The sequence below is a fragment of the Cavia porcellus genome, unplaced genomic scaffold (assembly GCF_034190915.1).
Source record: "Cavia porcellus strain 051 isolate PalLab524CR breed Dunkin Hartley unplaced genomic scaffold, mCavPor4.1 scaffold_18, whole genome shotgun sequence".
NCBI classification, from domain to species: Eukaryota; Metazoa; Chordata; class Mammalia; order Rodentia; family Caviidae; genus Cavia; species Cavia porcellus.
Window position 1 is genome coordinate 11,603,408 of NW_026947501.1, and position 288,358 is coordinate 11,891,765.

The 288,358-nt window shown below is 37.7% G+C and overlaps 1 protein-coding gene and 1 pseudogene across 7 annotated transcripts; both read left to right on the forward strand.

Moving 5' to 3' along the window:
• The first annotated feature begins 48,684 nt into the window (after window positions 1–48,684).
• On the forward strand, window positions 48,685–49,418 carry LOC134471264 (N-acylneuraminate-9-phosphatase-like; annotated as a pseudogene).
• Window positions 49,419–57,132: 7,714 nt separating this feature from the next.
• Ccdc85a (coiled-coil domain containing 85A) lies at window positions 57,133–233,283 on the forward strand. 7 transcript variants are annotated; one of them, XM_023564111.2, is made up of 7 exons: window positions 57,133–58,080; window positions 64,049–65,000; window positions 193,852–193,928; window positions 220,685–220,819; window positions 223,700–223,819; window positions 227,105–227,203; window positions 231,387–233,283. In XM_023564111.2, exons 1-7 carry the CDS (start codon window positions 57,814–57,816, stop codon window positions 231,474–231,476), a joined length of 1,740 nt encoding a protein of 579 aa, XP_023419879.2. In that variant the 5' UTR covers window positions 57,133–57,813; the 3' UTR covers window positions 231,477–233,283. The 7 variants fall into 7 exon arrangements, with proteins under 7 accessions (XP_023419879.2, XP_063085500.1, XP_063085501.1 ...); XM_063229433.1 differs by lacking the exon at window positions 57,133–58,080 and adding an exon at window positions 63,229–63,387; XM_063229430.1 differs by lacking the exon at window positions 227,105–227,203.
• Window positions 233,284–288,358: the final 55,075 nt, after the last annotated feature.

The following is a 288,358-nucleotide window of genomic DNA, read 5'->3' on the forward strand; positions in this document are numbered from 1 at the left end:
GGAATTAAGAATGCAAAAACCTGTAAAGAATGAAAATAATCAGTACTTGTGGGAATATAAGGAAAAGGACTCTTAATCACTGCTTGTGAAAATGTGAATTCAATACTTTTTTATTTAAAGAAAAAGATAAATTTAAAAATGTAGAATAATACAGAATTTAAAAAAAGTTAACACTAAGAAATCGCTAGTTGATACATTATATATTGTCATCTTAGAAATAGTTGTTCAGGTTACAAAATCAAAGCATAACAAGTGGAGAATCAAACAATAAGAGTGAAAACCATTCTGTTCAATGATCCAACAAAACTTTAGTAACATGGTCATCTATCTTACACACTTATACATACAGTTATAACTTTTAGAGTACTTTCCTTCCCTTAAATTACAATACTTTTGAAAAAATAGCTCAGTAATGTCAAAATGTAAGTATGTGTACCTTTTGACTTAGCCATTTTATATCTGGTATTATTACCAGTAGCTACATGTACAAAAATGCTTATTACTATATTGTTGTAACAGTAAAATCAAACAAAATAAATAAAACAATAAAGCCCCCAAAAGCTGAAGTGACTTTGAGATCTGTTGGTAAGAAATGATTGAATATACTTTGGCAAAATCATGGACTATTATGAGGCTAGATAGAAATAAATCAGTTCCATTCTGTTTCCATCAGAGGGATTTTCAAAGTAAGCAAGAGGAGATGCAGAGAAATAGTTCCTATGTAATTATTTCTGTATCTAAATCTATCTATCTGTATAAGTTTGTGCAAGCATAGAAGTCTAGAATGATAGAAAAGAGATCATCAATAGTGGTAATTTAGTGGTAGAAGGAGAACAGAAAGTGAAGATAAGGAGAAAAATGTATATAGTGTAAGTTAATGTGAAGTTTAGAATATATTCATAGCTACTATTATAGATACTTTAAAATTGAATATTCATATAGATGATGGCTAGAAGTGACTGATGATCGAAGTATAGATTTGACTTCAGATTGTGATGCAGTTAATTTGCTTCTTGGGTTACTGTTATTTAAACTTAGTGCTTTAATACATTTGTTACTTTAAACGAATTCCTTCATATTGGGTTATGGTAAGAACACTGAGTTAGATAGGTATAGCTAACATTTACAGTCAAGAGCCTGGTATCCAGAGTATCAGATCTGTTAGGTTCAAATTGTTCCCTCAGGAACTCAAGGGTCCCACAGATATGGTCCCTTCATGGAGTACTAAGTGGGGGACAGGCAGAGGCCCCATATCTGTGTCTGTCCCTGTCTTCTGACTAACACCCAGCTCTCAGCTGTCAATGGAGCAGCTCATTCCAATCTATTTTATATTTTGGAATTTTGTATATAATTTTCTTTTATGAAAAGTCCTGACACTTAAAAACAAATTGAATTTCACTGCTTTAGAAAACGATGCCTGGGCTAGGATCATTAGAATACAAATACTTCTCATGTCATGCCTCTACTAACATTGTGAAGGAGCAAATACGTTATCAATCAATAGCCACATGCTGGAAATAGGATCAGAATGGTTCTAAAAGACCACAATTCCTATTATCTTGTTATTAATACCAGAAAGATTTCCATTATGCACATACTTACTTAGACTAAGAGATTTAAATTAGTCCAGTGGGCTGTTAACATAAATAGAGTTGTGCTTGTTCAGCACGCCTCTTAGTCTACCTGCTTTGGTGAGAGAACCTCTGTGTCAGGGGGCAGCCTGTCCTAAGTGTTCACATATGATCTAAGACTAATTAGAATACAGCCCACCTGGACATAAGCCATGGTGCAGGGATGGCTCATGATTAAGTTGGGCCAATCGGAGTCCACCCCGACACTTTGGAATTGGGAAAACGGTTGCCGTTGTCTCATGGGGCCAGCAGCTGTGAGGATTAGGTAAACTAGAGCTGCTGGTGGTTTTCTCGCCCTTGAAATGAAGGTGAAATCAAAGAGAAGCAGCTGAAAAGTGGAGAGATCCTACACACTAGATCCACCTATCCCTGAAAGTAGTTTGTTCTTTAAACTTTCTACATACTATGCAAATTCCTTTTAGAAGTATGTTTGAATTTCCTTCTCTTACAGCTTGGGGTCACAGGCTCATCTTTGCATGATTCTTATTGCTGGATGTTCCGAGCAGATTTGTTTGGGAAAAATAACAGAGAGGGGCCCTTCACAGGGAAGGAAACAACACTGAGGGGTGAAGAACTGGGGTACAGTGTGGCACGCTGAGCACCGCAGGGGCACAAGAGAAGAAGGTGAGGTGAAAGTTAGGCAGACTTACGATCACCAGAATTTACATTTTAGTTATGACATGTGCACCCTGTGTCAAAACGATCACAAATCTTATTACACTGTTGTTTCCTTTCCCCCAGGAGGTGGTATCACAGTCCCAGTTCACTCATATCAGCCTAAAATTTCCATTCACCAACTATTTTGCTGTTTTGCAGTATCCACTGAAGGCAATGACAGTCAGGTTAAGGACTGGAAATGGCTTTCCTTCCTGGATAAGCAGAATGTTCCTGAGTTCCTGTCTCAGAGAGGGGCCAGACTGGCATGTGCATCATCTGAATAACGGGACAGTTCTGGCAGCTGGTTCTGCACTAACACTGTCACTTATCTCCGTGGCTCCCAGTGGCAGAGTCAGTGAGATCTCAGGATGGCTAACTGGGGTGGAAGAGCTGTTGCCACTGACATAGACGTGAATGAAAACTTGCAGATCACTGCCTAGGAGCAGAAAGCGAAGGAAAAGATGGAAACTCAAGGCTTTGTTTTAAAGACTGTGAGTAACTGGAGGGTAATCTTATTGTTAGAAATTGCCTATTGTCGCAGTCCGGATACAGTAATGGTTCCTTTTATTCAGAGATCAAAATATCCTTAGCATAAACTGTGCCTTTTCCAGCATTTGACAGCTACTGTCTCAAAATCAGTTAGTTATCAGGAGCAAGAAAAGCCAACATCAGCACAGATTCACACATGTTTAATGGATAAAGCACAGGTAACGGGAGAGTTTCTCAGTTTAATCTCTGCAGTTCAGTGTTCATTAGTAGATGACGTGGCTATTAAAATAAATAGGGTAGTGGAAGTTTCTTTGGGGTTAGGGTTAAATAGATGTGCTTTATTTTCAAAAGACTGAATTTTATCCCAGAGAGATATAAATAAATTATGGGAGGCAGAGCAAATGAAAGAGGCATCAGAGGATCTAAAGAATGTTTAATTAGAAAGCTTATCTCATGCTTGGGTGAAGACCCTCCCAACTGGGAAGTGTATCTATGAACTTCAGAATCTGAGTGCTAGAATAAAACTGGGCCTCAGGTATGAAGGGCTGACTCAGGTGCTCCTGGGGAAAAACCTGAGCAAGAGATAAAATTTTAATGATATAGAAAACTGGAATAGAAACGTATTTTAATCCTTCTTAGCAGTTTTCTACATAACAATGTTTCTATTACCTAGGGCTTTTTTTTTTTTTTTTTTTTGTCTTTTTCTTTTTTATTGGTACCAGGGATCGAACTCACAACCGCACACTTGCAAGGCAGGCACTTATGCCGCTGAGCTAAAGCCCCGGCCCCAGGACTTCTTTCTTGGAGAAATAATGCACATTGTTTTATTGCAAGACTCACAAATGGGGTTTATTGGTGCTTTCTTGATGCTCTACCATTGATAGATTCTAGCCTGGAGACTTAAATACAATTGAAATCTGGGAAGCAGATTTATTTATTTCTTAACAGATTAATCTGTTTTTCTAAATGCTTTTAATTGCTTTGTTTTTCTGGGTAAGTGTTGCCTTTTTGTGTGTGCTGGGGCTTGAACCCAGGCCTCCTACATGCTAAGCATGTGCTGTAAGCATTGTCTATTTTTGATATTGTTTTTTAAATCATGGGGTCTATTTTTAAACATAATTAAGGGCAATGTCTGTGTGAGAGAGGGTTTATAAGGATCAGCCTTTGTTATGGGTTTTTGAATTTGTGCCAGGAAATCAAATACCATAGAAAATGGGTAAGAGTCGGAGATGACCTGATTTTAACTAAGTAAAGCTGAGACTCGCTGGTGTTGAAGAGTCAGTACCAGATTCTAAGTCTCCTAAAATTCAGGCCTGGCTCTCTGGAGCAACACTGTCAGCTAAACAAGGAATGTGTTGGGTTTTACGGCGTAAAGGTTACGGACTGTAAGTTGCTATCAGGCCTTCAGGTGACAAAGAATTAACCCAGACAAAGTCTGGTAGCTTAAATTAAGATAATAGAAAAATGCTTTAGTGCTCGGTTGTGGGGGGCAAAAGGCAGGGGTGAAGCAGGAGCAAAGGCTGTTTGCTTGGGTGGTCACTGTCGTCTTAGTTTGCATGTTCTCCAGACAAGATTTTCAGGCTGTGGAGAAAACAGCCTCAAAATAACAGTCATTTAGAATCAGTGAAGGCTTTACAAGAAAACCTTAGCAATCCACAGCTAGTTCCCCAGCACTGCACTTAAACAACTAAACTAAAATGTAAACCCTCATTCTTAGGAAGCCGCTGAGAGGTATCTAAACCAGGCAGCTTCAGAGCTAAACTGTGTGGTGGCTTGAGGGTGCGGCTCCTGCCACAAGAGGGAGCCGAAGAAGAGTCACCGAAGATCCATCTCAACCTGAATCAAGGTACTGGTAAATTAATTGCTCCGAGGACTTGAAATAAAGCCATGTCATTTATCTTCAGGAGTAACTCAGCCCAGTGGTTTTAGCGTACAGCCCGAAACTCAGTCCTTCCGGATCCCCCCTAGCTGTGACAAATCAGGGGGTTCATTCAGTATCCTGAAGGGAGCAGGGAGTTACAAAGGGTAGGGATGGAACTGTGATGGCCTTTTGTCTTGTCTGGAAAAGAAGGGTATCCAGATCCAGGAATTTACGCAACCTAACATCAATGAAGGAGGAAGGTCACCAGAGTAAGGAGGGCTTGGGGCAGAGTTTAGGAGCTGGGTGGAAGACATGTAAAGTCCAATACACTAAATGAGGGCAGACAACACTAGGTTCATCAGATTTACAGTACTACTTATCATTTTTTCTTTTTTAAAAACCCGTTTACAAAATTTAATTTTAATGAAAAAAAAAACAATGATACAAAATTTCAAAACATGATTGTAGGAAAGTAACTGTGTATTGTTATCTTCAAAATACTTGCTCACATTACAAGAAATGAGCATGAAAAATTGCTCAAAAACATAGACACAAATCTTTCTTTTCAATGAACTAACAGCAATTAGTAGTATGACTATCTTAACTATTTTGTGATAACTATTTTATAAATATACGTATATACGTTTAGGTAGAAAGCAATTGAACATTGTAATGGAGTGCCATCTACTGGTAAAATAGAACACTAGATTAAAAACAAGAAAAACAACTTGATAAATGTGAATTAAAAGAAACTGTGAAAAGAAACAGTAAGCTTACATTTTGCTCAGCACTGGAATGTCTTTACTTGAACTTTGGTATGATTCTTGGATGGGATGTTTTGTTTAACATTAGGCCAGGCGCTAGATCGACGCCCATTCTATACTTAAAACCTATACTTTCAAATGGTACGACCTTTGAGACTGACATTCTCCTTTTACAGAAGAGGAACCTGGGTTCACAGAGGAGCAGGGACCCATGAGCACTCCCCGGAGAGGTAATGGCAAAAACTTTGTTCCTCTCCTCACTGAAGATCAAGTAGTCATTAAGTAGTCATTTGGCTAAATGTGGTTTAACAAATGCTCAGAAGTTAATCAGGCTGCACTCAGCATCTCTCCTGCTGGCTGGACAGACCGCTAGACAATATTAGCACTAATGTTACTCCTTTGAGTGGACACTGATGCTTGCTTGTTGGGACTGCAAATCCCTGGGGATATCACACTAATAGGGTCCTTCAGAGTAGCTGTTATGCTGTTACCCGCAGAACAGCTCCTTTAGGTGAATCTTATCAAACAAGAGAGCAGGGAGGAGTGAGAATAGCCCTGTGCAAAACCATCCGGCTTCCTGTAGGTGGAGTACCTGTGACAGAAATCTGGGCTTGGTGAGGCACAGACCCTGGGTCCTAGGGTTCAGAGGACAGCCTGGCACTTAGAGGAATTCTGTGCATGAGGGTCGTGGAACGCTCAGAACCATGAATCCTGACTCCAGTTTATCCTCCTGTGAGGGGTAATGAAGTGGCCATATGCGGCAGCCACAGAAAAGCCCAGAGAAAACTTGCAGTTGGGTAACACCGACCATGTTTTGGGGCTGGAATCCAAGGATAGGAACATAGGTTTGTAGCAGAAGCTAAGGGACCAGAGAGACCAGTGAAAAGTGGGAGGATTGTATTTTAGGATTTTGGGGGCACACAGGCTCAAAGCAACACAAAGCAATTAAAATCAAGTAAGCCTTGACAGAAGACAGAGACTTCCGAACTTTGTGAGAACAGAGTGTCATAAACCTTGTTTACAGGTCATAGTTGCCAATCCTGTCTGTACTAGAACAAGGAGTTACGTCATAGGGGAGGGGGCATTCAAGGGGAGTTGTTAGAGGCTGGGAAAGACTGTTTTCCTTTAAATCCTGCTTCAGGCTTCCTCTTTTCTTTTTCTTAAAAATGCAGAATTTAATGGCCTCTGCAAATCGAACAGTAGTGAACTTGATGGAGAAGCTGGCTAAAATCTAAAAGAGTAAGGTTAATCTTCCTAAATCTTAATGATTTATTGCAAATACCTGCAGAAGCAAGTAACTGCAGCCTCCAGTAAGGGTCAGTGACTAAGCTGGGTCATTCTTTCAGAAAATACTGGAAGTCTCTTCTGTGCCTGCTGCTGTGTGGGTGTTCTCAACGTAGCGATGGTCATTGCAAGACAAGAAAAGGCCACAGATGACTGCATTGCTGTGGAAACAGCACACAGGTGCACGCATATCACTACGGAAAGTGTGCCTTAGTGAGGCACTTAGACCAGACTAGAAAGGGGGACGAACATGTACGCCAAAGATAGAACTCTTTCTTCTCATTAAATAAGGAGAAGATTTTCAAATAGGAAGGGGAACTAGGGAGGGAGAGAAGAAGGAAGGGAAAAGAAAAGCAGTGAGAAAAGAAGGGAAAAAGGGAAACAAATCTTTTATAAATCAGGAGCGGAAAGAAGGGTTGAAGGGAGAAAAGGGAACTAGGAAGAAAAGAATCAAGATACGTCATGGTCAGGCACAAACTTTTTATGATGAATGTGATCATTATGTATATCTAAAATGTACCAGTAAACTAAGTAAAAAGAGAAGTTTTAAAATATGAACTTTCTAGGCTGGGAATTTAGCTCAGTGGTTTAAGTACTTGCCTGGCAAGCACGAGGTTGTAAGTTTGAGCCCTAGTATATAAACTTTCTGTTACCATTTTATGGAAACTATGAATCTTATGAAGTTGATGGTTTTTAGGTAACAAAAGGTCAAATAGCAATGATTTCATACGATTCAACCTAACCCACAGTTTTCAAATTCTAACAGTATATCACCAAAATCTTCATATTACAATGTCAGGAGGTGCCCATGCCACGCCTCCTTCTTCAAGCTCACTCAAGCGAAGTTGACCACTAGTGAATCTTATGGTTGCTTTAAGCTATTTCTTTGGCATCTTATCACCAAATGATCCTTTTTCATTGATAACCATTTTAACAAGTCCTATTAAATTTTCATTGTAAAGATGAGGATTTAACTCTTTTATGCCAATAGTATCATAATTAGCAGCATTCCCTTACACTTGTAACATTGATATAATTCTGGAGAAATTCCTCTTCATTAATGTCAGGAAGGAAATTCCTCATGCTTTCTTCCATGAGGTCCGATTCCTGCTAAACTGTTTCCTTGCTCTCAAGCCTCTTTACTCATCCATTCATTTGCTTCTCTCAAGAGAAGGAGATGAAGCTTAACCTCATTTGCAAAAGTCTTAATGAGTTTCATATTACTGAGATACAATGCCTGACACAATTTAAAGAAAGAAAGGTTTATTTGGGCTCACAGTTTGTAAACGTTTCAGTCTGTAGTTGGCTAGCTGTAGGGCAGGGAAGCATGGCAGGAGGGTATGGTAGAGGAGAAGTAATCCATGGCATGAAAAACAGGAAGCAGAGAGAGATCAAGGGAGGAGGAGGGAGCTGTAGCCTTTTAGACCACTCTCCCAGTGATCTGCCTCTTAGGACCACTGCTCAACATCCCAGTTAGCTATAAACTCATCAGTATGCTAATACCATACAACTCAATCACCTTACCAAAGCTCTACCTTATGAGTGTATAAGGCTTCTGGGGGATATCTAGATATAAACCATAACAGCAAATATGTGTCTGTACTTTCTTTTTCTGCTTTCTCATTTTTTAAAATTTTATTTTATTTTTTATTTTGAGACAGGGTTTCACTATGCATTTCAGGCCTAGAACTCACTTTGTAGCCCAGTCTGGCCTTGAACTCAAAACAATTACAGTGCTGGGATTATATGTGTGCACCACCACAACTGGTTGCTCTGTCAATTTATATGACTGGGTGGAAAATGTCCAGTCCTACCCTGGTTTAGTAAGGAAAATCTATCTGATTCTGGGATGCAAAGATCATTTTGTTCTTACCATAAATTATATTAACCAAATGAGATAGATAGATAGATACATAGATACACACACACACACACACACACACACACACACACATATATATATATATATATATATATATATATATATACATATATACATACATACATAAATACAGACTTCTACTGGAAGTCCAAGATCAACGGACAGATTTGGAGTCAGAGAAGGCTACTTCCTCACAGACAGAGCAGCTGTTATTCTAACCACACATGGTGGAAGTCAGCTAAGTAAACTATTATTACTAAGAGAGAAAAAAAAGAAGTCCTGTTTGGTCCTTAATATGAATGCCCCAGTTATATATCTATCATTGTTTTCAAAACTTGAGTGGAGAAGAGGAAATGTTTTACCAGGTCTCTTGGAAGGATTTAACAGTGATGATTCCACCCTTCTGGATTTATGCTTGTTTTTCCTGCTCTGGAGTCCTTGCCTGTTTCTGGCGCTATTATCTTACTTTTTAATCTCATCCTTAGACTCCTGAAGGCAAACTCCTTTTTGTAAGATTATCACTTCAGGTGACCCCTTGTGCCCTTTCCTCACCTCCTTTGCTTGGAGACAGATTGTGCTGCTCCTTTCCCACTTGTCTTGGTTGTTCCTGGGCCTGCAGTCCAGGTGTCAGCCTGCAGCTCATTCTCGGCATCGGGAACCTTGTGTGCCTTCTGATGTGATGAATCACTGACTTCTTGGAGTACATGAGTTCCTCTTTCATGATCTATAAGCAACCCTCAGACCTGAGTAATGACTTTGATAAGTAGAGAATTCTGTGTTTGGTACAATTTCTCTTAGACTCTTGATAGAACTGTCCTCTGGTAATTCAGTGTTAATACCACAATGATGCATATTTTTCAGGACCCCCAGTAGGCATTTTTCCATTTACAAACAAATTTTTTAAGTTCTGGGGAATTTTCTCACTATCTGTTTTATAATATTCTTCCCTCTGTGAATGTATATCCTATCACCCTGCCTTCCCTGGAATCTTGAACGTTTAAACATGGAATATTTTACCCTGATGTTTAAACATATCCTGATGGTTGTGAGTATGGGATATTAAACACACTCTGGATTTATCATTTTATTTTCTGTGAGATTTTTTTGTAATTTATCTTTCAGTACAGAGCACCCAATTTAATTCCTTTGCAGTTAGTTTATCGTCTCATCCCTCCCTTATTTAGAGGCTATGAGTGTTGGAGACCGTTACAAAGTGGCTCTGAGCAGGATTTAAATTTTACTAATTGGCTTTCTATGTTTATCTGTGAGTCTGTCCTAGGCCTAGACCCTTTGCCTGGTGACGGGAGCTGATCACTGGTCCTAGCTGAGGCCTGTAGTGGCCTGTGAGGCCAAAGATACCTCCAAGGCCAAGATAAGGCCACAGATGTGGACACTCTAGCTCCAATCCCAATTAGTTAGGTAGAGACTGCAGCTGCAAAGATTACTCCTACAGTCTCACTTCTACCATGTCTTCATGATGAGACAGTGCTACTAAATTGACTTGATTCATGACTTGGAGATGTCCTTGAAGTGACTCTGAAGGTCCTGCTCACTACCTGCATTTTCCTCAGTCTCTCTGCCCTTTGTGCTTGGTCCTAATATAAGTGGACTGATCAAGAGAAGCTTTTGTCTCTACCCTTGAAGCCTCGAGCTTAATTAAAGGGTTTTGACCTTCCTGGAGCCCTACAAATCACACGATTTCTCACTTTTTATTTAACCTCTGCTGTACACTTGTTTGGGAGATGGGTTATCTAGGCCAGAACCCGATAACTGGTGCCCAAACAGGGACTTAAAAATCTTTGGACTGGGAATTTATAGTCTAAACGAGTAAGTCCACCCTGAGTGGAAAGTTTTGGATATGGCAGAGGACTTCACTAGATGAAGGAGAGAAGACACCTGGAGAGAAGAGAAGGAAGAAAAAAGGTGAGTGTTTCCACTGTGAAAAACCATTTTTTTCTGGGAGTAAAATATGGGGCACAAGGTTTCAGCCGAGGGGCAGAGGTATTTACAACTGCTCCAAAGCCTGCTTAAACACTCAGGGGGCCACAGAAAGACTTAACAACAATGTTAAAGGAGGTAACCAAATGTAACCATGGTTTCCTCAAACAGGCACTATAGAGATTGATGTACAAATCATTTCCCCTGAGATATTCTCAACTTGGTATCTGGTCAGGTCAGTTTTAAAGAGCTCACAGTCTGCAGGCTCTGATTTGGACACAGAAGGAAGAGAGCTCCCTGCTGAGGTGTCTGCCACCAAAACAAACTCCCTAGAGGGACCTCAGCAGGACCCAGAGCCTTTACAAAAAATATCTCATAGGGCTCTATCCAGAAACTTACGGGTCATATGGGAACAGGCAACTGCAAAGGGAGCAAATAATACCCTCCCTGCTTGCTTCCCAGTTGGAATTGGAACAGATACTAATGATCAGGAGTATTTTATTCATAGGCCTTTTCAAATACAACTGCTAAAAAATCTTAATCAAAGTGTGGTTAATAATGGAGTCCAAAGTTCGTTTACTGTGGGACTCTTCAAAATGTTTTGGATACATATCAATTGACACCTTATGATATCAAACATTTGGCACAAACGTGCCTGTCTCCTGCTCAATTCCTTCATTTTGATGCAAAGCTAAAAACTCTTGTCTCAGATCAGGCTCATAAGAATAGAACGGGTCCCAATCTCCATCCAGCAATAAATGAGGAAATGCTTTCTGGGACAGAAATCCAGGTGTCCCCTCCACCTAAAGGAACAGTTGGTCTTGCGCTGGGAAAGGCAGACCTAAACTTAAAAGGAATAACTATTGTGCCTAGTGTGATTGATGGTGATTGTAGAGATGAAATACAAGCTTTTGCATGTGTTATGGATTTCTGAATTTTTGAACAGGGAGACTATATGGCACAGTTGATTTTGTTACCTATAGTGAAGCCTTCTTTTGCTAAGTATAGACAGCTCAGGAAGGAGCAAGATTCTCAGAGCAAAACTACCAAAAGAAAAATTTATTTTACACAGAAAGTGACTAAAAACAGGCCTATGTGTTTTATAAAAATTAATGGGAAAGATCTTGAGGGTGTGATATACACTGGTGCAGATTAGGACAATGGCCTGCCACATGGCAGACAAAGAAAGCCCCCAACTCCCTTATTGGACTGGGGACCCCTCAGCACATTTTACAGAGTGCCTAACCTTTGCCGTATGAGGGACCTGACCAACAAAAGGTTTTCCTTTAACCTTATGTTGCGTCTATTCCAGTTAACTTGTGGGGAAGACATTTATTACAAAGAGATTTATTACAATGGAAATTAATGCTGACTAGCAGTTCTGATTTTAAAGCTGAACAAATGAATTCCAATTTGGAAATTGAACACATAGATTCAAATCTTAAAATTAAGAAAATGATGATTAAAATGGGATATCAAAAAGGCAAAAGACTAAAAATAAAACTCCAGGAAATCAAAAAACCTGTAAAAATTATACCTAAAGATGACAGGTAAGGTATTAGATAGAAACAGGTTTTTTGGTAAGGGCCATTATGCTTCTCCCCGCAAAACAGCTCTGCCTTTACAATGGAAAACTAAGGAGTCTGTTTGGGTAGATAGATGGCCCCTAAAAAGGAGAAACTAACTTAATTACACAAATTAGTTGAAAAAAAGTTACAATAAGGCCATTTAGGAAGCTCAGTTAGCCGTTGGAATATTCCTGTCTTTGTTATTCCAAAGAAATCGGGCAAATGGAGGTTGTTACAGAATTTAAGAGCTGTAAATGCCTGCCTACTTCCTGAAGGGGCACTAAGTCCCCTTAGCCAGGACTGCCAAACCCCATTGCAGTTCCTAGAGAATGGCCTCTCATCATAATTGATTTAAAAGATTGCTTTTTAACATTCTTACTTTTCCCACAGACAGACCAAATTTTGCATTTTCCATCTTTAATTTAAACTTAAAAAGATCAGTACAGCTAATAACGTGAAAGTGAGGTTATACTTATGTCTTAACAGGTGAAAGATCTACAAGATATACACAGCATTGGTGGCAGACACAACCAATGCTGAGGACAGCCTGGGGTGATGGCTCCACCAACCTGGGCCCAGGGAGACCTCTCAATCAGCCAGAACCTCTAGCTCCCCCAAGAGACTAGGAGAATAGACAAGTGATCCAGTGGACCAACATCCAAGCAGCAATCTGTGAGGCTAGAGATATAGTCACCAAAAGGGGAATTCACCAACCTCTAAAAATCTTTTGGTTGCCTTAATGATCCTGCTGGCAGTATCTGTATATATGACACCTGTCTCAGGAGTGGAGTCATGGACTTATGTCCCTAATCCACCATTACTCAGACCCATTATTGAGGCAGATTCTCCACCTGGGATTTATTGTGAACTAGACTTGATTTCCTAAACTGTGCCATTACAAGGCCATTCATTTCTGCACAACTCCCTTCCTTATAACAAATCTATGCATCCCTGGGAGGATATAAAGGAACGTATACAAGGAGCTATCCATCAAAATATTACTATGGATATTGTTGCACTCCAAAAGGAGGTTTTGTCAATGTCCCAACAAACCCAAAACTTTGATGAACAAATATGATTGGGACAAATTTTCTGATGCTTTAGACCAATTAAATCCATTCAACTATCTGAAAGTACATTTCTGGCCTTAGGTTGGTATTCTTGGAGTAATCTGTGTGTTTCTCCTTATTCTATTCATAGTCTGTTGAAGAGGAGCCAAGATGGGCCAACTCCTAGACAACATTCAACCACGACTCACCCTGATCCAGCTGTTGTTACAAAACAAAAGGGAGGCCCCACCTGGAGGAGGGAGCTGGGCCAAGCTGCAGGAACAACCTGTTCCAGCTTTGCTGACCACCTTCCCTCACCTGAAAGGCACACCACAGCTGCCCCTCCTGGAGGAGGGAGCTAGGCTGAGTCATGGGAACCTGGTCTGGCCTTGTTGACCACCTTCTCTCATCCAGAGGGCATGCTGCAGCTGCCCCACCTGGAGGAGAGAGCTGGGCTGAGTCATGGGAACCTGGTCTGGCCTTGCTGACCGCCTTCTCTCACCTGGAGGGTACGCTGCAGCTGCCCCACCTGGAGGAGGGAGCTGGGCTGAGCCACGGGAACCTGCTCTGGCCTTGCCTGTGACCTTCTTTTGGCATGGAGAGCACCTGTGCTACTGCCACCAATAGAGGAGGGAGCAGCCCTGCTGAGGAGATTTGAGGCCTACCTAGGCCATAGAGGTGACCTTCTATCAGCCCGGGGAGCTTTGCCACCCAAGGAAGTGGATGGTTATACAACATCCAATCCCCAGGAGAGTATGAGATCCTTGCTGTAGGGGGTTGGGGGTCCAATGGTCTTGTGGCCACACTAGATTGGGTTTAGCGAGATTTGGGCCTGCCTGGACCACTCCAGGTGGCCTTTTTTCCATTAGGGGAGCTTTGCTGCCAGAGGGGGGAGCTGTGCAGCTTGAGGAGGCTTTAGACCTCCCTGAGAAGAGCCTGGCAACTTCTTTTAATCTGGGTCCTCTCTGCCCAAAGAGGGAGCTATGCTACCAGAGGAGTCCCAGGAGCCCAGGACATAGGAGACAATTTCCAACACGCCCAAGGGGAAGCTTTGGAACAAAACTTGAAACATGGAACTATAGGAAAATGACAAAATGAAAGACCAAAATGCAATCTTAAACCTCAAGCCCATCCCAAGAAAACCTAGGAGCCATGTACCTAGAAGAAAATACATGCCATATGCCTGAAATACCTGAAATAATAGTAACCAAAATAAAGAAGCAACTGCGGGAAGCTTTAAAGGAATTCAAACTAGAAATAATCTCCCAGGTAAAAGAATAAATGTAAAAGAAATGAAGGAGATGCTGAACATATCTAAAGGAGATACAGTTAAAAATTGGAGGAACTAAACAAAAAGATAGAATCCCTGGATGAACAATATAAGAAACAAACAGAATACATAAAGCAGATGCAAACAGATACACAGGAAATCAAAAATTCCATTGAAAGTTGTAAAAACCACCTGAATAAAAGTGAAGACAGAATTTCAGACCTCAAAAACAAGATTGCAGCCAGTGAACAGGAAAGGAAAGATCTTTTAAAAATAACAAGAATCAGGAAATAACAATTCAACAACTGCAAGATGACGTAAAGAAAAACAACATAAGATTGATAGGGATAAATGAAAAAGAACATAAAGGCACAACATAAAGGATGTCAAGAGGATATATAGAGAAGTAATAGCTGAAAATTTCCCAAACATGAGACTGGAAACTGATATCTGGATCAGTGAAGCATATAGAACTCCAAATAGCCATAACCAAAATAAAACTACACCCAGATATATAATAATCACCATCCCAGAAATCCAACAAAAGAATAGAATATTAAAAGCTGTCAGAGAGAAAAGACAGATTACCTATAAAGGAAAACCTATCAGAATAACAGCAGGCTTCTCAGACAAACAATAAAGTCAAGAAGAGCATGGAGTGAAATATTTCAGATCCTAAAGGAAAATGATTTCCAACCTAGGCTAATGTACCCTGCAAAACTGTCCTTCAAAATCGATGGAGAAATAAGATATTTCCATGACAAAGAACAGCTGAAGAACTTCATAATCACCAAGCCAACCCTGCAAAGAATGCTGAAAGACAGTTTAGATATACTTAGGAAAAAACTACTAAACAAAGCAGACAATTAAACAGAACAGAAAGATACAGATTCAACAGCAGAAAGATAACATGTCAACAATAAACCAAACATAACGGTTACAACCATTAATGTAAATGATCTCAATGCACCAGTTAAAAGAAACAGACTGGCAGAATGGATCAAGAAATAACACCCAACCACATGCTGTCTACAAGAAACCCATCTAACCCAAAAGGATACTCACAGACTGAAAGCCAAAGGATGGAAAACAATACTTCATGCAACAGGAAACCCCCCCCAAAAAAAAGTTGGGGTAGCTATTCTGTTTGCAGACAATGTGAACTTCAAACCAATAATGATCAGAAGAGATAAAGAAGGTCAATACATACTGGTTAGGGGAAAACTTCAAGAGGAAGAGATAACTATCTTAAATATATATGCACTAAATTCCAGAGCACCCAGTTATATAAAACAAATATTAACATAAATTAAAAACCAAATTAGCAATAACACAATTCTAGCAGGAGATCTTAACACACCATTGACACCAAGGGACAGATCAACCAGACAGAAAATCAGCAAAGAAATAACAGAACTGAATCACACCTGTGAACAAACGGACTTGATAGACATTTACAGAGTGTCCCATCCAACAACAACAGAATACACATTCTTCTCAGCAGCACATGGGACATTCTCTAAAATAAACCATATATTAGCTCACAGAACATATTTAAATAAATGCAAAAGAGTTGAAATTATCCCTTGAATGTTATCGGATCATAGCACTAATGAAACTAGAAATTAATGATAAAAGGTACTGCAAAAATCCCACAAATACATGGAAACTGAATAACACACTATTGAGCAATCAGTGGGTCATAGGGGAAATTAAAGAAGAAATTAAACAATACCTACAAGCAAACAAAAACACAAATACAACTTACTGGAATCTGTGGGATGCAATGAAAGTCGTCCTCAGAGGAAAATTTATTGCACTGAGTTCCCACATCAGGAAAACAGAACGAATACAAATAAATAACTTGATGTTACACTGCAAATGTCTAGAAAAAGAAGAGCAAGTAGCCCAAAGCCAAAAGAAGAGAGGAAATTATAAAAGTCAGAGCAGAAATCAATGCAATACAGACTAAGAAAACAATCCAAAGAATGAATGAATCAAAGAGTTGATTCTTTGAAAGAATAAATAAAATTGATAAGCCCCTAGCCAACCTTATTAAAAAAGGAAAGAAAAAGCTCAAATTCATGCAATAAGGAATGAAAAAGATGAAATCACTATAGACTCTATAGAAATACAGAAGATCATCAACACCTATTTCTAAAACTTCTACTCTCAAAGGTTTGATAACACAGAAGAAATAGACAGATTCCTAGGAGCATATGAGGCAACAAAGCTAGGTCATGAAGATGTAAAACTGCTATATTCAGTCAATTTCTTTAGTGAAATTGAAAATGTAATCAAGTCCTGACCTACAAAGTAGAGCCCAGACCCAGACAGATTCACTGCAGAATTCTACAAGAAATACAAAGAAGACTTAATGCCGACACCCCTCAAACTCTTTAATGAAATTGAAAGGGAAGCAATCCTTCCTAAGTCATTCCTGGAAGCAAATATTACCCTAGTAATAGTAATAAACCTGAGAAAGACCCAAATAAAAAAAAGAACTATCAACCAATCTCCCTAATGAACACATATGCAAAAATCCTCAGTAAAATATAGGCAAATAGGACGCAGCAAATCATCAAGAAGATTATACACCATGACCAAATGGGATTCATCCCAAGCATATAGGGATGGTTCAACATATGTAAGTCAATAAATGTAATCCACCACATCAATAAAGCCAAAAGAAAGAATCACATGATCATTTCTATAGATGCAGAAAAAGTTTTTGATAAGGTCCAACATTTATTTATGGTAAGAATCTTACAGAATATTGGAATACATGGTCTTTCCCTCAATATAATAAAGGCCTTCTATGACAAACCACCAGCCAGTATCATACTAAATGGCCAAAAATTGCAGGCCTTTACTTTAAAATCAAGACAAGGATGTCTCTTATCACTGCCCTATTTAATATAGTCCTGGAAGTACTAGCCAGAGCAATTAGACAAGAGAGAGAAATAAAAGGGGTAAAGATAGAAAAAGAGGAAATTAAATTATCATTATTTGCAGATGACATGATGCGCTACATAGAAGACCCTCAAAACTCCATTCAAAGACTTTTAGATATAATAAATAATTTCAGCAATGTAGCTGGATACAAAATCAATACTCAAAAATCAATAGCATTCCTATACACAAACAAGAAAATCACAGAGAGAAATAAGAGAAGCCACACCCTTCACACTATCAACCAAAAAATGAAATATTTAGGAATTACTCTCACAAAAGAAGTGAAAGACATATACAGAGAAAATTATAATACACGGAAAAAAGAAATTGAAGATGATCTCAGAAAATGGAAAGACATCCCTTGTTCATGGATAGAAAGAACAAATATTGTGAAAATGGCCATTCTCCCAAAACTTTTATACAGATTCAATGCAGTCCCAATAAAAATAACATCAGCATACCTCATGAGTCTCGAGAAATCACTCCTAAAATTCATCTGGAGTGAGAAGAGACCTAGAATAGCAAAGGCAGTTATAAACAGCAAAGGCAAGGCAGGAGGCATCACAATCCCTGACTTGAAGTTATACTACAAGGCAACTGGAGTAAAATCAACATGATACTGCAATCAAAAGAGAGCCGAAGATCAATGGAATAGATTAGAAGATACAACCACAACTTCAAACAAACTCAACCACCTCATCTTTGATAAAGGGGCCAAACACATTCACTGGAAGAACAGTCTCTTCAATAAATGGTGTTGGAAAAACTGATACTCCATATGCCAAAAAATAAACTACACCCATGCCTATCACCATGTACTAAATTAAAATCTAAATGGACCAAAGATCTGAATATTAAAACACAAACACTAAATCTATTGGAAGACAAATTGGGTAAAAACCTTGAAGACATAGGGGTAGGTAGAGAATTCCTGAACAGGAATCAAACTGCACGGGAAATACTTCCCAGAGTCAATAATTGGGATCACCTCTTATTAAAAAGTTTCTGCACGTCAAAAGAATACTCAAGCATAGTGAAAAGAAAACCCACAAACTGGGAAAAAATCTTAGTGTACTGTCCCTCATACAAAGGACTTCTTTCTAAAACATATAAAGAATTAAAAGAAATCAGACCCCCCAAATTCAAAGATCCAATCAAAAAATGGGCATCTGAGATGAATACACACTTCTCAGATGAAGAAATACAAATGGCAAAGAAATACATGAAAAAATGCTCGCCATCACTGGTCATTAGAGAAATGCAAATTAAAACCACACTGAGATTTCATCTCACTCCAGAAAGGATGGCCAGAATCAAGAAAACTACCAGCAATGAATGCTGGAGAGGCTGTGGGGAAAAAGGAACTCTCCTGCACTGTTGGTGGGAGTGTAGACTGGTGCAACACTGTGGAGGTCAGTCTGGAGATTTCTCAGAAAGCTGGGACTGGAGGCCTCATTTGACCCACCTATTCCACTTCTAGGCATATTCCCAGAAGAACTGAAAGCATCATACCACAGTGATATATGTGCACCCATGTTTATAGCAGCACAATTTGTAACAGCCAGATCTTGGAAAAAACCCAAGTGTCCATCAACTGAGGAATGGATAAAAAAATTGTGGTATTTTTATACAATGGAGTACTACTCAGCTATAAAGAAGGATCACATTGAGATATTTATAAATAAATGGGCGCAGCTTGAAACCATAATTATAAGTGAAATAAATCAACCTCTCATGTATAAATACCGAATAGTTTCCCTAGTGTATGAAATGATAAGAATACATAAATGTATGTGGTAATCGTGATCCCCCATTATAGTGCTTTGAAGCTTTATAATGTTTTCACTCATTAATTGGAATGGCTTTATTCTGGGTTATTTGATTTTATTGTCTGTGATAGTATGAACAGCTATTTTGAATAAAACAAGACATCATAATAGCTAGTGCTGATTTAATATCATTTTGTTTTAAAGTCCCATCAAGCTGTTGTTGTTCTGTCTCCATTGGTTTTATCATGTTGTATTTCATTAGATTTTATTATACGTGATAGCATAAACAAAACAAAAATTTTTATAGGCGAAGAATAATATAGAAACCATTGTTAATTTTCTTTTAGCTGGTTTTAAATACCCTGTAATACTTTCATTCTCTTGAATGGTTTCACACTGTCTTGATGTTTGATGCTATAGTATATGAAGTTATACTCAACTATTTCAAGGAAAGAGACACTATAGTGACTACTATTATGTCAGGTTATCTGGAGGTGAAACACTATGTTGCTTAAATTGTTCTGTTCTGACCTGTATTGTTATGTCCTCTTTTATCTCAACCTCCCCGTTTTTCAAATTATTTTTTATTATTATTTTTAATTAAGGGAAAATAAATTTAAAAATAGCTGGATATATTATAGTAATTTTTTTGTTTTCCTATTAACATGATTTGAACCACTGTGTTGCTCCCACCATCTTGTATTGACTGATTTTACTCTATTCTGTTTTGTTTGATAGTATCAAGTTTGAGGGTATAGGCAATTACTTTGAATGCAATAAGATTCACTATGATGCCCATTCTTGTTTGACTGTTATCTTCTTTTGAAGTCTGTAATGTCTCTAATGTTTAGGTTTTTTGGTCTTGCTCTGTACTGTTTTGTTCAATTTTATTATACCTGATGATATAGGCAATTCTTTTTAGGGTAGCAAGAGGCATTATGGTAACCATTGTTGATTACCTTGTATTCTGGTTTTTTTTTTCAAAAATTTTTTTATTTAAAGAGAAAAAAAGAAAGGAAATAAAAAACAAAGCAGTAAAAGGGTACAAATAATACAGACTTTCAAGAAAAAATACAGTAAATTATCACTAGTTAATAGGTTACATATTGTCATCTTAGACACAGTTGTTCAAATTATAAAATTAAAGCATATAAAGGTAACATTCATACAATGAGATTGCACACAGTGCTGTTCAATGATCCAACAAAAGCTCAGTAATATGGATTTCCATCCTACACACTCAAACATACATGCAGTTATATCCCTTAGACCACCTTCCTTTCCTCTCTTTTTAATAACAATTACACTTTTTGGGTTTTATTACTCCCACAGTTATTATTACTTTTTTTTGAAAAGAATAAAACCTAATGTGACTAAACAAAACAGAGTTGGTTAGAACAGAAGGATGGGCATAGTACATGATGCAAAAATAGAATACTAGGTGATCAAAAATGGGTACCATTGTGTCTCTTGCTATTTTTAAAAAGAGTTGCCTATATCATCAGGTATAATAGAATTGATCCAAACAGTACAGAACAAGAACAATAAAACCTAAACATTAGAGACCTTACAGGATTTCAAAAGAAGATAATAGTCAAACCATAATGGGCATCATAGTGAATCTTATTGCCTTCAAAGTGGTTGCCTATACCCTCAAACTTGATACTATCAAACAAAACAGAATATAGTAAAATCTGACAGAACAAGATGGGGAGAGCAATACTGGGGATCATACCAGGTTAATAGGAAAACAAAAAAGTTACTATAATATATCCTGCTATTTTTAAATTTAGTTTTCCCTTAATTGAAAAAATGTAAGATAAAAATAGATTAGTTTTAAAAAAGGGTGGAGATTGAGATAAAAGAGGACATTATATTAGAACAACACAGGTCAGAACCGAACAATTTAAGCATCATTGTGCTTCATCCCCAGATAATCTAACATAGTAGTAGTCACCATAGTGCCTCCTTCCTTGTATTATTTGAGTATAACTTCATATACTATAGCATCAAGCATATCAACACAGTGTGAAGCTATTCAAGAGAATGAAAAAGTTACAGGGTATTTAGACCAGTTAACAGAAAATGAACAACGGTTTCTATATTATCTCTTTGCCTATAAAAAATTTTTGTTTATACTATTGCATATAGTAAAATATAGTAAGATACCACGTGTTAAAACTAGTGGAAACAGATGTACAATAGCTTGATGGGGCTTCAAAATAAGATGATATTAAATCAGCACTAGCTTTTATGATGTGTTGTTTTCTTCAGAATAGCTATTCGTACTATCACTGATATTAAAATCGAACAACCAAGGTTAAAACCATTGCAATTAATGAGTGATAACATTATATGGATTCAAACCAATATGATTGAGAATCATGATTACCACATACTTTTATGTATACTTATCATCTCATACACTAGGGAAACTATTCAGTATTTATACATGTGAGGTTGATTTATTTCACTTATAATTATGGTTTCAAGCTGCACCCATTTATTTATAAATATCTCAATGTAATCCTTCTTTATAGCTGAGTATTATTCCATTCTATAAAAACACCACAATTTTTTTATCCATTCCTCAGTTGATGGATGCTTAGGTTTTTTCCAAGATCTGGCTGTTACAAATTGTGCTGCTGTAAACATGGGTGCACATATATCACTGTGGTATGATGCTTTCAGTTCTTCTGGGAATATGCCTAGAAGTGGAATAGCTGGGTCAAATGGGGCTTCCAGTCCCAGCTTTCTGAGAAATCTCCAGACTGACCTCCACAGTGTTGCACCAGTCTACACTCCCACCAACAGTGCAGGAGAGTTCCTTTTTCCCCACAGCCTCTCCAGCATTCATTGCTGGTAGTTTTCTTGATTCTGGCCATCCTTTCTGGAGTGAGATGAAATCTCAGTGTGGTTTTAATTTGCATTTCTCTAATGACCAGTGATGGCGAGCATTTTTTCATGTATTTCTTTGCCATTTGTATTTCTTCATCTGAGAAGTGTGTATTCATCTCAGATGCCCATTTTTTGATTGGATCTTTGAATTTGGGGGGTCTGATTTCTTTTAATTCTTTATATGTTTTAGAAAGAAGTCCTTTGTATGAGGGACAGTTCACTAAGATTTTTTCCCAGTTTGTAGGTTTTCTTTTCACTATGCTAGAGATTTCTTTTGACGTGCAGAAACTTTTTAGTAAGAGGCGATCTCAATTATTGACTCTGGGAAGTATTTCCCGTGCAGCTTGAGTCCTGTTCATGAATTCTCTACCCACCCCTATGTCTTCAAGGTTTTTACCCAGTTTGCCTTCCAATAGATTTAGTGTTTGTGTTTTAATATTTAGATCTTTGATCCATTTAGATTTTTAGTACGTAATGACAGGCATGGGTCTAGTTTTAGTTTTTGGTAAATGGAGAACCAGTTTTTCCAACACCATTTATTAAAGAGACTGTTGTTCTTCCAGTGAACCTGTTTGGCCCCTTTATTAAAGATAAGGTGGTTGACTGTGTTTGTAATTGTGGGTGTATCTTCTAATCTATTCCATTGATCCTCTGCTCTGTTTTGATTCCAGTACCATGTTGATTTTACTACTGTTGCCTTGTAGTATAACTTCAAGTCAGGGATTGTGATGCCTCCTGCCTTGCCTTTGCTGTTTATAACTGCCTTTGCTATTCTAGGTCTCTTCTCACTCCAGATGAATTTTAGGAGTGATTTCTCGAGTTCTATGAGGTACGTTGATGTTATTTTTATTGGGATTGCATTGAGTCTGTATAAAATTTTTGGGAGAATGGCCATTGTCACAATATTTACTCTTCCTATCCATGAGCAAGGGATGTCATTCCATTTTCTGAGATCATCTTCAATTTCATTTTTCAGTATGTTATAGTTTTCCCTGTATAGGTCTTTCACGTCTTTTGTGAGAGTAATTCCTAAATATTTCATTTTTTTGGTTGCTTTGTATTTTGTTTTTACATCATGTACTATGTCCATTCTTTTGTTTTGACTGACTCCATTTTGTTTTGTCATATTTGGTTTTATTCGCTTCAAAAAAAGTAATAAGAACTGTGGGAGTAATAAAAACCCAAAATGTGTAAGATGACAATATGTAATTTATTAATCAGTGATTTGTTACTGTTTATTTTTTTGAAATTCTGTATTACTTGTTCCCTCTTACTGTTTTGTTTTTTTTTCTCTTTAAATAAAAAATATTTTAAAATATGAAGTAACCATTCAAAAGGAAATACTCAATTATTCTCTCTATAGAAAAGGACATAAAATTATCACCATAGGTAGCATAATCATACAGGGAAAAGATGTTACAAAAGTGTTAAGACGGCTATGAAAAATGTTACTTTGTCAGACTTCATGATTTCTGCGGTATTTGTCAACTTTTAAATTTGTAAGTGTGATTTCTTTTGTCACTCTAAATAAAAATTTATTTTTATGTCTAAAAACAAACAAAGAAAACAAAACAAAACAAAAAAAAGGCAGGAGATGTTGGAGACCACTATGACGTGGCTCTGAGCAGGATTTAAATTTTACTAATTGGCTTTCTGCGTTTCTCTGTGAGTCTGTCCTAGGCCTAGGCCCCCTGCCTGGTGATGGGAGCTGATTCATGGTAAGTGAACCTCTATGAATCACTGGCCCTGGCTGAAGCCTGTTGTGGCATGTGAGGCCAGAGATATCTCAAAGGGCAAGATAAGGCCACCGCTGAGGACACCTTGGCTCCAACCCCAATTAACGAGGTAGAGACTGCAGCTGCAAAGATTACTCCTACAGTCTCACTTCCACCACGTCTTCATGATAAGACAGTGCTACAGAATTGACTTGATTCATGACTTGGAGATGTCCTTGAAGTGACTCCCAAGGTCCTGCTCATTGCCTGCACTTTCCTCAGTTTCTCTGCCCTTTGTCCTTGCTCCTAATATAAGTGGACTGATCAAGAGAAGCCTTTTGTCTTTACCCTCGAAGCCTCGAGCTTAATTAAAGGGTTTTGACTTAATTTAAGGGTTTTGACCCTCCTGGAGTCCTACACATCATACAATTTTTCACTTTTTATTTAACGTGTACACTCATTTGGGAGATCGGGGATCTAGCACAGAACCCAATGTGTGAGAGCCCAGAACTAGAATTTGTGGGGTGGCAGTGGGGTGTAGAACCTAACTCCATGATTTAGGAAGGAGATTTAACCCTTTCTTATGTAAAGTTTCACCAGCCCTACGATTTTCAGCAGAATGTTTTATTCTCATCTTTAGAAGTAACTGGCACCTCTACTTTCTGAGGATTTGTGGAATGCAAATAGCCTCCATCTCCTCTTCCCCATCATCCTGGCATTCACACATCTCTGTTAGGTCAGTGTCCACTGACGGGTCTGCTTTCTAGCTTTCAGAATTACATTGACACCTCCCCTTTTCTATACTGTTCTATATTATCCATGTGAGATTAGGCCTTTTTAAATTCTTTTATCACCCTTTTATTGAGATGTCAGAAGAGATAAATGAGAACTTAATATTTCATATTTAAAATAATCTCTTCCTCTCCTTTGCATCATTTTAGTAAAAATTTATTAAATGATAATAAAAGGTAATCAAAAGAAAATGGAAACATTAATTACTGTGAGCTGATCAGTGCTTATTGTATACATGTTTCAAGATATCACATATTCAATAATATTACAACTATTATACGATTTACAAAAATTAAAAAAAAATGGTTAAGGAGGTAGAAATGTTAACTATCCTGATATGACCACAATATACTATATACTTCTTTAGATTATCACTTAGTGCCCCATACATTTGTACAAGTTAAATAATAATTAAAATTAAAAATGTAACTCATCTACAATAAACCCATTTATAATGTATAATTCAGTTATTCTTGGTGATTTGAGAATTATGCAGTCATCATCATAATAAATTTTAGAACTCCTTTATGGGCCTACAAAGAAACCCATACTTATTAATAATCACTGTCCATTTTCCCCTGGTCTCACAACTCCTAGACATCATCAGTCCACTTCTTGTCTTCATGGATTTGTCTCATCTGGGCATTAGTTAGCTGACCCCAAATCAGGACTATCATGGTGGAAGGGTGGGGCAGAGCAAAGCTGATCAGCTCTTGGTGGTTGAAATGCAGATTAAAGGAATAATGTCAAAGAAGGGGTCAGGTAGAGTTGGAGACACAAGGTGAAACCTTCGTGACTTACCCAGAAACACCTAGAAGCATGCCTTACTAATCGCCTATTCATTCTGAAGCCGATTGATTTGACAGTCAGTCTTAACTGTCACAATATGTTTGTATGTGTACACATGATTTCACTTTTTATGATTATAAATTTAGGACTGAAATTGCTGGATAACTCTGTAGTTAATCTTTTGAAAAATTACCATAATGTTTTTCAAAGGGGCTGTTTTGTCTTGTTTTTAGAACAGCAGTGTATGAAATTCTAAACAGCTTACATCCTCACCAACACTTTTTATTGTTTATCCTTCTGATAATTACTATCGTAGTGGGCATGAAGTGATATCTCATCGTGATTTTTATTTGCATTTCCTGAAAGATGATGATGAATATCTTTTCATATGTTGCTTATTAATTTGTATTCTCTCTTTGCAGAAATGGCTAATTCAAATTTTTTGCTCATTTTCAAATTGAGTACTTGTCTTTTTTAATGAGTTGTAAGTTTCAAAAATATGTTAACTGTATTAGGCCTTTATTAGTTGTATAACTTGCAAATATTTTTCCCATTCCATTTATTTTTAAAAATTTTTCTTGACAGTATAGTCTACAGCACAAAAGATAACTATTTTATCTTTAATTTGGTTGCTTCAGTATTTGGTATCATAGACTAAACTGGGACATGTACCTTCCTGTTCTCTAGAAAAGTATATAATGAAGTGGTTTTTTTCTTGATGTATTGTAGAATTCACCAATAAAGACATCTCATCTTGATTTTGTAAGAAGTTTTAAAATTACTACTTCCATCTCTTTCTTATAATATATATTCAAGTTTTATTTCTTTCTGAGTTGGTTTCCATAGTTTGTGCCTTTCTGGGATTTTTTCCATTTCGTTTTCATCTATCCTTGTATTTGTTTTTATTTGGACAGGAGTAGCAAAGTCATAGCTCAAAAAAAAAATACAGTGTTGTATCTGGGGTTGGGGTTTCCATATAAGACTGCAGAAAGTGAAGTTCACTTGAACTGTGTTTCTGTGACTTGAAAAGTACACAACCTATGCAGCTAAGCATGGTGGTGTTAAACAGAAGAAAGGTTAACTATAGTGGTTTTGAAGTTGGGCATCTGGGTTTGAATGCTGCCACTACCATTTTCTACAGGTGAGTCTATGAACCCTTATTTCTCCTTAAACATCATGTCCTGTCTATATAAATGACCACTCCTTCCTCGGGGTAATATTTTATTTATTTTGTATCTGAACATTAAGTGCCACAGTATACAGGAAATGTTTAGAACAGTGCTTAACTAAACACTGCTGCTTATTTGATAATCTTTTGGTTTCACTGGAAGTTTCAAGAGGTTGGAATTATTTATAATTACTGAATCCTTAATACCTAACAACTAGCCTAATACATAGCATGGAGCTCAATTTTGTTTGTTTAATGATTTCATGCCAAAGAACTAGATCAGTGGCAATCAGCTTATTTAGATTACTGACTGATGATGATGATCATCAACTGGAGGAGTCACAGGATTGCTAAAGCTAACTTGACACCTTTGTTTTTGATCTAAGACAAATCTGCATGGCTTGAATTAAGCCATGGAGATTGCACCTATAAAATTTCCACTTGACATAAACCTAAGCCGGTGGATAAAATTTAGGTATGTATATAATCCTATATTTTAAATAACAACTGTGTGAGTAATAAATGTGGGTTAGTAGCAACATAAAAAATTTCGGGGGTACTTATCAAAGATAAACTCTGTTCAAAAGCAATGGCAATGTGAAACTTCGTTTAGGATGTCTAAAGCAAGGAAGGGAACAGGCACACTCCTCACAGTTGTGTATTATGGCCTCATCCTATTTCAACTTTTATGAAATACATTGTGATTTGGATGTAGAACTTCAAGCAACAGGCAAATAGACGCTGAACACTTGCTCCTATGCAAGTGGTAAGGCTTTATTATCATGAATTGAAAATGTTCTCATAGACAGGCTGTTTTATCCTAGGTACAGTGTCTCATCATGAGTGTTATAAGCACATACTCGGTTACCACTGAAAGGATGCGCTGGATGCCTTCACGGGAATGCGCTCAGGTTGGGTTTCTCAGATTTCACACAATGTCATTTACTGGATTTTCAGGTTAGCTTTACTGAAATGGAGTAGGGGTGCCTGTCAGTACTCAGAAGGGTGAGGAGAGAAGGGTGGAGAAAGCGATGGAAAAAAATAAGAATCAAGCCATGTTATGTACTTGTACCAACTTTCCAGGAGGAGTGTAGTAGTAATTATGTACTGAAAACGTGTATCAATAAAAAAAATTGAAAAAAATTAGTCAACTAAAAAGAAAAAAGAACTATGGCTAAGCAATTAACAGAAAACACTGGAGAATAGATAATTCTTCTATCCATACCCTAAAATTAGTTCTTGAATGAAACCTATCCGGTAATCAGACTTGGAATGAATTATGGTGTGAGTCACATAGTATTGCTTTCATTGAATTTTATTTTGGCATTAAATTATCAAAGTATGTTAAATATTATTCTAGGAAACATTCTTAAGAACGGTGTCTTTAATTTTATACCATTCACATTATTTTCATTACAATACAGTTTCCTAGAATGATTGTTTGAATAAAACCTAGAGGACAAAGATTTCCCTAAGAAAAAATGGTAGGCGATGGTGGTGGAGAGACACCAAGAAAATTCAGAAGTGAAAAAGTACAGTGTGTATTTGGGAAATGATGTAGAGTGAGGCATTCAGCTAAAACTGGGAAATAGGAAATGGGCAAACTGTGTTGGGCTAAAGAGTAAATATGTGGGGGAATACATGCAAGATCATTCATTCATAAAGATGTTTTGGGTACTTATTATTAGGGAAGTTCTGGGTGTGGGGTGAGGGAGAAAATGAATACAATCCTTGGCCCCTTGTAAATATTATAATTAGTAAGGCAGACAACAACCCAAAAAGCAAACAAATAAATACTTAATTTCTCTCTATAAAGGAAAAGCATAGAGAAAAAGCATCCTTTAGAACGGACAGGCTCATTGCTTAGGGGAGACAATGAAGCAGAGAGCTGGAGGATGATGATGGATTCTGCCCAGATGAAGGCAAATCACCAACATCTCTCGAATGATGAGTAGGGAAGAGCACCGCGTGAAAAGCGTAAGTGCCTGCAAAGCCACCAGAGTGAGCAGATTTGAAGCCTGAAGTAAATGAAGCAGTGAGGCCAGGGGATGGGGAGGAAGGAAGGCAGTGGAAGAGTTCTGAGCATGAGCCAGGCCCAGTTACTGGAACCCCAGGGTAGGCTCTAGTGCGGGGGGAAGGTTTCAGTAACTTTTAATTAGGGTATCTGTGTATATGAGTGTGTGGTAAAAGACACTAAAGATGTGCCACTGGGCATGAGAGGAAAGGAAAGCCAAGGACAGAGAACTGCTAGGGTCCTAAATGTGCTGGAGCTGAAAAATAAGACATCGGGCAGGATACAATGTCTTAGGGATAGGGAGAATGGTGTTTTATTGAGAGCTATTTAATAGTGATGGAGAGAAAATGATGTTGTGGATTGAATAATGCATTTGCTTTACTTTCTACACAGCTTATACAAGATTTTCAGTGGTATATGGCCAGTGTGGAAATATCTGGAAGTTGGCAGTGACATTCAGAGATCATCGGGGCTTCAAATGATCCATGTAAGGGATCCCCTGTCTCTGTCTGAAGGTGGTGGTGAAGTTGATCTAATGTGTTCCAGAAGATGATGTTAAATGAATGTTCCTTTTCTTCTTTAATGAAGTTGCAGGTTCAGTGAGGAACCTTTTCCCCCTGAAGGAGTCTGAACTTCAGTTCTCTCTGCAGGTGTGCATTTGTGTTTGACTGAATGTGGTAAATCCCTGCAGCTGTCACATCAAGGTAAGCAACGATTCTGGTTCTATGGGGTGAATAACCATCACCAGATTCCACAGGTGATTTAGATCCACTCTCCAGCCATGCAGTCTTCTCTAGTAGATCTTCCATTTGGGGGTTACTTTTAGTTTTGCATGTGTGAATCTTAGTTTAGCTTTTCAAGTGTGTATTTTATTTTTTTAAATTTTATTTAAAAGGAAAAAGAGAAAAAACAAAACAAAACAAAGCAGTGTAAGGGAACAAGTAATAGAGAACTACAAAAAAAAAAAAAAAAAAAAAACCAGTAAGAAATCACCAGGTAATAGATTACACATTATCATCTTAGAGATAGTTGCTCAAATCACAGTATCAAAGCATACAAAGTGGACATTCAAACAGAGAGACTGCAAACAGTTGTGTTCAATGATCCAACCAAAAACGTTAATATGGTCAGCTATTTAACACCCCTAAACACACTTGCTGTTATATCCGTTAGAGCTCTTTTTTTCCCTCTCTTTTTTACAACAAAATTTACACATTCTGGGGTTTATTACTCTTTAGTTCTTATTACTTTTTTTGGGGGGGGAGAATAAAGTCAAATATGGCAAAACAAAGCTGTCAGTCAAAACCAAGGATATACATAGCACATGATGTAGAACAGAGTACAAGATTATCAACAATGGTTATCAATGTTGTCTCTTGTTTCCTTAAAAAGAATTGTCTATCTCATTAGATATTATAAAGTTGAACAAAACAGTAGAGAACAAGACCAATAAAACTTAAGCATTGTAAACATTACAGGACTTCCAAAGGAGACAATAGTCAAACCAGAATGGGCATCTTAGTGAATCTTATTGCCTTCAAAGTAGTTGCCTATACCTTCAAACTTGATACTATCATACAGAATGGAACAGAGTCTAACCAGTCAAAACAAGATAGTGGGAGTATTACAGGACTTCAAAACAAGTTAATAGGAAATAAAAAAAGTTACTATTATATATCCTGCTAATTTTTTAAATTTTTCCCCTTAATTAAAAAACATAAGAAATAACTAAATAATTTTTTAATGAATAAGGGAGAGATTGAGATAAAACAGGACATAACAATATAACAATACAGGTCAAAGCATGACTGTTTCAGCAATCTAGTGCTTCACCACCAAATAACCCGACTTAATAGTAGTTACCATAGTGTCTGTCTTTTTCCTTGAAATATTTGAATAAAACTTCATATACTATAGCTTCAAATATTTCCATATCAAGAAGCCCAGAATAAAGCCTTTCCAATTAATAAGTGAAAACTTTATAAGGCTTCAAGGCCACATAATGGGGAATCATGATTACCACATATTTTTATATATTTGAATCATTACTTACATTAGGGAAACTATTCGGTATTCACACATGCGAGATTGATTTATTTCACTTATGAGTATGGTCTCAAGCTGCGCCCATTTATTGATAAATATCTCAATGTAATCCTTCTTTATAGCTGAATAATACTCCATTGTGTAGAAATACCACAACTTTTTTATCCATTCCTCAGTTGATGGACACTTGGGATATTTCCAAGATCTGGCGATTACAAATTGTGCTGCTATAAACATAGGTGCACATATATCACTGTGGTATGATGCTTTCACTTCTTCTGGGAATATGCCTAGAAGTGGAATAGCTGGAATAAATGGGACTTCCAATCCCAGCTTTTTGAGAAATCTCCAGACTGACCTCCACAAAGGCTGCACCAGTCTACACTCCCACCAACAGTGTAGGAGAGTTCCTTTTTCCCCACAGCCTCTCCAGCATTTGTTGTCCGTTTTCTTGATCCTGGCCATTCTTTCAGGAGTGAGATGGAATCTCAGTGTGGTTTTAATTTGCATTTCTCTAATGACCAATGATGATGAGCATTTTTTCATGTATTTATTTGCCATTTGCATTTCTTCATCTGAGAAGTGCGTATTCATCTCAGATGCCCATTTTTGGATTGGATCTTTGCATTTTGGGGGTCTGAGTTTTTTTAATTCTTTATATGTTTTAGACAAGAGTCCCTTGCCTGAGAGAGAGTTCACTAAAATCTTTTCCCAGTTTGTGGGTTTTCTTTTCACTATGCTGGAGATTTCTTTTGACATGCAGAAACTTTTTAATAAGAAGTGGTTCCAGTTATTGATTCTGGGAAGCATTTCCCATGCGGTTTGAGTCCTGTTCATGAATTCTCTACCTACTCCTGTGTCTTCAAGGTTTCTACCCAATTTGTCTTCCAGTAGATTTAGTGTTTCTGTTTTAATATTCAGATCTTTGACCCATTTAGATTTTAATTTAGTATATGCTGATTGACATGGGTCTAGCTTTAGTTTTCGGCAAATGGAGAGCCAGTTTTTCCAGGACCATTTATTAAAGAGACTGTCATTCTTCCAGTGAACCTGCTTGGCTCCTTTATCAAAGATAAGGTGGTTGAGTGTTTTTGTAGTTGTATCTTCTAATCTATTCCATTGATCTTCAGCTCTGTTTTGATTCCAGTACCATGTTGATTTTACTACTGTTGCTTTGTGGTATAACTTCAAGTCAGGGATTGTGATGCCTCCTGCTTTGTCTTTGCTGCTTAGAATTGCCTTTGCTATTCTAGGTCTCTTCGGGTTCCAGATGAAATTTAGGAGTGATTTCTCTAGATCTGTAAGATATGTTGATGGTATTTTTATTGGGACTGCATTGAATCTGTATAACAGTTTTGGGAGAATGGCCATTTTCACAATGTTTGTTCTTCTTATCCATGAGCAAGGGATGTCTTTCCATTTTCTGAGATCATGTTCAATTTCTTTTTTCAGTGTATTATAATTTTCACTGTATAAGTCTTTCACTTCTTTCATAAGAGTAATTCCTAAATATTTCATTTTTTGTTTGCTAATGTGAAGAGTATAGTTTCTCTTATTTCCCTCTCTGTGATTTTGTTGTTCGTGTATAGGAATGCTATTGATTTCTGAGTGTTGATTTTGTATCCAGCCACATTACTGAATTTATTTATTGTATCTAAGAGTCTTTCAATGGAGTTTAGGGGGCCTTCTATGTAGAGTATCATGTCATCTGCAAACAATGACAACTTAACTTCTTCTTTTCCTATCTTTACCCCTTTTATTTCTCTCTCTTGCCTAATTGCTCTGGCTAGTACTTCCAGTACTATATTAAATAGGAGTGGTGATAAAGGACATCCTTGTCTTGTGCCTGATTTTAAAGTAAAGGCTTACAATTTTTGGCCATTTAGTATGATGCTGGCTGTTGGTTTGTCATAAATTGCCTTCATTATATTGAGGTAAAGACCATCTATTCCAATTTTCTGTAAAGTTCTTATCATGAATAAATGTTGGACCTTATCAAAGGCTTTTTCTAAATCTATAGAAATAATCATGTGATTCTTACTTTTGGCTTTATTGATGTGGTGGATTACATTTATTGATTTAGGTATGCCGAACCATCCTTGCATTCCTGGGATGAATCCCACTTGGTCATGGTGTATAATCTTCTTGATGATTTGCTGCATCCTATTTGCTAATATTTTATTGAGGATTTTTGCATCTGTGTTCATTAGGGAGACCGGTCTATAGTTCTCTTTTTTAGTTGGGTCTTTCTCAGGTTTTGGTACTAGAGTAATATTTGCTTCCAGGAATGACTTAGGAAGGATTGCTTCCCTTTCAATTTCATTGAATAGTTTGAGGAGTGTCAGCATTAGGTATTCTTTGTATTTGTTGTAGAATTCTGCAGTGAATCCATCTGGGCCTGGGCTCTTCTTGGTGGGTAAGGACTTAATTACATTTTCAATTTCATTAACAGAGATTGGGTTATTCAACATCCTCTTGATCTAGCTTTGGTACTTCATATGTTTCTAAGAATCTGTCTATTTCTTCTGTGTTATCAAACTTTTGAGAGTAGAGGTTTTCGAAATAGGTGTTGATGATCTTCTGTATTTCTATTAGGTCTGTAGTGATTTCACCTTTTTCATTTCTTATTGCATGAATTTGAGCTTTTTCTTCCCTTTTTAAATAAGGTTGGCTAGGGGCTTATCAATTTTATTTATTCTTTCAAAGAACCAACTCTTTGATTCGTTGATTCTTTGGATTGTTTTCTTAGTCTCTATTGCATTGATTTCTACTCTGATTTTTATAATTTCCTCTCTTCTTTTGGCTTTGGGATTGACTTGCTCTTCTTTTTCTAGCTGTTTGAGGTGTAGCATCAAGTTATTTATTTGTATTCGTTCTGTTTTCCTGATGTGGGAACTCAGTGCAATAAATTTTCCTCTGAGGACGGCTTTCATTGCATCCCACAGATTCTGGTAAGTTGTATCTGCATTTTCATTTTCTTTCAGGTATTGTTTAATTTCTTCTTTAATTTCTTCTGTGACCCACTGATTACTCAAGTGTGTGTTATTCAGTTTCCATGTGTTTGCGGGATTTTTGCAGAATTTTTTATCATTAATTTCTAATTTCAGAGCACTATGATCCGATAACATGCAAGGGATGATTTCAACTCTTTTGCATTTGTTTAAATATGTTCTGTGAGCTAATATATGGTCTATTTTAGAGAATGTCCCATGTACTGCTGAGAAGAATGTGTATTCTGATGTTGTTGGGTGGAACATTCTGTATATGTCTATCAAATCCATTTGTTCACAGGTGTGATTCAGTTCTGTTATTTCTTTGCTCATTTTCTGTCTGGTTGATCTGTCCCTTGGTGTCAATGGCGCGTATTAAGGTCTCCTGTTACAATTGTGTTAGTAATAATTTGAGTTTTCATTTCTGTTAATAGTTGTTTTATATAACTGGGTGCTCTGGAATTTGGTGCATATATATTTAAGATAGTTATCTCTTACTCTTGGCGTTTTCCCCTTATGAGTATGTAGTGACCTTCTTTGTCCTTTATGGTCATTGTTGGTTTAAAGTTCATTTTGTCTGCAAACAAAATGGCTACTCCTGTCTTTTTTTGGATTCCTGCTGCATGAAGTATTGTTTTCCATCCTTTGGCTTTCAGTCTGTGAGTATCCTTCTGGGTTAGATGGGTTTCCTGTAAATAGCATATGGTTGGATTTTGTTTCTTGATCCATTCTGCCAGTCTGTTTCTTTTGATTGGTGCATTGAGACCATTTACATTAATGGTTATTACTGTTAAATGCTGGTTTATTGTTGACATGTTATCTCTCTGCTGTTGCATCTTTATCTTTCTGTTCTGTTTAATTATCTGCTTTGCTTAGTGGTTTTTTCCTTTGTGTATCTAAACTGTCTTTCAATATTTTTTGCAGGGTTGGCTTGGTGTTCATGAAGTTCTTCAGCTGTTCTTTGTCATGGAAGTATCGTATTTCACCATCAATTTTGAATGATAGTTTTTCAGGATACATCAGTCTAGGTTGGAAATCATTTTGCTTTAGGGTCTGGAATACTTCACTCTATGCTCTTCTTGACTTTATTGTTTGTGCTGAGAAGTCTGCTGTGATTCTGATAGGTTTTCCTTTATAAGTGATCTGTCTTTTCTCTCTGACAGCTTTTAATAATCTATTCTTGTGTTGGATTTCTGGGGTGGTGATTATTATATGTCTGAGTGTAGTTTTATTTGGAGTTCTATATGCTTCACTGATCCTGATGTTGATTTCTGATCTCATGCTTGGGAAATTTTCAGCTATTACTTCTCTAAATATCCTCTTGACATCCTTTATGTTGTCTCCTTCTTTTTCATTAATCCCTATCATTCTTATGTTATTCTTCTTTGCATCATCTTGCAGTTGTTGAATTGTTGTTTCCTGATTCCTTGTTATTTTTAAAAGATCTTTCCTTTCCTCTTCACTAGCTGCAATCCTGTCTTCAAGGTCTGAAATTGTATTTTCACTTTCATTAAGGCGGATTTTACAACTTTCAGTGGAGTTTTTTATTTCCTGTATATCTCTGTGCATCTGCATTATGTATTCTGTTTGTTTCTTGTATTGCTCGTCTAAGGATTTTATCTTTTTGTTTAGTTCCTCCAATTTTTTATCTGTGTTTTCTTTAGATATATTCAGAATCTCTTTCAATTCTTTTATCATTTCTTCTTTTACCTGGGAGATTATTTCGAGTTTGAATTTCTTTAAAGCTTCCTGGAGTTGCTTGTTAATTTCAGTACCTATTGTGTCCGATATTTGAGGTGAATGGCATATATTTTCTTCTATATACATTGCTCCTAGGGTTTCTTGAGATGGGCTGGTGGTTTGAGGTTGTAATTTGGTCTTTTGTTTTATCATTTTCCTATATTTCTGTGTTTCAAGTGTTATTTGAAAGCTTCTTCAGGGTCTTTTGGAAATCCCCTTCTATGTTTGCAGCTCCTGAAACTCTGACACCCCGTTACCCCAAGCCACTGGCCCTGCAGAACCAATGGCCCTCCTCTGCCTGTTTAGAACTCTGCGGTTCCAGATAAGCTGGGCCTCAGGGACACTGTGTGCCCACCTGCCCCTTGGAAGCTCCACAGCTCTCCAAGCACAGCCGGGATGCGGAGGTGGATGTAGATGCCTCAAACCCACCTCTCCACTTCACTGCACCCGGAAGCCTGGAGGGTCCCAAATAGTTTGGGCTTTGGGCAGAGTACACTGAGCACTCACCACAGTCCGCGGTGCCTCTGGAACCTGCGATCCTCCCCTGCTTGCTGAGATATCCACAGTCCTCTGGACACTCGGGGAGGCTGATGCAGGCGCCCCAGATCCGCCCAGCCCCTCATCTGCACACCACAAGTGTGTATTTTAAAATATATTGTTTCTGGGTATGGTGGTACATGCCTATAATCCCAGCACTAAGGAGGCTGAGACAGGAGGATTGTAACAAGTTCAAGAGTAGCCCAGGCTACTAAGTGAGCTTAAAGCCAGCTTGAACTGCATATTGAAACCCTGTCTCAAAAAGATTATATATATATATATATATATATATATATATATATAATTTGTTGCATTTCTTTATTATTCAAATCCTAGAAAATATGCTTAATTATTCAAATTCTAGAAGACAGGCTTAGTGAAAGATGAAAAATATGCACAAAAATATTCCCAAGATAAAAGGCTGTGAATTGGAGCTTGGAGCTTGGCTGTGGTTTGGATGGCAGCATTGTTCTTGCACAAGCGCTTTGGGCTTTGGGTTTTTTTGGAAATTAGCATTAGGCTCTGTACGCTTCACTGCAGCCTTGGGGGTATGTGACCGGAGTTGCATGGGAAAAGGACACGGTTTAGCTAACAGAAAGCCTACCATATATATAGGAAGGGTAGACTGTCACGGTGTGTCTTGGCCTGGGATCCTTTTGAAAATCTCTCTCCCTTTTATCAGAAGTTTGTTCTTTGTGCTCCCCGTACCCCATATTCTAACTGAGGTCCCTGACCACAGTGACTTCCCCCACTGAGCATGTATGAGTCAAGTTCATTTTTTCCTCTTCCTCCCCATCTTTTTTTGGCAGACTCTTTTGTTGTGCTTCTAACTTTAGTCATTTGGTCTACATGAAGACCGTCACCCTTTACAGGTCCCTCATTTCCCTGCCACGGTGACAAATCTAGAGACAGCCCATGAGTTCTTCCCTGGCAGTTCTTAAATAGCTCTTGCTCTTTTGCTTAGAGAATAGCAAAGATGTGCATCTGCTGCGGAGGCATCAAACCTTAGGATTAGGGACACTTTGGGAAAACAGTAAAAAAGAGAGGTAGAAAACCCAGAGTGTACGTACAGCTGTTCCCTCTGAGCCCTTCATTACTGTCCTTCTACTCACTTTTTTTGTAGCCCTAATAATAGATATCTAAGGAAGAATCAATGGGGGAGAAATGAACTCTTTCCCCAGAAGGGTCTGTAGGCCTCTGTGCTGGGAAGAAGTCTCCATTTGACAGTTTCCTTCAAATGACCACAGCCAAAGGTTTATCGTTATTGACTAACACAGTGAAAGCACTAATAAACCCTTCCTGAATACAATTTATACTTTCTTTCATCGTTCTCAAAACTGAGTGCCACTCCTCTTCTCTTTTGAGATGGTGGAGAAATGTGGTACAGTGTATACTGCAATGCTCACTGAAGATTCTGTCTCCAAGTCTGTCTTCATTGGCCTCAGCTAACATTAATCGCTGCTTCTCTAATTAAACATGAATTTTACAGTTCCCTTAGCATCTGCTCCCAGATGTTACAGGTACATTCATTTTTATCCTGGTTTGTATGACATTAGGTCAGAAGGTTAACCAATGTAATTTCTAAGCTTGTAGTAATTCTGTAATCTTTTCCCTGATATGAATTGTTCACGAATCTGTTAAAAATAAAGACATATTATCTCAGGGACTAGAATCATTGTCCTCTTGTAACTCTGTCTAGGAGTCCATTAATAGTAGTCAGATGAATTTTCCTTTTGAATCTGCCAAAATTCAGAGGTACTACTTCTGTTTAGATTCCTTCATAAGTAGACCTCCAGATAAGGGTTCATTTACCTATGCATAGTTCATTTTGGGAAGAATATCAGTAAGAGAACCGAGCAAAAAGTGAAGGAGCCAATAAAGTGAAATGAATCGAATTAGTTACCACCAGGCAACTGCAAGTCATCTCTGCTCAGAACAGCGTAGAGCACGCTTCAGTATTTGCTCAACTGCGAGGCAGAGAAGATGGTATGCAGCTACTGATTCTGTCCTGTTCTCTCACTGGTGGAGGGCCTCTGGAGGCTTTGAATCTCCAGCATGTTTCACTTTCCCTGAGGACAACCAGGCGCCCTATCATGGGCAGAGCAAAGCTTCTAGGCAGAATTATGGACATTTAGAATAGGGTCACTGGAATGAAGAGGTCATAGCAGAGGGAAAGTGTTTATCCAGGGACATATTCTTTTACAAACTTGGTGGCCTGAATTGGTTCTAATTTGTCCTCTCTTGTTCTATGGACAGGAGAGTCAGAAATTTCCTGCAAGTACACAAAATCTCCTGCAACCGTAAATCTGGACCAGGGGTGGCCTCCCTATTTAGCTTCCCCATTTCAACCTGGTTTGTCTCCTTAGTAATATTTTGGCCATTCACAGAACCAAGAACATCAAATAGAACTTTCTGTCTAAAAAGCACACTAAAGATTAAATGGAAATCACTTCCTCTTCTGCTTCTAATAGCAGCATCCTGTCTATATAAAAGAAAAAGTGAAGCTGTTTTACTATTTCAGATTTTAAATGCCCTGAATACATCAGGTTTGACTATTTTTTGTTAAAGAAAGTCGCTGAACAAAGTGGTATACGCTTGTGTGTGCATATGTATCCATAAACAGTATATGTGCATATGTGTACATTTGCACATGTATGGTTTCTCTATTTTATAAGAACTTTTGCACAGCAACATTAAAATAATTGACTAAAATATATAATTATACACACCCACAATCCCAGCATTTAGGGAGAGGCTGAAGCGGAAAGGTTGTCACAAGGTCATCTTGCATTCGGGCCACAAAGTCAACAAATGGCTCTGTGGTACCCTGAATTATTTTTGAAAGACACAAGGAGGCTGTTCCGGCACCACTTACCTGTTTCCAGGCGCGGAGCCCTATGGCATTGATTTGTTCATAGACAGCGCCGGGGAACTGGGTCTGGTCATCAGCGTGCCGACCTTCTCCCATAAGCATTTCCTTGTTCCACCCCCGGTTTCCCCGATTGGCGTTTCTCTCAGCCTGCTCTGCAGAGAACTCTGCGTACCAGGCTCGCCAATCCAGGTAACTGCCCGAGGGCAGACACGCCTTTGCCAGCTGAATCCAGTCCGCGGGGGTGAGGGGCCCAGAAGACAGGTTCTCCAGCATGGCAATGGTGTAAGGCGCAGTCGGCCCAAAGGTTGTAACTGCATTTTTAAGTTCTCTAATCTGCTTTATCTCAAAAGGCTCCCATACATTGCGTCCCTGGCCCATAGCTACTTGTACAGGAAATATCCCGTAGGGGCCACTACCTATCCCAGGTGGATGTACCTCATGAGACAAGCGTCCCCCCTGCCAAAGCCGCCTGTAAAAATACCGACCCGCCGGCGGCGGAGCATAAGACAGCGGCCGTGATTGGGCGGAAAATGGGGGCCCGTGCATCACTTCCTGTTCTGGCGAAAGGGGAGAGAGCTCCCAGGCGGCCGCCTCGTGGCGAGGAATCGCCTCCGGAAACGGCCCCCAAGGTGGGGCGGAAGGCTTCGCCTCCCTCTCGCGCCGGGGAGCGCTCAGGAGCTCTCTACTCCTCCGCAGACCAGGTTGAGCAGAGCGCAATTCGCGGGGCAACGCTGGAAAAGAACCCTGCGACTCCTTATTGAGCGATTTAGGCTCCTGACAGCTGGTCTCTTTGGCCTCCTTGCCATTCAACTTTCCCTCGTCCTCGGAGTCAGACGACTCCGAGGCTAGAGCCCCGTCCTCCTCCTTAGCATCCTTGTTCCCCTTGACGGACCCCTCTCGGGAGCTCCCTGACTGGGCCTGCTCAGATACCCTGCGTACTTTTGTAAGCTCTTGAGAGCTTTCTCCACAACCACCCTCGCTCTTAGTGTTGCTACCTAGCATGTTTCCCATCTTTTAATATGTTACTCACCGCGTGAGGCCCAAGGAATCCGCCACTTACGCGTGAGCCTGAGGGGAGTCTAAAAGCCCTGTAGGTGCGCGCCACCCAGAGCCCAGGCTTATCCCCAACTCACCTGTCTCGCAGCTCTGTACTGGAGCGTTGTCCACTTCCACGTCTCGGGGGTGATCAGTCCCCGGGCGGGCCTCCAAATGTCGATGTCCGCTCCCGGCCGGCAGGAAGGACACACGACAAAGTCTGGCAGTGGACAACCTTTTCTTTTATTTTTCTTCTCCGTACAGCCTGCCCTGGGATCGCTCCCAGCCGAAGCCTCCTCTGGTCCGCTCCCCGCGGCTCCTTCTGGGCTTCACTCCGAAGCCTCTACCGGTCCGCTCTCCGCGGCTCCTTCTGGGCTTCTACTTCTGGGCTTCTACCTGGCTTCTTCTTCCGCCCAGGGGTGGCACCGGTATATATACGGGTACAGTGTCCAATCATGTTAAAGTAAGCAAGGCAAGCTGATTGGCTAACATCATCAGTTGCCAGGCAGACTATATTGTTGAGCGGGTTGCTTACGCGGTAAGCAGGAAACTAACGTGCTCGATGGGAGGGGCAATCTACCTCAGGCTTCGCTCTTTCCTACAGGCCTCACGTCCGCCAAGTGAGGCGACCGGGCTCGGGGCTGCGGCTCCCAACATCTCCCCCTTTTTTATTTTTTATGAATGTGCGCATCGTAGCCCTTCCTGGACTGGGTGCAGAGGCTTATGCCCTATGCGTAGGCCCACCGTAGGTCCTTGGCTTAGACCCTGGTCGGCCGTCCCATGGTCTGCCAAGGCCCTGAGGCCCTCGTCCTTTTTCTAGGGCCAGGCACAAACTGGACGGAACCTGGATGCACACAAGCTTGCACTCATTTCCTCTCCGTAAAGAAATCCCCTCGGAGAGAAATTTAGACCTGGGCAGCATCTAACAGTCCAGCGGCTTACGTGCAGGATGGGGTAGGGCCTGGCTTAGGTCGAGTCGTGCTGGGGAGGCACGCTCTTACCCGTCATTGACTCACCTACCCTGCTGTGTATTGTCACCTTATGGAGGAGAATGAGGGATGCCCGCCATATCTAGACTCGGTCGTGGGCCAATTGAGCAAGCCATGCATATGCCTGAGGATCTTCTTGTCCATTTCGGGCTACCGCTATTTCTATTCATCTTATTGGTTGGTCTGTGATGGATCTCCAGTAGGGCAGGTCTGATCTTCAGTCGAGGGCTTTGTTGCCCGTGTCAGTCTCTCCGGTATCCACAGTGGTTCTCGTCCCGGTTCCTGTGGGAAAACACAAACCGCGCCTCGGTTCCAGCTGACCACTGGATCCGGGCCCATCCATTGTCCTGTCAGGACATCTTTCCACTTCACCCACCCTTTATGGTTGGGGGAAGGGTTGCAGTGCTCCATGGCTGGGGAGCAATTATCATTATTTAAATTTAAAAAATTGTGTGTGAATAGTGCCATGGATAATCGTGCCTTTGGGGCCAGGCCTTGGCCTACTCCCCCTTTTTGTTTTTGTAAAATTTCTTTGAGGCTTCTATGAGCCCTCTCAATGATTCCTTGACCTTGGGGATTGTATGGGATACCATGTTTTAATTGAACCTCCATCATTTTGCAGAACTCATTGAAGGCTTTGCCTATATAGGCTGGTCCATTATCAGTTTTTAATATTTTTGGTTTGCCCCATGCGGCCCAAGCTGCCAGGCAATGATTGATCACATTAGACACTTTTTCACCTGTTTCTGCTGTTGCGAATATGACGTGAGAACAGGTGTCTGTGGAAACATGAACATATTTAAGAGTCCCAAACTCCTGTATATGTGTGATGTCCATCTGCCAAACATCACCAGGGATCAAACCTCGAGGGTTTACTCCCATCAGTATGGCAGGTTTGTATGTGGCACAGGAGTCACATAGTCGCACGATATCTCGTGCATCTGCTCTAGAAACATGGAAATGGTTTGCTAGTGTCCTGGCATTGACATGAAATTTATCATGGAAGGCACGGGCTCGCTCGATTGGTGTTAGTAAGGTAAAAATCCATAACGGGCGAGTGGCAGTGTCAGCAGCCGCATTCCCCTGTGCCATGGGCCCCGGCAGGGATGTATGTGCTCTTATGTGGGTGGTGAAGACCTTATGGTGTCTGTTCTGAAGCAATGTCTGGATAGACAGGAACAGTCCAGCCACTGTGGAAGTGGATCTAATTAAACTGGCAGTCTCAAGCACTTGCATAGCATTGACCACATACCTAGAATCGGAGACAATGTTAATGGCTTCTGAGAACCGTTCAAGAATCATTTTAACGATCTGCAGTTCTACCACCTGAGGCTGATCTGGTTTAAATTGTATGGTAACCGGGGGCTTGCCTAGGATCACATAGGCGCCTATCCCCGTCTTGGAGCCATCTGTGTATATTGTAGTTGCTGGGACTAATGGCTCAGAGGCAGTAACCTTTGGAAAAATTATAGGGTGCTGAGTGACAAATGACAAGATAGGGTCTTTAGGGTATTGATTGTTTATATCCCCATGGAAAACACATCTCAGAATGGCCCATGTATCTATGCAGGCAGCCAGGGTCTTGATCTGGCTGGCGGTATAGGGTACTCGGATGGCTTGTGGTCCTGAGCCAAAATGTTGGACAGCTCTATCATGCGCTTCAAGGGCCAATGAAGCGACTGCCTCCGGGTAATGCTCTATGACTTTTGCAGGTGAGACCTTAGGGTGTATCCACAGTAGTGGTCCTTTCTGCCAAATCACCGCTGTAGGCTGTAGACTAGTCTGTAGCAAACAGACATCAAAGGGTCGCCCTGGTTCAATTCTGTGTAAGGTAGCCCCACCTAAGGCTTTTTCCACTCTCTGTAAGGCAGCTCTTGCCTCAGGAGTGAGTCTCCTGTGGGAGGCTATATCTGGGTCTCCCTTCAGAAGGTCGAACAGGGGTTTGAGATCTGAATTTGGTATATGTAAATATGGCCTAATCCAATTAATGTCTCCCAATAGTTTTTGCATGTCATTTAGGGTCCTAACGCCATCTGTCCTAATGGTGACCTTCTGTATAAGTCTGGAGGCGACACTGAGGTCCACACCTGCTGACCCAGGGGTGGCCCTTGTTGAAGGCTGCCATCCTGAGCTGTCCTGTCTCTGGGGCGGGGGCCCGCCTGTGAAGGGGGCCCCCTCTGGCCGTTTTTTGGCTCTCTAGCATCTTGTCCACAAATACGGTTGCCCTGAGCATCAAAGACCGACCTACACTCCTCAGCTTTGTGTGATCCCTTCTTGCATCGCCCACAAACATATGGTTCTTCATTCCTAGGATGGGGCCTAGCATCTGCATTGTTTGGGCAGTGACGTTTAATGTGTCCTGGCTCCCCGCAGGCAAAACACCCTTTAGCCTTACATTCCCCTTCTAACCCGCGAGGTCCCCTCTGCTGTACAGCCGCGGCCAGGAGAGCAGCCACTCCCGAGTTGGAGAGCGGCCCCCCTATCTCTCTGCATATCCTAATCCAGGCGTTGAGGTCCTTGTTCTTATGAGGAGCTATCGCTGCCTTGCACTCCTTTGTACATTGCTCAAAAATCAGCTGTCTTACCAGCGGTTGAGCCACTCCCGGATCAGGAAATATCTTATCGGCAGCATCTTGCATTCGGGCCACAAAGTCAACAAATGGCTCTGTGGTACCCTGAATTATTTTTGAAAGACACAAGGAGGCTGTTCCGGCACCACTTACCTGTTTCCAGGCGCGGAGCCCTATGGCATTGATTTGTTCATAGACAGCGCCGGGGAACTGGGTCTGGTCATCAGCGTGCCGACCTTCTCCCATAAGCATTTCCTTGTTCCACCCCCGGTTTCCCCGATTGGCGTTTCTCTCAGCCTGCTCTGCAGAGAACTCTGCGTACCAGGCTCGCCAATCCAGGTAACTGCCCGAGGGCAGACACGCCTTTGCCAGCTGAATCCAGTCCGCGGGGGTGAGGGGCCCAGAAGACAGGTTCTCCAGCATGGCAATGGTGTAAGGCGCAGTCGGCCCAAAGGTTGTAACTGCATTTTTAAGTTCTCTAATCTGCTTTATCTCAAAAGGCTCCCATACATTGCGTCCCTGGCCCATAGCTACTTGTACAGGAAATATCCCGTAGGGGCCACTACCTATCCCAGGTGGATGTACCTCATGAGACAAGCGTCCCCCCTGCCAAAGCCGCCTGTAAAAATACCGACCCGCCGGCGGCGGAGCATAAGACAGCGGCCGTGATTGGGCGGAAAATGGGGGCCCGTGCATCACTTCCTGTTCTGGCGAAAGGGGAGAGAGCTCCCAGGCGGCCGCCTCGTGGCGAGGAATCGCCTCCGGAAACGGCCCCCAAGGTGGGGCGGAAGGCTTCGCCTCCCTCTCGCGCCGGGGAGCGCTCAGGAGCTCTCTACTCCTCCGCAGACCAGGTTGAGCAGAGCGCAATTCGCGGGGCAACGCTGGAAAAGAACCCTGCGACTCCTTATTGAGCGATTTAGGCTCCTGACAGCTGGTCTCTTTGGCCTCCTTGCCATTCAACTTTCCCTCGTCCTCGGAGTCAGACGACTCCGAGGCTAGAGCCCCGTCCTCCTCCTTAGCATCCTTGTTCCCCTTGACGGACCCCTCTCGGGAGCTCCCTGACTGGGCCTGCTCAGATACCCTGCGTACTTTTGTAAGCTCTTGAGAGCTTTCTCCACAACCACCCTCGCTCTTAGTGTTGCTACCTAGCATGTTTCCCATCTTTTAATATGTTACTCACCGCGTGAGGCCCAAGGAATCCGCCACTTACGCGTGAGCCTGAGGGGAGTCTAAAAGCCCTGTAGGTGCGCGCCACCCAGAGCCCAGGCTTATCCCCAACTCACCTGTCTCGCAGCTCTGTACTGGAGCGTTGTCCACTTCCACGTCTCGGGGGTGATCAGTCCCCGGGCGGGCCTCCAAATGTCGATGTCCGCTCCCGGCCGGCAGGAAGGACACACGACAAAGTCTGGCAGTGGACAACCTTTTCTTTTATTTTTCTTCTCCGTACAGCCTGCCCTGGGATCGCTCCCAGCCGAAGCCTCCTCTGGTCCGCTCCCCGCGGCTCCTTCTGGGCTTCACTCCGAAGCCTCTACCGGTCCGCTCTCCGCGGCTCCTTCTGGGCTTCTACTTCTGGGCTTCTACCTGGCTTCTTCTTCCGCCCAGGGGTGGCACCGGTATATATACGGGTACAGTGTCCAATCATGTTAAAGTAAGCAAGGCAAGCTGATTGGCTAACATCATCAGTTGCCAGGCAGACTATATTGTTGAGCGGGTTGCTTACGCGGTAAGCAGGAAACTAACGTGCTCGATGGGAGGGGCAATCTACCTCAGGCTTCGCTCTTTCCTACAGGCCTCACGTCCGCCAAGTGAGGCGACCGGGCTCGGGGCTGCGGCTCCCAACAACATTAGTTCTTGGATTTTGATACCATCTGTCTCTTGCTTATATCTTTAACAGGGTTTTATACATTAGAGTAAATAAAGCACATAAATGACATTTACTCATTGTTATTAAAGTGTGGATTTTCACACAACTCTTAGCTTCAAATGGTTCATAATGTCTTCTAATTTCCCTTTTATTCTGACATGGCTGCAGTGTAGAACGCTCACAGTAATGACAAAATGGATTATCTTGTTTTAATAACAAATGGAACATTCATAAGATGTTTAATTGGATTCCTTGTTAAAGTGTAGAAAATTATAGGGAATATTTATTTATTTCAAAATGACTTTCTCTTTAATTATTAACATAGCTTCAGGGTGACACAATAAAGTGTGCCTCAAGGTGACACAGTGAACTGTGACTGGATAATGACTGAAATGTGAGCACAAAAGAGACCCAAGAATTCTGTAAATAGGAAAGTACATGATTTTAAGGACCAGCATGGGAATAATCTTTTCATGTCATTAATATAGTATGGTATTATAATCACAGTACGGAACATTTGTTGATATATTAATTACAGCATTTTTCAAATTGCATACATGCATCAACTGAGTTCAGGATCACTAAAAATATTAACTGAATCAATACATTAACTCAGAGATAACTATGATTAACATTTTAGTGTATAGCCTTCCTGTATCTAGTTAATATGACCTATTTTTGGGTGCTATATTTTAATGATATTTTATAACTATTTTCTTACAGAATTATACATTAACTAAATATAATTTTATCAATATACTATAATTTAACAAATGTTTGCTGGAAACTTAAATTGTTTACAATTTTCTATTTCAATATAACCTTAAATATCATTTGATATCAATCTGATTGTATACAAATTGTTTTTCTTATGAGAGATTCTTAAAAGTAAAAAATTTGGGTCAAAGGCTATTATTATGTTTTTACAAGTCTTGATGCTATTTTTCAGAAAGATGTATCATTTTAAATTTCTATCAATGATTTGAAAATCATCTTTCTCCATACTTTTGCTAACACTGGGTTGTAATTTTTATGTGTACTGATTTGATAGGCAAAATTATGAGACATAAAAATTTAAAAATAAAGTATAAAATTATATACCCATTTTCTTAGAGTAAAATTCGAAATCTGTAGAAGGCATATTTCCAATTTTGTTCTTTAAAGAAAGTATGCTCTTAGGTATATCATTCCAGTTTTCCAAAGAAATGAGTTATTTATTGAGAACATTCCAATGCTCTAAAACTTTTATTGGGCCTATAGGTGAGGGTGGAAAGTTTCCAGGGGCCTGGACCATAGTTTAAATTATTCAATATCATTAAATATTAAATTATTTTAAAAAATATTTGAGACAGGGTCTCACTATGTAGTCCAGGCTAGTCATGACTGTGTAGTTCAAACCGGCCTTGAACTTGTGGCAACCCTCCTGCTTCAGCCTCTCCCTGAATGTTGGGATTATGGGTTGCTGTGTGAAGGCTCTTATACAAAGAGAAATGAAAGTGCCTTCCTGGCAAGTGCAAGGTCATGAGTTTGATCCCGAATACCCCAAACAAAACAAAAACCAAACAACAACAAAAAACAAAGAAAGAAAGAAAAAAGAAGAGAGAGAGAGAGAGAGAGAGAGAGAGAGAAAGAGAGAGAGAGAGAGAGAGAGAGACTATACATGTGCACATGCACACATGCACATATACTATTTGTGAGTTATATATGCACATGCAAACATATTCAATTTTGTTCAGCAACTTTATTTAAAAAAAGCAGTCAAACCAGACGTGTTCACGGCAGTGTGGTACTAACAGATCAGTGCACTGAGCCTGAATGTGAGGTCGTGTTTGCATCACCTGACGTACAGCTCCTAAAGTGAGAAGTATTGTTGCTGCTCATGCACAGAGGCTGGAGAAACAGCAGCAGCATTACGACGCAGCTGAGAAAGCTTTGTGCCCAGGGAGAAGGTGAAAGCTGGTGAGCCGGAGAACTGGTATTTTACTTTTGTTTTGTTTTCAGCTGCCAACCAAATGGGCTTCACGATTTCTTGCACTTTTATGTAACCTCCCCTCTGGGGCATTTAATGCAGATTAAAGCAACACAGTCATAGTCCCAACTCTGGTAACATCTTGGAACAATGGAATAATGGCATATTATATTTATGAGCATTAAAAACAAACACCTAAACAATTTTCTAAGATTTTATTTTTATTTTCATATTCACATGTCATCTTAGGAGGTTCAGCTAAAATACTAGGCAGAGAATATTTAAAAGTTAATAGTAGAAGGGATCTCAATCATCTATATTCAACCTGTCATTCCTCACCGAAAATCTAGATCTAGGTCACAAGGCTGAGCTCTCTGAGGAACACAAAGATGTTAAATGAGCATTCCTTAGTCCCAGCGAGCTTATACTGTCCAGGAGGAGACAAGCCACGCAGGAATGAGACTGAGTAATCCCTACTTTCCTGGTCACACTGCTTTTGGATATAAGGATGCTTGAGTCTCTCGTGGAATTTCTTCTGAGCTAAAGAATTTCCTAAATTCTAAGGACCTTCTTCTAGTTTACAAAGCCATTATTTACCTTAGGTTACATTAGCATCTCTTAAGCTTTGATGTCCTTCCAGATCACTTTGAGATCTTGTCAAAAGGCAGGTTCTTATTCAGTAGTTCTGGGATGGGGATGGAGAATCTGAATTTCTAAGGATTTCTTTCTCATGAACCTGATGCTGCCAGTTCACAGAACACAGGGTGACTAGCAAAGGCCCAGAGTGAAGTTTTCCTCTGAGGTACTCAATTCTTCTCTTGTTCCCCTCCACCCCATCTTTGTGGTTAGGGCTCTAATTCCTAGTGCTTTACAACATACAAATTTATAACCATACAAATCCCTCTGCTGTACAACAGTACAAATTCCAGTCGGGATCCCTTGAGTCCACTGGTCAGGGCTGAACCCCTGGAAATGTGTATCTGAAGGCTGGTTCCCAGGCAGTCAAGAGCGTTTGTGACCCCTGTGCTTGCTGTTATGTTGAGCTCCATTCTTCATCCATTTTTTAAAAAAAGTGTTTATGTTTAGTTTCTCCTCATTTAAACTGCTTAGAGTTCATTGTGTCAGCATTAAATGGTCCAGCTTCTGAGAACGTCAGAGTTATTTTTCTAAAGTCTCCAAATGCGTGTTACGTTCAGGTCCGAAGAAACTCAGAATTTAAACCTTCCAGAATATTGTTTAGCTGACCGGAATATTCCCCCAAAGACTGTGGTGGCTCCCTTTGCTTAGGAGTGGTAGCTCACAGTGTTTAGGGTGTATGTTAGCCATAAAGTCTTTTTCATGCCCTCTGGTGGTAGACAAACGGTACAAGTACAAATAGGATTCATAGAGTCCTTTCAGGCATCCCAGAAGTCCAGAAACGCGTGTGTGAAAGAGGCTGGGAGTTCTGGAGTGGCCATGGCTGATGGCTGCTGAGGCTCAGGCTGCGCGGGGCCAGGTGACCTCGCCGACCACATCCTGCACTAGCGGGCTCCTGGCGCCTGGTCAGTGGCGCAGTGGGTTGTGCCTGGGGGTCTAGGCCATGGGGTTCATCCGTGTGAAGACCATGTTTTTTGACCTGGACAACACACTCATCGACATAGTCTGGGCAAGTCACAGGGACATGACAGAGATCATAAAGCTGTTACAATCAAATACCATTATAAAGAAGAAGCTGGAATCATCTGTGATAAAGTTCAAGTTAAACTGGGCAAAGAATGCTTTCATCCTTACCCCATTATAGACCTAAGGACTTCCCACGGAGAAGAAGCAATCCGGGAAACAAACGGTGGTCAGGAAAACAGGAGATGGGCTGAGGAATGCTATTGCTTGTGGGAATCTACATGTCTACAGCACATGACCCTAGCAGAAGACGCTAAAGCCATGCTCACAGAAGTTGGCAAGAAGGTCCGCCTAGTCTTGTTGGCAAATGGTGACAGACAGACACAGCAGGAAAAGACTGAGGCTTGTGCCTGGCAGTCCTACTTTGATGCTGTTGCAGGTGGAGGGCAGAACGAGGAGAAACCAGCACCTTCCACATTTTATCATTGTTGTGATCTCCCTGGAGTACGGCCTGGGGATGGTGTGATGGTTGGTGACACATTAGAAACTGATGTACAAGGAGGTCTCAATGCAGGGCTCAAAGCTACTGTCTGGATAAACAAGAGTGGAATCGTGATGCTAACATCTCCCATTCCACATTACATGGTTTCTTCCAAGCTACAGTTACCTGCTGTCTTACAGAGTATCAATTGTAAAGTCAGTTTGTCTGTTTAAAACACATCAAAATGCACAATTTCAAATTTCAAAGTGTATTTCCAGGGTTGAAACTAAGAAGACTGAAGCCATTTCATATATTAAGGTCCAGGTTCTAGAAATAATTCGATTTAGGATTTAATGGCCAGTTTGTGAGGATCTTTGAAATCCAATTGCTCTTTACAACCAACTGTTGACTTATATTTATATCTGAAAATCCAGATTCTGTTAATATAGATTACTTCTAGTGTCGTAGTTCAAAAAATTTGAGGAAATACATCTTTTTTTTTTTTTTAGTTTTTAACTTAAGAGTTTTAGAAAATTGTATTTTCAATCTTTTAGATTAAAATTTAGATTACTATTTTGGCTTCTTGGCACAAAGCAGAACAGCTTACACCTGGATATGCAAGTCCAGGTTGTATGGCTTAAAAACAGATACTTTTTAAAAATAGATATTCTAAAACATTTACAGTAGAGATTTGTCAGAGCAATTGGACCTGGTTAATATGAAATAAATACTAAACATTGCAAAAAAAAAAAAAAAAAAGAGAGAGAGAGAGAAGCCTATGCCATGATTCCTACTACAACAACAAATAAAAATTCTGTGAGCGAAGCAGGCACAGGTATCCAAAATGCACTTGTCCCAACGGCCTGCAACAGAACCAGCCTTCAGATACGCGTTTGCAGGGGTTCAATCCCGAGCAGTGGACTCCGAGATCCTGGGTGAAATTTGTATTGTGGTAAAGCACAGCATGGTTAGCAGCTTACTGAGCCAATCAGCAAACGTTCAACATCTACAATTTCATCATTCCATAAGAGTTACTGAAGACCTTCAGCAGGTCAGACACGATGCAAACAGCTCTTTCCCTCATGCCTTTCACAGCTTAAAGTGGAGACAAACAAACAGCAAACACATGTCTGAAAATGACATCATCATAGAGGAAATAAATAAGGTGGGGAACTCAAGAAGGAGCCAGTACTTTACAGGCTGGTCAGTGATGGTGCCTTTGGGACACTGCCACTAAGCTAAGGCTATATGGCATAGGAACGATCCAGCAGCACAGTGGTGTTTAGGCAGGGCTGTCACATGCAACATATTTCAAACAGCAAAGAATGTGATTTCAAAACTTCAGCAGATGCTACCAGAGAAACAAAAGAGACAAATTATGTGCACCTTTCTGGCAAATGATTTTGCAATTAGGACTCCTTCTTCAGGTGGCGAAGTCTGGTGCATCGAGGGCTCCTTGCTGTTCCTTTCAGAGCTGGTTCTTATTCTTCACTGCCTAATGCAGATACCTGCGGTATGGGGCTCACTGAATCAGCCTGACAGGCCCTTACACTGCTCCTTGGATGCTGCTGAGAAGTTGGCCCAGCAGCTACTGCAGTCTTCACACCATTGCTGCCTCTTGGCGGTCATCAGGAAGCCACTCTGTGTTTGTGCCTGCCCCAGTCCAGCCCAACCTTCAGAGTCTTTTGTACAGTGTAATAACGTCTGTCTCATGGAGGATTCAGTAAGATTGTGCACGTCATCCATGACGGATCTTACCCACAATAATCTGACTGACAGTCTGAGAGACACTGTTCCGAAGGCAGTGAGTAGGCCCTGAGTGTTGGTCTCTCGTTTATAACTTTTGATTATAATGAGAAACTTGAAGCAAACACCCTGGATGATATGGATGGTGCCACAGGGCCTGGACTGTTGGAGAAATAGTCAAAGGGAGACTTTCTAATCTAATTTGCATCCCTGCAGGGCAGCTGACTCCTAGGAGGAAAGCAATCTTACTGAGCAAGTGTGTGAGGTGAGTCTTGTCACCATGTCTATTTCAGGCATCTTAACAAAGGACCTGGACCCTTCCAGATCCCATGGGGGTAGGTGTGCATGGAGACAGGCAGGAGTTTGCCAATTCTGCGGAAAGACCTGTTATGCAATCCTTGCTTTTAGTACTTTCTCTGTCCCTGGGGTAAGGGCTTCTCAGAAGCACACCAAGTGATCAGGACAAGCGACTGTTACCAGGGTTCTGGATCATTTATGACCTGTGGCTTTCCCACACAGAGACTGTTTCAGGAAGCCACCTTCCTCTTGTACTTTTCCTGCACACACATCGGAATACAGACACCCCAGGGACTGAGCGTCACATACATTTGAACAATCTGTTCTGGGTTTCTGTAACAAATATTTTACTTGCCAGATGTGGCTGAGGGTTCACTGATGAATAATACAGATATATGCCCTTGAAAAAGACCAAAAATCAATAGATACACACTACCTATAAAACAGGAAAGACTGTGATACTATAACAATATAGTCATGCAGTGTTGGTTTCATATTGTGGCCGCAATATAGTGACTTAAAACAATAGAAATCTGTTTTCTCAGAGGATAACAGAATTCTAAAATAAGCCTTATAAGCCAAACACCAAGGTGTCAGAAGCGCTGTGTTCCCTTTGTAGGCTAAGGGAGAATCTATTCCTTGACTCTTACAGTTCCTAGTGGCTACTGGCATCCCTTGACTTGAGGCTTTGAGGCTATAAACTCTGCCTCTGTGGTCACACTGCCTCCTACTCTGCATATGACATTACCTCTTTACTGTTTTTCTTTTTTCAAAGACTACACCTGTGATTGCACTTCTTGCCTACCTAGAAAAACTAGGTTGTTATAGCTTGTGTCCCTTCTAAGCCTCATGTGGTCATACATGGACTTTTCAGAGGTGGCTGGATCTAGGGTTATGATTACTAAATTAGTCCACTGATTGGTTTAGTGTAGTGCCTGGTGGGATTAAGGGCATTCCACCCTGGATGTAAACACTACCTTCCTTAAGGGCAAGTGACCTGAATGTAACAGAATGCAGTTCATTGCTTGCTGCTGGCTGCCTTCCATGAGCTGTTCCTTGTCTGTGATGCTTTTTGGCCATGCCAACCTGCCTTGGAGCCAGTCGACTATGAACTGAAACCTCTACAAGCTGCGAGCCAAATAAACCTTTTTTTCTCTAACTTTAGGCTTCTTGTATTTTTCCTCTCAATAATGAGAAAGGTAACTAAAACATAGGCTAATCACCCATTTTAAGATCATTAAAACAATCACATCTATATAGTCCTTTTTGTGCTACAAAAAGTAACATTCACAGGTTCCAGGAATTAGGTCATGGTGAATAGCTTTTGGATGGGAACATTATTTATCCCACTACAGGTGTAAACCTCATCTTGACACCCCTCAGATGATAGTTTTTAGATGTGATCTCTAATACAGTAGCTAATGGACTAGTGGGTCCCATGTATATGGTAAACACTTAAGAGTGTGTCTAAATTGAGATGTGCTATAAATGAGATTTTGGAAACTTGCAAAAAATTAAAAGTGGAGAATCTTGATAATTTTTGTGTTGAGTACATGTTGAAATGATAACATTTGAATATGTTAGGTTAAATAAAACATTAGTGATTAAAATTAGTATTACTTCTAAAATGCAACCACTAGAAAAATTAAAATTACATTTGGGGCTTACTTTTATGGCTTCTATTTTTCTACTGAACAGGATATAGAAGACCATTTACAACGGTCATTCCGAAACTTTGGTACATTAAAATCACATGGGGAGTTTTAAAAAATCTAAATGCACAGGTTGCACCCCAGATGTAACTGGAAATCTCTCAGGAGGAGCAGAGGCATTAGCATGTTTTAAACTCCCCAGATAATTGTAATATACAGCTAAGGCTGAGGAGGTGTAGACTAGAGAGCTCAAAGAGGGTTAACCGTCAAAATAATGTGACCGATGCAGGGACTGTTATTACAGGTATGTCCCTTCTCTATCAGGCAACAGAAGACACAGACTCCTGAGTATCTTCTGCTTTAGGTTTTCTTCCATGGGATGGATGCTTTGCCCTAATCACAGCATGTGACTGAGCCCATGAATGGGAAGCAGATCAGCTGTTCTCATGAAAAGAGACACCTGGGATTTTGGCATCCTGTGGCCAGGTGTTCAGTCATCCTGGTGGTTTATCAACCCTTTTCTGGCTGTCTCTTCCATGGTACCCAACAGGTACCGTGATTAAAGGAGAGCAAGCTCCTAAATGTTTAGTTTGTGGAGCTGGATAAATCCAACTACTTCTAAGAGGCTCACAGCCGAAGTGTCTTTTACAGGTATCCACGAGTAACACCCACTATCATGAGAGGTTTCTGTTATTACCTCATCAGGTTCATTCCATTAGGCAAGCAAGTCACGAGGCCAAGGACAGCAGCACTGGAGAGGGGGTGGCAAGTCTGCCTCCGCAAGTGGGGGTGCTACATGCCATGGTGGAGGCTTACTAAAAAGAGTGGTACTTTTATGGTGAGGTTATGCTAAATCAGGAGCAGTGCTTCATCTCTCTTACTGGGGAAGTTGCCGATAGTTCACCTGGGCAGTCACATGGAAAGCAGATTTGAAGATGGTGATGTTGGAGTCAGGAGGTCAGGTCAAGCCTCATGAGAACCTGGAACGGGGAATAATAAGTTAAGATGAAATTGAATTGATCCAGATGATCTTATGTGGTTTTTTCACATATAGTACCTTAATTTAACTTACAGAGTCAAGGTTTGTATAGGAAACTCTCAGTTGCTTATCAATTTTTATATTAAAACAATTCTGATTTTTGTTCATAATATAAACATACCTAACTTTAAAAAATATTCTAGCTTCCTGGGAATCTCTGGCCATTAGGAAATGAAGGACATTTATTGGCCTTATTATCAGGAAAACTTCCTGAAGGGTAATGTGCTCTTTTGCTATTTGTTCCTCCCTTCTTTCTGCCTCAAATGCAGGTGGATGGCTGGACCCCCAGAAGTCGTTTTGTGACTATGAGGCACCAAGTCAAGGATGGCTAGGAAGAGAGAGGGATCCTAATGTCTTTAATGACACCATGCCAACCCTTGACTATTTATACTTAGAATGGTGGTAATGTGAAAGAAAATATACATTTTTTAGTGATGTTTCTGACACCACATAGGAGGACCTTAGCAACACAAAGCAGTATGACTCATTCCAAGCAAATGATAAAAATTAGGAACATTAAAACTTTATCAAGGGATCTAACCCAACAGTGTGGAACTGCTTGTGCATATGAATTTGTGGAGAAACTTTGCTGTGGACTTTCCCTTTCTGTCCTCTAAACACAAGTCCAATTTCTCCTCTCAGCCATCTGTTTGCCTTGTAATATCTTCTTTAGGTGTTAAGTGATCTGGAGGGCATCAGCAGGGAAGGACGCTGGCTATTGCATTTTAGCAAAGAATTCCTTGTCAGCCTGTGATGAAGAATAACTGAAGAGGTGGTTTTCATCTGGAGACCAGAGAAAGCCCAGAAATAATCTCAGTGGTAAAAGGGTTATTTCTGTAGGGTACCTGGATTTCATCAGACTACCTGCCTAGGGCCAGTATGATTAGATGATCTGAGGACAAGAACAAACAGTAGACAGGAGGTTTATTTTTCTTACCCTTCCTGTACCGAGACTGTTGAGGGGAGCCTTCTGTGGGCCTCAGGAAAAGGTATCACAGAAAAGTAGCCTCAGTCATGAACAGGCCAGAAAGACTACATGCAAGACCACTGTAATGAGGGAGGCTGAGTCTGAGCAATTCCTCTGAATTAAAAAGATGGAGTTTCAAGCACAGAAGAGATAGTAGGAAAGTCCTGGAGGATGCTGGGAAGCGAGCCTGGTCAAGGGAATGAGGTCATCCGTGAGTGCGCACGGGAACTCTTTTGATGTGAGGCCCCTGTCAGCTCCAAGACTGGGAGACAGGGTGTAACCTTTCTTGACTACATTCCAAAGGGAAGCCACCCCTGTCCCTGTCCCTGAGCAAGCCACTCTCGAGGTAAAACTGACAAGATGTGGGGGAAGGGTCAGGCCTTAACATGTTGGTTAGAGAAAGAATTCTTCTCCTGAATACTAAGCAGGAAACTTTAATAGGCCAGAATAGTAAGTAATACTCTTGTCAAAGATTAGTTTCTTTCAAAACTGTGTTTCCTTGCTCCTTATTGGTGAATGTTTGTCTTCAATAAAGAGCAGATGTAAAACCTAGAACACAAGATGTTCTTCTAGGTGGAGTGTTACACGGTCACCCAGACACTGCTAGCTCACTTTTCCGAGGGCAGAAAGACTCTTTCCAGGAACTTCTGTCAATGATACACTGGCTATCTGAGTCAGGGACACTGGAAAACCTACCAGCTAAGATGGTATATCAAAACAATGGTATATCAAAAAGAAGACACTGATTTATATAATAAAAAGCACTCTTTTTCCTTCAAAGGTGGTGTCCAGACATGTTTTTAAATCATAGATTTCATAATGGTAAAATGGATAGGCACCTGACAACTTTCCCAGGAAGTGGATGGCATGGTCCATTCCTGCTGGGCACTGCCTTCGTGTAGCCCTTGTACTTGATCTTGATGCAGAAATCCCCTCCCTGGGGTGAGTTTCCTCCAAACACAAGGAAACAGGCTTCATTATCAGTGGCTGTACTAGTGACAGAATTTATAATTGAAAGTCTGCTAAGGTAAATATTCTGAGAAAAGGGAAGTTTGGGGCCCACCATTAGGTAGAAGGCTCTGTAAAGTTTAGTCAAGATGAGGGGAATGTTAAGGCCATCTGGGTCAGCCAGCTTTCTTTGCTTCCAAGAAAGCCAGGTCTCAGCCCCTACCTGGCCATCTTTGACAAGGTGGCAGCTCTATCAGGGCTACACACTGACCAGCTGGTGGAGGGACTGTGATTTAGATTCTGTGCCTACTAGATGAAGATGATTCCCTCTATACCCTGATTAACTGAAGTGTGTGTGTGGAGACGACAGATCTCTCTAGTTTTGTAACATACTGTCATCCAAGGGCCTCGTGCACCCATTTCTTCAGGCAAAACGCATGCTTTCTACTGAGAGCTGATGCCAGGCCACTTCCCCAGAGGGTAGCCTAGAGTTAGAACCTCAAGCCTCAGAATTGCTCCTTCCACACATTACCATCATAAAAGAGCTAACCCAGTGAGCCAGGCAGCCTGGGGCACACAGGAAAGCGAAAATCTCCTTGGCTGGCATTGCAGCTTGCTGAAGGGAGCCTTGGCTTGCTCTGAGGGCAGTTGACTGTGCCCGCAGAAAGGAACAGATGAGGCATTTTAGTTTCTCCTAAAGGCTTTGATGTATTTCAAATAGAAAATTTAAGAGCCCCAGGACGTTCCCTCTGCAGCTGCCTTGCAGTGCGGTGGAGTTTTAGGAGACAAGGAAGGCCTGGTGGCGGGTGTAGGTGGTCCCCGTAGAGGAGTGCCCTGAATCTCTTCTCTCCTTTTCACAGCATTAAAATTTTCTTTCTGTCCTCTTCTTTGGTTTTTGTATTTACTTCTTTCCCGTTCTCTAAAGGGCGCAAGTCTGGGTATTCCTTCGGTCTTATTACGTCATCTTTTTTGATCCCCAATCCCTGCAAATGAGAACCCATCATTTTGCTAGGCAGCTGTTTCCCTGCCTCGTGACACCCAGGCTAGCGCCCAGCCCACCCCAGGGCCGGGTGGTGTAGGGCGGCCGAGGAGGGAGAGTCTTCGGTCACACGGTGGCGCGCGCGAGCCAGCCAGAGCAGGTCCGCCAGCGCTGCGCACCTGATCACCATCACCCCGACCCCACCCGCGCCGGCCCGAAGCGCCGCTCCTCCTGCTCTCGCGGGCGGGACAGCGGTGGCTGCGTGGAGACCCCGGTGGCAGCCGAGCCGCAGCGGCGTCTGGCACGCGCGGGAGGCGCTGGGGGGCGTCCCTCGCTCTAGGCTCCTCCTCCCGTCGGGCCCCACCATCCACCAGCCCTTGACTCAGCTTGGCAAATTGGAGGCTTCCGCAGCAGCCCCGGAGCATCGGCGGGCGCAACGGAGGCGGCTGGAGGCGCGCAGCCCGACGGCCGCGCCGAGCCCTCCGGGCAGCCGCGGCGCGCCTTGGAGCAGCCGGGGAGGCGCCGCGCAGCCCAGCCCGCGCCCCGGCGCGGTTCCGAGGGGAGGAGCCAGCGGCTGCAGCTGGGAAGGGGCGCAAGTGCGTGCGCCTGTGTAGGAGTGCGCGGGGGGGCACAGTCTCGGGCTAAGGCGCAGGCCCCCAGGCCTCCCCACGCGGGACCCCCGAGGCTCTGCAGCGTCGGTCCCGGCTCCCCGGCGTCCAGCATCATGGACTTGCGCGGAGTTGGAACGGGCCGAGGCAGCCATCCGCGGGCATCCGCCCGGCCCTGGGGATTCGCGGGTGCACGCGCGGGGATGGCGAGGTAGGATGGCTGCCCTGAGCGAGCCCCGCCGCCCCGACGCAGCGGCCCCGGGCGGCGCCCGCGACTTCTGAGCGCACAGGCTGCGGGCGGAGGCGGCCCCGCCGCGCCCGCGCCCGCGCCCGCGCCCTGGCGAGTCGCTTTGCCTCTTCCACCCACTCGCACCTGCCACCGCGCGGATACCATGTCTAAGGCGGCCGGAGGCGCGGCGGCGGCGGCGGCGGCGGAAAGTTGTCCCTCAACCCCGGTGGGCTCCTCTGCGGCCGCCGCCGTGGAGGATCTATCCAAAGTGTCGGACGAGGAGCTGCTCCAGTGGAGCAAAGAGGAGCTGATCCGCAGCCTGCGGCGCGCCGAGGCCGAGAAGGTGAGCGCGATGCTGGACCACAGCAACCTCATCCGCGAGGTGAACCGCCGCCTGCAGCTGCACCTCGGCGAGATCCGCGGGCTCAAGGTGAGCGCAGCCGGGCCAGGGGCTCGGCCGGGCGGGGCCGGCAAACTTTCCCTCCCTCCCTCCATCAACAGGTGAACCTCTTCTGTCTCCTGGCAGCACCCGTGAGCCCCATCCCCAGCCCTTGGCAAAGTTTTACAAACTTCCTTTTCCCTCACGGGGCGCGATGGCTTCAAGCGCTCGGGTATCTCCAAGGTGAGAGGAAAGGTTGCCATGGATGGGGAAGGTCCAGGAAGGAGATGGGTGACCCTCAGAACCTGCAGTTTCCTGGAGAACCTCAGTGGACGCATTGAGGAGCCGGGTTATGGGGAACCAGGAGAGGAGGCGAGCCAGGGAGCAGGTCCCGGCAGCTTCGCCTTTGGGGGTCAGGGATTAGGCTGCTCTAGCGCCACCAACTTCCTGGTGAGTAGAGGGCATACAAAGGGCGTCTCAGCCAAGGAGACGGGCTGGCGGGGCGCCCGGAGAGAGACAGCAGGTGCCATCCTTGGAGCCGGTGTGTGTCACCTGGTGCAGGAGCCCTTCAAAGATTGCAGAATCTAGCTCCTGTGCTTTGGTTTGCCTTCCTTTGGCTGGGGCCACCTGGAATTGCATACTAGTTCACACCCAGTCTGATTTTAATTTTATCCAGCATGGGAGGTGCAATCCGGTGGGAAGGCCGGGGACTCTGTGGAAGGCGCAGCGTTTTGACAGGGTGTCCCAAAGTGTCGTCCTTAGTGATGCTTTCTTTTTAGGCAACCATCCCTCTGCTATTAGCAGAGGAGGGACCCCTAATCCCACTAACTTTCTTTTCTCCTTGGAGAGCTCTGAGTGCCAGCATTGTGTCTGCCAGGCTGCAGTAGACCGGTGGCCGGGAACCGCCCTGCTGGCCGGCAGACGCTGCAAACTTCCTCTCCACATGCTCGCCTGGTGCTTCCCGGTATTCCTTCCTCTCATTGTTCTGCTTTTGTTTATAGGAAGCCAGACACAAACGAAATACCTGCGGGGACCTTGGGGAGCAAATTCCCGCAGGCACAAACTGTTCCTGTCCCTTTCCACTCCCACCCCGCTTCTTCAGCGTAGACTGTGTTCCTTAATTGTCTGGGGGCTCTCCTTCTGGGATTCTGGGACAAAGAGCAGGGGCAGGTGCGTGATGCCCGGACTCACCTGCGTGCTGCACGCAGCCTAAATGGATATGGCTCTCCCCTGGGTTCCCAACTGTCTGTCATGTGGTCCCTAGAGTTGCTGCAATTAGGAAGAGCCCCCAGACGGAAAATCCCAAGCCTTGATTTCTCTTTTATTTTAATTCATTATTAATGGGGTATTTATTAAGTACCAGACTGTTTGGGGAATAGAGGCTGGCTGGAATGGGGGAAGATGATTTTAGAAGTGGGTTGGAGTCTAGAAACCTAGTCTGCCAGGAGGGTGAGCTTGGGTAATTTGTCAGGTTCTTATTTTATTTATCAGGATAATGCAAATGATAATTCCAGGGTGTTGTGCAGATAAATTAATAATGTAGGGGAAGATTTAGTACTAAACTTGACTACAAAATATAATGGCTATTGTCATCAGGCAAGGTCAAATAACTGCATAGCCTTCATTTCTTAGGTAAAACTGGACCATGGTATTAGTTTTTTAGCCTATAGTTTAATCTTTTTAAATGATGTGAACAATAATGTCACTTGGAACAGTTTTAAATTTCTTAAAGATTTTAATAATATGACGAATCAACACAATAAATCAAATTCTTGAACATTCTTTCATGTTGCTGTGGGCTGTGAAGATCTGTATGTGAGAGCCCCGAGTGGTGGGGTACCAGGGTTTCACTCCAGTGGCATCATTTAGAGAACAGCTCTGGGGCCAGTTAAGAGCAGTTACACCCCAAGTAACAAAGTCTTTGTGGTCTGGATCCATGAGCTGGCATTGAAGACTTCCTAGCCTCTTCCCTTATCAAGTTCAGAAGTGATGACAGCTGGTTACTTTCTGATCCAGATCCTACTCCTTTTTGCATCATCCCTGGGTAGCTTCAATGCCCCTTTCTGTGAACTGTCTTTGAGATTACATCCAAATATTTTTAAGGTTGTAGGCAGAACTGTAGCTGTAAAATTTGGTTAGCTTGGGCAAACTGTTAACCTCTTTAATCTTTAGTTTTCTCATTGGCTTAGTGGGGCTTTAATTCCAACTCCATATAAGTCTTTGAGTGTTAAATGATACATAGATGCAGAAACCTCTGGAAGGTTAGATAGATTTCTCAAGGTCACACAGATACAAAATGTTCAACCTAGGTTTTCTTGTCTTTTAGCTAGTTGATATTCTTTGTTTAGAATGTGAAGACCCAAAGGAAAGAGGAAAGGGCATTTTGATTAGGGTGCTGATGTCATAAGGCATTGGGTTCTTTGGACTGTTATTGTGACCCAGAATGCTGGTGAGAAATGATTTTGGGCAACAAAATCTCTGTAGATTTATTGTCTGCATTGCATTAATTTTCCTAGTTGCCCCCAACTTGTCTCACTCATTCTGTAATGGAGAAAAAGAATGAATTAAAATAGCCCTCCTTTACTGATAACAGTTCTTGATGCTCTGCAGTCACAAGATTGAAATTTTGGGTAGTATTCTACCATGTGCATGGAAGGCCACATTAGACACTTTGGTAACATCTGGTGGCCTGGGGTGATGTTAAAACAGCACTTGGTGGTTTGAGAAGAAAGTCCAGATCTTAATGTGCAAACGCAAAGAAGCTGGCTCTCAAGGTTGCTAAGCTGTTCATCAAAGGGGGAAGGGGTTAGCTTTAAATTGGGAAGTAAATAATATTCTCAAGAAAGTTGAAAATAGGAAGAAGGATCTGTGATAAAGTTGAGTGGGCCCCTGTCTGGAATGCTGCAAAGACTTCATCAGTTCCATGGAGCACATGACACATGGACTAACATTTGAGAGTCAAAAGAAAGTATTTCAGATGGAAATTCATTCAGATGAAGGAAGAACATGATTTTTTTCCTGTCTAATTCCAAGATTAAATTGAGTGTTGAATATATTTTGAAGCTTAGGAAGATTAATTTTGTTTGGTGTTATTTTCTTTGAATAGTCATAGCTTCTGATTGCCTCTAAAGCATCATATCAGAGGATAATTTGTCCTCTTATTACTGTCGATTCCAACCTAACTGGGGCTTCCTGAATAATAATAGGAGAAATATCTGTTTTGGTAACAAGCCAAGGGCTTTAAAGTATTGTCAGTCCATAAACACATATTAAGTGTCTACTGTATAAAAGGCACTCTGGTAGGTTTGTTGCATACAAAGAAAGACATTTGAAATCTTTCTTTCATAAGCTAAGATACCTATGTGAGAAAAAATTGCTGTCCAGTGAATGTTGAAATATGTTATCGTCATTAAGCAGTGAGTGGGACGGTTACCTCATTCATTTACGCATATTTGTGGCATTGTTCTGATGCCCAGAGGACTGCTCAGGGGAAACCTAATCATTTTAGGTAAGTCCATATGAGTGAGAAGAGGATATTTTCTAACTGGAATGCTCCTAATTTGTCCACAGAGAGGGAGAGGGAGTCAGAGGTAGAAAATGTTTTTCAGGTGGAGCCAAAGATTCTATTCATTTTCCCTATGAAAAGCGAGCTTCTGTAAGTTGGTGAGCAGGAGGCGCAAAACATGTGGGGACCCTTTCTGAAGATCAGTCTGGCTGAGGGGTGCTTGGATTAGAGCAGGCCAGACAAGATAAATGGGCAGACTGAGGCAGAGAAGCCAGATGGGAGGCTGTTGGTGAAGCTCAATCCTAAGGTCATAAAATAGCCATGGAAAGCAAAAGGCAGTGGGCATTAGAAACAGAGAGAGAGAGTTGGTCATAATGCCAAGAGTTGGGACTCGAGATGAGTGGAAACTAATTTCGTGGGTCTTGAAATTCTTTTCCATGTTGAGCTTTGTGACTGTCAGGAAATGAAAAGTTACTTTCCGTTCAGTAGCAGGGGACATGTTGGAATCAACTCACGTTTAACAAAAGGAAGTCCGTTTTCTGAGTATCTGTAGTTCTAGAAGGAAAGACAGTTGTTTAAAAGCAGAGACTGTTCGGCTTCGTGAAGCAGTGTAAGTCCTGGGCAGCAGCCCATGGCTGACCCTGTTTCATTTCTGATCATGGTGCTGCTTTTACTCTATATGTGAATGGAGGAGAAGTGGAAGTGTCACAATATATTTAAAACCCTCCAGTGTCAGGTGTCCACAGTGGAGACTAGCTACATAGGAAGGTGCAGGAGGCGAGGTTTCCATTCTCTTTGGCTTCCGTGAGGATGGAGACTTGAACTAACAGACAAATACACGCATCTGTGACACTGTGATAGGCACCCAGCGGAAAGGTGGAAGGGTCCACTTCCACTTTGACGGGCAGAGGCGGCTCTTCCTTAGAATGGCTTCTGTGGAGGAGCAGCATAGAATTAGTGCTGTGGTTGGATGCAAGGCTGGGAAGGCGCTGCCAGGGAGAGAAGGGTTCCCCCTGGGCCTGCATCAAGGCTGGGATCGGTGGTGCTCGGCACGGAATGCTCAGCCACTCATCTGAGCCACCCAAATCCCCTGCCTGAACAGTCCTGCAGTGTCCTTCCTGGTCACCTGCTCTCCACCTTATCCCCCATCTTACTCGCTTTTCTCCTCCTCCTGACCCTAGGCAGTCACTTTCCCACCCAGAAATGAGGCAGTTCTTTGGAAAATGAATCTCTTAACCCGGGTCTTCAGCACACCAAGGTCTGTCACCTGGCTGACCTCGCCCTGACCATTCTACCTAGGCCCTGAGGCCTCTCCTGCCTCCTTGCCCAGCTCATTGTTCAGGGCTTGTGTACTTGCCCTATCTCTGCTCTCAATTGTCTTCACCTTCATTGTAGCCAGATGTTTGCTCAATTCTTGCCTTTTCTTGAAAAAAAATTTTAACTTTCATTAGTTTTTTCCCCAGCGCTTTTCATTATGTGACATCATATATGTACACACACATATTTTTTTTTTTTTTGAGACTCTTCCACTAGAATGGAAACTGGCATGTGACGTTTCTGCTATGGTGTCTGGTATATCTAGTACATTTTTAGCACTTGAACTTGTCCCTTGTACATAGTAGATGCTTACTAAGTCTTTATCAGTGAACACACTGAGTCAGATCACTTGGGGCCTTTTGAGAAGTTAAGGAGTCCACACTTTATCATTAGGCAGTGACACACTACTGAAGGGTCTCTAATGTGGGAGTGCCACAGTGCAGTAAATTCTAGAGGTCACTTTTCAAAGACTGGTTTGGAAGTGGAAGGTGAGAGAGAAGGTAGCCAGCCACTTCTTGGAAGGGGCAGTGATGCAGGTGGGTCTGGTGTTTGCTGAGAGGTGCTTCTTGGGGAGGGTGTTTACTATCAAGAGTTCAGCACGGTGTTCATGTGGTACAGCGCAGAGGGGTTGGATGTGGCTATTAAAATGCCACTAGAGGGCAATTGTGTGTTTCCCTAGTTGGGGGTTTGGGGCTCATTCCATGTCACAGGCTGAACAACTGAGCAGTGCTTCGTTGACGCGATTGAAAGACCTTTGGGCATAGAGCATTTGGATACTTGATAGGTCTAAAGCAGCCGTGGTGTTTTGAGAGTGTATGGAAGGATGTTTGTTTGCTGTGGACTAATTTTTAATTACTTCAGTGGCTGCTCCCTGAATACTGACTGGGTGATCCTGGACAAGTGAAGCGTAGTGAGATTCAATTTTCCCTCCCATAAAATAATGGGAATTTTTGTCTTCTAAGTGTTTTGGTGAAACTTAGGTGAAATAATATTTTTATGCAGGGAACAAAAATGATACCTGTTATTTCAACGCTCATGGGTGTATGCATCGTTACATACCTTCGGCTACCTCCCATCTTTCCCTCTTCTCCTAGCATCCCAGAGAACTCACCAGTTCCAGGCTCTCCTGACCTGAGGTGTCTGAGCGTGAAATCACCTACAAGCTCCTCCCTTGAATGGTTGTCTCTCTCTTTTCAGGATATCAACCAGAAGCTCCAGGAGGACAACCAGGAACTGAGGGATCTCTGCTGCTTCTTGGACGATGACCGGCAGAAAGGAAAAAGGGTGTCCCGGGAGTGGCAGAGACTGGGCCGCTACACAGCTGGGGTGATGCACAAGGAAGTGGCCTTATACCTGCAGAAGCTCAAGGAGTTGGAGGTGAAGCAGGAGGAAGTGGTCAAGGAGAATATGGAACTCAAGGAGCTCTGTGTGCTGCTGGATGAGGAGAAGGGTGCGGGCTGCGCAGGCAGCCGCTGCTCCATCGACAGCCAGGCCAGCCTGTGCCAGCTCACAGCCTCCACGGCGCCCTATGTGCGGGACGTGGGAGACGGCAGCAGCACCTCCAGCACCGGCAGCACTGACAGTCCTGACCACCACAAGCACCATGCGAGCGGTGGTAGCCCAGAGCATCTGCAGAAGCCCCGAGGTGAGGGCAGCCCAGAGCACTCCAAGCACAGGAGTACCAGCCCTGAACACTTGCAGAAACCCAGGGCCTCTGGGACCTCAGATCACTCAAAAGCTCTCAAAGGACCCAGTCCTGAGCACCACAAACCCTTGTGTAAGGGAAGTCCAGAGCAGCAAAGGCATCCACATCCGGGAAGCAGCCCAGAAACACTGCCCAAACACGTGCTGAGTGGGAGCCCCGAGCATTTCCAGAAGCACAGGCCCGGGGGCAGCCCGGAACATGCCAGGCACAGTGGAGGGAGCCCGGAGCATCTTCAGAAACACGCTCTTGGGGGGAGCCTGGAACACCTACCCAGAGCCAGGGGCACTAGCCCTGAGCATCTCAAACAGCATTACGGGGGGAGTCCCGATCACAAACATGTAGCAGGCGGAGGCAGTGGTGGAGGCAGCAGGGAGGGCACCCTCAGACGGCAGGCACAGGAGGATGCATCACCCCATCATCGCAGTGTCTACAGTGGCATGAACGGTGGGTCAGTACGCGCTGCGGAATGGCTTTCCCTGAGCAGTTGAGCAGATCCATGAATGATAAAGGGCTTTCCAGCCATGCTAGTGCAGGTGCTAGCTGAGGGCCGGGTTGGGAGGACATCCTCCCTGAAATCATAAAGTGTGTTTCTTTTCCTTGACTTGTTTTTATTGTAGGCAAGTATGACGGAAGAAAGTTGAGGGTAAAGGGGCAGGAGAGGAAGAGTAACAGTAATGCCTTGGGTCTCTGACTCAAATTCTATGAGTGCTGGAGATAATACAGTTTTTTTTTTTTTCATTTTGAAGTTAAGTGTTTTCCTAGTTTATGCCATTTCTTACTAGGGTTCACCTGTGGAATAGGATGCAAATGGTTTTTGACTCTAGTTAATAGCTTGTTCAGAAAGGGATAAATACTCATTATGAAAACACTATTAAAAAGAAACGTGGTGCCCCGTAGTAGGCTTGGAGACTGGCTTGCGTCAATGCCTATACGTGGCCTTTTACCTTGAGGATTTTCTTCCATTATATTGGTGGTGGTAGCATCAATTTGTGACTTGTATTTTCTTTAAATAAATCCCTTTCCTATTCACTCAGAGCCCATCTACTGTCTCAAAGTCCCTTAAGCATATTCTAAAGGATGTGCCCTTTTACAGTAGAGGAGCTATCTTTCTGGGTCATGTAAATGCACCTGTTTAAAATGAACAGGTGTGTTTGGCCTCCTTTGGTTTCGGAGCACGACACCTGCTATGTTTGCTGAGGCAGCACTAAACCTAAGCTTTTAAGCCTTTTAAATGAGGCTTAATTTTCTGCATCTTGGTTCTGAAATCACTTTGAACTCAACAGAGACAACATTTCTTAAAACAAAAACTAAAGCAAAATCAAAACAGAACAATAAAAATAAAAACTTCCACAATCCTGTTATGTTGCTTATGGTTGAATGGAAACTGAAATCATTGGTTTTATAAAATGGGGCTTTTCATTCAAAATGAGGTTTTACACTGTATTTGAAAGCTCTCCGCAGTCTGTGTGTGGCCAGCTATGAACAGTAGTGAAGGCTGCTAATTTTAGCAGTGATGCGAAGGGATAAATTTTCAGTATTGTGCTTTAAGATTTAGTTGTTGGATTCTGTTTTATCCTAATCTTTTCTCATAGTGCTGGAAATTGACCCTGGAAGCTTGGCTTCTAAGGCATGCAGTGTACTTTTAAGTGCAAATGGAACTCGAAGAGGTGGGAAAGATGGAGACTGCTGCTCTCTTGGTTGCCTGAGTTGGAAGGTAGCAGGGAGAAGCCAGTTTATCCATTACATCTGGGCGTCCTGGCTGGTGCCTTGGCCAGGTCGCTTGTGCCTGTACCCGCTGTTCCCAAGAGTGGCAGTAGACGTGCCTTGGTTGCTGTGGAGACACAGGTCTCCCCAAGACGTGAAGTCTAAAAAGAGTTTGCTTGTATTTCTGTCATGGGATGGGTCATTGACTGTAGTGCTTGTCTTCAAGGGTGCTAGTGGGTTAATGAGAAAGTCAAGTTAATGACTTTTCCATTTTTTCATTATTTTTTAATGAGCTTGAGAAGTGTGTACTAGTTTAAGGAAACTTCATTTCTTAAACTAAAATACTTAGAGGCAGGTAGTTCTCTTACAATAAATCTTCATTTTATAAAATGACCCTTTAAAGACCTCTATTTTTATTTTAAATTTTCATATTACTGTTATTGACAAATTATAACTTGTAAATATTGGCTATCACGTGATATTTTGATCTGTGTATATGATGTGGCATGATTAAAACATCATCTCTCTCACGTGGCATTTTTTGTGGTGAGATATTTTCCATTTATTTTCATAGATTGAGATATATTTAGGATTATTGACTCTGATTACCTGGTTATATGATAGATCTCAAATCCTATTCCTTTTTTCCATCTGAAGTTTTGTGCCCTTTGATTAACAACTGTACATTCCTTCCCCTTCTGTTGTTACTGGACCCTCTGGTAACGTCATTTTCCTCTTTATTTCTGTGCCTAAACTTTACTAGATGTGTAAGTGAGATCAGATGGCACTTCTCTCCTGTGCCCAACTTTTCACTTAACGTGATGTCCTCCATCTCCACCCATGTTGTTAGAAATGATGCGCTCTTCACTGTTATTGTATATATATTACATTTCCTCTATCCATTCATCTAGTCATGGCCAGATTGATTTCATACCCTTGTTATGATAACTGTTGTGATAGACATGAGACTGCAGATACTACTGATTTTAGTCCCCCTGGCTAGATAGTCCAAAGAGAGATTACTGGGTGGTACCATAATTCCATTTTTAGGTTTCTGAAGAAGCTCCATACCATTTTCCATAATGGTTGTACTAATTTACATTCTGAACTATGATATATAAGAAGTTTCTTTTTCTCTATATTCTCCAACATTGATATTTCATCTGGTTGATGAAAACTTTCTAACAGATGTGAGGTAGTAGCATCTCATTGTAGTTTTAATTTGTATTTCTCTAATGATTAATGCGCTGAACATTTTTTCATGTAATTATGGTCTATATATTTTTAGATATGTTTGTTTGGGTTCTTTGCCCATTTTTAAATTGATCTATGTATTTTTTGGTATTGAATTAGCACTTATTACCCTTGATAATAAACATAATCAGATGTATGGTTTGCAAATATGTTCTCCAATTTTATGAGTGTGTATTTTCAGTTTATCAACTGTTTCTCTTGGTCTTTTATTTAGTACCACTTTTCTATTTTTGCTTTTATTGTCTGTACTTTCAGAGTTATATTCATAAAGTCATCGCCCACACCAATGTCATGTGACTTTTTCCCTGTGTTTTCTTCTAGTACCATTACAATTTCAGATTTTATATTCAAGTTTTTTGATGATTTTTATAATTTGATGATGGTTTTTTAAAAGTTGGTATAAAGGTCCAGTCTCATTCTTCTAAGTGTGTATATCTAGTTTTCCCAGCATCACTGACTGGACAGACTGCCCTGTCTCCCAATGTTAATTCCTGCTGCTTTTATCAAAGTCAGTTGACCATAAATCTGGAGATCTATTTCCAGATTTTTTTATCTTGTTCTATTTGTGATTCTGTCTCTTTTTATACCACACCATGCTGTGGGTATTTTCACACTGTTAATTCTTCCATTCCATGAACACCAGATATCTTTTCTTAAAGTAAGTGGTATTTCTAGATAAAGGCGTTTTTATATTATGGTTTATTACCTGGATCCAGGTAAACTTTGTGGGTTAAGCAAATGTTTCTTAAAATTTAACAGCTTAATTTTTAGTTACAAATTTGATGTAACAGCTACATTATAAAATGACGTAGTAGTTCAATTCCTTTTTAATGTAAAAATTGGTTAAATTTAATCAAATTGAATAGCAAAATAGGAAGACTTTTTTTGTATATCTACTTCACATTTTCTCATTCATAAATGGTCTTCTGTTGAGAATTGATATCCTCACCAGAGGCTACCAGAGTGCATTTGCAGTACATTTGCATTGCATTTTTATTTCAGTAATTAATTGGAAAATGAAGTGGCACAATGAGATGTTTATGGATCATCAACCTGTAAACTTGAGTGCTGGTAGTTTGTACTTATCCTGCTGTTACAAATTAATTTTTGATATGGATGGTAAGACATGCTTTTTCAGATTTTTAAATCCCCACACAATTCGTTTGCATCACTGGCCTATAAACAGATAAGAACCAGTTGCAAGGCTAATCCTAAATTGCTGATTAGCTGAGTCATTTCCAGAGCTAATCTGTTTGGGGTTGGTGTGAGCTGTAAGTGTTTTGAATCAGCACTTGCTTGTTTTCATATGTACAAAAACCAGGGACAAGTAAGTGAGAAAGGAGTCTACATTTTAGCAGTCTGAAATAGAGATAAAGTAGGGAGGATATTGTCCTACCTGTAAGACTGTAGCTTCCCTCCAAACACACACACACACACACACACACACACGCACGCACGCACGCACGCACGCAGACACTTACTTAAGCTGGGGGAAAAGATTCCCATTCGTTGACCACGCCTTCCTTGAATATTTTTAACTCTTCACTGCATTGGCTGTGGTGATTTTTTTTAACTATTGTGCATCTTTATCTTTTCTTGTGCTTTCAGTTACTCAGTGGATGATATAGTTGAATTTGACATACAAGAATTTCCTGTAATTAAAACATTTGGCTTAATTTCTAACTGGAATACAAAGATGAATTCTAGATATTTTTCTATCTTAAAACTAAGTTTGTGCAATCATTTCTTAATACGTGGATGATTAAAAGATAACACCAGCATACACATACACACAAACCACGAGGCCAGCTCATGATGTATATATTCCTTGTAAGTTATTCAATTTTTTTCTAGTTTGTGGAGCATTCCATTTTCAAGTAAGAAGAAGATTCAACATTTATAACATCTAGACATTAAGGTATTTGCCCATTTAAGTTGCTTGCTGGATTCCAGATTTATAAATTAAGTAAATAGTCACTAAAACTATGACTATAAAGGTACAAACTAGATCTATAGAAGGACAAACTGACAGTATCTGTTATTAAGAGTAGTGTTCTTAGTTACCTGATTCCACTGAAATCCAAGGTCAAATTGAACTTTTTTTAGGAGGTTAAAGTGTTTTTTGTTCCACAATGAAACTAAAGAATTTTGCTTCCAGATAACATCTGACAGATATTTGCTTTCTGGAAAATAACTATTTTGACTCTGGTCATTAGTGTGTTAGATGATTCTGATTCTTTTAGCACTAACTCTTTTTTATTGTTAACTTTTCAGTGATGATTCTCGTGACCACAGGCCATTCTAAGCAATTCAGCCATTGAACATTATGAATTTAGATAAAAAAGTAATAAAATTGTTTGATTTTTTAATTCCAGAGGTACATGTTAATTACCAGTAAATGAGAAGGCATAAGAAACACTTTTTATTATATTTTTTACCAGCAAATGAGAAGGCGTAAGAAAAGAAACACTTTTTATTAATTATTTTTTGTTTTCTTTACTCTTTATTGTCCTGTTTATCGTATATCTTCTGAAACTAAGAGAATTGCTTCGTTACCCTGGTGGGTCTGATGCCTTTTGCTTTCTTTGAGCACGGTCTAGTAGACAGTGACTGTGCCCTCCTTCAGTGTCACCCTGGTCAGTGGGAGTGTGTGAGGAGATTATCCCTTCATGTTGGGGAAGAACATGTGTTTAGAACTGTTAGGACCTCACTGGTGGGAATGCCAGGTTGTAAGCCTTGAATGTTTTTTTATTGCTTCTTGTCTTGTTTTGTGAGAGTACCTCTAGAAGCAGAACAGACTGTTATATCCGAGCTATCCAGCTCTTCCTCTAGTTCAAAGGTTTTCAACAGGAACACTGGCATTTTGGACCAGATAATTCTTTGTGCGATGTATCATCTTATGCTTTTTTAGGAGGTTTAATAGCATCCCTGGGCTCTATCTGTAAGCAAATAAGAATGTGTCCAGGGGCTGCCAAATGTTCCAGAGTAGGGTATAGGTAAAATTGTCCCTGGTTTAAAGCCACTGCTGCTGGGGCACACTTGTAATCCCAGCACTCAGGAGTTCAAAGCCAGCCTGGGCTACATAAGCAAGCTCAAGGCCAGTCTAGACTACATAGTGAGACCTTGTCTCAACAAAACAAAGAAACAAACAAACAAATAAATACTACTGCTTTATGGCAGTGATTTTCAATCAGGCTACAGATTGAAATCATTGTGTTAGCTTTGAAAAATACTGGTGACTCCTCACACCGAGACGCAAATTGAGTATATCTGGTAATATTGTTTTAAAAAGAGCTCCTGAGGTTGAGCAGACCAGATTAAAACTGCTCCCTGAGGTGAGTTTGCGTGGGTCAAGGTCTCAAACAGCCTTGCTTAATTGGAAATGGAAAACTGACTTCTCCCTTTTTGCTGACCCTGGCTCTGCTGTAAGATCTCACTCCTCTCAATCTAGGCCAAGCGTATTTGATAAGGTGCTATTTTGGGTTGACTTTTTGGTGTGTGTGTAGATGAGTGTTTGGTGAATTTGGGGAAAACTTTGATATGCATGGTTTAATACTGCTTCAGTTTTTAAAAGCATCACATACAGATGGACTATCAAACACATGATTTTATAACCCATTTTACAATGAGTGTTGGTGGTGCATGCTTTGCAGTGCTAAAGTATATTTTCTACAAGAAGATACAATATTTAAATTCTCTTATTTCATTGGTATTTCCCTGAGTTTTAATAGTGTTCCCTGCTTTCTGTTGAGACTATTAGTGAATAAAGGAAAACCACTGATAACACAGAGTGGTCCTGTCTGTGAGTAGCAAGGTAACCTGGGTGTGGAAGAGCTCTGCAGAATTTCTGCAAAGCAAGGTTGCCTGTGAATTAAGTATGGTGCACTATAGCATGAATAATTGTTCTCATAAATCTTTTATTTTGCTTAGAACAATCAAACATCAGTTACAAATGCATTTGGACAATATAAATTGAATGTTTCTTGGAAGAAAAAAATTCAACAGTTACAATTATGGAATAACAATGGATTTTAATTGAGATCCTCTGAGTATGTTCTAATCTGTGAACTGACACATACATGGTTAAAGGAATATGTAAAGGTTTGTTCTGCAAGTTTCAATGTGATAATTTGGTAACTCTATGTACACTTTGCTAGGGCATGAATTTAAGAAATTTTGAAAACTAGAATCAATTGTTTTATGTTTATATTACAAAGCCCATTGCATTCACAAGGATATATTTTGATTTACTGATATAAAGGTTAATATTGGTAAGTAGTCTGGTTAAAAATTACAATATATCTGAGAGGTTTGCCATTGGAAAAACTATATGATTAGATGTATTATCTAAAAAAATTAAATGTATTATGTAGTACAGTGTAAGATTTTCAGCTCCACTGGCAACAGTAACATAAACCTATAAATGTTTTTAGACTCTAGGTGTCTGTTTCCATATACCCCCTAAGAAAATTGTCTATCAGTGTTATAGCTATGTAGTATAACTATATGTATATGTTAGAGATATGTATATACCTATATGTTTATAGATTTGTATATATTACAATGACTAATATTGCATTCCAACAGTATCAAGCATTAAGTTAATCAAGTGTTCAGCCATTCAGCCATCTATACTGTTGTCTTGAAGTAAATCAAGAATTTCTTTCACTGTAGATATAATAGAAATCAATTAAATGTTTATATGTTCTAGCTCATTGAAATTTTCAAGATATGTAATAGCAAACAAAGATCATTGAATTAGTGATGCATTTAGCATTGCAGTTTAACTGAAATAATTTGGAATAAGCCATAAAGAAGTGAAAATCTTTGGTGAATTATTCCATTTCATTAGGTTACAACTTTTCGCAAATGTCAAATGAATACAGATGCATGAAATGTACCTACAAATACTTGAATAAATGAATACAATACAGATGCAAAATGTTCAGGGCTATCCGTTTTCTCTGAGTAATGATACATTATTCTGGAGGGATTGGTGTAGGGGTCTTAATCAAGTTTCCATGGTCAGAAATAAAAATTTATGCCAAATTTTGCCAAAACATTAAGAAAATAAATAATGGTAATATTTTACTTGTGTAGCACCATTGCTGAAATGGTGAAAATACATTTTCGACACTCAAGTTTATGGCATAAAGTTCTAAAACTCTTCAAATTTTACCCACTTATTTCTAGTTATTAAAGAGACATCCACATTACATGGTCCTGGGAGGATTACTCTCTCCTCCTATCTCCTTAAAAAACATAAAGCACTATGCTTTCAGCTGAGCTTCTTTCTGTCTTTAGCAAGTCTAACTCGCATTGTTTTTAAATTCTGTTCTGCTATTTGTAATCACCCATAATAGCTCATGAAAGTGGATAACTATACTGCTTACAACTGTGTTTAAAAAAACATAGAATAAATGACCTTGAGGTGTCCTTCTGGTGTGTACAGTGTATAGCCCGTGTTTTCATGGCCCTGTCAGTATTTCAGCTTTTTAAGATTTACTCTTCTTTATTTTATGGGTCTTGCTATACTTTGGCCTGTTGAGGTATTTTATAATATTATAAGAACTCAAATTTTCCTTCTTGGATAGTTTGGCATAACCAAACTGCCCTTACTAGTAGTTTAATGCATAATTTTTATGGTGAACAACATTGCCATATTTGAAAAGTTTATTTTGTATTTGATCTCAAAAAATATTAATAACACTTTCATGTTGTAAAAATGGGCTGATTTTCAAGAGAGATAGGAAATTTGAAACTTTGTATCAAGAGTAGACCATGGGATACTTGAGAATTCAGACATGAAATCTCAGCTTTAATTTATGAGTCTTTAATCTGCAGAAGAGTGAGTTCAAGTTACTGCTGTGCCTGACATAAATTGCTTTCTCTTTAAAGTGCCATTCAAGTGCTTCCAATAGAACGAACTGCTGCTCTTTTGAGGCAGAGGATCCTTGAACAGAAGAGAGGCAGGAGAGGTGTTTAGAGCAGGGAAGGTGGCAGAGGGAGCAGCAGGTTGCATTATCGTCCATACGAAGGCAACGCTGGTTGTTCTTCCCAAGATAAAAGGCAGTAATGGTGTCATTCAGTTGTGGCTGTTCATTTATAGTGTTCACATAACAAGGAGTTACATATATTATGGAATTTCTGTTACTTGTATCATCATGGTTTATCCTGGTCCTTAGTAAAAATGAGGCATATTTTGAATGGCTGGGTAAATGGAACTCAGGAAATACACACATACACACACACACACACACACACACACACACACACACCGTTTAGTATTATATGTAGATGTGGTAGAATGTGATGTGCATTGAATTTAAAGATACTGAAGAACTTGTTTCCCCCTATACTTCTTTCACTTTCATTTTCAACTATCTAAAGAAAAATGAATTCTACATCTTTAGATCTAGCAAATAAAATATTTATAGCACCATTTTTGGCTGCTGGTATGGTGGAAGGACAGACTGTCTCAGTTAACTTTTGATGTCCAGACATTGGAAGGTGGCCTTTAACACTTCCAGAATTGACTTTTCTAGTCAAGCTAATTCACCATTTTGTTAAACTAACCCAGGATTTTGCCTCTGATCTTGATCATAAAGCAAACTGAAAGGTCTTCTCACTTCTCGGTTTTTCGCGAGTATTGAACGGTCTTTTGGCTTTTAGGGGAATCTGTGATCTGGGTTGTGTGTATTTAAGTGTCTATATGTGCTAGTTGGTTAAAAATTTTTGAGAAGCGTGAATTTGGTGTATGGTGTGTGTTTTCCAGAGTAAATTTCTGATTGAGAGTGTGTGTGTGGGATTCTACAGACATGTGCTGCATAATTGATATCTTAGTCAAGGATAGGCAACATATAAAATGGCTGTTTTTAGAGTTAAAGGTAACTCTTAAATTCTTATTGCCTGATATTTGTTGTACATTTTCTATTTTAGATATGTTTAGCTACTCAGATACTTACATTTTGATACTTTACCTATAGTATTCAGTATAATACGTACAAGTTTATAGACTGGAAAAAACAGACTATATTTATATTATGTAGCTAGGTGTGTAGTAGAGTTTACCATCTAGGTTTATGTAAATACATTTGTTTTGTTCACACAGTGGCAAAATTGCCTAACCCCAGGATATATCTCTGAATTCACTGATGCATGAATATATATGAATATGTTTATGAATGCATATATTTTATTCAGTTGAGAATGGATATGCGTTTTAATACTTGTCTTAGTTACTTTTCTCATTGCTGAGACAGAATATTCAACACCCAAAATTAAAGAAAGAAAAGTTTATTTAGTTCACAGTTTGTAGTGGTTTCAGTCCATAATTGGCTGGTTTTAAGGCAGGGTGGTGTTGCACAGGAGAAACGGTGACCGTAGGCAGAAGGTAGCCGAGCAACAAGGGAGGACCACAGCTGTTTTTATCACTTACATCTTATCTAACCTACTTAGGGAGGGTGGCACTCACACCTTAGTCCTTGTGCCCTTGAGCTTCTGCACCATGAATCAATTCTGGCATCACACACTGTAGATCCAGCCCCCTTGAAAAAGCCCGACCTGTGAATGCATGAAACTTTGGGGGGACATCCAGACACAATCCATAACAATGCTAAAGAGTAGAATGAAATTAAAACAAAATAATTTCACTCAGAAAGAAAGACAGAATGATGCAATCTAGAGCTACAAAGCACTCTACATTAGAGACATAAAGCGTTCCGCCCTTCTACATCCTAAGTGAGAAAACTGCTTTCCAAAGAAGTTTAGTGAGTTGCCTAAGGCCAGTTGCCTATTCATAGAAGACTAAAATCAAACTACTCTCAGGGCACGGAATCAGTTTTATAAAGACATTTAGTCTAGCCTTTGAGACCACTTGTGGTACAGGTAATACGATAAAGTATGCAACAATTCCTGTCCCTTTCCTTATAAGAATTCCAGAAAATTAGAAATATAATGTTAAAAGTGAGAGAGAGGTGGGTATCTTAGTTAACTCAGACAAACTAAATTTTGGCTAGAGAAGCATCAGAGAAGACCTGGTGATTTAGGGTGAATATCTCTTTCATGAGAACTCCTGGTTCATCCAGATGAGGGGCACAGTTCAAAGACAGATGAGTAATTGCCAAAATAGAGTCTTATGAAAAGAATATTTTTTATCTTAGCCTGGATGTACAACCAACCACCTTACCACTTACATAGATTTTTCTCATTCCAAGGCCATATTCCTTCTAGAGAAGCCTTTTTAGGAAAATAGACTGATTTCACAGTCTGTACTCACACAGACTTGTATTAATAACCAACATGCTGTATATATCAAAAAGTGTTGACTTCTGGACTGCAAGAAACAGGAGGGAAGGTGACCAGGAGCAAAGAGATCAGCCAGATGGCAACACCAACTGTTTGCAAGTTTTGTCTTTTTACTAACTCAGCTTACTGCAAACAAAACTAATTAAGTCTGTTATTCTGATTTATGCTACTATAGGCACAAGTACAGCACACTTACACTTTACTTCTGATGGCATTTAAAAGGTCAGAATATCTTGAGTTGCAGATTTTTGTGCATAGCAGCTTGGTCTTTAGAGTCACTTTTGTGAATTCACATTAACTGTACTCTTTAATTCAGCATCTGTCCCATTTCCCTAGACAGCAAGCACCAGTTCATCCTTCCACCCAAACAGAATAATAAGACTCTGAAAGAGGAGTCATTAGTCATATCTGTGGGTGATGGATTGGATGTGATTTAACAGGGAAAGCGAGGTAAGATGAATTTATAATAAAAGAATGAAAATAGCAGACAAGGGCAATTGAGAGACACCAGTTTGTGTGGGAAAATACTAAAACGTAAAAGAATCTGTCTGGCCGTGCATACTTTTAATGATCTGCTGATTGGCAGGGCAGCCCTATGAACTGTTACAAAAGGTGACCAGGAATGCCCTTTTTATGGAATTATGGGGGAAATTGGCTGAATTTAGCTGCTTGTCTTACATATCACTACATTTATGGAGGGAATACATTTGTAAGTATGATCAGATCGAGGTCTAGGAATAAACATTATCCAGGAGGTTTACCAGGAATAAGCTCTTAGTGACTTTTATGGGAAACTGTTTTGAAATAAAGTTTTCAAAATCTGTGGAAGAACAGGCTTGAAAATTGTTTTACAGTGTCTCTTTGATGTCAGTGGAGATGATTTCATTGGCTCTTCTTTTCCTAAGACTGTATGACATGTAGCTTCCACCCTTAATTTCTTTAGCATTTATAAGTTGCAGCCTCAAAATTTCACTCATATGTTAACATGCAGATACCCATCTTTAAATTGGCACACGACACCTAAACTTTACAGTTTAAAGCAATGCAAACAATTTTACAAATCTCAGCTAAGTTCTATTTTATTGGTAAATAGACAGACACTTATTTAAATTTTGCTTTAAAACAGCTTGAACTTCTCGTGGGGTTTAAAAAATAACGTGACATGCTAACTTCCCAAAAGGCAAGATGGCAAACTGACCTAGGTGGAGATTTAGCTGTTGAATTGGCATGGCTATTTTCTTGCTGTGTGACCTTTTAGTATATCATCAAACTCTATGGGCAAAGTAATTTATTCAGCAAATGAAGGATTGGGAATAGAGATGTTCTAAGTGGATAGTTTTAGAATTTATGTTTCACACATAAGTGAGCCTCAAATTGCAGACTTATTGTTAGGCATGGGCAGTAAAATGCCATCATTTCTTAAAAGCAGTTTCAAAAGGTCCAAGAAACAGTTGATAACAACACACTGATAATATCTGTTAATTTTTTGAAAAATAAGTATTTTTATAAGAATAACCTATAGCTAAGGGGTTAGATTCAGAAATGGAATGCAAAATGCATTTCTAGTACAGCATATTTTAGAACTTTATTTTTATCCCAGTCATCATAAAAATTTGACTTCAACAGATTTGTAAACGTAGGAGTTTCTGTGTTAGCTCAGTTTCACCTAGGCAGAGTTTAGGTGGAGAAGCCAGAGGTAAGGAAGCCAGGAACAATAACCCATGTGCCTCTTCCAGCTTCCTGCTCATCTTCTCTTACCTGGACAGCAGCGAAGGACAGTCATTAGCCTGAAGCTTCTGATCAGCTTGCATTAGGTGCTTTCCTCTGTGCCTTTACCCCATTCAACTTCCAAAGGTTGTGCAGTTGGCTTTGCATTCCTAACACAGAGCAGTGAGGATATTTTCCAAGAGTAAGTATGTCATGGATGGAAAGTCCACAGTGTGTGGTCTGATCTAAAACCACTGATCTAGATCCCCTTTGCACTTCTGTGTGTGGTTGGGAACCTTTTGGGGTTGCAGTTCATCTAAAAGTGTTAGAATGAACGCCATCCCTTTTGAAGCCCTACAGTGATAATGGTCAACCAAAAAAGCTATAGTGGAGATGACTTGGGATTTGTAGTGTTTTAAAGTCTGTTTATATGTGATTTCTTCTGCTTGGGCAGGTCTCAGATGCCAGACACAAATGTACTGGCAGTTGTAAAATGTGTATTCTGCCTGGACTCCAATGTATTTTCTCCGTGTTGCTTAGTGGGATAGTGATCCGGAAGATGAGGGAGGATTTGACTTTCTCTTCATGCAAACTGAATTTTCTTAAGTCTTTTCTACTGTCTCTATACCAGATGGGAGAGGGTAGCTTTATCAAGTAGCATTTGGGAGACTGCAAAAAACAAAGCATTGGCTCCGGGCTCAATTTGTGCTTTCGTATGTCCTCATTAGCCAGATGTCTTAGTTTGTTTTTTGTTGCTATAACAGAGCACCCAAGATTGCAAATTTGTAAAGAAAAGAGGTGTATTTTGCTCACAGTTTTGCAAGTTGAAGTACATGACATGAAATATGCTTGGCTTCTGGTGAGGGCCACATGCTGTTTCAAATCTTGGGAGGGAAGATGCCAGGCTTACTTACAACAGCCTGCTCTATAAGGTAGCAACTCCTGCAAGACCCAATCCAGTCTCACAAGACAAATACTAATCCCTATTAAAGATCTCACCACTTCTCAGTACATTACATTACACTGGGGACCGGGCCTCAACATGCGTTTCAATAGGGACAAGTGATAATCTACGGCACCAGATTTTGATGATTCTTTCTTGGAAGCTTTAGCAAAGACAAGATGTTTTTCCCTTTCTTTGGCACTTTAAGATCATTTCTTTACAGCTGGCACTTTAACTAGTTTGGAGTAAGGCCTTTCAGTGAAATTGGAGAGTAGTAGTAACTAAAGGGAAGGGAAAAATCTATAACAACTTTATTATAACCCATTGGCTTGACTAATCATGTGGCCATGCATTCTAAATGATGTCAGGGATAATGGAGATTTATTTCAACAAATTAAAGGCTAATCAGGGTGTATCCTAGATAAGCAGCGTAGTAAAACAAACATAAATGACAAGGGAAAGCGTGAGTCGTTGAAAAAAGATCATGATTGTGGGTGGCAGTAGGAAACCAAAATCTGCTCGTATTGTACTTGCTTTGTGTAAATTTCTGCGCCCTTCTATATGTAGATGAGAGCTTGAGAACAAACACTCATCTCCTTTTCTAGCATTTATCATTGTGTCCCATGTGTGTGCAGCATGGTGCTGGATGAGGTAAGACGTGCAGCCAGAAGGTAAAAAGTAAGCCATTGGCCCTGAAGTTCATGGTCCGACTGGTCTTTGTGAGGAGGTGAGGAACAAGGAGAGTGTGCAGTTAAGCAAAGGGGAAGGCTGAACAGGAGGTGCAGGGGCTTTGTGGGCCTGAAGAGGGCTCCCTGACTGGCCTGTAGGGGATGGCTTCTCCAAAGAGGTGCATTGTGGGGTGGATTCCTGAGTGGTGGTTAGATAGGGATAGGCTGACAGGGTTGGGTGTTGGTGATGAGGATGTCTGAGAGAGAAGATGCAGAGCTAAAAATGAGCAAATTGTGCCTAAGAAGCAGTGAGGAGATGAGCAGGATTGAGCTAAGATCTCTATTAGGTTGTATCGATAATTTTGGACAGTGGGTTGAAGCCAGATTACAGAGAACAAATGCTTCAGTGTGTGTTTCCTAATAGCATAGTGTCATGCATGAAGTAATGTAAAATGTTCTTCATTCTTTAGATCTAGTGGTTAAATTCAATGAACTAGGAAAGCTAGTTTCATAGAATAAAGTCTCTTACTGGGATTTTATAAGTTTAATTCCATTTTAAAAAAATTCTTAGGTATTCTTGAATGAAGAGGTTTTATAATGAGACCTTTATGTCCTCAGATTTATTCTATCATTCGAACGTATTCCATTTATCATTTTATTTTTCAAGCAAAACTTGTGTTGAATTGGTGTTCTTCAGTTGGGGAGTTTTATAGTGAGGAAGTCGTCAGTTAAGGAAAACTCTCTTTTGAGTCAATAACAAAGATGTAAGGTTTTGGGGAAAAATATAGTCTCATTGCCCAGCAGGTGGAAATATAGTGCTAACTGGAAATTCATAAACTAATTCTGTTAAAACAATAAAGGTATAAAATAATCTTGGATGTTTACTGGCACTTTGGTTGGTCTCCTTTAATATGGTTAATTTAGCTTTTAAATTTCATTGATTTCAATGTTTTCCCACTTGTGATCTCATTGTAGTTTGTTGTGTTCTCTGTTAAGGTTCAAGTAGTTTTCAGACCCTGTTCCGCTGAGCCCCAGAGGGTGTGTGGAACCTCCCTGGGGCCAGTGAGGTGTGATGGAAGCAGGTGGCTCGGCCATCTCACCCTCACGACAGGAGCCTTTCCCCTGGGGCACCGGTCAGTTTAACTGCTTGGTGGTTTTCACTTCTGTTTGAATTCTAATTAAGAAAAGTGACTGAGTTAAAAACTTTGAAAAGCTCTAGTCTAACTCAGTGACAAGGCAAACGTTTTGGATACATCAGCCAGAGTTCTAGACAACTAAATGAGTGGTTCCACCATTTTTGGATTGTCCTTGCGATAAGTGTGCGCCCAGTGTCATTTGTGATGACGGGCAGGTTGTAAAAACATACAACCAAGTTGAGTTATATGCTGGGACTTTTATTTTTCAGAGGTGGGCATTTAAATTGCTGTATCTTTGGAAGCTTTCCCCTTTGGTTTTTCTTCTTGCTATTCACCATCTGGTATTTATTTTGTGATACCTTCTGGGGCTGTAGAAAAAAGTGGCTGTTTTTTTTTGAAAACCAAGCTTTCTAGCAGCTACTTCTACTTGCTGAGGTGTTGAAAATATTTAATGGTCTTTATAGAAAGTCATAAAGTTTTCTTAAGAAACATACTATTTTTGCTTGCATTATTAGCACTTAATATTTTTCTGTTTTAGCTTTCTTTTCTATTCTTGGTGAACTATTGCTACAGAATTTGTTCTCATGGTGAAATTAGGTAAATGTGACTTTTATTATATCATTGAGTTACTGTCACTTAAAAAGATTGAGTTTGAGTTTTACATTTCTGAATCTGTTTCAGTTCTGAGGTCTTATAAGAATATAAACTTTTAAAGTAGGAATGAGCTTTTTATAAGTACTTGGGATGATAAATTTTTATTATCCTACAATAAATTATTCTACATTGCTATTTCTAGCAAATTCTACCTGTAAAACGAAGTTTTAGAGTGATCTATTCCCACCACTTTATATGCGTACATGTAAGCATATGCTTGAACTAACCCTGGCCTGGCAAGTTATTGAAAATACAATCCTACTGCCTCAGAAGATTTGAAGTAGTAGTACATGTTCCTCACTGCACTCCTGGGATCCTAGGTTAACGTCAATCAAGATGTTCCTGGTTTGGTGAGCAGAGAGTAAAATCATGGAATTTATTGGGCCATTTATTGGGCACATGGTGAATTACTTGCAAGGGAGTGAGTGTCTTAGAGCTGGCTTTACTCAAAGCAAGTCTTTTACAGTGATTTTTATAGACTTTAGAAAGATAGTGTTTTCAAGTTCATCTAGCAGTCTGAGATCCAAAAGGGAGATGGAGTACAGGGATCATTATTAGGGAAGCTGTCAGATTTTCTCCTCATCTTTTGTAAATTTTTTGTAAATTCTTGCTACTTCATGGTCTTTAGCATGTACTTATAAATAGTGAAGAAGCCAGAATTTCATATCAGACGTCAGCATTTCCATTTATAATCCACGCACGAAAGAAGGAGGCATTGTTCATCTTTGTTAAAGGTTTCCTTGTGCAGATAGACTAGGGGACTGCTCTAACTCTTGTAGCCAGAACAAAAAGTGTTTCTTGGTTATGGTGTCAAAATGTGTCCATCCTGGGTCATTGTGCTTTGAAGTCTCACTGGATCTGAGAATTGTGGAGGATTTGAACTTGCTGTCTGAGTACATATTCAAGTCATTTAATTTTGGTATCATAACTCATTAGTGTGAATGGCTGTGGGAAGGTGATTTCACAGAAAGTAAATAGAATGTTAATTTGTTGAATGCAACTGACTTGAAAGTAAACATTCTTACTAAATCTCATGAATTGTTTCCTGCACTCTTTATAAAGAAAACTAAAACAAACAAACAAACAAAACAGAGCCCCGGCTACTTGTTTAGTGGAGGCATTGTGGATTGTTATTTCTGTGTAACCATTTCACTATATAGTGTTGTGAGGCAGCAACCCTTTCATTGTGCTCATGAAATCTGGAGGCCAGGAGTTTGGACAAAGTAAAGTGTGAATTGTCTGTTTCTACTCTACAATGTCTGAGGCGTCAGCTGAGAGATATTCTAAGGGCTAGAAGTATCTGGATGTATGTTTACTTACCTGTCATGTGCCTGGGCTAGGACAGCTTGAAATACTATGGGCATCCTCCAGTCTGAGTGCAGAATCGGGGGTTTCCGTTTGGTCTGTAAAGTCTAATGTAACCTGGCAGCATCGGGATACTCAGGGTTCCTAAGTAGTGGCTCGGTGATCTAAGAGCAAGTGGTCTAATAGGGCAAGACAAAAGTCTTCTGTGACCTGGCCTTGGAGGTTATACTTCTTGGTCATTCTGTTGTATTCTGTTGTTGGAGGCAGTCACAGGCCCCCTAAGATGCAGGGAAAATGGTCTTTTGCTCTGTGTCTTAATGAGCTAAGTATCAAGGGATTTGCACTTAGGTTGTCCAAATGCTTGATGGGGGAAAACATAATTTCATTTGCCATGGTCTCTCTGTTGCCTATTACATTGTATCTGGGCTGTTTTAATAGTTTCTAGTCTCTGACTTTGCATTAGGGAGTCCCTATTTTTCCTTGGTACATCCAATATAGATAAAGTGTATGTTCTAATTAGGGTTTATCTAGTTGGTGTTAACAGTGATGAATCTGATCATTTGGGAAGGATAGAAGGTAAAATGAATGGACTCACAGGACAGACTTCCTTTAGGAAGCTGGTGCTCCCCCTGCCACATTCACACTCTGATTTGCTCTGATTATAAAAGGCTGGTTTAAGAGCTGCCGAATATCAGTCTGCCTGACTGATGAGATTCTGCACCGGAAACTTGTATTGGTATTCTGTATTTCCCATTTGGTGCCAAGTGCTTCATATTTGCGTTTCTGTAGTATCCCATAGCTTTTATCATGGTATAATTTTTCCTTTTTTTGCCTGTCTCCCCAATTCTAATTCAGATTCCTCAGGGCAGAAGCCGTTTTTTTGTTTTCCGAAGGCAATGCCTGGCATAATAGGGGTCTTGGTAAATGTTTGTGGGATCACTGGTCAATGCCCACAGTGATTCCATTCTAAAATTACTGTTTTTGAATAGCAATATTCAGAGTACTTATAATGGAAGAGAGGACCCACTGAGCTTGTGTTTGACAGAGAGAAGGTATCATTCTCCGTCCTTTCCACATCAGAAGAAAACATAAATACATAGTTGGGATAAGAACTACAAAAGATCTTTAAAAATGTGTGTATCTTGACCATGTATTTGTGTAGATCCTGAAAGTAGAAAGTCCTCAGTGATTCTTTATGTGTCCCTGCAATTGTGACACATTTCTTAGTGTGTCACTTATGAGAAGCCAGCATTTTCACAGAGACTCTATGAGAAACAGCCTGGGATAGTGGGAGGGATGTGCGCTTTGGAGCCAAGCACACGGTATGGTTGTGTTCTGGTTTCTGCCTAAGCCTTATATGACAGGGAGAAGATGACTTCTGTTCTCAAGCCTCAAGCTGATATAAAATAGAGATAGCAGTTCATGGTGGCAGTAGACAGATACTAGATCTTTTTTCTTGCTCCACAGAGCAAGTAATAATAATGCATCTAACTTTGTTTGACCATTAGCTATATCCTTCACCGCTTAGCTGCTTATTTTGTCTTTTTAATCCCAGCAGTTTAGAAGCTAATAAACCTCCTAGGTAAGCCAATCATCGCTTGCACAAAGGATATAATATCACAGCATTCAAGGAGTGAGAGGTCAAGTACTTTTAGCAACTTCGGTCTGGGTTAGGGCTCTATACTTTTAGTCAGATCTAACAGCTTTCTCATGGATCATCTTGGCCATAATTTTTTTTTTAAAGTGAGCCTTGAGATATGCTTTTGGGTGAACCCACAATTTCACAGTTTAAGTTCTCTTAGTTTTAGAACACGGTTGCTGCTTTAGGGTATCTGGCCAATATTTCCCAGTCATCTACCTTACTTTGCACTTTGTAGAAATGGGTTTAGAACAGTTTGGGTGGCAAGGAGGTGTTACAGCAATTGGGATCCACAGTCTTATTTTATAAGGTTTAGATTTGTCTGTGACTTGGGAGCAGGTTTTTTGTGCGCCAACAGTCACAGCTAAAATTACTTAAGCTTCAAAAACAGATTTCTTCTAGGAACTTCCTTTTTTTTTTTTTCTAGGAGGTTAGAAGAAAAGGGGAGACACATACCTTTTGCTTGAATTTCTAGTCTCTAGGATGTAGGCCAAATACCGATAAGAGCTGCCTCTTAAAATTTTTATTATTCGGCACTCTAGGAAACCCTTGAAAAGAGACTAATGCACTTTTAATGACTGGATATTAAACAGTATTTATTTCAAGTATAAAATGTTGCTTTTGAAGTAATTTCCTTCCTTGCCTCAATTCAGTGATGGAGCAGGACCTAATCACTGAAAATAGAACAACCCAAAATAGTCTTTTCTTATAAGTGTGACCTTATCATGAATGGTTTGGACTTGTATGAGAACTTTCATAATTGAAAGTCTGGGGGAGAAAATATGAGAGAGCAGCACAATATAGCATGCATCATATGGCACCAGGCACGTCCAATAAGGCCCGCCAAGTACCAGCGCTAGGGCTGGCTGACAGCAGGTGGTTTTCTTGAATCCATTCTTTTAGGGAGGAGTTGCATTAGTGTGTGTTGTGATGAATGCAGGCTCTGGGGATGGAGTACAAATCCTGCCTTCTCCACTTGCTGCTTGCATAACTTAGATAAGCTATGTAACTTCTTTGAGCCCTAACTTTCTCAACTGTATGAGGAAAATGGTAATAATTTCTCTTACAGGAATGTTATGTTAGCACAGAACATTATGCATAATATACAGCAATGTTGTACTAGAGAATTGGTGTAGGTAAATCATTTTGATTGACACTTGTATATGGTAAGTGCTGTATAAATGTCTATAATGTATCATTGGGTTCCATTGATTGCCAAAGTATAGGTGAGATTTGGTGGTTATGCATATAAAACCTTTATCTGGATGTTAATTGGATTTTGTGGTTTATGTTTAGATATAAGGCTTATTTTCAGTTAATTTTTTGTGAAAAATGTAAAATTAGTGTTTATGTTTCAACATTTGTTGGATGGACTGTTGATGTTCTCTTGAATTAATTTTCTTTTGAAAGATCAATTGACTATATTTGTGAAGATCTATTTCTGAGAATGCTATTCTACTTCACTGATAGCATCTGTTCTTTTGCTAATTTCATGGTCTTAATTATTATAGCCTAATTATGAGTTAATTGTAGAAATTGGATGTGTCAGTCAATATTGGGTGTGCGAGGCAGTATTGTTTTTCAGTCTTGTCTTTTTTTTTTTTTTTTGCTATTTTGTGTCATTTTTTTCTCACCTAATCTTTAGAACTGATTTCTATAAAATAGATTTCTAGAGTTTTTATTGGGATTCCCTGAATCTATAGAATCAATTGGGATGAATCAAATCTTGGTAATACTGAGCCTTAATATCTACTTACTTAAATCTTCTTTGATATTTTTTATCAGAATTTCTTATACATGTTTCAAATCTTCATTTTTTAGTATTATTGTAAATATTAAAATTCAAAATTCAAAGTTTTTCACTGCAAATAGGAAAATACTAATCTTTTGTACATTAACCTTAAATTCTCTGACTTCACTGTACTTATATATTAGTTACAGTTTCAAGAGATTTTTGTTTGTTGTCAATTCTTTGAGACTTTTACTTAGATCATTTAGGTGCTCGTGCAGGCACTGTTATTTATTTCTTTACAATTTGTAATACTGTGTTTCCTTTCTTGCCTTATTTTAATGGTTAGGACTTCACTACAATGTTGAAAAGAAATGGAGAGAAGGCATTCTTGCCTTGTTCTGGATTTTAGGGTCCAAAGATAAAGTTTTATTATTAAATGAGATATCTGTAGGGTGCTTTTTGTTTTTGTTCTTCTGTGGACAGTCTTTATCAATTTGAAGGAAGTCTCTGTTGCTAGTTTGTTGAGAGTTTTATGAAGACCCAGTGTTAGATATTATTAAACAGATTTTCTCCGTTAGTTGATGGTGTATGATTTTGTGTCAATTTATTCTCTTTAAACTCGCAGTCCTTTAAACAATACTTCTGTTTAAAGGTCCTTAGTCTTCTGTAGATAGTTGTAGTTTGTACAATTTTTTCATTGCATTGTTTAGTACATTATGGTTTATAGCCTGTTGCCATTTTTGATTTACAAGCCGAGAATATTTTCTTTTTAAATGGTTGGAAAAGATTTAACACTTTTTTTGTGATGTGAAAATTATGACATTCAAATTTCTTTGTCCATATAGTTTAACTGGAGCACAACCATACTCATTTATGTGGCTAAATGCAATACACTTACAGAGTTGAATAGTTGGGATAGAGTTTATAGGTTTTCAAAGTCTAAGGTGTTTGCCATCTGGCTTTATACAGGAAAAGTTTACTGACTGCTTCTACAAAATATTACAGTACACGAATATTTCACAGTATTCCACAATATTCATGTATGGCTAAGTCTTGCTAGTTTCTGGAAATTACATACAAAGCTGCTGTGACATTTTTGTGTGCATATATGTCTTTGCATCTAGACCTGCACATCTTGGAGGAGCTCTGAGCTGGAAGCGTGTCTGCTCAGCTTTACTGAGCAAGGCCACAGGTTCTAGCGTGGACAGATATTTTCAGTTACAGCTCTGTCAGCAGTTGATGAAGTTCCTCTTTGTTGCATGTTTTTACTAATTGCTATGGCAGAACTTAAATTTTTTTGCCAATTTGAAAAGTATAAATCTGGTATTAGGCTTTGATTTATTCCTTTTTGGACACCAGTGAATTTTATTACATTAACCTATTTTTATTCTTCCAAAGTACCAACATATATGTGTGTTTTCTTTCCAACCCTCTAAATCCTTGTCTGGTGACTTAATCCTGTCCACCTTCTGATTGAGTTTGATTGTATTAATTCCATCTTTTTTTCCTTCTAATGTTTTTCATTCCGGTAATATTTTCATTTTTCAGTTCCATTGCTTTATCTGAACTCTGGCTCATTACTTTTATTTTTTAAAAACTTCTTGTTTTATCGGGTCTTCTATGTAAAATTTTTCTGTGGTCATGGAGAACTGTTTGCCTGAAATTTCTCCATTCACTGTATTTTTATTTTTTGTTATACTCTTCATTTTTGCTAATGGAGCTGGGAGAATGAGAAATAGGACAATCTGAAGTTTCACTTTGATTCCTTCTTTGCCCTATGTGCTTGTCTTTCCTGAGTTTTTAACCTTCTAACAGATGATGTGATGTACGGCAGAGCTGCCAACGTGAAAGGCTGTCTATGGTGTCTTCCCTTGGGCAGGTCCCCTTCCTTTAAGGTTGGGTCTGAGGTCCTTCCAGTGAGGAAGTGACAAAGAGTTTCTCTTTTAGCTATGTGTCCAGTGGCAGTCTGGCATGGTCAGTGTCTTTACTGCCACTAGACACAGTCTCATGCTCCCCAGCCAGCCCCACCCTCTCCCCTTGACACAGACACGTGCCCCTCCATCTGGTGATCCTAGTCACTGAATGGTCTTCACTCAGAAGAGCAAGTTCATCTTTAACTTTCAGGGAAACCTGCTTTCCCTGGATTTGGAATTGTGGTTATGAGGAGGTATGATTATTCCCAGAATCTTCAGTGATAGGGGTGTGCTTCACAGTTTAAGTTTCTTCTGTCTTTAATTTTTCAATTCAGTCTGATGGGTTTTAAAGATTCCTTTGCTTTAGTCATGATATACCTTCTTTTTTCTGTATAATAAATAAATGTTATGCTGCAAGCCAAAATAAGTAAATAATTGATTTGTTTCACTTTTTAAAAAGTCTACATGTGCTGATATCATTGAAGAGAATATTGATAAGGTGCTTTTTGTCCAAGGCATGATATCTGGCCTGGGAAGGAAACATTTTTTTCTGTGTAGAGTAGAAACAAAAACTCAAAATAATGATGGTCTCTTTAAAAGCTTAATGTAGTACATCTTAATTATCCAAGGATTAAAGTATATCACGTACATTTATTAATTGCACATGAAAATCATGGCAGACACTGGAATACACATCTCTGAATGTGTTTTTTGTTAGTCATAATTATCTCTTTCTTAATTAGGTTTTCCTGATTATCGGCTTCTTAAAATATGTGCATATTTTAAGGATCATAGGGAAGTCAGTTTATGAGAAAGCATCATTAAATTTATTTTACAGACTGAGTTGTTCATGCTGAAGCATAGGAACATATGGTATCTTTTCTGATACATCTTGTGTGGAAAATATTGCTGAGAAACCAAAACAAAAACAAAAAATAAGGATAAATTTCATCAACATAGAGTCTTTTCAGTAAAAATACTCAATCGAATGGATATTATGACTACAGATACAATGCTAAGTATTCTCTGTGAAAAATAAAAGTTTAAAACAAATTAGAAAATGGAAACAATCTCAAACATTTGAGACGTTTTAGAGTAAAACCATATATACATACTCTAGGATTTTCCTTTCATGTATGCTTATATGTATGTATATATGAACGTATATATGCGTATGTATATGTTTTTTCCTTTTATATATGTGTATATATATTTTTCCTTTTTGTGTATATATATATATATATATATATATGCACGTATATTTATATGAAAGGAAAAAGCCCAGAATAGATAAGACTTAGACATTGTACTTGTCTTCATGGAACTAAATTGCAGTAAAGGTGACAGAGTCAGAAAGTTACTGTGCACTGTGATCAGTGTAGCGTTCTCTGGGAGCCAGAGTAAGAGAGATATGGTGGAAAAGGAGAGTGTCACTAAGGTTACATTTAGGTTAATTTGGAAGACAAATGAAATTTTCGAGGCAGATAAGGCGAGGAAGGCCACAGGCGATAGAGGAAACAGTGTGTGTGGAACACGTGGAGTCAGAAGCCAAGATATTCTGAGGTGCTAATGTTCTTAGAGGTCTTTTCTCTTACACATTTATCAATACAGCCACAAGTAGTCTCTTTATACTCTTTTCTACTCAAACTTCTGTACTCCACCATTATATTTTTCCCTTAAAGGGCTCTTTAAACCGGAATCCTCCCTATGAGCTAAAAATAGAGGTATTTTACAAAAATGAAATCCACCTTGGATAATACAAAGTTAAAGTACTAAACTATTAAAATAATCAGAGAATAAGATGTAACAATTTATAGTAATTGAGTAAGATAACATTGTGTAATTGAAGACAGCTCATCTTTTTAACAGTGATTTTGAAGAAAGACAAATATATTTCCAAGAATAAACTAGGACAGAAAACTACATAGAGGGAATGATTGTTTTCCAGAAATTTGTCACTTAATATTCCTTTCATGGCATACAGCTTATTAAGTCAGACATTTTCTGAGAAGGGAGCTTGTACTTCATTATTTCTTCTCAGTAGCAAAAGGGCATTTCAGAAGATCACACACCGGAAATATCAGTGTATTTAGTGATAGGCCATCGATGAATTGTCTGAAGGCTAAAACTGGCTGAACCTAACAATGTATCAATAAATTTTGATCTCCATTGATGTCCTCCTTTTATCTTCTAATTGCAAAAATTGGCATGTATTGAAATTTTTCATGAATCTGAAGTGGAAAAATACAGGTAGTCACAGACATAGGGTCTCTGCATAAGCTCTTAAGTGGCTTCTCCATCGCCATCCATCTCTACCCTCTTCCCCCCGGTCACACCCCATTTGGCCCGCTGGATTAGACTATGTCCTGTTTTTTAAAAACAAAGATTAATGTGGATTGTTGTATGAAAATATCTGCATCTAAGCTTCTGACTCTCCTGATGTTTTCTGTGCTGCTTTTCTTTTCTGACTTCATTTCCTGGTATATCAATAACAGACACAGGCTTATGAATAAGAGATTAGCTGTAGAGAAATGGTCGGAAGTGGTTTTGGACTCATAGGTGGATACTAATAGAATCAGCTGGTGTGCAGTGTTTCTCTTGGCATTTTAAATTATGAGCTGCAGAGGGACTTCGCTATCACCATGAATTTGTGTAACACATACACACTGTGCTGTGGATGCATTTTACCAGCTTCGATATAAACTGCTTAATGGATCAGCTAATTTGTTCATTTTTCTATAAAGCATACTGACTAGTATCCATCACACTTAGAACACACGTAGCTAGTATTCTCTGTTATTAACTTGTCTACTTGTAAGTGGTTTGCTTACTAGAAGTTAGCTTGAGTATTCCCAAACTTGCTTATGTTGTTTGCACTTGTTAATGCAAGTTTATAATTTAATGAAATGTGGTTGATGAATTATAATTGAGTTATTTTTCTATGAAAATAAATCAAGTACTATGGAGAGTTTCAGTAAACTACTTAATTAAAATGGCTGTTAAGTTAGGTATGGGTAAGAAAGTGTTAAAATATTTGGAAACAATCCGAAGAATGAATTTGCTAAGTTATACATTTTTCACTCCTTTAAAGTCTTAATTTCTTACTATATTTTAAAGAAAATCTAGGCGATGCATTTTGCATTTGTTTTTGTAATCCTTAAAATAAAAGCTGCGGGAAGGTATTTGTTTATTTACTTTTTATTTTATCAAATTATTAACAATATATTTTAATGATAATATTTATTATTTATTATTTATTTTCTTATTTTAGCAAAATAGCAACTTAAAATTTTAATTGAAATTGTATATAATTAAGACATACAGCAAGGTGTTTTGATGTACATAAAAATAATCTCTAACTTTAAAATATTAGTGAAGCAGTCCTTATTATGCAGTATCTTAGGTAAAACACTAACAAAGGCTTTGAAAAGCAAGGATTCCTTATTTTCCTGTGTGATCATGTGAAGAGGAGGATTCCCTGTGAGGAGCACTGAGCTGTTACACTTCACTTTTATAGAAGAATGAATTTCTGGACCTTGTCGGTGAAGGAGAGGTGCAGGCCCGCCAGCTATTTGGGAACTCATCATGGATAACTGAACCATGGAGAGTTAATGTCTTTGTAAATCTGTTTTCCTAGCACATAATATTCAGGGGCATATCAGCCACATTTTCCCACCCATTGATAAGAAATGTGTCCTAAGTTTCCAATATAAAATATAAATAGAAAATAAAGAGACGAATTTAACCAGTATATCAGAATTTGGACCTCCAAAGGATTTTATTTTTCAAAATAATAACAGTAGGAGGCTCAATAATTATTTCACAGATGCTGGCTTACTCAAAATCATTTTCAGAATTTGTTTCAAATTGCTTTTAAAGACAATTTATATGCTTCATGGGAATGCCAGATGAATTGCTTTCAGAGACATACTTGATTTTAAACCAATGATAATTTTACCTATCTTGATTTACTATCTTGGTTCCAAATAGCCACCTGCCTACACATTAAGTACCAAGGTTCTCCCCTGGTTAGTCAATTAGATAGTATGCATTTCAGATCCCATGGTAAATTTCAAGAAAATCTTGCATTGAAATAAACAAAAACCACCTAATAAAGTGAATGTTTTGAAGTTGAGAATATTCATTTGGATGTGTATATTCTTTATTGAAAACTTGAATCAGTCATTTTTCTGGAAAGCTATCAGCACTTTTTTTTCTGTAAAGGGCCAGATAATAAATACTTTAGACTGCATATTTTATAGGTTTCCTTCACAACTCTTCTATTCTGCACAAAGACAGACGTAATACATAAATGAATGCATAGTGCTTTCTTTACAGACACAGGCAGCAGGTCATGTTTGGCCTCTCGGCAATAGTATGTGAATCACCGTATTGTGCAGTTTTGAAAAACAGCCCTCGGGGCTGGGGATTCAGCTCAGGGGCATAAGTGCCTGCCTTGCAAGCAGGCAGTCATGAGTTCGATCCCTGGTACCAGTAAAAATACAAAAAAAAAAAAAAAAAAAAAAAAAAAAAAAGAGAAAAAAAAAAGAAAAACAGCCCTCAATAATTCTATCTCACGCTCATCCACTGAAAACATATATTTGAATCATCGCTCCCATCTTTGATACAGTAATTACCACCTTAGAGGACTGCTACTTTTATAAAGGAAAAAGATCAGCCAAGTGATAATTATAATTTGATATTATTATCCAGGACCTAAGATAAAAGTCTAAAGTAGAATGTGCCTCTGTATGTAATAAGTTAAAAGTGCATCTATGTTATTCCTAATGTAGTGTCATTGCTTCTCTGGCTGTACATATTCCTGAAACGACCACACTGGGTATTTAAGAGAAGTGTGAAGGGGACAGGTTTTTCTATTTCTATAAATAATTTTCCAAAGCTGGTGTTGTGTTTAGGCTGCTGGATGGCCCTCCTCCTCTCCCTTTTCCTCCTGCTCTCTTTCCTTCCATTAGCCTTCATTTAATGTCTTTGTTAAGGTAAAATTGATTTAAATACACCCATATAAGGTGTACAGTTCAATAGTTTTTAAATATGTATTGCAAGCGTTGCACAGTTTTTACCACTAACTATTTTGGAACCCTCTTACTTTTGTAAAATAGAATTTGCATTTAACCTTCTACTCATTGGCAGTCATTCTCCAACTTCTTTAACGACTTCAAAGAATGCACCAATTACTTTTTGTCTCTATACATTTTCTTACACACTTTTAATGTAAATGGCCTCGTATACCATATTTTGTGACCATCTTTTTTCACTTGTTTTTGATTTATCTGTCTTTTAATATGTATCAGTAATTTATTCCTTTTTATCAGTGAATTATATTGTATGCATATATAGTACTAGATTTTAAAAACCCATTAATTAATTGATAGTTGTTTTAACTTTTGGCTATTATGAATATTGATAATATGAGCATGTACATGTAAATGTTGTCATAGTTTTGGGTAAGTATATAGTTGTGGAATCATGTATCCATGCTAAACGTTTTGAGGAACTCCCAAACGTTATATTCCCACTAACCCAGTTCACATTTTCTTCAGATCCTTCCAGCCCTTGTTATTATCTGTATTTTTCCATTGTTGTTTTGAGACAGAATTTTACTATGTAGCTTTGAACCGACGTCTTTGTCTTTATTATAATCTTACTAATGAGTATGGAGAGCGTCTCATTGTTTTTGATTTGTATTTCCTTGATGAATAATGATGTTGAAAATAAAAATTTATGTGTTTTCTTTAGACAGATGTCAAAGTGTTGTGCCCATTTTTATTGGTTTGTCTTTTTATTAGAATTGTACATTTTCTTTAAATAGTTTAGCTACATTATCAGATAGGACATATATTTTTTGCATTTTGTAGGTTTCCTTTTAATTTTTCTAACAGTATTTTTTTGCAGCAAAATATTTTTGATTTCAATGAAGTCGTTATTTTCTTTTTATGAATATTCTTTTGATATCACAGATAAGCTATTTTTAACCCAATTTATTCATGCTTTCTTCTAAGAGTTTTTTGGTTTTATCACTTACATTTATGTCTCTGTTCATTTTTGTACACGGTATGAGGTGGAGGGTCTAAATTCATTTTCTTGCTTGTAGATAAACAGATGTATCATTTGTTGAAAAAAGCAAAAAACAAAACAGCACTTTTCCCCAATAATTGGGTTGAGACCCCACAAATCATTGATTCTAACTGGAAAGACTTCTTTACTTAAGTCTTTTATTTCTATTCCTTTGAGTTATATACTGTGCTACCATCTTATGCCAGCACCACACTGTGTTAATTACCTTAGCTGTGTAGTAAGTTTGAAATTGGGAAATATTTGACTTCCAGATTTGCTCCACACCTATTTTTTTTTTTTTTTGGACTGTTCTGGGTTTTTTGAGTCTCCATATGTATTTTAGCATCAGCTTATCAATTTCTGCAAAAACAGTAGTTGATATTTTGATAAGAATTTTGTTTCACAGGGGGATGAGTTTGAAGAGTATTGTCAACAATATTAAGTGTTCGGATGAATTAACTTGGGATGTCTTTCCGTCTACTTAGATCTTCTTTAATTTCTTTCAATCATATTTTATAATTTTCAATGTATAAGTGTTATACTTCTTTCATCATATCTGTTATCAAGCATTTAGTTATTTTAGATGCCTGGAGAAATGATTTTTTAATTAATTTCATTTCTAAATTGTTTATTGGTTACCTGTAAAAATATAAAATATTTTGTATATTGATCTTATATCCTTTACTCTTTCTGAATTTGTTTATATTCTGTTAATTTTTAGTGGACTTACTAGAATTTTTTATATGTAAGATGATGTCATCTGCTAGCTGGGCATTTTAAAAATATGCTTCATCAAATTTGGTCAGGAACCTTTTGATTTTTCTCAATAACTACCTTGCAAATTTAGCACCATTTTTAAATCTTTTTGCTCTGAGCAGAAGTTCTTTTCATAGGCAGAGAGATAAATGATAACTATGTGTGTGGAAAACTTTAGTTTTTCATTTCTGGAACTTTAACTTCATATGAAGGAGATAATTGTGGGCTTTTTTGGTAACTGGTTTGTAATGTATCCAAGGTCGGAATAATAGATTTTTAGAAAATAAATTATTGTTTTACTAATACTGAGGAGTGTCTTCCCTTCCCTTCCCTTCCCTTAGTTTTCATTTCTTTTTTCCTTCATTCCATCCTTTCTTCTTTTTTTTTTCTGTTTCATATGATCAGATAAGTTTCTTGCGTAGGTTATTTATGTGGAGTAGTGGGCCAGTAGGATCCGGTCATTAATTTGACCACTGCTTTAGGAGTCTTGTACCTGTATCAATACCTGTCAAAAAATGCTGAGGACAAGGTAAACTGAGCTGCCCAGGGCCTCGGTGTCAGTGGACTGAAAGCCGTTTGTCTACTCTAATTGAAAGAGACTCAGTCATGTCCTCTTGGTTTTTGGAGGACAGGCAGGGTTAAGATGGGCATGAAACATGTGGCCTGGAATAGCTTTGGGAAATACAATTCACATAGATTAAAATGCACAATTATACTTTGTGGTTCTGAGGTAGGATTGCGTGTATTGTCAGAATTGGAAGACTTGTAGATCTGCCATAAGAAAATTTATGGTTTTGGATATTCATTTATATGAGTCAAATAATATGGATTCTTTGATCTTGGGTCAATTTGGTTTCCTCTTCTTCCTGCCATTTCTTGGTCATTATTGTTTTTGTTTGTTTATTAGGAGTTAAGCAAGTGTTAAAGAGAATGAAGATAGTTTGGTGCCTTAATGAGTTATTCTCCTAGATGAAGTTAGCAAAATTTTAAAAAATATTAAAAATAATATATGATTTTTTTTTCTAAGTGATAGAATATTAAAGTAGATGAGTTTTAGCAATGATTTATTACAGCTTCCAGGTCAGTAAATGTCATCCGTGTTGCCATCAAGGGGATATTGGCCATTCTCAACTTACGAAACTTTTGTTCTGGAACCTAATTTTATTATTATTATGATTTCTTTTTGTGTCTTTTGGTTTTTATAAGACGGGCTCTCTCTGTGTAAGTCAGGGTAGTGTGGAACTCGTAATGATCCTCCTGCCTCAGCCCCCCGAGTGCTGGAATTACAGGCAAGCACCTGATGCCTGGCCTTCATTTTATTTCAAAGGCATCTTTACCCGGGCTTGGATGAAATTTGTGTCAAAATGTTCTTTTGCGAAACTAAATCTGTCCCTTGCTACCTGCTTATTCTTCATATTTCCTCTTCCTTTGTCTTACTCTTGTCTCAAAGTAAATTTACTCTGGTTCATAGAATGAATCTCATACTTTTTCTTTGTAAAATCTTTCTGTGATATAAGGATTCTTATGATCTCTGCATGTAACCCTCCCTCCTGACTAAACAAACAGGATAACATCTCAGATATATTTTTCAGATATTTTATTTTCCTACTCAACAAATTGGCATGTATGCAGAGAAAATTGGTTTCTTAAAATATGTCACATAAGTCAGGAATTTAGCTCAGTGACATAAGTGCTTGCCTGGCAATGTAAGGTCATGAGTTCAATCTCTGTTACAAAAAAAATATATGGCACACAGAACTGATCACAGGTTTCCGAGTGTGATTGCATTGAATTCAATTGTGATTGCACAATTGAATTATTATATCCCATTTCAGGGCTCATGAAATGAATTGTGGGTAAGAGTGCAGGCTTTGTGACAGAACAGACCTGTTAAAATTTTGGTCCTGTCACATTAGCACTGTGTAAAAGTTACTTAAATATGCCTTAATTTCTTCATACATAAATCAAAAATAATCAAGTTGGGACCTTATCTAGAGTAGAGATGTCTGTTTTGCCTTGTTTACAGTTAGCCAGTCTTTAGTACAGTGCTAGGATGATAGTAGATGTGCCTTAAGCATCTGATGAACTGAAGAATGAATGAATGGATACTTGTTTTAAAAGGCATTTAAGCAACTGTGTGGTACAGTGTCTCAAACTTGCGCTCAACTGAAATCGATGATCTTTTAAAAATAAACACTCTTATGTGACATTTTCCCAGTTCATGCATATTAACTTCAGTGAATGTTACATTTGGTGTCATAAATTATTGTGAGTTTTCATCTCTTCTTTATATTTTATTGAAAATTTACATCTTCCCTTGGGTCTCCCAAATGTGTTGGTAGCAGCCATTCCCCAACTCTCCTGATCTTTCCATTGGCCTTGCACATTTGATAAATTCAGTGATCAATTTTGGAGTTTTGTAATGGAATATTGATAACTTTTTATTTGTCACATGAATATTGTCATCTATCAGTAGCCACAAGAATACTGTCACCTTTCATCCACTGGGGACTGGTTCCAGACCTCCCCATTCCCATACCAAAGTCCATAGATGCCCATGTCCCTTCTATAAAATAGTATACTACTTGCTTATGATATATATGTATCATCCTATGTAATTTACATTGTTTCCACATGACTTACAGTACCTAATATAGTGTTAATGCTATGTAAGTAGTTGTAGTGTTTAGGGAATTTTGACAAAAAAGTCTATGTGACTAGTATACTTGTAAATTTTTTCTGAATATCTCCCATTAATGGTTGGTTGGATTTGTGGGTGTGTCTCTGGAAACAGGACTGAACTCAATTTGGAAGGTGCTCCTCAGTGATTCAAACAGTAAATTTTAGTACTTTTTATCCAAGAAAGGAGCAAAAGCTAATGATAAATCATTCAGTAACCAAAAATGTGTAATTATAGTTCATAGAGTAAGAGTGCTATTTTCCTGTTATCATATGTCTGGAGCAATGTGAGTGCCTGCATAGAATTCTGTTATTAGCGTGACACGTGAAGCTTCTGCAATTGAAGGGTGGTTGTTGTTTCCAGTGTAAAAATCCAGTGATCTCGTGTAATTGTTACATCTTGCTGTCCTCTTTTTTTCTTTATGTATTTATTTTTAAAAATTTTATTCTGTAATCATGATAGCCTTCATTCTGTTTCTATATTCCTTCTGTACAACTAGAATGTTAATGAAGGTCTTAGATTGTATCATAGCAAAAGTGTGTTGCTTGGCAACAGAGGGAAAGAGAAAATGTTTCAGAATTTTAAAATAATTCAGGGTTTTATTACTCATTTTTTATTAACATGATGTCATTATTTGTGAAAAAAATAACCTAGAGGAAGAGAAAAACGGACTATTGCACCGATATCTTATATTTGTCTTCAGGAAATATTCTAGGCAGGAGTTGGTTTATGTTCATTGGGGCTACATAAATACCCTGACTGAGTTTCATACTCTGAAAATTTGCCCAGTCTATCCATTATGTATGCAAATATACCCCGCCCCCTTCTCCATTGTTCTCCTCCCCAAAATGGCAGCCCACAGGCCCTCCTTCTCCAGAAGGCTATTTAGAGTTACAGTTGGGACCAGTGTCCAGCACACTGGTATCTCCACCATAGTCTCAGTTTATCTTGATGGTGATTACATAATGGTACAGTCTTTTCCTGCTAGCATTTAAGGTCTTTGAAGGAGCATTAACCAGGTCACTGTTACTGATTTTGGAGGTTCTTTACCTCCTTGCCCAGTCAAAGGTTGATGTTGTGTAGTAGCTACCAAGGGTGAGAGTTCTAGAAGCTGGAAAGTCTAGAGTATGATGCTGGCTCTGGCAAGGGCTTCTATACTGCATCATAACGTGGTATATAACATGTTAGAGGGCATCACACAGCAAGAGAGTGTGAGCCCTTGGCTGAGGAGGCCTGCTTGCCTCCTTCCTGGGTATAAGAGAAAAAAGAAAGGGTTGGAGAACCAGTGTTCTCTGTTCAAGGGCATGTCCCCCACGACCTAACTTCCTCTTACTAGCTCTCATCTCTTCAATGTTTCACCTCCCAGTAGCACCAAAGCTGGGGACCAAGTTTTCAACACAACCTTTGGAGGACATTAAAAGCCCACTGTATAGTATTAGACCTATTTCAGAGCGCCTTGTTGGCTTGTTATACAGGTCACTCTGTTCTTTTATGAACTACACCCATTTAGATTTCAAGCATTGTGAGAGGTTCTTTAATTGGACACCAGTGTTCTCTGTGCAGTAGTTACCACTCTTTTGTGACTCACTGTAACTTCTAAGGTGGACCAGTGTGATTTCAGAATCATAGAAATGACTGAGTTGTTATGAGTTTGAGAGATTCTTTTTTCAAGAACAGAGCACAGAGCAGAGCTACAGACTAAAGTTTGTCTGTGGAGCATCAGGGAATATCTCATAACTAACTTTCTTGTGAAGCCTGCAGGTCCAGTATTACTTTTTGGCTCTTTTAGTTCTGTGATGGGCAAAACCATTAAGTTCTCTGTGCTCCAGGTTTCTTCTCTACAAAGTGGGAATCATAACAGGACTCATAAGATTGCTGTCACAATTAAATGAGATAACACACTACTTGGAACATACTGAGTGTGCAGTAAATATTTGCTTTTATAGCTGATTCAGCATTAGAATTTAAGCACAATAGTTTCCATTTACACCGTGTCTCTTCTTTTCTCCCACTGCTGCTTGTCTTCTTTTATCCTATTGTACTTGGCCATATGAAATTTCAAAACCAAATTGAGAGAATACAAATTTTTTCTGTGTTTGAACTTCATCTTTCTTATACAGTAGTACCTTGAAATGGTAGGCCTTCTCATTAACGTTTCCCATTGCACGATAGAAGTAAAGAGAAGCGGTTACTTATGGTGTAGGTGAAGCTTTGGAAACCCCATGCTTCATTCATTCTCTTGCTCTTCCCCTCCCCTCCTCTCCTCTCCCCTCCTCTCCCCTCCCCTCCCCTCCCCTCCATTCCTCTTTTCTCTCTCTGAAAAACTAAACCAACAGTAAAATATTCCCACCACAGACTATGGTTGCCATAGAATGAGAATTTTTAACCAGCATAATTTAGGACCTATCTTCATTATTTGGAAATTTGGGTTTTCTTGGCTGGATTAGTGCAAATCTTCATTTGTCATTTCATAGCCAGTGAATTTTTTATCTTGCAGTGTTAATTCAATCATGATCAAAGTATAGGCTTATGTCATTATGTATCTATACCACTTCTACCTGTTTTACTTCTTCTTTTTGATTGGCTGAATTATTGGGCATTTGTAGTCTTTTTAATGCTGTTAATGTTATTAACATAAATACAGTAAAAGGTATGGGTCAGTGATTGCTACTGAGGTTTTGGACTTCAGTTTTGCAAGTTTTATGATGTTTTAGATTTTGTTGTAACCATGTTGATAACAAAACTGAACTGTAGGAGCTAGAAGAGAAAATGTAAGACAACTAGAAAGGAAAGGAAAGAAGGAAAGGTGAAAAAGAAAAGGCACATTTAGTGTTGTCATAGATTTTTGAGTTCTATATGTGACTGTAATTTTTTTTTTGGGTGGTGTAACAGTCAAATTTGTAAGTCCATATTTTTTTTCTACATGTAACATGTGTTACAAATTAGGATTAAAAAGCCTACATTGTCTTTGTGTTTTAACCAAGGCAAAGATGAATGAATCTCAACAAATGGGTTGTCACCAGGGATCAATACAACTTTCACCTTGAGCTATCTTTATGTTAGCATAAGCAAGATCTATCAGAATTTTGCCTGTAGTATATAACTAGAAAAAATTGTTTCTTTTCGCAGTTATCAGAAAATCATGGTGCAGTTGATGAAGATGTTAATGAAGGTAGTAAAATTATGCTTCAGTCATTTGGTCAATTTTAAAAAAAGATTCTGAGCTGTTTTGTCAGAATCAGCTGCTAAAATGCAGCAAGGTATTTGGCCACATCAGCCCAGCATATTCATCATTTTATTTTTATATCTCATGCTTAGCTTTATTTTCTGTGTTTTGAATGTTTTCTTGAGACTGCATGAAATTTATGTACATTTAGATGAATTGAACAGAACCGTTTGCTGTTCATAGTATTGATAACTTCTGTCTGATGATTTTGTAGACTTACTCTAGGGATAGATGCTTTGGGCAGATGATGTAATTCCTAGACCTGGCAGTAAAAGTACAAGTGATTGTTATTTTCTGTGTTTCCTACTCTCTTGTCACTGAAAACATCATAAAAGAACTAATGACTCATTCCTCTTTTATTGGCAGTCCCAGGAGTTCATATTTATTTTCCTGCTATTAGAAATACTAATATGCTAAACTGTATAGCTTCGGTTATTTGCTAGTGGTTTTAAATTTGATGTTAGAAATGTGATTTCAAAGCTGGAAATTGAGTATCCTTCCTCAGCTCTTCCTGTGGACAAGTCTCCTTGTCTTTCAAGTCTCAGCTCATAGACTGTCTTTACTGAGGGAGTTCTCCCCTGACCATCAGTTAAAAAAGCTTCCGGGTCCTGACCTCTTTATAATAATTCTTTTCAAAGCAAGTCCTCATTTAAAAATGTTTCTTTGCTTTTGCTTGTTTACTGTCTTCTTCAATCTACAAAAATATGAGCTCCCATTTATGTGGGGACTGTGACTGTCATCAAGTTCTTGGTCTTGACAGGGGTGCTGACCAATGAAAGGGCACCTACTAGATGAATGCTTTAAGAAATTATCCATTTTAGGCTCAGACACTGACTTCGATGTTATCATTTGCACTGAAGGTAGAAAGTGCTTCAGTGAACTGCAGAGCATGATCTAGCTAACCTCTGCTTATTTTATTTATATTTTACCGTTGTCTTAAAAAATGCAGTAAACTTCCCTGTCTATTCTCATATTTTCTCCTTACACAGAAAGGCAACTTTTCAGCCAAAGTTGGGGTTTAGATTATTCAATTAGCATGATATTGGAGTCTGTGGTATAAGAATTTGGAAGAATAAAAGTATGTTAACTATCTTCTTGGTGAAACACCTCATGGTAATTGTATTCTCCTTAGATAAAGCAAGTTAGGTAACAAGATAAGATATTTGAACCTTTGAATATAGACAGTCTCCAGATCCTTGGTTTTTGCACAGATTTCCTGGTGTCTAAAAGGACCCTTGAAGAAGTCACCAAAGCAGCTAGAGTCATTTTGACTTCAGTCATCATAATTAAGCCAGTATATTCTGAATCTAAGTGATGCCACTTTATGAAAAAATAGATACTGACTTCACTAGCAAAACAAGAGATTTTATAAAAAACTGAAATAGCCTGTAGATTCATAAATTTTTGTTTCATTGTAATATTGGTAGCTGATAGGACTCTCAGATACCTGTAGGGGGGATGACAGGAACGAAGAAAGAGAGACAAATTTCAATTCACAAGGTGACCTGGAGGCATTCATCTTTAGTGACCTGGCTTGGCCACTCCCATAGCTGGCTCACTTTTATTGACTAGTGAGAAGTGTAGGGTTAGGGGTAGCTTGGTTCATGGAACAGTAACTATAGCAAATGGGTGGTAAGGATTAAATTAGTGAGGAACCGGATTTTCTCTGAATCCAAATGCCTGGAGTTTGACAGATGTCCTCAGTCAATGCTGTTTTGTTTCAGGAGTGAGTTATTAGCCTTCTGCCCAGAGCCAAGGGGCATGTGGCTTTCTGTATATCTCCCTGTTCCCGCAGTAAGGAATATTGACCTTGGATCTGCAGCGGGTAAGGGGGGCCCCCATAATCTATCACATAGCTTGGTCCCCAACAATGTAAAAATCATTCAATTCAGTGAAAGAACTTAGTCATGGCAGTGTGCTTTAGCTGTGGAACAAGGTTTTTAAATTGAGCACTACCAAAACCTTAGGGAGTCCATGGCTTTGGAGGAGTTTGTCTACAACATACCTGCCTCTCCTCTAGCATTTTAGGTGCTACATGTATATGCTGTCATTTTTGGCTGGAAGAAACAGCCTTCATTTTGTCAGAGATGTTTGAAGTTGCCAACTTCCTTATGTCTGCAATATTCACATCTCAGCCAATTCCTGCCAATTTCACCAAGAGAGATCCCTGGTGATCTGGTCCTACTCCACTGAACGACCTCTCAAAAGTTGAGAGTTCCCCAGAGCTCTTCTCTGTGCATCTCTTTTTTCTTCCTACATAGTTAAGTAATTTGGTGCTCCATGAATTTAAGTGGTAAATTAACACAGATAAGTTTCAAATCAGTACCATGGCTTTTCAGGACTTCAGGTGCTCATAGCTAAAACCCTATTCAATATCACCACTAGAGTGTCTAATTAGCTCTGAAACTAATGCTAAATATGCCCTGTTCTAGTCTCTGAATTTTTTCCCCATGGCTACCTTTTCTGTGGAACTGCTGATCTAGAATTTGACAATACCTGATTACTCAACTAAAGGTCTACTATTTGTGATTCTTTGCATGTCCTGATCTTCCACATATAGTCTACTTTTATAACTCCACTTCCAAAAATTTCCCTATTTCTGGATCTCCACTATAATTTCTTAGTCAAAAGCACCCCCATTATTCTCCAGCTGCCATTTTTTGGTCTCTATACAACAAATCATGCTTTATCACTCCTTTGATTAAAACTCAAAGGGATTTATAGTAATATAAACATTCCCTTAGCCTCCCGTGGAGGGTTCATTTCTACCCCGAGCATTCCAGCCTACATGGCCCTATTTCTTCCTGAACTCTCCAGGCCTTCTCTCTGTAGGACCTCTGTATCAGATGGTGCCTTCGCCTGTCCTTATCCTGCCACGACAGTCTTTATTGCCATTCAGATCTCAGTTTAACTCTCATTTCTTCAGATAGCAGCTGTCTGTGGAATTGTTCATTTTTATTATCAAAATGTAGCCCACACACATGAATACATACAAGGACACACTTTCGTGTCTGCCTTCTTCCTCAGACTGTCACTGGTTCAGTGCTCTGTTCATATTCTCTGGGACTTGCTTGGTACAGTGAGAGAGTTCAATTAAGGTTTGCTAAATGAATAATTATGTTAAAAAGATTTGAATTTTAAAAGGCATTAAGAATGACTGATATCAGCAAAACCCTTGGTTTGCCATTGAGGATGTAGTTGTCCTTTGTGTCACTGTGCGAACCATGCCTCTTGTATGGTATGAATGTAAACATCTCAGAAACATGCACTAGAGGGACTTAAGAACAAGAAAATCAAGAACTAATCAACCAGTCCAGCTTCTGGTAGCCCTAGACTACATACTGGCCAGTGTGGATTGATAATACTTTTTCAGGTGAGTGAGGAACTGCAGATGATGGATGACGTCATTTGGTGTGTTTTATTGCTGGGAACTGAGGGACTAGAGCTGGAGCCTGTCTTTCCGACTCAGCCTATTCCATAGTGATGCTACCTAACTTCTTTGCTCCTCCTTTGAGAAAGAGCAGGGTTGGTTCTTGTCAAAGTACTGAGAAAGCATGGCTTGCTCAAGTTGGACAGTAAATATTTAGTCTGTTTTTTCAGCATAAAAGCTCCTGTTGTAGCTATGTAACTGCATTGTTGGAATGTACAGAAACCAGAGACAATATGTAAACAGTGGGGGTATCTACGTATAAATCCTATTTATCTGAATTCTAATTTCACAGAATTTCATGTGAATATTATTTAAAATGTGTCAAACATTTAAAATGTAAAAATTATTGAAGCAGTACAAAAATAGGCAGTGGGTGTCATTTGCCTAATGCCATTCTAAGAGCTGTTTGATACATGAGTAGGTTTGAGACTGACCTTCATGAAAAACTCCTAATTACAGATAATGTAAGTTTCTTAAGAGAAGGGCCTTGTAATACATTTCTCATGACATTCTTCTGCTGAGAAGTTTATTGCTATAGTCTGTAGCAATTAAATGTATGCCTTATACATTTGGTCAAAAAGAAAAAAAAGGAAAAATTGACTAATAATCAAATTGGAAATGTATCAACGGCTGAATTATTTTTCAAGGGTTATTTTGAAATTTTTTATAGAGTAAAATTTATTTCAAAAGCTTAGTGATGTAGATATTCTCTTTACTAAGAAGCTAAGTCAATCAGCGTTTGAAGCAGAGAATATCTGTCTGTACAGTTAACATCCAATGCTGCTACAGCTTTTTCTAGTCTTTTTTGATTTTTATATTATTTCTTATAGCCTAAACCCATGGAAATGAGAAATTGCACTCCATGTTTATTAATATAAGGCTTTTTTGTATATTTGTTTAATATGCTTTTCTCTAAAAGTAGTGTGTATTTAGGCATACTTATGATGAGTTGGTTACCTTTTTCACTAGACAGGTTTTTCCTCATCCTCAAAATCTCTGTGTCTTCTCTCTGGAGACAAGCATGGCTGAGATAACTGTCTAAATCTTCATTTTCCTTGTGTCATGCATTTTGGATGAAATATTAACTCTGCTTTTGTTATCCCATGGGCTACATAATTCTTTCATTCTGGAGGGCAAAAATGAGCTGAAAAGCTCTTAACTTGCTGCCTTGCACGTAGTAGGATTTCAGTCAGGGGCTGTTAAATTGCAGTGATTTTTCCCAAACTCATTTCGAGCAACTGCTCTGATTACTTCCTAATGTCTAGGTTACAATTATTTTATAATTAGAAAAGTTAAACCATCATGCACCTATTGTCGCATCTTGCAGTTTCATCTTCATTCACCTTGTAACCCTGCAGCCCTTTCCCCCCCTTGAATTTGCATATTTTGTTTCACTCACTCATTATTTATCCTTTATCTCCTCTCCTCCCTGGTTTCATCTGCTTTCAAATATGCATGTTCTGTACAGCCAGCTTAGACTTTTCTTGAAGATATTCAGAATTGATCTAGTCTTTCTAACCCCTTGGTAATGTATTCATCTTCTTTTACCTGAGTGTTTATGTATTCTTTTCTTGTTCTGCCTGTTTGCTGACTTTATGGGAGACACTGTGTTTTAATTATTTGTTGAATAATAATTACCACATTATGAAAGGTTGAACAACTTTTATCATCTTCACTGATAGAAACAGCATAGTGGATATTCATATATACCTATCAGCCTGGGCATAAATGAGTTCTCATCAGGTTGTGAAAAACAATTTACTAAAATCAGAAACAAATCAAAACAGATGTAAGGTTTGGGGGTCATTAATTTCCATTAATTTCCCTTGGAGAACTATGAACCAAGCTAAAAATACTTTCAGCAAATTATATGAAATGGTTTCTTTAATGGTGTGTAATGCCATTGGGAAAAAGTAGGAAGATAAATATTGATTTATTTCTAATCTGAAAGTTTGCCTATATGTAAATGTGGATAATCTCTATACTTTAGATGGTGATCAAAATAGAATAGGACTTTTTTTGTACAGTCTTCACTTAATGTTTTGTTAAAGTCTATTTTAAAACCAATGAGAGCCTTGATTAAATAGCGATCAACTAGAGGTATTCTCAAAAATAATATTATAGACTGACTTACTGATTTTCACTGTGAATGAAAAAATAAATTATCTAAAAGACAATCTATGAGAGAAACAATGTGTAACACACTGAAAACAGAGGTTAAATTTTCTTCTTAAGGGTAGTATTCATCCAAAAGACATTCCTGGAGCACATGTGTATTTTATATCTCATAGCAAGCACAGATATTGTTATAATAATCAATTTCATGAAAAATGTGCAGTCTCGCGGAGGAGAATGATGAACAAAAGTTAAATATAGTCTCATAAAAGTGGCACAAAAATACCTGAAATAAGATTTATCTGTACCTAGGAGATTCAGTTTTCTTCCCGAAGGAGGTCTGTTTGAGATAAATTCTGAAAAGGAAGCGGATTTTGAGCTGCAGAACATACTTACTAGAGGAACATCCATCAATCAGTAAGAGACTGGAGCAGAAGAACGGCAGAGGCTAGATAGAAAACAGTAAGTTCAGTTTGGTGGGCTCCAGAAGGATGCTGGAATAAAGAACAAAGATAGAGATGTGATCAAATATAGAATTTAAATAGTATTAAGGATAGTACCAATAACAGAATTACATTACTGTCCTTTTGGGGTCATTGTAAGTATTGGGAGTCATGAACGTGTCCTGTGGTGTATGTGGTACACTTGTATGCACTCCGTAATTGGTGCTTTGAGACTGGAGGTCATTAAGGACCTGTTTCTTTTTTATTAACCGAGAAATGACAGTCATGGTCATTAGAAGGTTATGACATGTGCATGCTAGGTTGGCGTGGGAGAGAGATTTAAGGTAAGTGTGAGACAGGAAAGATAACCAGTTATGATCTGAACTGCCTGAACTGCCTGTGTCTTAGGTTGAAAGTCAAGGACAGCTGGTAATGAGGGAAGTCAAGAGGAGGATTTCTTGCAGAGGCAGTAGGGAGGACACCTAATGAGGGACGGGGAAGGCCAAGGAGCCTGGACTCTCTGCCCTCCTGGCAGCATCCACTTTTACGTTTTGCTAATTCTTCCCCACATGTTACACATTCTATTTCTGAATATAAAAATGTTCTGCTGCACGTTGGCACAAGTGGTGATGATCTGGACCAGTCAGGATAAAGCAAGCAGCAGACCTAGCTGCTGGAGCAGGCTGAGACCTGGGTCTCCTCAGTGAGGGTCTCTCTCCCTGTAAATGGCAGCGTAAGCATCTTGGCCTCACAGTTGTACACAGTTGTCAGGTTTCTTACTGTCCTGTCATCCTCACTTCTATTCTCATACCTGAAGGCCTGAATGTTACTGATTATCTTCCAGTGAAGCAACCTCCATTGAGCTCCTCCCCTGTAAGAAGGGTGATTCTTTTGTATTGTTTTCTCTGTTATCTAGCTGTCTTATCAACTTTTTATTTATATGTCTTATCAAAAGGTATTTTTCTGGTTGCTAATTTGTGAAAAATGCTGATCTGATGCAGAAGGGCGTAATTTTTATGATGCTTCTTGCATTGCTTTTACATTGTGATTTTTACTGGGGATAGACCTGTAATTTGATGGTCCCACTGAGATGGCTAGCTGCAGAGCTTGCCCAGCGTGAAGAGTTGACCACTCACATGTTGCTCCCAACTCCACTGAAGCCAGGTTTCCCCTTTAAATTGCTGGCTGATTTAGAAGGTGCAAGTAATCTGCAATTAGTTTACCTCACTGCAGTTATAATTGGGGTAGCAGGCAGGGCCAACTCTGCTGGCTGGGAAGGTTGCCTGCAGGAGCCATAAAGGAGTGTCTGCAGGGGTTTCTGCCTTGATGTTGCTTTGATGTAACATGATGGAGATTCAGCACATATATATGTAAAAGAATTCCATAGGAAAAATTCATATGAGAATCTTGCTAAGTAATAATAATACCTACTAATGTGTCAAGCAATTTACACGAGTTTCCTTCTGGAATTCTTTAACAACCCATTGAAGGAAATATCTTATCATGCCTGATTTAGAGATACTGAGTTTGGGAGGTTATAGAATTTGATACAAATCACTAACTAGGGTGCAGTGTAGCTAGAATTCAAATTCAAGTGTCAGCATCCTTTTCTGAAGCTCTTAACTGTGATGCTATTGAATTCAGAAATTCAGGAGTGAGAAAACAAAATTTGCTATGATAGAATACTAAAGTACCATTTCTTTCATAAACAAAGAATATTCTTTGACTGTCAATTATGAATGGCCTAGTAAGAATTACTGGGCTAGTGTCATGTGCTATGTTACACATGAAATATTTATTGTTCTGTTGTGTTATAGTGGAGCTTTGAAAGGTGTATATTATCTCTATGTTAGAGAAATGAAGGACAGGATTTGAGGAGGTGACTGTGATTTTCCTGAGTACACATAGAGCTAGCTTACAGCAGTATTTCGTTTGTTGGGACAAAATACATGACACCCACAAATTAAATGAGATTTATTTTGGCTCACAGTTCCAGAGGTTTCTGTCCACGATTGGCCAGCTTCAAGGCAGAAACAGCATGTTGGAAGGAAAATGCATGCAGGGAAAAATTATACGTCACCTCCTACAACCTGTTTATCTGTGAACTCCTCCGTGGGCTGTGGGTGGTGTGTTTAGTGCTGTCACAGTCCAATCCTTTCTCCGGGAGTTTCTTATCCAGTCAGATGGACAGTCAAGGTGACCTGGTAGTGCTGAACTTTGGGTCCAGGTCTATTAGAGTGCATTGTGCAGCTCTGTCTTTTCACTTGCCATTCTGCCATGAAGTTCATGTGAGTGTAAAAGTGCTATTCAGCTTCGCTTTTTTCATTAAAGAATATAATATATAATATATCCTTTTGTTAGCAATAGAGTTCATTGCCTGTTCATTCCTGGTAGCTTGTCTATATTTCCACTTACTAAATGTTGTGCAAACACTCAGAATATTAAAAATGTTTGAAAATTATCTGGAGGCTTTATCTTTTTGTTGGGATATGAGGTTATTTGGATGACTAAATTGTGAAATTTTTCTCCATAGTCACCGGGACTGTTTTTCTTATTAAAAATTAATCAAGGACTGCAAGGTACCTTAATGGTAGAACGCTTGCCTAACGTTTGTGCATTCTGTCCCCTATATATGAAAATAAAGTGTTCTCTTAAGGCAGACCCCCAGACAAATGTAAAAATTCATACTATTTTTGAAAATGGGCGCACGCTACACAAAATCAGTCATTTTGACAGAGGATTGATTCATTTGAGAGGTGTTTTATTTTTTAATTTAAATTTTTTCTTATTAGATTATCATACTGAAAAACTTGCTAGTTATTCAAGAATGTAATGGATTCTTATAGAAGAATTCCCTCGGCAGCTGAAAATAAAAACAAGGAAGGCTGAAATGATAAGATGGTTTTTCTCCAATTTGCCATGCGGTAGAAATGTTGAAGAGAATTTGCTTCCTTTTGAGATTCCCAAAGTAGACATTTCACTGTCAATGTATTCAGCCAGATGTCAGGGTCGTTATATGACTGTGCAGTCTGCTGAGTCAGGCTGTTTGAGTAAAAAAAAAAAAAAAAAGAGATAATTACATGTCCTCATACTCGATGTACTTGTCATACTATTCCATTTGTTTGAAAGAGGTGGGCAGGAGAGAGAATCCTGCGTGATGGAGCCTCAGAGAGGAATGACATAAAATGCTTATGATGCTGGGCTGAAAATGCCTTGTTTTGCTGGCAGATTAGGATTTACCTGGCATGTACCTGTTTCCTCTTCAAAATAGCTATGTAGGAAACATCATGTTACTGGGAGATAGCCAGGAGTTTCAGTTTGAATCACTAGGTTGAGGTATGGAGCCTTGACGAGCAGCTCTGATACACACATGCTGTGGAGGCACAGTATCTACTTGGGAGATGAATTTTCATTACACATTATTTTTTTTTAGATAGTGACTCATTAAACAATGTTTTTGGAGTGAGTTTTTCTTTGCTAAGGGCATTCATCAACAGCCACTGAATTTGATTCTTTGGATCAAGCTCAAGATTATTCTGAGGTTTGCATTTAAAAAAGGAGGTAGTCTAGTCTCATTCAGTGGGCACATTATCCTGGTCTTCAGAGAGGTAGTTACTGGAAATACCGTGTGATAAAGTTTTAGAGAATTTTCTTGGCAGGCTTCTGGAATCATAGTGTGAGGAATGTCACAATTTGAGACCTTTCCTTCAACTTGTCATTTTAGATATTTGTGTTTGTTTGGTGATAAATTTTTAATGAAATGACTTGAATTTTACTGATTTGCATATATTTAAATCTCCTTGTGACTCATTTGAATTTTTTTTACTAAAAATGGGATATAATTCATATATCCTAAAATTAATCTCTAAAATATCTCAGTGATGTTTCACGAGTTTCAAAAAATATGTTCACAGCAATCAAGTTATCTATAATAGTTGTTATTCCAAGAAGAAACCCTGCACTCATTAGCAGTTGCCCCCCATTTCCCTCTTCTTCAGCCCCCAAAACCACTAATGTGCTTTCTCTCTAAACAAATTTCCTGATTCTGGACATTTCATACAAATGAACTCATAAAATATTACATGACTTCTCATGTCTGCATTTGTTACTTAGCATAATATTTTTTTATTTAAAAAAAGAGATTAAGATAAAAGAGGTCAGAACAGAACAATTTAAGCAACATAGTGTTTCACCACAAGATAACCCGACATAGCAGTAGTTACCATAGTGTCTTTCCTTGAAATATTTGATATACTATATATTTGATATACCTTGATATACTATAACATCAAATATATCAAGACAGTGTAAAACCATTCAAGAGAATGAAAGTATTACAGAGTATTCAGAACCAACTAACAGAAAATGAACAATGGTTACTATATTATCTCCTTGTCCATAAAAATTTTGTTTATACTATCACATATAATAAAATCCAGTGTGATACAACATGATAAAACCGATGGAGACAGAAGAACAAAAGGTTCATGTGACTTCAAAACAAGCTGATATTAAATCAGCACTAGCTATTATAATGTTTGTTTTCTTCAAAGTAACTGTTTATACCATCACAGACAATAAAATCAAACAACCCAGAATAAAACCATTCCAATTAATGAATGAAAACATTATAAGGCTTCAAAACAATATAATAGGGAATCATGATTACCACATACTTTTATGTATTCTTATCATTTCTTACACTATGGAAACTATTCAGTATTTATACATGTTTATGAGTGTGGTCTCAAGCTGTGCCCATTTATTTATAAATATCTCAATGTGATCCTTTATAGCTGAGTAGTAATCCATTGTATTAAAACACTGCAAATTTTTTGTCCATTCCTGTTGATGGACACTTAGGTTGTTTCCAAGATCTGGCAATTACAAATTGTGCTGCTATAAACATGGGTGCACATATATCACTGTGTTATGATGCTTTCAGTTCTTCTGGGAAAATGCCTAGAAGTGGAATATCTGGAACAAATGGGACTTCCAATCCCAGCTTTTTGAGAAATCTCCAAACTGATCTCCACAATGGTTGCACCAGTCTACACTCCCACCAACAGTGCAGGAGAGTTTCTTTTCCCCACAGCCTCTCCAGAATTTGTTGTTGGTAGTTTTCTTGATCCTGGCCATTCTTTCAGGAGTGAGATGGAATCTCAGTGTGGTTTTAATTTGCGTTTCTTTAATGAGTCATGACGATGAACATTTTTTCATGTATTTATTTGCCATTTATATTTCTTCATCTGAGAAGTATGTATTCATCTCAGATGCCCATTTTTGGATTGGATCTTTGACTTTTGGGGGTCTGATTTTTTTTAACTCTTTATATGTTTTAGAAAGAATCCTTTGTCCAAGAGATAGTTCACTAAGATTTTTTTCTCAGTTTGTGGGTTTGCTTTTCACTATGCTGGAGATTTCTTTTGACATTAGCATAATATTTTTAAGATTCATTCCTGTTGTATCATGTATCAGTACTGTGTTGCTTTTAAGGCTGCCAATAGTCCATTATAGGAATCTATACCACATTTTACTCAATATTCATCAGGGTGAACATTTTCTGGGTTGGGATGCCTATTTTTTGACTACTATGACTTTTTGTGTACTCATGTGGTAGTGTGGGCATATGTTTTGAATTGTCATCGGACTGAAGTTGTTGCATCCTATTGGTGACTCTATGTTTAACTTTTTGAAGAACTGCCAAACTGTTTTCCAAATTGTATAGCAGAGTTTACATTTTCACAAGCAACACATGAGGGTTCCAATTTGTCTTTATCCTTTGTTATATCTGGATCATAGCTATCTTAGTAGGTGTAGAGTATACATCACTGTGGTTTTAATTTGAACTTCCTTAATGACTAAAAAGACTTTCTTGTTATCGATTTCGTATGTTGTTTAGAGGAATGTCTATTCAAACCTCTTGATCAATTTTTAATTATGTAATGCTCTGATCTGAATGTCTCCTCCAACATTCAAGTGCTGCCTCTGTGACGATGTTGAGAAATGGAGCCTCCAAGAACAGGAAGGGTCCTCTTTTGTAGAATCAAGGACATTAGGAAAGAGATTTCACACTCTAGCTACTTGGCCCTTGTGGCTTCTGCTGTGTGTGAATGCAGCAAGAAGGTTCTGCCTGGACCGCTGACTCCTGATCTTAGGCTTTCCAGCCTTCCAACTGGAGGAATAAATTTTTCTGTGTAAGTTACCCAATCTCAGATATTCTGTTGCACATCAGAATTCAGGCCACAAGAATTTGTTTTTTTATTGAGTTGTCTTCGTATTTACAGGTTGTTTACTAGGTGTATGATTTTCAGATACTTCTGTTTTTGTGCGTTTTCAGTTTCTTGGTACAAAGAATTTTAATTTTGATGAAATTCTGTTCATGTTTTTCTTTGCTTTTCTTTGCTTCTTTTCTAAGACCATTGCCTAATCCATGCAAAGATTTACTTGTATTTTCTTCTAAAAATTTTATCATTTTAGCTTTTACTTTTAGATCTTTGCTTAAATTTGCTTAATTTTTGTATATGAAGTGAAATAGAATTCTGACCTCATTCTGATGTTCGTTAATATTCTTTTATTTCAGCATTATTTGTTGAAAGGATAGTTCTTTCTTTATTCAGGTATATTGGAACCCTTATCAGAAATCAAATGATCATAAATATGAACCTTTATTTCTGACTGCCCTGATTTATATGTCTATCCTTATGCCAGTATCACACTATCTTGATTACTGTAGCTTTTAAGTAAGGTTTTGAAATTTGGAAGTCTATGTGAGCTAAGTGCCCGGCCCTGATAAATACTTTGTTTACGTGCCCTTTAATTTCTGTCAGCCATGTTCTGAAGCTTGCAGTGCACAATTTTGCATTTCTTTTGTTTAATTTATTTCCAAGAATTTTATCTTTTTAGATGCCTTTTAAAATGGAATTGTTCTTTACTTTTGGATTGTTGATTGATAGTACATAGAAATGCAATTAATTTTTCTATATTTATACTGTATCCTGAAAACTTAAGACCCAACTCATTAGATGGAAGAATCATCATCAATAATGGAGGAACACAAGAGAGAATTTAAAACATGATAGACTAATTTAGATTTGAACCTCTTAGCTTCTTTTATTAAGTTTTTCTTTTAGAAAAGCTAAAATTTTGCTTATTAGATATGTTTCTGAAGGTTAATGGTTTGGTTTTAGGACCTTTCATTTCTGACTTTATGCTTTGAAAACACGTTTAGAAAAAGGACAACTCATACAAGTTATACTTACGTGGAAATCAAGTATGTGTGAAGCACTTGAAGGACTTGTGATTATAAATTTAACAAAACTTTCTTGTGAAATTTTATTGAAGCTCCTTCCAATGATAGGTTACTGGAAGGATTTCGATTCGTTGCACACTAAATCACTTCCTGTAAAATCATACACTGTGCCATAGTACAGAACCTGCTGAAGAGTGAAGACTGCCCTGGTGTGTGTGTGAAAAGGTGACTGTGTCACATTAGGGTGGACAGATGAAGGGGCACAGAACACAGCAGCTTTCTGTATCTTTTCCTAGCTCATGATAACCTTGTGTTTGTACTGAGTCATAATGAAATGTGTTGCTTAAGAGGAGCAACAATAATCCAGTCATATCCAGTCTTAGTGACTATATTAGTGTTCCTTCCTAAAACAAATACCTGAGGCAATACGTTTATGAAGAGAAGTTTTACTTTGGCTTATAGCTTGGTAGGTTTCAGTTCATGGTTGTTTGGCCGTTTGCTTTGTGGGTTGGCAATTTATGGCAGCAGTGAGTAGCTAAGCAAAGCTATGTACTTCATGGCAAACCAAGGATCAAGAAGAGGCCAGGCTCCTACAGGGCTTTTTGGGGAATAACCACAGTCTCCTGGAGATCTCCCATTGGGCCTTACCTCTTTGAGGTTCCTGTGCTTACCACGAGCATCGAAGACTGGGATGAAGCCTTTAACACACGGACCTCTGGTGTATACTTAATCCAAACCACAGCACTACTACTTATTTTGATAGCAACTGATGAAAGTGTCTTCTCTGTGATTTGATAAAAATGTAAAGTGGGAAAAGACTAAATCACTAAAAATACAAACATATAAAAAGATACCATAAAGAAATGATGGCAGACCTTTTAGAGCTTACAATATGATGCTGGCTGTATCCCACGTGCCACTTCTGCCATAAAGGATGTGAAGGACACAGATGATAGAAGATATATATAGTTCTACAAAATAAAGCATGTTTAATTCTCTCCTTTGAATCACAAGAGAAATCAGTAAACAAGTAGAAAATCTGAGAATGTTGGAGCAAAGACCAGTGTTCTATTGAACTAAAAGCTATGTAGAGAGGGCCAGTCTATTCAGAGGGGAAGGGAGGGAGCCTGAGGAAACAATTCTCCATTCTCTGGGAAGCAGGGAGACTCATGCTTTACCTGCTCAAAAAAGCCATGACTTTATCTTCCTCTCTCATTGGATCATTTCAGAAAGTCAGTGGATATAAGTGACATTATTCAAATGACTGTTTCTAGATGTCTCAATTTTTAGAAGTCAGGATATGTCATTGTGATAGATGCTTCTGCTTTTGAATATTTCATAGAAATATTGGCTCCGGAGGGAGCATGGCCTGCCAACTGAATGACAGATTTAGGGTGAGAGGTGCATTCTGTAGCTGGGTAGCCCTGGAAAGGATTCCTTTATTTGTGCTTGTTTCCTTGATGACTTCTTTTATGGGGTTAAGCCTCATGTCCTGATCAAATGTCAGGCTGGACCAGTGCACTCAGAAGAAGATTCACATGCTTATTTTGCCCGTGTGCCTTGTCCTTTGAGAAATGGTAAAGCAGTGACGTGTGACCTCCTCCACTGCTGTGCTGGCTTCTCAGCGTTGAGGCTGACTTGTCTCTTGGGACTTCACTTTCTACTCTTAAAGTCCCTGCTATTCCAAGACTTCTACTGTGGCAACCAGTTCAGTCCTATCTGAGGTGCTTCTTTGCACAAGTGGCTTCTGGTGATGCAGAGTTTCAATACTAATGTGTGCATTGAGGCAGCACTGGAAGTTAGTGAGGAGAGAGGGACCAGAAACTGTAAATGGTAGCAATGATAATAATAGCTAAGTTTTATTAAGTACTTCTATGTGACAGGGACTCAGCCAATTGCCACATGGAGTTTAAGTGTCATGAAAAAACTGAACTGAATTCCGATGGGATCTTCATGGTGAGGAAACTTGAAGAGGTCAGCTCACTGATCTGAGCCCACATGCGTATTGATGGCAACATCAGAATTCATACCAGGAAGTCTGATGCCATAATCTGTACTCTCAACCATTGCAATTGTCCTGAAGATTATATGTGGGTGTGCTTAGATCGATCAGAGCGCTGTCAAAAACAGATGGGACTTTTGGACTTAAGGCAGGGTTTGTGACCATAGTCAAGGGATGGGTAAGGCCAGCTCACTGTGAAATGAGAGGAAGGGGGACACACCAGGACTGCGCTCTCTTCTTTCGTTCTGGATCCGGCATTTACTTCCCAGTGACAAGTGCAATCCTTTTCTGCAATCAACATAGACCAGAGCTGTGAGGATAAGAGGGGGAAGTGGCTTTTGCCTTAGCAGCAGGGTCACCAGACATGAGCTTTGTTAAGGTAGAGGGAGTCACCCACAGCCTGCTGGACTGTGAATCTATGATGTTTCTTCTTTTACGCCCATCTCCTGCCAGGACCTTTTATTGGCCATGCCCAGTAAGAAGCAAGAACACAAAACTAGATGACAAGGTAGCCTTCCAACACACAGAGCAGGGGACTAGAGACAATCTGGAGAGGAATGTGGATGAAATCTCATACAAGAACCATTGGTGAATCTGTCCCTGAAGGACATCTCAGAAGACACATTTGGCAGGTTTGAGGTCACTGGTTTTTTGGACAGCAGCTATATTTAGGTCCGTTGTCATTGTATGTTCAGCATCTTCTGTTGATGCAGAAATGTGACCTTGTAACCTATCAGTTTTCTCTGAACTTTCAAGAAACGTACATCAATATATTTTGCTGTCTTAGTAAAAGTTAGTATAGTTGCAGAGGGCTGATCTGTCCACATCTGGTTGTTTGTGTACTTTGCAAATTCTTGACCTCGAGTGGCCCTGGTATATAGCTATTCCTTTGTGTCCACACCTAGGCCCTAGGGCATTTGTGTCCTTTGGATGCCCCTTCCTCTGATAAAGTTTCTGCAGGTTCAGCACTTTCTGTGTCTCATTAAAATTTAATTGGCTATAACCCTGCCAAACCCTGCTACAGCTATATTTAAATGGCTTCATTGCCTCATTCTTTGGATTGCTATTTTTTGAGGGTCTTGCAGCAGTAAATGCCTTTTGTTGTGCCAGCAGCCATGAAGGGCAGGTGGGGCATTGCAGGTGAGATCTGTGTATTTATAGGTTTTGCTTTCTAGCCTATGTATGCAAGAGCTGTGTGGTTATTATAGTAGTGAAGGAAATGGGCAGACCTAGGAGGACAGAGTAGGCAGTGTTCACTGAATATCTAATTTTCAAAAGCCACTCAAAATACAGTAAGATTTTAAGATAATGTGCCCCTGTTTTAAAAATTTTATTAAACTTATTGGTACATTTTAGGTACACATAACGATCACAGTCATCATTGGGAGTTTGTGCCTGTACATGATATAACTTGATTCTTTTTTTCCTGTTCTCCTACCCTCCCTTCAATCCCTCTTCCCCTCCTTATTTACAAAAGGTTTGATTCCATTTTTTATTTCTTTTCTCATTTTTTACTTCTCCCTTCCTTCCTTTCCCTTTATCTTTCTCTAGTTTTCCTTCCTATTTGAACATTTTTTTCTTATCTTATCACAATATCTATTATACATATTGGTCCTTATTTACACTTTTGGTTTCTCACATCAGAGAAACTGCAGTGTTCACACATGTGTGTCTGATTTATTTCATTTAAGAGTATGGTTTCTAAATGCACCCATTATCTATAATTATTTCAAACTTGTCCTTCTTTATGGCAGAATAGTACCTCATTGTATAAAAAATCATATCTTATTTAATTCATTTATCAGTTGATGGACATTTGGGCTATTTCCAAGGTATACCTGTTAAAAACTGTGCTGCTATAAACATGGCTGTGTAAATACTGCTGTAGTATGATGATTTTAATTCTTTTGGTAAGATACCAAGAAGGGGATTTTCTGGGTCAGATGGAACCTCTAGCCTTAGTTTTTGAGGAATCTCCACACTGATTTCCACAATGGATGCACCAGTCTACATTCTCACCAACAATGGAGAAGGGTTCCTTTTTCCCCATATCCCTGACAACTTTTGTTATTGATTGATTTGCTTCTAGATTTTGTAACCAAATTCACTAGTGTAGTTGGACACAAAGTCAACCCCCAAATATCAATTTCCTTCCTTTATAAGAGTGACAGATTCACTGAGAGAAATTAGGGAACACTTTTCACAATAGCATCCAAAAAATAAAATACCTAGGAATCAAAGGAAGTAAAAAGATCTCTACGTTGAAAACTACAGTACTCTGTAATAGGAGATTTAAGAAGATGGCAGTGGAGATATCCCTTGCTTTTGGGTAGGAAAAAATAGTATAGTGAAAATGGCTAAACTTCTAAAACTGTTGTACAGATTTAATGCAATTTTGATAAAAATTCCAATAGCATGTCTCACAGAACTAGAGAAAACAATCTTAAAATTCATCTGGAATGAGAAGAGACCTAGAACAGCAGAGGTAATTCTGAGTCACAAAGTCAAGACAAAGGATTACTGTCTAGAATATATAAGGACCTAAAAATTCAGATCCCTCAAATTTAAAGACTCTAATCCAAAAGTTGGTATCTGAAATGAATAAACACTTCTCGGATGAAGAAGTAGAAATGGCAAATAAAAACTGTTTAACGCCATTGGTCATTTGAGAAATGCAAATTAAAACAATACTGAGATTTCATTTTGCTGCAGAAAGATTGGCTGTTATCAAGAAATCAACCAATAAAATCCTTTTTTAAGCTTTAGCATTGGAAATATTCCCTGGACTCCATTCTGTAACCGGCACAGAACTTGCAGTGATTCTTTATTTCCAGGCACCCAAGCCTGGGTATATACAACCTTTGGAAAGTATTCTCAGTTTGAAGTTATAAAATAAACTTTCTGTTGGAGTATTGTTGAACAGGAAGTTAGACTGCTAAGTGAAGAATGGGATGATAAAGGTTTGGGCATTGAAAAGAAGTAAGGGAAACTTAGTTTAACAAGGACATCAACAAGGCTGACTCATAAAGAATCCAGGTAGGAGAAAAGTGGGGAAACTGGGAGAGATTAATCTAGGAAATTTACTTTCAGGATAGAATTGTAGTCTCATTTCAAGTACAGGGTAGTGAATATTAGAAGTAGATGGTTAATGAAGAGATTATAGTATGATTCAGGTTGCTAATGTATGTTTCTTGAAAAAATTCAAAACACCTCCAAAATTGAGGAATTCAGTTAACAAACATTTAGGTCTGTATTTGTTGAGTTACCATTTTCATTGCTAGAGTTGAACCAGAACAAACAGAAGAATGTTAGAAGTTCATTTGAGAGATTTTACAAGGAGGTACCTCACTGTAAATGTCACTTTTTCGTTGTCAGATTTCCAGTATTTCTATCTGACCCATTTTATCTGCTGTTTTATTTGCTTTGCTTTTTTGCTTTAATATCTTTTATTTGCTGGCTCCCTTTCCACTTAGTTCTCCTTTTGGTACATGTTTTTCCATTCTTTCTGGATGCGGTTAGTCTGCTGTTCATGAGTCTGATATCATTAGTGCATGAATATTATCAGTTTTCTCCCTTGAATCCTGTGCAAAATGCTGCAATAGATTTACAAACTGTGGGGGAGATCTTGTACGGTCCCCTGAGGTAGCCCTGTCCTGAGAAGGTCTACTTCCCCCTGTTAAGTGACAAATGCTGTCAGAATTCAAATCCACCCAGTACCTGGCAGGTGTTAGGTGCTCTGTGAGTATCTGTGGAACAAATGGTTCCTGAAAACCTCGTGCATGTATGGAGTAGAAAATAAGGGCTCCTCTTTGGGATAATATTGGTGGATTTTATTGGGTTCACCTCTGGTATGATGGATTTGCAGTTTTCATGGCTATTTAGTGTTGATGGCCTGCTTTTTCACTTGCTCGGCCTTCTCACGGCGCCTCTGTTCTTGTCACTGTGACTCCTCACTTTCCTTTTCTTCTTGGGTCCTTTTAATCTTTACTTCTACATTCCTGAGCAAAGTGGTTTGTTCTTTGTGAGCTAAGGAAATTTGGCCAATTCACACACAGATATGCACTGTAAAGCAGAAGGGCCCTAGACAGGTAGAACATTCATAACCCAGGAGAAAGAAGTTGTTTAATTTGGTCACATTCTGGCCCATTTAGTTTGGTCTAGTCTTCTCTTTCTTTGTATATACTTCTTTAGCTCAGTCATTGAATATTTTTTATTTACTTACCTAGACTGGGCAATCAGACTTAGCCTACCTGTGTGGAACTCTTAGTGGAGCAATGGATTGCTAAACATTAACCAAATAATGTAAAAATTACAGTTGTGAAAAAGAGTAACATTAAAGGAGAAATATAGTGCACTGTGATTGGCATGCACTGAGAATTTTCAAAAAAGTTTTTATTAAAGTAAAATATACACATAGAAGGATATACAAATCATAGATAAATAGATCAGTGAATTTGCACAAACTCAACATTCCTGTGTAGTTAGCAACAGATCAAGAAATAGAACTTGACTGGCACCTAGAGCCCCACTTATGTTCTCTTCAAATCTTACTTCTTACCTTGTCAAAAGATAAACTGTGTTTGCAATTTCTAGCCTTGGAAGTTGAGATTTTTTTCAGGTATGATGGTCAAAAAAGGCTTTTTGAAGAAGTATTGTCAAGCTGAGACCTGCAGGATGAATGGGAGAGTTATTACCACAAAGACAGAGAGGCCAGGAGTGCAGGCTGGAGGGAGTAGGAAATATTTAAAAAACTAAATCAGAGTAGGATAGAAGAAAGTCCTGGTGTAGGATGAGACTCAAGTAAAAGATAAGGCTGGGGCTATCAGGAGCTCATGGACCGTAGTATGGGGATTTGTTTCATTTTAAAAGCAGTGAAATTGATAAAGGATGATCGGAATTAGATTTCAGAGATCATTCTAGCGGTAAGATGGAGAATGGTGGATTAAAGTGAAGAGACTGACTGTCTTAGTTATTTTTTACTGCTGAGACAAAATACCTGAAGCCCAAGTTGGGAAAGGAAAGGTTTATTTCTTACAGTTTTTGGAGGTTTCAGTCCACACTCAGTTGGCTCCAAGGCAGGCGGGCATGGCTGGGCCGCAGTTCATGGTGGCTGCAAACAGCAAAAAGGAACCGGCAGAGAGCAAGACACACCTTCTTCCTGCCATTACATCACATCCTGGCTCCACCCCTATGTGGGTGGAGCACTGACACCATCAATCCAAGCACTAGACAATGAACCAATCACAAATGCACAATGAAAACTCAGGAGGTCTGGGGGCCACAGACATAAACCATGACATTGACTAAGGAGAAACTGGTTAGTAGGTCATTGCTGTAATAACTGGAGAGGAGGCTTTTTTGTCAAGGTGGTGATACCAGTGCAGAGAAGTGGGTAGATTGAATAGATATTCAGAGCAAAGATTGACAGTATTTATTGTTGGATCAGCCATTGACAAGGAAGATATCAAGAATGGCTTCTAGGTTTTTGGCTTCAAAACATGAAAGAATGAAGCCAATTGCTGAGATCACGTGTCAACTGGACTAAAATGCCTCTGCAGAATACAGATTTGAAGAAGAGTCATCTTGGCTGAACAGAACAGGCACAATTGTTTTGTAATCATTGAAAAGAATATTTCCTTGATGGTTGATTCACACTCAAATACGCACTAAAAATCAGAAGGGTCCTAAACAGGTAGAACACTCGTGGCCCAGGAGAAGCTGTCAACACATCTATGTGAAGACGCACACACAAGTGTGCATTTCAGTGTGCAGTTTATGTATAGTTTCCCTTTCATCAGGGAAGGGTTGGTTGGAGAGTAGTTGTTGAGAAATTTGAAGGAATGATGAGAGCTATCGTTTGATGAACATGATGGAATTAATACTGAGACCCTTTTCACAGCTCCTATTGCCCTCTGACCAAGATTTTTCAAGAGTTCAGTGGAGTTCCTTTGGTGATGATGCTGGGTAGCTTTTATTTTTGTTGCCTCCTGCACTTGGGAGGTGCTAGGAGTACAGTAGTATCAAGGATAAATATATGATCTCTACCCTGAAGCTGTTGAATAGAGATAAGACATGTACGTGACTATAAATGTGTGTATTGTCTATATGAGTGCCATTCTGGTTATATAATTTTTATTAGAAACTAATTATTGTACCTAGCAATTGTTAGATAGTGCAGACACAAAGGTGAGCAATATTAACTGAACTTATTAGTGCTTATTAATTTTTCCCTTTGGGTTGTACTGGATATTGCATTTTAATGATGAACTAAAATAAACATGGTCTAACTCAGGGACCTTATAGGCTCATAGAGGAAGTAGACATTAAAGAACCAACAAGTATGTGCCAGTGATAATGTATCATAGGGGAAAACGCACTGATTGTATCATAAGAACATAGAAATATGGAGTTGGATCTAGCTAAGGAATCAATAGAGGCTTTCTTGTATAACTGATTATTAAGAAGTTGATGAAAGAATAGTATCATTTGGACAAGAGAAGGTGGGGAAATGAACATTCCATTTAATGGGCATTTTGAAGAGGTACAAGTAAAAGCAGACTGGATTATAAGTGATAACAATATTGATCTCAAGATAGATTCAGGAACCTACTAAAACTAAAATTCATCTTCTCACTACTTGAATGATGTAGCTGAGTGAGGAAGTTTTATGCTAATAGATATTTGGGGGACAGTAGATGATTAAAGCTCTCCCTTTTGAAACATTGGTGGCCATAGCCACGTGGAAAGAGAGCACTTGGAGCTCCCGTGCCTCTGCTTCCCTCTGTTCCCGTCTGGAGTTTGCTCACTACTTCTATTTATCATTCATGCCATTGGGCCAGACTGATTACAGGACTACATCTGTTTTAGTTTTCTCTTTTCTGGAACAAAATACCCAAAACCCAAGGTTAAAGGGAGAAAGGTTTACTTAACTCACAGTTTGTAGAGGTTTCAGTACAAAATCAACTGGCTCCAAGGCAGGGTGGCTTGTCAGAAACCAATTCACAGCACCCACAAAACAGCAAAAGCAGCAGTGGAGAAACTAGACTCTTTCTGTCCCTTATTTTAGGCTGTGTGAACTCATATCCTTAATCCTAGCCAAAACTATGACAAGCCAGTCAGTGTGCTGATTTACTAAAACATACCCTTAATCCCAGCTTTACACACTTCAGATTCAGTCACCTCTGAAAAAAGTCCTATGACTGCTTGAGGCTTTGGGGTGACATCTAGACTTGAATCATAACACCATCTAATGCAAGAGACTGGGTGGTATGGATTTTGGTATGAGGTTACATAGTATTCATTGAGGTGATAATTATGACTATGTAAAAGAATTAAAGGATTGTTATTGGGATATATTACTCAGCAGTGCAGTGTATGACTGGCAAGCATGAGGTCCTGAGTTCTATTCCTAGTACAAAAAATATAAGAATTAAAGGATATTAATATGCATGTAGATTTGTCCCATAATGACTTAATAGCTGATAAAATGTGAACGAAAAAGGGCAAATATTTAAAAAGTGAAGGATTTCTTTTGGCACCCAGAATTAAGGTATGTTCTAAGGAACCATTATAGGCTTTGGGGAGAGGGGAGTAATAAATGTAGCTGAGGTCGTATTTAACCTGAAGTGTTAGTTAGAAGACATCTAACAGACATCAGGGAATACAAGCTCAGTGTTTCCCAGAGAACCCAGCATTATATATAGAAGGTAGGTGAGAGAAAGCAGAGAGAGAAGAAATGGTAAGAATTTTGCACTGAGGAGTATTTTTTCATATGCAACACCAGGAGGAAAAAATGATCATTGAGGGACATGGAGAAGGAGCAGGCTAAGTGGAGGACATAGAGGTTTGGCAACCTGGAAAAGGGCGTTTGGAGGGAGAGGCAAGCACCATACACACGGAAGATGGAGAGCATCAGAAGAGGCAAAGCGCAAAGTGTAAAAATACCATACACAGAAATATTTGAAGTGGTGAATGCATTGATAAGAAAGATGGTAAGATGCACATAATCCTAGGTGGAATGTATGTGTCCTTAGAAGTTACCTTGTTACAATCCTGAAATGAACAAGTTACATGGCAAGACTATATGTTGTAGCTCAAAAACCTCAAAAATCAAATATATCTTCATTACAAATATAACTTGATCACAAAATATAGAGGACCCCTGAAATGGTCAGTGTTTGCCAATTTAAAAAGGTAATAAGTGTTTCCTTGTGAGTTCCTGTACATTTACTGTTGTGCTGTTTTTTGGGAGCATTGCCCCACCCTGCTGGATGGAATTGACTACTCATCTTTTTAAGCAGGGTCAGAGCACCTTGTAGGACTGTGTCTGGAATTAATTAATGAGAATATCTTTTAGATGTCAAGAAACTGCTTATTAGTACTATTTATTAAGTGAGCACAGTGTGTCCTTGGTGGCCTATTGATCAGTATGATCAGCCTAAAAACCTGTCAGTCAGCCTGGCTGTGAACTGCCTAAAGAAAATTCAATTACACAGTGGTTGACTGAAATAGCTCATGCATAAGAAGGGGAACAAATTATAACCATTAGGATTCATTCCTGGTATTAAGTCAATTTTTTTAAAGGATTAGGGCTTTAGTGTTCTCTTTAAAAATTTAAAATAGACAGGCCCTTTTTATTCTAATTTAGGTGCCACACACTTGACTTCTGTGTTATTTGACTGAATTTGACTTCCTTGTCCAGCTGGAAAAATATAACTTTCCCAACCTAGTACCTAAGGAGAGTAAATAACTGCTACTTACATTTTGTGAATTCTTTGTGACTTCAGAAGTACTGAAAAGAATGAACAGCCCTACAGACTCATCTGAAAAGATTAAAAAATTCAGGTACCAGTTGTAAAGTATTGCTGGATGAATACCATTTATTTATTTTTGTACTTAATAGTTTAAAAATAACTGATAATAGTTGAAATAGATTCAGTTGTTAAACATGTCAGAAAGGAAAAGGGAAAGAGTTTGCTTATGGCAGGAATATTCAACTAAAGTTTGAATAGTACTACCTCTCAGTACCCAGATAACTAACAGGACCCACAATCCATTGTATGATAGACCTCAGTTCACTCTTTTGTAAGTTATAAAACATTTAATGAGTACCTTGCAGGTGTGAGGTGTATGATGGTGTAGACATCCTGAAATCATAAATTTAAGACTTAGTCCTTGACTTAAGTGATTTTAATGGTATGACACAATATATGTAGCAGGGAGATGGTGGCAAAACATAACTAATTATATCTAATGATAATGCAACCCAGAATATGCTGGATTCCTGTAAATAAGAACCAAAGTCTTTTTGAGTTCAAGGAGGAAGACACTAGTTTTAATTAGGGAGTCAGGAAGGTCTTAATATTTATGGACAACCTTAAGTTAATAGGTGGACCCAAATTATGGAAGAGAATGAAAGAGGAAGCTAGGTAGGGGTGAGGCTATAGTGAAAGCCAGAAAACACTAGGAGAGAAACATAAGAGGGGAAGAGATGAAGTGGATGTCATTATTCCATCTGGCAGACAAGAGGAAAGTCACAGGAAAAACATCTGGGTAGTTAACTTTAGCCATAAAGAGGGTCTTAAATGTCTGGTTGAAGGATTGATACTTTCTGAAATGGAAGAGTGAGATAAGAGAACACATTTAAGAAACTTAGGCAGGGCTGTATTCATGTATGGACAAAGGAGAAAAGATCCTGAAGGGAGGGAGACGAATTAGGAAGATATTGTGATGGTGTTCATGAGCAGTCATTGTGATCTGAACAAGGAGAGTTGCTTTCTGAATCTGGAAGACTATAAAAGATGCTGTAGATGTCATACCTTTCTATGGTAAGAGAAGAGAAGAAAAAAGGATAAAAGATAGCAATAATATGTAGAGAAATCAGGGGCTGTGTTTTGATCAACTAATGTAACAGACTTCGATTTGTACTTCTTACATAGCCACATTATGATTTACCAGAGATGTTATTCCTTGACGTATCAACTTGGGCCACAGCAGTAACTCTGCTCAGTCTCTGAGGTGGAAACATGAAGATGTAAAAGCCGTGTACAGAGTCCCACAGTGGAGGTGGTGTGGTGCACGTGGAAGTGTGGCTATGGGAGGGGATGGGAAAGAGCCAAGCAGGGAGAAAAACAAAGCCAGTAGCGTCAGACAGAAGCTGGAGAGAGAAAGCCTTTGTCAAGGCAGGTACAGAAGCAAATGGAGAAGAAGGAAATGTTTGTGATTTTAACCACTGGCATCTTACTGAGAGCTGCATTACAAGAAGTCATAGGGTGAGGGGGTAGATAACTCAAAACTTTGCCTATTTAGCTGGAGCTGTCACCTTTCTAGATCTTCCCCAAGCCTATTTTCCCTAAACCTAACCATTGTTCTGAATGCACTAAAAACAACTAAACCTCTTGCCTTACTTGCAAAATGGACCTCTTCAGACACTGATGATGGCACCAGTCAGGCTTGATTTCACCTTGTCTCTTTGGACACTGAGTGCTGGACTTCCCACTTGTCCTTTGGAGGCCAGTCTGATAGACTGGTTATGACCAAATATAGTGGGGCTAGTTCTTTATGAATCAATGTTGCTGAAACCTCAACAGCTCTTTGACCAGATCTACTTGAGTATTGTCATATTGAATTGAGGGATTACTCAAGATGATGGGTTAGCAATCAAATCAATATTTAAATCAAGACAATCAAAATAGAACGTGAGAGTCACCATCGGGTCAGAGGAAGAAGACTGATGGGAAGCAGAAAAATAGCACTGTGAAAATCAGCATGTATCTTTTTGGTAGTGAGACCAAAAATATAGGGATGAATGGACAGAGTCATGGAAAGAGACAATGATCAGTGACATATACTACATGTAAGACATCATTTGGTTTCCATCGGATAGAGATTTTCTCAAGGTTGACTGTTGCAGAAATTTCAGCTAGAATTCCAAGTAGTGGTAGGGATATATATTAAAGATGGAATCTGGCAGTTCTACAAGGATTGTTCTTTTGATCAGTGTTGTTTCCTAGAGGATATTTGCCACTGCTCATGTGAGAAGTCATGCTTGAAGCAGAACTTTAGTGGAACTAATTCATTTAAACCGGGGAATATGTGACATGATTCATTTATCTGTTTTTTTTTTTTTTTCTTTGTGTAGCAGTTTATCTGCCACCAGGAGTGGCAGTATGATATGGCTCCCTTATTCAGCCTACTGTGATGGACAAGGCCATGTTAATAATAGTGTCACCATTGTGAACTTTCTTAGAATCTCCTGCCATCATGTGTTATTTGGTGGTGAGGTTGCCCATAATTTACATAAATCTCCAGGACTGTGGAAACTGTATGTAAGTGGTACACACATGATCAGACAAATAACCTGTGCAAGTTTTTATTTTAGCATAGGGAAAGTCATTTGAATAATAAAAGAATTTTATCTAAACATTTTTAGGGTTTACATTTGTTTTTGGGTGGGGGTTTACATTTGTTGACTAAATGTTTTATTTAGCTTGATTTGTTTCTATATTGTTCCAAGGCATTGAACGTTTGATTATTAGGTTTCCTATTTCTCATAGATCTTGCTTTAAAAATGACATTGCTTCAAAAATATGTTATGATATGGTGCAATTTTTTTTTAACACATAAAGACAATTTGACTTAGTAATGACTCTGGCATAGTACCAAATAGACTTTAGGGCCCTGGTTGTCATCCTAAATTGGTTTTCCTAGGTGATTGTGGAAACTTGTAAGTCTTTTTGGAAATGCAGATCCCTCATCTCTTAAATGGGAATAATGACACCTCCTTCATCTGGGAGAATGTAAAAGAAACTGTGATAGCACTTGGAAAACCACAGTGTTATACAAAATACTATTCTTGAACTAGAACCAAAAGTAAAACTTGCAGAGAGAAACAGATTGGAAAATAGGTATGTAGTTTCTAAACCCTGGTGTTTTTATTCCCTTTTTCTCGACTGGTATTGTATGCATGTGGTCTATGCTTTTCGATGTGTGCCGCATCAAAAGTGATGTTGGCGTGGCTCTGCGGCTGTTTCAGGCATCCACTCATCAGTTATCCAAATTTAAATGGTAAGATTTATCTTTTTTAAGCAAATCTGAAACTCAGCATGTATTACATGCCAGTAGGATTGTTTTGGCTGTGTTCCCCTGATCTGTGCTTCATTTTAGTTCAACTTGCCCAACATTCACTAAGTGAGCATCCAGGATGTGCAAGGTTTAGTGTTGGATGCTATGGAGAATACAAAGCTATGCGTGCTATGGAACTGGTCTTTAAGATCATAACACCTGATGGAAGAGAATCAGCAAGCTATACATTTGCTACTTGGAGTGCAGAAACAGTACTAGTGACTTGAGATAAATTGTGCTAGAGGTAAAGTGAGCATTCTTTAAGCATTCTTCATGTGTCCTTTTGCAACCCATATTTCATTCGTCACCTATCTGCCCAGTAAGATATATTTAGTGGACATCTGTCGTATGATGTGTTACAGGGTTTTGAAGTGTTTTCAGATTAAGAAGAGACAGCAGCCTGAACCAATTTACCCTGATACTAAAATTAGGACTGTTAATGTAAATTTGGAAATCAGTGGGAGAGGGAGTCTCCTGATTCTTCTAGTTAAACCTTGATTGAGGTATAGATAACTGAAAAGTGGATTGTTCAGAATTTCTTATTGGTTGTGAATTTTTGTGTTTTTTTTTACTTTAGTATGAACAAGAATACGTCAATGTTTTGGGAATTGATGGCAAATAGAATAATCAGGTTTGCTCATTAAGACTTATTTTATTCATTTCTATAGCTAATTGCTAGATATGTCTGTTTCTTTTTCTCAGTCTAGTACAAATTGGCTTAGGCCCAGATTTTCTTGGCTTCAGAGAGTTTTTCTTCATGAGAAGGTCTAGATTGAGAATTTAGGTACTGCCAGATAAACTGGTGTGAATCAGATGCCTGTAGGTAATCAAGATTTGTCTTCAGTTCACTGGGAGATCCCCATCTCCAGCAGTGGTCATCAATAAACCGTCCACACATTGGTAAGGTTTCATTAAATTCTCTGTGGCATCTGGTAGCAGGTGGCACTCATGTTTGTGGGAAACCACAGCAAGGTCAGACCTCATGTTTAACATAAGCTTAAGGCAGAGCATCACAATCTCTTTCTTTTTAGCATTATGCTTCCAAAAGAGCTGTCCATGTGAGCTCCTTGGTGGAGAGAATACCCCCATAGGCTAGCACAACAGTTCATAAACAGGAAAGTTACGTGTTCAGCTCCTTATTTCCCCCAAGGCATATGGCTTGCCCACTTCTTTCCTGACTGAGTCACACTTGTGACAGCTTTAGTTCTATTGCTTGGCAAGTAAGAGGCACCTCAGAGAAGAATTTTTTTCAAGACTGCTGAAAGCATTGATTAACAAAGAGACCAATGGGGATCAAATGAACACTTAGTTCAGAATAGCATTAGAAATAACTGCAAGCAGCACAAAGCAAGAGAAAGTACTTAACTAGAAGGTATAAAATGTGATCTTTCCCAAGAACTATGAATTTCCTGTAGAAATTCAATATAACCCAGAAGCACAGAATCCTATAGAAAGGTCGGATCCCTTAGATTGCTATAGTATTCGTGCATAGCAAAAGATAGTATCATGGCTTTTTTGTTTTGAGCTACCCTTGATTGAAGAAAGCTTCTAGTTAGAATTTATCTCTTTAAGTACTAAAATTTGGTTAAGAAATTCATTCTTCTTTAAATCTTGAATGAACCTGTGAAGATACATAGAATGGTTTACATTTTGAATTTTACTCTCTGTGGGAAAACAATCCATGTCATTTAATTGGGTTGGGGCCACAGAATTCTAGACTGATTTCCTCTTTCCCCTCGCTGCTTGGTTAAGCAGAGGATACTTTATTGGTAGTTCCAGTGGATTCTGAGGGTATCCTTCTAAGGATATACCTACAGTAGGTATATGTTGGGCAGGTTCTGCATATGTGCAAGCTGGGTGTTCCTGAGACAGGGAGTGTGTGGTAGAATGACAGATGAGTGAAGCAGTGTAGAGGTTTGAACTGCCTGCCTGCTATGGTGTGGAATTGCTCGTAGGTACTCTGAGTTGATTCATTCTCTTTATAAAGGGGCATATAATTTATATGGGTTCCTTACCAGTGTCCTTTACTGGTTTCTTTTCATTTCCTCCAGTTTTCAAAGTACTGTACTGGACAATCTGTATTGTTACTACGCGATCCACTTCCTTTTTGTCCTTTATAAATCTGTACACAGTCGCTAAGTGATTTCATCCAGTCTCCTGATATTCATCTAACTTTAGTATCATTTATATGTTCTTAGCTCTCAGATCTCATCTTCAACCTGAATGTTTCCCAAGAAACCTAGATTATTTCTAATTATCTATTTGATACTGCTGGAATAGTCAGATGCCACCAAAGAGAAAAAGGACAAATAAACTTTTGGGCCCCTAACCTGTTATTCATTAAAAGCATGATTTGTGTTTTATTCTGAACCAGTCAGGGACCAAAAAGCAATTTTTTTCTTCAAAACAGTGGCTTTTTACATGGCACTACCAATGTTCAATAGATAACTAAATCAGAACAAATCTGACTTTCATTTTGTAAAACTTTGGATCTGATTCCTTCTTAGCTTTCCATATAGCATGTATTTTTTTAAAAAAGTTTTATATTAGATTTTATTGGTACATTTTAGGTGTACATAACAGTCCTACTCATCATGGAGACTTTGTGCATGTATGTGATATACCTTGTTTTTTTCCCATTCCCCACATTATCTTCAACCCCCGCCCTCCCCATTTACAAAGCTTTGTTTCCATGTTTTCCTTCTGTTCTCATTTTTAAAAAACTTTTCCTTTCCCCTGCCCTGTCTCTTACTCTCCTCCCATTTGAACATTTTCTTCCTGTTTCACGATACATTATGGTTCTTATTTATACTTACAGTTTCCCATACCGGCGAAACAATGTGGTATTCACACATATGTGTCCAATTTATTTCACTTAAGAGGATGGACTCAAGGTGTATCCATTTTCATAGCAATGTCTCAAGCATATTCTTTTTTTATGGCAGGTAGCATTTTAGGGCATTTTTCTCAAAGTTGATTAGCTCTAAATTTACATGACCTATCTCATCCTTTTTTAAGACTGGAAACACCAGGTAAGAGATTTACAGGGACATTCAGCTATAACCAGAAGCCTGCACTATCCTCAACATGTAATTCTTTTGGACTCCAGGAAGAACAGAGCCTTATAGATGACCCTGTGTTGAGGTCACCCATCTGCAGATGGGAGCAGTGAACCCATGACAGAAACAGGCTAGCCACTCTCAGGTGGCAATTATGTCAGGGGAACCAAATTGCACTTAAGTCACAAGGTTTGCTCTCAGAGCCATGAAGGCAGGATTGATTTAACCATTAACCACACGCAAATCCACTACAACAGCTCATAAAACTGGGCCCTATTTTTTGTTGGCAGACTAGTTTGATCCTCTTCAGATCTGTACCCTTTCAGTTCCTCAAACTGAAGCACTTCAATTTTCTCTTACTTCCCTTTGTTACAGGTCAGCTTAATCTTTTTATCTTTTAATTTTTTGGGGGTATGTTTTGAGACAGAGCCTGACTGTGTAGTTCAGGCTGGCCTTGAGCTCACTTTGTAGCCCAAGCTGGTCTCGAACTTGCAGTGATTCTATGGCCTCTGCCTCCTGAGTGCTGGGATTACAGGCACTTGCTACCACATCTGGCTCAGGCCAGTTTGATCTTTGTCAGCACTGTGATCTTCTTTCATTTTCTCTTACTTTCCAATTAAAACTTTGTCCTATGAATTTATGCTAAATGCTTTAGTTACGTCTCTTCATAAGTGAAGCAAGGGCCCACATTAACTGTGACATTTCTTCTTAAATATCCTAAAGGTTTTCAAACATAACCTGTCCAGAACCAAACTTCTAACAACCTCATCTTCCCAAAACCCAGTTCCTTGGCTGCTTGTGTAGTCTCAATCGAGGTCAACACCATCCTATCTGTTTTTAAGAGCAGGATCTTAGGAGTCACCTTTGACGCTCTCACACCTTCTCTTTCTCACACATTTCATATCCAAACCACCAGAAATCTTACTAGATTAACTTTCAGAATATATCCAGAATTCATTTTTCCTGTCATGTTACCAACTAATTAGGCTGACATTCTGTTGTTTCTCTTCCGGATTACTGTGGCCACTACCTACCCAGTGTTTCTACCTCCATGCTTTATTCTTCACGTGGCAACCTCCTCTGTTCACAATCCTCTCGGTTGGTTTCCTTTCTTACAGCTTGAAAGCAAACATTCTTACAGGACTTAAAAGGCAGGCCTTCTGTGATCTGACCTCTGCTTTCTCTCTGAGCTTTCTTTGGTCTTCTCTGCACCTCACTCATTCCTCTCCACAACTTCCTTGTGTCTTTGATCTTCAGCTACGCCAAGTGCTCTTCTACTCAGGATCTTTGCATGTGCTGTTCCTGCCTCTCTCCTTCACGTGCTTGCATGATTCAGGCCCTGATGGCATTCAGGTCCCTGGCAAAATGTTACATTTTTAAGGGTAATTTCCTGGACTTCACTCTATAAAATGACATGATGATAATCTCCTCCCCCTTAGTGTCCTCTCTGCCCCTTGCCTTTTAAAATTTTTCTCCAAAGTACTTCCCACTCTGTGACTCAGTGGGCACCCTGTCACTCACCATGGCAGACATTGCTCATGGTTCCTCCTGACACTTCCAAGTCATAGAGCAGAGGAGAAATTGGGCAAAGGAGGAAAAGCAGAGGTGTTGTGAGGTTAAGGACAAGCTACCAAAAACAAACAAACAAACAAACAAACTATCTTTCTGATGCCACTTCAGATGCAGGTATGCAAGTTACCTGAGCTCAGCCAACTAACTAATGTTTTTGGTGGAGAATAGTTCTATTAATACAGCAACATCTATGTTGATGAACTGTGATTTATATGAAAAAAAAACAAGGAAAGATTTGGGATTTAAGATTTAGAACTTATGGGTTTAAATTTTGACTAGGAGTCTTACTCCTCTGTCCTTTGGCCTTTTTATGATTGCTATTGTCACCTGCTTACAGCCCTGACACTCAATTATGGCCTCTTTATTAAAGAATATTAGCAAGTTGTTGAAATAATGATGTTTTAAGATATAATAGCGGTGAATTGAAGCATCTCTACTGTGTTTCATGAAGAACAGGCTGAAAAACAATTAACATTAAAGAGGGTGGTATAGATAACTTTGGGGAAAAAAGTGAGTAGTTGTCAGAACTATCCCTTATGGAGGAGATTTTTGAGAATTTATCTTTGTGAATGAATGTTCATGCATTTGCATGCATGAACACAGCCTTATTTTATTTTCTTTTTAAATGCAGTGTAGGAAGAGTGCAGTATATAATTATGGACAATGAAATATGTTCATGGGCTTGGTCTGTGATATTTCCAACTGAGAGACACTGTTCTAAAATGGAACAGTTTCCATAGGCTTTAAAAATAGTAATTAACTCCTCCTCTACTAGCCCTCTGATGCCAGTCTCCTGCCCTCCTCTGTTTTTTACCACCCCTGGCTAAGGCTGCAGGATAGATTTTGAGTCAGCTTTCTGGACAAAGGAACTATTTAATAAGCAACACTGTTATTTCTGATTTTTTTCTTTTTAAGAAATGAAATCAGATCTGTATAAAGATTGATTAAATCTGTTATAAATTCAAGTGCTCATTGCTTTTCTACATGTAATACACACTGAAATATTTTAAAAATATATTTCTACTCATGCAGAGTTTGGATTCTTCCTCAGAAAGGAATTGGTTTCTGGGCCTGGTGGCATAAACCTGTCATTCCAGCTACTTGGGAGGCTGAAGTGGAGACTGCAAATCTGAAGCTAGCCTTGGCAATTTAGTGGGACCCTGTGACAAAAATAACATGAAAAAAGAGCTGAAGTTATAGCTCAGTAGTAGGGTGTTTGCCTGGCATATGCAAGGCCTTGACTTCAATCTCCAGTACTGAAATAAAAAAGTGATTGGTATATTCAATATAGCACACAGAGTCTTGAATTCATTCTGAGTGCGACCAGATGGGATGGATGTAGAACTTCAACATAGCTCCAGCATGCTGGTGCCCAGCACCAGCCCAGGAGGTTTTTGGGGAGGCTTGCAGAATGCTATAGCCCTTATGGAGCATAAACTTTGCTATGTTTTACACAGGGAATCTCAGGTTAGAATCAGATAGAACTATACTTCATTCAAGAACACTAGAGAATGCAGTTCAATACAAGTCTAGACTGTTTTGATCTTCCCTTTAGAATTAATTATACTTGTGATAAAAACCTAGTTAGCTCAAATTCTAAATGGTAGGATGTAGCAACATCTGGAATTTCTCCTTGAACATAATACAGAGAAACACATACAGGAGTAGTGGTCTTAGTACTTTTGTTTTTTGGTGTGAAGTTTGGTAGGCTCAGAAAGCCTGTATCATCAATTTCCACTAAAAACCAGTTTCAAGAATAAACCTTATAGACTTATATTCACACTTTCCTGTGTGATAGTTAACTGATGCTTTATATATAAATGAAAGAAAATATTACATTGAATTTTGCTTTTAATAATTTCAGATTAATGTATTTTATATTTCTTGGAAATTTAAATGAGCTATTTGGGTTAATAATGAGTAAAGTCAAGCTTTTAAGTTTCTGTGGCTTCTATGTAGGTATCAGGCCTGCTAATCAATTATCCTGTGGAAAGTTGAAGACAAGAGTTTAATAGGCAGAATGAGGTTTGGTGGAGCTTGAAATGAAATTTTGTAAGGCTTCTTAAAGGAAAATCACAGAATTACAAGTGAAAGACTAGATACAAATAGAATGTTTATAATAACAAAAGAAATTGAACCAATTGAATTGGAAACATCTAACAAATACCACTATTACTATAAAATATCTAGGAAAATTATAAAACAGTTTGATTAGTTGAGTCCTTTGTCCTTGAAAAAAACATTTTTTGGCTATGTACATTTCAATTAGTTCATTCAAAAATGAGTTTTAAAAGAATTTTTATAGAAAGAATCAAAAGAAAATTCAGTCTTTCCTGTAGAAACATTGATTAGATTTTTAAGATTATTGCTAGTTTAAAAAATGTTTAGTTTTCATTAGTAATGTCACAAATCGTTTTTAGGATACCTGTCAAATTTGCAAGACTTTTGCAGATCTTTTTCTCTGTATTTTTCTGTAAGATTTGCAGGACTTTTGCGTGGACTAGTGTGTGGTTCTCCATATCTATGTGAAGGCTTGTTTTTCTTTTTCCACGTTGCCCCTTCCTGCTGCTCGGCAATGCAGGCCACATCTATTGCACAATCTCTGACGTCTTTGTATCACAAGACAGGGAATTGGGACAGTGAATATTATGAGCATTCCTGGAAGCCAGCTCCCTATCAAGACCTGTAGCTATAACTTTCCTTGCTTGGAAACAAAACTCTCCCCAGTTAAATATATTCCCAACTCAACTGCTTTTTGACTGACTCCCCAAATACCCATAAACTTACTTTGCCCTTCAGCATGAATGTATGTGTATATGAAGGAGGGAAACTCAAAATGGGAAAAGGAAAGCCTAATGATAGTGGTAATAGAATTTACTATTTTAGATTCTTTCAGAAAAAAATAAAGTCTCTGAGCACATTCCTAAAGTTCATAATTATGAGCCCTGCAGTTTATGCTTCATTGTCTTCCCACAAATTGGCCTTTGCTGATATGAATTGATGATTCATCGAAGCCTCCCAAGGGTGCCATCTAGAGTCAGTGGCACTTTCCGTTGCTAGCAACTCCAATCCTCAGGGTCACATTCAGATCTCATAATTTAAGCATGTGCTTTAAAATCCCTGTATTTAATTGATGCTCATTCCTCCCACTGGCTTCTCCATCCCTTTCATGATAAAAAGCTCATGGCCCTATTTTTAAAAGTGAGAATATGCAAATATAACCTAGCTCTGGGCACAAGGTGAAGTTGATACCCTTGCTTTCTCCTGGGTCCCCTGGCTAATCCATTTCCATAGACAGCACTGCGATATTTTCCAGCCACATTAGCTTTGCTGGAGATTTTGTTTTATAGTTAACATGGAGTATGCATATCTGTCAGCTAGACTGCTATTAGGAGACTTGTCTGCTAAATGTTTTTTCACAGTAGTGGCATTGTCAGGCTAAGTGAGTGTCAGATTCATTTTGTACAGAAATAGCCTGTCAAGTGCATGTTCTCACTGCAGGAATTCCTGAGATTGTGGATGGGGGAATGTACGCATGTGTTGATGTCAGTCTGGATTGGCTCATTCACACTTTTCTTTATGTTAATCAGTGGTAGAGTTGAAAAGGTGTGATGATTTGCTCCAGTGAATGGAAATTGGCAAAATTTCAGGAATTATGGAAGAATTTGCACTATTTTTCTGTTATTCATATAACTTAACAGTTTGAGCACAAGAAACCATCTCTTAGAAAATCAATTAGATTATTTTCCTATTAATTCATTAACTACTTTGAAGGCTGTTTTTAAGGAGTCTTGGGTAGTTAGATAGAATGTTGCACTATTCAGAGTTTCAAAAAATACCACACAACCTGATCATAAGCTCCCACAAAAACCTGAGCAGAATAATAGCATTGTACTCCCACTTAAATGCTTGGGATAATGTAATGTGTACTTCATGGGTGTCTGCAATGTTACATGTACCCTTGAGCATGATTGCTTTTCCATTTAAATAAAAAACTATTAAATCTACAGTGTTTATTTTATGGTTTCAATTTAATTTTAATAACCTCTCATTTAAACATTGTTATTTTAATGTACATGGAACACTGCAGTGGCTCCAAGATTGGTCCTCTATTGAAGGCTGAAGGATTTAGAAGCACCCAGAAGTCATCAATAAAAATAAATATGGACTCACAGGACTTTGTCAAGGCCAGAGGACCATATGTGACACTTTTCCAGACACTTTAAAGTCTGGCTGGGAAAGCTGCAAATTCATTATTGGTTCTAGTGAGCTTTGATGAGAGAAACTGATGCTCATGTGCTTTTATTTATTTTGTTTCATGCACTGCTAATTCTTGTATTGTTTTTCCAAATTCTCACAAGTCTTTGAACCAGAATGTATTATTTTCTCCATTTCCAGATAAGGAAATAGGCTCAATGAGATGCACTGACTTTCTCAATTTCCCGCGCTAAATGAATGGCAGAGCTGAAATTGCACCCATGTGTCTCCAGCATCTAATCCATTGCTGTTGTTGTCAGGGATTGTACGGAGAATAACTAGAATCAGGACACAGAATTTATAATATTATTTTATGATGGTCACCTAGAGTTTAATACAAGAAAAGTGCAGGAAATCTGTCCACAACACTAAAGACCCAGAATATTCAGCCAAGGGCCTGGATCCCACAGCAATGTCCTACATGAGTCCAGATGAAAACCTAGAGCCCAAGACAATGCCTCCCATGAGTGCATGAGCTCTAGAGCCCACAAGAAGGACTCACACCAGTCTGTTTTACAGATCTGTGCTGGGAAGGCCCAAAGGTCAGTGGTGGAAGTTAGAAAGTCTATACCAGCAGGATGAAGGAGCTGTGCTAGTAGACTGAGGGTTCTTCACTGAAGCTGAGAAGTCATGCTCAAAATAAGAACCAGACACGTCCTGAAAAGCACCACAGCCATCCTCAGTGACATGGAGGTCCCAAGCTCCTCTGATGATAAGTACAGTCAAGTACATGCCAGAAAGCCAGCGCGATGAGTTTGTCTTACAGATTGAACAGCACAGATCTTCCCCTCCAGAGCCAGGAAGCGATGCTTGATAAAAGGACCAGAGCTCCCCAAAGTGAACCACAGCCAGTCTGATCAACAAAGTCCCGAGCTCCTCTAATGACAATGGTCACACTCACACTGGGGAAGCTAGTCATGATGAGCTCCTCCAGGAGAACCAACAGTTCAAACATCAACACTTAGAGAAATCCACAACACCTAGCTTCTCCTTACCCACATCTCTATTTATGCTGGCAATTTTCCTCAGGTGGAACATCTATGCTCAGCACTATGCTAATTTAATTCAGCTAGTGTTAAGGTGACCACTAGTTTTTAATCCATAATAATACTAATGTACTATATCACTTCACCTCTACGACATACTAGACAGAGATTTGGGTCAGATGTGGCACATCTGTGAGAAGATATAGATTTTGGTCAGGAGCTGGAGTTCAGTGAACTTGATAATGATTTAAGGAATGAATTACAGTCGAGTTGCCCAGTGGCAGGACTGGTAGATACTGTATGTTCAGGCAAACAAAGAATTGGATTTAGAGAGCTCAGTGGAGAGGAGCAGAATAATATCTTTAGCTAAGTTGTGAAGACAGACTGCTGGAAAGCCAGGGCACTAACCAGAGGTGAGGAACATTGTGTGTGAGCCAGAGCTGCTTACTGTCCTGTCTCATGCAGGCTTTGGGTTCACATGTGCTACGCAGCAGGTGACTTTGGGTGAATTGCAGAGCGGAGATGCTGGAAGTTGCCTTCAAAGAGACGGACTGGTGATATAGGTCATTTTGGCTTTTCCTCTTGCTATACAGCTCCTCCTATCTATCATGATATTTTAAAGCGTTGGGTCAGTTAAGAGGTCTCCACATAGACAACTGTCCATGTCTGATGGGAGCTGAGACATAGACAAGGGCAATGATTTTCTTGTGTCTGGACAGGAGACAAGTACTGGGTCAGGAAGTCAAGATAAACCCTGGGCTGTTTCAGATGCACCAAGACAGGAAGCTCAGGAGCACAGATGTGTCAGAATTTAGCTATTCCTGTCAGCAGCAGCCCATCCTTGCAGGGCCTATGGTCTTTGGCAGTGATAGTACTGAGGAGATAGGCGTCCATCTGGATGTGTGAACTTCCTCCTAGTTTCCCTGATTTCTATGCACAGTTTAAAATGAATTTGAAATCTTAGCAGGGTTGGTCATGTTCATTTCCAAATATGTTTGCCTTAGACTAAGAAGATAATATTATGTTTGCTTAAAGAGATAAAATTTAATGTGATATATTGTCTTCTTGCTTTATCACTTCTATTTCTGCCCCAATTTACAAAACATTAACAGGGTTATTAAGTGTTAAAGTGTTAATGCCGATGGCCAAAGAAAATGGGATAGAAAATGTTAGTGAGTAGTAATTTATAGTAAAATTTGATGAGGTAAAATGAAGAAATGGTTAACCTAGCAAAACATAGGAAACTGCCACTTGTCATCTGGCAGAGGAGATGCTAACTGGTAGGAAGAAGATGAACTTAACAGAACTTCTAACTGTTTTGCAGGGTCCTGAAGAAGGTGGCAGTGAAATAGGATTGGAAAGCCACCGAATACATTGATTGAAAAGGTTGATAAAAGTAAGGACTGGGGGGATTCTTGGCCTTGACTCCCCACAGTGTGGTGGTATTCTCCCACTGCCTGTCATCTCTGTCACATGGAAGAATTTGGGTTTTTTCTTTGAAGAAAGTAACTGGGAAGCTTCCTGTTAAGTGACATCATGTGTAACAGAGCACTTAGGTAATCCCAGGACTGCAAACCAGGAGATGCAGTAAATCTACACAGGAGGCGCTCCTGAAGCAGAGAGTGCAATACTAGTGTCTTGAGAAGTAGAATAACCGTAGCATAGAAAAATTTCCATCTTAGCAAAATAGAGGGAAACGGTAGAAAATGAGAGCTGCTGATCTGAAACTTGCAGGACTGACTGGCGGGTTAGCTATTGGCCAAACAAAAGACCACAGTTTGAGCTGGGGGTGGCGGCTCATGGTCCCATCACTCAGCAGGTGGAGGCAGAAGGGCCACCAGCTCTAGGTGTCTGGATTACACAGCAAGTTCAAGGTCAGCCTGCACTGCATTGTAAGACCCTACTTCAAAACACAAATCTCCAACTACCACAGTTTGGGTGACTTAAATAATAAGAACTCATTTCATACAGTTCTGGAGCCTAGAGGTCGAACACTAAGGTACCGGCAGAGTTGTCTGTTTAAGGCTCTGTCCTTAGGTTGTGTGCGGCTTTCTTTTTGTTGTGTTTTCACTTGGCTTTTCTTGTTTGTCTTGAAGGCGAGAGAGAAAACAAACCCTCTTATGTCTCTTGTTATAGAAGCCCTAACCCTGTCATGAGGGTACCACTTTTTGACTTCAACTAAACTTAATTATTTCTCAAAATGCTCTCCCCCAAAACTGTGACATGGGCAATTAGGGATTTAATATGTAAATTTGGAGTCCATAATTTAGTCTGTAATGATTTGCTTAAACATGCCATTGATCAGGTCTTATTTTTGGTTCTCCGATCTCAAATACAGCCATCCTCAGCTATGTTGTGGCATGAAGGAGCCTTTCTAAAATGCCTCTCCTGGTAAATAGCATATAGCAACTCAGCATAGCTGGAGGTCATAGTCAGATTCATTTTACTTATGATACACATAATTAATGCTATAGTTGCCATTTTAAAAAAGAATCAGTTTTGTCTTCTACTTAGTAGCTTGTAGACCAAACATCCAGTGTATAAAGTGAATTTCACCTCTTGCTTTCAACATCCCATATTTACATCACATGACAAAGATGAAAAATGGGAATTAGGACAGTTTATACTGTTAATCAATACTGGGCAGAGGTCTGATGTATTCCACTTTTAAGCTGACTTTATGGAGTTCTGAGTGCTTAAGGTAGTTTATAGATATAGTCATGTATACCTGCCTGAAATCCTTTGCATTGTTTCTCTTCATTACAACATTTAGATTCACCTGTAATGACTTAGATTTTTTTCTGTTGTTTCCACCAATAAGAAAAAATACGATAATTCTCACAACTGAGAATCAGGAGTTAGGATCCAATCATCATGAACCTGAGTAGATTAGTCCTTTTATTGTGCTACCTTTTGTTGGTCTAGGCAAAAAGAATGAAGATAGAATGTTAGTGTCATGTGAACTAGTCTCATAACATTTCTTTGCCCTTCTAACTTTCTTACATTTTTGTTTAAATTTGGTTGAGGGAAGAAAGATTTCACACATAATCAGTTTAGTCAGACTGATGACTTTGGGAGAATTTCACAGTATGAAATAGATAGATGGTACCTCCCCTCTCTATATTCCATTAGATAAATTTAGAAACTCATTAATTTTTTCTTACTGGAACTCTTGGGTGTAAATATAGAATTATTCCCAGGAATATGTCTGAATTTGTTAATATGATTTGCTTTTTCTTGAGTACCATGCTTCTTCTTTTGCCTCTTGATTGTTAGTGGGTTACTTTCTGAGATGCCTGATGAGAATGGCCCACGGCAGCTTTGAAGTCTTGATGAATGTACTTTAACTTGGAAGGTGGATGTGCATGTGGATTGCAAGTGAGAACCAGTGATCACTTCACCAAGCATCATCTGCTTCAGCAGCTATATGCAGCTTCCAGTTGGTGCCGAGGACACGGGGGCCCTAGAATGGTTACCTAGCCTAAGGAAAAGTTCTTTGGTGTTCAAATCCTCTGAGAGCAGGCAAGTGCTCAGCTACTCTGAGTTCTTGGAACTCAAGCTACAAAGTCTTCTCTCTGGACATTTCTTTTTGCTGTCAGAGACTATTTGATTCTTTTACAATAACTTGACTGTTTGAATGAGAAAGCTCTATTTTTTGTGCCAAGTTAGAAGTTCTCTGGAAAACTTCCTCTTGTTATCTTTGATGGGGAGCCTTTTTCTTCCTGAAAACCCTTTAAGAAAAAAATAAAACCTGAATGTGCGTCCTTTTCTTCCTGTCAGAAGTTCTTTATTAGGACCAGCTCAACTGTTTTGCACTCTTTCCGTTTTTTGTGTCTACATGGACACAGAGTTAAGAGTACTGTTGAGTTCTATAGCTGAAAACAAACCTTTAACCATTCAACATGGCAACATGGAAGTATAAGAAAAACCTGCAGACATATTTAAAGTCATGCATGAGGCCGCAAGATTGACTCATACAGCATATTTCAGAATTCTATGTAAGAAGCTATTAAGAAATGTTGTATATTCATTAATACCTTCACTTTTCCTTCCGCTGTCTGCTCACACAGAGAATGCTGATGTGGGTAGAACGAGCCCCTGGCCCTTAGGCTCTCACGCTTCTCAGTGTTTTCCTCCTGGGGATTGTGTCTGTAGAATACTGAGAGTAGCACTTAGCACAGCTGGATTTCTAAAATGTAGTGACCCTTACTGTGAGTTTAGGAAGCAAGTGACTCACAGATGTTGGGAAAGGGTGTGGCTGCACAGCAACAGCCAGGGAAAGTGATAGGAGGCCCGGAGAATCCGCAGAACCTGAGGAAGAGGTTAGAAATGAGAGTTGATGATTATTTCAACTCTGACCTTCTCGAGTGTGAGATGCTTATAAAACGTGAGAGAGTTGCCCAGTGGCCTGTAGGACATGCCGATCTACAGCTTGACCCTAGCTAGAGATATAGGAAGTGACTGTCAGTGTGCAATTGTCACTACAAACTATGTATTTTTAGTGTGTTCTACCTTTCTGGCATTTCTGGATACTCTGCTGGTTGAGTGAACAAAGTCCAGTCCAGTCTGGTACAGTCTGACCCTTTAAGCTGCGATCTGCTCTTCTCAAGGCGCCCAGTGTCAGTCTGAAGGGCTTGGCATGGAGCAGCATGGTCTACTTTTATATTTTTTCATCTCTTCCAGGTTCCTTTCCCTCTGGCATATGCATGTAGGGTAAGCCATATCTCTCACACAGTGAAACTGCCAAGACTCCATGTGATAGAGTATACTGTTAGGGTTTCCCAAGCCAAGGCGTGCTTTCTCAGAAGACCCCAGAGACTCTGTATTCCACAGTTCTGTCTCTAGTCTGTGTCTGTGTCATTGTTAACATGATAACATGATACTGTGAATGAGAAAGCTAACCTTTGAGCAGATTATTTTAAATATGTGGCTTTATTGTTTGCTCAAAGTCTTTAAAAATGTATACATCATCTCCAAAGCCATGGACAGACTTCTCAAAATGAAACTCAGGTCTGTGTCCACAAGTTTCTTCACCTCCTCTAATTCTTAAACCTGAAAGAAAAAAGAAAATCCAAAGTGAGTGTGTCACTTTAAAGCCCCTTACAAGCTACTTTGCAAATGATCCTCACCTGCTCCTTAACACAGGCGCACATTTGCTAATATATCCTTCACGTCCTTCTTAGCTTTTCACACCATGCAGTGCTTTCAAGTTCTGCAGCATTTGATGATTTGTACAACTGTGCTAGCCTGGCATCTGGAATAGGCTCTTCCCTGGTCAGCTGGGCAAATGCCTTTCTTTCTTTCTTTCTTTCTTTCTTTCTTTCTTTCTTTCTTTCTTTCTTTCTTTCTTTCTTTCTTTCTTTCTAATTTAAAGAAAAAGACAAGACAAAACAGTAAAAAGGGTAGAAGCAATATAGAATTTCAAAGAAAAATACTAACATTAAGAAATTACTAATTGATAAGTTACATGTCCTCTTAGAAATAGTTGTTCAAGTTACAAAATCAAAGCATAAAAAGTGGACACTTGACCATTGACGGTGCATACCATTCTGTTCAGTGATCTAGTGGCAGCTTAGTAATATGGTCATCTATCTTATACACCTGAACATCCATATAGTTATATCCTTTAGAGTACTTTACTTCCCTTTCATTTTTACAATATCTGTTATATATTTTGGATCTTATTACTCTTTCAGTTTTTACATTTTTTTTTACATTAGAGAGACAATGTGATATTTACAAATGTGAGACATTTATTTCACTCATGAGGATAGTCTCAAGTTGTCTGTATTTACCTATAAAGGCCTCAAGACTGTCCTTTTTATAGCTGAGTAATATCCCATTGTATAAAAGTACCACATCTTTTTCAATTGGTAGGCATTTTTGTTGTTTTCAAGATTTAGCTATTAAAAATTGTGCTGCTATAAGCATGGGTGCACATATATCACTGTAAGGCCTTTCATTCTTAGTACTGGGGTTGTACAGCTTGGCTAGAATTGTTATCAGTTCCAGACCTGAGTTTTCAGTTCTAGAGCAATGCAGATCTTGTTTAAAGGTATCTCAAGTTCAGTTAACCTGGTGCCTTGAAAGTGCCTCATAGCTTTGAGGGAGGTACTTCTTAGTCAAAGAAAGTCAGGTACTTAAAGATCAAAGCAGTGGCCAATGGTGATGGGAATTAAAATTCATCTACTGGGAAAATCTCTATTTCTTTCCTCAATTTAAGAGATAGCATCAGAGAAAAGCATGTGGGTGAGAGACGATGATGGTAGCAGGCAGATCTCAAAGTTATTTCTGGCTTGCTCTTTGCTCTCTCTGTCTGCTACCCACCCTCCCTGTCCTCCTCTTCCCACTCCCCTGGGTCCTCCTCACACACTTGCTGAGGAGGTAGTACTATGTGCTAATAAAGTTATATTATCATCCAGTTACACCAAAAAGTAATTAAACCCCAGTCTTAAGCTGGTTGGGGTGGCACATCCACGTAATCCTGCTGCTCTGAGAGACTGAGGCAAGAGGATCTCTGGTTTGAGAGTTTGAGCTCAGGGCTGGTGATGTAGCCAAGTGTAAAGGTCCTGTGTTCAATCTCCAGTACTTCAAAAACCACAAAGTAATTAGACTTCACTTTAGCCTTTGGTGTTAGAAGTTAAGTGCCATAGGATGTTGGAATCACCAAAAAATCTGATTTTTATTGGGTTTTTGTTAGGTCAAATTCTAAATGGAATGAAATGCATGTACTGTGAGAGAACTTTGATGAAGTTTGACAATCTATCAGTGTAAGCCGTACTTCAGTGAACATTGATGAATTTGTTGCCTTAGAAGGTGACCTGGTACCCCTTATAATCAATGCCTAAACCACCTGTGGAGCCTCTCTTGTTCCTCCTATAATATACATCAACTTTGTTAGTTCTGGGCAATAAAATCATAGGTTTTATTATTATATCTAAATTCTTTCACTAAACATATTTTTAAGAGCAAGACATTATTGCATGTATCATCACTTCATTCAGTTTTAAAAATGTTTTCTGTGCAGTTGTGTAAATTTAATACAGTTTGTTTCTATATTCTTGGAAACATTTTTATGTATTAGAAATAAAGCCATGAGCAAATTTTTTGTGGACATCTATGTTCATTTCTTTTGGGAAGAGTCCTATTAGTGAATTACAGGTTGTGTGATAGGTGTATGTTGAATTTTATTAAAAACTTTCAGATCATTTCTGACAGTGGTTGTACTATTTTACATTCCCATCATCAGGGTGTGAAGGTTTCAGCTGTCTAAGTTTCCATCTTTATGAACATTTACCTATTGTCAAACCTTTTGATTTTGGCCATTCTGGTTGGCATGTGATAGAGTTTCATTATGGCTTTCATTTGCATTTTTCTGATGGATAATGAATAGATTGTGTTGTGCTTTCTTGCCATTTGTGTGTGTGTGTGTGTATATACATATATATATATATATATATATATATATATATTAGTGAAGTGCTCATGTATTTTTGTCTTTTTGGTTGAATTATTTATTTTTTGGTTAAGATGTTGAAGCTATATATTCTGGGATCAAATCTTTTATCAAATATAGGAAATAATTGAATAATAGTCAAGATTTTCTTTCAATTTGCAATTTAGCTGGCCATTCTTAATAGTATATAAGTAAAAAAGGCTTTAAAAATTTTTTTTTTGGTTTAGTCTTGCAGTATCTTTTCTTTACCTATTTCCAGATTATGAAGGTTATCACCTATGTTTTTAATCAGACCTTTAAAATTTTTATTTTTACCTTTAGGTCTGTGATTCATTTTGACTTACTATAATTTGAAAAAAGGTTTGGGGGCAGGTATGTACATCTAGGTTCTGTTACAATTTGTTGAAGAGACCTATTTTTATGCTGTGTTATCCTGATTATTTTGTCAAAGTTCCATTAATCATAAATGTATAGAACTTTTCTGAATTCTAATTCTGCTACATTTGTCTCCCCTGACATTCATACAAGTCTGTCTTGATGCCTTAGTTAGTTTTTATCACTGGGCCAAAAATACCTGATGATCACAATTTAAAGGAGGAGAGGTCTATTTTGAGTCACAGTTTATGGAGGTCTCATTTCATAGTCCGCTGGCTCCAGGCAGGGTGGCATGCTAGAGGGGTGTCGTGGAGGAGAAATGGCTCAATAGAAGCCAGCAGAAAGCAAAGAATCAAAGGAAGGTGGAAAGAGATAGACCCTTCCAGCCCAACCCCCAAAGACCCACCCCTCCAACCGTGCTCCGTCTTCTATCACATTTAGCTACAAACTCACCAGTGGACTAATCCACTGATGAGCATCATACCCTGCAATGCAGTCACTTCCCCAAAGTCTCACCCAGAAAAACATGAGGCTTTGGGATATAAACCATAACACTGGTAACTGTAGCGTTATAGTAAATTCTGAAGTAAGACATTATACCTTGAGTCTTCTAGATGTTATGATCTTCATCTTTTGAGGTCAAATATATTTCAAACATTGGTCCATTTTCTGAAAATATTTTCAGTTTCATTTTTTTCTTATGTAACAATAGTGCATGTTAGATAACTTGGTATTACTGAGGTTTCTTCACGGAGGTTCATTTTCATTTTAAAAAATATTTAACCTATTTTTTGTAATTAGGTGATTTTTTTTCTTGGCCTGTCTTCGAGTTTACTGGTTCTCTATGCTGGTTTCCGATTTTCCACTAAGCCTACTTTGTGTATTTTCATTTAAAATATATTAGCTTTCATTACTAGGATTGGTTCTCTCACATTTTCATATGTCTGCTGAGATTGCTCCATCTGTTCATTCACGTGTCCATATTTCCCTCTAAGCACTAGGATATATTTATAATAACTACTTTAAATGTTTTGTACTCATTTTTACATCTGGGTCATCCCCTTGGTCTCTTTATCTTGACTGCTTATTTGTCTTTACCATAAGCCACATTTTTCCTTCCTTCTCTGCCACATAATTTTTCTGTGTAATTTGTACATATAAGATAATTTCTTGTAGGGAATCTGCAGTCTGTTGTCTTCCTTGAAAGGAAATTGAATTTGCTTGTGGTGGTCTATTAAGTTATCGATGCATCTTCTTCATTCTATCAGACTTGGTTTTCTTCTCCATGAGGATGGTTCTATTTTAGATTTTTCCCCTAGTCCCACTGGATGATCTTTACATTATTTTATTCTCCTTTATTTTACCATATGTTTAATATCTCCAAAGTGTGGCCTTTGTGTAGTCTTAACTGAATGGTGGAGCCTGGGTGAGGTCTGTATCCCAGCACCCAAGTATCTCCCAGCAAGTTCCAAATCCGTGCACCTCCCGTCTCATAGCAGCTGCTTTCTGCCAGGCCTTTCAGTCCGTCACTCTGTGTAACACATGTAACCCAGGTCATAGCCAGGGCCCATGGGAGACCGCCAGTGTCCTAGAGGTGCTCCGCCCCCTCTGGCCCCATCTTGTTTCCAGTATGTATCCTACAAGTCCAGTCCCTTTAGTGGCTGTAAGATTCACTCTGTCTCCTCTGCTCAGGGATACCTTGCTGTTCCTGGGTTCCACCTCCTTTTCTCACAGTCTGGAAAGTGTCCCCAGGTAAACCAGCTCGTCCTGAGGGCTTCTTTTCTGTCAAGGATTGTTTTCCATTTGCCTGTTGTCTAGTGTCTGAAAAGAGGAGCCAGTATTTCACCCAACTTTTGAGTTGTTTAGGGCAGGAAGGTGGCCCAGTTCCAAGTATTCTCTTATGACCTGAAGTAGGAGTGACATCCCCTGTGGGAAGCACATTAGAGTTGTCAGATTGACTTTCTGTCACCCCACTTTCTTTTTTCTACCAGATCTATACCAAGTTTACCTTTCCAGATCCAGTGTTGACAACGCTCTTCTTTCTTGGCTCCAAGCCTAAACTTGTTTTTTCTTTATTTTCTCATCTTTGCTCCTTTTGAATTCTTCCTCTTTTTGCAATTTGCCTGATTTTAAGAATTGGGACATTGTAGCATCCAGCACACAACGTTCTGTGCATATAAATGTGGACTACTTTTGGGAGTGTGAAATTTTCTTCCCAATTTGGAGCATGACTTTAGGTCTCTCAAGTTTGTTTCCTTTCATCCTTGGGTTTTCCTTCTTGTCTAGAGAATTGGGGTGGGATGCTTTGAATCCTGGCAGAGACCCTCTTGGAAAGGTTTGGGGGCTGTTTTCTTCTAGCCTTTCTTGGTAGTTCCTTTACAGAGCATGGTATCAGTCTCATGAGTGAATTGTGGTTTCTTGGTGCAACTGGGTCAGTCTAGCTCTCTAGTCCTTGTTTGAGATCAATGAAGAATAAAGCCAGCAAAACAGTAAACAGCAAGTGGTCAGGAATGGCCAAATGCGTGTTTATTAGAAAAAGTAAAAGAAAAGCTGTCTGCTGTTTGGTGAGTGGTGGTCCTGAAGGCAAATAACACAGATATTTAGGTCCATTACAATTTTTGGTAGCAGTGTACCTGAAAAAGCAGGATGGTGCTGGTTGCAGGAGTCCAGAATGCAAATGGATTCATTTGCATTTTGCTTTGTTCAGATTCTCTCCCCTCTGGTTAAGGACCTGTGCTTTGTCTCTTGCCTTTCACTAGCCTTGATAGTCCATTTTGCTATGCTAACTCACTTAAACTGCTACTTTTAATTCATTTGAAGTTAGGTATTTAGAACCTCTGTCTCACCTGCCTAAAGTTTCCCTCTCTCTTGGCTTCTTGGGACAAGTGACAGTTCAGTCTTCACTGATGAGTGGAGCCCTAGGCTATAGAAATTATTCATTACAGAGGGGTGTATGGGCTGAGGAGACAGAGGTTTTGTCAGTTTGATGAATAGTTTTATACCTGGTTACATTCGCCTCATTTTATTTATGGCAACCTCATATACCAATTCACAAGGCTTTCACCACCATGGCTTACTTAAAATTTCCTTTTGTTCATTTTTTTCTTTTAGTATCAAAATAATCACTTGCTTATATATTTCCCAGAGTAGCGAACCAGGAATGAATTACAATGAAAATCACCAGCAGTTTTAAGCTCTCCTATTAAACAAAAAGGAGTTTAATGTTTTTGATTGACACTTTTCAATAAATAAATAATGTAGTTATTATGAAATAAGTTAAAATTAGTTATGCTTGCCTGCATATTTTAGCCTCAAAGAGTGTATTTAATTACATAGTTTTGATGTGTTAGACATAATTATGTTTACCTTTAATTTGGCATGAAAATGACATTTCCATAACCAAGTTCTGTGCTGTGTTTTCTAACACAGCAATAGGGATCTACGTTTCCCCTCTTGGGAATGTAGCCCTGTGTGTGCTTCTCCCCTACAGCATTAAAGTCAAATCAGTAATTTTTCTTTTTAGCAAATCTGGTTGTATTTAAATCATAGACCCTAAGCCCAGAGCACCACAATTAACACCGTTTACTAGCAAGTGAGCCTTGAAATTTCATAGTTTAATGTCTGATCTTGAAGTTCAGATGGCTGGTGCGAGCCATCACAACTCTGCTCTCTACAGCAAGATTAGTAGTGATGTCTAAAGGTCAGTATATGGACAACATAGTGTCCATCATACTGACCTGTCAGCTTCATAAAAGTTTCACTAATGTGGCAATATGTGTCTCAGTCATGTAAGCAAAGGTAATATAAAATAACCCTGAGAGGCATTCAGGGCCTTGAGGGACAGACAGTAGGTCCAGGGTACAGATAGAATAATTACATGTCAAGTAACATATGTAGATTCACAAGCCAGTAAGCAATAGGCCCCATGATTTCTGATTATTCGTTGAATTTAGTCAGACTACTACCTTTTTTTTTTTTGCATTTTTTGGCATATGCATTTTTCATGTATTATTCCTGCTACCTGTACAGTATTTATCAATCACTGTGTATTATTTACTGTGGCAGACATTAGGAATATGTACCTGACAAATATATTGTCAGACCTATAGACCATCCAACATAGATTAAGTGTTTTGATTTAATTGTGTGAATGCTAAGTGATATAATTAGTTTGGGCTTGGCTAGAGAAGAGCTCAAGGAAAGCATCATGAAGCTAAATCTTGTCAAAGTGAGTGGGATTCAGTTGGGCACCCAGGGACATTGTGGTTGGCAGTAGGGAATTGTAAACTGAGAAAAAGCACAGCGTGCTTGACGTGATACATTATCTGGGGTGCTGGTATCCAGTATAACATCTAGAAAATTTATGGTACAGTGATGAGGGAATAAGAGCTGGTGCCAGAGAGGAGTCCTCAGACCAGGTCTGGCAAAGCCATCTCAGTTACCATCCTTCTGTCTTCTTTCCACTTTTTGTCTCTTTGTCATAGACTTATACTTTTTATGCTTTATATAAACTTCAGCAATGTCTGAATTTTTTATCCATCTTCAATCAGTAGAGCTTAATTTACCATTTTAACTTTATTTTTTAGTACATACATGTCACACATATTGATTGCATTCCTTATATGGAATTTGCACCTGCACATAATATAGCTTAATTCTCTTTTTCCATTCCCCTCCATAACCTTAAATCCCTTTTCCCCTCCCCATTTACAAAAGCTTGGCTTTCATCTTTTTCTTTTCATTCTCTCTGTCTCTCTTTTCCCATTACCCATGTTTATTTCGGCACAATTTACAATTGCTGAATCTTGGAAATAGCCCATATGCCCATCAACAGATGAATGGATTAAAAAATGTGATATTTATATACAATGGAGTCTTACTCTGCCTTAAATAAGGATAAACTTCAGTCATTTATAGTAAAATGAATGCATCTGGAGACCATAATCTTAAGTGAAATAAATCGGACACAAAAGTTTAAATATAGCGTTGTTTCTCTTGTGTGAGAATGTCAAACGGTAAATAGGGAGCATAATGGAGGCTGGATACTGGGAAGTAGGAGGAATATCTTCAAATGGGAAGGGATTAAAGAAGGTGGGGGAGGGAGGGAAAATTTACTGGTTTTATTATTTTTAAAGAAGATACAACAATTACATCAAAACACTTAACGTATGCTGGATGATTTACTCCTTTAAAGCCTTAAAGTCCATCAAGACAATCTAGTCATTATGAATAGGCCATTGCTAAAGTATAATCTTACTGTCAGGTGCTTTCTGTTTAATTGACTTATATATTTTTGAATTAAGTTTATTTGTTATTATAGATATACATAATGATCACAGTCATCATAGGGAATTTGTGTGTATGCATGATGTATCTTGATTCTTTTTTCAAGAATCAAGCGGGGATTCCCTTCCCTTCACCCCCGCTTCATGAAGGTGAGAGCGTTTTCTGGTGTGAAGTTATCAGCCAAGCATGTCCCAGAGAGGGCGAGGTGGGGATGGTCCTGGTCCTGAGCCAGACACTGTTTCCTGCTGTTACCTGGTTCTGGGGTATTATCCAGTGGGCCCCTCTGCTCTGCACTACTCTGGCCACATCCTTCTGCAATTTTCTTTTCTTATTCTTGCATCAGGATGACATTTCATTTGTAGGACATTCTCAATTTCTGTCTACATCACTCAAAAATTAGCTATATATTTTATCCATTATTTTTCAGCCACCCCATTTTTGTTTTCTATGAACTGTGTAATTTAATAAATGGTAAGAGGTGTAACACTGCACTACACTCACGTGACTGTTTCTTTCAGTGCACACTTTCTCCTGGTTTTGGCAGGAGGGACCCTGTGAATATCCGTTGTTTTGGGAATGGGGAGGAAAATAACTTTCCCCCAGTGTTTGTGTGAACAAGATGGTTAAATGTTCCTGAATTGTTGCCTTTTACATATCACAAATTAAGTCAAATGAGTTTTGTGTATGTATGTGGTAAAATTTGTTGTTTCAGACTTACTCAGGTTTGGGTTGAATTCTTGGTGACATCATTAATTGTTATTATTTATTTAGAACAACAGAGGTAAATAGATAAGTCTGAAATGCTGGATTCAACTTTTGGTCTGTAGATGATTTTGCACTGTTGTTAGTGTTTCAAACATGGATCATCATTCTCTGTGTTTTGAATCTCTGTGTTGTAAATGCCTCTGAAAAAATAATGTTGCAAATCTACTATACATTTATGTAGAAAATAATTTCCAAAGTTTATTGTGAAGAGTATTAGTTACCAGGATGATGACTGCTGTTGGTTAAAAAATTGATTCTTTTAAATATCTATGGACAAAAAAAAAAATCTATGGACAATGTTGGGTTAAACAAAGTTAATCAGATTGTCTTACTAAATTTTTGTAGCCTTTAATACCATAATTGTGAATTTTCAAAGCAAGAAAAACAAAACAAAAAGTAATATCCGTAATGTTTCCCAAATTCAAGTGACCATTAAAATCATTTGGAGGATAATTTTCAGAACTAATGTTGTGAATGGGGGTAGTAATCACTACTGATACAACAGATGATAAACTGAGACCTTGATCTTAAAAGTTAAGTGTATACTTTCTCAGTTAGGTTAAATATTGAAGAGTAAAAATAAAACAGTGAGAGATATAAGAAAATTGTGATGTTTTAGTCCTGAATAGAGGCTCAGTGACAACAGAAAATTAATAGGTAGATCCCTATCATGAATCCCTCAACAAATACTAATAGAATTGTTTGCTCTATGTTGGCTACTGGGGACACAGTGGTGAACGAGACAGCATTAATGAGAGAGACAAAAGGCACGAGGCTCTGAATATATCATTAGCAGCTACTGGTGAATACAGAAAAAATATTGAAGTGTGGGCTACTATGGTTGGGTTGTTAGAAGAGCCTAGCTAAGGAAGTGATATTTGATCTAAGATTTTAGGGAAAAGGAGTTGCTAGTTTTTTTTAAGTTGGGAGATCAGAGGGATCAGTAGGGATAGATGCCTTTAAGTGGAAAGAATGTTGCAGAGACCTCCAGAGCCCAGTGTGGTTGGCGCTTTGCGGATGGAGAGGTTAATAGATATGGAGGCAAAATGCACAGGGTATCTGTGAAGCCTTGCAGGCTGAACTACAGATTTAGATTTCATTCCAAGAAAAATGAGAAGGCACTGTAGAGTTTTAAGGAGAAGGATAATGCAAACTGACTTCCTGGTCAGAAAGCTCATGCTAACTCCTGAGAAGAATCGTAGGGAAGATATGTAGAAGCAGAGACTAGCTGAAGGGTATTGCTGCACGCCCTTGTGAGAGGTAGCTGGTTCTATGTGATATTTATGGAAGTAGATGGAACAGATTAGACAAATTTGAGACATATGTCTCAGCAAAACAGATGCCTCAATTAAAACATTTATTACTGTAGTAAAGACACATTTTGAGTTGCTGTATACTTTTCAGCATGACAGAGATAGAAATTTCTCTGTTTTTTTTTTTTTAATCTAAACTGTTCATTTTTGACTGCAAGGAACAATCTCTATCTTCCACAAGTCTCTCTGTCTTCTGATAAGAAGGAAGTGATGTGAATATTCATCGGAGTTAAGGTAGGATAGAAGGCAAGAAATTAGTTTGGCCTTCTTTTCGTGTGGTAGGCCATTTGCTCCTGCCTCTTACCTAGGCCTAAAGATAGGAGAAAGAAAAAAAGAAAAGAAAAGAAAAGAAATGGAGAGAAGGACAGGGAGAGAGAGAAGAAGAAACTATAAAATAGAGTTGGAAAAGGAAAAGGAAAGAAGAAAAGATATTGGATTGGAATCTACAGTGAGGCGTGTGATCCCTGGTGGTAACAGTTGGGCATACTTTTCCCCAGGAATCACAAAAACACTGCAGTAGGATTTATGCACCATAGATTTGAGCTCCTGGCTGAGGATTACCCCGTCCCTTTAGAACTAACATTCATGATACTCTCAGTTAAAGAAGCCAAGGTGAAGCAGAATGCAAAACCATATAGATTTAAATTTTCCAGAGTTTTAAAATAAACTGAATAGTACAGGGAAACAAATCAATAGCCAAGCTGAAAGAAATAAAGAAGAATTAGGACCTCTCTGCAGGCTTTTCATGATATGACACGTAAAAGTAATAGCACACATATTAGTGTACAGAGCAGTGGACTGAGTGGACCAAGCTACCTTGTCTGAAGAACACCACTCAAGGCTCAGCTCCTTTGGGTACTGGATGGCAACTTTGATGGAGGAGGAGTAAGAATGTGTGGCATGTTAGTGACCCAGTAACTCCCCATCAAATGTATATTAGACTGTTTCAGCCTGGAGGATTCTGTTCAGAGAAAACCTGAAGGTATATTAGAAAATCAGTTTTGTAAATCATGGCATTAATTTTCATTTTGTGGGAATGACTAATTCAGGCTAATGTTATCTATTCACTGACATTCTTGGTCTGTGAGTGGCCTTTTAAAGATGTAGTTTACTTTCTTGCTCAGTCAAATACTCTATTCACAGTTGATTTGGCTTACATGTTTCTTAGTCACTTGCTGTATGTTCATATGGGATCCAGCTGACCATGATAGATGAAACAATTACCTAAGTACCTTTAAAACTTGAGGATTTATGTATGAAAAGATAGTAATATTTCTGGATTCCATGGTCGGAAGAAAGAATTTTGGGAAGATTTTGTGTGTACTTAGAGACTTAGTCCATTAAGTGCTTTGAGGAGAGTGTTAGATACTAGAGAGTACATGGTGGTTCCTCAACTGTTTGCTCCCTGAAACATGTGAAAATGTTGATTGTTTTAGTACTTAGTAGTAACAAACATGACAGTGATTTTTGGCAGTGTTGAGGCAGCATAAACTTAAGTCACCGAGTCATTGAATTGTCTGCATTTTTGGGGGTGAGTATAGGGGATCCAAAATATTATGCTATTTACATTTCTAGGTCTTAATTGCTGGGTTTTTCTTTGCTTCAGTTGTTCTTACTGAATTGACCAGTATTTCTCTCCAATGAATAAGACTCCTGCATACATGTTATTCCCTATGCTCAGTCCCAGGACAAACTGAATCACAGCTTCAAAGAAAGGGGTCAATTTGACCAGTATATTTAAATATTTTAAATTTATTTTTGTTCATTTTGTAAAAGGTCCTTATTTTTTACCCTTACACCAAGATTTCTTTTTTTTTTTTTGTTTTGTACAGTGAGACTGTCATGGTTTATGTCTGTGTCCCCCAGGCCTCATGAGTTTGCATTGTGTATTCGTGATTGGTTCATTGTCTAGTGCTTGGATTGATGGTGTCAGTGCTCCACCCACATAGGGGTGGAGCCAGGATGTGATGTAATGGCAGGAAGAAGATGAGTCTTGCTCTTTGCTGGTTCCTAAGACAGAAATTTGGTACCGAGGAGTGGGGTTGTTTGCTGTGACTATACCTGGCCATGTTTTTTGAGAGGCTTTGGAAATGGCTTGTGGGCAGAGTTTGGAAAGGTTCGGACATGTCGCCTGGATGCATAGAGCTGGAGCAGCTTAGGCTGTTCTGTAGAGGAGATACTGGTCAGAGCTCAGGAGACCAGAAGGCTGATAAAAAGACTCATGGTAAAGACCAGGCTTGGGAGGTTTCTGCTGGTAAGGACTACATTGGTTGTTGGACTCCACATGATGTGTGTTATGGCTTGGCAGAAAGTTTGTCTGCATTTTGCTCCTCCCAGAGACTTTGCTTGAGACTGAGACAAAGGGTAATGGACTGATTAATCTTGAAAGAGAAATTAAAAAGCAATCAAACATTGAGGCTGTGGCATGGCTATTGTTGGGGGCTTTTAGTCAGCTTTATGTTGCAAATCAAGAGCAAAGAGCCCAGCAGGATAATTTGCAATACTGTGAATTTGGCCAGAAGAAAAATTCCAGGGAGGCTGTGGATTATAAAGACAGAGTTGAGATTTTGATTCCTGAGGAGAAACAGTGAGATAAGAAAGATGGCCCCAGGGCATCCCAGGAAGCTGCTCCCCACCCTGTGCAGCTTCACAGCAAAGGTGAAAGAATTTACTCAGAGGGAAAAGCTGCAGAGCACCAGGTTCCAGAATGGCGACAGAGGCCACATGAGGTTCTCCAGAATGGTGGCAACATAGAGAAGCTTTTCCTCACAATCAGGTAAACAGAGCCCTGTGATCCAGGCAACTGACCCCTACATGTAGCCAAGAGAGAGAAAGCCTGGCTACTGCTTCAGCTGGCAGCAGACCTTGGCAGCATCCACAAGGTGCTGATTTTAGGTGCAAGGAAAATGCACAAATTCTGAGGGTAACACAGCTTCCACTTCAATTGCAAAGGGCCTGGGAGGCCAAGCAGTATGCCCCTGAGAGGGCAATTTGTGAAGATGTAAGGGTGAAGCCGAAGGTGCAGTGGAGACCCCAGAAGTTTGGAAAAGCCAGGAACCTGGGTGATCCAAGGAAAGCTGCAAAAAGCAAGCAGAGAGGATTTAAGATAAAAGCTGCGGGAGTTGAAATCGCTGGAAGTGCCCTGGGGATGGAATCATCCAAGCCTTTTGGAGCTTGTAACCAGATTGCTTCAGATGCTGAGCATGGAACTCTAGGACTTAATGTTTGTCCTGCTAGATGTTGGACTTGCTTTGTTTCCAATGCTTTATATTCCCGTTTGTAACTTTTGGAATGGTAATGTTTATATTGTGCCTTTCCATTTCAGAAATGTTTAACCTTGTTTCACTTGTACAGGGGGTTACAGTTAAGAGTTTGTCATAGATCTTGAAGGAGATTTGGGACTTGGACTGTTCAGCAATGCTGAAACTTAGGACTTTGGCAACTGTTGGAGGTGGACTAAATGTCTTTTGTATAAAGGATGTACATGAGTCTTGAGGGCCAGGGGTGGAATGTCATGGTTTATGTCTGTGTCCCCCAGGCCTCCTGAGTTTGCATTGTGTATTCATGATTGGTTCATTGTCTAGTGCTTGGATTGATGATGTCCGTGCTTCACCCACAAAGGGGTAGAGCCAGGATGTGATGTAATGGCAGGAAGAAGGTGTGTCTTGCTCTCTGCCGGTTCCTGTTTGCTGTTTGCAGTCACCATGAACTGCGGCCCAGCCATGCCTGCTTGCCTTGGAGCCAACTGAGTGTTGCCTGAAACCTCTAAAACTGTAAGAAATAAACCTTTCCTTTCCCAACTTTGGGCTTCAGGTATTTTTTCTCAGCGACAAGTAAAACGTAACTAAGACAGAGACCTAAGTAATTTCCCTTATCTTCACTAAACCATGTTCTTCCTCATGAGTTGATTTCTTCACAAAGGTCCAGGTTTTTGTAAGGTGTGTCTGATGGATAATGGATGATAGCTTTCCACTCTGGGGATGCGGAAGTTCAGTCCATACATGGTTAACAGAGAAGAGCTTGACTTCTTTGTGAAATCATGCTACTGGAACCTAAGGCCCAGAAGGCTGGCACTAGACCCTAGTGGCAAGTTCCTGGCTCTGATAAAGAGAAATAACCCTTCTAGGAAAAAGTGTGGAATTCTGGAGTAATAATTGTTCTAGATTATTTCTGTCCAAATTAAGAATATGTCTGCTTAGTGCTTCTTCCTATGAGCCTTGACATCGTTATCTAGCATCAGGAAACTCTTGGGAGTATGGGTAAGAAGGATATTCCTACAGGAATCCTCCCTTCCCATAGCAGACTAGCCCCTGACTTCAGGCCCAGGAGAGAGTGAGAAGGTAAGGTGGAAGCTGCAAGCATTACTGCTCGGGTGCTGGACGCCCCGTTAGGACTCTTAAAATCCAGCTAACAGGTTTTTCTACTATCTTCCAATTAAGTCAGTCAGTAATGATATCTTTCTTATTGAAAGGGAGGGGGCAGGTAGGTAATGATGAAAATGAAAAAGAAATTAGTTTTTAAAATGGAAATTGAGCCAGGAATGGTGGCATAGTCCTGTAATCCCAGCACTCGGGAGTCTGAGGTAGGAGGATCATTGCAAGTTCAAGACCAGCCTGGGATACAAAGTGAGCCCAAGGCCAGCCTGAACTGCATACTGAGACCTTGTCTTAAAAAGACAAATAAAATAAAATAAAATAAAATAAAATAAAATAAAATGCAAAATTTTCCTGCTGTGAAAACAACAGCAGGACCAGAAGCACATTGACAGGATCTCATGGATACTGTTCTTATCACCTCTTTGTATTTTTGCCTCAAAATTTTCCACTTCCAGAAGCTTCTGAGTATCTGTAACTGCACAAGTGCCATTCCCCCTTTTCTCCATCATGAGAGTTTTACTCGAAGAGCCACTCATAGTTTAGAAGGGTTTCTTTTTGCCCAATGGTTCCAGGAGGTTATAAAATAACTTAAAACTCTTTGCAACATACTTACTGAGAAATTCCTAGGGCATGGTAGCTTTTGTCTTTTCCTTTTTCATAAAAACCAAATGGAAATTATAAGAGGAGCTTGTGAAGCATCCCAAAGTGGACAGAAGAAGGCAGTGCAGTGGTCACCGTGACACCCTGCTATTACTTACATAGAGGCATGCAAGTGGCCCAAACCAGAATTCTTTTTTCCTTAATGCTAAATAATAGATTCTCCAATAGATAAGGGAACTTTGATGGCATTTAATGCTGAATGACAATCAGGCAGTATACTGAAAGGTTTCCCTTAGGATCATGCCCTGTTTTCTAAAAGAATCTTGAGACAGAGCATCGTTTATGTCTTAGGCGTGAGAGAAGAAACAGTTTACTTTAGAAAGGAATTTTTTATTTTCTTTGGCAAAGAGGAAAATGTCAGCAGTTTAAACAATTTTACATAGCAAATTAATAGCACAATAATTACCCATTGGTTTACTTAAAATGGGCCAGAAATGCCTACTTTATTCATGGAAGATTATTTCTTTGCATGTACTAAAATTAGAATAATACCATACATAAAAGCAGTAAAAATGAAATAAGACTTTTGAAAACATATTAATATATAAAATATTTATTATCCAGGCTCAGTAGTGTTTGCATTTAATCATTTTTATTGTATATCAGAGGTTAGTCACTTCATTCTGAATCAGAAAAATGAGCATGTTTTGCAAGCACTGCTTTTTCTGGAGTGCACTCTCAGTGGGATTTACTGAGGTAATACTTATTTGTTGAGAAGTGGGGGCGGACATCTGTAAGCACATTAAAAATGTTTCCCACAGTGGTACTAAAGTGATTAGAGAAAACGAGAGGCAAACCAGGCAAGCTTCCTTCATTGAAATGGAGTCTTATCCATTTGCTAAGTGGACTATGAGAAACTTATTCAGAACTACTGGGAAGCAGTTCTTTACTGGCTTTCTGTTCGGAAACTAATGTCTGTCTCTTGATTTTTTTGTGTCTTTTTTTGTTGTTAGTCTTTGTACTAGCCTGTGTATATAAAACAAGTACTGTGTTCTGTTCCCGAAGTATATATAAGGTTGCTCAAGAATTGGGGATTTGTGAGGTAGTTACTCGGTAAGCAAGAGTTAATTGACTGGGATGCATTCCAAGTGGAATAAAGTACAGGACCATGGAAAGTGGATACTCACTGGTGGGTTTTCTGTATTTTATCATGAGATCTTGAAGGCCGGGACATGGCCTCTTCTCAGTAAAATCTAATAGCGCAGGGCATCAGGCAGAGTACCTGCTCACTGAATACCTGATCACCAAATCCAAGTCAGTGTCAAAACTTGGTCTTTGAGATAATGTGGGAGCCATGGATATTGGTATGTGGCTCTGGATCCAACATTTCATTGTTCTTCAGGCCATTTGGCCGAACTGGATGGCATTTGATAGAGATTTAGGTGGAGTTTGGCAGCAACCACTGGAAGGGTTTAGGGTTATAAAAAAAGGTTATGGCATGGTAGTATCTTCCAACTTGTCTGGTGGACTGTGCTCTGCTTTTACAACATATTCATCTGTGGGAAGAGCTACAGCTGTGATTCCTGGCTGTGCTATTCCACACTGACTGTAAGGGAGAATTACAAGATCAGGACCCAGGGGTCAGAGCCACCATGCGCATCCATGAAATCTTATGCTGTTGTTATGCTGAGAAATAATGATTCTACGTTAGCAGATATATCAGGTAAATGACAACATTGTCATTGTAATATTTTGGGGTAATTAGAGTGTGGCTAAGTAATATTATTATAAATGACAGACAATAGGCAAGGCTTAAGTGAATGCCAAATACTCTGAGTTTGATGCAGGGCTAATTACAGAAGAGATAATTCCAGAATGGAGATAAATAGACTCTTCGTTATCTGGAGGCACCATAGAATGTATCATCAAAAAAGAACCTAAATGAAAGAATTCTCTCATTTTGACCACATTGTAGGCTGTATTATAGATTGAAAAGTGATTTTGTGCCATGGTTAGTTAAAAGAATGTATTGACACATTTAGTAAGTAAGTATTTAGATTCTAAATTCTATTTTAATTTTAAAATAGAATTTTAATTAAGCTGAATTTAATTAAGAAATTTTAAGCCAAATTCTCTCTCTCTATATATATAATATATATACTATATATATTATATATAATATAATCACTGAAGTTATGATTATTTTATGAGAATTTTTAAAACCTATCCCTTTACCAGTCTCAGATTTTCGTCAGTTCTCTCTAGGACAACTAGAGTTCAGGAAAAAAAAACATCATTGAATGAAAGATCAGAGAACAGCCTAGAATCAAGCTGGGAGGCAGCAAGAGGAGGTTTGAAAGTTGGGGTCTTATTAAAAGAGGAAGTATTTAACACGCATATCACTTGCATGTACCTTTGTTGGCTTTGAAATGCTATGATTTTATTAGCTGTCTAACTTTAAAGGACCTGAAGGGAAGAAGTCTGACTGGGGATTGCAAACAGACTAGGCAGAATGGCAGGAGAGAGGGAAGGACAAGATCAAAGGTAGAGCTTCTGCTGACCTCTGTCACCGTCATTTCCATTTTGGACACACAAGGTGACAAATCACCTGAAGTTCTCATGCACTATTTGTCACGGTACCTTGCTTCCACTGTTCTTGTGACTGCACTTGGTCTGGAAGAGTAAAAGGTACCACAACTTCTGTCCCGGTGCACTTAGAGAATATGGTCTGCCAGTGTGGTCACTGTGATAACTGCAGCAATGTTCTGGTGGCAGCTTGCTTCTAGTGCATCTTTAATGGGAAAGGAGATGTAAGGAGGCTATTAGCCTTGCCCGTGCTAAGTGTGGAGTGCTGTCAGTGATCCTTGGCACAGATGCCCCCTGCTGATTTATTCCTTGATTAGTCTTTCCTAATGCTTTTGCCTGGATGTGTCTGTGCAGTTGTAGAGAATTAAAATTAATAATCTCTTCTTGGAATCCTTCGACTACTCTATTCTGGAACCTTGCTTTGTCACTGGAAACATTTTCTGGCAAGTTAAACAAACAGCACCGACCATGGGAAAGTATTAAGAACAGAGAATGGGCAGTTACCATCTGTTGGACTCACAGGAAGAGGTTCCAGCTGATGTGTGGACTAGAAAATGGCATATTCAGTGAACACTTGTTATGAATAAAAAAACTGGGTAAAGGACAGTTATTTTAAGCAAAAAGACTAAATTAAACCCTCAAAGTAACATTAGCCAGTTTCCCTGTCACCGTCCTCATGAAATCAGCTGATATTGCCTCTTTTCTCCTACTTTCTTTTTACACTTATATATATATTTACAAATTTGAGTTGGGACTGGGGAATGTGATTTTATTAACTAAAGTACTGCAGTGAATCCACTAATTAAAGCACTACCCTGGCAGTGATTTCACTAGCTAAAGCACTGCAGTGAGGTGAGGGCATACTTTAGAATTCTCTCATGCAGTGACTCACTAATGAGGAATAGAAGAGTTAACTTGACCAAAGTGGTGAGAACTGGGAGAGATAAGCGGCTGATCAAGATGCTTGAATTTCAGCATGTCTAGTAGGTCTTGTTCTAGGTCAGGAGGAGAATAGTGACAGGCGACAGAGAGGAACTCAGGTGACAACAAAAGTGCATACTGGGGTGGTCTTAGTAGCAGCGGCATTCAACCACAGATAGCATAGAGAGATCCAAGCAAGCCAGATACTTCCAAGGTGATTGAAGCTCCAAGATAGGAGCACAGATTTCCAAGACACAGCCCTAGACAGTAGGTAGAGAGGGAGTAGGGTTTGTCTGTGGGGAAGGGTGGAGTGGAGTTTGACTTCAATATCTGGATCATAAAACCATTGAGGGTAGATACCATGTATCATGCCAAGTAAGTTCTATAGGAATATTTATTGGGTACATAGATAAATATAGAAAAATTCAGACTTACTAAGGGTGATTTACTACTGATTTGCTAATGAGTTGATTTACATATTCTCAATTCATTAATCCCTTATTTTTCCCATTGTAAGGTCGGCTTTGATTACCTGAGAGCAAGATTGAGCCTGGTTTATGGAGATGATTTCCTATAGCCCGATCAGTTGTCATTAGTTAGGTAGAAGAGATATCTAGAAACAGAAAATACCAGGATGCTATTATATGCTCAAGAATGCTAATTCCTGGGTTTCAAGGGTAGAACACAATTGAATTTGTAATCTCAGTGAATATATACTCTTTCTCTAGAGTTTTTAAAGAATCCAGAAAATATGCAGCATAATCAGATGTGTTGAAATCAGCAGGCATTGTCATGGCATTAGCTCAGTAAACCAAGTGGGGAACAGAAGAAGTTAACTGCTCAGTGACATGCAAGGGAGGAGGGGAACCAGATTTCTGGGTCCCCACATTGCTGCTTTGTCTCACATACACCATGGCTCTTTTGATGGACATGCTAATGCCTCCAACCTCATTCTCATTTAACAATCTTTTACAAACGCGTCTCACTCAATTGTGTACCTTTCTTTCTCTTGTACTAGATGTGGAGTGAGCTTTATGAGGCTTAGGGTTGTGTTTCTTTGTGGTACAAAATCTGTCCAGTCCTCGTGGTCAGTAAATAATCATTATTTAAAATTACAACTATCTGATTAAACTAAAAGTAGTTTGTAAGACATAATGATAAACAGTAGGAAGCTACAGAAATCAATTATTCTTCCCTTGCTCAGCTGCTCTGGATTCCTGGCACAGTACCTGGTACAGAGTGCATATTTGATTAGTATTTTATTACATGAAGAAATGGTGGAAAATCAGCAGACTGTCACAAATAGAAAAGAACTTGATTTGAATGTTGAACTTTGATGAAAAGAGGCCTTTCCCTAAAGGGCACCTAGCAGGAAAGGTGTTACAAAGATGATATTTTCTGTAGGCAAAAGACTTGGAAGAGTGGGACATTTGTCCTTATGAGACCACTTCAATATGTTTCCTGTCTTTCTGGGTTTATAGAGTAGATAAGAAATTGCCAGGTAGTTTTATTTTTCATTGAGAGAACAAAATTACTGTGTTCATAAAGGTTTTGAACTGACTTTTCTGAATTCAAGGATCAATTATTTGATAAAGTACAGTTTTAGGCTATAATGTTCTGGCATTATTAATGGATTAGCAATATGTGCGTTGGTTGATGTGAGGGTCTCCTAATGAACCTTGCTGGTGAGCTTACCTTTCACATGTGCATTTTGGGGGAACAGACCGTAAGAGCTGAGGAGGTTTATTATATCAAGTAAAGCCAGAAGGAGGTTTGAAAGAGATAAGAAGCGAACAAAAGAGGGAAGAGTGGCTATTGGGTCTCCATGTCCTTGTGTTTTCATCAATTGGCAGCAATTACAGAAGTTACTTCCATTAGTTGGCAATTGTGATTGTTCCTACATCTCTGTGAACTGGGCTGTTGAAAGTGTATCTCATTAGGAACTATGACAGGCTGCCTGAAATCCCATTTCATTTAATCATCACTGCCACTGAAAATACAGTTCACCTTTGATTCTGTAGTTTTAATTGAATGTGGCACCTATAATTTGGGCTTTCTGGATTTACAGAGAATTTACAAAATTGACATTTCAAATGTTTTCAAAAATGCTGTTAGGTTCATGCTAAAATGGGAAGGGAGCTGTATTCTTAGTGGAATTTTCCATGTGAAGCATATGAAAATTTGGCTTTTGTATGGTGGCACTGATAATTTCCTTTAGGACTTGTGCACTTATGTAAGAGTTTATCAGGCCAAGTATACTTAATTATGAGGTGAAAGAACACTTTGTGATTCTGTTTGTATCTGTGCTGCTAGTGGAATAGAAAATTCAAATTATGGGAAGAACTGATGGACCACTTCCAATAATACTGTGATAAAAGTGAATCAGAAAGGTTGAAATAGCAAATATAAAATAGGATTTCTTACCTGATGCTTATTCTAAATTTTTATTCATGGGGAAAATCTGGGAGGTAGAAGTGTTTTCCACATATTTTAAAGAAAATGTGTGACTTCTGTGTACACCTTTGAAATGTTCATAGTAACAAGTTTATGGAGTATTATCTTGGAGGTTACTAGGAGGATACAGAGTAAATGATGGTAATGAATATACTTAAGATACAATAATGATACATGATCATTTTGCAGAATGGAGTTGAACACACAGGTTTATTAGTAAATATTAATGTTTACCAAACAGGGTTTAGCAAATACTGTTTAAAGTGTTTCACAAGTGTTAACTTATTTTACGTTTCAACAGCATGTAAGGTAGGTATTATTAATCCCATTTTACTGAATGGCAAACTTGAGTCATACATTGAAGGGTTTAGTAACCTGCCCTAGGTCACACAGTTGGTAAGTGGTAGAGTTGACATTTAAACTTGGGTGCTTTAATTCCTGTTCTCTTACACACTATTAATACACTCCCTCGGAGTTGGAGGCTGGGGAAGTACTCTGAATACAGAGCCTCTACTGTCAAGAGTTCCTCAAAAGGTGAAGGCACAGCCGTACAAAGATAATGACATTGCCAAGCCATCCTGTCATTTGTTTATCTGCTTCACAGACAGCAAGATTAAATTTCAACAATGACTTAAGTTTTCTGGCTGCAGAATTCAGCAAATTGTATCTTAGCTTTCACTGATTAAAGTCATGGTCTCACATTTAATTGATTGGCTGGTTTATATGCTTAAAATTCAATATTGATATTTACAAGTGGGCAATTGGCTTTGATTAATTGCTGCATTTAATTTGGCATGGAGTACTTCTTATTCTGTAATCAGCATTGCTGATTTTATAATCAAGGCCTCCTGTTTCCTAGATAATGACATTAGCTATCAAAAGTGACAAATTTAAGATTGACACATTTCTTTCTAACTGACTATGAACTTTTTCCAGGAAATGATTTCCTCGTCGCTCTTTCTCCTGCTCCTGTCTTTTTTTGCCTTCCCAAACCCGGAATTGCTTGCCAGGTGTCAGAGCTGTGCTAGTGTAATAGCTACAATGATGAATATAGAAGGAAAAATCACGACTTCTCTTTGTTTATTATAATTTCTATGAGACTTCTAACATGTGAGCTCTTCTTAAACAACGATTATTTTTTAGTTAGATTGAAGGTTGTTTGCAGAACTTGAAAATTTTATCTCTTATAATCCCTTATATGACCATTCATACAAGTGTTATTCAGAAAAATCGTGTGGAGTTTTAAGTTTAATGTAATGAAAAGTGTAAATGATAAATGCTTTATTACTGTATGTTTGTTGCATATAGTAACCCCATATTGGGGCATAGTGCGTCTAGCCAGTGGTTACCACATCTACTGCAACTTCAAGTAAGGCTGCTCATTACTTGTTTTGGCAATAGCTGTTTATTGAACACCTACCCTGTGCACTGGCCATGGTAGATTCTAAATTGTGGCAGTGAACAAGAAGCAAAGCCTTCTCTCATTGATGAGCTTCTGTAAGAGGAGAATGCTGCTAGATTTGATGAAATTATCACTCAAAATGGGTAACATTTTCTTTCCCAGCTGTTCTAAATGTATTAGAAATACATTTCATCTACTTAAAGGTATCTCAGCCTATTTTAGATTGAGTGATTGGAAATTCAGAAGTGGTGGTTCAGCTGGAGTCAAAATTCTTGTGACTTTCTAAAAATTTGTATGGAGGTAAGACTGAGCAATAAAAAATTCAAGAACTACAACTAAAACCAGAAAAATCTAAGGATTTCTCTTTATTCCTTAGTTTCTATGCTTGAATAGATACAGTTGGAGTCTTTGTTAATAATATGGCTTTGAACTTAGCTTTAATTTCCTTATGTGATACAGTTTTACTAGTTACAAGTATGAAAATCAAGAAAATTGATAGTTAATGACATTTCTTGTTATGAAATATATTAATTCTGCAATGCATAAATATTATGTATGCTTGAAAATAATTCCAGTTACACTGAATCAGGCTTTTCACTGATGCTAAGCTTCACCCAGAGTTCCCTCATTTAGAAGAGTATGTTAGTCCCTAAAACACTGAGAGGGAGGCAGCACAGAAATTTACCAGACCAATAAAAAGGTGCTGAATAAACTATCCTTTTTCTGATATTGAGTGACCCTGACGCATGAATGCTGTTTATTGATATGAACATGTAAAAATAATAATAATTGGTATGTTATCAAATGTTCATTTTGTTCCAGCTCAGTTAGTTACTTCTTATCTTTGTAACAACTACACAAAGGTATTTTAATATTTGTTGTACAGGTGAATAACTTGAAGATCAGTGACACTGAAGACTACCCAGAGTCATGTACATAGTAATTGACAGCATTAGAATGCTCCTCTACAGGACTTCACTACCCACGTTGTCCACATGGGGTGAAGATGGTAGAGACAATGATGGATTAATTAGAAATAACAGCACGCACACGTAGACCATGGGCACTGCAGCACTGCTCAAAGTGAAGTGAAGCTCATAGGATAGTGTATAATGGTGTTATTTACTTCTTCTGTGTCCCAAATGTTCTCGCTTGGTGTGTTTGTAGAAGGTGTAGGATTTCTGATGAAAGCAAATTATTATGAAATAATAGAACCTTTGGTCTGCATTGCATAAAAACTTTTCCAGATTCTTTTCTTATATATGGACAGGTGGATGTGATTTGTCTACATGACTAATTTCTCGAGGTTAGCAGTGGTTATTGCCAGTTAAAATGAACTTGGTTGTGCAGAAGAATGTAGAAAATTAAGGCCTTTCTGAACACAGATGATGACATTGTCAATGATAAACACTAAAGTGTTTTTAGGAAGTAGGTTTTATGTGAGTCACTCCAATTCTGAGGTTCATTCTCTTCAGTAATCTTTTTTATTCTTATAGCATGAGTAGAACTTTAAGGAGGATCTCCAGTGTCCTAGTACATTGACATTTTGGATAAGTCATGACATTTTCTCAAACTAGTCATGAGAAGGCATACATATATACATATATATATGTATATATATTTATATATATGTGTGTGTATGTGTATATATTATATAGTCATATATATTATATATGGTTCATTTTCAGACGTTTTGTCAATTAAAATGTTTTGTTGATTTTCAATATGTTTTTGTTTTGAATTCCATCCTTTCAGCTCTCTATACTTTTAGAAGAATACCTGCCTCCCTCTACTCAAATGTAGACTAAAATCAAAGACAATTTTGAGAACATTATTATCAATAGATACATCCATGGGTTCTCTTCACTCAGAGCTCATTTAAACCGGTGGACTTTATTTTCGGAGCTGCTGAGCTGGGGAAATCTACTTAAGAGGGGAAGTGGAAAGATGACCTTTCTTTTTGATTCAGACAGCATAGGATTCAAAACCTGACTCTGCTTCCTTCTAGAAGAGCAGATATAGAAAAAACACAAACAACAACAAAACCCTTTCTGAGGGCTTCAACTGAAAACTTGGGACCTATTAATAGCTACCTTTGGTATTTATTGGAAGATCCTGTTTGTACTTGACACTGTCACATTGAGAGCAAAGAGGAAATGTCACCCTGAGTGACATTTGTTTTTGAGGAGGAGGACAGAGAATTCAGCTGTACTGGAGGCCACTAAACCAGTGGCCACTAAACAACTAAACCACTGTCTTTTGGCAGATAGACCACATATTTTGTTTCATCTGATCTCTACATTATGGGAGAAACAATGTGATTTGGCTTTAGAGATGCACAGGTTTAGGATTAAATATTGACCTTGTATTTTTCAGGTTTTGGGTGGGAAGCTACTTAGGATGGACTGGACTTGTTTTCTGTATCTTCCTGTAGCTACTGTTTAATCTATGCTTGTAGTTTCCAGTGAGACAGGGTAGTACCTTAACTGAAATGCCATGCCCACATTCACTGATAGAGGTGATTGCTGAGTAGATAATTGTTTATTTTGCAAGAGAGGAGAAATTAGTAGGAGGTTTGCTTCCAAGTGTAAGAACCAGTTTCTAAGAACCACCTTTGAATATTAAGGAATTTAGTATGTTTTCTTGCTGGAATTTAGTATTCTATTACTTAGTCTAGTCCATTGCAGCTATCAGAAGAAACAGCAACAACAATCCCAGGGTTTACCTGGAATCTAAAAGAAATTTCAGGTTTACTTTTAGACAAAATGTCTTCTCTATCACAGTGTCTGCAAAATTAGATTATGATGGTGATAGTAAGTTCAACAAATTAATTTAATGTCTTAGTTACTTATTACTCAGTGTTGAGACAAAATTCCTGACACTCAAAGTTAGGGAAGGAAAGGTTTATTTCTTACAGTTCTTTGGGGTTTTAGTCCTCATTACATTGTATGCCAGCTCTATCCCTAGGCATCCTTCCACCAATCTGAGCACTCAGCAATGTACAAATCACAAATGCTAGATCTGGTCATGTCCATAATTGCATGAAGCTTGGGGGCTACTAATATAAAACATGACATTCCACTCCTGGCCCCCAAAGACACATACACACACTTTATACCAAAGACAATTAGTCCATTTTCAAGACAACTTGTGTGATTCCACCCCCATGGCACTTCCAGGGATTTTACCTCTTGCAGCTTCTCTCTTAAGCCTCCTCTGCTCAGTTTTTGCAGCTTTCTTTGGATGTGGGATGACCCACATTCCTGGCTTTTTCAAACTTCTGGGATCTCTACCACACCTTTGACTTCACCCTTACAGATTCATATATTGCTCTCTCAGGGGCACATTTCTTGGCCTCCTAGGCCTTTCACAATTAGAGCGGAAGCTGTCTCATCCTCAGAACTTGTGCATTTTCCTTGCATCTAAAACCAGTGCCATGTGGGTTGCTGGAGAAGTAGCCAGGCTTTTTTCTTTCTTGGCTGTAGGAGTTGAATGCCTGGATTGCTGAGCTCCCTGAACCTGATTGTGATGAAAAGCTGCTCTGTACTGTCACTATTTTGGGACCTCTTGTGGCTTCTGTCACCCCTCTAGAATATGGCACACTGTGGCTTTCTCCACTAAGCAAAGTCATTCACTTTTGGTGGCTTGAGGCTGCAAAAGGTGAAGACTTAATGCTTCCTGGGGTAGCTGCAGGCCATCTGTTTTTATTGCTCTGTTCTTTCTGAGCATTCAAGGTTTCTTATGTTTACAGTCCAAAACCTTACTGCAATTTTTCTTCTGGCCAAACTCACAACATTTTAAATTACCTTGCTGGGCTCTTTGCTCTTGATTCCAACATAAATCTGGCTCAAGACCAGATAGCCATGCTGCTAACTCAATACTTGATTGACTTGAAATTTTCTTAGTCAGATTAATCAGTCCATTGTGCTTAACCTCAGTCTCAGGCAAAGTCTCTGGACATGAGAAAAATGTAGACAAACATTCTGCAAACCCATAACACATATGGTGTGGAGTCCAGTATCCAATGCAGTCCTTCTTCCCAGCAGAAACCTCCTGAACCTGGTCTTTGCCAGCAGGCTTTTTACCTACCTTCTGGTCTCCTGAGTTCTGACCAGAATCTTCTCTATAGAACAGCCTAACTGTTCAGTTCTACACATTCAGGCAACATCTCTGAACCTTTCCAAACTCTTCCCACAAGCCATTTCCAAAGGTGCTTGAACCACATGGTCAATTGTAGTCTCAGCACCCCACTCCTGGTACTAAATTCTGTCTTAGTTACTTTGTACTCATTGTTGAGACAAAAATACCTGATGCCCTAAGTTAGGCAAGGAAAGATTTTTTTTCTTGCAGTTCTTGAAGGTTTTAGTCCATACTCAGCTGGCTCCAATGCTGGGTAGCATGATGGGTCCACCATTCATGGCTGCTGCAAGTGGCAAGGCACAAACTGCTAGATTGCTAGAGAGAGATAGCTTCTTCCTGCCATTACACCATATGATGGCTCCACCCCTAGGTGAATGTAGGGTTCTCAACACCAATCTGAACACTAGACAATGAACCAATCACAGATGCTAGATTTGGTCATGCCATAATTGCATGCGGCTTGGGGACCACTGACATAAACCATGACATCTAGATCTTTCTTGGCAAACAATAGCAATAAAGATTAATCTACAGCATTTGAGAATACCCATTTAAGAATATACTCCAAATGTGTAAAAAGAAAAATGACATCTCCATTGTTAGAGCTTTTCCCTTCACAAAATACTTTATAAGGTCTGTAGCACCCTATATTATTGAGAAGGAAAAAAAAAAACCAACCTGAATGCTTATAGGATGTGAAGTACAAGTAAGATTATGTCAACTGCACATGATTGTCAGTGGGAGAAGATTCATTCCGTTTGACTTTGTACTTCAGTTTCATAGGTCTGAGTAGAGAGAGCACGTGATGATGGGTACGTCTTATTCTCTCATATATTATAGCTTTAATCATTTCTCTGTCTTTTAATTCAAACCTTCAATAGTTTTGGAGACCTGTAATACTAGTGAATTTTAGGAAAAAGTATAAAATGTAACAGTTTCCTTACAAAATTCCTATAAATTTAGTATTCTTAAACCTGTCCAGGGATATGCTGGTGTTTGACTTATAGAGCATGTGTGCATGTAAAGAGAGACCCAGAGAGGCAGACAAAAAGAAACTTTAGAGGTTTTTTTTTTGAGATAGAGTCTCTCTATGCAGTTCAGTTTGGCCATAAACTCACTATGGAGCCCAAAATAGCCTCAAACTCACAAGGATCCTCCTGCGTCAGCCTCCCAAGTGCTAAAATAACAGGCATGTGCTACCATGCCTAGCAAGACAGAGGGAACTTAGATTCTATAGTCACTGATTTGGGATAGCTTTTCTCTTCATGTTTTCCTCCTGTTTGCTTTCTCACTTCATAATTCACACCATTCCTTTGGTCTCTGTGTCCAATATAATTGACAGCTTCCATCAGATGGCAAGCTCAAGATTTTGACTTTTATTGGCTTTTAGCAATTCTGGTGAGGGTTGTTTTGAAACTGTTTCTGAAAAATTGAGCTAATGATCTGTTAATTGTTGCTACTGTTGTTTTTAATGACTTTACAGTGAAGAGAAAGTAACATCTAATGAGACTCTATGTCAGGAATGATGCTAAGATCGTTTGTGTAAGTTCAGTTTATCTTTGTAATTTGAAAGTGCTGAGAGTTTTGGCTCAGCAGTAGAGCATGTGCTTAGCATGTGCAAGGCCCTGGGTTCAATCCCCCTGCATCAACATAATAATAATAATAATAATAATAATAATAATAATAATAATAAATGTAATATTACACAACATCACAATATACTTTCCCTTTTGCAGTTGTAAGTAACTTTGAAGGCTCTGTGACTTGCTCAGTGTCTCCTACCTAAGGCAGTGTGGGGCAGGGATTCATGCATCCATGGTTTTCCAACATCTTGTCTCTCAAAAGGTTGTGGTCTCCAGCACATAACTACTGAACCAACACTGGTAGTGGAACAAGATCTATAGGTAATTTGACTACACATTGCAATTTGAGAAGTTTTGTACTTAGGAGTTCAGACATACTACTTGTTGCAATGTGTGAGGAGGAGCAGTAGCACCTTTTTAGCGGTCACACTGGTGGGATGTGATCTGCTTGTCCAGCTTTGAAAGAATCAGAGGATGGGAGAAAATATCCAAAGGAGCCTTGAGTTAATGGAGTCCTAGGGATCAATGTTTGGCATATAGGAACATAATCATTGCTATCACCCATAATAAACGTCTACAGAGCACTTCTTTAAGAGCAACTTTCATTTGATGGAAAGATTTAGGATGTCTCTTTTTGCTCTACGGGATATTTACCAGGAGGAAATGGGAGTCTAAATTGAAATTTTGTACTATGTTTACATGTCTGGAGATATTGTTAAAAAGGCAAGAAATCTTTGCTAACTGTTTAATGATTTATTATAGCTACTATAGTAGTTCAGGACTGAATGTGAAGGAAATAGTGTTGTATTTTGTGATGTAGGTATAATTTATGATGCATTAGAACCCTTTAATGTAATTAATGTATGCCATATGTAATGTCCATATTATAAGGTTCAAAGACTAATGTTGGCACTTTAGATAATATAAAGACTTATTATTTTATCTTTGCTTTTGTGATATTTTATATCATATTTTGATAGCTACAATAATAAGTCCTTGGTCAGAAACACCCAATTACTGTGTAGTTACAGTAGGAAAACATGATTTGCTGTATGACTGTTCACTTTACACCATAATTTTAAGAATTTTAATTTGGCAAAAAGGAAATCTTGTCTGTACAGAACTTTCATTTTAACATTAATTCATTTGATATTTATTGAATGCTCACTATGTGCCCATGGAATTCACTTCTAATTTTGAAAATCATACATTAGTAACGGAATATTAGCTGAGTTCTGAAATTCATTGGATATTTTTAGAATCTTGTATGTAGCATGGATAGACTTGTTGACCTAGACTTTGATCTTGAAACACAAAAGCATGATAAATAACTTTGTAGAATGCTCTTTACTTCCAAACATACTGTCTTACTTAATTCTCACGTAGGTGAGGTCTCAACATGCCCATTTAATAGAAAGATGGATGAGTGAGATGCTAACTGTTTCCCTGTGCATTCTGAGAGTGTTTTTTATGTTCATAGATAAAGAAGTGTCATAATGTTCTGAACACTCATAGCTATTATTGTTTGTATAATCCAGTTGGCAATTAATCATGTTCCTTTTTGTGATAACTCTTCTATTTTTATCTTAATAGTATTTAAATTATACTTATCTTTTTTACATATTAGTTTTATTTTACCAACTGGCCTGCAAATCTTATGTGGGTTACATTTCTTTGTATTTCTAATGGTACCTGGACTAAAATCCTTAACAAACTTGGTTGGTTGGGTTGAATTGGGGATAAAGAGAACTGATATGCTGATTTGCATCCTGTACTCATTTGTCTTAGTCGCTAGGCAGCATTTTTTCCTCTGAGCTAGTCAAGACTGGGCTGCCCCTTCTCCTTCAGGCTCTTACTTTAAGCCATGTCATTACCCAGCAGACCATGGTGCAAGAGAGGATTTGGAGCACAGTATACTGGGTCTTGCCAAATGTTCACTGCTCCGATAAATCCTCTATTGGCTAAACTAACTTTGGGGAGTTAGCTGTGGACTTTAATTCTATTTTCTAGCCCCATCTTGTTGCCATAGATACTTGCCGTGGCAGAAGGTTGTCCTACAAGCTCCAGTACATGATGTTGCCTGGGGCAACACGCAGCTCAGTGGGCGGAGGAAAGAAAAGAGCTGGGGACATAAGTACCAGGCTCAGGGGAAGGGAAGGGACTTTGGTTGGCCCTACAGAAGCTATAGGAAGCATTACCGGCAGGTAGTTGGAGTGGTCCCTACAGAAAGATCATGTGTAAGAGCTGGTGTTGCTGAGAGCAGACAGCACTGAGGAGGCCCATTAACAGCAGCAGGGGATGTTTTGGTGGGTGGTTAGCCATGTTGTGGTGGGAATTCTGGCAACAGGTAAGCTGTCGAGATCCCAGTGAGCTGGAATTTGAGGTTGGGTCTAATTTTAAGTAGTATAGATCAGCAGTGAAGGGCAGACTGGAGTGAGTTTGGGTACTTAGATGTGGTAGGGTAAAGGAAGGTAGTCTCAGGATTGTTGGGCGAGAAGGTGGGGTAAGATACAACAGCTTGAGGAAACTATGCCTTAGGCAGAGATGGGATCATAACGTATGACAGTCAAGAAAAGGAGAACTAAGACTAAACAAAACCTGAGTTGGGTCTCTGTTCTTCCTTGTGTTAGCTCTGAAATCTATCTTTTTTGTTGTCCTTTTTTTCCCCCTATTTCTAACCTAGCCATGGATCAAAATAACCCAAAGGAATTTATTGTAAGGTTGGTAGGGAAAATTCTTGAACCAAGATACATTGGAGAAGAACGTAAGTGCCGAGATGCTGAGCAGCAGGTGTGCTGGGGACCGTGAGGTGCGCTCGGAGTTGAGCTACCCCCGAAATCTTTAAGAACTATTTTGCTTCTCTAGGCCTTAATTGTCTCATTTTACCAATTGAGGAGGCTGGGTCGATGTAACCTGCATTTTTTTATTTTCTGTCCCATGACCTGCAAAGAGTTGTCATTTGGAGAAAAGAACTATGTGTTCAAATAGTTTTGAATCCTCACAGTGTTCCTTTCCCCAACCTTGATAAGATTCAGTGATCATTATGAATTTAAAGTAGTCAGTGAAGATCTGTGATTGATGTTATGTAGCCTTGCAGTTTTCACATTGACTGACTGTGCAATATTTTTCCCTATTGAGAGCAGTCACTTTGCTGAGGGGAACTAGAATTTGAAAGAATGGAGCTTGGGAAGGCTGGAATTAGTGTTTTCTATGATGCTTCTCATTTGTGCGTCCTCAAGTACATCTGCTATTGATTTATGAGCTGCTGATACACAGCTACAAGGGTCCCTTCCCTCCTTAGAACTTTACTTGGTATTCCCCTCCCCCTTTTTTCTTGAGAGTAATAAAGGAGACTTCACTACTGTTTGGAGTTTCCTGTTTCCCAGAGCGGAGATCTGCTCCTGATCCCCAGATCATCACTCAGAGGAAGGGTGTGGTGGGCCCTGCCGTTGTTCCTCCTTTCCCTCTCAAAGCCTTGGGGTTGGGGTTAACGTCATCCTTTGCAGATCCAGGACCTCTGCATCTTTACTGTAGCTTCTCTCCGTCTCAGATCTCTTTATTTCGTGCCACGGGCTTCTGGAAAACTTAACTCACATAGAGTTTACTTCTGCTGGAGACTGTGCTTTCCTCTTTAAAAACAACTGACTTACAAATAAACTTTTGGAATTCTGCCCACTCATCCTACCTCCCATGGGGTTGACTGAGTTAATTTCTTAAATACAATCTGTTTAAACGTTTTGTAAGCAAGAATGGAAAAAACATTAATTGTTTTATTAGACTACATTTCATATAAATAGCTCAAGAACCGATTGCCTGTTTTCTCTCCAGCTAGCCTTTTGGGAGTGAGGAAATTTCATAAGATAGACTTGTTGAAAATAAAAGAAACTGTTTCATATCATAGTTGTTGGATTAAGTTATAGTATCAGTTCTAAGGCTGAATATATTTACTCTGATCGCAAGCACTTACATAATTTGTAACACCTACCTACAAAATTCCTGTTCTTAAGAAATATGTGCAACTGAGGAGGTAACAATACAACCTGGAATAAATTAGTAATGGAATTCAGTGTTCAGCTAAATAATATTTCATTGAGTTAAAGTATAATATGAATTCTGAGATGGCAATGACCTGTCAGGGCAATTTAGTTAAAGAGAGTCTGCCAAGGAAGGATATAAAGGGCTCTTAAAAGACAGATGGGATTCGCAAATTTTGCAGAGAGAAGGGATAATGTTTGAAGAGACAAAAGCATGTAAATCAAGACTCTTTAAATAAAATACACCTGAAACTCTGCTCTGTGCTAGGCAGTACACATCAGCAGGTGATATATCTACTTGCAGGTGGTAAGTAGGCGTGTAGGACCAGTGAATATGAGAGTGAATGTGTATGAGTGCTGTATGGTAAAAACACAAACAAACAAACAGCACAACTGATGATCCCAGTGGCCCTGCTTAGACTTTACAAACTTAGTGAAATTCAAGGGTGCCATGGACTCTGAAACAAATGGGCTAAAACAGTTTAGATTGGTTAACAGCTAATGAGATTATAATATTTGCTACAATTTTGTCAATTTTTATTTGAATTATCCCTCATAGGGTCAAATTTGGCTTGGATAACCATTAATCTCTAATAGGACCCTATTGGTTTAGCTGGTTCTCTCACAGCCTATTCTTAGACAGCAGGGACAGAACTGATCTGTTCTTGTTTTGTGTCTCATTTTGTTATTGTTCTCTCTTTTTCATATATTTAGGCAGAAACTCAGAATTTTAGTTATGATTAATCCTCAGTTTGTTTGAGGACTCACAAAAGGTACCTATGGTCCTGCTGAGTGCCAGGGAAGACAATCCAGTGACTCACCTGAATTTTACTATTTGCTTTGTTTTTGTTTGTAAAATGGAACCTCAGTGATCCATTGATGTCGTGACTGTGGTATTTGATTTGGAAATAGTAGCTTTAGTGGATCACATCTACCTTAACTTTTGAATGGAGAAAATATTGTGAGGATAAAACAAAGTGTATTAAAACATATCTTAAAGGGATGTACTGTGAAATATACTCTGAAGATTTTTATCTCAGTACAGAGACATAGTTGGTTGTCTATAAATGTTTGAATAAATGGGTGGTTGATGATTCCAACTTCTGTTTCAGGCAATTATGCACAAATTGGCAAAATGTCGCTTTTCTATGGTAAACAGATGTCACTTACATTTGATTAAATTAAAAGTATTAATAGTCGTCACAGAAGTTTCTAAAAGGTCCTTTGCTTTTTTGTGTGTCTTCATATGGTTGGAAAAATGTTCCTATGCCAGAATTACAATTTTTTTTCTATTGCATTCAAGTGGACTTTCTATTAATAAGACAGTTGTAGCTTCAAGTATTGGAAAATACCAACTTGAGTTAACTCATAAGAACCTGTGTAAATGGAATATGGCAAAATTCGAAAATTTTCTCTGCCTGTTATTAAAAGTCCGTATTTCTGCTACTTAAGCCAATTCAGCAAAGACTTGTAGTCTCCAATTATTTGATATTTTTCTTTCAAGCAGCAAACATTAATGAGAATATATAGTTGCTATAGCTTCCTAGCTATCCATTTAAGAAATTTATCTGTAAAGGTATTTTCACAAAATAAATTCCTAGCTATCCATTTAAGAAATTTATCTGTAAAGGTATTTTCACAAAATAAATTCCATGTTAATTGGAGGCATTAGAAAGCATACCTACACTCAATATGGAGCAGAAGTTTAAGCTAACATTGCCAGTGCCACATTTCCCAAATCTGTTTTCTTTTCAAATGAAACAGTATACCATTTTTAATAAATATTAATGTTTGAACTAAGGTTGTCTTCCTGTCTTGCAGAGCTAAGTGGAAAATTAAATACTTACAGGCAACACAGATCATCTGTCTCCAGACTCTTCTCTTTTCTCATTAAAGGGAAATTTTACCTGAAATACTGAGTTATATTCATAATTGGAAGTGAGTTTTTCAAGAGGAACTTTTAAAAAAATGTTTATTTCAAAGCCTCCTGCAGAGTATTTGACTGATGCTTTCAAACAAAAAAACTACCTCATTTCTAGTTTAGAAAAAGGAATTAAACATAGCTTTTTAGGCTCCAAGTCATTTCTGAATGTTTGTCTGATGCTCTGTAATCTTTACTTCCTACTTTATCTGTATCACTGTGTCTTCAGGTAAATCTTTATCAACATGAAGTTGGGTGGGGTGTTATCCAGGACCGCTTTACTGTCCGATGGGATTACTGGTGTCTAAATCCGATCCATCCTTGTTCCTGCAGTGCATGGCACCTAGTGAAACACCTGCCATTTTTGTTTAGTCGTTTCAATGACTAGCACCAGTATAATCTGTCTGATCTACATATCAGTATATCGTTTCCTATAGAGGTTTATACAATTTTAGAACTGGAAGAAATCACACAATCCTAATAACAGAGGTAGTTTGACACAGTACAGAACTTACTGCTTAGTTAAGTTTTTTCATATTTTTACTCTCAAAAATATTTTATTGTTTGTCTTTTAAGACCTTTTGTGATCTTGGCTCAGCTTATAGCCTTATTCATTAGGCTCCAGCCTATTTTTCAATTTCTCTGCCAGGCTAAATTCATAGCAAAGGCCTGCGCCCTTCAGTCCAGAATGATCGTATTCTAGCTTTGGCTTACCTCCATCCACTGTCAGCTGCATGCCCGTTCTTCAGAGAGCACGTCCAGTCATTCCTTGATAGTGCTGACATATATACTGACTTCATTTGTTTATTTTCTTGTTTCTCACCTATTATATATGTCTTTTTTTCTAGTGTTGTATCCCAGTGTCTGGAACACTCATAGTTTGTGAAATAAATAAATATGTACTCATTTCACAGTCACTCATTCTTGCATTCAGTGCTTCCTGCACTCAGTGAGAGCACCTGTTTCTTGCTGTTGTTAAGTCTGAAGAGCTCAAAGACAAAACAGGACAGAAAGCGAGGCTGAAGACAGCAACGTGGCTGCAATGGGTAGAAGACTGGGCACAAAAGTTGAATGTAGTCCTGTTAGCCATCAAGGTACTGGAAGGAGAAGGAGAAGGAGAGGGAGAAGGAGAAGGAGAAGGAGAGGGAGAAGGAGAAGGAGAGGGAGAGGGAGAAGGAGAAGGAGAAGGAGAGGGAGAAGGAGAGGGAGAGGGAGAAGGAGAAGGAGAAGGAGAGGGAGAAGTGGAAGCACGCAACTTCTAGAGAGGGAAACAGATGTGGGTGGTGGTGCTAGTGATATCACAATTCCAGGTAATGTTATAATGGGTGCAGGTAAGAAGAAATAGTTTGCACTTACTGTATGCCAGGCACTGTGTCAGGTGATTTATGCATAGTAACTCAATTCTTACTACTGTAGGGAACTGAGACGCAGGATTTTAATGACCCCTTAAAGGCAATAGGGTAGGCTGTAGAATCAGGATTGAAATCCAGGTAATTGAGCTCCAGGATCTATCCCTTTAACTGCTAGTCTCCACCACATCGTAGGTGAACGTCTTCCTAGGCTGGTTCCTGTAGTACGATAAGGGGACTATTCATAGAGTACCTTTTAAGCATCTGAACAAATTTTTAAAAAGGGCACATTGATTCATGGAAAATACTATTTTTTAAATATAAAAGTATGTTGTATTCTTTTCAGATGCTGTTGAAATGGAATAAAATATATAGAAAAGACAAAATAAATAGTGGTCACGCAAGATTGTATAGTTATGCTAAATATGTATGTTCAGCTATGTTTTATGCATGTAGCAGCTAATTGAGACCACTGGCCTAGAGAACTTTCAAACCTGCTACAGAAAGTTTATGTGGGCAGGGAAGTCACATAGAAGGCCAAAGCAGTTCAGAGCAGGACCTGCACGACGTCCTGGGAATGCACTAAGCTGCCACCCACAAAGTAGCTTAGACTTCAGGTGCTGAGGTATTCAGCAGTAAGATAGAATTTAACTTGCAAAAGTTCAAGAATGGATGCTGAATCCACCCAGAGTGTGGGAGCCTGAGCTAGCTCCAGACAGAGTCTGTGTTTGACTTTTGTTCTATGTAGTGGCATCAGCGTGCTTAGGTTCAAATGAGCAGCAGAGAGCAGGGGAAAGTTTCTGACCTTGAATGTTTGAAAACCGTTTCAGATGTACCCTCTTTTGGGTATTCTTTCCTGAAGCAAAACCTTTTCCAAGGTTATGTGAATGAATGACCAGCTGAACTTCTAAAATTATGGTTCAGCCCTCTGATTTATCACATTAGCAGTAGGTGGTGATAACAAAATCAGTATGTTTTGAACTCTTATAGACAGAAAACCTGATTGATCCTTGTTAGCACAGATTGAGTAGCTTTTGCTTCCAGAATTATTATGTATCCCTTACGAGGAATCAATTTTTCTCCATATGTATTATGAGCTACATTTCTAGCTTAGTAGTTATAGGAGTGAAAAGTGGGTGTTTCATGATGTTTAGGATATTTCTCAGTTACCCTGCATAGAAAACACAGGAGAACAAGTGTCAAGTGAACTGTTATTTAGACTAACAACATTAATCAATAGATCATTAAAGTTATCATTTATGGAAAGACATATACCTTTGTAAATGTAATAAATACCCATCATTTTCCATGAAATTTTCACAGACTATTGGCCTATTTTATTCTATCTAATGTTCCTGGGTATTTCCTAAGGACAGATTATAAATTAAAAGCAATTTATCTTATTGCATACCTGGATGACATAAGAAGCCTTTCTCAGTAAGTCTGTTAAGCTGGTAGCCTCTATCTGAAATCTCACTTGGGTTGTTGGTACTGACAGAAAATGGAGCTGTCAGCAGAGAGGAAAAAGGCGAACTCATAGGGAACTCTTTGCAGACTCCTCAGATTCTTCAATTTTCTTAAAATCTTGCATGTCTGTGTTTATTCTCAAGGGAAAAATAGACATTTTCTGGCTCCAGTAGCGATGCTCCCTATAGCTATGTATTCCCCGAGGAGCCAGGAGAGGATAACATTAATAATTAATTAAATAAGTTGAGAGACAGTCTTTTGACCAGCCTCTTTTCATCTGGAATGTCATGAGATAACAATGGAATTTTCCCCAAGTGTATCAGAATCATTTAATTGTTATTATTATTAATTAGAATGCCTCATTCAACCCATCCTCAACCAGTAAAATTAAAAAAGAAATCTTAGTAACAACTACAATCAAGTGTTTTCATTGTGACACTTTATTTGCATTTATGTTTACTTTATTTGCAGTAGTATTTATTCCACAAAGTCAATGATTGTTTGTTCTTTATTTTGGTCTTGTGTTTCTTTCATTCCCCATAATCTTAAATATTTCAAAGATATTTTAAACTCTTAAGACACTCAGTGTTAGTATTTTCATGTTGAACAGGCATAAGATGTTTTAAAAACTATTTGTGTTTTTAATAATGGTGTCCTACTTGAGTTGAAAGCAATAAGGAATACAGTTTTCCCCATGTGACATGAGTTTAGAGTCTGCTTCAGAATTGCATAGTCTATTCTATTACCATTTTACTTTTTGATTTATGAATTTTATTTCTGATTTAAAGTTCCTCTAGAAAGATTCACGGGGAAAAGATGACTTGTGGAAACTTAAAAATTTTCAATTCTATATGCTTTGGAAGTGAAAGAAGCATTCTTCTGTTTTGTGAGTGTGAATAAAACTAATTGACTCAGGAATACCATTTTATACTCTACCCATCTCTAGGGTAATATGAAATCAATCTGTAAATTTTGTATAAGCAAAACAAATTTAACAGAATTCATTGTTTTGCCAAAATGAATTTAATATTCCCTTTTGGTTGTTATATGTGTAATTACAGGCTTATGTAATTGTATTTAGTTTAAGAAACCATTATGTGAAGATTATAGTTATTTTAGGCACATCATTTTATTAAATTTACTTCAGTTTCTGAGGTATCATGAACACTGATACATACTTCAGAGTCCACAGGATTTTATGTCAAGAATAACTACTTTAAAAATAGTGCATTGAGATTTGATTTGGCAGAAAAACTAATTTCTGTCCAGAAGTTTCATTATTAGTGTTAGGTGGCATGCATGAAATTTTATTTTGTTATCACCCAGGAATAATGGTAATAGCATACCTTAAATTAAGTATGAATATTTTACTGGGTTCTCTAGTTGTGTGAAACTGTAAGCAGCAGAGATCATATAAAGCAGCTCTTTTAAAAACTGAAATATGAACAAGCCAGTATAAACCACCATTTATTGGTGTTCTTTATTTTCTTCTAAGCCAATGAACGTTTGAGAATAGAGTTTTAAGAAATTTGCGAAAGTTCACATAGATTACATTGTATGGATGATGCCTGACAATGACTTAAAAGATTCAGGCATTTGTTTGAAGGTGGCTTGGTTTTTGTTGGCTATGAAACTTTTCTTCTCTTGCACTGACTTCAAAACTGAAGACACCATGATGTTACAGTTAGTGGCTTTTAGAGGAAGTGAAGTTTACATAGCTCCCAGAAGCGTAACAGTTGAATGATAATGTGGCATTCAGGTATAACCTTTAAATCAAGTAAACTGTTAGGGGTACTCAATTCTGTGATGATTGCTTACTTTGGCCTTTATTTTGTATCTCTGCAGTAAGGAATATTTATAATGCTGCAGTGGTGGGCTTTGCTGGGACAGATCTTAGGTTGATTTCTAGAGTTGCAGCCTACTGGCTCTGTAAGTTTTGAGACATTCCTTAACCTCTCAAACTCTTTACTCTTCATCTATAAGATGGGGTAGAGCACCTGCCTCTCCGTTTTGTAGTGAAGATCAAATGCATTAATGCATGTGAAAAACACATGTGCTCTTTTAGCAGAATGATCAAGTTCAAGTTTTTAGTCATTACAGTATTTGTGTCACCTGATTTGTCTGTGTGACAGAATTCACTCTTCTGTTGTTGCCTACTGACTGACTGTTCAGTGATGACGAAGTGATAGACTCTTTGTGAGACCAGAAGAACACAGATGACTTCCAAAGTCAGCAGATATTTTCTGGCCAGAACTTTCTTTCTTCACTTACTGTATTTTAAAGTATCTGTAAAATTAAAGAACATGAAGGAGAGTGGGAACATATCCAGGTTAACTTTTGTGGAGTATATTTAACAGAACTTCTAAGATTCCTTTTCGTTCAGTTTTATTAATGGCAGTTTTAAAAAAACTTGATATTTAAGTATGCTTAGGATACTGTTGTTAGATAAGATGCTTGGACAGTGTGGTTCTTTTATAATTTTTTTGATTCTTTGATTTTTGCAAGAACTCATTTTAACCATTCTGGCCTTTGTTATATACTTTAAATGGCTCCAGCTCATTTCCATCTTAGAGACTGATCACATCTTGTTCTTGCTGCTTGGAACATTCACTTCCGGGTGTTTACCTTAGTGTCTGGAATTGTGTCTGATGATGTAGATACACGCTGAAGTAGGGCTATTGTATGCAGGGGAGCTGAGCACTCATTTATGTGTGTGTTGTGCATGTATGCCTGTCTATTTTTCCCACAAGAATGTTCCTTGAGAGTAAGTACCCTGATTATTTTCAATGAAGTGTCTATAGCACACAGAGCATCTAGAATACAGTAAGTGCTTAACATAGTATCTCATAGTGAGTATAAAGGACTTGGAAATATGTTGAAACAGCTAACATACCGAGAATAACAAAAATGTGAGGTCTTTCCAGTTTAGTTCATCTAAACTAACTAGATTATTTGAAAAAAATCACTTCATGTAAAGTAAATATTGCTATAATGTTGCAAACACATTATGTTCCTTATAGAAGGTAATTTTTGTATTATCACTGAGTTTCTGTTGCCAAATATTTCATAACTAATGCAGAGATTATGCATAGGTTACTCTTTATGATAACTTTGTTAATTTCAAGTTGGAGTTCAAATTAGTGATAGTTTGATATGCAATTTGATAAAAATTATTTTAATTTTTCTCAAAAATATGGCAATAAAAAGCACATGTAGGCATGTAAAACATCTAAAAATATAAAAAGGTACATTAATTGTGCTAAGAAAAATGTAACATTTTTGTTGATTAGCTTTTTTGAAAATTTATATTTCATAGATTTCTTTCCTTGTGTGTTTATTGGCAATACCAACGAGATACACTTACAAAGGGCCACATGCCTTAACGAAAAGTGTTTCATTTATTAAAATGACACCCATTTTTATACTCTGGTATTAGAAAAAAGCAGCCATTTTCTCTGGGAAATGACATTAACAACAGCAGCATAACAGTGGAAAGTATGACACATTTAACCCTGAATAACATTTAAAATGGTACTCATGATGAATAGCTCTTTAGAGTTTGAAATAGTTTCCATGTATGTAGTTACAAGTTCTTAGCCCAATTTATTGTTACTTACCTGCTACCTCCTTTGTGGGGCTGACAGTTTCAAAGAGAAGAATGATAGTGAATGAGGTTTTAAAACATAAAAACTACTGTAAGCCAGGCTTCCGTGAGATCGCTTATTATTGTGGGTTTTAAGGTGGAAATGTATTTTGAGTTAACTGCTTCAAACTGTCTTTGGGAACACAAACCAGAAGGACACGCATTCATCCACCAGTGTTACTGAACATCGTTAGCAACTAGCACTGTGATAGTCATACAAGTCTTGGAAAAAGAACCATATTTAAAGGCTTTGCAACTTAGAGCATCTCCTTAGAGAAGGAGGTAGAATCTGTAACAGTGAGGTACCAATTCTCCGTGTCTTATTCCATTTTCTGTTGCTGTATTAGAATATTGGAGTCTTGGTAATTTATAAAAGAAATATATTTCTGGTCCTGGAGAGCAGCAACTCCAAAAGCCAGGTGCTGGCATCTGCTTGACTTCTGGTGGGAACTTTCTTGCTGCATCAGAATATGAAGGTGAATTGTATTACGCAGTGAGACAGAGAAAGCATGCCTGTGAGAGCTTGCTCCTCTGATGAGGTCATTCACTCAGTAACGCAGTAACCTATGAAAGACTTAATCTTTTCATCAGAGTTCTGCCCAATCACATCCCAGAGGCTCCCATCTCTCATACCCCATTACTATATGACTTCAGGGACTAAGTTTTCTACACATGAAATTTGGGGAACACATTAAATCCATAGTATCAAGGATCAGGCCAGCAGGATAGCAAATATGGAACAAAATGCCACCACTCCATTTAAAAAATTCATTTAGGGCTTGAGAAATTTGAATGGTAATTATTTTCTGGTGCAAAATTGAGGAAATAGACTGACTTTTTTCTGATGTCTAAATTGATTTGTACCTAAATCCTATTTTATATCTCCTTTGATCTATTTAGAAAATAACAAATTCATCATAGAAAATAGAAAGTGAAACAAAATCAGCACTATTTTGGAAAATGTAGCACTTACATGGCAATAGAAGAATAATACTCATGATTTTTCTGTCAAAACCATGCTTGGAAAATGATTTAGTTTTTTTGCAGGCTTCATTCTAATTAAGATAAATAAGACAGTGCATTGCTCCCGTATTCTTTTCTGTTGAAATGACAGATTTCTGCCTTCACACGGAAAGACGCCCTTTTCAGATACGGACCGCTGCCCTGGTTCTCCCCAGCCGGCAGCCTCCCCGTGTAGTGCCCCCCAGCTATGCTAGCTCCCCACCACACTTGGTAGGATTCTCATGGGAAGGCTGAGGGGAGGGTGGCTGGGAAAAGCTGTGAGTCCTTCCAGGGGATACTAGTAACAAACAAAAAGACTTAAGCAGATTTGGGTGGGTGAAGGGCGTTTATGTGCTATTCTAAGACTTTAGTGGTAGAAATAATCATTTTTCACTCTTCCTTGCAGTTATTTCTCTGTCCTTGTCTCTCTCCCCCCTCTCCCCCCCACCTGTGTCCTCCTTCCCTTAGCTTGCTATGACAGTAATACCCTAGGCTGGGTGATGTTTGAGAAGAGAAATTTATTGTTCATGGTTCTGGAAGATAGGATGTTAATATCAAGCCACGGTCAGATGTACTGTCCGATAAGGTCCCGTTCCTCATGGATTGCACTGGTTATTTACCCTTGCATGTTGGGAAGGCAACAGGGCTCTCTCAAACCTGTGTGAGAAGGATACTAATCCCATACCCTGATAACTTAATAAGCTCTCAGAGGACCATCTCTTATTGCCATCACTGTGGAGGTTAGTTTCAATATAAAGTTTTGTAGAGACACAGACATTCAGACTGTAGTGTAATTCTCTCCCCAACACACAGCGACAAACACACACACACACACACACACACACACACACACACACACACGTAGTTTGAGCCTAGAGAAAACATATTTCAGATTTTCTTATTGTAATTACTCCCAAGTGGTTAGATCGGACGTAATTTGAAAACCAGTTCAAAGTTTCCATCGAAAGTTAAACGTTCTGTAGAATGATTTTCAAATAACACAACAGAATTAGTAGTAGGCTTCATTTAAATACAAATTCTGTCTCGCCTGAAATGACCAGAAGTGCTGAAATATGTTATGAAATAATTTACTTTCAAGGTGCTGTCTATGTAAGTGGTTGGTTCATTCATTCCATAAAATTTTATTGTGCCATGTCCTGTTCTAGGCACTTGAACTCAATCACTCAACACTATAGACAAAGATCTGTGACTCAGTGGCGGTGACCTGTGCCTTGTGTACTACAGTGGGCTGAAATCACCGAAAGCTCTGACGGGTTTGCCATCAAACTGATAAGCCTTGTGAAATTTACATTGTGCTGGGGAGAAATGACCTTTATGCAATAGGCATAACATATGAACACACTAATTTACATGATAGCAGATGATAAAGCGATTTGACAAAAGTAATGTGCAATAGAGTCAGGGAGGTCAGGGGTGTGGGGGCGAGGGGTAGCGGACTGGAGGCGACAGCAGACTGTAGCTAAGAAGACTGGGCCGGTCTCACTAAGTTGAAAGACTCCTAAAACTTGAGAAGGTGGTTCCCATTGTGGTCTAGACAAAGGGCATGTCAGGAAGAGGGGACAGTTCAAGCAAAATCCCCCCAGGGGAGCATGCGTACTGTGTCTGGGAACAGAGAGTCAGTCCTGTAGCTGGAGCAGAGCTACTGATGGCTGAAGGTTGGAAGAGTGAATGGTGGATCCTGGAGGCCCTTGCTGGGCCTTTTAAGGACTTTGGGTTTTATGTGGAGGAAAATGGTGAGTTGCTTCAGAGTGTGTAGCGAAGAATGATGTAATCAGATTTACACTTTAGCAAGAGGCTCTGGCTGCCATGGATTCAAAGCAGATTATGAATGAATGATTTAAGCTGGCGGGGAGGAGGCAAGAACAGAAGCAGGGACACCTAGGCGATTCGTGCCTGGCGGAACTGACATTCTGGTTATTCTCTTGTGAGGTACAGATCCCCGAATATTTCAGAGGTAGAGGCAGCAGAATTTCCCAAGGGATAGGAATTAGAGAGTTAGAAAGAAGAGCCATAAATAATAGGATGGTTTTTGTTAAAAGGAAAGCCTAATAGTCAAATGAAGAAAGCTAGATCTTACGATAAACAGCTAGCAAAGAGCACAAGGCTTTGAAAACTCAAGCAGTGAAGGAGGGAACGAACATATATATTCTCATCTCAAGGTCCTGTCACCTCTCCCATCATGACTGGGTTCCGGAACCTGGACATTCATCGCCAGGGCTGAACTCTGCCTTTCCTGCCATCGGAATCTCCCCTGTTCAAGGTCTTTGTGCAGTCAACTCTTGCAAGTCATAGTTTTCAGAAAGCTCTTCTCAGGCCCTGCTGTCTTCTCAAAATTGCTCTGTCCTACCACTCTGTTTAGTGGTTTTTTGCATTTCATTTTCGTGTAGTATTTTATTTAGCTGTATTCTTCATTGTCTGTCTTCCCTGCTGGTCTGTGTGCTCCATGGCACTGAGATCTCCTCACTATTTCTTGCTGTTGTATCTCTAGTACCTAGGAGAGGATCTGGCATGTGGCCCATAATAATTATTGAGTGGTGGTATTTTAATATCAAAGCATATCATCAAGTATGCATTAACCTCCTCAGGGACCTCCACCATCAGTGTGTTGGGGTTGGGGGAATATTTTCATGCAGTATGTTTTGACAAATATTGGAAATAGCACTATGGGAATTTAATTAAAGAAATCATAAAACATTCAGTAAATGAGAAGAAGAAAAACCAGAAGAGGCATAGAGAGTGGGAAGAATTTAGAATTGTAGGATTCTTGATCCTAAGAATTAAAACTGATTTACCCAACAGTACTCACAGGTAGAAATTGCAGCTTCTCATTGAACTTTCTCTGAACATGATCTGACAACACGGAACACGTTATTGTATAAAGCAGTGTGTCCCAATCTTTGGCAACTCTCAATATTCCAGAGGTCTTTTTAATTGTATGAGTAAATGAACAGGGAACATTTGCCCAGGCAGAGTGAAATTGGGAAAGTATTTGTGGCTGGAGGAAGGTACGGCAGAAGCTAGAAGAAATCTAGGCCACTGACAAAGTGGGCAGGTTTCCTCATGGAAGAGAAGGGTAGAGGTGGGTATCTCGTATCTTCCTCAGGCTGGCAGAGAGAAGGGCCTTAGGAAGGTGAAATTTGCTTCATAGGTAGAGTAGGGAAAGACCCGATACCAGTTTTTACTTATTTAAGGTAATTAAAGCCCCATTAAAAACCCTATCACTGTCAATAAGACAGTGTGAATTAAATGTCCAGGCAAATCTTAAAATGCTGATTCCAGCAAGATTTTTTTAAAATAAGAAAACCATCAAATTACAGTGTGAAATATAATCACTTATACTTCTGGAGCTAATGTGAATTCTAAGGAGGAGACTGACCTTTAGTTGCCGAAGGAAGAAAGAAAAACTTTTTATTAGAACCTAATAATAGTTTAAATGTAAAATTCTGAGATAATTTCCTTAGGAATATGTAAAAGCCTCTAACAGAGGGATTGATGGGGAGCTAGTGCCAGGCATGTCTTTTGATCTTGGGCTTTATTGAAGGAATTTCAGATAAACTGGAAATCATGCGGCTTTTGGGATCTCCTGCTGAGATATGCCTTCATTGTCCATCTTTTACTCCATATCAGAAACTGAATAATTATCATGAACAGAAATTAGTGGCTCATACTTTTAGAGAGCAAGCCTGAGGAAGCAACTTCTGGCCAGGACCACCTTGTGTTGTTGCACGGCCACAGGGCAAGAGGATGAGAGTGGACCAAATCTGTGCTTTTAGAGGACCACCAATCTCACACATAGGGGAGTAGCCCTCATGGCCTCATCTCTGTGAGGTGTCACCTCTTAATAATATTACAACAGTTTTCAACGTGAAGTTTGGACGAGACAAGCATTGCAGCCGCTGGTCTTTCTTAGCCTCAAAAAAGCTAACTTCTCTGTGTCCATGGCTTCCATGGCCTTCCAGATGATTTCCTCTTTTACATTCTTAGAAGTGCTGCAGGTTGCATTACAAAGGACTCTAGCTAGATTTTTATTTTCTGCCCTAAAGTTTTGGAGATACCACAGTGCTTCATCTAATCAAAACTATTTGGAATTTTTATAAACTTTTGACAGGTAACTGTCAATGAGAAATGTTTTATGTACAAAAATCAGAGTAATTCATGAGTGATTTCATAATGAACATTTTCATAGGGAGAGGAAAGCTGCTTTTGAAACCCAAAAATGGTATAGAGAACTTTTATATATTTTGATCTGAGTAGTTTCAAATTAGCAGAGAAAAAAAAATCAGGTTCCTTTATATGACTGAATATGTTTCAGGTAAATTGAAGTGAAGTTGAGTCAAAGATATGATCCAAAAATATCTAGTTATTGTAAAGGTACATACATGAAGAATATCTAAAGTCAGGAAGGAGAAGGAATTTATCTGTGTGGAGATAGGAATTACTTGTGGTGTTTTGGCAATGAAACAAAATGTTTTGAATATATCGGACTAATCCTTGGTATTGAGATGCCAGGCTCACTATTCCCTAGGTGTTAATTTTTATTTGCAAAACTAGTCAGAGAAATTGAGGGACAGATTGGGGAACCTCGTATAGTACATTCTCCTTTAAACATTGGAGTCGTTTGGAAGATTCAGTGAATTCTTATGTGTATTTATGACACTTGTTTTATTGTAAGAGCACAAACTTTTACATAAAGGGTCATAGTAATGTGAGATACATGAAGAGAAATGGTTTCTGCTTAGAAATTCTAAGCCGTGTACCCAAAAATACCTTGAGAGGGATATAGCTCAGTGACACAAGCACCTGCCTGGCAAGGGCAAGGTTGTGAGTTTGATTTATGATACCAAAAAAAAAAAAAAAAACAAGACAATCAAACAAGAATATCTTGAGAATGTCATTGGGTTTTAAAATCAATATAATTTGCTTTATGTTACTTTTCTAATGTTAGGTACAGCAATTAGAGTTCTTTAAGGGAATGAGATCAATAGAAAATATACGTATAATTATGCAATAGGAAGTATTATATAGGCTTTCAGGATCAGAGATAGGCGAGTACACAGTGGCTGCCTTTCTGCAGGAGAGCTAGAAGATCCAGCAGCTGCTTAGATCGACCAGACTGGAGCTACGCAGGAGAGGGGTCAAGGGTGCAGCTCCAGGCCAAGGGGGAAGGCCTGGAAGCTCACTGTGGAGTCACTATGGGTGCCTGTGTTGACCTGTTGAAGAACCAGAGACAAAGGCAAGGCGATGCCTGGAGCTCTTCGGAGATGAGGACCCTTCCTTCCTCTTCCCTTTGCTCTTCTGCCCTCCGTGCTGACCTGTGACCCAGTCATCCACAGACACACCCAGAACTGGGCTCTACTAGGATGCGAGGCATTCCTGCATTCTAGCTGCTTCTCACCTTGATATGTCATGTAACAGTCGCACTAAATGTGTATAGGTTTCTCAGGATCGAAAGAGAAATAAACATCTTTTGCAGAGATTAGAAACAAATCATCACCTGGATTACTATGATTTGATGCTGGCTTTTCCGGATTTGTGACTGCAGAACATAGCGTGGCTCTGGTCCCTGTCCTCTACCGCAGGGCTCTTCTCTTCTGTCCTGTGATTCCTCTATTGTCTGTTTATAGATTTGTCTTCGGCTTTTGGACCTTGTCCACTCTGTTCTGTATGTGTGTCTGGCTTATAATTCTGCTGATTTATTTGTAAGAATTTAAGTCCATGTTGATCTTTTTTTATTCCTGTCTCACATGATTTAGTGCTGAATTTCATAATACTTTCTTGGTTTATTTTTTCCCTTATATTTCCTCCTATTTGTTATGGGTTTCTTAAATATAGGGTCATTCTTTAATGTATTATGTATGTATGAGTTTGTAACAGAATATTTGTCTCTTTTTAAGCTTTTTAAGAGCTTCGTTCTCAAAATTCTCAAATTCAAAATGATACCCTGAAATCGCAGGATTTTTTTTTTTTTTTTTTTTTTTTTTTTTTTGGTACTGGGCATCAAACTCATGACCTTGCGCTTGCGAGGCAAGTGCTGGTGCCACTGAGCTAACCCCCCGACTGAAATCACAGTTTCATGAAGCCATCAGTCCCTCATATAAAATATTATGGTTGCTTCAAAGTATAGCACATTGTAATGCAATTTTCTCATAATCATTTTGAGTTTAAAAGTTGCCAGTTTTTGTCAGACATGTTGCTTAGGTCAATGTGCAGCAGCTCCTTTTGGATAATGTTGTCATCTTTGAGACAGGAAATTCAAAGACAAAGAAGGAGGGGTTGGTGTTGCAGCAGACATGGTCAAATGCTCCAATGCCCAGGGGCCTCCATGTTTTTCTTACACTATAAGAAGATACTACCAATTATTTTCTAATGGTCAAACTGGTAGCAGAAGGTGAATTAATTAATTAAAGTTTCTAATAATCCTGTTTTTTAAAAATAGTTTATATATTTTCTATTATATTATTGTTGTGTACTGCTAGTCAGGCTCTGCTGGCCTATTATGCAGTAAAGAATAAACCTTGAAATCTCAGGGGCTTAACAATACAGTCCCTCTTCATGTAGGGGCCCAGAGACCTGTGCTGATCTATACCATGTTCCAGCAAAGTACTTTCTTACTCTACTTCCATTGCAGGATGCTGAACAGTTTCTTACTGAATAAAACAGTGAATGTCCTGAGTACTCTATCTTAGACATGCAGTCAGCTATTCTGCTTGATTCTGCCCTCTAGGGAAAGTTCTCATTTAGGGTATTCATTAAGTGTTAAGTAATACAGTAATTACAACAGGAATGCTGAGCCTGGATCAATTAAGAGGCACATCTGGAACCCAGCACTTGAGTTTATGATCCTAAAAGGGAATTAGTGTACTGAGAAATTTAAGAGTTGACAATGACTGGTCTTCTCTTCCTCTGAACTCTGGAACAGTGTCTCACACAAGGCAGTAAAACAATGAATACTTTTAAACAGAAGAGCTCAAACTTGCTTTGCTTTTGTGGTTTTATATGTCTTCTTCGTTTCATGTTTTTCTAGAAATTTGTTTTGTTATCTTGTTTGATTTGTTTTTCCCTCTAATACAGAGAGGATAGGTGTACATGTAGAGATTCACACATGCATAGAACTTCTAAACAGTTTACGAGAATTGATTATATAATGCACATTGGAATGAACAGATACTCTGAAGAAGAGACACTAAGATATCTAGTGCTAATTCTGTAGCATCATGTTATAAAATCTAGAAATACTATTATTCTGTGTTCAGAGTGATATTAGTCTGTTTTCTTTTGTTTAATTTCAACATATGTAAAGATATGGACAGTTATTTTGAAGAGAACATGAGACATTATGTCAGCCATTGTTGACTTCCCTATTGTCTGGTCTAGAAGACCTAAAATGCCTTCAGCATCCTGTTCTGATCAGTTTAGTACTATTTTGTTCAGTATGAATTCAGTGTGTGTGAAGATATGGACACCTATTTGGAAGAAAACAAGAGACAATATGATAAGACAGTGAAGATCTCCAGTGGTCTTGCTTTGAAATCTGTGTTTCTAATTAAACTGTTTTCTTATGATCTGTTTTCTTCTGTTTTGTTAGGTTTAGTTTTACCTTCTTTTAAAAAAAATTAGCTTTTTAAAACTGCTTCCTACATCTTCATATCCCAGTGTACTTTTAACAAGTGCTTCAGAATGAAGATATGGACTTGATCCATTATAATTAGCATTGAAAATGGAAGTTAGAAAATGTTTCCAAAATTGGGAATTTTTCTCCATAATTTTATTAAGTGGAGACTTAGTAAAACTATCAAATATATAAGCTGCAAAGATTTAAATAAGAAAAATAGGTTAAAGTACCGGAAGATATTATCAATTAAAAAAAGAGTATTCAGTAGCTTTTTTAAAGTATTGGCTAAATATCTCTGTATAGTCTGTCTCACTGATTAAAGATTCACATCCTTAGTTATAGTGCATTGTAGGGTCCATAAAGCTAAACCATAAATCATGAATGAAGGTGAAAGGTATTTTATTTTTTTGTGGTTTGAAGAACATTGCCAATCAATTTTTCATTTGGATGGTCCTTAGCAAATGGCTGATTTTCTTGAATCGTAGGCTGGGCTTGCAAAGCTGTGCAGATCAGGCAATCTATGTTCATATCTTGATGATCTGCAAATCACTTATTCATTTGGTAGAGTAAAGCAGGCTCATGAAATCAATAATTTTGCTATTCATTTATGCTGTATGCTTTCTTTTTCACCCTTTGGAAAATTCCATAAAGCAGCATCGATTTTATTAAGCTAAAATAAAAGCATGTCTCTAGCACAGTCTCTGGTTTTGTTTGCCTTATGTTTTAAAGAATGCTCAAGCCTTACGTACTCCATCAGTATAAGGTCAGTGTGTTCTTATATTAATGTCATTGATGGATGCTTTCTGCACATCTTTGTTAAGTATGTATGCTGTGTTTATAGCAGGAATGAGCTTAATCACATTTGTGAATTAAAGATTGGCACTTCTGATATGAAAATAAAATGTTAGCTTGTTGCTTCGGAAATTGTTGCTTTGGAAGTCACGCACAAAAAAGAATTGAAGTTAAAATATGCAGCTCTTGTGTAAAAAAGTAATGAATTCCAACGAAGAGTTTCAGGTCAAAATTTTAAAGCTGCATGGGTATGGTAGCTTCAGATTACTAGATGCTCCAAACAACTGCCTCTTAAATGTACTGCTATTTTTTCTTTTGCATTTTGTGATTTTTGAGGCCAAAGAAAAGGAACCCTGAGAGGTGTTGCTGCTTCACTATTAACTATGGACTGGAGGGATTCTGTTGCAGTGTAAATTGTATTATATTTAAAATGAATGACTTGCAACTCTGTTACTGTATGATGCACTTAAATATGTTCATTTTAATGGAGATGAGTTATTGTCAGATTGCTCTGCAAAAGGAAGCTCTATTTTTTCTACCTGTGACCATTTTTATTGACCAAAAAGTTTCAGAAATGAGAAAAGATACTGATTCTGACCTTTGATTATCTAAATTTGTGAGGAATTAGGGACAATAATCAATTTCAGTGCATATGCCCTGGCTTACCTAAACATTTGGGATAAACTCGGGTCTGTGTCACATTCAGGCAGAATCAAATTAAAAATCTAAATGTTTAACACTGTCATTCTTTTCTGAATTATTGAGTTCTATAGACTTGTGAGAAGAACAAATATTGCTCTTAAAACTTGAAATGTTCACTAGAAAAATGAAGGAAACTAGGTATTTGGCATTTTCCTCTTATTTTAATACGGCCTCAGAGTTTATTTTGGTTATGGAGCACATTCCAAAAAAGTATGTGGCACAAATTACCCAAACTGAGAAAACAGGGCTGAATATCTGTGAGATGACTGTGAGATACCGTCCGGAGGGCTGGCTGGTGTGTAAAAGCCTGAACTCTCCTTTAGAACTTTCTGTAATACTTCTTAATTCTGTACAATTGTCTAAAACTGCTCGTGGTTTCAGTAGCTTCTATTCTTGTTTCTCTGGGGAGAATCTTTTTCCTGTTTTTTTTTTTTTTTTTTTAGTAATAGACAAAGAAATTGCTTAGTTTAATTTAGACAAATAAGCGGAAAGAAATCCTGACAGTGCACCAGACGCGATCTTTGTGGATAATGTGAGTTCTTTCTTTTTAATTTTAGAATCAACCTTGTCCTATGTTAGGCAGCTGGAGGCCAGAGTAAGACAGCTGGAGGAGGAGAATCGCATGCTGCCCCAGGTGGGTGACTTCAGAAGCGCGTAGCTAGTCAGTGTCATTTGAGTTGCAGTTGTTTATTTGAAATGAAAAGTCTCAATTACATGTTCTTCTTTAAGTGCTAGAAATCATTTTGTAAATAGCCATTCATCTCGTAGAGTGTGATTATGTTCCATGATGGCCATCATGTTATCCAGGTTTCTAAGTGGTATGCTAAAGGTTATGGATGTCTGAAATAAGAAGTTGAACTGATTTTTAAAAAGAGGAAGAAAAAACAAAGATTAAATGGAAGATAAAGATCTTTAGTATCATTATATACATTATGCCTGTAGTCTGTAGATAGTAAGGAAGGGACTCTTTTAAATCCAAAGCTTACTAATTTGTGAGCAATAAATCTATAGATAAAGTTTTTGTATCTTAATTAATTAGTACTTTCTGAAATTTTCTGTGATGTAATCGAACTCTTGTATAATGAAGCAATGTCAGTAATTGAGTTTTTATTTGAGGACTCTATTTTTTTCTCTCTGATGAATATACAGTGGTATTTGTTCTGGAATGTCTAATGTCTTGTTAAATATTTCACTAGAAAAAATTGTTTCCATGAGCTGTTAAATTTACAAGAATGACGCTAGTCTTTTGAGGTGGTGGTTGTTAGAAAATAATTTGTTGAGAAGTCGCAGAAATCTACTGACTTTAGCTTAGCTTCCATTATAGATATGAAGGCAGTAATGCGTTTTAAGATTTTATAAAATAGAGTTTTCTAAGCAATTAATTTCTATCAGCCTTTCTGCTTTCTTATATAAGTGACTAAAGGAAAATTGCTGCTCAAATAACCAGTACACAGTAGTTTAAATAAAAGACAAATGCATTTACATTTCAACAGAAGAAGTTTAAATATTTAAGACTCTTTGGAAAGACACTGTAAATCTTTTCAGTCTTGTTTTGTTCTTAATATCATTTTGCTCATTAATATGATTTGGGGTATCATGTGCTCTGTGGAGGAATGTTTTCTCTCTCTTCAGTTGGCCAAATAAAAATTATGAGATTAGTAGATCTACTTCTCTTCTTTCTCTCACCATTGGCGTGTTAAAATTTATAATGGCAGAAGAGATTGTTTGTGTCATGAAATAAAATACTGGTAGAATTGGCTTTGGGGAGGGGTTTGTTTGCTGCCTGTTTGCCTTTATATTGGATTCAGGTCTAACTGTTCTAGGGCCCTTGATTGAAAACATCTAACTTCTTTCCTGTTTAAAAACTTAAAAATATGGTTTATTATATATGTTTATACCATTTCACAGGCAACTGAGAATATAAAAGATAAAAAGTAGAAAAAAAGAAATAATTTTTAGTTTTAGACTAATAATTTTTAGTCTTCCTTGAGTGGAAAATGAAGCTCACATCAAACATTAAAATGGTAGCATATATACCATCTTATTTAAAAAGAGGTACAACAAATGTGAAAATAATTACAAGATTGATTTTTAAAACTCTGTAAAAGTTAGTATTAAAATTGTTAAGGGACAATCAGAAGAACCCTCCACTATACTTAATATGTATACATTGAAATGCACTGTCCTTTGCATAGTTGAGACTAGGGCAGATTAAGCAATTTCTTCCATTAAAATATTCAGTATGTGCTTTTACATGTGTTGCTATTTTGCTGTCAGGAAAGTTGTCTTTCCTTTGTTTTTTATTTTTTTCCCACTGAGAAATATTTAGGAAAGATTGGCTCTACAATAGGATACACTATTATTTTATCATTACAAAAGAAAAAAAATTTGTCAATTATAACATGTCAGATTTTTGTTGATTTTAGAGATGTTCAAAATGAAAAAACAGTATTTTAGATTTAAATGGATAGTTACATGTCAGAGTGCTTTAATGGAAAGAAAACTCATTGTTTAAAATATACGACTGGACATATAAAATATAATAGATCTTATTTTTAAAATAATATTTTTGTTAAATTTTATGTCAGATATTGTTGCCTTGGATTACAGCTAAAATGGACATGACAGAATTGCTAGTTGTACCTTCTGTAAGTACAAACTGTCATGAGCACTGATGGTAGATGAGCCTCAGGAGTTAACAACAACAGCAAAATAACCTTGAAGCAGTGCAAATCATGTGAAGAGAATTCTCATGAAAGATTGAGACTTGGTCTGGAGAGCACAAGTGCATACACAATTTATTCTTAAATGTTATTTACAATATGCTGTTACAGATATGTCTGATGAAATTTCCTTGCAGAAACTATTTCTGACTGCATGATGTTAGCTGATTTGCAAGGTCAATTCAAAGCAAAATACTGACATTCCTGCATAAATTAATCTCAGTAGTTGAATACTTGAGTTTTAATTATAAAACCTGCCACTATGCCTTGATTGGGAGACAGTTCTTTTAATTTCCAAATTTATAAAGTATGTCTATTTGTCTTCGGGTAAACAGAAATAAGAATGTAACTCACATAAGAATCTCAAATCTGTCAAGTATGTTTTGTGACTGTGGCCACAGTTTTTAACTGAGAGTTTAGAGTTTAAGCTACTTATGTAAAGCATTGACCTGCAGGAAAAAATCTTATTTTAATTCTTCATATTGTGTGCATTCATAGAAAAATACAACTTTAGCTATGTATGTATTTAAAGTTACAAATGATGGGTATAATGTTTGAGATTCTTTCTGGTCAAAGGGCAAAGGACTAATTTCTTCATTTGTAAATGACACAGTTGTTCCCAAATCTTAAATTTTATGAAGAAAGGTCCAGGCGTAAATATAGCCTTGACTGGGTCCATGCTTATACCCATGAAAAGTTGTCAAGTTTCAGAAGGATGGATTGTTGAAGAACAGAGAAAGGTGATAAAGACTGAGTTGGTTCTGCACTATAGGGAAGAGGGGTTTACAAAAAGTAAGGAGTCAGGTTTTTGCAGAATTTCTTGCTCAATTGTGCTGACCATACTCACTGCAAGGATATTGAGCTATGCTTGTTGTTTGGTTTGTGGTCATAATATTTCAGCAGTATCCTAAGGTAGAAATAGTCTTGTTATTTTCAGAAAATATTATTTTAGTATTATTGGTGAGAATATTATTTGAAAGTGAAATACCTTTTTAAAAGTTGGTACAAATGATAAAGATATTGAGAATTTAGAATATTTTTCATGAGCAGATAAACTAATGGGAACATTTTTAAGATCACATTAAAAATTATTTCAAAGGATTTTATATAAACTTAATGTACATGATGTTATAAATGCTCAGAAAAATCTTTCATTTCTCTTAGATGTAAATTTGATGTGATATGAACCCCTAATGAAAATTGTGTATTATTTAAATGTAGTTGTTATCTATGAAATCTTATTCACTTTTAAATCTAATAGTCACTTATAATAAAATAATTGATTTATAAATAACAGATGCATTATGCTGTAAAGTTGTAACTTTAAAGCATTTAATACAAAAATTAAAAGGCACACATCTATTTTATGTATATACTTACCTAGAAATATAAAGTTAATCTGATTACAGATTCAAAGATTTTCAGAGTAGAGCTTTCCATATCATATAGAATAAATCTCTTTTTAAAATAAAGGCGTATCATCTTTATAGAATACAGAATGCCATGCTGGCAAATTAAGGAGGGAGTCAGGCCGAGGTGGTGTTCTGATTCAATGATCTTTCTAGCCTATGTATTCCCTTGTATCAGTTAGCTTTTTGGTGAATGGGACACAATACTTGATATACACAATTTAAAGGAAGAGAAGTCTAATTTGGCTCACAGTTTTGACGATTCAGTCCCTGATTGGCAGGCTCCAAGTCAGGGACATTATGAGAGAAGGACAGAAAATAACAAAGTTGTTCATTTCACAGTCACCAGGAAGCAGAGCAAGATAATCATACCAGAAAGGGAAGTCACAGTGACTAGATATAATATCCAAGATTAGGCCTCATGACAAACCTAGACACACCCACATGTGTGTTTATCAATTCCCTGGATGGCTCCCAAACCAATCAAACTAATAACTAAGCTTACTTATCACATACTGCTTGTGCTAATCTGACACCAAAATGTATCTCTTTTAACCATATTTAAATCTCCAAATATGGAAAATGAAGTCATAATTCTACTTAACATTCTGTTACTATTCTGTGTAAAATGACATGTCCACTAATCCCTTTTTTGTAGTCTCAGTAGTTCCTACATGATTTAAAAGTCCAAGTTAAAGTTTTTTCTGAGAGTCGAGGCAAACTTTCAGATGTAACCTTCTGTAAAAACAATAGGTAAATTATCTAATCTTAAGGAATAGTGATATAAGGTGAATGTGCTCATTTCAAAAGGGAAGAATAGGAGGCAGGATAAAAAGTAGGACTAAAGTAATACCCAAACTCAGAAAGGCAAATACTAATTTTTGCAACCTTGTGTTTGCCATCAGATGGGATGCACATAATGATAACATGTGACTTGCAAGATGTTTGGGTGGAGCCATCCCTATCACTTCGCTGATTAGGACCTACATTGCCTATCTTAGACCAGCTCTGTTCTCATACTGTAACTTTCCTCTGGAGATGTTACATGTTCCTGACATCTCTGGCTGCTCGTAGTCTCCCCTCTGGCTTCTGTTTCATCCTCATATCTTGAGGCAGTTCCTTCTCTGGGACTCCTTGTCTAGGATCCCAGGCTTTTTTTTTTTTTTAATCTTGTGGAAACCTCCCAGACCTTACAAGCCATGCATTCCTCATACCTGGGAAACCAACACCAAATGGCTTACACCAATATCTGATATCGGTGGAAGCAGTTGCCAGGCCCCCTTGAACTACTGTGTTCTCTGAGTTTCTGAGTCACTGAACAGAATGGAATGAATCTCTGGTAGCCAGTTATCTAGGTGACCTTTTTTCAGCAGGAAGTCTGTGTTAGTTAGTTTTCTGTCATTGATGAGAAGAAATAACTGAGGCCCAAAAGCAAGGAAAGAAAAGTTTCACTTATCTCATCGTTTGAGCAGGTTTCAGTCTATAATCAGTTGGCTCCAAGGGAGGGTGGCATGGTACAGAGGGAACACGTCAAGGCAGAAGAAGACAGCAAAAGCAACAAGAGAAAGACGGGGAGGACAAGCCTCTTTTCTTCCCTTATACTGTATGCAACCTACCCATCCATGGATGGGTGTAGCACTCACACCATCTCTGTGCCTTCCTTTTACACGGGGTCAGGACTCTCAGATCCCTGCTAAGTCACTTAATTAAACTTCTAAACTTCTCAAATTGACACAATGAACAGCATCTTACAGTAGTAAGGGAAAGACCGCCACACCTCAGGATATAGAACCGCTGAGTTACTTAGTTAAGCTTCTAGGCTTCCAAAGTTGACAATCCACCCCTTTTCAACTTGGCAACCAGATATATTTTTTTAAAATCAGTTTTCAGATAGAAAGATGTGATTATTCTTATCATTTCATAACTTGAATATTTGTAACACGGGTTTAAATGTGCTTAAGAACCAGTATTCATCAACATTATATTACATTAGAATCATAACATTCCTCCTCTGGCCCTCCAAAGACTCCAGCACATATCTTTATGCAAAAGGCATTTAACCCATCTCTAAGAGTTGCCAAAATCCTAACAATTTCAGCACTGCTGAAAAGTTGAAGGTCCAAGTCTCTCCAAAATGTAAGGCAAATTCTTATCTGCAAGTCCCTGTACAAATGAAAAGTGAAACACTTCCAACATTCAATGGCACAAGATAAACATTTTCATTTTAAAATTAAAAATGGAAATATAAAGTATTGGGACCAAAGCAAGTCCGAAATTCAGCAGGGTAAACATTAAGTCCTATAGTTCCATGAGCACTATTTAAGGAAATCTGTGGAAAATTTTGAACCTCAAAGCTTGAGTGGCAGTACTCTACAGTTGTTTCAGTGGTTTTAGCTCCAATGGCTCTGTACTGTGCAGGCTTTGATTCCTCCTTGCAGTTTCCTTAGATGATCCACATTCCTTTCTTGTCTAAGCTTCTGGGTTCTCTATTGCACCTTTGGCATTATATGCATAGCTTCACTCACTGTCCTCTCAGAGGTACACTCCCAGGCCTCCCAGACCTTCTGAGATCAGAGTGGAAGCCTTCTTAACTCCATAGTTCTTGCATTCTGCATGCACCTAAAACCAGCACTATGTGTATGATGCCAAGGTCTGCTGCCAGTTGGCACAGTAGCCAGGCTTTCCTCTCTCTCTTGGATGTAGGTTAAGTGCCTAGTTTGCTGGACACACTGAATCCAATTCTGAGAAACAAATTTTCTATGCTGCTTCCATTCTGGAATGTGATGCAGCTGCCATTGCTGTGAAACTTGATACTCTGTGGCTTTTTCCTTAAAGCAAAGTCTTTCACTTTTGCTGTTTTGAAGCTGCAGACATTGGAGACTTGCTGATTTTTGTGGTACCCTCAGGCCATCTTTTATATTCTCCTGTTACTTCTCAGCAATCAAGATCTCCTCTGTTGTATCTTGGCAGTTCACAGTTTTACTGGAGTTTCTCTTCTAGCCAAACTCAAGACATTTTAAATTATCCAGCTGGACTCTGTTCTTGATTTTCAACATAAATCTGGCTAAAAGCCCCCAACAATAGCCATGCCACAGCCTTAACCTTCAGCTGCCTTGAAAGTTCTTCCATGAGGTTAATTAATTCACTGCCTATAATCTTAGTCTCAGGCAAAGTCTCTGATTGCAAGCAAAATACAGACAAACGTTTGACAAACCATAACATTCATCATCTGGAGTCCAGCACTCAGTGCAGTTCTTCCCAACAGAAACCTCCTGAGCCTGGGCTTTATCAGTAGGATTTCTGTTAGCTGTCTGGTCTTCTGAGCTCTGACAAGAATCTCCCATACAGAACAGCCTAAGATGTTCCAGTTTCACTCTTTCAAGTGATATTGCTGAATCTTTTTGAACTCTTCCAACAAGCCATTGTCCAGGTTGCTTTTTTTTTTTTTTTTTTTTTGGTATCGGGGATCAGACTCATGACTTTGTGTTTGCCAGCAGGCACTTACGCTGCTGAGCTAAACCTCTGGCCCCACACAAGCCATTGTCAAAGGCTCTTGAACCACATGGTCAGGGACAGTCACAACAAAGAACTCACTTCTCTGGTACCAAGGTAATGACTGATACATTGTATCAGTGTGAGAAATTTATAAGTGTAAGTGACTCAGAAGGGTGCAGGGTCCTCATTTTGTAAACATCCTCATCCCTATGCAGAGGGAGGAGTATGGAGATGGTGTCAATGCTATACCTACTGTGAGGGGGCTATAGCCTGCTGACAATATAAGGAAGAAAAAGAAACTTGTAACCCCTCCATCTTTTCTCTTGCTGGTTTTTCTGTCTTCTGCCACCTCAAAATGTTGCCTCTGTGCCATGCCACCTTGTTTTGAGCCAGCTGATTATGGACTGAAACCTCCAAAAACTGTGAACTAAATAAACCTTTCCTTTCTTAACTTTGGGTGTTGAGTATTTTGTCCCAGCAGTGAGAGCAAAGTAACAAAGACAGGGTCCTAGGGACTCTCTTCTCAAATGAAAAGTTTATATTTTTGTACCCTTGAGCCTGTAATGAGCAGCATGTTGCTAATTCCTGAGTTGCCCTCAAGGTGTGACTATTTTTACTCCTATTTGAAGTATTTGATTCTTTGTTAGTGGTACTTATTTCCTTAGTAATCACACCTCCTCTGGCCCCAACTTTATATGTAAATGTTTCAAATTTGTCTGCTCTACTTTTTGCCTGATTCTCACTATAAATCTAACTAAAAGCAGTGAGCAGTACCCATGAGGCAACGACTAAATGTTGGATTGCCTTTAAGTTTCTTCTGCAAGATCAGTAAGTCCACTTCGCTTAAACTTAGCTTCCTGCAAAGAATTTGTCACCAGAGTATAACAGGAGTGGAGCTAGTTCACTTTCTGAATGAAATCTCAGGAAACAATGCTTTATTTTCTGCCTTCCTGTCAGCATTCTGATCCTCTGTGCTCCAAACAACCACTCATCAGCCTCTGCTTAGCGCATTGTAGACTTTTTAAAGTCTTATTCTCTAAACTTTTTCAGACTTGTCTCATAAATCAGTTCAAAAGACTTCTGAATCACAGGGTCACATATAATCACAGCAACAATACCCAACTTGGTAGTGGTTTTCTGTTTGTCTGCTTTCCCATTGCTGGGTTGTAGCACCTGACACACTATTCAAAGGAAGATTTGTTTTATTTGGCTCATGTTTTTAGAGGGATCAGTCCATGGTTGGCTGGCTCCATGCTGGTGAAAGTACATGGTGGAGCAAAGCTTCATGGTGACCAAAAAGCAGAGCAGGAGAACAACACAGAGAGGAGAGGTGAGGGAGTAGAAATAGTACTCAGTGTCACACATCTGTGACCCACCCGGACACAGCCAGAAATATGCTTTGCTAATCTCCAGAGTGACTCCAATGCCAATCAAGTTGATAATTAAACATAACTGTCACATGCCTCTAATCCTTTCATACCTTTAATATAATTCAGAATGTGTTGCTAAATAGATGTTCCTCTTATCACCAAATTTATTTACTTAAAACATTTGTCTTTAAAACTAACATTAATTCTGTTTAGGCGTCTAAAATTTGTTACACATTCATTGTTGCCTTAAGGAAAATGTTCTATTTTACTTAAAGCAATGGTATCTATCACAAATGAAAAAAGTGAATTTTGCTGGCCTCTTTCTCTTGAACTTATTTCCACATCACTTCAAAATCATAAAAATTTATTATATAGTCTCAAATGTTCTTATTTGCAGGGAAAATTCATGAGTGACAGAAATGTGGTCAGAGAGACCTTTCAGAGTGAGCTGGAGATGGGTATGGGGCAGATAGTTACACCGGTGGATTTTAAAATTGAAGTTTGAGAATTGAAATATGTTTGTTTATAAAATCTTCTTTAGATCTTTTTGTTCATGCCACTATCTTTTCTTAGTAGTCACAGGATTTATTAATCCACTTGTAGCTAGTATGTTTTTGTGCTGCATCTGCAGTGAAGAATTATATCTAAATGTTAAATATCTTTAAGTGGGTACTATGGAGTACTTACTTGATGATTTTATTATAAAAATAGTGCTGCCTTTGAAGATTTCAGAAAGCATTCAGATAGAAACTCTGAGGTAAAATGTCATTATTTTTAAGGTATTCCCACTTACTTTTTATTGACTTATAATCGTAAGATGATTTTACATCATAAAGGTGGCTAGTGAATAAAGCAAGCAGTTTGCTGCAACTCCAAAGTCAATTAAGTACATTTGTTAAAAGTCTGATTGGGAAATCTGTTTCCTTTGATTAAATGCTCTGGCACTAATATCTGCTTTTCAAGTCCTATATGTGCTTTGTGACCCTGAGACTCTTTTTGAAACAAACCACCCACTTCTTAAGACTAACATTTGACAGTCACTTTACAGAATCTGTGAGGGTACCAGACCTGCCTGCTACTGCCTGCTCGCTGGTTCTGCATTCAGCAGAGAGACGTGGTGACTGGTATCCCCACTGAGTTGGCTCCTGGCAGCAAGTGTTTCTATTTCTGTGTGCTAACATACACAGAAGAGTCTAATTTTGGGAATAGAAATGAAAAAAACCTTCCCTCTTATATAATTTGGTTACATTGTGGCCTTACAATGCAGTCTTTCAGTGCCTTGGGAAAGAGTCGGGCTGTTTCCAGAGCAATTTCTGAACAAAGGAACAGAACCTGTCATCTCTACCAGAGTGCTGAGGAGAGTACACAGGAGCCAAGGAAATTGAGCTTGTCAATTCCATGGCAACACAGCCTCAGTCCTGCTTCTCCTCGAAGCCCTCCCTCACCTCTCCTGGCTGCTCAGGCAGATTGGTGGTGTGCTGGGCGGAGGGGTGGCTTCTCTCACATGCACCTTCCCCTCATGCACTTACCCTCTTCTGCAGGGGAAACATTTATTTATTGTTTTTTCCTCTTTTTCCTTTTTACATTTTCTGACTTGATGTGTATTTAGTAATATTTTTTTGTCTCACAGAGGCATAAATGTATGGTTCTTTTAGGGTAACTGCACAAAAGCCCACAAAATAACATTTTCAGGCTGGTTAAAACAAATGGTGTTTTTTTCCCCTTGTTATTTATATGAAAATTACCATTCTAGTACCCTGAGAAATAGCATGTGCAGGATTGTTATTATTTTTCATCACGAATAGCCACCCTAATGAATTCACACAACCTAGGTAGAATCAAGATCCTATGGATAGGAAAAAATTAGGTTAATCCATTAAAGATTTGTTGCTCCTAGATACAGTATTTGAGAAGAAAGTCAGTCCACCACCTGAAAAGTGTTTGTGGATGATTTATACAATTAGAGAAATGAAAAAGTGTTTTGTGGATACTTTAGTAGCGTTTTCGGGAGACAGATGGATCTAAGCAAGTGGTGTGGGTTTATTGGAACAGAAGAGGAAACCAAATACAGATAGTAAATTTATGAGGGGAAATCATGCTAAATGAATGAAGGCAGGATTTAAGGAAAAGCTAAATGTCTTATTAGAGAATATTTCAGAGTAAAATTTGTAGAATTGTCTAATTAGCATGAAGGTTTTCTAAGTGACAGAGTTGATGACATTTTTCTATCATCCTCTCATGCTTAAAGTTTCATGTGTATAAATCTCTGATATGTCCTAAGAAATCCTCAGTCTAATAAGGGAATATAAATGAAATAAAAGCACAAAGAGAAAATATGACCAAATTACTTACCATACTTTGATGCATGTAATTACTGAGTTTAGCAGTCACTTGCTGAATTACCAAGGGGTGTTATCTATCATTTATACTTAATAGTGTAGTCTTCTTATTAACTGTACTGGTACATTATAATTCTTTCTGTTGGTAGGGCACATTGAAGTTTATTTTTGAATTGTAATAGTTGTAAGAATACAACATTTTATTACCTATCCTTGGAAGAATTTGCCAAAACAATTACGGGACCCTATTCAGCATCAGGCTTTCTTGCTTAATTGTATTAACTAGAATCAGAAATTCCAAAGAATATCCAGGCACAGTGAGAGGTGACTATAAAAGAATGCAACATTGCCTGTAGCAGTAGAAGTAGTTTTCTACTCTTCTTTTCTGAAGTAAAGCCAAAAATGAAAACTTAAACATGAAACTATCTTCCCATTTCTAATACATAATGTAATCAGCTCATAGAACATAGAAAACAGTGCATAGTTGTGATTTTGAAACTTAATTTAATTTTCTGTGAATACCACAAAAATGAAAATATTAGGAAAAAAGTAAATTATGGATATTGGCTTTGTGGCAGCTCAATGAAACACAGTTTCGCTTGGTGTCTGTTTCCTGCTGTAGGTTGTTTCCTGTCTGACTGATGGGAGAGAAGTGTCTAAAGCAAGCTGTTCTGTTCTTTTCTGCTTCGACCTTTTCTATAATAAGGTTTAGGCCTTTTTCCTCTATAAATCTTGTATTTCTATGTTCTTTCTTATTGTTGCCGAGCAAGACAAACACGTGTATAAAATAATGCTTAAAAATTAAAGTTGGTAAACACAATTAAAGTCTGTGCCTCGTAATCACTGGTAATTACGTATCCTTTATATGAAAAGTAGACAAAAATAACTAGGCAACATTTATATTACTTAAATATAAACACAATATGTATAATACATGTAAGATTATCAAATATTTGTATTCTTTAGGAAGGCAGTTTAAATGTATGAATTTCTTTCATTTGAAACACACTGTAAAAGTTGTCATTATATGAAAGAGAAGCAAATAATAACTAAATCATATTTAGAAAACTGAGGAAGAATCAGTGATGACCCTGGATTCTTTTAAAAGAGGCACCATGAACTTCCCGAAAAGTGGAGGACGAGGAACTAAATTTTGGCTTGAATCTGTCCTTAATTAGTTGCTAGACCTGGAGGATACTCCTAATATCCCTGCACCTTATGTGTCTGACATATAAAACAGGGATGTTACAGGGGATGCTGAAGTTTCTATTTAGTTCTGCAAATCTATAACTCTATGTGGAGAAAGTTTGTTTTTGTTTCCTTTTTGCTTTGGTATAGTAATTCCTTAAACTTTAAAATGCTACACCATCTAGGTTTTTGTTTATAAATGCCTGTTTGTGTCACTTTAGGTTGCTTAACATCATGAATTCTAAATTAACAAAATTTCACCAGACAACTATTGTATCTGTTTAAGTGCTTGTGAATTCATTCTTGTTAGGTACAAAGGCCGTACTTTCTCCATTTCTAAGTGTGGTTCCTTCTCTCTTGATCATCTCCAGTGTAAAGACATAACAATGTTTGGATTTATGTCTTACATCCTTGTAAAGTTATTAGGCTCCAGATGGAAGGGTTGTGTTTTAAAAAACAGAGGCAGGTGGTACAGACTGAGTTCCTGCCAGTGGTGAAACGGAGTCTGTAGACAGGCAGATGGAGTGCTGTCCTTTAAAATCAGTTTGTCAATTGCAGTATTTCAAAGTGAGTCCCAAATCGTAACAATCCATTTAGTCTTAGAAACTGCAGTGCTATTTGTATTATTGTATGAGAAGAAAATTCTTTAAAAATTGGTGCAAATGATAGCTAAAGGCTTGAAATTAGAATATTTTCTCTTGGGCACTGAAAGTAATATATTTTTAAAAGATCGCACTTAAAATATATTAAAAGATTGCATACAATCATGGGAATTTGATATTTCATAGAGGGAATTTTATAAATTATTATGAAAGAGAATGCCAATCGAATATATAAAAGATCAGCTTTTATTTATCTATAATTTATAACCAATATATACTCCTTATTTAAATATATAACATATATCATGATTCAATTATGGGATAAAACAAAACAAATTACTGTGAGAAAAAGATGACAAAAATGCAGCGTTGCACTCAGGTTTTTGCAGTATAGCTGCACTGAAGAAAATAATGGAAAAGAACTAGCATATAAATCTAAATCAGCTCTACTTTTAATGCACAGAAAGAATATGCAAAAGAATAGAATGGTTTTTCAAAGGATATCTGATTTATTGGATTTATTCTGTAGACTACGGCATCTAAAGTAATAGCAAACAAAAAATAGGGCCTTTCTTTAGACTTTTGACAATGAGCACGTATTTTAAACCTACTAAGATTGATACACTAAAAAATGACATACAATATGCATCTAAAATGAAAAGCACAACAAAACACTAAGGTAACAAAGCATTCAAATCAATGTGACAGTAACACCAGGCATTTTCTATAATTAAAGTCTTTTTGATTTGTGAATCATTAGTTATCATTTATATCCAGTTGAAAACAAATATTGTATGTAGAATTGAAAGATATCTTGTGCCTGATTTTGATACATGTGTGAAGATCAAAATCCCAAGCCAAGGACATGTTTAACTGAGTAATAGTTGAGGGGCAGCAGATTTTATATGTTCCTGAAAATATAAAAAACTTAATGTAACTTGTTCCCCTAATCAAGAAAACCCTCACCACTAAAAATCAGCCTCTGTGAATGCACAGCAGCTTCTGTCTTCCCAAGTGAACATTTAGAAAGCTAGTCTTACACTTCTCTCAATGGCAAAGACCCTGAGCTGCCATGCCAATTATTTTACCATTTATAGAACTTACTGAGAAAACAAAAGTTCGTTTTACTGGTAAGAAAACATGTATTAAAATAGGATTGAGGTAAAAACAGAAATAGAAAGTGAATTGGGGCTTGTTTCAAACTAATATGTTTCAAAACACAAAGATGCTAAAACTCCTTTTGTCTAAAAAGCCAGTTTTCATCAGAAAGTTGTCATTTATATTTTAACTCTATTAATTTTTGGCACTAATTATGAAGCACCTGAAAGTAAGGATCCATCATTCCCTCACAACTTGTGATAGAATTTACTGAGTTGTGATGTATTTCTGAGTGTCCTTTTTGAGTGTTGTAATTATGAGATCTCTATAGTTATGGATACTATATTTCCTAGCATATGAGTTTAATGAAAAAAAAAATCTCTGTCTTTGACATTAAGACACACCTGCCGTGGGTGTCAAAACAGTTGATATATTTTGTCTGCTAAAAAGGTTCCCCTTTTAGAGCCAGCTTTTATCAGTCCACAACGGCTTCCATCTGGCCTTGAGTTTAGTAGTTATTTGTAATCAGTCAAACATTAGAACTCCTGCTTTGCATGTTGTTCTGCAATAAATGAGAGGCATTTTAGGTCATGAGAAGACAGTATCAGTCTATATTTGAGTCAGATTTATATTTCTTCTGTAATCTGTACATTTATCTGTCCAATCTTATTGCTAATATAACTGCTACCTAAAAATTTACTTAGGTAAATACAACTAGCAAAAGTAGTCCAAGAATTTTAAAGAAGTTAACTGTGTTCTTTTGAGGTTTTTTTTTCCTTCTCTTTAGAAAGTTGTTTCTGTACCATGAACCTAAATGATAGAAGTTGTAAAAATCTGAAGATAAAAATTCTGAAAGATGCTGTATTATTTGTGTGTCTCAACTAAGCACACCTAGAATCACAAATTCCAGAGGGGAGTTGATTTGCATGATGTACTGTACAGTCTGAAATAAGGATTCCCCCAGAAAGAGGAAGGGGACAGGTGGATTCAAATGGAGTGATTTTAAAACAACAATTTTGAAAAGACTGCCTCTTGATTAATAGTAGTTATTCCTTCCCACCTCTGTTTTCTGGGTTAACAGCCCTGGGATCAAGAGCTATTTTTTTTTTTTTTTCATGGATTTGGAGCCTAGAACAAGGCAGACCTAATAAGGATGAGGAAATCTTCTCAGTTAAGAGGATATTGGAATACTGAAGAGTTCCAAGTGTAGGAGCCATGAAAATGGCAAGTCAGGTTTAGGGATGTTGCAAATTTGAAACCCACTGGTCTAATAGCTAGTGAATGAAACTATGTACTCTAGAGGACACTGACTCCCAAAGGGAGCCAGTGGAGAACACTGCCACCATCTCTGTGACCACAATGTGGGCTTAGATGGCCCAAGAGACCAGTCTTTTTTTTTTATTGGTACTGAGGATCCAACTCACAACCACCTGCTTGCAAGGCAGGTGCTTATGCCGCTGAGCTAAATCCCCAGCCCCTAAGTCTATTATTTGTTAATTTCACACTTAATAAAGGTAAGTGGGTTGTTTAAAAAAATACAATGCTCCATTGTTTTCAGATATAGAAATACAGTACTTTGTAAAATTTCTGGTATAAACTTTTAAAATAATCCCTAAATTTTCTAGTAAAAGCCTCCACGCAAGGCCCTCAAGTACTAAAAAAACTCATTAAGCTAAAACTTAGGACTTATTTAATGTGCTTTTTCTTCATGCTGCTTCTCACTAGCATCAAATGTTAACATGGTACCAGGTTGCATAGGCTCATTGTCACTTTCTGTAAAAGGTAATTTTTGAGTTTGTTGTCAGATGTAAAAGTTACACTGATAATTGCCCCATAGTATATCTCCTATAATTTTCATTTGTAAAGACTTTATGGTATATATATACTCTTTCTAATAAGTGTTTGCTATTTCTCATTAGTTTAAGTTTCTTTGTCTTGTTGGTCTCAAACATGCCCTAAATTGTCAATACTTGGATTGGAAATGTGCTATGATAAAACTAGAGAAAGATGTTTTTGGATGAAAATTTTTGGAGATCTAGATGGTTGCATTTGTCTTGAAAAAGCAAGACCCTTACATAGAAGAGATGTGGTATGGTGTTCTAAGAAATATGTATTTTTCTAAAATTCCTATCCATGATGACTGTAGCTATACTTTAATGAGGGACTGAGTGTATTAATTTTGTGTCTAGACTAGTCTTTAATTTTTAGAAATATGCTAGAAAAATAACAAGAGAAAGACTTGTCTCTAAAATAGATACCACATATATGGCAGCTTGGAAGGAACATGGGTGTCTGTGTATCCCCTCACAGATGAGAGAATTTCTAGAACCATGTTTATCAATAAATGAGGAGAACTGTTTCTGTCTAAGGAGATCTGAAATCAATTAATCTTCCCTTTCGTTCAATTGTGGACATTTCATGAAAGAATGGAAAATTGGCAGATTGTTGGTAGAAATCAAGTGAATTTTGCAATTTTAAGATCATCCATACTCACATTCTCTCTTTCTATGGTATTTGTCATATATGTGGCTCCTGATATTTGTATTTTGTGTGCTTATAAGGAACAGAAAAAGTCTTTGGATGGCCATTTACGCATCATCAATTCATGGAGCAGGATCTGCGTGTGCTTAGGGACAAACAGGGTGACACAAGCAGGTCTCCAGCACTGCTTCTGTGGCTCAGCGAAGTGAGAAGGGTGCTCATTTACTTGCCTTTGTCATCAGGACATCAGAAGAGCCAAGGGCAAAGAACAGTTTAAGAAGATCAGTTAGTGTGATGTTGACATTGTGCCCAGAGGTATATACGATTATTATTTATAAATTAAAACTTAAAAGATTAGCCATATGCATTCACAGTGCTTCACTGGTGACTGATGGCAAGCTAGCAATTATCAAACCTCTTTATAGTACTTAGTGTTTCAGAGTGCTTTGCAATCAGGTTTATTAGTCACCCTTCACAGCCACCACATGAAACTAATTGATGGGCCTCTCCATGTGACACTGAGGACAAGCCCCTGGCTGAGGGTCAGGCAGTGAATGGCTGATGGAGCTCATTAGTCTCTGGATCATTTTTCTCATGTTAGAAAAATACTTTTTATGATTTTTTTCCTATACAGCTCTGCCTTGGAAAACCTCCTGGTTGATCTATTCTCTAGGATAATACTATTGTAAAAATTCTAATTCTTAGAAATTTCTTGTTAAAATTTGACTTTCTTGAAACTTCACAATGTCACTTTCTAGAACTCTTTCAGTCAACTTTTCAGAAAAATGTGGCTGTGTGGGTTCAGGGTTAACTTTACTTAGGTAATAATGCCTTTAGAATTTTGGCCATCTCATTTTTTTCAAGTCTTTCATCCAAAAACATCAGGAAAACTAAACTGTTTTTTAACCAGACAGCTTTGGTTTGTGGCATAACATGTGGCCAAAATTAGTATAGAGAGATAAGGTAGAATTGTTTTTGATTCAGTTATTCAGTGTCTTTTATTTCCAGACTCTCAAATAGATTCTTACTATTTGACATGAGAAATGTTGGCATTTATCATCAGATTGGTACAGGGATATTCAATGAAAGATAGATGATTAAGGGGCATTGTTATTTTTCTTAATATACCCAAAAACTTATAACAAATAGGAATGGGATTTTCGTAGGTCACTAAATGCCATTCATTTCATCTTTCATCTCTTAAATATTTTTGAACATTTTTTTTTTATGTACAAACACTGTTTTAGGCAAGAGAATGTGTTCTGAGTAAGCAAGGCTCAGGCTCTGACCTCCTTCAACTTATGGTTTGATACATGGATTATTTTAAAAACCGTGCATTTGTAGATCAGGGTATATCATTGTAGGGCCCCTACAGTGAGTGGAAATTATACGTGGAGTTAGAAAAGGCCTCTCTAAGGAACTGACACCCAAAGAGAACTTTTGTGTTCTGATAATGTTCTCACGAATGGCCAGTTTCATTGTTTTCTGTTGGCAATTTTTTTTTTTTTTAACTAAGTAGGCACGAGCTACATTGCCTAGATTCATTTTGGCCACTCTTATATTATGTGTGTCTGTAAGCATAAGATCACTGTTAATACTGTAACATAGAGCCTGCAACAGATGGCATGGACAGAGAGGTAGTCTAACAAGCAACTGTACTTATTTGTGTTACTGATACATGCATTTGTATTACTTATACATGTTACTATAGCTACTTGTTTTTTCTTTGTACTGGGAATCAAACTCACAACTTCCTCGCACCAGGCAGGCACTTACGCCACTGAGCTAAATCCCCAGCTCTAACCCTTGTTTGACATTGACTCTTTTTTGCCTCTGTATTGGCCTCTGTCTTGACCTTGTTACTGTGGCAGAAAATGCCACCTTACAATCTAATATTTCATAGTCAACTCAACAAGTGCTTATTTTAAATAGCTCTTTAGTTACTGGGTGTGTAGCTCTGCATGTGTTCTACTGGCCTCTGATGCCATGCGGAGGTGTTTAACACAGTTATTAATGGGCTATGCTCTACAGTCAATTGCAATATTAATTAGCAATGCTCTTTTTTCCTTTGCATGCTAATTCAGTTCTGTGCCCTTGTATTCTGTGTCCTGCTCATACCTTTCCTTCTTCTTTTTCTTTTTAAATAAACCCAAGAGGTAAAGGTATTCATATATGCTCTTTTCTGCAACAATGCCAGAACTCTCTACCATTTAATGTTAACTTGATCAAAACACGATGTAGATACATCTCCTTCCTCACTCTTCTAGTGCTTCTCCTTAGAACTTATATGTTTAAGAAAAGATCAGAAATTAAACATAGAAACTAATTACCGAGAATCAGAATATATGTAAGTGTAGTTGGAAGATGTAGTTGTTTGCGTTTCCTATCTATTATTTAACAGCTGTTTTTACCAGGCCTTGCTTATTATTGTCTGTTGTTGCTATGGCTTCAGAGGGTTACAGGGTGATACGAGATGTTTGCTCTTAGCCCGTTCAAGATAGTAAGGCTTTTTCTTCTTCAGCTTTGCCCTCTGTAGCTCTGACAAAAAGGCATCATGCTATACTTCATGATTACTTTCATTTTATTTTTCCCCCTGAGGACTACATTTATATATCTGTAAATTTCACCCAGAGCAATGGTATTTCAAAATAATTTTCTTTTTTTCCAAGAACATTGCGTGTTTAATCAGGTATTTTCATCCGTAATATAGTGATCATTTATAATTTGTATATTTTGCAATTTCATGTATTATAAGAAAACCATTTTTAGGGTATCTGTGAGAAAGACTCCCTCAAGGTTTTGCATTGCTAAACATTTCTTTGATCTTGACATTAAAAACCAGAGGAAGAAATGAGATATGCTCCTTCTCTTGGTATGTCTGTCCCGTTCTGGTTAGTGGCGTAACCATTTGGCTGTTACTCAGCCAGGAAGCTGGGAGGTACCCTAGATTCACTTCAGTCTTACTATTTATATTCAGATAAAATTAAGACTCATAAGGTCCTGCCCTTTAATCCATCGACATCACCCGTTTTATTTCTTCTGCTAGTCTTCAGTCCAGGCAATAAGAAATCATTTTTGACTTGAACTTACTTTGTTGATCTCCTAGTTGGAACTTCATCCCAGCAAGTCTTATCTCACAAAGTCATTCTCTGTAATATGACTAGATCAATCTATAAAGCACAAATCATTTTCGGTTACAGTCTGTGGCCCTTCGTGGACTACATTTCAAATCCTCCATGAGGCATAGAAAGTCCTGTTTCTTTTGACTCCCACAGCCATGTTAACCTCATCTCTTGCTGCTCTGTGTTTCACATCCTGGGCTCCTGTTTCTATGGATGTGTCATCAGTCTGAGGTTTTAAGTTTTCTGAAATAAACTCCACACCACTCTCCTGTGACTGTGCAGACTTACCCATTATTGTCTCTTATTAGGCGTAAAGAATGACAAGTTAGTGAATAAATATCACTCCGTTGGTTTCCTTAGGTGGTGTTACCTGGAAACTTATAGCCTACACTTAGTGAAAATAATATCATCTCAGATGATTTTTAAAAATAGCTTTACATTTGATATATGAAGTTTCATGTTGATTTTATTGGGAATCAACTTTAGATGCTTTCTTAATCAAATTTATTCCTCTTGCTAATCATTCCTAGTGACCTTTTTAGTTATCCAAGCTTCATTTTTGCTTCATAAATCAATGGAGATGATTCAGAATTTCAGTGCAAATTTGTGTTTTTTTTTCAAATAATGTTTAAGAAAAAAATGGAGATTTAAACTTTGTTTAAATTAATCATATTTGCCTAATAGGGACCCATCAAAGAAATGTTTGTCTTTCTCTGCCTGGTTTATTTCACTTAGAACAGTAAACTCAGGTTCCTCCACGTTGTCACAACTGACAATTTCAGCCTTTGATGACTACGTGGTATATAGTTCTCTGTCTCTGTCTCTCTCTGCTTTTGTCTATGTGTGATTACATTTTCTTTATCCATTCAGTGATGGAGGCTCATGGTGTTTTCAGTATCAGCCATTGTGAATAATGCTGTAATAAACATAAAGTGTGGATGTGTCTTCAAATACTAATTTCATTTCCTTTTGTATACACCCAATGGTAACATTGCTAGAATGTACAGAAGTTTTATTTTTAGTTTTCCAAAATGGCTTTATTAATTTACATTCCTACCAACAGTATGTGAGCTCCTCTTTTTCTGAACTCTTGACAGTACTGATCTTTTTCTCTTTTAACAACAGCCATTCTAACTGGAGTGACGTGGTACCTCACTGTACTTTTGATTCACAGTTCCCTGAGGATGAGGATGCTGAGTATTTTTTCGTATACCTGCTGACCATTTGTATGTCTTCTTTTGAGAACTGTCTATTCAGCCGCTTCACCTATTTTTAACTGGCTTGTTTTCTTACTACTGGGTTTTTCAATTCCATATACAGTGTATCCTTATATTCAGTCAAAGAAGGTATTCAAATGTAGTAGGAGCTCATATTGACAAGACTGAATCATTTCTTTGACAGCACATAGGACAGCCCTACTGTGTAGGAGGAATATAGTGACTGAGGTTAACACATGCTCGCAAATGTCCTCCACTCAGGATACAAACATGTAAACAGACCACACAACCTAGCCACGTGGAGAGGAGCGATCACTAGGATGTAGATTTCTCTCTCTGTTGCATAATGCTGTCCTTGGCAACTGGACATTGTTTTGAGTATCAGGGTGATCACTTCTGTTTGCTGGCCATTTTATTTTTCCCTAATGTGACTGCTTAAATTTAACTGCAGGATGTTTTCCTGGTGTATTGTTAAGGAAACTCTGTTTTCTTCCATAGTGTCCACAAAGCCCGCCCCCATCATTCTCTGCTCTTAGGACTCGTTGTTCTATGGACCGTGGCCCTATGCCGACCAATTTTTTTCTACCATTGTTGTGGTGGGATGTTGGGGTATTTTAAATTTTATTTCACTTGTTAGGAAAAATAATTTCTTATTGATGGATGGTAATATGGATGTCTTTATTCTTAAGCCATTCGAGGGAGTTTTACATTTTAAGTTCCGGTGTAGCTCCTCATATGAAGCATGAACGAGTGGATGTACTACAGTGCCATTTTTCAATCTAGGTCTGTATTTCTAAATCAATTTCTTGACTTCAGCAATATTAACATTTGAGACTGCAGTTCTTCCCCATGAAGTGACTGTCCTGTGCACTGTAGAAAGTTTAACAGCACCCTTCATATCTGCCCCACAGAATGCTAGTAGAAGCTGCTCAGTTTTAACAACTGAAAATGTTTGTGAACATTTTTAGCAAATGTCCCCCTTGGGAGACCAAATTGCCCCCAGTTGAGAACTACTGCTGTATATAATAAACATGTGAGAGTCAACTGACACATGATGAAATGTGCTGGCAACCAGAACAAAAACATTCATGATAATGACAGCAAATATTGTACACTTACTGAAGCCAAGCAGTGCTCTGAGTTTTTCTTAAAACTATTAAACTATAGGGTGTTGTTCCATTATACCACTATTATTCATGTTTTATAGATGAGGAAACTCAAAGTGCAGCTCAAAGGTGTCAGATTAAGAATTCAATCTACATGACCTTAGAATTCATAGTTTTAATTCACTATATTTCTCTTTCAAAAATGTAATGTATTGTGTATGATACTGCCTTTGATGGTTAACAAACATTGAATGTTTGTTAAGTGAGTTTTTAACATTCATATCATTATTGCATAGATTTTATAGTTAATTTAAATGAAAGATAGACTTTGACTACAACCAACTAAATATCATGAGAACAAACTAAAAGGTTTCAGCACCTCCAAGTCTTTCCACAGGAATTTGTTGGACGCTTTGCCAAGGTGACCTTTAAAGTCACTTATCATAACCTGAGCTTCTGTTTGTATGCTAGTGCAGTTTTATAGGACGTCAGAATGGAGATTGACCAAACTGGCTAAATCTCATTTTACTTATGAGATTAACAATATATTTCTTCTTACCTTACAATAAGACCAAACTCATCCCTTATCGTAAACTAGGTATGTGTTCTGGTGAGGTATGAGGTATTATATTAATACTTAGACCAAGCTTTGGGGCTTATAAAAAATTAAACATATTTAAGTAACAGCAAACCACTTTAGCTGATCAATCTTCAGGCTTTCATAGCAAGCTTCCTATAATAAACATGAAGACGAGTCTCTAAACTTTGTTACAAATGCATTTTATTTGATTTGAATATGATTTTGCACAGTTGGAAATATATATATATGTGTGTGTGTGTGTGGACACACACACACACACACACACACACACACACCCTCACATTCATTAAGATGGTCGAAGCCCTTTTCATTTTTCCAGAGTAGAAAACACAATTTCTCTCAGAAGAATTGCTATTTGAAATCATTTTTCATTTTTTTCTTAACTACAATGAAATATTGTAAAGGGTTGTTCTAGAACTTTATATTTTAGGTAATTTTCATCATTGCAGAAATCATAAGTTATGAATGATGAGCCTTATGAGATTTGTGTATTTTATATAACATATACTGTTGGATATTGTGAAGTTTTTTTCATTATGTCTATGAATAAGAATAATGTCTTAAAATCACTCAAATTTGAGAAAAGAAGAATGGCTGTGTAAAAAAGTTTCATCTTCTTTTTGCAAAATTCATTTTTGTTTTCTTTATTTACATATATAACCCATCAAGAACAAGGAAAAGAGAAACTGTTAGGTCTTAAAGAGCATGTACATCCTTAAATAGATGAGATTATTTATCATTAAAATAGTCATAATTGGAAGGGGAATGTTACTGATGTGGTATTGAATCTCTGCATCAGTACAGAAAAGCTTGGAGTATCCTTCAACCTGTGACCTCGACAGACCGGAGGCCATAGACTTTGACGCGTGCAAATCCCACACTTAGGTCTATATGAAAATTGATTTCCATACTCTTCTTGTTATCAAAGACAGCAAGGTAGAAGTCTTCAAGTCAGACTGACTGAAAACCATTCCCATTACCTTAAAAAGAGGTTACTGTTCACTTTCTAGGTTGTTTTTTTTTTTTTTTTATTACTGGGGTCAATGAATAGTTCATTCTTGGCTTTTCCATCAGTCTTCCGAGAGGAATTTTTGTGTTTGTGGTTTGCCTGGTGATTGCAAGTACAACCTTTACCCTCTCTGAACTTTCACCTTTTTTCTCAGAAGTTTCAGAAGCATTTTTACTTTCCACAAAAATGCCACAATATCCCCATTACAAGGGTTTGATAGGTGTAGAGTATAAAAACAATTGACTATAGCATATTGTATTAGAACTTTTAAAGAGACTCAATTCTTAACTTTTGACTTTCATCCATTGCTTGCTTCTCTAAAGTGTAGGTAACTTTCCCTTTTTAATTTCTACTTTTTGATTTTCACTCCATAATTATAGATAGGAATTTTAAAAAATAATTTATATGAGATTTGAGTAACTTTATAAAACTCAAAAATAATTCCCCTGCAGCAGCCAGCTTCTTGGAGTGCCACTGTATTTTCTGGGGAAATGGCACTGTTTATGTGGCTTTCTTCCCCATAAATTTGGGTGGTTGTTGTAATTAGCTCATGAAAAACAGAGAGAGAGAGAGAGAGAGAGAGAGAGAGAGAGAGAGAGAGAGAGAAGAAATCTCTACATTTCCTGTGTCATTTGTTTTGTTCTGAAGACTGATCCATTTGTGGGTGTTCTTGCCTGTAAAGTACATAAAAGTCAGGATAAAAATGAGCTGGATGAAAATGAGCTGGGCAGGATGAGACCTATAGCCACCCTTGTGTAGAGAAACACTGCATTATAAGAGTGATTAGTATAATTTTCTTATTTTGCAGAGAAAACCTATGGATCTCATCAGAATTTGAAATAGTCATGGAATTATTTTATTATAAAGAATATAGAAGTACTTTTACTGAAGATCTGTATTCACTATGGTTTCCAAAGTATATGTATCTTTTTGCTTTGCAAGTCATAAGAAAAATACTTAAAATATAAGACCCCTATTTTTGTTTTGGTGCATGTGTAACAGCAAATTTAAAAATATTTTTTAATACTTTATAAGCAAAAGAATAGATATCTTCAGACTGTTAAAGTAATTTTACTAAAAATAGCCACACTGAAACATAATAATAAAACACTAAAAGGACAACTTAATCACAATACTTTCCATTCATCTTACCAGTTCTCTTTAAATTAATTATAATTTTACTCAGTAAGAAGATAAATAGACTTTCAGTTGTTTAGCTGATCTTTTAAATTTTGAATGGCTTTTTCTTCCTTCAATATGAAAGATAGGTTAGTTATTTTAAGGACAATAAAAGAAAATGGACCAAATTTTCAACTTTCACAGAAGATCATCTAGGTCCTTCGTAAAAAGGCATAGAAACACTTATATATTTTAAAGCATAAGTCTACTTCCTGGTTAACGATGTTTGTTTACGACATTAGAATTCATTATTTCCATAATATGCACTAACCATTAGCAAGCTATTGATGCAGAGAGTTACTATCAGCATTTATGGTTGACCAATGTTGGAATCTAAAATAACTTGCTAGATATACTATTAATTTGTATGTAAAAGAGCTGACAAGTATACACTAATTTCTGTGGGACTGATGGGATGTTATCATTCTTTCTTACATAATTTAGGAAACTGCAGGAAAAAAAGAAAGATTCCTCAGAAAACACAAAGTTACTTTTGTAAGAAGGTTAGGAAATGTTTCCCAGTTGATGAGGAGAGTCAGTTTTCTCTTTTTGAACTTCAAAGTCGTCCCTGAACACAGTTTTCTTTGTATCTACATCTTAAAAAAAAGTTCCTGACATGAGTAGAAAATTAATAATTCTGATGCTATAGGAGTTCCTTTTCTTTAAAAATGTTATATTATTAAGTTGATTATTCTTCCACAAAAAACTAGGCCTTCTCTTGGGTTGGGGATTTTGCTCAGTGGCATAAGCACCTGCCTGGCAAGTACGAGGTCATGAGTTCAATCTCCAGTACAAAAAATAAAAATATGAATAAATAAATAAATAAAATTTCCTCCTTAAGAGGAAATATATATAGCTATCTAGTTACTATGGAAATCTTCATAAGATTTAAATATATAGCTATTATTTTTATAGTAATATACTTTCCAAAAGTGCTTTCTCTATGTAGTATCTGAATGGCTTCTAAATGATTATAACTTTAATGGGCAGTACAGCAGGTTTTGGTAGAACAGAAAGGCATTAAGGAAAAATGAAAGTAAGGATACGTTTCATTCAGTGATTGAACTCAAAAGGCATTAGGTGTGAAGGGTGTATAAATCATAGACTCAAATCCTGTTATCCCCATTATTTGTAAAAGCAACTATAAAATTTGTATTACTCACTAGAAGTCATCTTGGAAATAGAGGTATGTGGATTGGGGTGGGAGGTTAATCCATGGTCCATGTCATAAAATGTTGAATATAATTCTTTGATGATGGAAGTTACACACTTACATATGGAATCATCAGATAGCAATGTTGAAGTCAGTGTTGCTCTACTGAAATAATCTTGATGACCCTAGTGCAAGTGTGTAGTTTTCTGTCATGTATGCAAATAGAGTCTGTGAGATTTATTTGATAGGGCTGATGCTAATTTAATAGATTGGAAAAAGAGTTATTGTAAGTACCAAGTGATGGACACGGCTTGCGCTCCTCCTTCATGTGAGGCTGTGCTACCCTGTTTTAGTTTTCTACTTCCAGAAGTTAAACAGGAAAGTTGGACCCAAGATTTACAACAGGGAGCTAGCATCTGGGAAAGTGAATCAGTGAAAGCTAGGACATTACATTCTCAGTTTTAGTTTTCCAAAATTAACCTCAATATTTATTGCTTTCTTATTCCTTGGGATATAGTATCCTTAATTAAAAGTCTTAGTGAAAATTTACAAGGAGAGGAAACTATGGTGAAATAGTGCATTTTGCTTTGCATTATTTTGATAGAATTTGGTTATGGAAAAATCTGAAATTTAGGAAAAAATTTTCATACTTTCTATTTTAGTTGTATGATCTCTAGTTCCAATAAGATCTAGAGGAATCTGGAAGTTAACTGGTCGATAAAAATTGTATAATTATGTAAAATAGGTTAATGCAGTGGTGATCTTTTAGCTCATTATATACTCTGTAGTATGCAGCAAATTTGTTGAAAATTCAATGGTCAGTTTTTCTACATATTGTAGAAATGTATAATGTGTGTATATGGGGATCTTACCTGTATTTCCTAACCAAAGAACACAGTGCTTCCAATTTGTAAAAAATTCTGTTAAATTCTGAAGTTAAGCAGTTTAATTACTTGGAAGATTTATGCTAATTATATCTCTCGCAGGTAAAGCCTATGAAATTACATTGTTTAAGTAGCATCGTTTTTTTTTTTTTTCCGTTATCTTACATTCATCACCACTTGTTGCTAGATTGAGAATGTAGTTGTGCCTTTACGAAACACTTACCAGCATCAGCTCTAACACGCAGACTTCAGATCGCTGCTGTTTTTATTTTTCCCTAGCTACAGGTGCATGTTACAGCTTGCCATTGTGGTCATTGTGGTCCATCTCATTAAGCTTCTTGTTCTATCTGCTTGCTTGAGACTTGGGAAACAGTATTTTTCTGAGTGATTGTACCATGTTGTTCCAAATATAAGGCCTCCCAGAATAGAAGGCAACCTCCAACTAGAAACAGCTCAAATGTGGAGAAAGGCTGGGGGCCCAGAGCCCGGCGGGTCTGGCAGTGGTGGCAAGGGTGCCGAGGAATAGGACGATGCCTGCCCACTCTCCCGGTGAGTGAAGACAAGTAGCTGGCTCATTTGCTGTGCGTAACCAGATTGCTTCTGTTGCTAGAGGAAGAGTTTTGCTTGGGGGTACAGAATAAGTCCTGTCCGTGGGAAAGGTTTGCTACGTGTCTGAAACTGGGGAGGGAGGATGGGAGTAGAGTATGTCACCTCTTAAACTGTCTGTCTGCAGTGTTTTTTTCCTTCATTGGTGTGGGGGTGAACATTAAGCAGCCCCAAATGGAAAAAAAGGACTAAAGGTGGCTTGGGCCTCTCATGAAAAGACGTATAAGAGATCATTAACTGTGAAAATGAACTAACACCATCATAGGCCCCTAGGCCATCCTAGAAAATTCTTCTGGTCCTTTCCAATGCCTGCTGACTGAGAGGCAGTGCATATTCTGTGTATCTGCACTTTGTATCCATGTGTAGATTGAAAACAAACAAGTGGGGGTAGGAATCACATTTCCAGGTTTATTAAGGTTTTCTGTTTTTGAAATTCCCTTTCTTCTAAGCCAATCAAGTGCAATTTTAATAAATGGCCTTAAGCATTGAAATAATTCTCCAAGGCACTACTTAATATCATCTGCACACTGGCTTTTCATGCCTTAGACTATTTTAAAAAATAATTTAGTGACAATGTATTGGTCAAATGGTTTTATTTTACTAAGCACAGTGAAAGCTAACTTTTTTATTTTATAGTTCTAGGTGAGAGAGGATGAGGTGCTTGATTCTGATGTTACAATCTTAAAGACTGTTTAGCATGTTGTTGCTTTAAAAATTGCAAAACACACGAACCTTCATTTACTGATTGATTACTAGTCCATGATTCAAAACTAATTTGAAGGAGAACTTGAATCTTGGAAAAAAATGTCCCCCTTCTTCTGGTGGAATACTGTGTTTATTTTTTTTAACAGATAATGCCCATAACAGGACATTCTTGTGTTGGCACAGTGTTAAATGGTCCAGGACATTTAGTGTGAGAATGTTACTCTTAGCCTAGGATGCCCACACAAAAGCATACCAGTATTAATATGCCTCTTTTTTTGTGTGTATGTCAAATTTAGGAAAATTCTTTGAAATAGAAAAACTGTGCAGAAAAGTTTTGAAAAGATGAGCTGGCAGAAAGGCAACCCATTGTGAGAAGATATTGCCTGCCACATTAAAGTTCTCTAATCTAAGAACAGTGGCACCGTGATGGCGAGTGCTTCGTGGGAGGTGAAGTGAACTCTGGGTAACCTCAAAAGAGTTCCTGAGGCTGGTGCTCAGGAGAGAACAGCAGAGACTAGGCTTATTCAGGGAAGAAGGCTTCCCAGTGTAACTTCCTAGCTTTCAAACCATTTGACCTTTACTGAGGAAGATGCTGTCTAAAACCCCGGGGGTATGCGGGAGTGTGCCCCCTTAGCCAACTTTAAACTTCTAGTCTTTTCTCTTCTATTATTTGTATCAGGAATTACTAGGTCTGATTTGATTTGAATTATAAATACAGGTTAATAAATTTTATAATTTTATTTTCCAGAGGGAAAGTTTTATATTGACAGACCTGTTGCATCATCTGTTTAGCTGAATTGTTAGGGACAGACCTGTTATATTGCACATCTTCCTCTTTCTTTTGGCTAGAGAGAATGGGGGTGGAATCTGTTTAGTTGTACAACTTTTTGAGCAGGGAAAATAGTCTCAGTAGGTTTGCATGGAGATAAGGGCAGCCATCAAGGTCGTAGGAAGAAGTGACAGGGAAATGGAAAAATAGTTCAAACTGCATAAAGAAGAATCATTGTAAAAACCAGTGGCTGTTAACTTCTCTGTAAACATGTGCACAGAGCTCACAACTGTAACTGATGCAGTGTTAAACTTTTGTCTCCCTTCCCTAACATGTGCACGTGGGTAAGAGCTCTCCTGTGCAGATGGTGGAATTTAATGTCCCAAACCACTGTTGCCTCTCTTTTATGACATCATATAAGACACACCTAGAGTGGTTCCTACACAGGAGTTTTGATTGATGGAATCAACTTAAATGGAGCAATGATTAATCTATTAGACACGTAATATCAGTAGGTTTGTTGATCAACAAAAATTAATTTCTCATTTTCTCTGTGTAATGATCTGTTTAAAAATAGATTCTGAAAATTCCCATTCCTGCTTTTTCTAGGAGAGTAGGTAACTGCTCTCTTTCTTTTCTGATCCATTAGTTTTTCCTTGAGCACTATTTTTTTTAAGTGCAGAACCCTTGGGAGAAATTCCCAATCCTTATGCAGATAATGTGGCTTACACTGGACTAATTAATCATGCCCAGTACTGATTTCTAACCAATTGTATTGAAAAGTCACTTAAAACATGTAAGTTTGCATCTGTTTTGCGTCCCATTTTTTTAAAAAGCTGGAAAAGGAGGGAAATATTTGTTAAAGAAAATGTTGAATTTGGTAAAATCTCTTCTGAAAATCTTGTAGGTCTTTCCCTCAAAGAACGGTTTTATAGGACACACAGTTTCCCCAGTGCAAGAAAGCAATATACTTTATTTTCTGAGACATATGGAATGTGGCGTTTGACCTGCTGAGCAAGCGTGTTTAACTCAGCTGTGGAGTAGCTCATGAATTCCCTGCTCTTGAGTATCTTGAAGTTTCAAAAATCATTCTCGAAATGTTTTTTAATGGCTATTCCTTGGAGGGCATTGGTGTCTTTGGTGTATCAGAGATGATATCTGGACCTGTATGGGAATGCTTCTTGGTTAAATGTGCTTCAATTAACAGGTTGATAGCATTTTAGGATAGGCTAGAAAAAAGTAACAAAATGACTGATTCTCGCTTGGCAGTGAAATTGATTATTGAATGACATCTATATAGTTATAAAGGACGTTTGTTTTAGTAACAAAGTTGTTGATTTTCTACTAAGGGTTCTTTTAGGTTGTCATCAGGGGCTGATGGGAGTAACAGTTCACCCAGCTCTCCAGCTAGCTTCAGTGGACATACCACACCTTCTCAGCAGCCCGAACCCGTGGTACATTCTCTTAAGGTAACCAAACGTGTGCAACCATTTATCCAGAACTCTAGTCGTGTTGTGGCTTGTTTGCTGTAGTCTGGTAGTCCTCACAGTCTTCCTTTAACCATAGAAACTTTCTTTTTTTACCCCTTAGTGTAACTTTTAATCTTAATTTTTGAAGTATGATTTTCAGTTTTTAAGCCAACCGTGAGTCTGAGTGCTTATGGTTGAAATTCTTTTATCATTTTGGTTTGAGTAATGTGAATCATACCTATCTGCATCAAAGTTGAAGTCTGATGTGCATGTATATCCATGTGTGTAAAATATTGTTATAGCTATTATATGTGCAGTATTTGTAACATGGATGTCTTTTAATGTAAGGAGTTCATAATTTGTAAAAATGAAGGTTACCATATTTTTCCTTTTTTAATGCAATTGAAGTACACTGTGAAACCTATGAAAAGGAAGTATTGAAACAAACAATAATCTACTTTTTCATCTAATAAGTGAAAATTAGGTCTTCAAATCACAGTTAGAAAATAGATACATGCTTTTATACGTAAAACTTATTTTTTACCTATACTTCAAATTCTACAATACCTTTATAAAAATTGGGCAAAATTTATCATTTTTAAACAATAAGGGGCTTTCTAATAATCTAACTCATTTAGTGAGTACCAAAGTCAAATTAATATTTAATAATGTAAATATTTACCTAAGGAAGAATTGATACAGAAAATAAAAGTCATCTTAAAAATTTAACATTTTATCAATTTAACTATATTAAACATATAGTGACTATAGCTATAATTTCAAAGAAGTCTTGAATAACACTTTATAAACCAAAAAGTAGGTAGAGAGCTTCAGTTCTGTGTATACTGCATAAGTTTCCCAATGTTAGTTAAAATTGTTTCATCTTACAGTGATTTATCATCATCTTAAAGATACACATTGTTAGAGTAAGTCACCTTTTTCATGACATGCATAACAAATAAATGATAACATTAAAATATTTGCTTTTGTGATGATTTAGTTTTGCTTAAAGGTTTAGTCATCTCAGAATATTTTGCTTTATTTTGCCTAAAGCTGAGTCTGCTTTTTACACACATAAAATGATTGTGGATGAAAGGAGGTAGACCTATTGCTGGTAACCACGAGCAATGCACTTGGTATTTCCTGTCTTATCTGGTATAATTCACAAAGTGAACAGCTGACAGCAATTCATGGGAAGGCACAACCAGCATGAGGGGCACTGGCCTGCATGTAGTGGGTATTGACTTATTGCCTGAAGAACATTTTGCTCTCTGCTTTAGCATTTGGATGAATTTTAGAATGAACCAGTCACTAGCAATGCAAAGAGCTTTAGAAGTGGAAAAGGGCCCTGAGATTAATTCTACCTTTGTAGCATTATGGTGCCTGCACAAACTATAAGCAATGCTTTACCCCACTACTCGGAACTAAAAACTGTGTCAGCTTGTTGCTTTGTGATTTTGGATTCCATCAGCATCGTAGGTAACACCAAAAATTTCCCCTGATTTCTCCATGCTGCAGCTCTTAGTGTGGACTCAAAGGAAGGGAATGGCAAGGAAGAGCTCCTCAATTTTCTTTGGATTCTTTCTCTAGTTTTTATGTGAAATTTATCTCAAGAGAGGCAGCTATTATGTTATAATCAGAGGACATAAGTGTCCTTGTTTGGCAGATGGGTGATGCTGAACAACTGAAGCATCATTATTGGATAACTAGAGGCCCTTGAGTATAAAATATGTTTGCTTCCATGAGGTAACTATGTAATAAAACAGAAGTATGTGCAAACATAGTCTTTGGAAAGCCTTAAGAACTCAATATACAAAAACAGTGGCCGCTTGACATACTTTGAGATTTTCTATTCTAAAAAGAATAATTAGTACAATGGTCCTGTTTCTCTGTTTCTGATGGTTTCAGAAAATCTCACTTTTAATAAACTCTGTGGTTATACTTTGTAGGGGACTGTTGGATATCAATTAGTCCATGAGAAATTAGTCCATTTGTCATGACACCATATTTCTCTGACTGTAAAATTCAGGATTATTAGTCATTGGAGCTTCATTTCATTTAGTAGAAATTAGCTGATTTGAAGTATTCTTCTCTGAGCTATATTGAATCTGTAGGCAAATGAGCTTGTCCAAGGGGCTCCTTGCTTTCTATGATTATATATCAAACACAGTTAATGACTTCCCTAAGTATGTAAAAAGTGTGAATTTAGTATGCGGTGAGTTATCAGGACTTTGAAGAAGTGATATATATGGAGTAATAATTGCTGGGAGTTTCAGATTAACAAAATATAGTATGTAAGTTATATTACTTATTACAAGATTGAATTCTAGTTAGTCTCAGGTAGAATCTGTGAATTTGACATGACTTTCTACCTGTTCCTAGGTGCAAATTCTCAGGAGACACCTGTAGATGTGGCCATCAATATTGACCATGCCCAAATAGAACCAAATAGTTCAGCAATGTTACAGTACAGCATGGATTCTCTAAGAGCATTTAGGAAAAACAGTTTTTATGTTACCTTAATGCTTTGGTTTGTAAGTTGTTTTAAAGAAAAAATGATCAACGTTCAAAGCCAAAGTTTTGTTTTTTGTATCATAAAATGTATCCATATGAAAAGTTTGATGTTATCAAAGGAATAGTTCAACCCATTTAGGGATAATTCAGAGATGTGAAAACATAGGCCTATAAAATTGTTTAAAAGGATTTATTCACCAGACATTTCCCTAATGAAAAACAAAGTGTTGTTCAAATGCTTTCAGTGTAAGGAGCCAGTGTTTTTCTTTGATGCTATCTAAAAGCAATTGTCACATTGTTTTCTTAGGCACTAGGAACATAGATAGTCCTTAGGTGTATATTCTTTTTTACTTATGTTTTCTGGGGCTCTATCTAACATATCATTTGGGCTGTTTGTCATATAATTATATTGATCACTATTAAAATGGACCAAGAATTATAGACTGTCTCCAAATGATTCCCAGTATTAGGTTATCTTAGTGAACAAATTAAATGTATCTAATTATTTTAGACAGTGGATTCAACTGCTAATGATACAATGGGCTTCTTTTAATGATTATTTGAAATCAAATAGAATTTATTCTAGATAGGTTTCAATACAATAAACTACTTTTAAAAGATTTTTGCTGTATTCTAATCCATTCTTATAGGCAGACACAGAGAAAACTAAAGTTTTTTTAAAAATGAAGCTCCTTGATGGTTTTATCATAACTAACAAGTTTTTTTCTCTTTCCCTGTGTGAAATTTGCTTTTCTTTTTCAACAAATCCAGGTCTTGGATGTTCAGGAAACTATAGATCGTCAACAGGGTAAAGAGTATGAACATGACCTTAGTGAGACAGAAAAAGCTATAGTCAGAGAAATGTGCAATGTAAGTTTGATGTGCCTTGTTTTACATTCTGTGTTGAAAGCCTCATCATAGCTTAGTTACGACTTTATGACCTCCCTTTGAAAGTGCTGACCAAATGCCTTTTCTATATGAAAATAAAACAATTGCCCTTGTTTTTTGTGTTCAGTATATTTTATTGCAGGTTTATTAACCCACTAATCATGTTACAGAATATTAACGTCAGAGGCCTGGGGAGGTAACTCAGTATAATAGTGCTTGCCTAGCACGTGTGAGGTCCTCGATTCAATCTGTAGGACCATAAGAAGAAAAATCAGATGAAAATAAGTCAATTGTACTCCAGAATGATCAATGAACTTCTCTAACTTATTGTCTAAAAATATTGTTGCTAATTTTGATAAAATAAATGGGTTTTGTTTCTTATTTGTAAGGCATTATTTAAAATTAGTGTTTAAGAACCTATGATAAAAATACAAACCTTTCCAATTTATTTGTAACTAGTCTTAGAAAATATCACTGCCTTCCTAGGTTACATTTGCTTAGTTCTTCAAACATGTGTATGTTTCATGTCATGGAAAGAATTCTCTTGACTTTTCACTAGTTAGCATAACTCAGAGCATAGATGAGCTGAGACAGACAGGAAGCTAAGGGACAGTTAGATGAGCAAAAATCTATTCATGAAGTAGAACAAATTTTAAAAAATATTTTTATGACATTTCTAGTGTAATTATTAATGTGGTTCGGATTTTCACCAAATTTTAATTTTTGAATAATATGTTTGGGATAAGTTATTTCATTAAGAACACAATTTGTGAAACTTTAAAGAGCCAAATGGATTATAGAGGAAGCCATTTGTTAACCCCAAGAAAGTTTTAAGCATTGGTAATATTAAACACTGATTTTAATTGGCTGTGTATTATACTTTTATCTTCATATTATTTTCTCCATTAACTTACAAAATGTGGTTTTAGAAATACTCTTTAGGTTTAGGGCTATTAGGACCAGATACTCTCAAATCCTCTTTCACCTCCTCGAAATGTTTCTAGAATCCAGTAAATGTAACCTATGTTCATCAGCATTTTATATGTGCTGGGGTCGGGTTGGGGTTAGCCTCCTGCTTACCTGTGTTGTGGCCGCTTTTTTTTTGCAACCCTTGCCAAATTGTTTTCTTTCGTGCACATCTATTGTTGTCTGTTTTAAAGAGGTCACTAGTTTTAGATGTCACAATTATCTAGTTACACTATATTTCGTCTTCTGTAGCTTTTCAACTTGTGCTTAAGAGTTTCAACTCAAATGGTTCCCTTAGATCAATTTAAAACTTTGAGCCACATATGTAAAATATAATTTGGGAAACTTTGGAATGAGAAATAAATTTCAAATAATACAAAGTGAAGAGGTAAGAGGGATCACAGAGGCTACCCTCCATGGTCTCCAAAGAGAGTAAAGCTCCTTTGTTATTGTATGTCTGACTTTTAATGTCTTATAGCAAGAGATTTAGATATGAACCAAATCTCATATTTTGTATGAGAACCCAACACTCACATTTTGTTTTAAAGAATTAAAATCCAGAAATGAAGCAATTTGTTCAACCTGTTTTCTAATAAACAAGGAGGTCAAGAATAAACCTAGACCTTTGAGAATAAGATTTTTTTTCTAGTTTTTCAACTGAAATAAATCTTTGTAATTTCAAAATCTTTCCTAAAGCATGAAAATCACCCTGTCTTATGGATACAGCTCCAAGTCTCCATTGTATTTAATGTCAGAGTTTCTGTAAAGAAATGCCAGAATTAGGTCTTGCCCTCCCCTTCTGCCTTTTCTCTTTCTTCCTTTTTCATGAAAGAACTGTTTTTATAAAATTCATTCCTGTAGTCTCAAAAGAAACCCACTACTGTATTGGATATTGATTAGGTTTTTGTTGGCATTTTTGTCTGCCTATATTTTCAAAAACGTTTTAAAAAGCACCATGTGGTGTTGGTTTTTTTAAAATTATTATTGTTATACAGGATAATTTGGGAAAACCAAAAACTTTATCTTCCTGTTTACTTTTAAAAGATTCCTAAGATTTCTTTTGCTTTTGATTTCTAGATTTTGAGAAAAAAAATGCACACCAGCGTACATCTGCTTATAAGAATTCATCTTTGAAAATAATGTAAAGTCAAAATAAATGTGTTGATTTAAAATAATATGGCTTCACCATTATAAATTAGCTAGCCATCAAAACCACATAATGAATGTTGGAAAATAAAGAAAGATGCAAATTGCAAGACACTTCATAGATAAGTAATTTCTTAGAAACTAGTGAAGCTCTCATTCCTATTGGAGGAACTGTCTGCTTTTATAATAGTGTCACAGAAACATAACACTCTGTCATAATGTGAGATCAGTTATAAGATTCGGATAGAACTTTGGGTAAAAGAAGTCTTTCCATACTTTTTTGGTATTTCTCATGGAGATAAATTATTGACATCTCTGTGGTGAAAACATTAGTATTCATGTTGGTTAGCACCATCATGTTGGTTAGTAAGCAGTCAGTCTCTTCTAGAGATAAGTATACTTCTCTGTGAGAATTAATAAATCTTTTTTGTAGTAATGCTTTTATTTTGGGATTGTCTGTTTAGCTCTTATAACAAATTTCCTGATAATGGTTGAAGTACTTACTGATCATTTCACTACAATCACAGCATACTTCTATTCTGTTGTGTAGTTGCTTAGTCACTACTCCTGTGTCCACCGTGGAAAGTGGTTTATTTCAGATTCTGCCTTCTAAAAGAGTTTTCTTTCACTACATTGTTGTACCTACATCACATTTGAATAATTGAAGAGAGGCATTGCTTTTGTGAGTTGAAACTGGCCAATGTTTTCGGGCTCTGATCCATCTGAGGCCTTCTGGTTTATCCTTTGTCTCCAAACGAGATACTCAGACATTCTGGAGAGACGTAATTATGCTTACATACTGGAAAGAGGACAGTCATAGTCGTTTCAGCTTCCTGATTCAGTGCTTGTATTTCTTTAGTCAATTTATTAAGAGACCTTCTTAACTTGATTGTGTTTAACTTGAGCTGTCTGTTGCTATGTAATTATTCCCTAAATATTTAAGGATGATAATTGCACCTCTCCTTGAATACAACAGGATATTTCTGCCATGTTTTGCTGTCTGCTGATAAAATAGACACTATTAATTCTTTTGGCCTAGAAATGAAAATAGACCTGAGTCTTGTATTCTTATGTATTACTATGAATGGTGTTGGGTTATGCTGGAGTTTCCACCTGTTTAAAAGGAAGAGAAAAGTTAAGCTGAGTGATTAATGAATGCTTTGGTTTTGTGTTCATATTAGAGCATTATAAATTGTTGTGGAATTTTTAGTCCTCCTAGTGAAACACTGTAGAAAGGTTATAGCTGTTGTCATGTGTGTGCATATTTCAATCATTGGTAGTATATTGTTACATCATTTGTGAATTCCAAGTTCTTCTTTTACACTTACATTATTCTCAATATCACCTTTTGCTAACATCTCCCTGAAGTAGCCTAGTTTTTAACAGATTGTAATTGTATCTCAAAGATTCTGAAATTTATTCTTATATTTTCCCCTACATTCAGATGCTTTCTTTTATAAATCTGAGAAAACTGTTTGTAGAAAAGACTTGTGACCACTGAGGGCCTCCCTATGCAGAGGTTTCCAGGAGAATTTATTAGTGGATTTAAGACTACCCGCTCAGGACTTAACTAAAGCCAAAAGCTCTTCATATTGCTAGGTAAATTAGACATTTCATGTATGATATAAAAACTGAAATACTCTTGCTAAAGGGCTCTTCATTCTGTGTTCACATTGGAATCACTTGGGGAGCTTTTTAAAAATGCCAATGCCAATGAAATTAGAATTTGTAAAGTGGAAAGTTAGTGTTTACCAATCCAAGTGCTTAGTGTGCAGCCAGGTTAGAGAAATAGGTAACTAGAGAGGGTTGGCACCTCATTTTGACCCTGGTTGCTACCAAGGTGTAGTAGTCCCATCTACAGAGTGGTTCTTTTGATTCAGAAGTTTGTTATTGTGTTTTATTTTGTGTCTGAATTCATTCATGTGGATATTTCGTCTCCTGTCTCTGTATCCCTCTTTACCCCGCTCATAGTTTCCCCTTAAAACTCACAAATCTTTTTCTGAAAAGAGGTCAAGTAAGATTGCTTACTCCTTATTTTTCTTTTATTTAAAAGGTTGTGTGGAGGAAACTTGGAGATGCTGCCGGTTCATGTCCTGGAATTAGGCAACATCTATCAGGAAACCAGTACAAAGGACCAATGTGAGAAGCATTGTTTTTCAAACATGAGATCCCTACTTCCAGAGAGAAATAAAAGAAAAAAAGAAGAAAAACTAAAGAGTGTGTTTCCACAAACCTGGACTCATGGAATAACATGGACTGTACATTGCACACATCTCCCCTCTAAAACCTTCTATAAATCAAGCTGAAACTCGTGTCTCATTTCAGTGTCCAAAACAGTTAATCTCAAATAAGGTAGCTCTAAATAATCACCATTTGGTGTTAATGAGTTCAGTAGAACTAAAGTGTTTTTAACTTCCCAGATCTAGGATTATAATTGGGAAATCTGCATGGTTGAAAGTGTCCATTAGCAATTCAGTGGTTTGATAGAGATGACTTGTTTCATATAGTGGTGGAAACTTTTTACCATGTAGCATTGAAGATACGAAGAAGTGATTTCCAGCTTCCCAGGGCTGAGAGTTGGGCACTTACCTCTTATACTTCTTTTAAGAATATATTAGTTTCTGAATAATAATTAATTGGGGTACGAGAGATACGGTTTCTGTACTTTTGTTTTGACTGAGCTTTTTGTTTTCTCTTTTAACTGAGTAGATTTCTAAATATGCTCCTGTGTGATGGTGCTAATAATAAGAAAACAAATAGTTAATTTTACCACATAATTTTATTACCAGCTAGAAGGGTAGCAAGACTTTGTATAGTATTTACCAGAGAGTACCATTTATTTCAGTTGATCAAAATAAGTATATATTTTCTTTAATCTTGATGAGTTGCTCAAAAGAAGAACATTTGGGGACATATCAACCACCATATTCATTCATTGTATCAATAAAAAAACAACTATAATTTCTCTGTTTAGAGCTGTGAGATGTTAATTTCTACAATTTAGTTTCTAGACATGCTGTATATTTAATAAACTTTATGTAAACTTTAAAATATTGCACTGCATTTATGATAAAAGCTTTCTTTGCCTCCTGCAGCTATTTAACGTTTTATGAAACTAACGCATGTCCTTCATTACTGAGATTAGAAGCTCTTGTTCAGATTGCTTGAGGTTTGAAAAAGAGGTGTGCTAGCTTTGCTTAGTTTTTTCCTTATTTCTGGTATATACATATAATATTAGAATGTGTGTATTGGAAATGCTATGATAGGTATTTTGTGTTTATCTAATGCAATGATAGTTTCTTGTATGAAAGTGCAAGAAGCCTGTGACAGAATGCTATGTTTTTACTGTAGCTTATTTTAAAAGTAGGGATGCAACAATTCCCAGTTTTCTGATGTCTTCTAAATTACTGAGGTTTGATTCACAGCAAATATTCCTTCTTGTTGTTCTTTTTAAAATGGGCTCATTACACAGCGTATTAATTGTCATTGGTGGAAGACTAAGAAAGTGTTTTGTTTTGCTTTTTAAAAATGTAACTGTAATAAAAAACCAGCCCTCTATTTTCAGAAAATATTTATGAATTAATTTACTATAGGGTTATCTCTAATTATATTGACTGGGTTAGAGTTTAAACCCCTGTTTCTTTTCAAATGTTATATTTTTAAATGTTGTTACTCTGTAAAAGAAAATTGCTTGCTATCTTTACACCTTTTCTCATAGGAGAGCTTTCGTCCTTAAATTGTTGTATTCCTACACTCTGATAATGTTTAAAACAAGTTTTGTGCCTGCAGCAGAGCCTGCAGAAGCTAATCCAAGGGACACTAGTCTTTGACAAAATACTTGTGTAAATTTTGATACTGTATTAAAACTATTTTTTTAAAGTTCCACATAAAACTGAGTATTAAGTATATGTGTTCATCTTAGCAATGGTAATAAATTATTTAATCTCACAGTCTGTTGTCTGCAAAGTGGTTTTTCTTAATTCGTAGATTTCTAATAGTCGCTAACTATGCTCCTGTGTGATGGTGCTAATAATATAGAAAATTCATTATCTTAAACATAAAACCATATTATAAATATGCTTACAAAGGTAGATGTGATATTCAGATTTCTCAATTCGCACTGTCTATTAAAATAAAGTTAAAATTTAAAGCTGATATTTAGTGATATTTAAGAATGTTTAAAAATTGGCTTCTATTGTACAATACTGTCTTTTAATTCACATAGATTAAAATTAAATTTAATTCAGTTGTCCAATTAAACCATTAATCATTGGAAGAAATATACTAGAGAAAAGCTCTAAGGAAATGGAAATTTTGGCTAGTATGTTTAAGAAGCTTTCCTATTACTGGGCAAAGGTAAAGATACACATATGACCAAGATAAATAGAAAAACACACACAGACATGTATCCACACTCAAAGATCACAGATACTGCTTGGAAATCACTACCAAAAATGAAGACAACTTCCTTCACTTAGTACTGGTTCAAACATGTAATGACAGAGTTTACAGATCAAAATGAGCTAATATCGCTGACTCAGTATTTGACTTTTTAGACTGCAAAAATCTTCATTTTTCTATAGTTCAACTTCATAGGATAAAGGATTTTTTTCCCCCTGTGGTGGAAACTAGACAGTTGAGGATAAATAGTATAGAAACTAAAAAAAGAGAGTCATCCCCTTATCCTGGAGTAGGCTAACTTCAGAGCAGCGTTGGATAAAACATGTTTGACTTTACTCAGGCAGGCTTGGAGCCTGCAAGTTCTGAATTTGTCTCCAGTTAGGTCTGTGGGTTTGAACTGTACTGAGCCTCGGTTTCCTCACATGGGGAATGGAAATAACGTCTGTATTACTGAATTGTAAGGTTCTTATGCCCATGTTAATTCTTGACAGTACAGGTCTATCAAAACATAGGATCCTAGATTCATGGACAGTAGCTACATGTATAATTACGTTAGGAGAGAAAAAAATCAAAGCTGAAACATTCATTTACTACTACATAAGAAATTCTGCCTACACAGTTGCATATTACCAACTTCTGTTTATCATGTATCATCCAGCATAGGTTAAGCTCTACCATGACTCACTGTGGATGATGATTGTGACAATGGAGTAAAGACCAATATTGATATGATTCTCATTCACTAATACTATGTTTAAAAATCTTTTACCACTGCTATTTTTAATTCTGTATTTTCATACAGCTGAAAAAACATGAAAATGAAGGTTACCATTTGAAATGGTAGAATGAATTCTGTGATAGCAGCTTTTTGCCTTGAACTTTAAAACTTTTTAAAAAGATATTTTAATAAGTAAGTCCCTAGTCCCACTAGGCCATAGAAGATATTCACTGGGTCAGTGATGATGGCAATTTCGTGACAGAAGGGAGACAAATACAACTGAATGAAGAATTGTCCCTTAATTCAAAGTACGCAATTTGGTGCACTGTAGGCTAAGATCAGTGGAAGAGTGCGCCAGGCGGGAAGGGTTGGTATGAGCACAGTGGTATCCCCAGGTAACTGACAATAGCCAGGCATTTCCTTCCTGTATAAGACTACTTCCTTCAGAGAACAGTAGAAATAGTTTCTCCCAGGCCAGAGTGGAAAATGAGAGTGTTTGGATTGGATAAAGACAGCACAGTATTCACAGTTGGTAATACCCACTGAAGAGAGAATTTTCTGCACCCATAATCCTAAGCTACTGGCACAATCTGCCTAGGAGTTTATCCTCTCTCCTTTATACTTAAAAAATAAATGTTATCTTCCAAGCCTAGCACTCTGTCCTCCTCCTCTAACAAACAAGTTGTATAATAAACATAACAATCTACTGTAGATATTTCAATACTAAACTGAATATATAATTAAGAACCATCCAACACTAGAAGGAACCTACGATCAAAAGTAGAAGACTCAACAGAGTAAAGAGTATCAAGGAAAAGAATAAAAATACAGAAGGCTTCAGAACTATAGGTGATGTTACATTGTGAATATTATATTCATTAAAATTAATAAATTTTGATTCTCAAGATAACTGAATGTAGATGCCTAGAAATTCTCTCTTCATCTTCAAAGCAACAAGTGTAAAGCTGCCCTGTGCGGGAGTGACCTTTGGACAACACTGGAAATCGAGAGAGATAAGAATATCCTAAGATCATAAAGCTTGGACAAGAGCATAGAAAGATGAAATACCCCACATCAGCCGCCTTAGCTCTATAAATGGGGTAGTGTAAGTCTTGGGGTGAAAGAAAGTCCCGACTCTTTAGGTGTATGTAGTGAGACTCAGGAATGAATGTAGAGCCTTCACAGTGGTAACAAAAATTTCCAGTGTTTCATCCCCTACCTTTCTCTTCCTTTCTCCCTTTCTCTCCCTTTCTCTCTCTTTCTTTCTCTTTTTCTTTCTTTCTCTCTTTCTTTCTTTCTCTTTTTCTTTCTTTCTCTCTTTCTCTCTCTTTCTTTCTTTCTTTCTTTCTTTCTTTCTTTCTTTCTTTCTTTCTTTCTTTCTTTCTTTCTTTCTCTCTTTCTTTCTTTCTTTCTTTCTTTCTCTCCCTACACCCCTCCCTCTTTGCCTTCTTATTTTCTACAGGATTTTGTTAAGTTCATTAATTGTCAAGTCTGGGCTCTCGCTCTGAGCTCCTTGCCTCAGGCTCCCAGGGTACTAGGATTACAGGTTTGTGTCACCAAATCCAGCTCTAGAAAACTCTCAGTGTAACTGAGAGGACAAAATGGATCCTTAAAAGTTAGAGTATCTTTTTCTTTTAGAAATAAACTGCTTCTTCAAGCTTCTTCCCGCCAAGGATGTAACCTCTTCACCTCCTTAGCCCAGATAAGCCCCAAGAGGTTGGTGTCCACTCTCATTTCCACAGAGAAGGAAGAGACTGGAAAATGGCCAGAGGATGAAACACTGGAAATTTTTGTTATCTAGTGTGCCATTTTATTCCCTATCTCTTCTCTCCCCTATGGTAAAGTACCCTTGCACACCTGAACATGGTGGGGTGGTGACTCAAGACAGTAACCGGCCCTCCATCTTGTCAAAACTAGCTTTGACTGAAGCCTTTCTCTCCTTTTCACATGGCCTCTTGTTGTGTAGGGGGTATGTGGAGGGCCAGGGGTATGAACCTAAGCTACCAGTAACATTGTCAGCGCAGATGCTGGCAACCCTAGCTACTGGTACGTTTCAAAATCCTCAGACTGGCAGCCCAGAAAAGTAATTGGAGGGTGCACAGTACCCTAGCTTTGGAAGAGGTTCTCATATCATGTCTCAGCAGACCTTCAGGGTGCAGCAGCCAGAAACCATCTTGAGAAAGAAGCTACTATGGTCTGCAGCTGTTCTCTAGAGTTCAGAAATTCCTACGTAGTCCTGTTGCTGGGACTGCAGCGCGCCGGTGTATAGAAGCTTCCCTGTGAATCCAACTTGGCCCAGCAAAGTGTTTGACTGCCTGCTAAGTGCCCCACACTGAAAAAGACTGTTATGGCAACACTGAGAGGAATGAGGGATTTTGCACCTGAAAATCAGATCGGTTCACTTGTCCTCTGAGTCCAAGGGCATGGTTAGCATTTGAAGCGGTCCCCTCTCCAGGGTTAAGGGCATGCACCCAGGTGGTGCCTTCCATTCTTGTCCCCTCTATAATAGTCAGGCTATTGTTGCTGAGAAGGCCAGGCAGGAACGCCACAGTTCTTGGTAATGCCCCAACCCAAGGGTCAGGCTGAAGGGTCCTTGAACATCTCCGTGGCCCTGGCTTGTCAGCCTGATACTGGACCTAGAGCAGTTTAACCTGGCTCCATGTCCTCTTCCATTCCCTCCTGAGCAGACACTACAGTTGAAGAATTGTGGTGGAGAAAACCCTCACGGTTGCTTTGTCTTCTAGTGTGCACAGCCAAAGAAGTGAGATGTCACTGGGCTGCAGTCAGTACAGGTGTTATTACTGAAGCTGCAAAGCAGCACAGGATGATTCTGCTGCTGCCTCTTTTACATACGTCCTGCTCTCCCGCTCCTGCACCTGGTCGGAGCGTGATCAACAATCTGGACTGAATACAAGTGGCCCAGGAAGTCGCTGTGTTTACTGCTACTGACTGCCAATGTCTGGATCCTTTACCATCACATATTATAGTAAATATATAAAAAGGAACAAGATAAAGATATTTAAATTCTGTAAAGTAGATGTGTCAAGTCACACTTAAGGTCAGCCCAATTTGACTAATCGATTTCTCAGAAGCAATCCTGTAGAATGGGGAAATGGAATGAAGTATTCCAAGTCCTAAACAAAACTGCCACTCAGGATTGCTATATCCAGCAAAGAGTTCCTTCAGATTAAGGAAAAAGGCCTTCCAAGGTAAGCAAATACTGATGGAATCTGTGGCCACCAGACCAGCCTTATGAAACATACTTAAGTGGGTCCTACTACTTGAAGTTAAAGAAAGATAACTGGCACTTTGAAAGCATATAATAATATAAATTCCAGATGAGTAGCTATATTAAAAAAGAAATAGAACAGTGCAAACATTATCATTACAATAAACTCTCAGACTACAAAGATGAACAAGAGAAGGAAAAGGAAGAATAAGTATTAAAAACCAGAAAAATAGGAACAAATGATAGAAATAAGTGCTTGTTAGTATTAATATTAAATAGAAACAAACCAAATTCTCCATTTAAAAGATATAGGTTGTCTGAATGGAGAAAATCCCTAACCGAAAAATACACTGCTTGTAACTGATCTTATGCATAAAGATATACAGATTGAAGGTATAGAGTTTGAAAATTCCAAACAAATTAAAACTTAGGATAAGCAGGAATATATATATATATATATATATATATATATATATATATATTTGAAAATATAAAATTTAAAATAAAATTATCCCAACAGACAAAAATTGATACTTAAAATTGATTTAAGTATCAATTGAACAAGAATATAAAATGATTGTAAATCTATATGCACCTAATGTCGGATGTTCACTTACATGAAATATCCACTATTGAACATAAAGCAAGAGATAGACCACATTGTGGATGTTATGACTTGTGTCTAGATGTCCCCTTGAAGCCTCATGCAATCATAGGTGGGGCTTTTTCAGAGATGGCTGGATCTACAGTTTGTAATCGAGTCATGGTACAATATTGGGATTGAGAGTGTGTGATCACTACATCAGTTTACCGTTTGACTTGGCACTGCCCTAGACCTGGTAGCCTATATAGAACATAAGAGGGGAAGAAAGATGCTATTGAGGTCCCTTGTTGCTTTGCAACTTTTTGCCTGCCATGGACTGTTCCCTGTGAAGCTATGGGCTAAAACCTCTACAAAGTGTGAGCTACATAAAACTTTCCTCTTTAACTTTGAGTGTAAGATATATTGTCTCAGCAATAAGAGAAAAGTGATTAAGACAGTGCTGGATTTCAATATACTGCACTGATGAGTGAACAGGTTATACATACAAAAAACCAACAAAGGAATATGAGATTTAAGTTATCCCGTAGACAAACCAGCTTGGACATGCATAAAGCCTTCTGAATGACAGCTGCAAAATATTCATTCTTTTAGCCCATAGAACTTACTCTAGACTGTGTATACTACGCTACAAGACAAGGCTTAACAAATTTAAGCAATTGAAATAATATCCTATACTGTCTGTTTACAGTAGAATAAAACTAAATGACAACAAGAAATTTTAGAAATGATACTATCATGTGGGTACAGCAATACACTTTTGAATGAACACTGGGTCAATGAAGAAATCAGAATAAAAATTTAAAAATTAAGAAAGTGGAAACAGAAATACTAAAACTTGGAGCATGCAGTCAAAGTGATATAAATGAGGGCTTATAGTAATGAGTATCTACACTTAATAAATAGAAAGGTTTTAAGTAACAACCTAATGATGCATGACAAGGACTTAAGAAATTAAGAATAAATCAAAATTGAAATGTGTAAAAAGAAAGAAAGATCAGAGCAAATAAGCTCAACTCACTTGCTATATAGTAGAAAGTACATAACTGATGAGCAAGATAATGAGCTTGAAGTGAAGATGTTTTGTCAGCTAAGAATTTAAAAGTCTGAAAATAAGGGAAATGTAGTTTCTGTCTCAAAGTTTTTACACTGCTGTCTCTTACTGTCTACGTTTTCTTTACCTTTTCCATTTCAAGTTACCTTTCAGTTGCTCTGTTTTATATGAGTTTTAATGCTAAAACTACAGCAAAATCATCAGGAAATAAGGATAAATCACAAGTACAACGTAGTCTTATTTTCTTGGTATTAAATTATGACTTTTTATTTATGGAAAAAACAAAATTTCATAACAAAATAATAGAATAACAATAGTGCAGAGTATTGTTATCTTTAGTTAATTAGCATGCAAGATATAGGTTAAACGTTCTCCAAATGATATTAGCACAAACCTTTCTTTTTGAAGAGAAAGTAGTAGTATAACTATTTTGTATTTTTTCCTCTTTCCTTCCTTCATTTCACCTTTTCCTCATCTTAATTTCTTTTTTCCATTTTGAACAATTTCTTCCTGTTTCACAGTATCTATTGTGCACATTGGATTTTATTTCCTCTTTCAGTTCCTTTTACGAGGAGGAAGACAATATGATACACATCTGGGTCTGATTGATTTCACGTATGAGTATGATCTTGAAATGCATCCAGTTATCTATAAAAGTCTCAAGTTTATCCTTCTCTAGGGCTGAGTAGTATTTGTCTAAAAACTGCATCTTTTTTATCCATTCGATGGTTGATGAGCATTTGGGTTGTTTCCAAGACTTAGTTATTATGAATTTTGTTGCCGTAAATATGGATGCACGTATATCATTATGGTATGATGTTTTCAGTTCTTCGAGGAAGATGCCCAGAAAGGGAATAACTGGGTCAAATGGGATCTCTAGTTATATTTTTTGTTTTCTCTTTGGAATCTCCCTACTGATTTCCACAGTGGTCACACCAGTCTACACTCCCACCAACAATGGATTGTTGAAAGGAAGGATTCCTTTCCCCCACAGCCCTACCAGCAATTGTTATTGGTTGGTTTCTTGATAATAGCTGTTTTTCTGAGGTGAGGTGGCATCTCAGTTTTGTTTTAATTTGCATCCCTTGAATGACCAGTGATGTTGCACATTTTTCATATATTTATTTGCCATTTATATTTCTTCCTCTCAGAACTGCTTAGTCATCTCAGATGCCCATTTTTGGATTGAGTCTTTGAATCTGGGGTGCTTTATTTTTTTCAATTCTTGATATGCTCTAGATATTCATTCTTTGTCTGATGGACAACTGGCTAAATTTTATCCCATTCTGTGGGTTGTCTTTTCACTCTGTTGGTGATTCTTTGATATGCAAAAGCTTCTTAGTAAGGTGAGATCCCAGTTGTTGATTCTTTAAATTATTTCCTATGTGGTCTAGGTTTCCTGCATGAAGTTTTTGCCATATACCTATGTCTTTAAGATTTCTACCTACTTTTTCTTTCAGTAGATTTAGTGTTTCTATTTTAATGTTTAGATCATTTAACTATTTTAAATGCAAAGTTTCCTCATTTTATCTGGTGTATCTTGTCACATTAATGCCCAACTCAAATATCATTTTGGTAATAAGAAGGCTTTCTTTTCCAATCCCAGGACTGTTAGTTTTCTGGAGCCTGTTCCGATGTGATAGCATACAATCCACAGCACAGCAACTGCCATGACAATGAACTCATATGCTAATTAGTAACTCAGTCTCATTGCAGACAAAAGATCTGAGATTCTTTGACTATTCTATGAACTGCTGTGTAGGGCCAAGCTGCACAAGCTAATATAACATATTACAGTTTTACAAAAATCTGTTTTTCCTTCTTTAAGAATATGGAAAGGGGTTTCTGACAAACCGTAGACCCATTTCTGCATTAGTTTTTCTTTCCCATCATCATTTTCTTCCTCCTTCCAAGCAAGTCCTTCATGTGTTCTGCAGAATACAAGAGACTCACTTGCCAGCATCAGATTTAATTTGGATTAGCCTAAAGACTTGACTCAAAGTTCGCCCTCGATCAAGATCACTATGAATCATTTCTGAGCAGGATTTAAAATTAAGCCATTGGCTTCCTATGTTTACACGTGAGTCTATCCCAGGCCTAAGCCTCTTGTCTGCAGATGGGCAGTGGATTCACAGCAAGTGAACCTTTAGGAATTACTGGTCCTGGCTGAGGTCTGTAGTGACCTGTGAAGCCAATGACAATTCTAAGGACAAGATAAGGCCACAGCTGAGGACATCTGGCTCCAACTCCAGTTAACTTCCCAGAGACTAGCTGTAGTCATCTCACTCTTGCTGTCTCACTCCTGCTGTGAATATCAACCTGGACATAAGACAGTCCTCCTAAATTAGTATAATTTACTACTTGAAGAAGTCTGAACAACTCCCAAGATCCTGCTCAGTTCCATGTTTTCCTCAGTATGTCCTCTCTTTGTTTGAAAACCAGATAAATAAAAGCTGCCCAGAGAAGCTCTTTGTCTCAGTCTGCAGAATCTCGAATTCTGCCACAGGATTTTGATTCTTTTGGAGCCCAAGATCATACCACTTGTCTCATGTATTTAAGCCTTCACTATCCATTTGTTTGAGAGACTGAAGGCTTAATCAGTCCATGATATGCCCTGGTAATCCTATCAGGTTTTTTCTTCTGATGCTATAACATAATACCAGAGATTGAGACTTTACAAAATTTTTAACTTCAGTAAGGTTGCTGGTGAAGACTTGTGTTGCTTCAACCCATGGCATGGAGTAGAAGGAAAACTGGCACCTGCAGAAGATGAAAACACAAAGTGCGGCCCTCCTGGATAAAAATCTCTTTTTGAGGTAAATGATCTAATTCCAAGACAACAAGAATTCACACTACACTACTATGAGAACCAATTCAGTAATCCAGTGACAGCATTAATGACTCCAACACTTCCTGAAGGTTGTACGACCACACTGCACTGTTATATGGGGGTCCAAATTTTAGCACACAATTCAGAGAGAAGACAAACCATATTCAGTTTTACCAGGAATCTCTACTAATAAATTAAAAAGCTTCTGTACAGCGAAGGAAACAACCAAGTAAATGAAGAGATAAGCTATAGAATGGGAAAAAACAATTTCCAGTTGTTACTGGGACAGAACTGTAACATTTAGAATATATATAGAACTTAAAAAAAATCAGACCACCAAAAAAAAAAAAAAAAAAAAGAGCCAAAAAAAGGGGCAACAGAGAGACATGAATGAACACTTCTCGGGAGAAGGACAAATAGCCAACAAGTACATGAAAGCATGCTTGACCTCCCTTGCTTTTAAAGAAATGCAAACTAAAACAACACTGAGATTTCCCTGTACTCCAGAAACAGTAGCACTCATCAAGAAATCCAATAACATATGCTGCGAAGTCTGTGTGGGGGAAACAGGAGCACTGCCACATGAGGGGGAATGTAAACTAGTATAACCACTATGAAGATTAGGATGGAGATTCTCCAAAAAATCTACAACTAGGAATTTCATTTAACTTAGCTCCTCTCCTTCTAGTATCTTCCTGAACATGTTAAAGTCATCAAGAGATATATGCATATCCCTGTTTACAACAGCACAATTTATATTAGCTAAATGTTAGAAATGACCTATATGCCCAGTAACAGATGAATGGATAAAGTTAATATAGTATTTATATGCAGTGGAGTATTATTCTGCCATATAGAAGGATAAAGTTGCTTCATTCATAGGAAAATGGATGCATCTTGGGACCAGAATATGAAAGAAATAAATGAGACACACAAGTTTGACTATATCATGTGAGCAATCTACAATATAAATAAAGAGCAAACCTAAAGATAGAAAATAGGAAATACTTGATTTTTTTTTTTCTTTTTGGTAACGGGGATCAAACTCACAACCACGTGCTTGCAAGGCAGGCGCTTATGCCGCTGAGCTAAATCCCAGGCCCAGTACTTGATATTTCTAAAAAAGAGAAAGGGATAAAGAGCTGGAGTGATGGAGGAAGGAGAACAAGGAAAGGGGGTGGAAAACAGAATTGAAACCAAAAACTGGAAACAAACTTCTGCAAATGGGAAGGAGACTGAGAGATGAAAGGGCCAGGGAGGGACGAGAGAGGTAGGAGGTATAAAGAGAATTAAGATGGGTTAAGGACAGGCACCAACCAGCTCGCCACAATGCGTACCCAACTTGGGGCTAATCAGTATATGACCTTTATCTACTTGAAAGATGGCCCATGCAGTAACATGGCTCTTCAAACTTGTAAGGCAGTGTTCTTACTTTGTGCATGACAGAGAGGTTCTTCTTCTCTCCTGTTGGATTTATCAAAGAAGAGAGATCTGTTGCCAACAGCTGTACTCCTGCCATTACAGAACTTACCTGTGAAGCAAATGCGCCTGTACTAAAGAAGGAGTCAAGGGCTAGGCTCAGTGGTAGAGTTCTTGTCTTGCATGCACAATGCCCTGGCTTTGATCCCCAGGACCACACACACACACACACACACACACACACACACACACAGAGCCAAAAGGTTAGAAGAGGAGTTGAAACACTGATTTCTTTCTTTATGTGACCCAGAGTCTTTTCTACTGTTGGCCTCTCGAATAGGAAGATTCAAAATGGTCTTATGTTTTAAATCAGTTTGATTTGGGGGTCTGTTGCTGGTTCCCCAAAGTCATATTGACTGAAATTGTACTCTTTAAGACATGGACTGGATATATTATCTTTTAATAAAGCTAATGGGAGGATAAATATATTTATGACACCTTAGTCTTATTATGAACAAGAAGTGTTTCCTGCCACGAAGATATTGTTCTTTATGGTCTCTATGTAGTACAGTAGGAGGTACACGGAGCATTTGGAGTTTCACAACTTTTCTTTTCCTTTTGCTCTATTTTACTTTTTTCTGCCCACTTTCTAGCCCCTCCATTTTCCTTCAGTATCACTCATTTGAATAAAGCAAAGTGCAAATGGCCAAATAGAGGCTGATAAAAGGAAACAAGGTGACAGGTCTCCTATCATTAGGAAGGGGTCTGTGAGTGTGAAGGAGAGAGGGAGCAGGAGGGTTAGGGGGAGTAAGAAGATTAACATGCACCACACACAAGCACCAAGTACTTACAATAAATATCAACATACATTACATACATGAGCTAAGAATAATAATAACAAGAAGGGAAATTGGTAACAGATTGAGAGACAAAGAGAAGGAAGTAGATGAGGAGAAAGATATTAAAACAATAAACGAGCTGTGTATACATACACGTACCTAGTCCCCAAGATGAATGTAAGCTTCATGTACTGCAAACGAATTGAAAAAAAAATAATGGAAAGGAAAGCAGTGCTCAGGCAGAGCCTGAGTAGCACAGGGAGCTGTTTTTTGCACTGAAAAGTGGCGAGCAAATATCTCAAGGCTAGCTGTGCTGGGGGAGGAGAAAACAAGGCAGGAGACAGAGGAACCAGGCTGGAGGTGGGGATGCGGCGTTGGGGCTGATGTGGATGAGAGGTTGCTAATGTGTTCAACACATGCTGACATGCTGCTATATTTTATTCACTTTTATCAAATAAAACACTTTTATCAAATAGTACCTGTCTTGGTTATTTTTTTTTTCACTAGTGGGACAAAATACCTGCCACTCAAAATTAAGGAAAGAGATTTATTTAGCTCACAGTTGTGGAGGTTTCAGTTCATATTTGGCTGGCGCCAGGGCACGGGTCGCATGGCACAGGGGTAAAGGTTCAAGGCGGAAGAAGACAGCAAAAGCAACAAGAGCAAAACGGGAAAAGCAAGCCTCTTCTCCTCCCTGACATTTTAAGCAGGCCACCCTTCCTCACTCCGCCTGGCAGGTGTAGCTCTGGCACCATCTCCATGCCCTCCTCTTGCACAGGCTCAGGATATTTACAAAGTAAGGCCCCTGGCCCCTACGAGTCACTTAAACTTCTAAACTTAAGTTGAAACAATGAATCAACCATTACAGTTCCTCCTGAGCATTGCTCCTGATTCATTCCTTTTCTGTCCTGGAGGTTAGCTTTACAATTGTAATTATAATGATGCAGAGGGTATTTTTTTCTTTTTTCTTTTTACATTTATGTCCTTTAACCATTTCTCTATTAGGCTGTTTACATTTTTTACCTCTGTTTACTATGTCTTGGTAGATTACATGCATTGCTAATATTGTCTCCAGTTTTTATGGTTTTCTTATTCAAAGGCTTCTAGTATTTGATAGTAAAACTTTTTAGTCTTGCATTATGACTTTTGCCTGTTTTGAACTTTAAGGGAGTCTACCTTGAATTCACAAAGATAATCTTCTATTCATTGTAAAGTTTTAAAATAGTCCTATATTTATATGCACATTTATCTATATGTGATTTTTTTGTGAATTTTATCAGGTAAGGATTTAGTTTAATTTTTTTTTTCACCTCACCCCAGAATCATTTACTAAAGTTTATTCTTATGTTTGTAGCTTTCCTTCCTTTTGTAAATGGCTTGTGTTTCTGCATTTTAGATCTCTGTTCTGGTTCATTGCTTTGTTCATTTGCTAACTCAATATTTCTCTATCCTAATATTGTGTTCTCCTTCAGTTTAACTGTTTTCCATGCAATGTTTCTTGAAGATAAGTTATCATTTATCATGGGATGTATTGCTTTGGAGTTTGACTTAAATAAAATTAATTTATCTATGTAGATTATTGATTTTCCTATCCATTAACCTTTAATCTTTATTCATATTTTTAATATCCCTTGATAATGCTTTTTAGTTTTGCACATTTTTAGAGTTATTCTTAGTTGGTTAATAAATTTTATGATATTGTGAATAGGATCTTTGTTTCTATTATATTTCTTTGTTGATCTTTCTTCAAGTATCCTGAAGAAGTTTTTCTATTCTTTTCAATTTCCAATGCGTATAATCATGTGGATATGTTGTTACAATCCTGTATCTTTCTTTCTACTCTGTATACCTGCTTTTATTTACATGGTATTTTACAAAACAATCTTTGATTTTAGACTGTCTTGGCTTCCTCCTTATTATTTGTGTGACTTTGAAATTCATGTCAGATTCTGACATTATGTAATGAAGATAATATGTACATATTTTGTGAAATTAAGTGTTATCACATATAACTCACTAGAAATAGTTATCCACATTGGAATAAATGTTCAGTAAATAATGCTAATATCATTACTAGTTTAAACATTTTTATTGCTGTAGGTATAAAATATGGTGCTATGTAGAATTATAAGCTATAGTCATAGGGACCATTATATTTTCTTTACTTAAAAAAAAACCACAGACATTTCACTATAAATGATGACATCCATCATTCACAAAGGACCTAATAAATGGGGAAAGTGTGGGCACAGTAGTGAGAAGGTAAAGTTGCAAGGCTAGTAGTATAGGGGTAAATCACACGTGTAGCCCATTAGAAAGAAAATGCACGAAGAAGCTAGGAACAGGCTAGGAACAAGAGGAATGATATGGGGATCTGAGGGGATTTGGGCAAAATAAAAGCACTTTCCATGAGGGTTGTGTCCTAATGGACATTACTCTTACAATTTGCATCTCATGTAAAATTTACTGTACCATACCACAGCTTCTACAGAATGGAGGTCACATTTCTGAAGAGAAAATTATCAACATTAGTAGAATTAGCAACTCTTGTTGCAGTTGGTCCCAAGACCATGCTGATTTTTATCACTCACCTCCTCTGTTGCCCAGTATTTTAAGTCCCTGTCACTCCTAGCTACCACTAATGCTGGGCCCCATGCCATGGTCAGTGGGGTGACCTACATTTACTTCTGTGAGAATTATGCTGTAGTCATCAGATCCTTCTCAGGCTGTTGATGCTCTCCTTGCCTATTCATAGTTTAAGCTAGGTGCGGGACTATGAATCTTCTGCTTCGTGGAGTATTTTATTTTTCTTTCTATTATCATGAATAAGTGTTGAGTTTTGTCAAACATTAATCTGTATCTGTACTGCTGATCATCCAATCTCTCAGTCTGTCTCCGCTTCCCATTATTGTAATAAGTTCATTAATTGTTTTCATAAATTGAGTCAAGTTTGTCTCTCAGAATAGGTTCTCCAAAAGCCAATGCCGAGATGGATTCCAGGATGAATCATTTAGGTTTAAATAGCAAGTAAAAAGATTGAAGTTACTTCTTTTTGAGGAATTGACCATTTGTAATTATGAAATATCCCTCTTTGCATTTTATAATATTTTTGTCTTGAAATATACAGAATATGATATAAGTAATAATCATGCCAGTTTTCTAAACCTTATTTTTGTGTGGTATCTTTTTATTGTCTTTTCTCTCAATACATCTTTGTGCTTCTATTTAAAGTCTATTTCTTATAGAAATGTATAGTTAGTGATGCTTTTGAAAAATTTTGTATGATTCCTATTTTTCTTGACAATGTTGTATTTATTTAGAATTAACAATTTCCTTAGTTTTTAAATCCATAAAGCATAAATTTTAAGAGAAGTTTTAAGTTCATAGCAAACTTAAGCAAAAAAAAAAAAAATAGAGTTCCCTTACATCTTATCCTGCAAGCCTAACCTGCCCCACTTCTTCCCCTACTATTGACATGGATCACCAGAGTGGGGCACCAGTTACAACCGATTAATTGTTGGTATAGAATTATCACAACTGAAAGCTACAGTCTGCATTAGAGTTCTGTTTGGGTGTCCTGCATTTTAAGGATTATAAGAAATGTGCAATGACGTGTGCCTATTATCACAGTGTCACTCTTTTATGTAACTCAACACATGGTAAACTCAACACGTGGTAACCACTAATATTTTTTCTACCTCCATAGTTTTGCCCTTTACTGAGTGTAATGTTGGAATCATACATCATAGACTTTTCAGATTAAATTCTTTCACTCAATAATGTTTGCTAGTTCTCTATTAGGAGTTTTGCACCTGTTTACATTAGGGAGATTAGCCTACAGCTCTCCTTTTTGCTTGTGTCTTTCTCTGATTTTGGTATAAGAGTAATACTTGCCTCCAGGGAGTTAAAGAGAATTGCTTCCCTTTCAGTTTCATTAAAGAGTTTGAGTATTGGCATTAAATATTTTCTAAATTTCTTGTAGAACTGAGCCATGAATTCATCAGGACCTGGACTTTTCTTTGTTGGCAAGTTTCTAAATACATTTTCAATTTTGTTAACTGATACTTGGTTATTCAGAATTTTTATATATTCTTGATTCAGCTTTGGTAATTCATGTATTTCTAGGAATCTGTCCATTTCCTTGGTGTTATCCAGCCCATGCAAGTAAAGATTTTCAAAATGGGTACTGATGACGTTCTGAATTTCCTCAGGAATTGTGGTGATTTCATCCTTTCCACTCCTTATTGCATAAATTTGAGTTCTTTGTTTCTTTTTATTGATAAGATTTGGTAGAGGTTTATCAATTTTATTTATTCTTTCAAAGAACCAACTCTTCAATTCACTAATTCTTTGTGTGTTTTCATAGTACAAATTGCATTAATTTCTGCTTTAATCTTTATAATTGCTTCCCTTCTGAGTTTTGGGCTCTTTTTGCTCTTCTGTTTGTAGAAGTCTGAGGTGCAGTATTGGGTTGTTAATTTGTTCTTATTCTGTTTCCTTGATGTGAGAATTCACTGCTGTGTTTCCCTCTTAGGACTGCTTTCATTGCATCCTACTGGCTCTGGTATGTTATTTCTGCATTTTCATTTGATTGCTGATATTGTTTAATTTCTTTTTTAATGTGATCTGTGATGCATTGGTTGTTCAAGAGGACATTATTAAATTTCCACGTGTTTATGGAATTTTTGTAGTTTCTTTTGCCTTTAACTTCCAATTGCAGTGCACTATGGTCCAATAGTATGTGTGAGATAATTTCAATTCCTCACATTTACTTAAGCATGTTCTATTGAGTGGTATATAGTCTATTTTAGAAATCATCCCATGTGCAACTGAGAGGAATGTATATTCAGATGTTGGGCAGAATACCCTATAAATGTCTATTACATTCATTTGTTCTTATGTTTGATTAACTGCTGTTATTTCTTTGCTGACTTTTTGTCCAGTTGATGTATCTCTTTGTGACAATGGGGTATTAAGGTCACCTGTTTTAACTGTGTTATTGCTTATTTGATTTTTCATGTTTATTAATGTTTGTCTAACATAGTTGGGAGTTTCTGTATTTGGTGCATATATATTTATGATTGTTTTCTCTCCCTCTTTGATTTTTCTCCTAGTAAGTATGTACTGATCTTTATCTCTTTTGATTTGATGTTCACATTTTCTTCAAACAGAATAGTACTGCTGCTTTTTCCTGAGTTCCTGTTGAATGGAGTATTGTTTACCATCCTTTGATTTTCAGTAAGTTTCTTTTTGAGTTAAGTATATTCCTTGTACACAACATATTGTTGTATACATACTGTTTCTTGATCAATTCTGCCAATATGTCTCTTTCAATTGGTGAATTGAGGCTACTTACTTTGATGGTTATAGGTGATATGTATTGGCTTATCTTTGTCATGTTATTTTCCTATTGTATCCCTACTTTTTTCCTGTGTTTAGTTGCTTACCCCGCCTGATGGTTTCTTTCTGTTCTTGTTCTGGAAATTGTGGTCATTTTTATCTCTATCTAGAATATCTTACTGTTTCAAGCGTTGTTTGGTGGACATGAATTTCTTCAGTTGTTCTTGGTCATGGAAGTATCTTATTTATACATTAAATTTGAAAAATAATTTTGCAGAGTACGTCAATCTAGGTTACTTCTCTCCAAGCTTTTCTTGACTTGAGGGTTTATGTTGAGGAGCTGGTAATGATTCTAATGGGCTTTCCTTGATAGATGGTCTATTTCTTTTCTCTAATAGGACTTAATATTTTGTTTTTTTGTGCTGGAATCTGGGATCTTGATTATTATGTGTCTTGGTATAGATTTATTTTGATTATGGCTATTCAGAGTTCTATATGCCTCACTTGTTTATATGTCAGATTCTGTTCCCATGGGAAATTTTTTATTATTAGTTCTGCAAATAGTTTTTCTTTATGTCATTTGCATTGACTCCCGCTTTTTCATTAACATGTATCAGAATTATATTGTTTTTCTTTGTATTATCTTGGAGTTGTTGGATTGTTATTTCATGGTCCCTTGTTTTTTTTTTTTATTTAGATAACCATACTACTAAGTTTTTGTTAGTTCATCAAACAGAATGGTTTGTGCTGACATTGTTTGATTACCCACTTTTTACACTTTGATTTTGTAACTTGAGAAACTACTTCCAAGATAACAATATGTAATTTACCAACTAATGATTACTTAGTGTTTTTTTTTGAAATTCTGTATTATTTTTTCCTTCGTTATTTTTCAGAGACCTTTTCTTTTCTTATCATTAGCCTCCATCCTGTCTTCAAGGTCTGAAAGTCTATCTTCAGGTTCCCTCAAGCAGTTTTCCAGCTTTCAATAAGATTTTTAATTTCCTTCATATCTCATTGAATTTGTTTCATGCATTCTATTTCTTCCTATGTTTCCTTAGTTTTCCTATGCTGTTGCATTTTTAAAATCTATTTATTCTCTAGCTATGCTAAGCAATTTCTTTATTACAGTAGTCATTTCTTTCTTTATCTGAGAGAGTATTTCTGATCTAATTTTCTCTATAGCCTTATAGATTTTTTAACATTACTATCTGTCTTTTCAGAAATTTCGCGTGTGTGTCTTTTATGCCAGTGTCTCTCGTACTTGTTCTGATGGGCTGGAAGTCTGAGACTGTATTTTACCTTTGTCTTGTCATTTTTACTTCTTGGTTCATATGTCAGTCTTTTCAGTCCTGCCAGTCTGTTCATTGTGTGTATCTTAGTCCGTGTGCTACCATCACTCAGTTGCCAGGCCCCACAGTGCAAGGGAGGAACCAGTCACTTGCATTCCTCCTGTGGGGCCAGCTGGATGAATCTTGGGTTCTTCCTGGGCTGACCAGCCTAGGATTATTGATGTGAATCGACTCTTAGATCATATTATTACTGCTGTTTCGGACTTATCAGTCTGACAGACTCACTTGTCCATGGTGTGCACCCTCTTCAAAGCCCTACTGTGTCACTGGGGGCCTCTCAAGCCCGCTGGTTTCCTCCAGGGTAGGAGGAGAACTCACCCGTGCTCTTCCCAGCCTGCCTGGGTCCTCTGGGTAGAGGAAGAGCTCACGTTCACTCTCATGGGACCTCTTCAGGTTCTCTGGGTGGGGAGGCCTTACATGTGCTCTTGCTGGCTTGCCAAGGGTAAGTGGATGGGGAGAGGGCTCCCCCATTTTCACTGGCCTTCTGAGGTCCCAGTGGGGGAGGGTTTTTCAAGGCTCTGCTTGGCCATCTGAGGTAGAGGACCCAGAGGGGGTGGGGAAGTGGTCACCAACGCTCTCACAGGCCAGCCTAGGTCCTTCGGTTGGAGGGAGATCTCATTTGGACTCTTGCTGGCCAGCTGAGGTCCTCCAGATGGAGGGATGGGTACTGTTAGGAGTATTTAAGTATATTTTTCTGGAGAACACTAGTTTATGAAGTGTATCTTTTGAATACATTTTCTTCCAGTCTGTGGCTATCTTCTCATTCTCTTGGTATATATTTTGCAGAGAATGCATTTTTATTACAATTTACTGTTATTTATTTGGTATTATAATCATAAAGACTTCTTTCTATCCAAAGTTATGCAGGTATGTTTACTACATATTCTTCTGGCAGTTTTGCAGTTTACATTTAGTTTATGATTCATTTAGAGTTATTTCTGATGAAAAGTGTAAGTTACATGTATAGATTCACTTTGCATTAGAATGTTCATTTTTTCTAGCTATATTTGTCAAAGATTATTTTTACCCACATGTGCTGTCTTTGCTTCTTGTCAAAAACCAGTTAACTATATATTTTTATATGGATACTTTTTGTGTGTTCTATGTTCTGTACTATTGACCTACTTATCTTGTGTTAGAGATTAAAAACAATTAGTATAATTTATTTCTTAAGTATTTGTTAGAATTGACCAGTAAACCAACCAGGGCCTAGTGGTTTCTGTATTGGAAAATAATAATTATTGGTTGAATTTGTGTAATAGATATAGATAGCTTTTCCTTCTCTGAGCTCTGTCAGATTGTGTTTTTCAAAGGATTTAAATTATCAATGTTAGTGGAATGCAGTTGATCAAAATATTTCTTTCTTATCCTTTTAGTGTCAGTGAGGTCTGTAGTAAGGCTCCCTCTTTCATTCTTGTTAATAATAGTTTGTAGCTTCCCTCTTTTTTTAAGCCTGAATAGAAGCTTATTGATTTTATTAACCTTTTCAAAGAATCAGTTGTTGGTTTCATTGATTTTCTCTACTGACTTCCTATTTTTCAATCTCATTTGACTTCTCTAATTGTTATTATTTCTTTTGCTCTGCTTACTTTGGATTTAAGTTACTTGTATCTTTCATAAACAGGAACCAGAGGTGACTGATTTCACATCTTTCTTCTTTGCTTATATCTAGATTTAATGCCCTGAATTTGCTTGCAAGCAGACTTTTTGGTCTATTCTACATTCTGATAAGCAGTATTTTCTTTTTATTTAGTTAAAATATTTTTTGAAAGTTTTGGCTCATGTGTTATTTATAAATGTTATTTTGTTTTTGTTGTTTATTTTTAATAAAGGGATTAAATGCAGAGAACACTGAATTATATTCCCATATCATTTTTTAAAGATAATTTTAGAATGTATCTCACTAATTTGAATAGCTGCCCTCAAAATTTTGGTATATCTACCTTATCTTTCGAAGTAGTAAGGATCATAGGCATGTACCACCAAGCCCAGATAGTAGTGTGTTGTTTAATGTTCATTTATTTTAGGGGCAATTTTCTACTTATCATCCTGCCAAATGTTCTCTGAAAAATATTTGCATTTGGTTTGCATTCTTTTATATTTTAAGGTAACTTTTATAGCCCAGAATGTAGTCTATTTTGGTGAATACTTTTTTTGAACTTCAGAAGAATGTCTGTTATTGTTGGTTGAAGTAATCTATAGATACTGATTATAACCAGGTGATTGATAGTGCACTTGAATTGATCTATGTTCTGTCATTTGCCTGATGGATCTCTCCCCCTATTTGATATAAGGATGTGTAAGCCACAAACTGTAATAGTGGAATCATCTGTTATTCCTTTCATTCTATAAATTATGATGCTGTTTTGGGTCTCACATTAAGGACTGTTAAGTCTTCTGGAAGTATTGATAGTTTATTATATATCCCTTTTATGTTTGAAAATCTTTCTTGTTTTGAAGTCTGAAATTAATATAGTCACCATTTCTTCCTGTTGATTACTATTAGCCTACTATTTTCCATCTCATTATTTTTATGTTTTTCATTTTTAAGGTATATTATTACTTTAAAGTAGTCTGGTTTTTTGATCCACTTTGACAATCTCTTTTAATGGCTGCATTTAGACCATTGATTTTTAAAGTGACTATTCATATAGTTGTATTAATATTTATATTATTACTTTTCTCTTACTATTTTTGTCTTTCACACCTTATTTTGTTTGCAGTTGTGGTTCCAATTGAAAATTTGATGACTCTATTTTCTTTCTTTTCTTGCCATATCAATAATACTTTGTATTTTTATCTTTGCTTTAGTGATTGATCTGACATATGCAATATACTTTTTTAAGGCTAAATTTAGTTTTAGTACATGGGTATAGTATATAATATTTATATTCATTGTGGGAAGTTGTTACATGTACGTAACTCATCTTAATTTCTTTCTTCATCCCCTTTCCCTCCTTCTCCCTTTCTACCCATCCTTTGTTCCCCTTTTTTGTATGTGTTTGCAGTACGTAGTGTCTACCCTTCTTGAGTGCGGTTGATGCATAAAGCATCTCAAGTCCTTGTTTTCATAGCTGTACATCCCCTCCCACTGACCCCTCTACCTTTGATCCCATTCCCTTTGGACAATCTTCCATCTCCCTAATCATGTTTTATTTTGTTCTTTTGTTCTTTGTTCTGCATCTATTTTGCCATTTTTCCTTTTAAAAGTTTAAATCTTATATTATTGGGTATAGCATTTTGTTTGGGGGATTATTTAGGGAATATTTATTTTCATTAGTGTTCTCAAATCTCCTGCATCTATGATTTGGTGTCTGACATTAATTTGTGGGAAATCTTTTTTGTTTTTTTGGTACCAGGAATCAAACTCATGACTATGTGCTTGCCAGCCTTCACCACTGAGCTGAATACCCAGCCCTAATTTGTGGGAAAGTTTCAGGCATTGTTTTATATAGCTCTCATTTTCCTCCTCTCTTTCTGGTATTTATATTATGCACATGTTGTAGATTTTATAATTGTTCTCAGTACTTGGGTACCCTCATTATTTTTTCTCAGTATTTTTTTGCTTTGTTTTTCATTTTGGAATGTTTCTATTGCTACGTCTTCAAGCTTAAAGTTTCTTTCCTCAACCCTGCCCAGTCCTTTAAAAGCATCATTTCTGTTAAAATGTCTTTAGTCTGTACTTCAAAATTTTATTTGAAATTTCTACTGTTTTCCTTATAGTATCCATTTATTTGTATCATCTACTTTTTCTATTAAAGAGCTTGGTATATTAATCATTATTTTAAAGAAAAATACAGTAATCTGATAATTCCAAAATTCTTGCTATGCTAAAGGTAATTATGATACTTACTCCAATTCCTCAAGGTGTGCTTTTCCATTTTAGTATGATTTGTAACATTTTTGGGGAAGATATGTGTCATGAACTGGGTAAAGGTGGTATAGAATAAGAGACATGTTCTACAGTTACGTGACTGTGTCTCAGTCTTTTGGTGAGTCTGATATCCTGGACTTGAATTTTACCTGTTTCTAAATCCATTCACCCTCTAATGAGATGAAAGCTGGGATGTGAGGCAGCTGGAGTTGGATATTTCTCTCTTCCCACACGTAAGAACAGAACTGGAGGAGTTTGTGTGTTTCCCTTCATACAGGTTGATAACTCTGATAAAATGTCAGCGTGATAGCTTATAGTAAAATAATTTCTTCATATGGTAACTCTCATTTTGAACACAGTGTTGAAGTATATTTTAAAATGGCTCCTTATTACTTTTCTCTTTCAAAAAGATGAAGGAGTTTTTCAACATTTACTGTAATAGTCCTGGAGACAATATTCACAAAAGTATACTCTGCCTTCCTCCCTTTCTCGCATCTGAGTTTCTCTGAGTTGTTATTAACTCTCAGACTCATCCACAATGAACCTCTAGAAAAATCATTGATCACAATTTTTAGATTTTTCTCTTGAAGCCCTGGTTCCTGTGGGGATTTCTGTTTATGAGTTCTTTTTCCTGTAAGTTGTGGTACTGTATATTAACCTATTTGTCTCTCTAGTTTGGGAGACAGAAGTTTGCCTTGTAATATCAAGTCTCGGAACTAACAAAAGTTGTTGATTTTTCAGTTTGTTCTGTTTTACTTTATAGAACAGACAAGTAACTTCTAAGCCACTGACATGCTGGACCAGAAATGGGATTCCAGCCTAAACTTACCTTTCTTGTTCCTTTAAGTCTGCTCTTTGTTTTGAGTATGATTTCCAAGTACTGACATTTTCACCTTCCTACATGCTTCAGCTAGACTTTTAGTTATCTTTGATGCTCCTCTTCCTCTTCCCTACTCTCAATTCACTGGAAAATCTTGGGATTAAAATCTTTAAAATCTGCCCAGAACTGAATCATTTCTCATAGTTTCTACAGTTATGAGTCAGTATTGCTATGGTTTGTGTCTAGATAGCCCCCAGGGCTTAGGCAGTCATGGAGGCAGCTGAATCTAGTGTGACTGGTGAATCTAGTGTTTGTGACTGGTGCATTGTCTAGAGCTGGAATTACTGGTGTGAATGCTGCACCCATCCGGGGTGGAGCTGCCATACAGTATGAGGGAAGGAAGAAGGCTATTGTTCCCCATTTTTGTCCTTTCACTTTTGCCATTTGCGGTCATCGTGAATAGTTGCCCTTTAGCCGTGCCACCGTGCCTTGGAACCAGCTGAATATGGACTGAAACCTCCAAAAAAACTGTGTCCTAAACAAACCATCCCTTCCCTAATTTTGGGCATCAGGTGTTTTGTCTCAGCAGTGAGAATGAAGTAACCAAGACCAGTATGAATATAAGTTCATGAGGGTGCTAATCTTTTTGGTTTTGTTTAACAGTTTGCCCTAAGTACTCAGAACAATGCCTGGAAGGTTGTAGATGCCTAAGGATCTATCATGGATGAGTAAGTTGAATACTAAAGTTTTTAACTGTTTTGAAAAGCAATCTCAACTACAAAATAATATTTTAGATTATTTGATGTAGCAGATGTGAGATATCATATGTCTAGAGAAAGGTGATAGATTTGGAATTAGTTAAGACTTTCTAATTTCTGAATGCAAAACCTAAGCTGATAAAGAACAACAAAACAAACACTAAAAAAGTCTATAAACAGTAGTAGCAAAAGACAATAAAAAAACCCCGCTCTAGTGTAACCATGGTGCTATTAAGTGTTGATTTTACCTTTTAATCTCTTCTTCAAAAAATGATTTCCATGACAACATATCCAGTCTCTACTTTTGATGTAAAGTTACAAAATAATTAAATCACACAAAAATATAGAAGAAAAGGTAGGGCACATTGTAACATACATGTATTTTATTTGTACAGATTACAAATAAAATAACACATATGAAGCACATATAAAGTTTTTCCTTTTAAATTAAGCTTTTTATAACAAGATGGGCACAAATATTTAATGCTTATTTTTTCAGTTAACATTTGAAGTTGAATATTCATACCAAACTGATCCTTAATATGCAGATACTAACTTATTACATCGATTTTGATTTCTTACCGATGATATTTTAATCTCTAACGAAAGATCAATGGAATCTAGGGAGGACTGTCTTTAATTACCATTTCTTTCACAGCCCAAGGGACTCTTCTGACTGCAAAAGCAAATAACATTTTATTTCAACAGTTATCTGAATTACTGTAAATAATAGGAGACTGTTGGACAATACATTTATGATATGGTTAAATCAACTTCTTGAGAAATTCATTTTCTATAGCTTCAGCAGAAGTCAGTGTGACCGCTACAAAAAGTATAAAAGGGACTAATAGATGGTTTAAAAATCATTTCATTTTTAAAGATTCCATTCTTCATATCTCAGGCTTTTCTTTTATCACTATTGAGTAAAGCTTTCTTCAATTTTCAATCACTCTCCAAAAGTTTTCATAGAAATAATAGTAATAACAATGTGTGTGTGTGTGTGTGTGTGTGTGTGTGTGTGTGTGTATTTTAGAGTAATTGTGATGCTTTTATCTCTTTTCTCATTTAGGACCAACTTTGAAATTTTTTTGAAAGTCCTTTGTGAGTCACGTTGATTACTCCACCGCGGTACCCACAGGGTTCTGAAAAGTCTATTCACACTCCTCAGGCCTCTTATCCATATGTCGAAGCTGTATGAGAACTTTGGATGAAGTGAGATACACATTAGTTGTTATGTTTATGGCTTTCTCTGCCACACAAAAGCTACCTGTGTTGTACGCTAATTCCTTACAAATATTTAGTCTTTACCTTTTTCTCTCAACCTCCCCTAGAATAAGATGAGAGTGGATACCAGCGAGGACAGTAGATAAAATGAGTAGCAGAATCATGTTACGATGAACAGTTTGTTAAGGTTTCAAATTTACTGTAATTATTTCTTCTTCCTTTAGAAATTAAATTAAAAATCTAAATGCAGAAGCCCTGACTTGATCTAAATTGGCTGCAGTGGGTACTTGAGATTTTAAAACATTTTACAAATATTTTGTGGGTATGTGAATTTAAGTAGATATTTTCAAAGTCCTCCAAGTCAATAAACACAGCCAAAGAGTGAAGAGACAACAATGGGAAAAAATTTTCCAGCTACGCAGAGGACTAATATCTAGAATATACAATGAACTCAAAAAATTAGTCCCCCTCAAATAGACCCAATCAGAAAATGGGCAAAGGAAATGAGTAGGCACTTCTCAGAAGTACAGATGGTCAATAAACAAATGGAAAAATGTTTAACATCTTTATGCATTAAAAAATATAAATTAAAACAACCCTACATTATATTTTACTCCAGGAAAAACGGCTATCTTCAAGAAATCAAATGATTACAAATTCTGGCAAGGCTGTGAGGGAAAAGGAACCCTTCTCCTTTGTCAGTGGGAATGTAAATTAGTACTGTGTCTCAGTTGCTGTCTTGTTGCTGGAACAAAACACCTGGTACCCACAAATGAAAGGAGGAAAGGTAGACGTTGGCTGAGAGTTTGTGGAGGTTTCAGACCATTGTTGGCTCACTCCTAGGCAGAGTGGCATTGCGGCAGGGCATGGCACAAAGAGAAACAGCTTGTGGAAGGGAAGGCAGGAAGCAGAGAAGGAATCAAGGGAAGAGGAGAGACACATGGCCAAGGCACACTCATAGTGAACCGCCTCCTGCAACCAGGCTTTCCCTCCCAAGTAGTTATAAATTTATCATGGACTAAACCACCGAGTATCACAAGGGTATTATGCAACCATCTCCTCAAAGCATGTGAAGCTTTAAGGGGGCTTAGGGTATAAACCATAACCTATAACTATTATGGAGATCAGAATGGAGATTCCTCAAAAAACACGAAGTAGAAATTCCACTCAACTTAATTATTCCTTATCTAGGTATCTTCCTGAAAGTGTGAAAGACATATTGTAGTAATGTGTGCATACACATTTATAGCAGTACAAATCATAGTAGCTAAATCTTGGAAGCAGCCTGGACATTCATATGTCTATTAACAAATGAATGAGGACAAGGTGGTACTGCCTTTATGCACAATACAGTACTGCTCTGCTGTAAAAATGGACAAATGTGAGCCATTCGTATGAAAATAGATGCACCTTGAGACTATAATGTGGACTGAAATAAATCAGACACACAAATCTAAATATCATATCATTTCTTTTATAAGAGAAACCCAAGATGTAAATGAAGAGCAAAATAAAAGATAGATAATAGAAAATAGGGAGACAGATCATTTACAAATGGGGGAGGGCCAACGGAGGGGACAGGCAGGGAGGAAAGAAGCTGAAAAGTAATTGGATCCATTGTGTATATCGTGTAGCATCTCCCCGCAAGAAATATAATCATTATGTACTACAAACAGGTACTGGTCAATAATACAAATTGAAAAATAATTATAGTGAATTATAATTTATCTCACCTCGTAAGAATATTTAGTATTTCTGTCACATCAGGTTTGTGGACATGCTGAGAAATATCTGAATTCCATAAGTTTTGGTTAAAATTTTGATACTTATATCTATCTTCATCTGCAACATGCATAAATACAAATAATTATAGTGAATTATAATTTATCTCACCTCATAAGAATATTTAGTATTTCTGTCAAATCAGGTTTGCAGACATGCTGAGAAATATCTGAATTCCATAAGTTTTGGTTAAAATTTTGATACTTATATCTATCTTCATCTGAAACACACATAAATACAAATTACTTGGTGAGTAGTTATTTACAGCAGGAGATAGTATCTGATGATGGCCATGAGTACTGCTTTAAAGAGGAAGGGTGGTGCCCAACTTTTAACAATGACTAATTAATAACTAGTTTCTGGCAAGCAACATAGAATATCTATGCTTAAGTATTAAAATGCATATAAGAATTTTGCCTGTCTCATAGGGCAATTTGATAAAAGTAAAACAAGCATTAAAAAATACATGCTTGGAATGCATGGTAAAATTCATGCTTCAAAACAAACTTAATATCCTGGCGTCCATGGGTAGTGTGATTAGCTGCCCCATTGTCTTATTTTCTCTTTAGCATTCAAAAGGCAGAGAAAAAAAAGAACAGCTCAAGACTGACTCCAGATAGAAAATATTCACTTATATCTACGAAGCTTTTCCTGTACTCCCACATAAAGCAGAAAGAAAAATATGCTGAGAACTTAACACTAGATATTTAGAAATATATTTATTTCACAAATTTGTGTAAAAATATCATTTAAACACATTGAAAGAACATTGTTATTTATCAAGATTCAGACTGTGAAGTCAGAAAGATGGCAGAAGTTCTCTGGCGTTACTCCCCCTCCACCTACATCAAATAAGCAGCTCTTCAGTGGCAAAAATACCATCCAGGATACCCCAAGATTTGATAGTGAGGCTGAGACACCACGCCTCAACCAAAGAATTAAGGAAAGTCCCGATTAAACGGTAAGAGAAATTGTGTTCTTTGACCATGCCACCCCTCCTTCAGGCAGGCATAGCACCTTGCAGGTGATAGCCCTGGACCCATAGTTTTTCAAGTGAGAAAAGTGAGCCAAAGTCAGACATTCAGTTTTTCCAGCTTTCTGAGTTCCTTTAGAGGGCAATTACTCTGGTATTGGCCTTCTGGGAAGATTAGAAATACCAGCAGGGCTAACACACCCAGCATTAGCTAGAAACAAGGAACAGAGAGGTGAGGTCACAGTTTCTAATAGATGGATTATATTGGTCACTCTGATTTCTGCCAATGGAGAATCTCATCAGAGGAACTAATCACCAGTATCAAATTGCAAGAAGCGTTGTCCATAGGTCTTTCAGGTTAGAATCACAAGTAATTTCTCTGTACAGGTCAGGTCCTTCCATTAAGTGTTACAAGTTAGAAAGCATCTACAAGGGAATAATTTATCGTGGAGGAATCTGGCTCTGCCTGACCTTAATGGCAGAAAGGTAATCAAATTCAAGTTTCGTATTCACCTTAGTCTTCCCTAAATCTGGAAACAACTGCAGGTTAACCACCCCTCATGGCAGGAACTTCTGTTTCTGCATAACTGTACTAGTGGAGAGACATCCGATTAAATTCTGGTGCTTACATTACATTTTCTTCAGACTCTGCCTATGCCATATGTGGTTGTGTAACAATCCTAGATATGCATTGTAGAATTGGAGTCCATCACATTTGTGTCCACCTATAGATTTGAAGTAACATTACTGTCAGATTAAAAAGAAATTCTATAATCCTGAGAATCAGAGATTGTTAGTGAGCCTGGCAAACAACCTGTCCTGACAGAAGAGGTCGGGTAGTGGTGATATAGTTCCAAGGAGCACAGCAACTAATACCATACGATAGCAGAACACATGGAGTGTCCTTGTTAAAGGAACATATCAGGTGCTACCTGAAGGTTGTTAATATTTGTCTCATTCATAATTCCAACCTACACTAAAGAATAAGTCTCCCAAGATAGCATAATGAGAAAGTATTATCAATACTAAAGAACACTTACAAAGATGAGAGCTTCTAGAATTTCCTCTGTTGCTACACATCAATGTCAGGAGAAAAGATGGTGGCAAGCCAAGGCAATATGATAGCACTGAAACCAACTAATAAGGCTCCTATAATAGAACTCATAATGACTCTCATAAAAGTTCAAAGAACAACAGGAAAATATGAATGGAAGAAAGTTATGAAAAATAAGAAATTGTAAAAGAACTCCTAAGATAAAAAATACAATAACATAAAAGAAAAATTTAAGAGAGGCTTCTTCAGTAGACTACACAGAACAAAAACTAGTGAGTTTGAATACTAAACATTTAAAATTATCCAAAGAAGCCAAAAAAAAAAAAAAAAAAAGAAAAGGAATGAAGGAATTCTACAAGAAATATGACACTATCTAGAAAACTATTATTTGTATACAAATAATAGCATACTTGAAAGAAAAAACATAGAAATTATATTGAAGGAAATATTGGCTAAAGATTTCTCAGCTTTGGGGAAAAGTGACAATATCCAGGTCAATAAAATTAAATACAAAAAGAAGATCACTGGCATACATGATAATCAAATTATCAAAAGTCAAAGAAAAAAAGGAGAATATAGAAGGCAGTATGAGATAAGAAACACATCACTTTCAAGGGACCATAATGTAGCATACAGATTGTTCAGCAGGAACTGTGCAGGTAAAGAGAGGAGCAAACGATATATCAAAAATGCCACCTATCTTTTATATATCAAATGTCCCCTGGGGTCCATGTGTTAAAGACCACATCCTCAACTTGTTGCTATTAGAAAGCTGTGGAAATCTTTAAGATATGGATCACAGTGGGAGGTTTTAAGTCATTGGGGTCACTCACTGGCAACTTCAACAGCTAGTAATATACTTAGCTAACTTTATAAGAACTAAGAAAATCAGGAGAGATACCATAGAGCCCACTTTTAATACAGTAAACTGGGGTTTATGGGGACCTTGGTGCTTTCCTCTTCCTCTTGATTTCCTGGGCACTTTGATCTGAGCAGTTTCTTTTACAATGTGATTCTGGATGATGCACTGCCTTGCCATAGGCCCAAATACAATGGAGACAATTATTCATGGACCAATCTTTCCAATATTGTGAACTCAAATAAAACTTTTGTATTTATAAATTGACTATTTGGGATATTTTGTTACAGTAACAGAAAGCTGACAAACACATAACTGAAAGAAAAGACTGCCAATCAGAATACTTTTCCAACTAATGAAATCTTTTACTGAGAAATTAAAATTTTTACAAAGAAACAAAACCTAAGGAAGCTCATCAACACTAGGTTAATTTTATAGGCGTTCCCCAAGAAAGTTTTTAAAGATGAAATAAAAGATGGTTAATCAACAATAACAAAGTAAATTAACTCAATGGTATTAACAAATACAAAATCATACTCAAACCTCTAATGCTGTAAGGCAGTATATAAAGAATTTTTTTCCTAGCTAGCAAGATTGAGACACAAAAAATATTTTAAATGCCTATAGCTACAAAATTTTTTAATAAATAAATAATGCAGGGAAACAAAGCAAGATAAGCTGAATAAGCTACTCCCATAACCATCTCCCCACAGACATACTATGTTGAACACTCATTTACAAACCAAACTACCTTCAGAAGAGCTAAGGGTATTATATGAGAGTACAGAGTTCCTGCTTTTATCACAACAACAAAAAAAAACCACTGAAAACAGAAAGTGTTGCCCCTGTTTTTCATCCCCAAATCCAGATGTGGAAATGGATACCTTCTGCTTGGAACAAAAGGTATTAACTCCAGACCTTATACTTGAAACCAGTAGCAGATCTGCCAAAGCAAAACACAGTGCTTAGAAAAACCTAACATCCCCTACTGCTAGACCAATATCCATGCACTAAGCTTCTTGAGTATCATCAGGCCAGCTAGGCAACTATGTCAAGCATCTCTCCTCCAACCTCAGGTGCCATATAAGACTCAACCTATTGGGAAACTTTCAAGGGATCTTGTGTTAGTGCCCAGTGTGCCCAATGTGAGGCTCACCTGGAGAAACTCAGCACATGGTAGGAGCCACAGTGCAAGTAGAGACTTGTATTCCAGTGAAACAGACTTGAGTTTTAGCCTACACAATTTCAAAAGCCTTGGGGTGGGTCAGGAGCACCCAGTGGTCCTTCTCAGAGAACATAGACCCTAATAGCTGTGAGATCCAGGTTAGTATCAGTCTTGATTGATGTGGGATGGTTTTTACTCTCTCTCTCACAACTGAGCACCACAGCTTTTGCCAGATTATTACTCAAATATAGGGCTCTATAACTTACCTGGAACCAGGTGGAGATCTAATCCCAGTACAATGAACTCATGTTTTAGCCTGAATCAGTGCCAGCTGTGGCATGGGCCTCAATGTATTCCTGAGATTGAGGGCCATTGCATCTACCACTCAAGTCTTAAAGAAAATTTTTAAATTGATTCATCTTAAGCTCAATTTAGGTGGTCAAGGGACTACCTTCACCAGCACTACCAACCCGGGAAGTATAAACTAGTATAAGATTTCACCTGCTAAGTGACAGAACAGGTAAGTAAACATAGAACTTTGACCTGGTAGCTAGAGAAGGACATAAATATCCAGGTAGATACAAATAGAATGTAAGTTTTCTTAATTAAGTCCGCTGCAAGATATCTTATTATCAACTACCAAAGATAAGAAATGATGAGAAATTCTCAAAGCTTTGAGAGAAAAGAAAAATCACATAGAAGTTTTCTAACTTTCCCAACAGACCTCTCAGCAGAAATCTTACAGGACAGGAGAGTGACATGAGATTTTCATAGTGCCAGAAGAAGAAACTACCAACTGAGACTGCTATTCCAAACAAAATTATTCCTTAGAAATGACAGAGACACGGATATTTTAGACAAATGAAAGCAGAGAAAACCTAGTGTTGCCAGACCAGTATTACAGGAAATGTGAAACAAAGTTCTTGAGACTAAAAGAGGTCTTAATAACCATGAAGACAACATGGGACAGTATAAAACTCAATGGTAAGAATAATTACACAAGCAAATTCAGAAGACTCTAATATTGTAAGCATGATACACAATTCATACTATGTACAAAAACATGCTATAGACTGAACCATGTAACTTGAAAAAAAGGTGGTAAATAGAGAGAACAAAGATAGACCTAAAACAAAACTAGCAAGCTATGAAATGGTTTTAATAAGGCCTTAGCTCTCAATAATTACCTTAAAGGTAAATTAAATGAATTCTCCAATTAAGAGATGTAGAATGGCTCAGTGATTTAAATAACAGGCCCAACTATATGTTGTTTATAAGAAACTCACTTCATTTCTAAGGCAACATGTGGACTGACAATGAAGGAATAAGATATTCCAAGCAAAAGAAATATGAAAAAATGTACAAGTACCCATACTTATATCTCACAAAAAATAGATTTTAAGTTCACAATACTAAAAATACAGAATCAGAGGAAAATTCCATTTAATTCAAAGAAAGTAACAACTGACAAATGCGTTCACCCAACACCAGAACATTCAAATATACAGACAATATCAATAGACCCAAAGATTCATTTCAATAAAATAATAATTGAGGGCTTAAATCTCTACTTTCAGCAATGAACAGATCATCAAGACTGAAAAATCAACAAAGAACCAAGAAAGATAAATTGCACTCTTATCCAAATGAACCTAACAGACATTCACAGAACATTTATTTCACTTAATTCTTACTGGATATATATTTTTCTTATCACAAAAAACAATCCTCAAAATAGGTTATGTCACATGTCACAAAACAAGTCTCAAAAATTTTTAAAAATCTGAAATCACATAAAATATCTTTTCTGAATATAAATCTAGAAATAAATCCTTTTCTGAACAATAAAACTAGAAACCAAAAACAAGAAAAATGTTGGAAGCTATATAAATACATGGAAACTGAAAATGAAACTTTTAAATAACCATTGGTTCAAGAAGGAAATTTTAAAATCTCTTGAAACAGTGAAAATGTAGTCATCATAAACCAAACCTGGAAGATGTGCCAGATCAACTAAGAAGGTAAATAAAAATCACCAGCATTACCCCAACATCCCACATCAAGAAAGTAAAAAGATTCCAAATTAAGAAACTATTACTACATCTGAAGGAATTAAAAAAAGAACATAACAAACCCAAAAGTGGTAGGAAAGAAATCATAAATCTGAGCAAAATGTTAGCAAAAGGAAACAGAAAAACATGAATAGACCAATAACAAACCACAAGAATAAATCAGTAAAAAAAGCTACCCATCAATGTAAACCCCAAAATATTTACTGTGGGAAAACCTAAGGAAGACTTTCGGCTTTGGTTGCTCTTATGACTATAAAATCACGAATTTTGGTGGTCACTGAGCTTGATATTATTAGGCTCTGACTGGTTTTGATATAGACTATACCTCTGACCTTTGGGTTATGATGATAAGGCTGCTTAGGTTACTTTTCAGTTTTCTTTTTGCTGACTGAAAACATTCACCGTGCACATGTGAAGGAGTCTCCTAAGGGACTAGAACAGGATGGCAAGGCTGGTATGCCTGTCTTTACATTATGTCTGTCTCCTTTGCTGCCTCAAACTTTGCACCAGATTCTACTGTGTTCTACACATATACATTAATCAACGAAGAAATCTTTTGTCCTGAACTACAAAACAGGGTTAAGTTGACCCAGACTTTCCTAGACTCCTTCCAGCCTCCTCAAGGCTAAGACACCTACCAGCCGTGCTACAAGAAATATCGAGCCATAAAAGGAGTGAATGAACGGCTCTGAGATCCTGAAAAATCTCGGCCTATTCTTAGAAAAGTCATAAACGTTCATCACCTTTATTAAACTCGTCTCCTTCATTATTTATGTTTAATGCCAGGAATGTCCCAACTCTCTGAAGCTGAGAAACTTAGTTGTGAGCAAAGCTCCTGCGTTTTTTCTTTTGACTTCTGAATAAAGCTTTTTTTTTTTTTCCTCCATTACTTTCTGTCTTCAGTTTGGCTTTATCAAGTGCAGCAGAATTAGTCTTTTCTCAGTTACAGAATCAAATGGTTTCATTATTAAATTCTACCAAACATTTAAAGATTAAAATTTCAAGTCATTCCTCAAAATAGGAGGAAATTCTGTTCTACATATTCTACAATGCCGATATTCCCCTGATATGAAATCACATAAGAATATGAGAAAAAATAAAAAACTATATATGGACTAACAACCTTGATGAGCATAGATGGGAAAAACCTCAACAATATATCACCAAATCCAACATAATATTAACAAAGATTCACCACAGTCGAGAGGGATTCTTCACAGGATTATGAAGATGGCTCAATATATGCAAAAAAAGAAATGTGGCACACCACATTAGCAAGACAAAAAGATACGCTGAATATTTTAATTGTATTTTCTATTTCTATTGAGATAGATTTTTGTCAAAAGTGCAAGAAACAGATTGGAGAAAAGACAATATTTTTAAAGATAGTGCTGGGAAAATTGGATATTTATGATCAGGATAAATGAAATAAGACACCTGTACCTTACCAGTTTTAAAAGAAATGAACTCAAAATGGATTAAAGACTTACTTAAGACCAGAAACTATGAAACTGCTTTAGGAAGAATATGTCATTAAAATAAGCAAGAATGTTTTCAACGAGACCACCATAGCACAGGAAATACAAGTAAAAATATACAAGTAGGATTATATCAAATCAAAAAGTCTTTGCACAGCAAACAAAACACACAATAGAATGCAGAGACAATCTACAGAGGAGGAAAAACACATGCAAACTGTTCGTCTGACAAGGGATTGATGTCTAGGTTGATGTCAGTTGTTATGTTTTATATGTAAATGCCCCCTCAGCGGTGAGTTTTGGTAGTGACCAGGTCTATGTGTTTAATAATGGTTTAGTTCACAGATTTGGTTAGCACGTTGTGGGTGTTAATGATGAATTTACTAAAGAGGGAAGTCCCACCCAACGTATGAATGGCACTGACAAAGAGTTTTACAGCCTTAGTGGAATAAAAAGGGGAAGCAGAAGGGGAAGCCTGCGTGCCACATGCTGTTTATCCTCTGCCTTGCCCTTCTGCCCTATGGCCTTGTCTTGGAACCAGTGTACTATGGACTAAAACCTCACATAAACTGCGCACTAAAATAAACCTTTCCTCCTCTAATTTGTGAGTGTCAAGTATTTAGTCCCAGCAACAGGAAAAGTATAATTATTTATAATTATTCAAAGAAAAAATTTCAATAACAGTAAGTGAGTAACCCTAGTAAATCAGTATTGGATCTAAGTAGACACTACTCCAAAAGACATTTGAATGGCCAAGATATATGTAAGAAAATACTCAATATTTTTAATCAAGGAAATGCAAAATCAAAATCACAATAATATATGAACTCACTTAAGTGAGAATGGCTAAACTCAAAAAGATAAAACTATTGCAGTTCTGGTGAGGGTGTTAAGCAAAGAGAATACTTACACATGCAAATGAATGGTTAAAGAAAATGTGGCTTGGACACACAGTGGTACACTAAGAGCCATACAAAGAATGAAATCTTGCAATTTTGCAATCACCTGGAGTATCAGTGAGTTAAATTCTCCAGTGAAAAGACATAGTAGTTTAATAGATTTAAATAAATAGGATTTGACTATGTGCTCGTATGAGAGTCATTTTATTAGCAATGCCATACAGGCTGAAAGTGAATAAACAGAAAAAAAATTGTACACAGAATCTGGAAGAGAGCAACTACACTCATCTCAGAAACAAATATACTTTATGTAAAAAAAAAAACTATGAAAAGAGACAAGATCATTACATAATGATAGAGATAATTAGAGATACAAATTACAAACATATATACAATCAATATTGGAGCACTTATCTAAACAGAGCAATTATTAAGTGGTATGAAGGGTGAGGATTTGGACTAGACATGCGAATCAGAGTTACCTTCAGATTTTTTTTTTGTTCAGGATATTGAAAATAAGAATATTCCAGTTTTCTTCTAGGTTAGTTAATATACCTTTTATATAGAGGTTTGATTCTCTTCGAAGAGATTCACTTAAGATTTGAATTAAGTAATGCATGATGGTCCACATATCACACATCATTCAGCTTAATTCAAACATAGGTAGAGACATTTTATCCATGTGATAGATACCACAGCTTTCTTAAGTCTTTGCTTGTGTCCAGCTTCTTTCTTTATGCATCAAAGATGTGTGAGGTCAATTTGTCATGATCATTCATCTCCTTGATGAGGTCATTAAGCAACTCTAAAATCACAGATGTCACATTAATGAAATATCAGTCTTAGTATAAAATTGAGGTGCCCTGTATATGGAGGGGTTACCCCTCTCTTTGAAAGAGCAGATACCTGGTGTTTATATTTTTGCTTTTTTTTTGTTGAATATTACTCTAAGAGAGCATAGGACCTTTTCGTGCTTTGTTAATATTTCCAATGCTAGTATCAGTTGAAAAGCTGAATCTCCTACAGAAACAATAAAAAGCAGATACATGGTAAATAAATGCAGGACATTTAGAGCATTGCTGTCTGGAAAGCCAAACCAGTTTGTGAGGAGATCAGGGCAGGAGATGAGCCTCAGTGACTGCTACTGTCTCTTCAGATAGTCCTCTTGGTGGCAGATAGGAGCTGACACACTCCAGAGTCAGAGAACAGGAGGTTCCAGACTTCGATGATGTGACACTCAAGAGAAAAAGCTGCGGCAAATCAGAACAGTAGGTTTCCAGTGTGAGTTAGGGTGTATCTAGAGACATGTCACATTTGGGGGATTTCTCACTGGAATGTCAAAGCCCTTGGCCTGTATGAAGAATCAAAACTGACAAAGAAACCTGTCTTTTGCTTTTATTTTGTTTTGTTGTATTTTATCATGAAGTTGCTTATTTTGTTCATATTCTTCTGGGAATGCACATGGCGCAGGTAAAGTTTTTTTGCCTAAGAACTATGATTCTAAAATGTTCATATGCAGAAGCATTACTGGGTATCCCACCAAAAATTCAGATTTGAGAGTTTGCAGTCATGGTCCGCAGGTGTGCACTTTGAAGAAATACTCTGGATAATTCTGATCTAAGAGCCAAGAGCCCACAATTCAGAAAATACTGAGAAGGCAGAATCTGAAACCTTATGGTTTTGATGCCTTTATTTCTTAGGCTTTTAGGTACCATTCTGAAAAAGGCAGTGCTTTAAGATATAGATTAGGTAGAACATGGCTCTGAGATTATAGAGACACTCTACATACGAATTGTTCTCTGACTCTTTGGATGAGCAAATAAGTATGCATGAGTTGTTAACACTCCGGGCCAAGAATGTTATGGTATCTAACTCTGTATTTTCTGTATCTGTTGCATCTTCCTGAGATGCCTATCCTCTCTGGGCATGGAAAGTATCCCAAATGAAGAGTTAGGAGATTTAGTTTTAGTTGCTTCAAATATATGTGAAACTGAGCAAGCCATTCTACTTAGTTACTAACTGTGTCCCATATTCCTCACATGTGACATTAGGAGATTGATGCTGATAACTTTAAATTTCCTTTAAAATTCTGCATTGAATCTGGATTTTTCTGAGTGCCTAAAAGAAAGTGTAAGGGGACTGATATTTCTGCATCATTTCTATATGATAACTGTCACTATTACCATGTTATTTCCCAAAGAAGAATTGAATAGTGTGTCCGAAGTTAAGAAATTAACCTCTCAGCTGCCTCGGCAGAGAAATATTTTATTTGTTTTAGATTTAGAAAGCCCTCATTGCCTATTTGATATTGTCTTCTTTTATTCTCATTTGGTAGCATATTTTTTTCTGTTCTGTATTTGGTATCATAATTGTGGTTGTTCAGAAACAGTGTAATGTAGTAGGAAATGGTAATAATTGCTAAACACAGACTATTTGATCCTATATACTGGATACAAAGTTTTGTTTCTAAAACTTGTGCACTACTGAATATCAGAAACATGGTTTAAATGTTTTTTCTCCTCCAAATTCAATCACCTAATTTATAAAATGGGTTCAGAAAGAGTGACCACCCAGTATAGCTTCTATGAGAACTGAATATGTAAAACTTGTAAAGAATTTGATACAGCATTTGACATACAAGAACTCAATAAATACCTGTTTGTGGATGTATGGCAGAGGTCTTTGACTTCATTTGTATACTCACATGACTGGAAATATGTTTTTAAAAAGTCTAACATCTATGTTCCATCTAAGGATTGATTAAATCAGCGTTCTTGTGGATGGAGTGGGGAACTGAGGATATTTTGAATGCCCCACAGATGATTCTGTGAGTCAGTGCTGGAAAGTATATGATGTTTGCAAAGTGCAACATATAAGTCAGAGTGCAGAGCATCGTTTTGAACATTCTTTTTTTCTAGGACTATTAGATACAGTCAAGCATCTAATACGGATTTCCCCAAAGACAGGAGAGAGACTGTTGGTGATCACTATGGTGTTAGTCATTAAATAGTCACTAACTGGTACTTGGTATATGGGGTAGCAAATAAATAAATAAATACATGCTAGGGAATCTATTTTAACTGGTAAAATCTAACGTATCATTAATTTTGTGGTGCCTAGTTTTAAAAGGATTTTTCACAATCTTTCTGATGCAATTTCTGTTAAAAATGTATCACATCCAAAAGAAATCTAGTGAGGTTGTGTGTGTTTGTAAGGAATATGACATTTTTCTGAGAGAGGATTGCTTTGGGTCTCTTGAGGCTTTACCATTGGATTTCACTGTTGCCGTTTCCTTGACTCATCCTGAATACAAAATGGTCTTGGTAGTCTCGACTGGATTCTGGGAGGCCCCGCACCCCACCCAAGTGAGGGTCACCAGGAGCCACTTACGGTAGCCTGTCTCTCGTGGGAAGCTCTATTTCCAAGCTCTGGCCTCTACTATTATAATCCTGATTCTTAAATGTACTGTTGTCTGAATGGATAAGACAAATACCAGATACTTTAGAAGCTTTTCAAGATTTCTGAGTACACTTTGCCAGGGCTTTCCTGAGAGGAGCTCTGCCCCTGAAGTACTGACATGAATTTAAATAAGTGCAGTCACACCTCTGGCTGAGATGGGCTGGATGGGCATATGCTCACTGACGTGAGGTAACTGCCCACATGCTATATCCTGATGAGCCCATCGCATTTCACTGTTTCTACCGTAGGCTCCAAACTTGGGTGCTTCATCCTTGATGGGAGAGAGCTTTGAAGACTACAGCTGGAGGTGATGGTACAGGAAAATAAAGTACTTTGGGATCCAAGTAGAGTATTATAGGTGGGTGGGCAGTGAGAGGACAATAAATGATGAGAGAGCAAGGTGGTAAAGGAGAGTAATGCGCAATCCAAAAACTGCAAGACTGTCTGACAAATGTCTGTTGTTTTGACCTTTCCAACAGACTTATCTCTCTTGTAGCATCTAACCTCAGAGATTTCAGGTGAATTTGTCCTTACTTCTGACTTTTGACATCTTTGTGGAGCCAGGGGTGTGTATATAACTTATGTAGGTTCTATCAAGATACTTTTTTTAACTCCAAAAGCCACAGAGGGATGTATGATGACTATCACCACAGGAGGAATAATGCCACAGACTGAGACAAACAGGAAGATAGGGAGAGAGAGAGAAACTTGATGGTTCTGCAGAAACTGAACCCAACCAAACCCCAGTTTCATTCTCTTGGTCTTACCCCTGATATGAGTCAGTCAATTTCTTCTTTGGTCTAAGCTAGGTGAGTAGGAGTATGTCACAGAACGTTCCAATGCAATCCATTTCACAGTTTTGACAAGAATCAGCTCTCCTCAGGCAGGACACAATAGTGTTTGTTTCCTGAGATTTATCTTAAACAGGCTGCTTCTCCAAGTAGGAAATCCTTGAATGGCACAGTTGGTCTGAAACTAGGCTCTTTGTAGGCATTTTTCAAAGACTTATTTCTTAAAATTTTCCTGCCCCCTCAGATTTAAGAGCTCTTTAGTTGTTATTACTCACTTTCACTCGTGTCAGCTGAGCAGTCTCCCTCAGTCCTCTGGGTACTGGAGCATGCATAGAAGTCAGAGGATAGAGAAATCAAGACTGGAGACATCACTGCAGCTAATCATTAGAAGTTCTCCTTGACAGGTCGGACTTCCCTTCACAGCAATCCAGGGCTTCACCTTTATGCACAGGAACTAAATTGATCCTTTGGAGACCTTTCACCAGAGAAAGGTGTTCAGAAAGAGACATACTATTGATTATTATGGTTAAGTTGTACTAACTGGATACTTTTAAAGAAGAGTACTGAAAACACCTTTTTCAAGAATTTGACTCACTTCTTCACAGCCAATTTGGTGCTGAGGTGAATGTGCGCTGTTGTCTGAGATTGATTTGGAGACACACTGTTTAGGAGAGGCATCTTTCGGGGCAGTCTGGCCCAAGAAAACCCATGAGTAAATGTCAGGCTGAGGAGTGATTCTAGCTCAGTGTTTTGTCTCTCTAGGGAACCTATGCAATGCCCGGGGATGGTTTGCTTGTTGCAGCTGGGGAGGAGGTTGCTACTGTTAGTGAGCATAGGCAAAGATGCAGCTAAGTATCTTACAGTGCGTAGAGGAGTCCTCCAAATTATGTAGTCCAAAGTATCAATAGTAAGTACTGAGGTTTAGAAACTGGGCAAAAGCTGCTAGTGATACCTGGCAGACAGGGATTTAAAGACAAACACTGTTTCTAGAAGGTCAGCGATAGGATCAATAATAAACCAAGCAAGAATTTGCAGTTAAGGGAATAAAATGTCAAAAAGTACAAGTCAGGGACACAGAAGTCCTTTGATAGTGCAGTGAGGCAGGCATCAATATATTTTTTTTTGGTAGTGGAAATTGAACTTGGCCTCATGCTTGTTGGGCAGGTGCTTTGCTGCTGAGCTACATCGCTGGGTCCTAAATTGTTCTTCTGTGGGAAGGCTGAACTTATTTAAAGACCCAAGAGGTAGTGAATTGTGGTTTTGATTTGAATTTACTTTTTATGCTCTTATTTATTTTTCTCATAGACATATTTATTTTTTCCTGTTTTTAAATTGGTTAATTGCATTTCTGTTTTTGAGTTGTAGAGTCCAGATGCTAGTCCTTCGTAGGATATATATTTTGCCAATAATTTCATCCACTCTGTGAACTGTCTTTTTTTATCTTTTTTGATGTTCTTCTTTGAAAAACAAGTGTTTTCAGTTTTGATAATGCTCAATTCATCTATTTTGTTTTGGTTGTTTGTGCTTTTTTTGTAATCTCTAATAAACCACTGGCTAATCAAAGATCATGACAAACTGAACCTGTATTTTCTTTTAAAAGATTTATAATTTTGGCATAATGATCTTCAAGTCACTATTTTTTTTTTTTTGGTACCAGGGATCAAACTCATGACCTTTCACCTGCCTAGCTGGTGTTTATGCCACTGAGCTAAATCTCCAGCCCTTCCATTCACTTTAGATGAAGTTTTATGTATAGTGTGAGATATGGGTCCAATTTTCTTTTAGTGTTCTTAGATCGCCTTTCATCTCAGCATTATTATTGAAAACACTTTTTACCTCAATAAATTGTCTTCACACCTTTCTAAAAAATAAATTGACTACACATATATAAGTTTCTTTCTGGTGTCTATTTTCTTTTCCTGTATGTCAGTACTACACAATCATCATTATACTGGTTTTGTAATAAGTTTTGATAATTGAAAAGATCCTGACTTTGGCCTTCACTTAATTGTCTTAACTACTCTGAGTCCCTAATATTGCCATGTGAATGGTAGGATCAGCTTGTAAATTTTTGTGAAAAAAAAAAGTGTCTTGTAGATCAGTTTAGGGAGTAAGGTCATGATGCTATGGTATCATTAAATCTTATAATCTATGGACATGGAACCAAATGTGGTGGTGCCCATAATCTCAGCACTCTGCAGGTTAATGCAAAAAGATTGCTATGAATTTGAGGCCAGCCTGAGCCACACAGTTCAATGCTATAATAAGACCATGTCTCCAACAAACAAAATCTACGGATATGCATTGTCTTTCCATTAATTACTCAGTTAGTTTCTTTGTGGTCCAAAGTATCAAGAATGTTAAAGTTAAGAACCTGGACTAAAGCCATGAGGATGTCTGGTAGATATGGGGATTTAAAAGACAAACACTATTTGTGATGTTTTGTGATAGACAGTATATAAGTTCTTACACTACTTTTGCTAAATTTATTCCCCCAAATTTTATTTTTTGATGCTATTGTACATAGACTTATTTTATCAGTTCTTTTTTATTGTTTTCTGGTAGCATATAGAGATGCAGCTGATTTTTGTGTCTTGATCTTATATCCTAAAATCATACTCAGTTCAGGTATAGGAGTTTTTAAAAGACTCCTTAGGATTTTAAATGTATAAGATTGTGCTTTTCTTCCTAATATAGATGCTTTTATATCTTTTACTTGTCTAATTACCTTAGGTAGACCCTCCAGTACATTAACTACAAGTGGCAAGAGGGAACATTTTTAGTCCACTATTTCATCCTTTATACCTTATCACCAAATTTAGATAATACAATGAAGTTATTGAATCTATTGTGAAAATATTCTCATCGTGATCACTGTATATTAACTCTACTATAACTACTCTTTTCCATCTCTCTCCTGGATTTGTGATGGTCATTAGATTGACCTTCGTTTTTTCCATGGCCTTGTGACACACAAGATAGCTGAACCTGATAAAAGGCAAGACAGATCATTTCCTTGTTCTGCTAAGATTCTGCCAGTGGCTCCTGGTTTCACTCAGAGTCCACATAATTGCCTACCAAGCTCAAAATGATTCACTCTACCTTCTTTATATCTCTGAGTTATTTCCCATTATTCTCTTTCACTCAAGTTCAAGGATATTTCTAATTCCTTGTTCTTTATATGACAGGCATGCGCCTCTCCAGTATCTTTATATTTATCATTTCCTCTGCTAAAATGGTATTTCTTCAGATGTACATGTACCTTCTTTGCAAAAATTATCATTTTACAAATCTTTGTACGTGTCACCTATGTAGTGAAACTTTTCCAAACTACCTTATTAACATGCCTCCCATTTTATTAGCACCTACCAGAAACTGTTACATTCAATACTAGTTACCTTTTAAAACTCTTTTTTTTCTTACTAAACCTTAATTTCCAGAGCAATGGACATTTTGTTTACATCTTTCCATGTACTATCTCAAGTACCTAGAAGAGAGCCTCCACTGAGTGCTTTCTTAATAAAAAATATTGTTGAACTGATTGTTGAGGTGACTTTTAAAAAATGGAACCCAGTGAAAAGAGAGGACTAATGTGAAAAAGAGAGCATATGATCATAAATGAGATAAGAAACCCAAGTTAGGTGTGGTGGTATAAAAGGATAAGATAGAAGATTTCAAGTTTGAACCCAGCCTGGGCAACGTAGCCAGATGCTGCTATAAAATTAAGAAATGTCTGGAAGTATAGCTGAATTAGGAAGACCTTGAGTTCAATCTCCAATCTAAAAAATATTCAGGTGGCAGATGGGAATGGGGTACAGAGTGCCATAAAATCGATTAGCCTTGACACTTCTGTCTATCACTGGATTATATAGTAGCGGACATTTAAAAATTGTAGGGAAGAAAGTGGAGAGAAATTAGACATTGGATAGCTCCAATTTTCTGGTTGGCATAGTGTCAGTTGCTGAGATTTGGGCAGGATATGTCACTAATAAAATGGTAGTCTGAAAAGACAATATTTAAAGAGCCAACATTACCCTTGTGTTCAATTAAGTCCTTATAAAATCCTTAACAACAACAAAGCAAAAGTTTAAGAAATTTTGGTTTGTAGCCAGTGTTCATGATTCATTAAGATAAAACTCTATAATAGCTTTGCAATTCTATTTTCATGATCTCTATAACCTGAAAAGTAAAAGCAATTTACTTTTGCATCATTTATCTTGAGTCTTTAAACAAAAGTACTTTGAAGGCGTTCCAGTTTATATACTGTTGTGTATACCAAATTTGTTTGCCTTGAATATAAAATAGTTTGGCTGAGTTTATGAAATATTTATTTTTTATTAAAAATCAACCATTTTCAAATAGAAAAATTGTAAATTTAACTTTAGATTATAAATTTAACTATAAATTGTAAATTTAACCATAATTACATTAACTTATTTTTGTCCTAATTCTCTATTTTTCATGAAAGAATGAATTTGGCCAATGATACAACTGATAAATCAGAATATCTCAAAAATCAGTAACCCTTTTTTTCCACTTTAAATCATGTTGGAATTGTCATATTGCCACAACTTCAGAATTTCTGGTTTCTATACCCTCGCTGCAAGCCTTTATGCCAGGTAGACATAGAGATAATAGCAATTCCACTCTTGGGAGTCATATTATTAATATTCACTGGCAACTATGAATGACTTTATTCTTCAACCATGTTTGATGCTGACACAGATATACAGACCTTGCCTATGTAAAAGCCACATGTAATTTATTGAGAAAAGTATTAGTAAATATTGTTACATTTGAGGATTTTCCTGGAATATATCAATGAATCTGGCATCATTGGTCTTTTGATTATTAAATGCATATAAAATTAATTTGTTTTCTTTTGAAGAGAAATAATAATGCTTCCAAATAACTTGCTCTACCTGCTAACCAGAAAATCAATCACATGGATTTTCTGACAGTTAAAATAGATAGATGCATGTTTTACAGCCCTAAATCAAGAAGGTTTATAGGCCAGAGTACAGTACACAGGATCAGTATGAGAAGGAATATACCAGTCAAGAAAACATGATGAAAACATTCTGTTAGCAGAAAAGAATAAAGAACCAGGAATACTGTATATTCTACAAGAATTGAATTTTGTGTCTGATTATAGACAACTATCCATAAGTTACTTAGTAGCCTTAGACATACGTCTAGATGTCCCCCCCACAGCTCTATGCACTTGTTTATGGGGAGGTAGGTGCATATAGAGTGTTTGATTGATTCATGATTCAGTGCTAGGATTAACGGTGCTGTGATTAAGGGTGGGTGATTGCTGGATCATTCCATTGATTGGACTGGCACCATCCTAATGCCAACAGTATGGATAAGACAAAAGGGGCAGAAGGAGGCTTGTCTGTCCTTCCATTGTGTTTTTGCCATATTCTGCTGCCATGAATGGTTCCCCCTCTACCATTTGCCATCCTGCCACTCAACAGATTATGGACTGAAACCTCCCCAAACTGTGATTTAAATAAACCTTTCCTCTCTTTAATTTTGGGCATTGGGTATTTTGACTCCACAATAAGGGAGAAGTAACTAAAACACTTAGTTTCCTTCTCTGTTAAATAAAGGCAATGAGACTTACTACAACTGTTACGTGGATTAGATGAAATGAATGTGTATAATAATTGTCCAACAATTTACCTCACTACAGCACTGTTGACTCAACAACTATTCATTGACTTTCCTGCTGTTTCAGGGTTTAAAACTTTTTCAGGGATTTTAAGTCATTTTCTGAGCAGATATTGTGCAGAATGAATTAAAGCAAGCATGTTCAATGCATCATCTAGGTACAACACTTCAATCTAAGATTTATAACAATGTGGACTATACTACTGACATTTTACAAATGAAGTGTCAAGTTCAGAAAAGTTTAATAACTCATACAAAGTCACAGAGTTAATAAATGTCAAAGTTAGAATTTCTAACCTTAAAATCAAATATTTAAGTCTCATTATAATTTTAGTGATTAATCAAACATATTTCTAAGGTTGAATATATATGTCCTCTCCAATTCCTAAGGTAAGAATGAAAAGTAAGAAACCTCAGGGCTGATTTGTTTTCATATTTAACTCTACTTGTGTCAATTATATAAAATTAATTATGTAATATACTCTATAACAATACAAATATGGTCAAGTTGCATTGACCAATAAAGCACCACAATTATGGCAATGCACCACAATTTTCCTACTAGCTACCAAGACAGTCTTATGATCAAAATTTTAGAAAGAAGAGCCCCCTTATTGTTAGTGGGAAAATTTTCTCCTAACATGAGACATAACACACAAATATCTGCATATACCAAGGATGAAGAATACCTGTCTAATTGAGCAGGGAAAAATTAAAGAATTAGTCCCAATGAAACATTTAGCATGGTTTAACCAAAAATGCTCAAATAGGTATTGATTAGAAAATTTTGACTATTTCAGAAACATAAGATAGTTGTTTATGATCCAATAGCAATAGTTACCTTTTACTGTAGAATTATTTTATACCAGACACCAAAAGATCATTTACCCTATTAGACACAACTAGTAAGATAATTTAAAATTGAGAATTTAATTGAGAATTTAAACCAATGTTGTGTAACTCCAAAGTGTATATTCCAACCATGAATCAATGCTGTCTCTGACATTTAGTCACATAACAGACTGATGAGAAAGCCTATTCATATGCTCGTGATGCTGCCAAAACTAACATATGCAAATATGGATGATATTTTTGGCTTGGTTTAGTTTTTAAATAATTAACATATACTATCATCATTTATCCAAAAGAATTCCAATTTTTTAAGATGTCAAAATACCAAGGAGTTTCTTTTAAAATTCTACTTCAGCAACTGAAACTGCAACATTATAAGTTCACTGATTCCCCAAAATTAAACCAAAAGAGCCAATGTTCCACAACTTTTGCACACCCATCACATTCCATATGACACAATATTCGTGATGAAGCATCACTAATGTTCACCAATTATCTGCTGTTAGAAAGTACCATTAGGTTAAGCAAATCAGTTTTAACTTAGAAAGAAAATGTATAAGAACATAAAGCAATCTTTAACTTGGCATTTAACTAGAATTCTCAGGTTAATTAGAATTCAATAAAATTTTTTACCTTATAAAAATGATTTTGATTTTACTATCATCTTTTTCTATTTTTAAGAGTCCATGAAAATGTAGTTTTAGAAAAGAAACCTGAAACTTCTTATGCTTTGCAAATACATTTGAAAAAGTCAAAATTGACTGCCACTGACATTTTTCAATCAATGACTTGTCATTTAGAATCTTAAATGAAGTAGGAAATATTTGGGTTTAGTACAATCCTTAAAAGTCAAGTAGTAGAAAAGAAAGAAAACAGCAACAAGAAAGTAAAAGTCCCATAATTAATATTCTGGTTCAAATATGAGATTAAACTCCCCACAGTGTTATGAATTTTCTTTTTCCTTAACATCTGAAAATTTAAAATAAAACATTTTACTGTTTTTGTTTAATCAAAGGAATATAATTTACTTACTGAGGATGTAAAATAATCTATTTTTGAGGCATGTAATATAAAGTGTCTCTTAATAATCTGAGTTAGCATTTCCTTAAAAAACAAGATACAGTAGTTCAATTGAAGCAAATTTTCTTTATTCAAGACTAAGACTTATGGTGTATGATGTTTTCCCAAAAGTGCATTATGTAAATCGTGAAAAATCAAATGCAACTCTTCATTCCCACAATAGCATTTCAAATTCTGGGTCACTTGGGCTGTAAATGGTGAATAATGGGTAGATATTAAGCAAAATTGGGAGAAGGTGTAGAATGCACTACAGATTAAGGCTAATTCAAATATTAAGATTAATTCACTAAGAATATCTCCATGAAAAATCATAATTAACATGCTAGAAATCCAATGCAAGAATAGAATCTTAAAAGTGGATAGATAAAAGCAACACAGTACTTATTAAAAAAAAATAAAACTTCCCTCAAATTACAGATCTTCTCAAAACGAAAACAAGAAGCCAAATGAAAACAAGGTCCAACCCAGACTGGCACATCCTGCAAAGCTATCTTTCAAAGTTGATGGAAAAATAAGATACTTTTATGGTAAAGAGCACTTGAAGGTTGACCTTAAGACCATACTTTGGAGTGAAATAAACTGGACAAATATGTAAACATCACATTGTCTCTCTGCTGTGAGAAACTGAAAGTGCAAATGAGGACCAAACCGTATAATCGATACTGTGAAACAGGAAGAAATGGTTCAAAAGGAAAGGGGAACTAGGGAGCTGGGAGAGGAAAGGGAAGGAAGGGAAAAGAAAACAAAAAGAAAAGAGACAGATGAAACGGAAACAAAATTTTGTAAATAAGGAAGGAAAGAGGGATTGAAGGGAGGGGAGGGGAATGGGAAAAAATAGGAATCAAGATTTAGCATGTATAGGTACAGATTCTTATGATGAAGGTGATCATTATGTTTATCTAAATTGTTCCAGGAAACTTAATAATAAAAAGAAGCAATTCATGACCACCAAACCAGCACTCCAAAACATTCTCAAGGCTGCTCTAGAAAAAGGCAATGAAGCTAACGATGATAAGATGTCTAATAGAATGAATATACCACATATGGGATGCAGTTAAGTAGAAGGGAAAGAGAGAGAATCAGGAATAGGAAAATAAGACAAGAATAGAAATAAGTCAATACTTATCAGGAATAACTCTCAAAGTTAATGGTCTCAACTTCCCAATGGAAAGACAAAGATTGGCAGATGAATAATGAAACAAAATCCAGGGATGTGCTATACGTAAGAAACCCATTTTACCCCAAAAGAAATGCATATAGTAAATATCAAAGGATGGAAAACAATATTCTCTGCAATAGGGAGCTCCTTCAAAACAGATGTAGCTATCAGATATTCAGACAAAGTGAACTTCAAGCCAAACTGATTAGTACAGGTAAAGAAGGTCACTACATATTGGTTAAGGCAACAATCCAACATAAAGAGGTAATGATTATTAACATATGTGCACCAAACAATGGTGCACCCAGTTTCATGAAACAAGTACTATAAATTTAAAAGATCAGATAAACATATGCACAGTTATAGTGTGACACCTCAGTACACCACTAACACAAATAGATCAAATAGGCAAAAAATCAAGAAATATCAGAGTTGAACAAAATCTTCAAAATAAAGGACATCACATATATCTATAGAATATTCAACGCAACAATAGACTATACACTCTTTTCCACACCACATGAAACTTTCTCCAAAATACACTACATATTACCTAATAAGTCAGTCTTCAGTAAATGTATAAGAATTGAAGTTACACTATGCATATTGTGAACATAGAATAATAAAGATAGAAATCAATGATAAAAGAAAATACAGAAATTATGTGTATGCATGGAAACTAAACAATTTACTCTTAGACAGTGACTTACAGAAAAATTATAAAAAGAAATAAGACAGTTTCTAGACTAAAGAATAATGTCAGTAATATGCTAGAATTTTTAGGACATAATGAAAGCAGTTCTGAGAGTGAATTTTATGGCTGTGAATATTCACATCACAAAAACAAAACAAGCCAAATAAATAACTTAACAATGCACTTCAAGTTACTAGAAAGGTAAAGACGATGAAACTCAAAGCTAGAACAAGAGGGAAATTATAAGATCAGAAAGTACTCAATGAAATTGTGATCCCCACAAAGACAAAAGCTGATTCTGAAAAAAAAGAGAGAAAGAGACAAGCTTGCTAATCCAGCAACAACAAAAGAGAATAAAAAGGAGATAAAAAGACCCAAGTAAATAATGCAAACAGAATGAAAATTTTTAAATCACAGTGGACACTGCTGAAATAAAAAATTATTAACAAATACTTTGCAAATCTATGTCAATAAATTAGAGTATTCAGAAGAAATCAGTACATTCCTAGATACCTATGAATTACCAAAATTGAACCAAGAGTTAAATACCCTGAACATTCCAGTAACAGGCAATGAAATTGAAACTGTAATAACCTATCAACAATGAAAAATTCATGTCTGGAGGGATTTGGTGCTGAATTTTAAAAAAAAAAACTTCAGGAAAGTTCTAACACTAATACTCCTCAAGATTTTTAATGAAACTGAAAGATCAGTAGTATTTTCCAAATCACTTCTGGAAGCTATCATCACCCTGCTTCCAAAACCAGATAAGCATCCAGCCAAAAAACATAAATATACACCAACCTCTTTAAGGAATATAGATTCAAAAATTCTTAACAACATACTAGAATAAAAGAATGCATTGAACCATCAAAAGTATCATTCATCATGACCAAGAATGCTTCATCTCAGGGATACAATGATAGTTCAAAACATGGAAATCAATAGATATAATACTTTGCATAAATAGAATCAAGGACAAAATCATATGATCATTTCAGTAAATGCAGAAAAATTCTTCCACAAAATACAATAACCTTTTATTATAAAAATGCTGAAGAAAATAGATATAAAGGGACCTTATCTCAATCTAGTTAAAGCCATTTATGACAAACTTACTACTAACATCATACTAAATGAGAAAATCTTTAAAAATTTTCTTTCAGAAAGCAGCGACATGATGAGAATTTCCATTATTACCATTCCTGTTCAACATAGTACTTGAAAAATTACCAAAAGCACTTAGAAAAAGACAGTGAACAAGTCAAATTATCACTATTTGCAGATGACATGATCCTCTATATAAAAGAACCTAAAACCCTTATAATTAATAACTAAATTCAGTGATATAGCAGGACACAAAATCAACACACAAAAAGCAATAGAATTCTCATACATTAATAAAACACTCACTGGAAAAGAAATTTGAAAAAAATCTCATTTACAAGGGCTGAGAACATAGCTTAATGGAACAAGTGCCTGCCTGGCAAGCACAAAATTGCAGGTTCAGTCCCCAGTTAAAAAAATACCATTCACAATAGCTTCAAAAATTTAATACTTACGAATTAACCCAAGAAAGTAAAAGACCTCTACAACAAAAATTACATCATTTTAAAAAAGAAATTCTAGAGGACATCAAAAAACGGAAAGATATCCCCTGTTTCTAGATAGGTAGAACCAATACAATCAAAATGACCAGTTCCAAAAATTGATATACAGATTTAATGCACTCACAATCAAAATTCCAGCAGCATTTTTCATAGAACTGGAGAGAACAGTCCTAAGCTTCATAAGGAACTATTAGAGCCCAGAGTAGCAAAAAAAACAAATTGGAAAACACACAGTCCCAGCCTTGAAGTTATATAGTATTACAAGGCCACAATGATAAAAAATCATACTACTAGCATAAAAAATAGATATAGGGATCAATGGAACAGAATAGAGGATACAGAAGCAACCCTGACTTACCTTCTGCAGTTGAATATTTGACAAAGTGCCCAACACATACACTGCAGGAAAGATGGCCTCTTCAATAAATGGTGCTAAGAAAACTAGCTATCCACATGCGGAAGACTGAATCTAGACTCAGACCTTTCATTATGCACTAAACTAAGTCAAAATGGATCAAAGAACTACATGTTAAAATAGAAATACTTAACCTATTGGAAGAAAAGGTAGGTAGAACTCTTAAAGTCGCAGGCAGAGGCAAAGACTTTCTGAACAGAAACTTGTTGCACAGAAAGGGTTAACAAATGAGATGAAACGAACTTAAAAACTTTTGAACAGCAAAAGAAAAAACAAAAGAAAGTGGAAAGACACCTACAGAACAGTAAATGATTCTGCTAACCATTTCTGAGACAGAGGAATAACATCTACAATATATAAAGAACTCAGAAAACTTAACCACCCCAAATAAAAGACCCAATCAAAAATGGGCATCTAAATGAATAGATGCTTCACGGATGCACAAATGGCCTATAAATACATAAAGACATTCTCAACACCTGTGAACATTAGATAAATGCAAATTAAAAACTGAGATTATACTTTGCCCCAGAAAGAATGGCCACCAACAAGAAATCAAATGTAGTACTAACAAATACTGGAGAGGCGGCACTGTTGGTGTGAATGTGCGTCACTACATCAACTTTGGAAATCAGTATGAAGAGTCTTCAAAACCCTGACACTAGAGATTCCATTTGACTCAGCTATTACCTTTCTAGATATCTTCCTGAAAAGTTAAAGACATCATGTTGCAGTGATACGTACTTGCTCATGTTTATAACAGCACATTTCATCATAGTTAAATCTTGGACATAGTCGCTATGCCTGTCAACAGATGAATGGATAATGAAAGTGTAATTTTTACACAAAATGGAGAACTACCTGCTGTAAATAAAGATGAACTTGAGTAATTTGTAGGAAAATGAATGAAGCTTGAAACCATAATGTTAAATGAGATGAATCAGACACACAAGCTTAAATGTTGGATGGTTTCTCTCATACCAGGAATCGAAAGTATAAATAAAGAGCAAAATAAAAGATGTGGTAAGAAACATCGAGGTAATTTCTCTACAAGGGAGAAAGATCAAAAATGGAAGTTGCGGGAGGCAGGGAGGAAAGGGGATGACAAAGGAATTCACATGTATTACGTGTATGCACCAATTCCACAGAAGTCATGTAAATACTATGTATTGCAAAGATGTACACACATAGAAAAAGAGAAGACAATCAAAAGACAGATGAAGGGGAAAGGGAACCAGTGAGACTAGAAGAAATGTATGCAATGCATTAGTAACAATAACTAGAATAGGGGATCCCCCATATTAGCCTACACTAGAAAATAAGAACAGACTGCAGACCCGTCCCTCTTTCCTCCTCCTGCCCGCTCCTAAACAAACCGATAGTGGGGTGTAACTTGTTGAGTGGGAGCTTTCCACTTTAAAAACGTTGTTTGGAATATCCCCAAAATTTTCATTGAATTGCAACTGAAGACAAGGCATGAGATAAGTTAACTCGAATAATTCTTTATTCATGACAGCCAGTATGAAGCTAAGTTTAGAAGACAACAATGGAAGATACAGCAAAATATAGTACCTCTAAGTCATATTTTATTAGAATAGCAAATAATCTCTTTCAAATCCTGGCATTTTTGACTTATTCACCCTGAGTAAGTTAGGAGATATATGACTTATGATAGGAAACAGATAAAGGGAAACTAAATATGCAATCCCATTTGTCGGTAAATGATTTATGCACTGACCACCAAAGCTGTATCATTTTGACTAGTCCTAGAGTTCAGCTCAGAGTAACTAGTTCTTTTTTGCTGTCTTACACAAAAATGACTTTTTCACTCATATACTTGAAACCAGTTATACTACTTGGAGATGTTATAACGTATTAAGGAAAACCTTGATAAACATGGCATACCGAATGCATTTCTAGGTCCTGATTTTTAATTTCCAAGCCTATTGCTAAAAGGGGAAAATCATTAAAAAGGGATGACACGGGAACCAAGCAAATGGAAAGGTTAACTAGAACCTGAGGCATCCTGATGATGAAGAAGATGAAAACAGGATTTGGGAGGGTAACTGCCCGGAGCAGGCGATGGTGGAAACTCGAAGTCCTAGATGGAAAGAAAGGAAAGAAAAGAAGCTGATCTGATGCAGAGAATCCCGAGAGATGCAGTACCAGGAGCTGCGGATGCTTGGGTGGGCAGAAGGAAATCCTGGGTCCCAGAAGGACAGTAGCGGTCACAAGGTATCACGAGGAGACCTCAAACCCTTCTGTCTGTTACCTGTGGAAATCTACTTAAAATTTCTTGAAAATTTTAACGTAAGAACTTTTAGGTTGGAAAATAAGATTAGCTAACTATCCCTCCTAACTTTATAGGCTACTATTCCCCTTATAGTGAGCCCTCAGGATGCTACCAACCAATTTTACACTACTTCAGACAGGGTTAGAATAATAACCTTGAGGGAATTTGAAATAAGCCAGAAAACAAACCTCTAGATACTGACTCTGGGCTAGCATAAACTAAAGACGTTTTCATTAAAGGAATTTAAAGAAAATGTCTTCTCGTTTTCTCAGGAATCTTGGAGTGGCTCTACTAACTTACCACCCGAGAGCCACGTCCTTCCTCAGGATTGTCACCTGGATGTAACCGAGACAGCAGTTCCTAATCACAAGCTGTACCGAAACCCCACCTTTCAGTTCTGCAAGGCACACAGACATTATCTAACCTTTATAAACTTCTATAAAATAGTTCCTTTAAAGGAGTCACATGGCTGGTAAGAACAGTTCGACTTCATTCTTTTTCTTTCTTGCGTTTCGAGGCAATGTGTTGTCTGAGATTTAGATGTCAGCTACTTTATGACCTGCAGAAGAAAAGCCACTCATGAGCATAATTTCACAGAGAAAAGGATTCAGGATCCCTGCTGAATTTATTGGAATGACTAAAGTATGTAGGACTAGCTCTGTACTTTTATATCAGGAAATGTTAATCTGTTATTTATTGAAGCCATAACTGTTCTTGTATCTTTTTTGACTTTACAAGTGCAATTCATACATAGTAAATATCAACCCAAAATATGTACTTTGATCACTGAAGCAAAAGAAAATGTTAGTTAGGAAAAGAAGTTGCAAGATGACAGCTGCATATCAGACCAAGAGAGAACTCAGTCCATCTTGGAACCAAAGTTACCCCTAGAAAAAAATTGATCTAATAAAGTAACTTATGACTTTGCTATATTTTGAGGCTTATAACTCTAGCAGTAAATATATGACAAAAGTTAGTGAACTAACACATCATACAACTATTGACTTTAATAAAAGCATAATTGTATGGAAAGATGAATATTGTCATGTTGGGTAGTTCAGTAGTGAATAGCATTTAATACAGTGATGGGGAACATTCTAGAGACAGGTTCCCAAATATCACCCTAAAACATATGCATTTATCATAAAGTACTGACACCATTTGAACCTGAATACTGAGGTTTTATTTTAGAAAAACAACCTCACCCATGAACACCTTTTGTTTTAAAAGAAAAACAACATGCATGCCATAGTTTTGCCACCACTGATGTGTAAGATTAACAGAAGTTCTCAACTGGAGAAAATGTCATTAAAAAGGATATTTGGAAATTGTTGAGGTAATATACTTTACTTTTTTATTAGTGAATATTTAATATACAATGTAATGGGTTTCACTATGGTATTTTCGCATGTGTATATTACATACCTTACTTTTTACTCCTGAAACATCCATTACCTTTTTACCACTCTTTCTTGATCTCTAATAGGATTCTTTCTACTTTTTATGTAGTCATTTTTTCTTTTAGATTTCTTATATGGGAAAAAGTATGTCATCTATGTCTTTCTGAGTCATGCATATTTTGGCTAACAAAGATCATAAGATCTCCCATTTTCCTGCCAATAACTTGATTTCAATTTTTATGGCTGCATAATAATTCCACTGGGTATATATACAACAGTTTCTTTACTCGTAATCCATTAATGGGCACCTAGGTTGATTCCATAGCTTGGCTCTAGAGGACTGAGCTATGATGGACTTTTAGTTTGTACCTTAAAACAAAGAACTATCCAGCGCAAATGTTATAATGCTAAGCCTGAGAAAACCTTGACAGTATTTTTTGTCAGAAAAATGATTTAAGCAAAATATATAATTTCAAGAAGATCAAGAAGTGAAAGTATGTGGGGAAAAGGGGAAAAGAGAATGAGAGTTAAATCTCATCTTTCTTAAAATAAAGTAGATCTTGAATGTCTGAAGTTTTACAAGCAAAGTGTAAATATTTGAATACAGTGAAATGTGAAGGCAAATATATGTTCAAACAACAAAAAGTGATGCTTATGGCTGCTTTAGAATAGTGTGAGAGTACAAGGGAGAGCAACAGCTCTGTTACAATCTTCTTAGTACAGTGTGAATAATTAAACTACACTCATTAAATGTGTATGTGTAACAAGTTACTAGAAGATAAAATCAGGAAGTGTAACAATATGGATCATGAAGTCAAGTTTCTTGTTCTAGTCTGAAACAATGAAACTATAATC

What these genes read in the sequence shown, in the direction of transcription:
- Ccdc85a (XM_023564111.2), top strand. Translation starts at nt 57,814, where the DNA reads ATGTCTAAGGCGGCCGGAGGCGCGGCGGCGGCGGCGGCGGCGGAAAGT. An exon ending in GATGCCTGCCCACTCTCCCG is followed by an intron (nt 220,820 to 223,699) that starts GTGAGTGAAGAC and finishes TTTTCTACTAAG; the next exon opens with GGTTCTTTTAGGTTGTCATC. An exon ending in CCGTGGTACATTCTCTTAAG is followed by an intron (nt 223,820 to 227,104) that starts GTAACCAAACGT and finishes CAACAAATCCAG; the next exon opens with GTCTTGGATGTTCAGGAAAC.